Source organism: Lepisosteus oculatus, chromosome 4, assembly GCF_040954835.1.
Source record: "Lepisosteus oculatus isolate fLepOcu1 chromosome 4, fLepOcu1.hap2, whole genome shotgun sequence".
Taxonomy (NCBI): Eukaryota; Metazoa; Chordata; class Actinopteri; order Semionotiformes; family Lepisosteidae; genus Lepisosteus; species Lepisosteus oculatus.
In genome coordinates, this window is record NC_090699.1 from 30,138,457 (window position 1) to 30,355,345 (window position 216,889).

At 39.8% G+C, this 216,889-nt stretch overlaps 5 protein-coding genes across 7 annotated transcripts; 2 read left to right on the forward strand and 3 right to left on the reverse strand.

The window, feature by feature from the left end:
* Positions 1-16,200: 16,200 nt before the first annotated feature.
* On the reverse strand, positions 16,201-43,340 carry sfrp5 (secreted frizzled-related protein 5). The gene is made up of 3 exons (XM_006630430.3): positions 42,477-43,340; positions 30,586-30,663; positions 16,201-17,741 (listed from the first exon to the last, which is right to left on the reverse strand). Exons 1-3 carry the CDS (start codon positions 43,006-43,008, stop codon positions 17,413-17,415), a joined length of 939 nt encoding a protein of 312 aa, XP_006630493.1. The 5' UTR covers positions 43,009-43,340; the 3' UTR covers positions 16,201-17,412.
* A 35,043-nt stretch (positions 43,341-78,383) lies between these two features.
* Positions 78,384-100,885, forward strand: golga7bb (golgin A7 family, member Bb). The gene is made up of 6 exons (XM_006630555.3): positions 78,384-78,608; positions 88,437-88,562; positions 90,191-90,343; positions 93,532-93,633; positions 95,871-95,977; positions 97,969-100,885. Exons 1-5 carry the CDS (start codon positions 78,597-78,599, stop codon positions 95,955-95,957), a joined length of 480 nt encoding a protein of 159 aa, XP_006630618.2. The 5' UTR covers positions 78,384-78,596; the 3' UTR covers positions 95,958-95,977; positions 97,969-100,885.
* A 4,576-nt stretch (positions 100,886-105,461) lies between these two features.
* On the reverse strand, positions 105,462-145,171 carry LOC102684921 (cartilage acidic protein 1). 3 transcript variants are annotated; one of them, XM_015346527.2, is made up of 16 exons: positions 145,035-145,171; positions 139,909-140,108; positions 137,286-137,482; positions 136,402-136,538; positions 130,348-130,504; positions 128,284-128,418; positions 127,050-127,195; positions 124,331-124,467; positions 122,779-122,861; positions 121,291-121,391; positions 120,929-121,097; positions 117,603-117,748; positions 117,332-117,374; positions 115,627-115,770; positions 106,958-107,077; positions 105,462-106,250 (listed from the first exon to the last, which is right to left on the reverse strand). In XM_015346527.2, the coding sequence occupies exons 2-16, from the start codon at positions 140,100-140,102 to the stop codon at positions 106,120-106,122; spliced, it is 2,040 nt and encodes a 679-aa protein (XP_015202013.2). In that variant the 5' UTR covers positions 140,103-140,108; positions 145,035-145,171; the 3' UTR covers positions 105,462-106,119. The 3 variants fall into 3 exon arrangements, with proteins under 3 accessions (XP_015202013.2, XP_006630619.2, XP_015202014.2); XM_006630556.3 differs by lacking the exons at positions 105,462-106,250; positions 106,958-107,077 and adding an exon at positions 113,073-115,382; XM_015346528.2 differs by lacking the exons at positions 105,462-106,250; positions 106,958-107,077; positions 115,627-115,770 and adding an exon at positions 113,073-115,382.
* A 5,518-nt stretch (positions 145,172-150,689) lies between these two features.
* r3hcc1l (R3H domain and coiled-coil containing 1-like) lies at positions 150,690-168,980 on the forward strand. Its single transcript, XM_006630557.3, has 7 exons — positions 150,690-150,761; positions 156,296-157,108; positions 159,503-159,684; positions 160,595-160,665; positions 160,896-160,991; positions 161,711-161,851; positions 164,322-168,980. The coding sequence occupies exons 2-7, from the start codon at positions 156,314-156,316 to the stop codon at positions 164,372-164,374; spliced, it is 1,338 nt and encodes a 445-aa protein (XP_006630620.2). The 5' UTR covers positions 150,690-150,761; positions 156,296-156,313; the 3' UTR covers positions 164,375-168,980.
* Positions 168,981-174,165: 5,185 nt separating this feature from the next.
* Positions 174,166-213,193, reverse strand: loxl4 (lysyl oxidase-like 4). The gene is made up of 15 exons (XM_015346523.2): positions 212,651-213,193; positions 209,029-209,327; positions 205,880-206,061; positions 204,673-204,887; positions 194,820-194,858; positions 194,158-194,371; positions 193,536-193,716; positions 188,257-188,411; positions 187,388-187,555; positions 185,241-185,403; positions 184,717-184,960; positions 183,018-183,133; positions 182,631-182,767; positions 178,097-178,208; positions 174,166-175,866 (listed from the first exon to the last, which is right to left on the reverse strand). Exons 2-15 carry the CDS (start codon positions 209,312-209,314, stop codon positions 175,796-175,798), a joined length of 2,283 nt encoding a protein of 760 aa, XP_015202009.1. The 5' UTR covers positions 209,315-209,327; positions 212,651-213,193; the 3' UTR covers positions 174,166-175,795.
* Between the last annotated feature and the right edge of the window lie 3,696 nt (positions 213,194-216,889).

Genomic DNA, 216,889 nt, shown 5'->3' on the forward strand with positions numbered 1-216,889 from the left:
GGGTAATGTGTCTTGTGGGAGGAATGGCAAGATTTTGCATTCTAGGGAGTTAGAGTGAAGTCCTCACTCAACCTTAGTCTTTCTGCAGGAGCTCCTGGCCCAATAAGCTACTTGTTGAAATTCCCAAATCCTGGATATGCTTTAATTTCCCTTTCAAATGTGTCTTCAGTTTCTGTGTTGAGCTTTGACATAGTGGTTTCAGGTGACCTTCCTTTCACACACATTAATCCAGGGTTGTCCTTATTCCAGGCTAAAGGAGTTCCTTGCCTCTCTGCTCAGTGTATACCTGTCAGTTGATGCTGGGCTGCCTTTTAGAGTACAGTTTCCCTCTGGTAACTATGACAGGAGGTGGCCACAGCCTGGCTGGCTCTGTCCCAGCCCATTCATTAGCACCGCTGCCACAAGATTTCTCTCTCCTGCTCTTAAAGATGTGTGAACAATAGCAAACCACATTGCACTACAATTTGAGGTTACTGGTTTGTAGAGTGGAGTATTAATCATCTCTAGGTTTTCTATGCGACATCAGGGCAGATGCCAAGAAGCAATGTACAGAATTGACAGCAGAGCAGGAGCAGAAAAAGTACAGTATACTGGTGACAGTGTGGCATGTGGTTGAGTATGAAGCAAATTAATTTTAGTTTTGTACGTGTTCTAATATCTGTGTAATAGGGGCTGGGAGACGTGGTTTTTTCTGCAGTTTGACAAGCTCCAGCTGGACTGTATGTGCCGTAGTGACGGAGGTTCCCCCAGACTCTAGTGGGCAGGCAGTATGTGAGGAAGCCCAAGGTCCTGCCTGTGAGGCCTGGCCTGTGTCTGAGTGGTGCCAAATGGACGTGCTACAGTGTTGACATTTCTGAGCTAGCGCACCTCCGCCCGCCTCTGGATCAGCTTCAGACCGCACAATCTTTACAATTTTCTACTTCGTTTCTTTAGCTGAAACTTCATTTTTCTTTTTTTATTAAAAAAAACTTGTTCTGTTCCCCTGCCAAACATCTGTTGCGATTTTACGGTTTGGATCATTAAAATCTGTAAAACATAAACATTAAAAAAAAACTTGAAAGGCCTCATTTTTGTTTCAGGGGAACTCATTGCAGTTTATATATTTATATATTTAAAAAAAGTGAATCAAGTTAATAGGAAGAAAAAACCCAGCATGGTTTATCTGGGCTCCTCTGTAAGGAGACTGTAAGCTCAGATGGCTGCTGGTGCTCCCAGAAATTGCTACTTTAATGCTGTACATCCTGCTCCTGTGTCTAATCTTCATAGTCCAATCTACATCACTGCATTGCTCCAGTGCTTTGACATCATTGTGTAGCCTTGTTATTATGTCCTTGTGACAGAGGAACATGCCCAGCACTTTCAGTCCCCTATATTTTTGTCCTACAAGCCATGAGTCTATGTCTCATACGTCTGATGGAAATATCTGCCCTGCTTCTCGTACTGTCATCAGCTTGTAAATTTCCAGTGTTTGCACTTGTTGTGCATGTTGCAGTCTTTCTGAATATTTTGCTACAGTCTATTTTCTGCATTATCACAAGATTGTTTGCTATCTTTATCTCGTCTAACCTCCTTTAGAATTTGTGTCAAAATATATCCGCAAAATTGCATGAATATAATTTACTTAAATATGTATTCCCAGGCAATATCTTGAATTGCTACTGTAACACTCCCACCCAGACATTACCATGGGGCTAAAAATTGTTTAAAATGTGAAGTGAAAGCTAATGTAAAGGTTAAGTCTGTGCTTAGTGTAAACCTGCTTTAGGGGTCGACTTGTCAATGGAGAGGCATTGGCAGGCTGACTGATAGAGTCATAGGGGCCCGTCGGCCCTGCACCTTTTCAGAGGCACTAAATTCATTGGAATTAAAAAGACAGAGGAAGAGGGAGGGGGAATCCAGTGCCGCAGCCCTAATGACCCCAATTCCAACAGGCAGATAGGAATCTGAAGTCTCCCCTAAAGATGCATTGTGTGAGCCTCCCTCCTCAGTCCTCTCCACGTGGGAAAGCAGACTGAGAGGGGACAGGAGGGGTGGGGGGGCATGAGCCCGTCATGGCAGCTTGCCATTCCCACCAGACAATGACACAGAATAGCTTTATTTGTTAAGGCTTCCTTAGGCACCAAATAAAAAGCTTTAGAAAGCCTGAAAGGGACTGGCCAGCCCCCGAGTCCCATTGATTAACCTGGCTGCTCTGCTGAAAAGGGGCTGACAAGATGGAGTTTAAAGATTATGTCAATTAGTGATTTCATAGAGAAGCTCAGTGTTGCTGGTCTGCATTAACCCCTGCCTGCCTGGCTTCCTGGAACAGGGCTGCTGTTCTTCTTTAGTAAGCACAGCTGAGAATAAAAACCCATGGAGGCCACAACTGTGAGTTTAGGCTTGACTATGGTTTTGCCATCTCTAATGACCGTTTCATCTGACTATCAATAAAAAGTCCTAATGGAGAGTATGTACACAGCACCCAGGCACCAGGAAGTGTGACGTACATTACAACAGTGAGGGGGAATTGACTGATGGACCTACTGTACTAGAATAAAAGCTACTGTTGATTTTTGTAATGAAAGTACTGTGGAAGTATTTTTCAAAGGTTTCCAAGGAAATATTCCTTTTTAATGACTGTTCTTCCTGGGATATTAATAATGTTGTTTTTACCTACCAGACACCATACTTTATGCAGCTTCTTGGAAGCACTCACAATGCCTTGTCATAGAAACCTTTGCTGTTGTGTGGAAGCCAGTGAAATAGTTTGTTTCCAAAATAGCATGAGATGTTAGAGCTGCTTCACACACTCTTAAAGTAAATTCTGGGAAACTACAAATACTGTAACTTAAGCATCTCTCACTGATACACTTGGCTATATACTGTAGCTGGGTCTCATATGGTCTCCACAAGCACTGAGATTTTATTTTCCTATTACTGGAGGAAGCTCACAATATAACCATGTATGGCACGTGTTTATTCCTCAACCCCCACTGCCATTTGCACCATCGTCACTACCAGCAATCTCTGTGTGGAGGGTCCTAGGGGTCTGGAAGCCAAGCCAGTCTCCTCACAAGGGTTCCTGTCTGTGGAAGCACCCCCCGACTCCCTCCAGTCCTGACCCACCCCCCTGTCCTGCAGACAAAGCCCTCTTCATCACAGGCTGGGGGTTTGTTCAGGGACTCAATAGTGTCTGTGCTGCTGGGCCAAGAGAGCCTGCCCTACAATACACTGTAGCACTTCACAGCTCTGCTGTCGCCACAGGGGGGGAGCCCACACTTCTTAATCAGAGGGACCCTTTCCTTCAGGGCTAGACTGCTCTAGCCTGCTGCCTCTATTAAAGGGTAGTTCGCCCTTTATATTCTCCTCCCTTATTCTCTTTCCAGCGCCAACTGTTTTGTCTGCCATTTTACACTATGCCTTTCATGGGCTAGTGAGATGGAAGCCTTCTAGTGCTTCTTCACATTGATCTTGGTGCTTGTTGCAGTTGTGACAGGTCTCGTGTGGTCAAATGAGACAGTTATAGTGGGCCAGTCTTTTGGTGCACTGTAGAGGGTTTGGTGCCTCGTTCGGCTGTGCAGACTGGGTATTCAGTAGACTGCCAGTGATGGTGTTCCAAGGTTGGGGTCTAATCACATAGGCTCCTCAGACATCAGTTGTTATATACAATCCTAATAGCATGAACCAATATTTATCTAGAATGATGAAACAATAAGCAATGTTTTTTTTTATGAACTTGTTACATTTGTAGAGCATCTTTCAGTTCAAAGAATGCCGTAATACTTTACATATAGTGAGTGACCCACATTGTCCATCACCTGGTTGACACACTGTAGTTATTGTGCACCAGCAGCCCCACTGCCCAGCAGAACAGGAGATGAAATGAGAGCTTGCTTCAGTAGTGTGTGTAAGGGGTTTTAGGAAGGCCAGACTGATCATGCCCAGAGTGAAATGTAGCCAGAACAGCAAGGTTAATATCCTACACTTATGTACAATGCAAACTTTAAGAATAATGTGGTCGGGCCCTCTATATATTGTTTCATCTAAAGATGGTACTATACCTACTGTAGCACAGTGTCATCAGTCACCATGGCACTTACTGTATGTAGAAATTCTGGAACAGAGGGAAGAGTGCTTCTTACTGGTCACCACCATCACCTACTTAGCTTATAACTTCTGTTGAGTTCTGGCTGTAAGGTGGTAATGCTGTTTTCACAATATATTCATTTCTTGCATTTGTATCATATTCATGATCCCCAGGTGTTTTAAATCCAGGAGAGATCCATTCCATCCACCACGGAAGTACAGTAGCACTAACCTAATTCAATTAAATTCAACTTTATTTGTCATTATACTTACACGGGTGCATAGTATAGTGAAAAGTGTTTCTCATTAGTCTCTCAGGTGTAGTATATAAATAGAACAGAATACAAGTCAAAAGACAGTAATGCAATAACAATAACAGTGTAAACAACAGTATGGTGCCAGTGCAAAATCCTCAAAAACTGTGCAAATACGCAAAAAGAGAAAGTATACAAACAGGACCAAAACAGTACAAAAGTCATTTAATGATTAATAAATAGTACAACTAGTACAGTTGTATGTACAATTTCAGCTTGCACTCAGTTGTCGTGTATGTAGAGGTGTTGGAGTACAGTCATTGTGGGTACAGGAAGAAGCGAGGAGAGATCATAGTATGATGGGAGGGAGTGGGGGCGTCACCAGCTTGACTGCCCTGGGGAAGAAGCTATTTTGGAGTCTAGTTGCGTGCGACTGGAGCATTCGGAACCTTTTATCAGATGACAGGGAGACAGACAAGTTATGACAGGGATGAATGGGGTCAGACATAATTTTGGTGGATTTTTTCAGACTTCTGGTGTTGTAGATTTCCTGGATGAATGGTAAGGCACTGCCGATGATGTGTTGGGCAGTTTTGACCACCCACTGCAGTGCCTTACTGTCGGATGCGGTGCAGTTGCCATACCAGACAGTGATGCAGGCCTAAATGCAACAATCAAGTAATGTATGGGATCAGTTCCAGTGCACAACATATTAGGTGGAGAAGTGAGCAATTGCCTTGACATTTGAATTAAAATTGAGTTTTAGGAAGCCTACAGTAGGTCATGCAAACTAAAATGGCAATTAAACTGAGGTAAACAGTACTGTATATAGGCCTGTGATTGGAATAAGGTTTTTGTACCTGATTCTGTTTCCTGGATAGTAATTTGACATACTGATGAGATCAGTAGTGTTTGTAGAAGAACTATAGCCTTTTTAAATTTGTTAATGATTTTACTGTATTTGTAAATAAATCAGTAGTACAGCATACAGTATTTGCAAAAGTGTTTCATAAAGCTAGTAATGTACAGTAGATTCACTTTTAACTAAATTCTTTAAAAAATATACCCCAGCTGAAATATAACCTTGTGGAGATTTAATAACACATTTCTCAAGTCTTTTGTCTGAAATTAGGTTTATGGGATAAACAACAGTGAGCTAACTGGCCAGTTCAGTAGGGCAAAGGAAGGAAGCCAAGGCTAACAATCAAATGGTTATTTCGTCATGCATTTTGTCTAACTTCTTATGTTACTATGGGTCCGCTGAGAAAACCATTACATTTAAAAAAGAGATTTTTGCTGCTGTAGGATCGATGTAAAGTGCTTTAATTTTAGTTCAATAATTACCTCATTGTTTTGATTTCTTTCGGCCTCGACAGCTTATCGATGATGTTCTGGCTCAGGCAACAGAGGGTTAAATCAAGTTTAGCATGGTCAAGTAAAACACAAGAAAGTGCCCCGGCACTGCTGAGAGAAAACCCCTCAAGAGAGAACAACTATGTGAGTCTGGGAGTCTAAGGCTTGATCTAATTGATTTGAGTGTTTAGATTATGACATATTTATGTATTCATAATGCTGGCTCTCCTGTGGAGAGTAGGGGGTGGGGGTGAGAGGCAGATTTAGGGTCTGGGATCACTGGGCGAGTCAGAGGCCCTGAGATGCTGGATGTGGAATAACAGTCCCTTTTCCTTGTGGTTTGGCCTTCCTGGAGCACACTGTAACTTAACCAGCTTTCGCTGATAGGCCTGGCTGTGCAGCTCGGTCTCATACATTCACGAAGGCTGTGTTTGTGCAACAGGCACATGATCACTGGTTTCAGTGGTGAGTAATGCAATTCCAGTGTAAGTATATGTGTCTCTGACAAGGCATTGTGTATGATGGCCTTAGGAAAGGTTTCCTTTGATACATGTCTCTGAATTTCTGGGAGAAATTAGTATTCCGGCTTGATCCTGATGGGAGGAATCAGACTTTATTACTATATTTTGAGCATACATTTACCAAGGTTACCTTCAGTAAACCAAAGGAACAGACAAAGATATGTATTTTTACAATTATTGCTATAACAAAAGATGCCACATAAAATTACTGTTACTAATTATTTTAATATAGGGGCTACATACTGTACAATAATATATCACAGTGTAAGTAACTTTAATTTGTACCTGTAATCTCTTAACATTTTTGTTGTTAAAAAGTCCACTTACTGTAGATAATTCCTAAAAGGTAGCTTATTACCCCTAACTAACTTGTTTTAAATGTATGACTCAGCAATTTCTTGAAACAATATCTCAATCCATCTCAATCTTTTTGCATTTCCTTAGATGCTTCTTTATTGTTTGATAATCATCCGACTTTGGTATCATCTGCAAACTTGCCTACTTTGCTAACTATACTGCAATCTAGATCATTTATGTAATTCAGGAAGAGCAGTGGCCCTTATATGGATCCCTGTGGACCTTCACTAATTACATCACATTAATTTGAGCATTTAGCTCTTATCTGTACTCTGTTTTCTATTCTTACTAGTTCTCAATTCAAACACACATTGCATTGAATACCTTTTACCTGCAATTTGAGAATTACTCTCTTATGAGGAATTTTATCCAAGCCCTTCTGAAAATCCAAATTACCATATTGTATGCTCCATGTGTCAGTTACTGTTGCTCAAAACACTAAGTAGTAAATTTAGCAAGACCTACCTTTTCTAAAGCCATATTGCCTGTCCATTAGGATCATATTTCCATATAGAGCACATTAGTAATTTTGAAGTCACTGTGTATTATGCATGTCTTGAGCGATTGTTGGAAGGGTTTTGTTTACAGCCTAGAAATAAGATCTCTTGGTTCTTTAGGTACCACTGGGAGAAAACTATCAGACCCTGAAGATTTGTTTATCCTGTTTCTAGTACTTGTAAAACTTCTACCCCCTCTACGTTAACAATATTCAATATAAAAGTCTATGTTTCCTCAGTCTGAAGTATGTTGTTTATTTCTTTCTGGGTGAGCACCTGAGTAAATTATTCATAAGTTGCTTTTCTGTCATTTACACGTTTCCTTTAATTACTCAGGATCCAATTTACTTCATGCTTTCCTGTTTTTGCTGTTACAGTTCTGAAATAAATAATTGAGCACATAAAAAAGCACATTTGTTATTTTAGCTTCCATTGCAATATTCCTTTCTGTGCCTCTTTTGAAATTCCAAATATCTTTTTTTTACTCTTTCTATAATTCACATAATTCCTTGTCTTTAAATTGATATTTTTCCTTTATGCTCATAAAGTGCTGTCTTTTTCTTTAGATTTTGTAATCAGTTTATTAAAAAACAAATTAGCTATTACTTTCTAGCCTTTGATTTATTTACTCCTAAAATAAATCTGCTTAGGTCTTCAAATATACAAGAATACTTTTAATTTTTTCCATCTATCCTGTACTGCTTCCACATCCATCATATCATAATTCAGCTTCTTTTAAGCTCTGTCTCCTTCCTTTCTAGACTGTTTTCCTGAAATTGGAAATCGTTGGGTTTATGTTGGGTTTTGTGGATGTTTGCATTTTTCTTATTCTTCATCTGCAGCTGGTTGTTCAGGGACATATTGATTTTAAAGTATGAAGTATTACAATTTAATGATCAATGAAGGAGGACTTTTAGTAGTATATTCTTGAATGGTAATGGAATATTTGTTTAAGAAAAAAGCAAGTGTGTTTTCTCAGTAGACACCCACTTTAATACTGACAGTGACAGATACTGCCCTGGATCAGTCGCTTTCACTGTGCAGTGAGAGAGAATGCTGTGTTTCTCTGAGGCTTTTTCTGTCGTTAGTTATGTTTTCTTCTGCACTTTGTCTTCAAGCAGGTTAGAGATCTCTGCCTGCCTCTGGACTGTGTACCTCAGGGCTGTATGGTATGGTCCGAGTCCCTGACTATGCAAGTGCGTGTGAAGTGCATCAGTGTCCATGTCTGAGGCAGTGAGAGTGTCCTGGGGGCTCTGCAGTTCTTTCTGTCCTGCTCTGTCGATGTGCTCTCAGCGGGTAGAGGGCCTGAGCATCTGGTGATCATTAGAAAAAACAACCAAAGCTGCTTATGATTTAAGAGATGTTGATGTGGGGTGAATCAAGATCTTTTTTTTTCTGCCAGTTTGTCAAGAATAAATTCATGTTCTCGCCCATGGCATTTTCCACAGTGCTGTTGAGTGTGGGGCGGGTCCTGCAGGATTGATTTGTATGTTGTTCAGTCAGCAGCTTAGCCTGACCTGGCAATTCACTCAGGGGCCCAACTGCCCTCCTTGAGCCACCTGGCAGAATGAGCGATACTTCATTACAGGGATGAAAATCCTGCTTTACCTGTGGGTAATGTATTTCTGAAACACCTCATATTTTATTAACAATCTATAAATGCTGGGTTATACATTCAGGCTTTTGAATAATGAATGATGATCAGGGTCGGCCTTACCACTCCACCTTTCTTCAGATGCTGTCCAAGTTCCCATTTCTTTCCCACTTTAGAAATATGCTATTGTATTCAGGCCGCATAAAGTTTTTTTGTGTTATTTTCCATGTCAGTGGCTATACCAATAACATAACTTGCAGAATTTAAATTGTGGTTAGTTATTTTTTACTAATTAGAGAGTTGTGTGAGAGGAAAGAGTCATGTCTTCAGGATCACCCCATAATTCTAAATCCTAACTCGGCTGCTGCATGGAAATAAGCTGCTGTCCTAATGACCTGTTTAACAGCAGACCTGTTGCTCGTACTGTATGCACACTGTACAGGTGGAAGCAATGACAGTGGTTTTTGGACTTGGACCAGCCAGTGTTGACCTCTGAAATCGTGAAAGAGGAGAGTGTGGCTGGCTCTAGGGTCACTACAACACAGTGGTGTTCTCTCCCTGTTCTCTCTCTCTTTTTCAGTGTTGTTTTCAGACTTCTTTGATGAAGTCTGGAGAAAACAAAAAGACACCTGTCACAAAAACTAGGTCAGTGCAGGAAATTCCTCTCTTCAGCCACTGTTTTGGACACAGAGATATCCAGTATTTTAACAGAGCACTAAACCATGAGAACATCATATGTTTCTATTAAATGTAGCTTTATTACATTAGCTTTTTAGATCTCGTCAATTTGCAAAACATAACAGTCAGCAGTATCTGAAACCTGACTATGGAGAGCTTAGAAAAACAAACAGAGAAGTGTAATGGAGTTCAGTCATTCTTTTTCCTTAATTAGTCCAAAAGAATCGCCATAAAAGGACTTGTTACTATAGTTAACCCATTTACTTGTTACTGAAAAGCAGCATTATTTATCTTCAAATTTAAAGTGAAGCTTGCCAAACTTACACTCCGATTTTCCATTTGGAAAATGTCGAACTTTTGTGCACAAGAAATTATTGAAATTATGTTATTAATATTAGCCTTTTCCAGCATTGTCCGAGATACTTCATTCCGTCATCTGGTCATTTCAGTGTCAGTTCAGTGTTTTGGTGTCCTAAATTCCCTGCCTTCGTTGTATATTTGCAGACCGAGTTGGTAGCATCAGGAACTCAGGCTGTGTGTGTTTTTGGACTCCCAGAGAGAAGCAAGAACAGCCAGGGTTGGAGAAAGGAAGGCATTCCTCCTCAGGCTGCGGTCTGCTACAGCGGGTGTGCCGTGGGCTGGCAGGAGATCTCTGTCTTGAGACAGCACACAGTGTGTCCTGCAGCTCTTCTGTGCTGCTCAGCTTGTTCCAGAGCTGGCACTGCCTCAGTGTCTTTGCCATCTGGAAACATTTAGGCAGGACTCTCACCTTCATGTTGCCTTGAGAGCAGTTTCCTCCTTATTCCCAGCGCACAGCTTCCTAAGACCAGAGATCACTCGGGCAGCATTCTGCCAGACTCCTGTTTACTTAGCGCACTCTTCTGCTTCTCACTTCACTGAAGGCGGCTGGATAGACAGCTGTTTTTTTTTGCATTCTCCTGCTATTGTTTTTTTTTTCCATTTTGTCTCTGGTAGTTTATGCTTCACATGAGCAATTTTGTTCTCTGCGGGCGCTGGATTAAGAGCAGCAGAGTCCAACCTGCTCCTCCCCTGGCTCCTGGAATCTGCCTGATTTCCTTCATAACACGGTAACTGATGGACTTTGTAAAGGGATGATGTGTTTGATACAGTAGCTTCTGCTGAATTTACCATAGCCAAAGGCAAATAACTAATATGGTCAAATTAGCCTAACAGTGCTTAAATTAATCAGGAAATTAAGCATTTTAAATTCCCTTTATTTCTCCCATTTTTTGTAAAGTTATTGTGCATTTTTGGGACATGCCTATACTGCATTAAGTGTAGCCTTTAATTGGCTAAGCCTGCAGGTGGAAGGTGACCCTGGACATCTTTCCTGATTCATCTCTCATGGCCACCTTCCCTCAATCCCTGCTCTGCTCCTGCTGCTTTGATTTCCCCGACAGCTGCTGCAGATGCCAAGTTACCTGGAAATGTGGCCTTGGCAAAGACAATACCAACAACGCTGGGCCACAATGAGGAAATTACTGTAACTGCACTGAAACATGACAGTGGAGGCCAGTTCAGCTTTGTGAGATCTCAAAGGATTACTGTAATGGAAGGAGAGTGAGAGGGATCTTTGGCCTGGATCTGACATTCCCTCCATCTTTGCCTACAGAAGAAAACAGCATGTGAGGTTCAGGAGCTCACAGGGTATCTAAATCACCATTTGATTGCTCTCACTGTGGTGCCTTTTTTCTGCTGCCTGTTTATCACTGCAGGACAAGTACAGTATGGTCCTTGTCCTCGATCTGATGAATTTTGGCATTCTCTTTTCTCTTTTAAGCTTTTAAGAAGCGCTGATGGTATGCTGACAGACAGATTGCCATGCAGCAGCTCGCTGATAGCCTGCACTGATGGTTAGAGCCTCACTGATGACCGGATGCTGTGAGCTTGAAGCTATAAAGCTGTGCAGATCACAGCATGTACAGTATTAAACAGTTATCTTCCCAACCTACCTATTCTTTATTATTTGTTAACTTTGTGCTCCACTGGCTTTGCTCATCAGTGCAAAAGGTTTTTTTCTCCTTCTCCACTTTTAACACTTTAATATATAAGTCAAAATCAAGCAGTTTTAATAGTAATTTCCTAATTTCACTCGTTTTACTCCTAACTGATCAGTAATAGGGAACCCTCTAGGGGCAGGTGGTTCTTGGCCACCACGTCATACTTTTAGAAACTGTATTGAACAAAAATAACAAGGCTATCAGACTATAATGTCCTGCAGTCATCATTGCACAAGATTACGTTATACTTAAAGCCTAGCTGTGCTTGCCAACACCCATTCAAGACCCCCTCCCTCCACCCCTTGTTGCCAATCCCCCCCGTATTGAATTCTGACAGTTCCCAGAAGAGCAGCCTTTCTCTGTGTGTATGTTAAAACCTAACGTGCTTTATATAATATACCAGTGTAGGTAAGGCATGAACAGAGCTGTCACCATGCTCGTTAGTGAAGGGTGGAGATATAGTGATCGATATGCTGTATGCTACTATGTACTGGTAACTCAGAAATGGCTCAGGACCAGGGTAAGTGTTTGCCAACCATTGGTTAATAATGTGCCATTTTCAGGGGCTACATCTGGTCTCAATGTGTTTATGTATTTGCAGGTGTTTCACAGATATTTAGGATAACCCCTCTTTGGTTAATTGACGGGCATTAACCAGTTGTCTAAAAGGACACTTTCAATGGGAAAGCTTCTAATGACAATGAATCCTTTTATCTTTAATCCTGAGGTGTCCTTAACTAGAGGTGAACATACAATACTTTCTGTGCCATTCTAACTCTCCTCTGCAAAGAAAAAATACTTTTGCACCCTTTTCAGAAATGTGGACAATCATGAAAAATCCTGATTATTGGAAGCAAAGCAAAAGTATTTCAAAGATAAGGACTTTAAAATTAAAAATACCAACACCTGTTAAAGGCTTTTCTTGCTTTGGCCTCACAAAATGTGGTTGGTTGTCTTTTCTAACAGGTCTCAGAGTTTATCCTGCCTTTATTGCTAGTGTACTGTACCCGTATGTTGTAAGCTGTCTCCAGCCATTGTTCATTGGATAACAGCAGGTGAGAGATGTGTACATCAACCTGATTATGTCTTCAATTGATCTAAAGACTGATCTTGGTGCCCTTCAATAAGGAGCAACTAGATTTCACCTTCACGAAGAGAGTTTTCACTTCAGGAATGTGTAATAATATGCATGTTCTCTCCTTTGATGTGAAATGACTTTGTCAAAATTGTCAGAAATTGTTGACTTAAACCAAATATACTGTATATTGGCATCCATGTAAATGAGCTGGAAGGCTGCTTCAAAATAAACACAGAATGTTAATTCTTATACCACTCCTTTATTCATAAATAGGTTATGAAAAGGTTTATATTGTCTCACAGAAAACCACTCAGTCCTGAAACACTACAGAAATCGTGGTCTCTAAATTTAATGTTGCTTGAATTGTGAATAACTTTTTCGTTTCCTTCAAAGGATCACAGCACCTTTCAAACGTTACTTTACTCTGACATAATTTGCAAACTATTTTAATGGCTCTCAGGCATTATGCATGACTGAAAAATTTAAATTATTTAGATGAAATAAAACTTTCAAGATTTTAAGATGGCTTTATATACAGTATGAATGACGCTTACAGGGTTATTTTCAAATAGAAAACACATTGATCGGTTACATTTATTCTCCTTTTTTGGAATGAGCTATTCTCATTGAGTTTCTTAAGACCCTGTTTCCATCATTGAGGGTGTGATGGGGGGCAAAAGGGAACAGTAGTGCTTTCTGGGGAACAGTGGAGCAATTTGTAAGGTACCAGGCTTTTCCTTAGTTAATGCGAAAACAGGAATCTCAGAGTCTGACATATTTAATTTACAATTAATCTTGATATGCTTTTGTTTAAAGGGTATTTATGGTTGAGCTCCCAATGAGATGCCTGAGCAGTGGATCTTAAAATCGTTAAAATGTAATATAAAATTATTTTACGTCTTCCAACCACAAATACAGCAGTGGTGTTGAGCCCGCTTTCTATATTGAGAGCACTGAGATTAAGATGGCTTGGGCTGAATCCCATTTTATTGTATTCATCCAGCTCAGCAGTATTTAAAAAGTGAAATATAAGGAACATGGCATGATACTGTATTCATAGCTCATTTGCTATTGGGTAACAGATTGTGGCACGGAGTTTCAGATTATTGCAATCTAAGAAGGAGAAAGAGGGAGGCACAACATTGTTAAAGAATGAGGTCTAGGAAATCTTGCTTGCCTAGTAAACACTGAGCCAAGTCATTTATTGGACTCTTTTGTACTGTATATATTGCACAGTATCGGGTAAATTAATAATGATAGGGTGTATACCAGATATGCCTAAACTTGGTTCTGGAGAGCTGGTGTGTCAGTAAATTTGCATTCAGACTGTGTTAAAGTACCCCAATCACCTCCTTACTGGTTTAGCCAGACAACTGCCAGCTCCTCAAGTGCTAATGCTTTAAAGAGAGCCCAAAAATCTAAAAAAGACCTGGCCATCCAGAACCAGGACAGGATGCCCCTAGTGTGGGATTTGCCTGTGCATGTCTGCTGCTATAAAATCTGAGATATTCGACTATGCAGAAATGTAATCAGGAAGGAATATGAAAAAGGATAACTGTATGTACTGTATAGAGGTGTGAGCAGAGACTTCGCTGCATGCCAGCTGTGACTTTAAACCTCATTTAAAGATGAGGCTGCCGCTCTGATTGGAAGTGTGATGTCAGTTGCCAGTTGGCCTACAGTCTCATTAAATTCTGAGAGAGGGGGCTTCCTCTGTCCTTGGGGGTGTTCTCTCAGGTCTGATCCTTGTCACCCGCCAGCTCTGTCTCCAATCAGAGAGAGTGTGATTCCAGTAGAACTGCAGTCTTCTTTTTATATAGCTGAAGAATGAAAATGTAATGAGTGGCTAGACGCCCCCACACAAACGATAGATGCTGAAGGGAAGGTCACTTTTTGATTCTGTATTGAGGGCATGCTCATGAGTTGTTGTTTTTTGGGGGGGTGTTTGAACAAGGTGCTTTTATATGTATTTTCACCACAATATCAGATTGCCCAAGATCATCAATAAAGATAAATAATCAATCATTATAATTGATCACATCACCCTGCAGTGTGGTTCTAGCTAAAGTTTTATAAAGAAAATACTAGTGGAAAACAATAGGAATATAACTGACTGTCAAAATGAATTAAGAAGAATATACTGTAAGTGTCTGCTGTGAGTGCAGATTGATCAGCAGGATCCAGACGTCGCTAGCTTGAGTCTGGACCATGTCATGATCTGGCTGTGAATGAAAGAAGTGTGCAATTAAGTGAGCCCTGGTAGGGTTGGGTGAACTTCAGCCAGCCATGATCACTTTGGCTTTCAGAGGAACTGCTGAGTGGCTGAGAGGTTGCAGTGGCATCTGGAACACATGCTGCTCCTACTTTACAGTCAGCATTAACTATTCTGTAAGGTACTGCAGAGCTTGCAGTTTTTACAAAAGGGTGTTCTGGAAGCAAGATATTTATGCATAAGGTAGCAGATGCGGATGAGATTAGATATTTGTCCTCCTCCTAGACTCCTATTTACAAACTCCATTTCAGCAGTTCAGTCCAATTCAAATAAATGCGACAAGCCAGCTCGATTTATAAGGAAAGCACATTAAAACTTGGCAAAACTCAAGTGGGTGAGGAAATGGCAGCCTAACTGTTAGGACAAGGTTGACAAGATCCACAAAAGAGATCAAGGGAACCCCATAGCGCTTGTGGTGCAGTACACTTCCTGGGAGCACCAATCTAGGGTTTTATTGGTAATGGGCTGTGGAAGTTACTATACCAGTCCAGATGGAGTAAGCCCTTGCTGAGGCTTGTTAGTATGGGAATGGGAGACTAAGAAAAAAGCAGAAAGTAATAATAATAATAATAATAATAATAATAATAATAATAATAATAATAATAATAATAATAATAATAATAAATAAACGCATAGGGCTAATGGTGGAATTCTGGACTGTGACCAGGAAGTGGGCACTTGGGATGGCGAGGTCAGTCCCAGCGCAGTCTGAGGATGTGCGCTTGCACCCACGGGTCAGAGAGTGTGTCAGCAGTGGTGCAGGGGCCAATGGGGAACACTAGGGAGGGGAAGAGAGCAACACCAGAGATGACCTGGGGCCCAGGCTGTGGTGGGTTGGATGAGACTTAAATGGGACAAAAAGGGGAGAGGACAGAAAGGAAAGAGCAAACAGAGGGGGAAGGGGAAGGGGGGGACGGGACGAAAAGCACCCATGGGTGCACAACTGTTCCCGAGATGCCACGGAGGGGAGAGGACATCAGAAGGAGCAGAAACAGAAGAGCAGCGACTGCAGGGGACCGGCTATGGAGGCTGAGATCAAAGAGCTGCTCATCTGAGGCAGAGCAGGGAGGCGTCTCCCCACCTCAGCCTGAAGGAGGTGAACAGTAATTGAACCACCAGGTCCAGCCGTAGTATAATGCCAGCAACTGGGAGGAGATGATGGGGTGGCAGCCAAGCAATGAAGTTGGAACTAGCAGGAACAATGGAGGAAGAAGGGACAGAGATGGAGACAGAGATCTGGAAGGTGAAGGCTGTCCCTGGAAAGAGCAAACTCAGGAGGCGAGGTATTTGTGTGTAAGAGAATGGAAGTGGGCAGAATTAGAAATTTGACCTCCTCCATAACTTCTGTTTACACTCCATAAACTGTAATAACAGTAATAACACAAGTAATAAATTGTGTGGTGAAATCTTAGAAAACATATTTTGCTAAATCTGTTGAAGATCAAACAGGATCATTTTTAGACCACTTAAGCTATTAATGTATTTGATTGACATACAATAAGAGCACAGATTGTTGTTGTTCTATATAAAAATTTCAAGTATATTTTATTATTTTTTGTAGAAAACAGGGATGGTAACTCCTTTTTCAGGATAACAGCTACTTACACATGTACTGATTTTTTAAAACAATTTAAAGTTATTTTTTTACCATTTATTATAGCAACAGTTGATGTATGTGCTACAGTATGCCTGTAGAGGTTTTATATTGTAGATGCTATTTAAGCAAATAGGAATAATAATACAAAGTTTAATAATAATGTTGAACAGAGATCTCACAAACCATTGATATTGGTAAGATCCAGAGTTTTTTAGATTCCAAGCCAGTGGCCAATTTCCCAGCTGCCTCCTTTCTGACGAAGCAGAGCGGTCCTCCTGTTTGCTGCACAAAGTCTCGCTCTTGGCTGTCAGTGAGGGCTGCTTTTTAGAACAGTCAGTGGCAGCTCGCTCCATTTCTCTTTCCTCTGAAAACGGCCTTAAATACCCTTGTTCCACGATTCACCTCATTTTCGTAATAGCACTCTACTTTTTTACAGGATAGATTTAATTTTTTATTATCTACAATAGCTAGTTGGTCCTTCAGCACCAGTCCTGGATTGGAGATCTCCATGGTGACCGTTATTTTGCTGTACTGAGAACCTGCCAGTCCCTGCCCCACACTTAGGAACCAGTATTTTAAATCATTTTAGCTTCTTTCCACACCAAAAACTGCACCCCTCCCCATTCCTTGCCTTCATGTTCCCTTTGTATTTTTCCTTTTAATTCCCTGCTTCTCCCCCGTCTCTTTCCCGTTCTTTCAGAAAAAGCTCTCTACCTCCCCGTTCTCATAGTGCTACTTCACTCTTACTCTTGCACTCTTTGTGCTTTAAATAAAATCAAGACATAAAATATAAAAAATATCCAACGTTGCAAAATTCTCCAAGATCTTGCCTATTTTGTTATTAATTGCAATGTTTTTATTAGCATATTATATTAATAACCGTTATTATTACTGCTGGAAAGACCTGGCGTAACAGAATGACTACAGTGTGGAGAATGCAGAAGCCCATTTCCATGTGAGAGAGATACTGACTTGTACTGCTTTGAGCTGAAATGATCAGTTAATATTGTACTTATTATTACTCTTATTAATATTCAGACAGAAACACTGAAAAAAAAGTATCAAAATGTGCTTTCCTTTGAAGTCTGGGGCTCTTTGGGGTGCTTTAGGGTGTGGGGTCATAGGTCACTGAAAGACCGTGTGGTAGGTGGGACACTGATGGGATTTCATGTATTTGACAGCAAATTTGAGTTCCTTGCTCTTCTTCTCCCACTTGTGGATGGACATGAGCAGCAGCTGCTGGTCCACCTTGCGTCCCATGATGAGGAAGTTGGTGCCCAGGTTGTCCAGCTGGGTGCAGGGGCAGTTTGCCCCATTCTTGATGTAAAGGACCAACTTTTTTAGGTCCTTCTTGCGCAGGACTCCCATCTTCAGCACCTTCTTCTTCTTCTGTGCTGCAATCAGCTTCCGGTCACCCTTCTCCTTCTTCACCTCTTTGATCTTCATTTTCAGAGCTAAGGAAGAGAGTGAGACAAAGACAGAGATGACCATCGACCAAAGGGATTCCTTGCTTTACTGCTTGTGTGTTATGTGTTTATTCTGTCTGAGTTACTTTTGAGGTCAAACCGTTAGACATTAGGACATTTCAGCATCAAGATGTCTTACAGTATATTTCTGGATAGGAATGTTTTCTCTCTAAATAAAATGTGCACTTTCATTGCTATAATATACAGTATAAATGCTTTCAACTATAGATTGTGAATGACCAGCCATTACACTAACAATTTCAGTTTAGGTTACTCATACTTGAGGGGCAGCTCAGGAAAACGTTAACTCCATTCACCCTTCTACAACCCTTTTCTGTTTCTATCATTGAGTGAGATAGCTAGAACTTTGAAGTTCGTTTTGACAAACACACAGGACAAACACGTTCATACAGTATGTCTGAACGATAAAATCCAAAGTTGCCTCTCGAAAGCAGAATCAATCAAACATGGACAAATTTTTCATCTCAGCAGAACCACCTGTTCACAGCTATAAGAGTAACATACTGTAGTGTGAAGTAAGGTTTTGGAGTTTTGGACCTACAAGCACTCTACTCAGTCCTTTGGGTTGTTTGGGCCAAGAGACTTGGAATTTCTTTTGTAATGAAGTGAGCAGACTCTTTTATATCTTTACGTCTTCATCATTCCTTTGATGATGATGATCATGCAGTGTAGATGGTAGTCTGATGTCAATGTTAAAAAACTCACTCCACTTTTAGTTGTTAATAATAAAGTTCACTCTTTTAAAGGTCCCCATGTCTGAAAACTACCACATTTTCTTTCATTTACACATGCTCTTTCTTTCCTCCAAGCAAAATATATTTGGCTTTAATTTAAGAACTAAAACCTGGCTTCTACTGTTTAAAGTTCTAGAGATAGTAAAAGATATTTGAGGGGACATCATACCAAGTGGAAATTGACTCTATTTCCAGAGGCAAGAAAGTGTAAAACTGGTTAGTTCCTTTACTGGTTCCAGATAAGGTGTGACAGCAGAGGTATTCTCTTTACAGAAGCTTCGTGGAGCAGCTGAATCCTAGAACTGAAAGGTGATATGATTAAGGAATCTGATCCCACCCACATCAGATGTGAATTCTGCAATATACTGTAGCTGTAGTGCTCCACACCCTTTGTATAGTAAATCTGTGGCACCAGTTCTGGGAAAGAACAATAAAGTGACAAATCTATCCTTCACCAGAAAGAAGTGACTTTGATTTCCCTCACTAAAGTCATACTCAAGAGTTCAAGAGTTTGGCACTTGGTTTGGCACCAATGGCACTTTGGTCTTGCACAAAGCTTATGGTTATTGGTAGTTACAGTACATTACCCCATAACTAAATTACAGACTGTGGACCCAATTCTTTTTGTAAACTTTGGAACTGAGAACTGGGCGCTGGAAGGCCAGAACAGACAGAAATGAAATCTACAGACAGGATCATTTTAAACTACCCTAAAATGTGTTCCAAATAATTCAATTTGCAGAAGTAGCTCTAGTAGCAGTAAAATAATTATTGTGTTTCAGAGAATAACAAAACAGAATGCAACTATTTCAGTTTCATAGTCCATGATAATGGCTCAGTGGTCAGATACAGAACATTTCTGACTAGGAATGGGAGAATTGTCTCTAACTGGGCTCCAGAATTATATGGGGTCTCCATTTCTTTTATGATGTGGAATGTCTGCGACTCTGCTATAAAATGTTTAGGAATGCCACTGCAATTTTATCCCATTTTCAATGCCAGGGTTTTGGCAATAGGTATAAACATTACTTCAGCACAGAGGTTTTGGCCACTAATGTATTTTAAATGTCAGCCATAGATTGCAAATAAACAAGAAAAAAAAATCAGAAGATGATTAATAAGAAGTCCAATTAAGTTAGCCACAGTGACAGATCCCAGCCGTACAAAGCAAATTCGACTCAGACCGAGGTACTTCCTTGGATGTGGCGTCAAAGGGCTGGTGCTCCAGAATTAGAGCACACATTCCAACTGGATGTACACCAACATACTGGGGAGGGCTGAGGAAAAATGTACATACAGGAGTCTTGTTAAGCAAATTGCACGCAAGCTGTCTTCTCACGCTCCAAAAGCTACATAATTTCTCACTGCAGCCACTGGTAATTAAACAAATTAAGTGGAAGAAAAATATCTTAGATTTCTCTTTTTCAGAGGCTCTTTCACCCCCATGGTCCTCCTCCCAAAGCACACGAGTGAATGCATGAGTACTGTATGTCTGGGTAGTGTCCCGGTGACAGTTCGATCCCACTGCTTAAACAAGAGCTCTTTTACATTGAATAGGAGGGCAAGACAAGAGAGGGGGGAGCAGGGAGAACAGCTGTCATCCTGAAGAGAAACAGCATTTCCTTGAAAACTGGCTCAGGTTTGTCGCCCATACAGTACATACACAACAGCCTTCAACCTCTCATCTAGTTTCACAGTTGGGTGAGTGATGAAAGCAACACTGGCCTGATAGGAATTCAACCATAGCCATGCAGGGCAAACTTTCTGGGTACGTTTACTTTTCACCCTATACAAAGACCACTGAAGAGAATTCTAAAAAAAAAATATTTCAGCATCCATCTATCACACTGCTGTTAATGCAAGGATTCTAAAAGATCATTCCAGGAAACTTCAGATTTCATGTAACGTACTATACAGGTTTAAAAGAATGACGTGAAGCACGGCACATCGCAGATCCTGTGCAAGCTTCACAGTCTTGATTCCTTTTCACCGAGCATCCATGCCCTACAGCAGTGGTTCCCAACCCTGGTCCCAGAGGAAAGAATGCTCAGGGTTTTGCTCCAGCTGTGTTCTTAATCACGGGCTAATTGATTTCAGTTTCCTGTTTGGGGCACGTTTGTAAACTGGCTTTCAGCTCTTAGAAGGTCAAATGGGATGTGTAATTGGTATCAAACCTTTACCCATTTCTGAGCTTCAAAGCTGCTTTCATTCAGGTGTGTTGCTTGAAATGTAACCAGCTGGACCAAAAAAAAAAAATGCTCAGTGTGGGTGTTTTTGGCACAGTGTTGTTCTAATCTGAATTTGTTCATCATTAACTGATCAGGTGGCAACAGCTGTATACAGAAGTTAAAAATAGTAGCAAGAAAGCTGAGGAGAGGCTGCATAACCTTCTGTGTGCTGACATTGTTGGAAACAGTGTCCTTTAAGCAGAGTATTTTTGACACTCTGGACTGACTGAAGAAACAAGTGAAAGAAAAGTCTAAACAAGCAAGTAGATCAATTAAATTATCAGTTAGCACTGTGATTTAGTAATCAGCTAGAATGATAACCAATCCAAGGATGTCCCTCTGGGACCAAAGTTTGGAACCATTTCTCTACAAAACATGTGCGAAATCTGTAACACATCAGTATGTAGCACTTGAATTGGTTTTATGAAAACATTCAAGGGATTGATCTTCCTCCAGCAACTGCATTTTTTCTGTGCATTGGTTTTCAAGGTGTCACTGCAAACTTGCAAGCAATTTGTGGCAAACTGGCAGAATATGTTTAGGGGAGGCAAAGGTCATGAAAGATTAGACTGCTTATTTGTTTCATTAGAAAGTGCGGCAAATCACATTGAAGTCATACTTGGCAATATGATAGAAGTATATTCATGTAATTTATAAACCCATAGTAATCACAGTAATCTCTGGATTACATTCAACTTCCAAACCTGCCTGAGCAAGAGCCAAAGAGGTGTTAAGAATGTAAGTTTAAGGAAATGCTTTTTATGACTGTTCAGAATTGGAAATCTGCCTTCAGGCTTCATTATGTAACATTCTAATAAATAAATCCTTTAGTATGCATTTGTAATTAATCTTCAGACTTCACATTGCACCAAAATAAATTAGTGTTGGTTCTGTCATTAAATACATCAATAAATACTGACAAAATCCAATTGCAAACTATTTCTTGTTCTGGCAACCCCTTCTTTCAGTAAAAGAGGCTGGTGAACAGATGGGATTTGCAATATTTGCTTCTGAAGAAGTCACTCTTTTATCCTTGCAAGGCTTATCGCAACAACAAAGCACTGCATGCCATGCTGTTGGTGAGTTGTGAGTTGGAAGCTGCTTTCCCCATGTGGCTGTGCAATGTTTATTTTAGATCTTGCATTTGATTTGATTAAAAATGCTGGCTGAAAGGGGGAAAAGAGTAAGTTGATAAATAGGCAAAAGAATGCTGATAACAGGCAAAGTGAAGAATAGAGAGAAATCAATTCCAAGGCCATTCACAAAGCACAGCAGAGAAGATGACAGAAGCATTAGGGACCAAAGGATAATCAGTGCCTATGGAAAATGGATGAAAGCTAACCACATGTACAGACTGCCTGGTGTATATAGCCTTGTCAGAAAGACACGTGCTATAAGGTGCTACTACCCTTGAGCTTTCTCAGCCCCAGTTAGTTATTGATCCCAAAATGGTTAACTTGACTTAAGCCACACAGTTTAGTCCACAAAGGAAATAAATTGTAAAAACCTGGATCTGGGTGCCCAGGTTGTGGGAGGGCCTAGAGGCAGGCATTGAATGGAAAAGCACAGACTCCATCTGTGTTGAACTCTGTTCTCCTTGGAGAACGCTTGCTACCTGACTTGTAACTGGCCCTGTCAACTACTATGGAGGTACGTATCACAGCATTTTTATGTTCTCATTACAAACACTGATTCCACTTACACATTTTGTCAGTGTGTTATGTGCTCTACTGGAAAACACACTCTCACATTTCCAGTGCAATCGAACTTATCTGAAGCAAAGAAAAGGAGAGTGATCAGATCAGATATCATAATGCTTTTAACACTCTCTTTACCTTCTTATACAGTAGCTTCTTGATGTACTGCAGGGGTTTCTCTGTTCTCATCTGCTTCGCATTGCTTTACAACAGGAATTTCCAACCCTGGTCGTGGAGATCCAGCAGCTTCTGTAGGTCATCATTAAATCACCTACTTCTTTAAATCTGAAGCAATTGCACTCTGATAAACTAAACAAATTAATTGTTAAATCAAGTAATTTAAAGATTGTTTCAGGCTAAACTCTAAGTCCTCTTCACCTCTTCTCAAAGATCAGTGGTATTTATTGAACAGATTACTTCCTTGATTCATTCATCAGTAGCTTTCTGGTTTTGTCAATCTTTAGAAACATGTGAACTGCAAGATTTATTGGATTGAGATCCCTGCATTACTAGATTGAGCACATGCTGCATACAGACCCTTATAAAATAGACTGTGGTACAGTACACCTTGGTTACAACAGAACTTCCTATAATAAAGAACAATGAGGTTCAGTTAATGTACTGTAAAACAGACAGGCGTACAGTATACAGAGAATGGCACAACCCATGAGATACCAGGTGAAGGCAAGTAACATGATAGAAAAAATGGAAAATCCATAGGAAAACTGCAAACTATAATGCAAATTTGCGTTCTCTCTGACTGTTAGCAAAATAATTTATTTTTACAAAAAAATACTATGATAAGCAAACTTATGACTGGGAAATGGGCAAGACTAAAATAAGGATGGAAAATAAATCCCGTAGCTTCATGTGGTGTCTTCACTGAGGTGGTGATGTGACAAAACTGGCAAAAAGATCATGAGTTTATCTGTCGTGAATGAAATCTGCCATCTGACCTTTCAAGCTGGAGCACTTTTTCATTGGATATCTCTGATTTGCTCCAGCGTTATCAGGGTAAGCTACAGTGAGCAAGTTCTGAAAGTTAAGTTGAAGTACAAGTAACACAAAAGTGCCTTTGTTTAAATACAATGAACAGAAATGAATTTGTTCACATCAGTTTTGTGTTGCTCATATTAAATCAGAGGAGAGTGACATTTCTGCAACAAACACTACTGTCAGTCAGAGATACTGACAGTCACAAAATCATATCCTCTCACCTACAGTATACTATGGCTTTTTCCACAGCTGAGATCTATTATTTGATTGTTTTAAATAGTGAGTATTATATGAATACCATTTTCTAAATCTGTGTAAACTTGGCACTACATCAGTAAGTGAGTCTGTTCCATAAAACAAACTTATGTGACTTAGGGGATATCCCATTTACTTTCTGTGGTAGTCACATTCCTGCTTTTTTTTTTGCTGTGTAGATCCCACAAGGCACATCCCCAGCAAACTCCTCATCCTGTTCTGAGATGCTCCTGCTTGGTCCAGCAACTTTTCTTGACTACCCTTCCATCTCTCCATACCGGGAACAAAGAAGGAAATGGGATCTCGATTTCGAAAAGACACCTGCTGTTCTACATGGCATGACAGGTTTTCATTTCACATTTTTATGGGCTTTGCTTATTATGGCCTGATGTAAAAATGTAAGTGAATCTGGTTCAGCTGCACTCAGTATTGTTGCAGTTCTCAGGGACCTGTAAACATGGTCCTGGAGAGCCGCAGGCTCTTTTGGGGTTTCATTTCCAGCTGAGTTCAGAATAATTTAATTAAACCAATTATCTGCTTCATTAGTACAAGATAACATGTTTCCAGCTCCCCGCTCATTTATCATTTAAGGCTGTCTCTAAACCCTGCACAGGACAGCTCTGACAATATACTGTAGGCAGGACACTTCAACTGAGAGAGACAGAATAGACTGAGGTCGGAGGAGGGCAAAGAGTGATGGGGCGGTCTGAGGAAAAGCAGAGTAGAAAGAGCTGAGTTAATATTCCCCAACTGCCAAGAGCTGGATTGCTAACAGACAGTGAAAATGTCAAGATATATTAAAGTGTAAGCTCACCATTTAGAACATCACAAGGACAGGTTGTACAGTAGGAGCAGTGCAGAATAAAAAATCTAAATAAAATGGCATGCCATGATAACACTCCTTACAGGAAGTCTTCCCCTTTCCAGTATTTTTACCAGCTGTGAACGTCTTATTTTGTACAGCTTTGTAGCAGTGATAAGGGTTCTGGTACTTGTCACTGGAGGACTGTAGATTCGAATCACAGGTGAGACACTGCCGTCATAAAGCAAGGTTCTTCACTCAAATTGCTCCAAGAAAATGTCCAGCTGTATAAATGGGCCCAATTGTAAATCCCCTTGGATAAAATCATCAGATACTAGATACTTCAATAGTAGCAGAATTAAATGTCTTGGTGCAGACATGCGTTTGAGCAGGACTGTGTTCCACAAAAACTGTATGCGAAAAGACGCATTCCTAATGCAAGAAATTGTGTAGGGCTAATAAAGAAACATTATCATTATTAACATTATCATTATCATTGTGTGAGACTTGTTTTCCATACTGTACAGTATGTTCTCCAGTCTACTACCGATCTACTAACCAATTACATCGCAGCATGTGAAGATCAGAATATTACAGCATAGTAATTGTTTAGCTCCGTGGGATTTTTCCAAACCAGCTTGCCGTGTTCTTTCCCTCGTTTGCATTGGCGGCAGCAGAGTAGGGAGATATTTGGAAAATCTGATTCAGAAGAGAGATTAAGTAGACCATGCTCGCACCTGGCAGCTCTTTTTGTCCAATTTCATGATAAGGATTTCTATGAGAATAAACAGCAGAGATGCCTTCGTTGTTGCAGTGTAGGAATACTGTATTGCTACAATACTGTATGTACACGCATTAGTGTGAGTGGACCTTCGGGCTTGTGTTCCTTTTTAGATTGTTTTTTTAAAATGTACTTCTGTTTTCGAAAACCAAATGGGATAGTAATTAATAATAGTCTTAAAATTAAAAAAAATCACTCTACAGTACGTTATACAAAATCAGTGTTTACATTTCTCCGTGTAAAAGTTAATAGAGATGGTACACCACTTATTAAAATAGAACAGAATCATATTAAACTCGATTGACTGTAACAAATACTGATTACTGTCCACGGAATGGAAAGCAGAGGTTTGTTCTGGTCTCTCTCCAGCAGATTATGGAAAATTTAAAGCAAGAAGGCTGCTTACAAGATGTGCTTTGAAACAGTAATGTCAAATGCTGAGTTTAGATATGCTTTACGTTTTTTTTTGTCTCTGCCTTTCCGTTCAAGATACTGTATTAGACATGTCTGTAACAGATGACTAATGTGTGTAGCACTAGAAGAAAAATATGGATAAAATACAATTTACCCACAATAATGACTTGTTAGCTGTTTCAGTGTGACGCTAAAGTTTACTGTACAGTATGTTCGTTTAAGCACGCAGTCATTAGGTACCACAGGGAAGTAATCTGTGTCAAACCTATTGAAATGTAAAACTCATAGATTCACAAAAACTTTAAGAACAAACGACGTCTAGTCTGTAAGAAAAATTGCTGTAAACAATATAAACAAAATTGACCAGTATTTCCGCAAATAAGCACAGTAAGCAACACCTAGATATGAACTACAGTAATTCCTAAAGCTGTTCTCTATGGAGATAGAGGGATGGAGAGCTGGAAGCTTGATTGACTACACTTCGCCCCAGCTAGCTGCTGAATGCATGTTGAGTTGATACTGTACGTGTCATCTCATATCTCATTTCTCCTTCAAACGTGTGCTTAAAGCAGTTAAAGTGAAACAAAAACTACAGACAGCTACAGACGTTGCAGGTGACAACCACAGATGTTGCAGGTGAGTTACTTGACAGGAAATGTAAACAAACATGAATGGTATTTTTCTTCCCCATTTCATAACGGGAGACGCATTAAGCTGAAGCTGCAGTTTCGGTTTCGACGTGGTATCGGTATAGTTACCAAAAGAACATATTAATAGTACAATTTTGGGCTAGATGTCTGATTTTATGTTATTGCGAACTATGTGGGTGCTGACAGAAGTTCTACAGGTACGGAAAAACAAGCTTTCACAGCTCAGCAACATCTAAGTAGACTAATCAAAAACACCGCTCTAAATTACTCTTGAGAAAACAGTGGTCTGCCTGTTCGGTGGCTCCAGTGTAAGAACATACCCGTCTGAGAAAAATCCTTGTTATTTGTTTTTTAAAAGAATTCCTTTTTAAAAGCCAGTAACAAAGTTTTTTTTTTCAAGTACAAAAAGTAACTTAAAGACCAAAGTTTACTTTTCCTATTTCACTGCGCTTTGCATAAATTACATTCTTCTAAATCATTCGGATATGATTTAGGATGACTTCACCCGGTGTAAGATTTTCTTTTTAATTAGTATTAAATCACTTTGCGAATGAGATATTTCTTAGAGCATTGAACCTTCGGGAAAATTGCTCTTTTCCTGGGACTACAGAAAAAGCACTGTATTAAGTTAATCCCTCCGTTCCGAGTGGTTTTATTATTAGTATAAAAAGTCTTGCACATCCTACAGTAAGATCCCACATATATTTTAAGATCCTCTTTTGGATGTTATACTCTTAAATTCCAAAGTTCATTTTAGATCTTGGAAAGGTTAATCATAAACACATAAATTCAGAACACACTTTGATAATCCTCCCTTTGAGATTCTGTTTACATCGTTACTGAAAATACCTGTAAAAAGTAAAACAACATCCTGTAAAGTACACAACATAACGTAAGATAACGCCGGTATCATTCAGAAACCTTAAACGTCTTGTTGAGCGTGTGTCCATTACGGAAGGTACTGATACGACACCAAGTGTTTGTGAATGCCTCCTCTCAGCACAGGTTAAGAACACTAAAGTGTTTTTATTCTGAACCTCGACTCAGTTATACCAAATGATGGTGGTCTTTCAATTGCCTAAAATGGTCTTTACACGCATTTCTGAATGATGGTGTTTTATTTAAACGGACGTTATAAGGCATGTATTATTTCTTTTTCACTAAAAAAGTCCTTAACTCTGCTTTGTGAATCATATATGCCTCATATTTGTCATAAAATGATATTTATAATGTGCATTTTAGATATTTATTGCTAACAAAAAGGTAATAAAAAGTGACAAGACATTTGCTATCTGCAATGCGTTAAGTGCTAGCTCATTTATGTTAGTCATTATTAATACATGCCTTATACTGTACACCTAAACTAAAGCATTACATAGTGCATTGTGAGTCAAAACAACTTGGTAAGGATTGATGATCTCTTTGGGTGTGGAACGAAACATAGAGTGACTGCCAAAAATATACAGAGGCATATGAGACCATTTATTATCATCCTCCGGATAAATGTCAGATCAAATGTTTTGGATACCAATGAATGAAGACAGGTCTGTTTGGAAAATCATCTGCTGTGTCTTTTGCATAAAAAAAAACTTTTGAAAGGCCCTGTAGTAAAAAAAAATGCAGATATAATGACCCTCTAATTGCAAAACAATTCCACAGCTGGCAGTCATGTACAGTATATAAAATCTTCACCATTCTTCGTCCAGCAGCATGCTGTCCTAGCTCAGAGTCAGAATTTTCCTTCACTATGAAGGACCTGAGCCAAATGTGTGAGTGCCGATAATATATTAATATAATTGTTTATTATTGAGGAGCCACAACTCCACAATTGAGTAATATGTCTTTGTTACTCAAACAATGTTTCTGTTTTTCTAAAAGCGTGTGAAGGAAACCACACAGCTTCGCTTTCTTGATGCTGCCAACAGAGAAGAGCCATAATTATACTGTACATAATTTAAAAAATGCACATAAAAATAAAAACGTGACAAACTTCGTAGCTCCTACCCAGTGGTGTGAGTAATTTGTTAACTTTATCACAATATAAAAAAGCATATTAAAGTGTGAACAGCCTCTATAACACAATACAGGAACACATGCATCTGGATCATACTGTTTTGTAATCGTGGGTGGTGGGCTCAGGAGTTTGTGTCTGTGTGTGAGGGGGGTTACAGAACCCATTTTAATTGATGTGGCTTTTGAATACGAGCCAGATGAACTGTAAACACTCTGTCATTTACATTACAGGGTATATTGTGCGGCACACCACTGATATGTAGTCTCTTGAAGCTCACAAAACCTTTATAAATCGTCAAATTAGAACAGGGCAGAATACATGCTAGTCTGCTTTTGACAATGTTGCCTTGAACTTAAAAAATTATCAATCCATCATGTACTGTCAGAACAGAAGTTTTACCACCTAGAGGAATAAACAAGACAACAAACGTCAAGTTGCCACGTCTTGGAGAGAGGGTGGTTTTTTATTCAATTTTTTACAAATTGTCTGTAGTACAATGCATTAGGCTATTCTCTGTTCAGATTAACTGACTCCAGTCTGCCATGCAAATGAATCCATACAGAAAGTGTAACAGGGACAAAGACAGACAGTTTAGCCACACTAAAATTTTTAAGGTTTTTGTAAAAAGATAAAATTCTCATTTTCTGTACCTGTCCTGAGCATTAAAAGAAACCTCAACAAGTTCTAAGAGTTACTGTCAGAAAAAATATATAATTATTTTTGTTGTAAGTGCAATGACGTTTCGTTGAACAGACATGTCAAAGGTAAATTCATACAATGATTAACATTTGTCATCAACATGATGAAGAAGCTGGGGGCCTACACTAAGCCACAGGCTAGTAGCATATACAGTATGGCCACCATTGAGAGCAATGCAAGCTATATTCTCATGTTATCCTGCAAATGTCAAAGGGGGATCCATTCTGTGGAATAGGGCACTTACAGACCATGAGGCCTGTATTTTGAGATTGCAGGAGTGGCAGCAAGTGAGATCTCCGGACCTGATCGATGCAGCTCTGTGCAGACATATTGCCATCAGTCACTTACAGGTGGAGCTCTGTAGTGACTATACGCTCCTGCCCAGACCATCACACTTAAACCTCACGATCAGTTTTGGTCTCTCTGATTGTCTCCAGTACTTGGTGGACTGTGTTTAGCTATAATGTCTTTCCAAGTTAGAGTATACAGACTGTGAAGTGCCCAGACAGTAAGAGAAAATGAGTAGAATTAGTCCAGCCTAAAACAGTGGCACGAAGGTGTTGTTCTCTTGATAATCTAGGCATATTGGTTTTTTTCTGTGATTTATACAGTACCAGGTATAATACAGTATTCAACAGGTTTAATTCCCTCATCACCTGTGCCCCTTATTAATGAAGTGTTTTAGATCTTGTGCAACAGTCAAGTCACTCATGTGTATCATGGTCAGTCATGAACAAAATCAAAATGTTCAAAATTCAATCAAAATGATGCTAATGACATTTAAATAATATGCAAAATCAATGCACTCTTCTCTGATACAAACAGTATATGCATCAATAGAGCAATGTTCCTTTGCATGCACAACATGCTTTACTTACAGTACATTTTCTTCATCCTCACTATGCTTTGGATCACATCAGCTTTATCTGCATTATTTACCCACAACTTTAAGGACTACAATATAGTATCTATAGAGGATACTCCAAATATTTATCTCTTTGTAAAATGTGGTACATTCATTTTTTGTATTATCCTATATGTACAGTACACTGTTTGATTCACTGTGTTCACTGCAGGCAGAGTTTAGATTCTTAAATTGGTCTAGTGTAGATGTGCCAATATGTATAACAGCAGTGCCAATTTAGCATGTTAGATTTTCTGCACCGTGGGAACTTCTACATAATATTGATCTTAGTCACTCTGTGTTCAGTCCCGTATTCTTCACACTCACATTTTTATATTTCGAACTGGTTTGAAGGCAATTTATTGTGATCACTTTTGTAGAGTATACCTTGTCAAGCAGTGACAAGAGGTTGCTTCTGGCTGTGTCGGTTGTGGTCCTTGGTCAGTACAGACTGGGGGTCCTGAAGTGATAACCCTCTCCTCTGTCAGTGATACGTGCTTCCTAGGACCAGTTAGCTTTCAAGCTTTCTTGGATCTTAGGTGTAACATATTCCACTGTTTGCATATGTGTATAGGCACTTATCTCCACCCTGTCCCAAATACAGGACACTTTCTCAGGCATTTCTAAAGGCACTTACCAAAATCGCTGGCGCAGAAATGCTCCATTATAGTGTCGGCCTTAAGCTCATTGTCACAGGGTGGGCAGACTTTGGAGGCTGGGGAGGAAGTAAGAAAGTACAACATGAGAGAACGTTCTTAGAACTTATTAATTCTCCACTTGCAGACATCCAGAGCAAACCATCTGCATACTGTATGGAGAAGTTACTTTGTGCATTTCCATGTTAAGATACTGTAACGCATACGGCCACCATTGATTGTGAGAGCCGGCTTACCAGAGCGGTGACGTCACCGCCCTTCCCTGTGAATAGCAGGGCCCGCAGCTGCTGGGCTGATGGGAGATCTCCCTTTGGCTCAAGAGGCTAGGTCCCTGTGGAGTGATGCTGGAGGCCTGGGTTTGAGTCCCCGACTCTGGGGGGCTGACCTGATGCGGTAGAGGCAAGGGTGTCCACGTGAACCCCGTAGCATTACAATACTGTACAAGCCAAATTATTTTCTCATTTGCTTAAACTTAAATACATGCATATCTGGCCATAGAGCCTCATCATACTAAGGAAAAACAAGCAGCAATAGAGTCTTTTCTCCATTGGTATTTGTACATCGTATATACAGTAGTTATCTTTGACAAACATTTGGTTTGATGGATATGGAACTGAAAGAAGCTCTCAAATTCCATTGTAATCAGTGTCAATTTCTTTAATGAGAAGTGAAAAGTCTACTCAATCATTTTATTTTGCAAATCCAAAAGAAAACCATTACAATAGACCATGTACTGTAGATGTGCCTAGATTTTTTAATTCTGTAAAAATATCACTGTCAAGGTGCAACTTAATTATTACAACTATCATTATGTCAAATCACTCTGCATAGATAGTTGCTTCTTGATAGGGGTCTAGGTGCTGTTATCCATCATTTCCAGCATTGCTTTCAATATTGAGTTGTATTCACTCCTCCCTTCCATCAGCTATACATTTTGTATTTTACATTTATTTGTTCCTTGGCGGTGTCTCAAAACTGTAGGTTAAGTAAAATAAACAGAAGCATTTTTTTCCATAGTTATATCACTCTGTACAGTATATGTGATCTATTTAATTGCCTGTCTTACATTGGTATGGCCATTATGCGTACACTAGCAAGGTTAAGCAAAACACAGGTATGAATGCATGTTATCGGACTATACTTTGTATGATAATTTAGATGTCAAAAGAATAGTTGACATTTCAACTTGTATTTGAAACACTGACTCTGTGTTTCGTTGCAACCTTGACTACCTCCACCCTTTCAGAGTACAGTCTTTCTTGTGTGAGTGTGCCCCCTACTGGCTACCCTTGAAACAACACCTTGCAATGTGCCAGGAGGAGAGCTCAAGCTCATTTTCATGCTTCTCACAGACTAGTGAAGGACAGGGGTGAGAGGGCGGCACTAATAGGGGTTAATCCACAGCTTTGGAAAGGAAAGGGGGGCAGGGGTCTTTTTGGCAGCTGAGGATGTTGGATTTCCTCTCCGCAAAGAGAATAAAATGGAGACCTGGAATGCTGCAGGCTTAATGTTTTCGAAGTAATGCAGCAGATTCTGACAGGTTAAAACTTCAAGTCATTCTGAAAAGCTTTATGATTCCAAAAATTACAAATTAATTTGGAACTCGTTACAGCTCTGACCCAGAAGAATGTACACATCTGTCTGAAAGAAGTCTCTGTGCACACATCTGTTTGATACTTATTGGCAGTCTTTCGCAGCACTTAAAATTACATTTTTCTAGTCAGCAGAAGGGTTTTTTAAAGAAGATAGGGGCTATGGACCAGCAAGACTAGTTCTCCATTTGTCAGTAATAAGAAACAAAACAGGCTTTTAAGTGATCATTAAGTCTAAGCTTTTTAGGTTTGTGTATTAATAATTTAGAATAGCTAAGAATATGAAACAATGATGAACCTCTTGTAAATATTCACCAAATCATCAGTTGCCTTACAGTATTTCTGTACTAATTTAGCAGCATTACATCCTTTCAAAATCAATTACACATGTTCTTGAAAGAAAGTTAAGATCCTTATCTGTGGCTCATCTTTTATAAACCTTATGATGTTGTACAAACATGAAGAGCATTACACTCTCAACACTGCAGTTAACCTCACTGTCCTGCCAGTCTTCTGTGCTAATGCTCTACTCTATAATGTCACTTAATCTTCTCTCACAGTTGCTATGTTTTGTGTGATTTCAGACTTTACTCTTTGGGATTAGTGCCGTTATCTAGAGTTTGACTTGCGAATTGATTGGCAGTTTGGCAGCATCATGAACTCTGACCCTTTTAGTTTGTGGCTGCAAGGACACCCTGCCAGCTTTGCCTGGGAAAATGACTTTAAGTCAATAGTTAGCAGGAGGGGATTATCCCTGTGCAGCCTGCCTAGTGAGCAGACAAGAGAACACTTTACTGTAATGGACTGTAACAATGCCACAGTAAAATGTGTTAAAGCTAGCAAAAGCATTGTCAATGAAAGAGAAGAGAACAGAATTATTGTCAGGCAACCATGGGAAAGTCTGTTAAATGCTAATCTCCTGAAAGGGGAAAGCATGATAAACTATCAATTTTGTGTGCAAAGGAAGCCTGACATTAAGCTATGGAGTGGACAGATAAAGGAATGGCATCAGTTTCAGGAGGGTTTGCACCAAAAAATTCCTGTAGTCCTACCTCAGGTTTGCTGTGATTTTAAAACACATTTTATTTTCTTTTGTTGCCTCATAACACTTCCATGCTAAGGCTATAAAGTGACTACCATGGTGTAATAAAAGCACAACTATAACTCATTATTCTTTTTTTTTCTTAAAAAAGATACACCCTGTTAATCCCTGTGCAGTTAATGTTCTGTATCATAAAGCAACATTCATAAACTGACAGGCATGTTAACAAATGGTGTTTGCTAAGGTCTTTGCCAGTCTGTGGAAAGGGATAGGCATGGCTTTCCACTCCCTTTTGCTCTGCCAAGTCACCAGATCAGATCATGAAAGTGACTTTTGTAGAAATGTATAAACTATAAACCAATTCAGTGCAAGTCCCAGCAGCAGCTTATAGAACATTAACACAGTCAATCAGCTAAGGAAATGTTCCAAACAAAATCAATCCTGCAATCAATGTGTTTGCTCTGCTTGAGCAAACTGAGTTGAGCTTCATTTGAAAGAAATAAGCTACCTCCTTGTTAATACTGTGTGGTTTATGGCATTAATTAAGTCATACTGTAAGTAACTAAATTTGTGTATTCTTTATCTAATATAATGATCATTGAACTACTGTATATATTCTTTTAATATCTGTTCATAATCACAGATAATGGTAGGGACACAACACCACTAAATCACATCTTTATTAGTACAGCAACACCAGTGTTCAAAGATTTGCACAATCTCCTCTGCATCATTTCTCTGACAGCATTAATAGATTTCTGGTAATTCTCTGACTGCATGAATAAGTTGTTGAATTTTTTGCATGCCAAACTTGGAAAAAAGTCCCCACACCCATCCTTTCTCACTTTCCTATTCTTAGTGCACTGCAGTGTGGGTTAGCAGGAGAAACAAATCAAGATGCCCACCATCAAACCAGCTTCAAAGACACCAGCAAATAAGTGTTCCATAAAATGGAAATTAATTGCTTGCACGTGATTTATGCTGAGAATTTTGCACAATATTTATAAAAGCAATAATAGGCGAGTGGGTGCTTGAATATGGCATTATATTAGCATGCACTGTTTCTCTGGGTGGGTGCAATTGCCAGAGAGTTTCACTAGTGTTGTAGGGAAAAAAATTGCAACGTGTGATTTTAACAAGTCAGAACAGCAAGATTGTTTTTAGGCTTAGTAGGTGAATAACTTAAGTGTGAAAAAAGGCCAAGGCACAGTCCCGTCCACAGTCCTGTCTGAATGTAATGAATATGTGTGTGTGTGCCCTTTTGCATAAGTTTAGACTGGGGGTTGGTAGACTAGAAAAGAAATGAAGGCTGCAAAGAAATGAAAAAGTGTATTATTATTAACTGAATTGCATTCTTCTCTGGCTGAGCCTTTTGTACTGAATGAGAATGCCTCCTGGAAAACGCCAGGGCCAAGAGCACAGACCTCCCACTATTGAGTCCTTAATGCTATGTGTGGCTTTTCTAGGGCGCCACCTGCTGGGTGAGAAGGCTCTGTTGCACATCAGCCTTGTCTTCAGCTGCTGGATGCAGTCAGTATTCTGTGCTCCTAGCTGGGGTGTTCTGTAGAACAGGACTCTACAGATAACGTATTAAACACTGCGTTTGTGTCTCTTACTTTTCTTTCCTGTTTTGCCTTAAAGAAATGGTTGGAAATGATTGGCATTTCTTGTTCTGAAAATCTTCTGTTCATTGCCCAGTAGAAGTATTTTAGGAATGTGTTCATGAGACCTAAGAATAGTACAGGGCAACTTATAGTGAAACGAACAATAGCATAACATAGTTTACTGACTATAATATCCTTTCAGATCTTTTAACTAAGGCTGTCATAAAGTAGCTGCTACATTGTGCAAGTGAAAAATGGTCTTGCAATAGCAAAATTCTTTTAACATTTAACAGTGTCCCTTATGGCCAAGAGAATGTGTTACTGAAACAATATTCTTTCAAAATGAAATATTGGTCAAGGGATTTTGTGCTATGCTTGTAAAATTGCTTAAAACCAGTTTGCCATTTTTTTGTGACTGAATTTGTCTTTATCATAAGTTAAATCATGAACTGGGAAAGAAATGCATTTCCCCTGTGTCTCTATCATCAGAAAAAAAACTACAGATATAGTACTATGCAAAAATGGTCAACATAAATTGAAGTTTTTACAATACTTTTGCATTTTAAACCTATTCTTTTTGATAACTATAAATCCTCATACTTGTACTGTAAATCCATTGTCCCTTACGGGCTGCATAGTTGTAACATGCATTTACAAGGCCATATCTAGGATGTACTGTTTCATGGAGTTCTTAAAATTCAGTCAACTCCATGTTTCCTTCCGAGTTAACCATTAAAGTCCAATGTGTAGATCATCAATAAATACAGCAGCAATAAGGTGATAATGAGAGGTCAAAGCTCAGAGCAAGTCAAAGCACACAGCTACAGATCCGGTGCATGTCTATAGAGCCAAAGAGCTGTCTTCAGTCAGAACCCAGTCTCTCATTGTCCTGGCCTCAGAGAGGCTCAGATAGCTCCACAGAAACTCTGCCAGTTTGTACAGCAGGTTATGATTTAATTATGCTTCTGTGGCATTGCAATAAAAGGGTAGTTATAATGTAACGTGTACAACTGGAATTTCAATTTAACTGAAGTTCTGTTGCTGCAAAGTTTTATTGTGCGATGCAGTTGGAGATGTAATGCCCCACGTGGGTTTAAAAATAGTTTACTCATATCTATAGAGGGTCATTTTATTGGCAGGATCCCTAGTTGTAACTGTGCCAAAGCAGACGCAAGGAGAATGCATTCTTAACATGTTACGAGCTGTATTTTCCATCTCTATTGCTTATTTTATCTCTTAATTACTTAGATTACCTCTATGATGCGTATAATTTCATACAGTGGCTCCAACACTTATTAATACAAATACTTATTGAAGCCACTGTAAACAAGACCTAAAGATGAGAATGAACTTCTAATTGTTTGCACAGTTTATAACTTTGGCCTTTTTTCCTGTATTGTACTGCATTTTATTTATTTTATTTTTTGCTGGACTCTCTTAGCTACATCTGGAAATCTCTAGACATACAATAAAAAATGAAACAGAATTTCATTCTGGTTTAAAAGCTGGCAGATTTACTCCTGTAGAATTGGCCTTAGTTATGAAACATGTAATTAAATTATCAAATTAAATAAAATATGCTCACTCTACTGTGGTTTTTGCCAGAATGAAAGCTAAGACATATTTTACTGGATAGTGCAAAACAAGGTTGTGTTCAGTGATTGAAGTTCTGATTATATTGCATTAACTAACAACTCTTGGTGCTGGACTGTAAAATTGTAGTGTAATAGGGTCTCTTACTCCACTTCTTTTTAATTGAAGACTGTTTCGCATCACTTTTTGTAGCTCAATGAGAAAGAAATTCTTTTTTGATGACATGTCATGGGCTTGGCAACCCACGAAGCTGAAAAGAGTCAGGGGAAAATAATAGAGCTGTTCAAAGCACTACAAAGAGCGATGTTCAACAGGCTAGCTGCGTAAACTAAGTGATCAGTCAATCAGATTTTTTCTTGTATAGTGCCTTTCAATACTGAACATTCTTAAGGCACTTTACATAAATACACATATAAAAAATATACAGTGTACATGTTTTACATAGACATTCTCGAATGCTGTGAGTTATTTTCTCAATTCAACACGGGGTGAAAAATCCAGTTGAGTCTATTCTTCCCGGGCTTGGCAAATCCACACCTTTAAGAGATCTTTAATTGCAAACTTGCACAGGGGCTTTACTAACCCTTCAGTGTCACTGCATGCAATGGCCGAAAAATACAGCTGATAAGTTCATCCAACTAGTTTTCTATCATATAACTTGGGAGGGAATTTATTGCCAAAATCTGAACTGCACACTGCGAAGAATACTGTGCAGAGACATGGAAAAGCCTTTTTAAACCACCATTTCATATTTGAGTTAATGTGGAAAATGGAACCTCATAAGATCCCGGCAGTGTGAGAAGCTGCATGCTGGGCAGATGATGCACTGTGGCTGGTCTGCGACTTCTGCAGAAAAGATGCTCAGGCAAAACAAACATGGGTGTTTACTTCGTAAGGGACTGTGTGTCAGTCCTCCAAACATAAAACTTACTGAAAACAGACAGTACAACTTAAACCTTACAGTGACAGAAAAGTGCTCACAGATTGTTAATGAATTGCACGTCAAAGTATTTGAATTCATACTATTATTTCTACCACAAGGAAGCTGAAATGCTATATGCTTATACTACCTACAGTATAATTCTTTTTTTCATTAAAATTTCCATTGTTGTAAGAATATGTTGTAAAACACCCGACTTTGAATTAAAGAAGAAAAAAATGAGAAATATTTTCAAAGGGTAAAATGCTATGTTTCTCCTTTATCCATCTTGTATATTTTCTCCCAAAAAAAGATTTATAGTTCCGAAGCACATATTTAGGCGGGGAATGAAAGAAACTAATCTTAGGAATTTGACTTTAAAAGATTCATGGTTTGTAGTAAAAAAAAAGGCTTAGATACTTCTTAGTGCAATCAATAAAACAGTATTGGAAAAGATTTTTCTTCTATGAAACATCCATATCACATTTCCTGTGTCTTCATAAGTATCAATATCAGCGTAAATGTTTGTCTAGTTACAGTAGATGTGATAAAGCCTGAATTCAGGAAACATCTGATTCCTGCTTCAGAACCCTCTGGCTTTTGCTGCGTTCGTGTATGAATGTACAGTAATATCCCCGCTGTCACAGCACAGGCAGCTCAGCCAGTTGCGGGAGCAGAGGTGAAGCTGGTGAGCAGATGGAGTTTGGTGATCTTGGATGCAGAGACAAGCACTCGTTCACATCACAAGCAGGGCTGGTGTGAGGAATGAGTCGCCCGCTATAGGACTGGGGAGGTGGGGGGTGGCCTTTCTGGGAAGCCACATCTTTGGGCTGTCAGCTGAACAAGGTGTAGGCACCACCCTGCCAGTCCCTCTGTCATGACATCAGGTTCCTTAGCCTCTGCTCTTAGGATCCAAGTATGGTTATTATTTAATTTTTAAAAATGTCTGTGGACAGCCTACTGACTTTTTATAAATAATTATCTGTCACAAAGTACATCCTTCTGCCTAATTTTGATTACATTTAAAAAAATAATAATTAAATAAATAATAAATAATTAGTCGTATTTAATATACTAAATAACACCTCTCATCCCAAAAGCTCTTCAACGATAGGAAGTGAACTCACTACATCCATCATTGAAGTGCAGCTCCCACCTGCTACCCCACTACACAGCAAATCAGGCAGAGATGTGAGAATGTGCTTCACAAACAGCATCTATAAAATTAAATATTTCTGCTTCCAGACAGACCCAGTGTGATATATATATATATTATAAGACCTAAGATCTGTTTAAATGTGCAGTGTACTGAATCTGAGGTTGAGACAACCGCATAGACTCAAATCCTGAGGCATTTAACAACAACATGCTTTTTGCTTCTATAAGACATATTTTTGTATTGTATAAAAATTATTCCCTACATCCTATTACCTGGATTATAGTATACTTGCAAGTGTTTTTTATTTACTGTACTTGCAGGCCGCTGTCTGTGGTTGGTGTTTTTTTTTTAAATCATGGATTCAATATGATGCAGACACACTGCAGGGATGTAATTTTTTCAATGTGTGCGCTACAATTCCTAGGTTAAATTTAAGCACTTGTGATACTGCAGGTCAATTCGTACAGCTGGAGAATTTTAGACCAAAGTGCATTACAGTCTTGACCGACACAATACATTCACACACATGAATATATACCATATGCAAAGAATATATATACAGCCCAGTATATACACAGTGTATACATACATAGAAAGTGTTTGAATTAAGACAGAGCAGCCAGTCCATTCTTAAGACCTACCTGCAGTTCTATATTAAACAAAGGGTTATTATAACTAAGCCATGTGAGTTTCTGGTGCCACTAGTATGCCTGCACATTTTCTTGCTGTCACTATGTATAGAATGCTTGGGAAAAGCATGGCAAAGATAGATGGAAAAGCTGAAAGAAAAAGGTGATGAAAACCAGACTGGTATTTTAATACATTTCATGTTATTGCTTTTTTTGCTCTCAGATTCTATGTTTCAGGAATTTACATCATGATGTGTTCTAAAAGTCTTTGTGCTGTAAATACATCAAGGTTGTTTACTGGAACACAACAATTGTGTCTCTTTCACCTTGTGCAGCTATAGTTTGTTGTGTACTGTGTGTTGTCCACCCTGCGTGGCTCTGAGAGCTGACCCCCCAGAGACCAGAATATTCTGCTATGCTGTTTTGAATATATATTACCTTTGGATTAGGATTTTCCTCTGCTCTGTGTTACCTCTTAGCAAAGGCCATGCTTGTCAAATTTTTGTTGTTGTTGCCATACAATCTCCAGGCTTTTATTCCACGTAATCCTGCACTCTAGGCAAAGCAGAGTGACTGATTCAAACATTTGGCTTTCCACAATTCTTTGTCAGAAATAGAGGACAAGTCGTCTTGTGGAACAGAAAACGAGTTTTCCACACAGGAGTTTTGAAACCATGCTATAGCTCTAGCAAAATCGCAACAGAGCAGATTGAATCAAGCCCCCTCAGGCCAGCAAGGGTTCCAAATGTTTTGGTAAAACTGTACAGTAAGCTGTCAGAGGCAGAAAAGGTTCCTGAACGTCTTAGTTTCTGTTATTATTGTGAAAGTGCCATGCTTTATTCTGTCTTCAATTAGGTACAATTTTATAAACGTTTATAAGGGTTGCTTCTGCTGAGAAAAGAACTACATGATAGGCCTCACTAGCCTGGAGCTTAGTGAATATACTGTATGGGAAAGGCAGGATTGTAAATCAGCCTGAGCCTCTAGACCCTAGTTCTATATGGTTTTACCATACAACATTTTTCAAGCAATAGCGAACAAATCAGAGGCTTTCGGATTGTTAGCACAATGTTAATGTTAGTTTGTTCCAACTGACCATCACAGCTGAAATGTTGCAAGTTCACTCCCACCCCCACCCCCCCCCCCGACTGAGTGCACATCAATGCACATATCCTCATACTCGTCTTGCCTTCATGGTAAATTATAAAGACTCTTTTGTAAGTTCATCTTCTTGAAAAGTTTTAACAACTAATGTGTCCTGTTAAAACACAGTCTTACATAAAATCTCTTAAAAGAGCAGCAACAAATCGAATTAAATTTTACTGTTATATATATATTTAAACATTTGGCATTATTTTTTTAATTAAAGCTTTTATTACATTTCTGCGGTAAATTTAGTTGTAGCATACAAATTGGAAATATATGTGCAATGCAATCCATTAATAAAATACCACATTCCTCAAAAGTATTATGTGTGGTACTCAAATTCCTCCTACTAGCTCATGTTTTTAAAGGTTTATATTACAGTGTTGCAAAATTAGGAAACTTTTTTATTTTCTAAATAAAGTATTGTTTTATTCCAGTTCTGTTGCCCTAACACTGGCCCACACTTCCTTGATTTGTACATGAAACTAATTGCAAGGGCAAGAATTCTGAAGGAAGCACTGAGTGGGTGACGAGGGAGTTTAAATTTCACTACTTAAGAACCAATACTGAGCATAAGCGCTACTTATCGCTTCAGAAAATGGGGTCATAGCTCCTCTTTTAGAACCGAAACCAAATAAAAAAGTATTAGTTGTTACTGTTATTTGCACTTTATTTTGCTTGTTACTCCTTGCAGTTATTTTAAAATCAAACTGAAATCCAGCAGGCAGGAATTAAGTGACACTTAGCAGTCTGCCTCTTTTTCCCATTGTCATATTCCCCTTCTTCAGTTTTCTTTTCCTTCTGTTTCATACAGCAGTTTGTCCCTCTCCCTCTCTATAACTCCCCTGTCCCTGGATTTTCCTGTTTTTTTCTATTATTCAAGCGTTTTCCCCCACTCTATTGCTCCCTTTTCTTCCCTCAGTCCTCCCCTCATTTACTTTTCTCAGACTGTCCCCCTTCTCTTCTCTCTGGCCAGGGCACTCAAGAAAACACACTAATTTTCTCTCCTTCTGACCAATTAGTGATCTCTAGTAATTGGCTGGCTACCTAATTGACTAACTGCCAAGGTAAATAAGAGAGAGAACAAGCACAATCACAGCGAGACCTTTTACATTCCAAATTACATTATTTTTTATTAGTAATGAAATTGAAGAACAAGTTTTGGTTTCTGCAGAAAATGTTGAATTCTCTCTGCAGTACCTTCAGTAGTATCACTAGTATCTTTTGAGACTCAGACTTGCACAAAAGCTTGGCCTGACTTGTAGGAAAGCATCATCTCTGTGAAATGTGATTATTTCCACCATTAGAGCGGAGAACAAGAACATGTTTCTTTTGGGATTTATATTGATGTGTGATCCATTTTGAAGAAAATGTAAATGAAAAGATTTGAGGCCTTCCACAACAAAAGTACAATGAATGACTGAATGGTGCTTGAAAATGCTTTTACTTTCCCAATGGTTTTATTTAATAGTTTGGTGATTTTGTTTGACTTTTCTACTCACCTCATCATCCATAAGTCATTATAAAAAGTTCATTTCTAAAAATGGCTTACAGACACATCCAAAACTTTATCAGTTGTGCCCCCAAAATTGTGTTATACAATAAATGTAATGAATTTTGATCTGTAGAGTATCATGTTCAATGAACTCCTGTTTTTAATTTGAACGGAAGTATTCCAATTTTAAGGAAACCACTATAAATAACTACAAATTTCTTCTGATTTATTCCACACAGTTTTTAGGTCAGACTCACACTTACCCTGATAAAATGTCAACACTGCTAGGATAATGCTAACACTATCAGGAAAGCATTTTCTGACATTTTGATTTTATCACAGTTGAGTTTTAGAGACACTATTTCAGAGTGTTGCTGTTTATCAGTTTCTTTCATTTTCAAACTTTCCGAAGACCTTGAAACAGCTTTAGGCTGCCATTGCTTTGTCTTCATAGAAACACTACATTAATCCTTAAATCACCCATGGAATACCTGTTAATTGTCAAACAGCCCTGCATGCAAACAGAGCATCTATCCTTGCGTGCAGTTCCCATAGTGCATTCTTAACCTCCCGGCCCTTTTTCTGTCTGTCTGTTAGCTGTGTTGCTCTAAATCTAGAAGAAGCCAGTACTGAGTACAGGGTCTGTTAAGAAAAAGTGATTAGAGCCCAAGGGATTAGGAGAGATGACATTACCTGGAGTCTGCGTGGCGTGGTTACCCGAGAACTGCATGGGGATGCAGAGGTCATTGTCGATAGGGAATTTTTCACACTGAAGCATCTCAGGCCAGGGGAATCCGTAGGTCTCCATGACCGGGGCACAGCTGTCCCGCACGGCCTCACACAGAGAGCGGCAGGGGTAGATGGGTCGGTCCAGGCACACGGGCGCAAAGAGGGAACACAGGAAGACCTGTGTGTCGGCATGGCAGCGCTTGGCCAGGAGCGGCACCCAGCTGCCGGCCTGCTGCTTGACCTCCGGCATGGACTCGTGGTCCAGCAGGTTGGGCAGCCGCATCTTCTTGTAGCCCACATTGTGGCAGAGGCGCAGGTCCGCGGGGATGTCCACGCACTGCGGCTGCTTGGTGTAGAAGCGCCCGTTGTGGAAGTTGTCCGACTGCCAGCTGTAGTAGTCGTACTCTTCTGCGGATGCCACAGAGGTGAGGAAGAAGAGTCCCAGTGCCAGGGCCATGGCTTTGGTGGGTGATGCCTGATTCCTTGGTATTGCCATGTTTCTAAAGGAAACTTTTTTTTTCTTTTAATGGAGAAAACGTGGAACAGTCCTCTTCACAGAACTTTACAGCTGTGGAACAAAGCTGTGTCCAGCCCCCTCCTTCAGGAAAATGTTGATCCAGGACTCTGCAGCTTCAGCCCTGAAGCCTGCTGGGGCTCCTTGGCTGTCTTGGCTGACTCAGGTGGCTCTGAGGAAAGCGAGCGGGGAGCCTCACACTACTCTGCTCTGGCTCTACGAGGTGCACCTACTGTATAAGAGGCTGTAGCTGGCTGAGTTTACCAGCCTCCAGCCCCTTCACAAGCTGTAGGTCCTCTCCTCCTCCCACAGGCTTTCCCCATCTTCACAGGGGCCGGCTGAAGCCAATCGTGTTCTAGAAGGCAGGGCTTCTTTCCTGCTGAACACACCCCTTCCCCCCAGTCCCACTCCTTGAGTCAGTCACAGACTCTCCTGGAACACAATGCTTGTGAGCTGCGCTGTCCTTTTCTCTTTCTCTCTCTCTCTCTCCCCTTTTCTCCCACCCCCACCCCCATCAAATATTCTCCACACATATCATCTTCTTTCCCTTTAAGTCTTTCTTCCTTTGCCCTCTCTTGAAAGTAAGAAAGTTGGAATGAAAAGGTTGCCGAGCATTGAGAGAGCGTCTACAGGTGGCCGTGTGTCCTGGCCGCGCTGTATGAGAAATGCTAATTGGATGCCTAGGTTTGAATAGAGCCCGTCTCCCTCCCTGTCTCTTTCTGTCAGTCCCAGTCGCAGCAGTGGGGCCCAGGCTGTGGCGAGCAGGGCCCTGGCAGCAGGGTGCACTGGTACGTGGCAGCGCACTGCAGGATGTGCCTTTAATTCACAAGCTGCTCCGGCAGCCTCCCCCATTTAGTGGGGTTTCCACTGGCGCGCCCCCTGCAACCACTAGTATCTCTTAATCTAGTTTCCCCAGGAATGTCTTCTCACACACAGAAAACTAACGTGCAGCAGCGATCATATGGCTTTTGTTTTTTTTCAAAACGAATGATAATTGCAAATTCTGGGGGTTTTTGAAATCGCCATAGTACTGTATGTAGTTCTCTGAAATGGGGAGAGCGTGCTGCAGTTTAATGTGGAGGGGAATGTTTAAATGGAGGGGATGGTTTTCTGTAATGACCTGTGATTAACTTAGCTGTTTAAACAGAAACCTGTCAGATGTATTTAATGCTGAAGAAGACCTTGTGTATTTGATGGCTGGGAACTACTGAGATGTATATTGAGTAGGAATTTGACTGAGATAGGTTGATTAAGTTTTGTTTAGCTCTTTGGGTTAACCTCAAAGATTTGAATTGATTGCCAGTTTGGTGTGAGTTTACTGATATATTGGGAGCCATTTCTGGTTGGCTGCCATGTGGAAGTGTTTCTCTTTACAGTAGTTTGCGCCATTGTGTGCTCTGCCTTGCACCTGTTGCTTGCTAGGCTAGGCAGCAGCTCCCCCACAAACCTAAACTTGACGAAGAGATTAGAAAATGGATGAAGGTCATTATCCTCAAATTCTCGCTTTCTGTACCAAATATTTTATATCAACAACCCTGAGCATATCTTAGATCGACAGCATTACTTTACTGAGAGACGGGATCAACAGAACATTAATGAGGAAATAAGTCTCGGGGATGGAGACCCGACCTGCTGCTGACAGGTTTCAAATCACATTAAAAAGGAAGTAGTCTGATTATATAGCAACAGAGAGTTTCACATCGAACAAAATAAATAGTCTGATTTAAATTAAGTGAGAATAAGAGGAACCACAATAATTTGGGTATTCACTCTAATAATAATTAATGCTTGTGGTATAAAAGAAAAGATTGAATGTATGTATAATAATTTAGTAAGCAGTATAGTGGAATGGCACTTAGCACTGTTACCACACTGATTCTATGTCCCAGGTTTGGTTCAGGACAGAAGACTTTTAGTCCTCCTCCTGTCTTTCATTGTCCCGTGTGCATGTGCATGTCTGCATGCACTGCAATGGACTGGAGTCTCATCCCAGGTGTAGTCCTGCATTGCTCCTAGTGTTTCCAAGTTAGCACCAGGTTGTCACGACCTTTACCAGGAACAAGCAGCTCTCTGCTGATAGGTGGGTGGATGTAATCCATACCTTGGTCATGGATCATCATTATTCTCCCATTTCAGGATCTGAGGATTCATTATGATGGAAGTTCTTACCTTTTGTGATCCATTATTGTCAACAGTTGCACAAAACAACCGTTTGCTGATTACAATTTTTTCTAGGAGAGACTTCAGTGGAAGGAACCTGTCCGATCTACATATCTCCAGCTAATTTACGAGTGTTAAAAACAGTGATCTAATCGTTAGTTTCTCTCTGAAGTAAAAACACCCATCTATTTCTGCTATTTACTGCGCAGATTGTGTCAGTTTAGCCATTACTGATTGATAAAGCTGTTCAACCTTTGCACCCACAGAAATCAATAATCAGAGCCTTAATCATCACTGGACCTTAATCTCTTTGAGTGAAGTTGAGTCACATGGTTTACAAGGTGATGAAAATCCAATTAGCAGCAAAAGTTTTAGACTGTTGAATTTGCTAAAGTGACAGACATTGCTGTCGGTTGACTAAAATGTGCTTTTTAAAGTTCACCCAGTATGCTTTCTGAATCAGAAAAAGATTTGTTGAAGCCCATTTTCTTAAAGAGTTGAAAAAGATAATACTTTCCACCCTCCTTTCAAAGAACGTCAGATATAGTTTGTTGTTGTTACAGTCTAACTAGTGCTGACCTATATAAATTGAATTTTGTCCAGCAATGTTGTACAAGATTCCAAAAACATTTTCCCAAGTGTTAAAGTTCGAAGGATATACAGTACAGTAACACACCTTATTTTAATTCTGGATGAATTAAGTGATTAACTAAAATAATGATTTATATAAACAGAGTTATAATTTTGTTCTTGTCATAAAAAAGGCTCCTGCCGTTCACTATTCATGGTAAGAGCTGAGAAGCTCACGGAGCTGATGAAATGTCAATAATACTTGGAGCAACACTTTATAGCTCAAGTGAAACCATTGTCCAGTTTTCATGTGCAGTACTATATAATATACGGCAATATATATGGATTCTCAACGTTTTGTGAGAAAACTTGCATTTAGTGCTAACTGTTCCTCAGGACTTATCCAGCACTGTCTTGATCCCCAGCAGCACCATTCTCTATTCTCTTTTAGCATAATTGTTGGGCAGTACAGCTGGAGAATGGAGATGTTGTCAGAATGGCACAGTATTGCATTGAAAGAATATTGGGTGGTTCTTCAAAATAAAACTCCAGGGTGCCAGAAAAGTGGCCTGCAGCCCAGTTACTGTATATGCTTTATTTTCTTGATAGGCCCTGCAAGGAATTAAAAATGAGATGCCTTCCAGAATTATATTTATAGTTTCTTGTACAGTAGCTTTGCATTAGATGCCATACTCCAGCACTGACAGTGTAGATGGAGATTGTATGCTGCCTTGTAGAGAGCAGGGAATAAACACAAGACGCAGTACAGGGCTAATTTGGTTGAAATTGTCAAAATCTGGCATACAGTACAAAACTAATTTTACTTTGGCTTTGGACTGAACTGACTGTATTCTTTTTTAAAAAATTAACATCCTGTTTTAAGCAGAAATAGTTATCTCTGACCTTGCACCCCAGATCTGAAGCTTCATTGTGGAACAGTGACATTGATAAGCCCAAACTCTCAGCCAATCAGGTTTCTGGATTCTGCCATCACTGAGACTGCAGTTAGGCATGGGAGCAGCTCTTCTGCTGTTTTTCAGAAAGGATTAGTTTGCAGAGCTGTAGAAACAAACTAGACAGAAAAACTTGCTGAAAATTTTCAGTCCATCTGTAGGAAAGAATTTTTATTATCCATTTGTCATTATCTTGACAAGTATAACATTATCATTATCTTAAAAGTCAAGCATTCCTTTGTAATATTCATAACTTCATACAAAAGGAAAATCAACGATTGCTTTTAAGTGTGTGCATTTTGTATATCAAAAGTGGTTGTGACTACTGCATTTTTTTGTTTTGAATTATAAATCTGTTTTTCTCATTGCAGTCTCTTCAGATGACAACTGTGCAGTATTGAAAAGCAACTGAAGGTTCTCCAACAAACGTTAGAAGCCATCTTAAAATTGCAATGACCACGGTGGTAATTGTGGTAATTTAGAACAATACTACATTAATTTAAATGACTTGGATAATCAGGATTTATGCCAGAGAATATTGTTTTCCGAGTTCTGAAAAAAAATCTGCAATTTGTTATAAGAGGTTAGGACATTCAGTTTTCCTCAGATGTAGTTTTCTGTCTAAATTATTTCATTTTCTCTTAAACTAAGCCGTGCCTTTATGTTCTTTAAAGTGTGTTTAAAGGTTCAGAAATCTATGTTGTGTGTTTGGAAGTGAGCTGCCACTAGGGGAGTCTGAGACTAACAAGCTGTGCTGTGCAACACTGGGAAACACAAAGAACCGATTAACGGGAGGGAAAAACACTAAGCGATTTGGAAAAAGCTAATCCTGACATTTCAATTGTTTTTGTGAGCAGCAGGCTCTGACCACATCAGCTGATAAAAGACCTTTTGTGCTAGATGTTTGCAAACAGTACAAGGTCAGTGCTTGGGCAGAGCAAAGCTCAGATAATCCTGGTCACAGCTTGTGGAGCCTTAGCTCAATGCCATCCAGCATTCAAACAGTATTCTTGAGCAGAGGAAACTTAGACAAAGCCTCACTATCCATTTCCAAACCTTCAGCTCATGACATTGCTTTTGCAGTGAACTTGGAAAGAGCTTTAAACATTCACACATCATATATTCTTAAGTTCTGTTGGCTGTCTCCTTGCTCTTGTCTTTTGAAAAGGAACCGTGTTATCAATGTGGTTAACATCCCCATTCAAAGTGTGTTCATTTCTCCCTTTTCAATGTCTGGAGTAGAATGTAGTGTTTGAAAAACACCCCAATCTAATCTAGATTCTTCACCATTTTGCAAATACAAGTCCACATAATGAACATAAGAATGGTTCAAATGAAGAGGATGTCATTGTGACAGCCTGTCCCATTTGTCACTTACTAGGTACGGTAATTGTTCTAAGGATCTCATCCAGGCATTTCTTGAAAGAAGCCTGGGTATGGACTGCAACAACATGGCTGAATAGCTTGTTCCATACTCCCAAAACACTGTGGGTAAAAAATGCTCCCTGTTGTTAGTTTTATAGACACTTCCATGTACAGTTTTAATGCTCATTCTGAAGAAGTCTGCTGGGTTGAATTTATCTGTGTTTTTGAAGATTTGAAATACTTGTATCAGGTACCCTTACAATTTTCTCAGTTCTCTGTTAAGTTTTCTCTGTTCCATAAGCCTATCACTGTAGGGTGTTCTCTTTATCCCCAGAATGTTTCTGGTTTCTCTTTTCTCTCTTGAATTGAGTGCGGCAATATATTTTCTACAACAAGGTGACCAAAATCATGCACAGTATTCGAAATGGGACCTTAGTGCAATATAGAATGTTAACATTGCTTTATTTAAATACTCTCACTTTTCACTGTATAGTCTAACATTCTGATAGCATTTTTAATTTTATGTCCCCCCACACTTTGAAAAACAAAACAGTACCAAAGTAAAAAAACGTTGTCAACTTCATATACAGTTATTTAAATTTCTTATTTTTCTGTTATTGTCATTTATTAGGTATCTCTTCAGTCTGGTTTTTAAATCTCAGAAATTAGCGTAATAAATTAGAAATTAAAATTACACCTTCTCGTTTACCAGTGGTGAATGCGATATTGGTAATGGGATTCCAGGCCTAAGATAAGCAGACATGTTTGGAAATGGTGGCCTGGTGTCATCTTCTCTTTTTTCTTTTTCCACATGGGTTAAAAAGATCATCACCATCAAGATGGAATAAAAACGACATAAAATGGAATAAGAAATCAAAGTAACAGTGAAGTTAAAGGTGAAGACTTTTTTAGTGCTTTATAACATTGTTCAGTCTAGATTAGATTAAGATAACCCCACATTCACTGCCCTGTCATAGCCCTGAGCAGATTTACGGGGGGGCGGGTGCGTTTAAAATAGTTTCACAAAACATCATGTGAAGGTTCCTAGTACATGATGCTTTTCTGCCTTTGGAAAATTATCTATTTAATTTTTTTCTAACGACCATTCATTTCAACATGCCTAGCAGTCCGTGGTGAAAGAGATGGGTTACCTCATGCATGTTCAAAGTTTTGAGATCCTTTAAAACCAAAAAAAAATCACTTTATAAATAGAATTGTAAATAATTCTGAGAAAAATTGCACTGTTATGCAATAGAAGAGCATGTACTGTATACGCTGCGGTTGTTTCAATTTTTAATGTCATTGCATATAGATGTCAGTCAATTTTGATCTGTTTGCATAGTTATAAAGTGATCTATCAGACACCTCTGGACAAACATACTCTAGGACAATAGGAAAACCGCTGCATTAACACACTATAGGAAAATAGGGTAGGAGTAACTCCGTGTGGATTTGTATAGTGGAGCCGTGCTAGGGAACATGGCTGACAGCTGGCCTTTGTTGAAATGCTCTGTGCCAAATGACTTGTGGGCCAAAAAAGTGGAACTGAAGGTTGCCGCTTTGGTTTAGCCCTGGCAGCCAGAATGAGTGTTGAAATGTAGTTGGTATTTACACTCCATAAATTCCAACTTTCCAACATTTATCTTTGTTGGCCTGTGAAACAATCTTAAGAACACACACAACACTCCAAAAGCTTTAAATTCCTTTTCCTTCTCCTTCTTCCCAACTCCCTTTCAGCTCCTGTCAGTCCTGCTGTGACACAGGCCTCAGCTCCCCAGATCACAGACTTTCTTAAACTACACAGGTCTTGGGACCCTGTTGTGAAATTAATAAGAGAGATTCTAGCAGCCAGGGCCTCAGTCCCGCTGGAAACAGTGAAATCCACCCTGGCAGAGCAAAAAAAGAAATAAATACAGGAAGAAAAATGAAAATGGAGAAAAAAATGACAAAGCAAGAATATTATTATTAAACACTTTTTTTCTTATCGTTTATGAACTAGTTGTAAAATGTTGAGACCAGCAGTACTGTTTATTGCAGACCTGCCAATACTATCCAATGTTGTTTTTTTCAGGCTCTCCCTGGTGTTTTTGAAATTGAAGCTGGTATAACTGCCTTGTTAAACCCTAATCTGTGACTCTTATGGATTCTGTGAAAGAATGGTATGAAATGTTGCTGGGGAATGCATGAAGAAGTACAGTAGCTGTATATCTGGGAAATTCCACAGTTAATTTTCTTGACTTGTCACTGAAAAGCTGTTAGCTAGCTATGTCATGCTTCTCAGATTATGGTATATTACAGGAAGTTGGCCTATCTTGCACCCTTATTCTTTTTGCTGCTGTCTGACCTAACCCTGGCCTTGCCCATAGTCGTGTCCATGGGGTGCTGTTAGCAGAAAGTGGGAGCTGTCCATGAGGTCTGTTCTCTATCTTCCTAAAGGAGATCTGGCATTCCAGATCATGAATCTTCATTTGATTGTAATCACCTGACACATGTGCTCTTCTGAAGAATTTATGAGAGCAACATACCAGAGCTGATAACGTACAAGGTGTGCATTCCTTCTGTCCCCCAACACTCTCGTTCATTCATTCTCTTTTCCTTTCCCCATCCCACTCGTCCATTCGTCCTTCTGTCTCGCTCTGTCCTTCCCAACAATGTGACTCTCATTTCCTTGGATTTCTCATTCCATCTCCCTTCCTCTTTTTACAGTTAAGGCTTCAACCTTAATTTATAATGGTTATGGTCACACATTTGTAGCCGTCTTAATTATATGTCTTGTTAGTTTTTGAAGAAAATATTTATCCTTTCTTGGAGTAACATTGCGACTAGTGTGAAATGAGCACAGAATCTAGGGCTACAAAAAGTCCCTGGTTAGGGTTAGACAAACCGAAAAGCTTTGACTTCAATGAGGTTTATGGTTGTTTTCCTCATGGCTTAACTAAGATAATGTGATAGAAGGCTCAAGCTTATCTTAAACATTTTGCACTGGCAGAACATAGGCTTCTGCTCAATAGAAAACCTTATACTGATTATATTGCCAACTGTAGCCTGCCTCAAAATTTGCATGTAAGTACAGAGCATCACTGATAATACTGTATGTTTGTATTCCACTTCAAAATGTACAGTAGGTGAAGCATTGTCAGAAGCCTAGGTTCAAGGGGAACTGTAAGCCTAACACTAGCTTCAGTTCTAACTTACTCCCTATACTGAACATACTATAGTTTGACATACATTTGAGGCTAAAATTTCTTAATCATTTGCTCAGAAAACAATTTGGATGCATGTTATATTCTGTCCACATTCAACCTTGTTGAACTATTTGATCCTATAATGCGAAGAGGACTTAGTCAAACTGGGACCACAGGGCATTTACTAGCCTTCAAACCAAGTCAAATGAGTTTCAGTGCGGGCTACAATTTGAATTGCTCCTAAACTGCTAGCTGAATGAAATTTCTATAGGAAACCAGATTTTGTACTGTCTGCTTATAGTTTCAGGATGCCAGGAATTATCATAACAGCAAGCTGGCAACTTTGCCATCATCCCCATCTGAAATTCAGACTGATCTCTATGCCATTGATCCATTGTTTCTAATACCTCCAGATCCTGATTCAGAATTCAGAATTCAGATTAGTTCCCCCACCATTCCGTCAGGAAATCACCCAGCAGCCCTCATCGTCCCTCCTCAGTGACCTTCTCATCCAGCATATTGATTGCGCTCGTCTTCCTCATTTAGCTGTGCAGCTGCAGGTGAAATGGGGACATTCTGCAGTCTGAAAAGCCAAAGTGTTCCGCAGAGGCACAGAATGACTCTAAGGTTAAAAATGCAGCTTGGCTTGTTGTCCCAGGCATAGCGTGCAGCTCTGAGCTCCATACCCCACTGTCGGGCCAGCTCCAGCGCTGTCTGGCCGGGCCAGGAGTAAGAAATCATGGTGCAGGGGATGAGTTATTGCTCTTACCCCTGCCACCAGGGGGAACTCTGACCCTCAGGCAGTAATTTTAAAACACAAACCGTGTAGGCTTTTAATAAGGAAAGAAATAAAGGGCACTCAGGCAAACATTGGAAACTGGACATGGAAAGGACTTTTTTTCCATCTCTATAATTAATTTACTTCCACGAGAACTAGCTTCTTAATAGTTGGTGCCAGTTTGGGGAAAATTCTGAAAAACATTATTTTCTTATTTTTATTGGTGGGGTGTTTTACATATTGGTTTTGTACTGTATTTGTTAGCTAAGGCAACAAGTTGTCTATTATTAGAAAGCTGCCTATTTTTGATAAGGCTCGAGCCAATCTTTATGTATTACAGATACATAGAGCACAAGGTAGGACTGTACCTTGGAGGGGATGCCAGTCCATCACAGGGCACGCCTACACTTGGAAAATTCATTGTCAGCATGTCTCTGAGAGGTGCAGTAGGAGAAAACCAGAACCTCCAGATAAAACCCAGGTGGATGCAAGCTATTCACACAGGGTGCACTAGTCTGTAGTCCAAACCAGGCCAAAAGACCTGTGAGGCAGGAATGCTAATGTTCACATCACTGTGCTGTTCTCAAGACACATACTGGTAAGTCTGATGATAAAATGTGGAAAATGGTAGAGGTTCCCTATGAAAATGTTAAGATTACTCGCTTGCAGTTTCAATCTTTACCACTAGGTTCATCACTTGAAGTAATATAGCAAATGGCATCCTACTGTATATAAAGTCAGGGCGTATGGATAAGAGTATTATAAAAAAATCCTTTGATTAGCACTGGCAGTCTTACTAGTTATTTCTATCCATTGTGTAAGTTTATCCAATACCGGGTTGTGGGGGAGCCAGTGCCTATCCTGGCAAGCAACAGGCGCAAGGAAGGGTACACCCTGCACAGTATGCCAGTCCATTACAGGGCACACACAGATACAAACACACACTCACACCAGGGCTTATTTTTCCAGAAGCCAGTTAACTTACAGTACCAGTATGTCGTTGGATTGTGGGGGGAAACCAGAGCACCCAGAAGAATCCCATGTGAACACGATGAGAACAACAAAATCCATACAGACAGCACCCTGCACCCCAAGAACTGAACCCTGGGCCCCACTACTATGAAGCTGCAATGGTAACCATTCCTCCTTTATTAGTTACACTGAAAGAAAAGGTCAAGTGGCAGATTAGAAGGGCAGCTTCCATTTACATTATGTAACAAAACAAGACAGATTAATTTTATTCGAATAAATTGAGTGCTTTGGAACCGATCCAAGTTTGCCCTTTGATAAGAGACTGAACAAATGTATCCTGTAGCTAGTGCTCAGAAGACAATACGCTTCATTGATCAAAATGTACACACTGAGGTTTTTCTACTCTCTTGCAGAGATTTCAAGGTGTAGGGCACCTCTTTCATATTTATCTTCAGGGTGTAGGTGTACGTAGAAAGAGTGAGAGGTCTGTTTCCTTCTCAGGCCCTGTCCGAAAGTGGCAGTTGTAGAATGTAAATATAAAAGGATGGAGCTGGGGTACATTGAAAACTGTAGAGATGCCAGCCTGGAGGAACGAGGCCCTCTCTCTCAGGCCTGGCTGTAGAACACACTCCCTATTGACACAGAGGCTTCAGCTTTCAAAACCAATTCAGCTCACATCTCTCACATGTTTACCAACAAGACCACAGACCTCTTGCTAAACCCTGCACAAGCAGATATTTTCTGGGGAAAAAAGCAGCTACATCTAATTTAAGAACACCACAAGGCTTACATAATCTGAGTTGCCTGAAAAAACACAAACCAGAATGTCATCATGCTCAGCAGAGCTGCAATCGTATGTGCAGTTGAAATGATGTCTTCCAGTGAGCAATTAACAGCATGACATTCTTTGTACTTAGAAGCCAATATAATACAGAACTGCATCAGCATGCCACAGCTAACAGACCGTGGGAGGGGGTGGATTTTCAAATTCATAACAGAGGGCAGGAGTTTCTGCAGATTAGCATAGAAATGTTTTTTGGAATCAAGTGTCTCATCACCACAAAGCTATCCTTAGTGAAGAAAGGTCTCATCGAAACCAGGTAGTGGAGTACTGTGATGAACACTCAGCAGCTCCCGCGTTGCCAACTGGCCCTAACTCAACCAGAAACATTGAGGCAGGACAGGCCTCACGTGTTCCTTCTAGACTGAAACAAACGAACTTGTAAAATAAGCAGAATCACATTGCTGAATTATTTCTTACTGTCAATCAAAGACTGATCAGCCGGTCAGAACAGCTGTTGCTCACTTTTTCCAAAGTACAAATTAGGAAGATGTATGAATTAATAGAGGCCAAATTTGCAATGTGGATAATTGTCAGATAAGAACAATTTATTATTTTGTGGTGACTACATTAGTAATAATTGTTTTAAAAGTGCCTATCACAGATTAAGCACTAGCTTCCATTTAGCAAAGGTATATTGTTCAACTTCTGTGTTTTTGCTGAGAGTCAAGGTGAAAACCAGCCATGGCTGAAGAAGTCCAGTTGATCTAGAGCCAATTGGCAACTTTAAGCAGCTCCTCTGATATTCAGCTGATTCCGAGTTGAAAACAGGTCTCTGTGCATGACATTCATGGTGGAGTACAGCAGAGACATGAAATCTGCACTGCGCAGTCCAAATCTGGGAGAAAGAAAATGTAAAAACGTATCAGTTTTGAAACTGAAAAAATACTTTTTCAAAAGGAGGGAGCAGGGTTTTGTTAGTAGAGATAATACAGATGGGTGGAAATCTGTAAATTCCCAAATGCGTCTTTACTGGGAAGGACATTGTATTACATTGCTCTGGAAAATGTTTTAGAATAGTGTCTGAATGTCAGGTTAGTGCCTGACAATCACTCAGCCCCAGATCTCTACAAGAAGGGGAGACACTCCCCCGATCTACATGTAGCTCTTGAATTGGTGATGTCTTCTTTATTGCTATAGTTAGCATTTGAAAATGTAAGGTTTTAACTTATCATAGCGGGCTGCATCTAATAGTGTAAATGTCCTGGCTTTCGTTACCTGACAGCAATAACCTGGTTACATTTTCAGGCTTTTACCACCTGCTGTTTTGCTGATAATGACAACTGGTTCTTTGAAACCCATAGAAAATAAATTCTATGCGATTATCAGAAAGAGGATTTATACTATATTATAGTGGCTCTATATTACTGCTGAAATGTATCTGTATGCCTATCAAAAAATAATATAGAGATGTATTTATCTCTGAATATTATTTTGTAGATTCCAAAGAGACATCACAATTGAAAATCTTTTACAATTGAATTATAATTTAATCCAGATTTATTCAACATAAGAAATTGAAAGCCACTTTCTTTAAAAAACGCACAATTTATGCCAAACCTGGGTATTTTTAAAGAAGTGATCAAATCCACAGTTTGAAGAGTTCAGCCTGCAGTATAGAAAGGCTGCATCAGGATTCTGTGGTCAGGGCACCACTGTTGTAGACAAGAGATTAGACTTTTTTCTTGTTTCAAGGTACCATTTCAAAGAGCAAGTTTAAGACACTCTGCATAATGAAATGTAAATGAGATATCTGTTCTTGTCTGGCGTGAGCACCCATCTGTGTTTGGTTAAGCAGCCCACATACTGTACAGTACAAACAGAATGGTATTGGGCTGCCACTGAGATTACAGTCCCTTCTGTCCTCCTTTTAAGTGTGATCTGTGGGACCAGAAGAGTCAAGAGGAGGAGTTCACTGTCCCAGTGATTCACTCTCTCCAGGTGGCTTAACAAGAGGGGGTTCGCTCCAGTGTAAATGTATTTTAAAAAAACAAAGATTTAGTCTCCCTAGATTTTAAATGATATTTATATAAGTCTTGAAATTGCCTATTTTTAGTTGGGCAAACTTCCAAACTACATTTGAATATACAGTATATGAGTTAATGACCCCATAGTGGAGGCAAATCAAATCTCAGTTAGAAGCCAAGAGAACCCAGTTCTCAAGGCCTTCTAATCTTATTGGGAAAAAAATGATTAATGTTTATTAAATTCGAATTTGCTTGTATTTCATCTACTGTACTGTATGTCTATGGTATCTAGCGCTGTACTTTGCACTATTACGTGGAAAAATTCTTGTGGGCACCATTAAGATGATAGAGGCTCCACATCTGTCGTATCTTATTACTTAAAGTGTAAATGGCTTGTAATGCTCTCAACTATTTCATTTTATTTACTTAGTGGTCAAAAACGTCTTGAATAATAGTGTCAGTACTGTTCCTGTATTCGACTGGAAGAGGGAATTACAAGAGTTTTCAGGAATACAGTGAGTATTTTAAGCTAAAAGCTACGTGATAATACTGTACTAAAATCTGTGGTATTCAAGTACTTGTATAACAGTAGTGAGAATTATTACCAGCTTTTTGCAGGTGAATATTCCAGGACTTAAGGTAATGGGTCGCATGACCATCAGCAACAAAACATAAATAATGGCATAAAAGAAAACGTGTCTACTGCTTTGATGAATGGAACTCAGATGATCTTGTATACAGTGCACATGTTTGCAGAGAGATACCAAACACCCTTATGGGTAGAAAGGAAATTATTATAACAGTGTTACTTCAGATACAAACCGTATTAACTCCTTGTGAAATGGACCTTGTGATCTCTTTAACAGGACCTGACTGTTCCACTGGTTACTTACTCAGAGACAAATGGATTCCTGTTGAACTGAAGGTATCTGTTCCTGGAAGACAGATGGTTTAGTGTTTAACATGACAGGTTTTTTTAAGTAATTAGAATTGATAAGTACGATAATTAATATAATTGGATATATTGTTTTGATAGATACAGAAGCATATGAAGACCAGATGGTTTATTGTGATTACATTGTACTCTGTGGAGGGGAGAGGATTAATTAACAGTGGCTGATTTAATAAATAGAATGTCAGACTGCATGTTCTTTCAGTCAATTACATGTGAAGGAGCAGAAAGCAAAAAATCTTCCTTTTGAGTTGCTTTTATCTCTATTAACGGTAGATACTTTTATCCATTCAATACAAATGGAAGAGCTCCTGCCCCCTGTTCTGGTTTCAGAGTGTGTTTGAGAATATTTAAATTGATACAAAGGATTAATATACAGTACCAGCTTTTTCCTCTGTAAAGGCAAGGCTCCAAAGGGAAGGGTAGGCATGAGGTAGCACAGCAGGTTACCCATCCAGTTGTGCTCAAGAAGACAAAAGTGAGTGCAGACAGGTTCTGTAGGGGTTTGGCTTTTATCACCCCTGACTTACTGTATATCTTTCTTGTTCAGTTTCGTATGCAGTTAATCAAATATAATATTTTGAACTATAAAAGTTCAGATTTATATTTCAGTCTTCATCACTCCAGACAGAAGCTGAGCAGAGCACCCCAGAAGCACAGAGCTAAGGTCCTGTTAGAGCAAGCCATAATACTTATCTTCAAGTGAAACTGTAAATCATAAAACGTGAGGCCATGTCTCCATCTGTTCATCCTCATGCCCCTCTGATCTCTGAAGAAGAACAGACTTTGGAAATTTTACTCCAGCACGTGACTTTAACTTCTTCATGAAGAAGGAATGCAGAGCGTTTTGTCCTGTTCCAGATTTTTTTTTCAAAGCAATTTATGTGAAGCTTCTCATAAAGGGGACAAATAAAAATGGTTTAGGGACATTCTGTCATAACAAACTTTTAAAAACTGAAGAAAAGCGGTACAATACTTGTCAACCTTCCAGGAAGACCTCCCTCATTGGAAGTAAAAGACACTGCCTTTTGGAAAAGATGACCTGGAAAAACAGTTTGCTGTTCTTTTCAGGTTTGATATACAGGACTTTTGATTGAATAAATGAATGAAGGTTGTGGTTGTTTTATCGTTCACCTATATTGCAATCCAAATTTCTTATAATCATTTTCAGATTGCATGTGGTTTAAAGAGATGCCAGAAATCCAACACACACTCTCATCATAGGATGACTATGGAAGAGATTCCCTTGTAGAGAATATCAGAGTACACGCTAAAGCTTCAACTTTCAGAAATGTATCGTCCTCCATTGGGCTGACTAGTGACATTAACATTGCAGAGGTCCATTTCATTCCATCAAGTGGGGAGGACCTTGCGTTTCTCTTGAATGTCTTGAAGGATCGAAACTATAATAGCACCGTGCTTCCGATTACAGTATGGTATACTGGCTTATAATTTTTGTCCCAGTAATGGAATACGAATCTTTGGTGCTCAAGCATTTCAAGTGGACCTGGACTGCGTAGCATTAATCTTGTTAAATTATTAATGTGCACTGATTTGTTGTGCAGCTCTTCAGCAACAATATGCCAGCAGAGGACAGTGAGAGTATTGTACAGTGCCTCAAATACAATTACCAAAGCTATTCATCAGAGATTTTTAAGCATAATGATGTTTTACTATTATTGAATACTTTGTATTGTTTGGAGTCACAGTTCAAAGACATGTTAAATATTCAAGTTTCTGCCTTCTGCCATTCTGCTTCCATGTTCTTCTCAGGGGTGGTAGGAATTTAAAAAGAAGCAGCCTTTGTAAGATCAATTGCCCATTTGCTACAGTATACGAGAAACAGTGCCAAGCACTAAATCAAATACTTTAATGTTAGACCAATGACACTTTTTTTAAATATTATGTTTTAAAGTGTCTGTGCTAGAAAGCTAATCCTTAAAAGTCTGACCCCCCAGAAAATGTTTATTTCATTTATCTTAAAATACTGGTTTAAAATGCTACACTACCCGTGAGGAAGAAGAGCTGGAAAGAGGATGACAATACAGGACAAATTAACAATTGCTCACTGGTGACAAACACATTCACATACTTATCATTCAGTTTGAAGTGCAAAACAGGTACACGTCCGCAAAAGAAATGAAAAAAATAAAACAGATTGAAACGTTTTAAGGGGAAAATGTTTCTACCATGGTTTTGCAAGGTATTGGGTTTCTGTCTTTTCATTCAGATGTTCTTACAGTAGTGGTGAGGGATAGCAATTATTTGAGCGTCTTAGGATACCCCTTGTAAAGGGACTGCGCTTGTGGATCCAGCAAGGCTGGTCCGCTTTGCATACAGCTGTAGCCACTCTACAAGAATACCACAAAGAGCAGTGGAGGAGTGCAACAAGAGGAGGTGCTCATTCCCTAGGCTGCGCACTCAGGCCATCGCATTAAGACACCCAATAATAATTATCAACCTCTTGCCTTAATGATTCTTTGCAGTTTTTGGCCCGCCACATTGAAACCTGAGCCAAGGCAGGGTGGGATATGCTTTGACAGTTTGGAAAACAGACATGACTTCAAAGCAGAGAAAGGTTGGCTGCTCCTTTTAAGAGAAAAAAATCTGACAAGTTAATCCAGAGCAGAAGAGAGTAATTATTTTGGCTGTTCTTGTTCTTTTTTTTTTAAGAAGAGAAGGGGCTATTCCTTTAAATCAGGCTGTGACCTGCTAAAAACAGACGTACCAACTTGTACATCAATGTGAACCATCATAAAAGCAGGTACTGAGAGAAACACACCTGTATGAGCTCAGATATCCTTGCTAGCTAAACAGCAATGGCCTGATATTCCTATTTTCCTGAAAGGGAAATACTGCAGATTTTAGAATGAAGCAAAAAAAAGAAATCCAGTCCAGACTGAGGTTATGTGAAGCAATTATCATATTAACCCCATTAACTATAAAAAAAATAAAAAACATGAAATAATACTTGCTTTAATGTTTATATTAGTGACTTGTTTTTAATGGCATTTAATGTAGCCAGGCTTATAACAAAAACTGACATCTTAATCTGTTTCGTTTCTCACAAATTTAATATTTTCTAATGTTTTAGTAAATATAGTATGCAATGTTTCCACTTTATCACGACAAGCACAACATTAGGAAAAGTTATCTTAAAAAAAGCAATCCTTCACAGTTTCTTGTATAAAGGATTGCATTTTTAAATAACATGTTGGGCAAAATAAACCATTTTAGGTCATCAGAGTGATCAATGTTGTGTGTGCTTAGGTCCCATGTAAAGTATTGCATTACCTTTTAAAAGCAATTTCATTCAGATTCCCAATTTTAAAATGTAATCTCTTACACAAGTAGTCTGTAACTGTAATGGATTACTTTTTCAAAAGTAAAGTAAGAAAGCAAAAAAGGGTTCCCCAATACTAACTGTGCTTTGTTAAATTTGTATGTCTACGACAGCCCTCCCCTGTCCTTACCACTGGAACACAACAGAAGCACACAGTGATAACCTTCACGAAAACACATTCTCTTTATGCTATGGGAATAATTACATGTATCTTGTGCTCAGTGTTCTGTCTGTTTTGCTACACATCTTAGCATCATAACATAAATGTACTCTATACACACATAACTCATTTCAAAAGCAAACTATTTGCTAATTGCTAATAACTAATTTGTTATTATGAATATTTATCATTGTGAGATAGTCGTTTACACGGAACATAGTTCTTAAACAAAGGGATTGATTTGATTTTAAGAGACATAGTATCAATGCATCCATTAAATGCATTGGCTTGCTTCTCTGCTTCTTTGTTAGAAATGGATCGTGTTTCCTGTAATATCGCTGTGCTCTGTACTAGAAAATCACATTGAGAATTTGAAAGCCTGAGTGGAAAAAAATAGATGGAAAGTTCCAGTAGTACAACATCCTGGCTTTCTATGACCTGGCATTTCATAGAATGGCATCCTGGCATTCAAATGTCAATCTTGTGAAATGCAGATTCAGACGTATCTATGTACATGATAACACATTCCGGGGTGGTGCAATTTATCTATTTTCCTTCAGATGTTTGATTCCACACATTCATAGATTTCAAGTGGCCTCTGCTCTTAGTGGTTTGTTGAATTAGCTGTTACAGAGCTTTTTTCCCCAGGTGGCTGCTTTCTGGACCAGTGCAGAAATGCTAACTCTTCAAGTGCTGGCCAGCGTACAAACTCTCTCCAGAGCACAACTGGTGCCTGGATACAAATAATGCAGATGTATCGAACCTGTTAGTCAGGTTATTCTTGATTCATACGGACGTTCTTTCTTTATTTTCGGACTTCACAGTGATGTGTTAACCCGCGTTTCCCTTCTTTCTCCACTAAATGAGATGCTATCCACTAGAGGGAGCTATAGCCATTGTGAGATCCTTGGTCTGTTCGGAGATCTGGTTGTACTGTATGTCTGTCCTGCTGCCTTCCACTTGTCAGCTGTGTTGCTCTCTGTCTAAACTGACACAACAGAGTAAATCTTCTTCCTTCTCCAAACATTATGGACACTGACAGAGTTTGTTTCGACTTTCTGATAGATCCTGGAACTACTAGTGAGGTGCAGAATTGAGCTAAAGCATTTTTATTGGTGATGTCTTCCCTTAAGCGTCAATTCAAGTTAATTCCCTCACATGTTTTAAAAAATATATACTGTAGGTTCAAGGGTTTTATTATATTATAAGTTTATTGAGGGAATATTATTGAGCATTCCATTCTTAAGACATTTTATTTTTTTTAATCTTTGCTTTGTGTATCCATTTGATTTTTCAGACTATAATTCTTTGCCCTTCTATTTTTTATCCTGCTTTTAGCATGGAAATAACAAAAATATATCTTGGCTTGAACAATTAGAGTTAGGCGAGTGACCTCCTGGGATTAGGTAGGCCATCATTTCCTCTGATAATCCTTCTCACGCTCACACACTAAGCTATTGAGCCAAGGAGTTCAACTGCAGAAAAAAAAAAACCTGCCCTCAAAAGATATGTGCTCAGTCATGGTTACAGTGGGAGGATCTGGCAAATCTGTAACACCCAGTTCATCTCTTCATTTGGCATCCCAGACACACGATTCTGCTGCTGTATTACATGCTGCCATTGCAGAGGATTGGTCAAATATTTCCAAACGATACAGTCAAGTACCAAACTGTGGCATTGCACTATATATTCCAAAATAATAAAATAATTCCTCACTTCTGAGTCATCAGACTACAGTCATGCCCCAAAATACAGCTATTTCACAGGAGTCAAACTTCTTACAGACAGCGAAGAAAAGGTATATATCACTGGACAGCTAAATGCTAACTGGTATATAAAGTGATCTTAAAGTACATGACTATTTCATATTGCACCAGAATCTTTCTCCATTCATTCTTGATTCCTTTCGGCATGTGTTGCCCCCAATGTGACCCTAGTTAGTACTATTTGGTCTGTGCACCGGTCACAAGGTCTGTTATAATTTAGCTGGGGGATTCGGTATAAACTTCTGGGAAGTAAGTAGTGCTGTCTGCTAGTTCATGTTATCTATGGCATTGTGTTTTATGTCATAGGATGGAAGGAGAATGTTTTTGGGAGGCCAGTTACTGCACCCCTCTGTCTGTACTATATGTTCAGAACAATATCCTGGGTTTCTTCTAGTGAGAAGGGTAAGTACCAACCACACAGAGGCAACCAGGCTGCTATCCTTAATGTATCTATGGCAATTTATGGTAACTAAGGCACGGTTTATGAAATATTTTTAGTTTTCTGCTTTCCATTGGGTGTCTTAATGTATGAGTGGGTGTATTATGAAATGTCGGACAAAAAAAGACGAGCTTGAAATAGCTTGATATTGAGAATTTGACACTGGAGAAGGGCCAAGAGGAATGGACACGCATGGGTCTGGCACAGGCAGGGCCCTCTTGCACAGGCCTGACCCTTCCAACGTGCCAGCCTTCAGACTGGAAGGCATTTTTAGAAGCAGCAACAATTTAGCCCAGAAAGACAAAACGGTGAGCAGATAGCCGAGCAATTTTAGAACTATTTCTTAATATATATTTTTTTAAAATGCCTGGCTTTGAAAAATAACTTCCAGAGCCAAGCAGTGGAACAGAACATGAGCTGGAATTGTTGGCCAGGACGTCTCCCCGACAGACTGACTTCACTTCCCAAATAGATGCTCTATAGCACATTTCTCCATTCCCAGCTATCACCTTCCATTTTTCATCCAGCCTTGAAACTCAACCCCACCCCAACTGATGCATATATACTTAGGCACACACCACACAAGCTTCTGTGAATGTTTAATACAGCATTCTTCACTTTCTCATGCAAAGTTAATTCAATTTAGCTTTGTAAATCAAATATTTAAAATTAGTTGTGCACTTTTGGTTGGTTTACTCTTCTATTTTTTTCCAGTTAAATCCCCAGCTTCCACATGCTGGAAATGTATTCTTTCTTGCAGAATCCTGGTTATTGTGTGCTGTGGCTTAAATAACAAATCACCATTCCAAGTCATTTGCAATCCTAAATCAGTGGAGGTTAATGAGGTATTCCCAGCTTCCACATCTTGCAAATGTATTCTTTCTTGCAGAATCCTGCGTGTGGTGTGTGGTGTGGCTTAAATAACAAAGAACAATTCCAAGCCATTTGCAGTCCTACAGTAAATCAGTGGAGGTTAATGAGGTATTGCCAGCTCATTCCACTGCCAAGACAGCTCCTCAGATGCAAGACTGCTTCCTGACATCTTACCATTATAAGCTTTGTCTTTAAACCTTATCTAGAAAATCTGTCAAAAACGCTACAATTACAGTATTAGAGAAACAATTGCCTTGCACTTGGTGTTAAGTTTATTTGAATGTTATGATTTGCATCAAAAGAGTATTCTGCTTTCGGTTTAATCAGAGTACTATTGCACAACTTTTGCTACAGTGTTTAAAAAAAATGTTAGAAATGTTCAAGCCTCAGCTGCACTCAGCCTCTTTCACTTTTTGTTAGTGGCTTGGAACATCACCCTATCACTATATGGTTATTGATAAAGTAGCTCAAAAGAGGTGATGTTTCATGTTTTGTGTCCAAATATGTTTCTTCCATTTTTTCCATATTCGTTCTTTCTCCTTTGGTGAAAGAAACTCTGTCATTTGCATTGTGGGCCCCTGGAAGAAGTGTCCAGTACTGTATATTTTCAGTTTTGTTCAGTAATTGCTTCTGTGTTTTCTGCCTCGGGTTGGGTCAGGTCAGGTTGGGTTAGGGTGAGGCGGGGATAAAAATCAACAAATTGTTAAAAAACAATGTTAAAACCAAACACAAGTGATATACTTTTCATCTTGCAGTATATCTTCAACTTCATCTAGCCCGATGACATCCAGAGGTGTCAGCATTTAAATGATCAGTCAGTGGTTTGATTTGATGTTGCGGTTCATCACTCAGTGAGCTGTGTCTTATAAATGTGAAAACTGTTTCACCCTAAAAAGAAAACAGATGTCACAACATTTTCACTGACCTGAATATACAGTAGATAGATACTATATTCATTATTATTGTAGATGCTATCTGCTGTTACGTCCCAGTGTGTGGTCCATGTGTTTTGTTGCTATGATCCATACTTACTGACCTTTATTGTTCTCCCTCCTTTTGCCTTTTGTTTGACTTTGGTCCTGCGTGGCTCAGCGTCCCTTTGTTTCATGTTTGGTTTGGTTTGGTTTGGTTTGGTTTCGGCTTCGGCTTCGGCTTCGGCTTCGGCTTCGTTTCGCTTCGTGTGTATTTGTATAGCTTCGGCTTTGTTGGTTTGTGTTCGTCTTGTACTTTCGTTTGTTTGTGTTTATCCTTGTTTGGCCTTTACCTTGCCCTAACATGTTATGTTCTACCTCTGTGTTCCTTTTTACCTGGTTACTTGTCTACTCTTGTTTTCCCTTATGTGTATTCCTAGATCACTTGTGTATTTGTGTGAACTTTTGTGTATAGGGTTAGTTTAGGTTGTTGGGTACATTTTGAACATGTAGTTGACTTTTGTATTAGTCATACTAGTTTAGTACAGGTGAGTGCCCTTTTGTCTTGTATGGTTTTGGGTAGTCAGTGAAGGTTAGCTAGGGCATTTGAAGACGCCGAAGACCGCGTGTTTCGGGTTTTCTTTTGTAGACAGGTTAGCTTTCCCTCACTTTCTTAGTCATCTCCATTTGACCATTTTTGTTTATTTTGTTTTCTTTGGCATCACTCTAGTTCCCTTTCCCTGTGTGTTATTGTGACTTATTGAATACCAGTCACTTATTCACCTTAAAATAATCACTCTTGCACCAACCCTTGTTGACACGCTTCCTAGTCCCTTACCAGAACCCACCTCCTTCCAAAAATTATCCTAAATGTTACACCCCTTTACCCCTGGACACTTGGGGTCATAAAACTGCCTTTTCTTTTAGGTACAATGAAAGGGCTTTCAATTTAAACTTACACTGACTACCCTCCTTGCTTAAGCATTAAACAGACCTCCTAAATTCATCCTGAATAATTTCACTCTAGTCTAAACTCTGCTGTGATGCTGTTGCTGTGGTGATGCATCAGACTGTGAACAGAAATGAGGCACTTGCCTCTTCCTTTTTAACACATGTAGGGAGACATACTGTACAATAGTTGACTTTACTCCTGTTTTTCTTTGGATGCGCATTTAAAACAGAACATTAGTCACGTATTTACACAAAGAATTGTGGAAGTCTGGAACAAGGTACCTAGCCATCTTGTCCACGGCGTCTTTTAAGAAATGAAAGAGAAAAAATGAAAGAAATTAGATTCTGGGATTAATTATCTGCTTACAACCAAACAAGCTAAACTGGCTGAATGGCCACGTCCTGTTTCCAGCCCTTGTCATGTTCTTTCTTGCAGATCACACAGCAAAACTATATGATAAGAATCCTTTGTTTTCTGCAACCAAACTAGAGAGACAGCCCCAAGTTCATTTGCTTACCTGGTAAGAGAAGTTCCAGTGTGGTAAAGTGTTGATTGGGTATTGTATAAAAGTGAGAGAGCACTGAAGAATGTAGAATAATGACAGGGATGCTATAGGAGTTAATTATTTTTTAATCGGTTGAGCTTCTAGCACACTGGCCAAAATAGGTCAGTATTTTATTGCAATTTTGAATCCAGGTTTGATATTCACAGATACATGACATTTTTGTGATTTATGTGACTTCAGGTAATGGACAGTTCATATAGGTTTTGATAATACCTTTAATTCAGTTCAGTAGAGAACTGTATTATATACTTACAGTATATACACCTTTACAAATGGGGTGTTAGGAAAAAGGAAACAGGAAATGACCAAGCAGATTAACCAGTAAATACAAGTTTACAGTCAAGGTGTTCCAGAGGCCTATGTCGAGACCACCAAGAAAACCCCAAAACTGTTACCAAGTATTCAAACTCATAACACCTACAAAGGCCAGAATAAGATAAAGCTGCCTTTTAAACTATATAAAGCACAACCTTTATGTGTAAACCCAGATGCTACCAAATCAATGGCAAGCACCCACTAACAAGGAGAGTTTTTATCTGAGGGATTCAGAGTTCTTTAAAAACCACAGAATAGCAAGCTCTCTTAGCAAGGTTCAAATACATACTGTATTTAGTTCCAACCTGGTTTTTATGGATGATTTGTACAAAGACCTCTTGCCTGGTACAAGCTTTATGTTCGGTGTCCTCCTGTCTTCTCTGTTCTCCTCCCTCTTTCTATGTTCTGAACTCTTCCACTGTTTCTCTCTGTCTTTTTATCCTACACTTCTTACACTCTTAATCATTTACCCAGGACTTAATTAACTAAGGTGAACCAGTAGATTCTTTTGATCCATGTGCTCCATCCACACCCAGGACAACTACGTAAACATCCTTTGCTTGAAGCTCTAGGAAGTGGAAATACTGTATGGCCACTCGTTAGGTGTTTCCCATTGTCTCTAGATTCTCAGAGACACTTCCATAGTCACCTACCATATACTGTATTAATTTTAGATAAGATTAAATATCCAGGGAAAAATAAACAATCAGATTGTGCTTCTTAATAGCATGAGAGCACCATTGGTTTAAACAGTGTAAATTAGAAATGAGAAAAACTAATCTATAAGATCATATACTGTAGCTTTTTGGGCTTTTCAAAATAATTCTTCTAGTTGCTTTATGTTTTTACATCATTTTGATTTAAATATCTTGTTTTCTTTCAGAGAAACATTATTCGTATTATATCTAACATTATAGTTTCTTAAAAGATGTCTATATACACAGGATGTGTTTTGACTAAAGAAGACCAAGTCAGAGAACAGAGCATTAATTTAATTTTATAAAGGAAGCAATTTAACTTGAATCCTAATAGAATGCAGAAGAGGATTACAGCTACATAAAATGTTATGTAATGATACATGCAGACTGTTGAGTGAGGACAAATTAATAAAACCTTAAAAAAATAAAAAGGAACAGACGAGCATAAGCTTAACAATTCAAGATGTATTAAGCAATTAAAACATGAATTACACTACATTGTAACTCTTCACACACTGCACATCAGCTGTGCCAATTCATGACTGCTGGCTGGACATGTCTAGAAAGCACAAAATGAAAGACAGGTTGTTTTCTTTAATTAATATCTGACCCTTTTTTTTCTAAATCATTTGAAAGATGCATGTCAAGTGCCACAGTGTTCACTTCACTGGTGACTCTAGAGGCACCAACTCCAACTTCAGAGGACTGATTTCCAACATTATTATCCTCATCTGAAGCCTTTGTGACGTCTGGATTGGGACACTGGTCCCAGCAGGCTCCCAGGCAGACAGGGAGGAGGTCTCTCAGGAGGAGCTCAGTTCAATATACATCACTAGCTTGACATGAGGTCTGCAGTGTGAAAGGAGGCTCAGTTGGACTGTGAGAATGGAGAACATTCCTCTGTTTGAGATGTTCATGGGCTGTAATGATGTTGGAACATCTAGTGCCCATGTGAATGACTTGAGCTTAAAAGGCTAAAAACGGTACTAAAAAGTTACAATTGCAGAAAATGAAACTCTAATACTTTGGTTTATTCAGAAAGATCTCCACATTAATGGATGGATTCTGTTCAAAAGATGCTTATGTATTACTAACCACCCTATAAATAATTTTCATTAATTCTTCGTATGACTGTAGGTTTCTCGATGACGTTCAGAAAAACTGTGCTTTGAAATGCATTCCCCTGGTTTATTCATTTATTTGGTTATTTATTTGTCTTAGCACTCTGGATCTTTCTTTTACTGTATTATGTTTTCCTAAACTATGTAAGGCTTTCACCATAATCCTACCAACCCACTGACCACAATCAAATCAGAGAGGAACATCTTGCTTTTAATCTTGGCTAATGTATCTGGTGGTGCACAGGCACATCTGTTTCAGATAGAGTTCACCCTGACATCATCATGGGGAGATGGGAGGCAGATGTGCACGGCAATGGCTGCTCTGAACCTCCGTGACACACAACGTCTCCCTCTCTACCTCTCTCTGCCCTCCGTCATCAGCGAGGCCCTGGGATGGCAGAGTGTACAGAGGGGGCAGGCAGTGAGTCACCCCTGGTGTGTCCTACTTTCCCTGCGCTGCACAGGCTTCAGATGAGCAGCTTTCTCAGTCAGGCTGGAAGCTGTCTGGAGATGCTGGGAGGATCATGAGAAACAGTGGTGGCGATATCCCACTCATGGCCGCCAGCCATTCATTCTCAGAATCTGCCTCATTCGTACAGGAGATATGGAGCTTATTGTGGCTTTTGTTGTTTAGATTTTACTGAATAAACAACACCAGATTCTAGCAGATAGGCATTCCATGTGGGTTCTTAGAAACTAGACATTCCAGGTCGAAGAAAGACAAGGAAAAAAGCACGTATCACATAGGTCATCTTAACAACAATTGTTAAAATTATCTGTTGGAAAATTACCTATTTGTTAAATTAATTTGGCTTTTTTTTGTCATGAGCACTGTTAACCTTTAAGGAATTCAACCTGAAAGTTCTTTTGACAGAATTGAGGCACTGATCCTAAAGACTTACAGTAGCCACCCTTGTGTCTCATTTTTGCTCCATTAATGGACATTTAGTCACAATGTTTATGGTTACCCAGTAGATCTGCTATACTAATAAATGATCATTTCAGCGGAATAATTCAAGGATAATTATATATTTCTTTTCTACTTTAATTTTAAAGTGAGATTTTTATCAAGAGGGATTTCTTGAAGAGGGGTCCCCCAGCAAGAGAATCCCTTTCTTAAATGAACAACATAACCTTTATGTGTCTGTTTCACCACATTAATTATATTAATAATTAAGTGTGACATAATATTAATATGTCACACTTAGTCTTTCCACAAAAAAGATCTTGTACACTTGTCATTCATATCGATTTCAATTATCTTCCTTCAACAGTGACACGATTCTGTCACTTTTGGGAAGAATTGTGTTAGATCTCCGTGACCTTTTTCAAGTCTTAAACAGTGGGATATTTACCTAATAAATAAATGCCTCAATTATTTTAAAGGTATTATTACTTATACAGTACAGTATATACATAATGTGATGTAAAATTACAGAACAGGACTGCTTTAGGTTGGGCCTTGAGCAGTTATCTCAAGCCGAAACTGACACACTTTATTATTTCAATGTTCACAAGCTTTGTGATATTTAATAGCAGTTATGTTCTGAGCAATCAACAGTAATATACAGTAAAATTTGTGATATGTTTCAATTGGTGAAGTGAAAGAAATGAACACCAGTAAAGATCAGTGGATGTCCTACATGAGCTCTGCAGTCTTTCATCTTCTGCACTGAAGTCACACATCTCTGAAGTAAACCCGTGTCAGGTTCAGAGTGCTTGTGGCTACAGCAGATGACGACACAGGGCTATAAATCACATTTCCTCTATTAGCACACCAAACTCTGAAAGGAGTGACTCAGTGACCCCACACCCCACCTTCCGGATGGAACACTTGAGGAGAATGCTGACAGGCACTGTCTGGAATCCTCTTCAGCAGGAGGCTGAGGATGTTCACCCATCACCCAGAACAACGTCAAGAGATGGAGGCACTACAGTGAGAAACCATGATGGCGTATTTGTCACCCTGGTTTGCAATCTTTCAGTTCATGCACGAAACACTGCATGTGGTTTACATTTTCTAACCCACGATCTAACAAGAGGTGCCTTCTTTCCCTGCAGTTTTCGGTTCTGTCTGACAAATCAAAAATAACCATGACCTTAAAATGGCCTAACATTAGGCTGACCTCTAAGGCCTATATGTAAGAGGTTTGATCCTGGTTGACATGAATACCCGTCTGTGCCCAGCCTTCTCTAAGTAAAGGAACACAGGGTCGAGCTCAGGACCATAGGGTTGCGCTAAGTGAAACAACAACCCCTGTGACTTCCCAAATTGGGGTTCACTGCTACTGAATATTGTTTAATTGTTTGCTACACTTTCTCCAGTAGGCCACATGGTTTTCCCTTTCTTGAGCTCTGCTCAGTGACTTTTCTGCGAGTCACTGCATCCTGCTCTTAGAGCTTTATTCATTTTCCAGACGTGGACATGGTCTTTCAGAGGTTTTCAAGGCTTACCACTTTGCTTTTTGAAAGCTAGCTCTTAAACTGACAAACCCAGCAAGACATAGCTCAGCTGTAAAAAGGAGGAATGTAATTGTTATACCTGTTGCTTTAATGTTGTTTCCATAGGACTGAATTTCCTTCCTGACCTCTGTGGCATAAAAATGTTCGGAAAATTATGCTGTTTTTCTTTTGTTAGTACTGTAGTCCCTTGGAAGTTTCAACTTATACCGGGAGATAAATGCTTACTATTGCTCCTAATCAGTACAGCAGCCAGCCTCCTAATCCGCAGGGGTAAATTGCTGGCCACAGCACCTCAAATGTTCCTATGTTCAGCGACCAAGAAATGAAGCTTGCGTGGGAGCAGACGAATCTGTGCCAGAGACAGTTGTTTTAAAGACATTAAAAAATAAGTTGATTTGACTTTCAAGGCCTGAGACTTGGATACTATTATTGGTGTTTATTTGCCTTTTAAAGATTCCAGTTAATAATATTTTATTTTTGCTTTTTCAGAATTCTCATTTCCTGCTCTCTCTGAACGGAACATGATTTGAAAGGATGCCAATGGCTCCTCCTGTGGTTAAGTCAACAGTGAGGCGGGGGATGTTTGTGGTGGCAGACAGCCTGGCCAAACTTGTCCATTGGATACAGTGTCCATATACAGAGACGGCCTCTACTTTCCCTGGTTAACAGCAAGTAAGGGAAAAAAAAGCCTTCTTCGAGCCTGTTTAACTTAGGAGACCTCCTCGGGGGCCTTCAAATCCCATTGGTAAGTTGCAAAGTTCGGTAAACTGACAGGCATTGTCATTTTGAGAAAGTTAGGGATCTCAGGGGAAACTGAAGGGGAAAGAAATAACCTGGACTGGTCACTATGGCAGCCCACCCACTGTCCCTGTGTCTGTCCCGACACAGCCTTTCCCAGGCAGGCCCAGGGTTGTGCTCTTCTAGCTGAATAAACAGGGACAAATGTATCCTCTCCTATCATCTGCAGTTCCAAGTGCTTTCATAATTTACAGTAACAAGAACAATGCTAAACTCTGTATCGCTAATCTAGGTTAATGTACAGTAGGTCTGACTGCTGTACTGTCACCTCTGATAAATATCGTATACTGGATTGTGTACCTGTTCGTGTTTTGGTCTGCGCTTTGTGTTTTGTTCTTGAAGAAAAATAGAAGTTGGCTTTAGTGGAGAAAATTGTTTTTTTTATTACAAACAGCTCAAGATAGCATGAAGTTTCAACATTAAATTAATTGCATTAATGCCAATGGCTGTGTGAATATATACACACCCTGTTATTTGACAGGTATTTTAATGACTATCATTTGAGCTCAGCTGCTGATCATTTCCACGTGTTGCTTTCGTTATCAGTCTGTTCGTACTGTAGTTTCTCTTTCAACAAGTGAGACCTGCAATGCGGTGGACTCAGCTCACTGTGCACTGCAGTGCAGCTGTCTCAGCACAGGGTGTGTTTCAGAGCTGAAGACGTGGTTCACAGAAGCAACACCTACTGTAACGCTGAAAAGACAAACACTCCATTGTAAATACAGCACTATACCGATTTAGTTTCAAAGGTAAAAAAAGACAACCTTGAGCAATTGTACTGTTCAACAACTGCAAACAGAAGGTATTCATTACAGTCATCATCTTGCATGTACAGGTATTCATCCTCTTAAACTTTGCAATCTTTGACTTGTATACATGAAATTAGATTTATTTAAAGGAAACTAAGTACAGTAGCTTGTGTACACCAGACGTTCTCAGTGCCAGCTGACATCCATAACGTAATCTATCAGTAATCCATCATTAACCTGGAAACCGCTTGGAAATCCTTTAGAGCTGTTTACACTAGTAAATGTGAATAGTAATTTTACAGTTATTCACACTCCTTCTGAATGTTACAGGATGAGCATTGAGTATTTGATTGCTAAGTTGTTTAAGAGGCTGATATGATGCCCTCAAGAGTCTAGACATTTCTGCATGTAATCAATTCCAATTAAATTCCACAATCAAATAGTAAGAAGCTCAAGACCACACCTTTCAAGGTTTTTCAGGATTTGATGCAGTATAGTAAATAGTAATGTACAAATTTAGATGTCATAGAATGTTTGTACTAAAAGTAATGATATTTGATGAGAATAGAAAGATGTTTAGTCTTAATTTTAAAGCAGTTCCATTTCTGTCTCACCTATTTTGTGGTTTCTGCATGTACTTACATATGTTTGGGTCCAAGGCCAAAACATGACTTTATTGCAGTAGATCAGCCCCATCTGCTTGACATTACATTCCTTGTTTTATATTCAGCATTATTCTTTCTTGCAAATGAATGTATGTTGATGGCAGCCCCCAGTATGTCAAAGCCAAGCTATGTTGGCTGTGTAATAATTGACAAGAGCACACTGAATGCACAAATTTGTTATCATTCAAAAAATGAGAGTTAACTACAAATCTCTGGGACCAGTCCAGTCATGAAGGCGCTGTATTTTGGCTTGGGATCCTAACATATTTTATCACACACCAGGTCAGTTAGCATTTTACCCAAATTATCCAAACAATTTCCAGAATATGTTCCAGAAACAAAAGCAATACTAGCTGATTCAATGTTGCAATGTGTTTTTCTTCTGACAAACTAGTCCCTTTTGCTTAACTTGCTTATGCAGTGTAATTCCTTAGAGTTATATGATAATCCAATTTGCAGCCAGAGCGCATTGCACTGACTGTGGTTTTTCAGGCAGTAGCACAAAAACAGAAAAACATCCTTGCACAGCTGCAATAACTCCCTCACACTTTGCAACCATAAAATGTTATGAAATCAGAATCTTTAGGAGCCAAGACCAGCAAAAGAGCAGAGGGTCCAAACTCCATTACACCATGCCTTATGCTTGTTCCCTGAGGTGAGGGATCCTGGTTGGATCTCCTTTCCATATCAGCATTACCGCAATTCATTCCCACAATGTTGCTCCAGCCCAGCTGCACTCGGTTAACAAGGTGCAGTCACCTTTGGCTCCCCTTCTGGCCTGTATTGCTCTTAAAAGTCATCAAGTCAAGACTATGCAAACCTAATGCCAGGATCTTAGAGTTTATATTCAGCTGATCTCCCAGTGACTTAGTTGAGCCTTTAAACTGAATAATAATTTGCAATGTCTAGCTTTTTTAATGATCTGTACCTTTCAGAAAAGGCACTTGGGGTTTAGTCAAGCATCCCATTTTAACATAGGGTATGGTAACTGCATTCAACTGCTTTGTCACTAGAATTATACTGAATGCCTTTAGAATTAGTTGGTCAAATAGTTTTAGAAGAAGAGCAGTGTGTGTCAAAGTGTTATAGAGTGTGTTTCATGAAAGCAGGTGATGCACCAGTGTGGGTGTATTATATATCACTCTAATAAGTGAGAGAGTGTTCTGAGCCAGGTGTAGGTGTGATGCATGAAAATGAAATGGCTTTCAGGCAATCATCTTGGTTTATGCAGGAACTTAATTTCTGTGTAAATGCATCCTGTTGTTCCTAGAATTATACCTATAAAGTTTGTAATTTATTTGACTTTTTTATTCTTTGGAAGAACAGTAGCTTGCATGATAGGCCATGTTTTTTCAAAATCAGTTACTCATTCATTGAAGTTATCATTATAGTTTTTTTTAACTTTTTGGTTTGAACTTTTCAAGTAAAATAAAATACATAAAGTCCACCAAGTTTTGATTTAAGAGGTTCAGCACTTCAACTTTGAAATTGTTTTTGAATATATAGGACAGGCCACAATTGTTTTTGAAGCAGGATCCTAATATCGGTCGCATGTCTGTATTTATACGTTCCAGTACATCTGACCCAAACAAAGTTGCCTGGCAGTCCAGACACACAAAACAGTGGGAAGAAAAAAAACATCCTTACAGTTACTATGGGCCTCCACTAGTAGGAAGCACAATTATCACTTTATCAACAAAATCTGCTCTAGATTTCTTCGTTGTAGATTTCGGCACAGGAATTAGTGCTCTCCATTCACAGGCAGATCAGGAGACACTCCATTGTTAAGGATACACCTGCAGCCAGACAGCAGCCCGCCTTGATCTATAGGCTGTCAGTGTATGCCTAGGCAGTAATTTGAAGTGAAAGCGATACTGCTGAAACCCAGGCCAATGGAGGTAGGTTTTCACTCTCCACATCAAACACAAACCTCGGGCTCTGTTAGGGAGACAGAGTGCACCATATATCTATTTAAATGCCTCGCGCCCCAGTGATCACGGAGCAGTGAAACCCGAGCTCCTGGGTCCAAGAGGATGGCTCACACAAGTGAAAGCACAAGTCATCCTGACTCTCAGGTATCTGTAAAACATTCTGAGTGTCTCCCTCCCAAACGAGAACCCTGCTATCAAAACTTAATTAGGGAACCCCCTCTGTCTCTCCAGACATGAGGGGCACATTTCTGCTACACAGCAGCGGCCTTCCCTGTAGTCAAGAAATAATGGCTGAAGTTCATGCACCAAGCACTGCTTTAAAGCTTTGCTCAAGGAAATTCATTTTACTTTTGAAAAGGGTTTGTTTATCCAAAATATAGCAATGTTTCCGCATTTGAATATATTTTTATTTGTTCAGGTATTCCCAAAATATAATTGGATTTATTTTGCACTGCATTTTCAAATCTCGATTATAATTGGAGTATGTTTTGTTTTCAAGATCAGTGATAAAATATTTTATATTTTTACTTTACCCTGTCACATTTCTAGCAAATAATATGATAGCTAATGTTTCTTGCAATATTACTATAATAAACAAGAACTGAAATAATCTTCTTGTTGTTAAATGTTACTGTAATTTGCTAACCATTTTTTATATAGTATATATAAAGACAGCAAAACCTTGGAAAAAAAAGTTAATGTGTGACACAGTAGAAGAAATGCATAAATTGTATGTCTGTGCCGGTATATTTTTTCTTTGTCTGTCATTATGCACAGGTACTTGTGCCAAAAGTGCAGAATGTTTCTGAAATTGACTTCTTCATCTCAGTGAAGACAGAGCCTGAATTCGAAAAGAAATTCTTGAAGCAACGCCTAAATAATAGTGTGCAGTTCTAGGCACAGGAGGTTTCTGCTCCTGGCGTATGATCATACACTGCTGTCCTTCAAGAGCAAGCTGTGCATTTGCCAACCTAATTATGGGCTGTTACTGTGTGAGTGACAGTTTCTTCAAGTGTCGGTTCGAAAATAAGAGAGCTAGTGTACCATATGTATGTGCACGTGTGCTCCTAACATATAATGAATACTTTGGCTTAGTTGTATGTGTTGTTATTCAATCAGTTATGTTCTATTTTTGTCTTGAGATGATCTTGGTTATATTTCAGGCTCTGACATTTTTTTGTAATTATGTACTGTATAGTTATGTGATACTTTGATTTTCTTTGTTAATGTTTCCTAAGGTTTTAATAAAAGTTAATGAAGTGCCATCAGAGTTCTCTAATAGTCCCCAAGCTGATTTGTGCTGCAACAGGGTGGTGTGATAACGAAATGAATAATTACAGTCTTTAGAGGTCACGAGCCATGGTTCCCCTCAATGCTATGTTGATTTCATGGTATTTTTTGGTATATTGAGACTGCACTAATAGTGAACCCTTAGAGGGCTATGATGTTAGTTGTGATCTATCTGTTCAACCAGTCCTTCTGCTTTAACCCGTAGGACACAATGTGTCTCCTATAGCTCTTAAAGAGTTTCCTACTTTAGTTAAACTATGTGATTAGAAAGAAATTAGCTTGCGGTCCCTCTTTTGTTACCACTACATATATGCGCTGTATAGCTGTCAGATAACGCAATACAAAATCCCCTTTCGCTGCCCTTCTTTTCTAACTATCTCCTTAAACCAGAGGAAACTAATTGTTCATAAGAATAGGGATTTGGTTCCCAGGTACAAATGCAGCTTGAAGAAAAACGGCTTACAGCCCATTGCAGAGCTGCCAACCTGTAATTAGACACACATCCTAATTAAGCAATCCAAAGAGAAAAGAACAAGTGAATGCTCTTAATTATGCATTCCGTGTGTGTTTGAGGCATTCTTTTGAAAGTTGTTTTTTCTGCCTTATTTTGTAGAGCTTGGAAGCACACAATAACAGAACATGGAGCCTGGGTGAATGCAGAGGCCTTAGGTGAATGGTTGCATTGCACAAGAAGACTTACTTGGACTCTCAGCTGGTTGACTAAAACCTTCGTAGCAAGCAGCATAGCTACAGGACCCTAAGAAATTCTTAATAAGTCAAACATGAGTTTAAAACATTTCTGATTTTTTTCAGGAAAGGACCTGAAATAATACCTCACTGTCTTCCCTTCTTATGACCTTCCCTTTTTGGAAGGGCTGAGGGGCTGTTCTGGGGTGATGGCTCCCCGTGGCACACAGCCAGGATAAGAAATGTGGGATAAAAATGGGCTCCACTCCTGTAAGCCTATGACTCACTCTGGGTGGATTTAACCAGTGCAACAAGAGCAACAGCCTATTGTAAAATAAAAGTCTGCTTTTTTACTGTTTATTAATCTCATTACTTGTCAGGCTGACATTATGTTACAGAATCTATTTTTCTGAACTCATGAACAGATTAGATAGAACCAAGCCACGCTCTGCAGTTCTATACACTATAACATGTCGTGTGTGTTTTTGTCTTGACTGAGTCTTCCCATTGACTTCCACTCTATTTTTTATTAACTTCTCTATTTAACCTAAGCGAAACTTGGCCATGAGAGCTCGTACATTCAGAAAGTATAGTTTGGGCACTTTTAGATCAAAAAGAAAATGTTATTTGGCTTATGTTAAATGAAGTTATGTTGTGTGGTTGTCCCTACACAACCTCATCTTCATCCTTTTTGTCAGTGGTTACTATCTTTGTGTGAACATTTTCTCAGATTCTGTCCCTGAATTGATTAACACACACACTCCTACCCACCACACAGGTGGAAAAAAAGATAGATAATGGTGGTTTAAGGATAGCATTCATAATACAGTATATAGTCAGTTTCAGAACTGGTGTGATTGATTTAAACCTGGGCTATTGTTAATTATTGAATGGCAAATACATTTTTGATTAAACTTATTTGTGTTTGATGAAAAATCACCTAGAGACATGTAAAGACGGCCAGTACTTTCCTGTACGTGACATACTTCACTAATTAGGACAGTTTTCTTTGTACTGCCATTTACTTTAATCTAGTGTCGCATTTACGGTGTTTCCGCCATTGCTGTCTGGCTGAAATGGAACTACAATTAGTGAAACACGTGACAGTCTGCTTTACAAATCGCAGTTCTCGATATACAAAGCCCTCTCTCTCCCCTGCTGGGCATCGTCATTATCACGGAAACATTGTTGACTGATAAGCAGCAGAAAACAAGTCTTAGGGACAGTTTCAAACTGTTTTTTAAAAATGCCGGTATGTCTAAAACAAAACCATTTTTTAAATGGCAGTCGTTCAAGTGATGTTTGTTTATTTTTTAAGAACCAGACCAGACACATCTTAGCATGTGAATACTTTGGTGGTGCGGTTAGTTTCTGAATAACTCGTACAGTACGTTGCCGTACTATTTAATATATATATTTAGAAAACGAACGTTCAGAGCCCCCAAGGTAAAAAAAAGGCAAAAGATGAAAGTAATTAAAAAATAAAAATATTATCGCTCTTCCAGAATTGCGCATTTCGCTCTTGGGTCTGTGTGCGACGAGGATACTTAGAAGCCTTCTGTATCAAGATGCTTCGGACTGTGTATTTAAACGTTTTTGCTCTTGCCTGTGGCACAATATACTGTACAAATGTGTTCTCAAGCTGAAATAAGGAAACAACCACAATATTTTCGGTAAAATAAAAAAGTATCAGTATTAAAAACCAGCGCGATTGACGGGGAAATAAATGCACAACATTTATGGCTTATCACCTACTAACTAATAACTGTACTTTGTGTTATATGTCGCTGTGAACAGGGAAAATTGCTTGACCCAAACGAGTTCTTCATTTCGATTTTTGTATGCTAGACGCGTAGCTCAAAAGACACCTCCTGTAGCTCTCCTCGGAGCTCTGTTTCAGTAAACTGTTCTATTCCCTGTACAGACAAATGTGGCTCCTATAAGATCTCCTGAACGTGATGATTAAGCCCACGGCATCATCTGCTTTCCCCACCCTCGCCAGCTCGTCCCTCCCTACTGCGAAGCCCTGGCCGTCTGTCCCATTAAAGCTACTGGAAGCGATTTCAGCACCGGGACAGATCCTGCACTGTCTAATGGCAACATGGCGACAGAGGTAAGAAACTGCGAGCTTTTTCTTTCATTGAGAAGCCCTTTCTGGTCCAGCACCTGAAATACTAACGGGGATCGCTGGTGTTTATTTAGCAAGGTTGTATAAAAGTGCTCATGGAGCTTTTAATCATGTGTAAAACGACAAATAAAGAAGAGAGCGAGTTCATCGCAATGGGGGGACTTAGGAGACGCCAATGTGTAGTAAACAGAAGCGCACCTGCCCCTCATCTCCGCCGGAACAAAGGATATAAACGGGCCTGGATGTTATTTGCTCGGAGCCAGCAAAGAATGCAACGATATATAGGGAAAATAAGTATTTGCTTGTATTTCAAGATTATGCAATTATCTGTTATAATTGTTTGTCTTAGAACGACTACAAGTGTAATAGAGTTCTGTTACAGCAGTCACATTTTTAAATGTACTGAACTGCGGCAAACGGCAACATTTTATGCAGTATTGCAATGTGCGAGTTTTCACGTCTATCTAAAATGACTGCAGATTTCTGAAATCAGTTTATCTAATCCACTGCAGTGTGACACAGAGTAAGGAGTTTGTATATTACAGAATTTGGGTAAATTGAGCGTTCACATTGCACTGGCATAAACTCGGAACGTGCCATGCCTAAGAAAGACTACGAAACGTACTCAGTTATGTTATGCAATTAATGTGCTGTAATGTTTACAAAAATTAATGAAGAAATGAAAACTCGCAAACAGCACACTGTTTCAAAGCTACTGGCAAACTGTGGGAAATATTGTAGATTTATCCTGTGTTGTACACTTGTTTTTAGTGAAGGAAAAATCCTTGAACCTCATGACTGAAGTAAAGAAGTGTTTGTCAGTACCACGGAGAGTGGAGCTGTCATTGAGAATAGGTAGTGTGCTGCACAGTAAGATGGAAAAGTTGCCCTACTAGAAGTGAAGGCTGTCAGCACCGTGGACAGTAGCTCGTATACAGTAGCAAACATCGTGTTGATGTGCTGAGGAATTCTGAGTCGGACAATCTCTGGTCTGTTTTATTCATGTTGATGAGAGGTTGTGTTAGACGTTCTTAGGGAAAGCCTGCTTTTTAAATTAAAAAAATATATATATTTACATATATAACTACCTAGCCATTTTTACTGTAATTGTTTCTAGTGCCGTTTTTAAGCAGCATATTAATACATGCAGTCAGAACTAAAGATAAAAACCTAAACTTTATGGTTCAGGTAGGTTATGTTAACTTTTATACATATACTGTATATGCCTTATACAGTACAGAGGCCTTTGAAATATTGATTTCAAATAATCCCACAGGGCTTTATCTACAAATGAGTTTCATAACATTTACAACATTTCTTCTGCTGATATGCTCTGGCCCTGTGTTCTTAATGTACATCCTAGCAACCCCCACTCAGCTCACAAAAGTGGGAGAAAAACATATTTTAATAATATGCAGCTGAAGGGCTTAAAGAAGATTTTTTTTATTGCAAAAGAATGAAAACACAAATTTAAATTGTGTCAAACAGTACAGCAGCATATCGAAATGTGGTCTTAATAACCTTGCTTGTCATCAAGGGGTCTTGGCTTATCCTTAGGATCAGAGCAAAAACAAGCACATCTGGAATCCTTATTTGTGATTTTGAATATATTCCATACCAGGAGCATTCAAAATCTTTGCACATTTCTTTCCCATTGTAGTGCAACACAAAAGCACAGAAGAAAACCTGTATAACTAAACTTGAAAAAAGTCTATAACTTCTTTAATTGGCAAGACTGTTCCTGAATTGCCATATTTCAGTAGGAAATTTACTTTTTAAAACCATATCAGTTCATCAACAGACAAGAAAGCACATGACTCTGGGCTTGGCATCTGTTCCTCACAGGGTTACCCTCAATAATATACGATACCCCAATTTATACAGCTGGGCACAGCAATTAGGTTAAAGTGCCTTACTCAAGGTGCAACAGCAGGGTCCACAGTAGGGACCTGAACCCTCAACCCAGTAGTCATCAGTCTGGAGACTCACCCACTACTGTATAGCACTTTGCCATATGTCTGTGTACAGTACTGTAGGTATTAGGATGTCAGGCGGAGTTCACCGGGATGAGATGCTGTACTCAAGTTGTATTTCTAAATACCTGGAAGTTCTGAATGCCATGTGATGGTGGCTTGTTCTATTCCTTCTAGTTAGTGAAGCTTTCAAAGTAGCTTCTTTTCATTTCCATGTCAGATAAAAATAAATTGATCAACCTGCCCTGACACAAGTTGTGTCTATAAAGCTGTTGCCTTGCAGTTAAAGCACTATTTCTTATGAAAAGCTTCTTTTGTGTCAGGAAGTGTTCTTTCAGGACCCTATGCAGACAACACAATCTGGGGAGCAGTGAGGAAAACATGGGGAAAAAAGCATACAAAGGGTCTGGAAGGAAAACGGGGGCGTGTCCATGGTGCGCTGGTGTTCAGGGGAGGTGTGGCCGAGGCAAACAGTCCAAGGGAGTCCGAGGCAAATCCATGAGTGTAGCAAAAGTCCAAGATCAGGTAATCCATCCTGACAGACAAACAGAGTTAAAAGCTGGAGCAAAGGGTCAGGGAAATAAAAGTGGGTAACGGGACCAGAAGCTCCCTAATCCCAGACTCAGAAGGTCAGGACGTCGTGATGAAGCCTGTGCCGTCGAGTCGCTCCTGGACTCATGGATAGGCAGGCTTCCGGTGGTCCATCTTCCAAAGCTGAGCCCAGATTGGCAGGAGCACCTGGCCTTAGGATGAGGGGCAGGAACCGGAGGCAGGTGCAGGGGTTGAGTACAGAACAAGGAAGGGCTGGAGTGTCCTTAAGAGGAAGGGTTTACGATTGTGACAGTATGGTTCAGTCGTTGAAAGATTTGAAAGGTATTAAAGAATATATCCAAATATAGTTGTTAAAAGCACACATCCTCTCATAAAAAGCTTATATTGCTATACATACAGTACATGTAGTCATCCTCTGGTTTTTAGATGGCCGTGGTTATTAAAGTTATAAAGATGTTGATGGCCAGAGGAATACCTGTGAGTAGCCTCAGCTCTCTGCATCACTGGCATGCTGGCAATGTTCATGACACAGATGTCCTCTGCCTAACAGAAGAACACAGGAGGTATTTATAGTAGGAGAAACACAAAGACAGATTTCTTCTTCATGGGGAAGAGATGGCGAGAATCAGATCTGAAGCTTGAGCTGAGTGATCAGAATAGAGATTCCGTAATCTTTGCGGAAAAAAATGGCATGTCACCAGTGGTTACTGTGTTCACAGCAGTTCTCCGCATCTGCTGTTTTCACTAAACATCTTAAACATAGCCTTGTCTTTGCACTTAGCAAACACCCACAGCCCATGCCAGAACACTTGTATATATTTTTTGCTAACTGAAAGGGCTAGAATAAGGTGGAAATCTGGTAATACCAATAGTTTACTTCTCGACTGGTTATTTTCAAATGAATGGTTGTGTGTAATGAACAGATCCATTCTATTCAGCCATGGAGATTTTTTTTGTCAGGAAATCAACCTTATGGATGCTACACACATGTTAAAGTTTGTTATTTTACTTCTGTGTGTCTAATATAAAAACAATAGACAAATACACCCTCATTTCAAGTGTCACATATTCTCTGGAATGGGTCTCCTTTTCATTCTGGGTTGAAGTCACATTCAAATGCAATGAAACTCTAATAGATATAATAGTGTATTTAGAATGTTGTGAAATTAGCTTTCTCAGCTAAAAGCAATGGTAATTGGTTTGTCTGCAACAGTTAATTGTGTACAGAAGCAATCCAGCTAAAAACGTGTCATGAAAAGGTCATTTGAAAAGGCACTACGTATGTATCACATTTATCCATACACTACTACAGTAGATATTTTTGGCTACAATATGCTTCAAGCCAATAAGACAGGAGTATTTATTTTTATTCAGTTAATGTGATGGTAATTCAAATGGTGTGACATTACCAGAAATTTCACAAAGTTATTAGCTGACCTGAAAGACAGCAGGAGTACTTGTTAAGTAGGAGCAAAATGAGAACAATGTTTTTTGTCCCCCTTAACAAAACAAAAGCTACTGTGGCCCCATTCTGTTGCAGTTCATTTAGTCCTTTAGAAGATTTCTATAATTCTTTTGCCCGTTCCCTTGGCATGCTTTCTGCATGCAAAGGCCATATGGGATCACATGAGCAATGTGCTGCATCGAAGCAGTGACAAGCCATTGGCTGCATCTCCAGAGCAACTAGGCAGGGTTTGATTAATAGCTTACTGAACATACTGCATCATTATAATTTTCTGTAACATAAAGAGTCAGCTATTTTTAGACCTTGTCGTACAGTGTGTGTTCACTCTATGCAGTTCTTTGTACTGTTCTGGTGTCCTCTCCAAGCATTACGTCAGGGGAGCCTTTGCAAGGAACGTGACCAATAAAGGAGAACATTTATTCAGATGCACATCTTTTTAAAAAAAAAGAGTTGTTCCAATTTGCCTTCGCTGGATGGGGAAAGATGAATAGACTGATCATCAATTATGGTATGATGAAAGCCCGTGTCCTTTTTTAAGTATATTTGATGGTTCAATGAAAATAGACAAAAAACACCCTTTTATTGCACTGTTTTACCCTTTACGCAGTAAAAAGGTAAATCCTGTTTTTATAATTCATAATTGTCTGAAAGGTGAATGGGAATATCCCATGTCTCTGCAAAACTATTTCCTGTATAAAAACAAAGGCAACCAAAATAATTGATGGCACAGAGACGTGCTGCCTTCAGTCACCACACACATTTGCACACACATCTGTGTGCTAAACATTTACAGTAGTTAACTATGTCTGGTTTTGTGATGACTGCATGGATTCAAACGATATGTTTTACAGCATCACACTGATCTCCTGTTGGCTTTGTGCTTTTAAAGCAGATAGATATAATTTGAGAATACTCATCATACTATTAAGGGTAAAGGGTCGTTCTTTGGACATCTATATATTATTTCCTATATATTATTTCCTATATATTATTTATTCATATGGATATTAATCAGATCTTTTTCACAACACTTGGAAGATGGCAGTGTCTTATAAATGACATATAACTCTGGCCTTTTGCAAATTTAAAGTCAAAGTTAGCAGCAACTGACAGCAACTTCAGCATTATTAAGGCTGATCAGAATGACATACTGTAGCTAACCTTGACCAGTGAAACAGGCATGTACTGTATACTGTATGTATCTTACAGTACATATACAGTATATGCCATTCATAAGATTGTTAAAAAAGGTATTATGTGTCACCTTTAATAATTTACCTTTACATCTCAGGAGCGCTTGATCATGGGATACACCACAGAAAAGAGAATTCTTATTTATGTTGTTGATGCTTTTATTCAAAAGGACTTACATTTGCACCTGTTTCCACAGCATGATATTTTACTGGAACAATTCAGTTGACATACTGCCCCTTGCTCAAGAGTACAGCAGCAGTATCTCAACTGGGATCTGAACCCACAACCTTCAAGGACCCTAACTGCTATTCTCACTGCTGCCTTATAGCACCTGCATTCAGTTGTTTTAGTTTTTTTCTGTTTGCTTCATGCAGGTATTCTATTGGCACTTCTGCACAAGTGTTTGAAGTGTCAACCTTCAATGTTTTGCTTAATTGTCAGGGCATATCTTTGTGACTCACATTGGATTCTGGACATCAACTTCCCTGCACTGCTGATTAACGCGCTGTGCTGAATAGTTGTTTGGAGCCTCCCCATCTATTACTCTCCTGTCTCCAGCATTATCTTCCAGCTAAAATCTCTTCTGCTGTGCTGATCCGCTCTGCAGCTCCTCCTGCCTGTTGGGTTCAGTCAGCACCATGTTAGGTGCATAGGGGAATCAGCAGCACCTCAATGTCCCTGCATGCTTGAGAGCATCACTTCTGTGTTCTGTGCTCCAAGTCCAGATGTGGCATTGCAGCTAACATGGATCAGCGTTGTAACTTTCTGCAGCACGCCAAGCAATAGGTTATTACCCTCATCTGTAGACCCTTGATACAAGGAACCCTATATCATAATAGACAAGGACGTGTGATTCATCCTTAATAAATCTTTTTCACAATCACAGTGTCTCAGTTTAAAGGGCTCTTGTGTGTTTTTAGACTATTCAGGGCTTTTATGATAAATATAGATTGTTGATACTGTTGTTTTCGTGAAGGAAATGGGTATATGTTTATGAGAAGGTGGTGCAGGCACAGAAGGTAGAACTGTCACAAAGCAATACAGCTTTCTCATATGCCTTTAACATTCTAGTCCAGGTTTCTTTTGGACTGCTGGCTTGTCTGTTTTCAGATAAGAATTATTTTATTAGAAAGCAAGACAAAAAGTAATATTATTCATGTTAAGGCACAAATAATTTAATTTTGAAAAGGAGTTTAAGTAAAAATGCTACAGTATATACTGTGTGCTGAATCTGAAATCTATATTGTTCAGACAGATGTCTAAGAAATCTGTACTAATTATGTCGGAATTCCTACAGGTCACAATAGAGGAATGCAGAAGCATTAGCAATTATGGTGACCAGACAGTTGCAATAAGAATAATGGAAAAAATATGTATACTTATGAACATGTTCAGATTTGTTTAAAAATCCAGAGACAGTGCAAAGAAAAAATAGACTTTCTTGATTTCATTGCAGCTGTGAAGGCATCTCCCGCAAAACAGGAGAATGGATGCAGAATAGAATCCTTCATTATTTCCTTTCAACCTCACTGGCGTTGCACAGGGGAGGGGAGGCAGGAGAATCTCAGCTGCCACCACCTAGTCCAGTCTACTGTATATGAGAGTGCTAGCTCAGGCATTACATACAGTATGCTGATTGTCACAACATGTGTGTTCTGTGTCTCTGTGCGCTGTAATCAGTTTGGCAAAACTGTAGGATATGTCATTCTGATCAAATGGTTTAATTGAAAAGCACTTAGCTGTACAGAAAGTGAGATAAATAAGGAAAAACATCAATCTCATGGGGGAATCTAGGAGCAGAGAGACAGAGGGAAAAAAATACTGACATTCCGAATGCAGTGTTGTTGGTCTGTGCTCGGGAAACATGTGACTTGTCAAGTTAAATATCGCCTGGGGCCTTCCTCAGTTATCTGATCTCTATCAGTAGCTGATTAAATCATTACAATATTCACTTTCAAGAGATCAGCTCTCTTGCTTGTGTCTCTAGGTCTCTGAGATAAACACATTTATTTACACTCTGTGGTTATTTAAAGATTCACAGAGCATACACTGGGAGGTTTCTACATTAAATGCAAAAGGACAAACTTTTTATTTTCCATTTCTGTTGGAAATGCATATTTTGTTTTACAAAGACCGAATTCAGATTGATTGCTTTAGATATTGTGCCACTACCTTCTTGAGCCTCTGTCCACTTTTTTCATGTATGTGTCATCAAATTTAAAAATAACCTTGAGAAATCTGAAGTCCTTTCATTCCACAGGCAAGAGAAAGCAAGTGTCACGCCCCACACTCTCCCTCGCAAACGGCGTTGCATTCCCAAAACCACTGTTTCACAATCTCATTCCTAATTAAACCCATCACATTCCCACATGCACCAGATTCCACAAATTGTCACTCCCAGACCAATTATCCAACCACATCCCTTTCCTTTCAGTATTTAAACTTCACTCACACACCTACCCATGCTCACTATTGGGAAGCCTGTAGTAGTATTCTCTTCTGTGTGTTTCTAAACTTTTTGACTGATCTCCTGGTACCTAATCTTTGCTCCTGCCATTTGACTATGCCTTTTGGGTTGTCTTTTGGATTTCTCTTGTTACTGGACTCTTTGCCTCCCTGATTGACCTAGCCCCTGGATTTTGTCTTTTGGATTGTTCCTGTGCTACTCTGTGTTCTGTGGGGTTCACAGTTATGTATAAGGATCCTTCTATTCTACCAATAGATTCCTAGACAGCAAGTACTCCAGACTGTACTCTTGTGTGCCAAATGTGTAAATTCCTTAATTAAACATGAGCAAACATCTTAGGTTTTCTGACACCTAGTTCAATAAACCAGACATCCCTGCAGCTTTCCTGTAAATGGTGTTATGGATCGGACTCAAGCAAAAGATCGCTCCTTAGAGCAGACAGTACTAAGCGTGCATTCTTACCAAATATAGCTGTTTCATTTGTTTTATGCCAGAATAATTTGCAGTTGTACAAAATAATTGCAGGTGTACTATTAATAGGTACACAGCAACAACCAATTGCTTGTGGAGTTTTTATACTTGTATGTGTAGCTTACAGGACTAACAAAACAGTGCTCACTGCATTTGCAGCTCTGGGCATTTCAATAAGCACTGTAAAGGCTAATCAGATGATTCTCCAACCCCAGAGGGCAGGAGAGAAGGGGAGTGACTGGCAGATTTTAGCTCCTCATTCATCACTGTCCTTCACTGGGATTAGCACCACAGAGAATGTTTTGCAGGAAAATTAACTGGGAATGATCTTTAACAGAAAAGAGAAATAGAAGCACAGTGAAAAAGAAGCAAGCATGTGGGGAAACATTCCGCTGGCGATCCCAGCTCCTCCATCACTAGGCTCCGCTGTACTTGGGATTGCTCTGTCCTTTCTCATCACCACGCACGGTGAAGTAGGACACATCTGTTTAAAATAAAATGGGCTCCTTGTCACGCCCCAAAAATCAGACTGTGCAATGCGAACCTCGGCACAGGCAGCTTTGTCTTGTCTGTCCTTTGAAAACAGCCCTGAGTCCCGCATGAGTGCATGGATAGATCAGGCGTGGAAGCAGAATGTCAGATTTCCCACATTTCTTCCTTCATTCCTTTAGGTCTATTTATTTAAAGATCTTACAGCACATCTTCTCTTCATTTTTGCCACCGGATAACATCCACAGATTGCATTTCATAATGAAGTTTTCATTCACCTGACAGTGACTACACAAACGGCAAACTACTCGGAGAAATAACATTTTCTCTGAAGCCAAATCTATCTGTGAGCACAAGGTATGTCCCCATTGTGTTGTGCATTTGGCATTCCAAGACACACATGGCTTTGAGGCCTTCTTGGTATACTCAGAATGGGTTCTCTGATTGTCTCTGATAGGGGTGGTCCAAACAGTCCAGTTTTACTAATGGAGCACTGCTAATTGGATACCTCGTTCGAGTTAATTGCATTAAAGCTCCATGTAGACACACTGTAAAATTATTACCAGTTTCATCTAGTGCAATGAAATCTACACCTCTAACTCCAAATCTGCTGTTTCAGACTGGGTATCAGAGAAATTGTACAATGAATTATTTTCCATCCATCTGTTTTCTAAGCACCTCGTCCAGTTCAGGGCTGCAGTGGAGCTGGAGCCTAACAGGCACAAGGCAAGATGCATCTTAGACAGGACACCAGTCCATCCCAGGGTGGACAGTCACAAATACAAGCATGCACACACTCACGCTAGGGCCACTTTTCCCAGAAGTCTGGACTCTACGTGAATATGTGGAGAACATACAAACTCCACACAGATAGAACCCCAGGTCTGGAACTGAACTCAGGGTCCCAGTGCTGAAGGCAGCACTGATAACTACTGCGACAGCGTGCCACCCTTTGAATTATTCCAGTAAATGCCAAGGCGGATTTTTTTGTCCAATTAAAAATACGATACTGTAATGAAGTATTCGTTGTCACATACAGTGTTAAACTGAATTGTAACTGGGGCTCTGTCTGCGTGGTGTTGTTTCCTGGAGTATTCCTAATTGTGCTTCTGTGCATTTCTGCTGAGTTGCCTTTGCTGTAGAGACTCCAGAACAGCATCAGAAAGGGCAGCACTCACAGACACCTCTATTTCTCTCCCCAGTTTCACAACCTCCAGGAGCTACGCCGAAGTGCTTCACTGGCCACTAAAGTCTTTATCCAGAGGGACTACAGTGAGGGAACCATCTGCCAATTCCAGACCAAGTTCCCTGCCGAACTAGACAGTAGGGTAAGTCCTCATCCCACAGGGTCTTTCTGCCATGTCTGAGTTACAGCAGTTTTAACAAGGAAAAGAGCTAGTGAAAGATGCAGCAGAGCTCATAGACCAGCCAGCCAACAGATGCAGAGGTCACAGTGAGTTTATTCATGTCCCACTATCAGAAGTAATCCACTTGGACACTGAGCAGCATGAAAGGCAGTTTTGTTTTTCTTTTTGCCCACGGTTGGATTTAAAAAAAAATCTAATTTTCTTAATAAAGCATCACTTACCACAATTCATTCTAAGCCCAAAGGAAATAAAATGATTGGGAACTCAGTATTGTCTACATTTGATCTCCACAGGGCAGTAATATTTACCAAACTGACTTATGTTCCCTGTCTTGTTTAGATGACATAGCATGTCTAAGTCCCTGTTGTATAGATATGTAGTTGTGGTCATTCAGGAGAGCCAAGAGCAGGGTATTTTAGAGAACATAATTGAGATACAGGGGGGCAGTGTGGCTGAAAATATGGTGTTGTGGTGCTTAGTCCTCTGGCAGACAGTGAAGAAGAAAGAAAAACATTTTTTTTCTTAATTGTACGGAGCAGAAGATGAAGAGATGAATCTGAAGGGGTTTTGCTGTCATTATTGAGATGTGGTACAAAGGGAGAGTACCAGAGAACTGCAAATTGACCACTTTTGGGTTCATTGAGGGTCACTAATGTTTATTAAATGATCCATGTCAAGGGGATTGCCTTTGGAGTGTCATAGACATTAATGGAATCCTCTGAAGTGTGAATAAAGCACTACACCACAGAATAAATGTCAGGCACATCAAGCAGTTTAAGTTGAGATGATAATTTTAGAATTCAGCTGTTCCCAGGGTTACCAGTGTTAAAATATGTTATGATGTCTGAATGTGCTGTACAGAAGATTATTTTACTTAACTGCTGTGTTTTTTCTGTGTACAATTAGCAAACCCTTAAAGATCTTTTAGGCATATTCTGAAATGCCAGAGAAGGCTGATATGTTTGGTTAGCACATTCCTCCGTTTTTTTTCTGAGAAACACATGTATATATATATTTTAATAAACGTGTTTCAGATATTGAATGAATACTATATATTTTATGCTGAATATACAGATTATACAGATGGGAATAAATAAGGCAACAGGTTCTTTCTTTCCTTTCAGTGCAATTTTCATCTTTTGTTATGGTTTTACATTCAAGCCTTTGTTTTTTCTTTAAGGCCACAAATATTGAAGTCTCTCATCTGACTTTGAGATTTCAGAATCAGGTTTTAAAATAACACATTGCTGTCCCACTTTTTGTTTATAGAGTAAATCACATTTTAAAATTGCTTTTAAATGAAGGAGTTTTCAGTGTGTGATGCAACGTACAGTATATGACCTGGGGTTAGGAATCATTTGTGAAAAACACAATGGCAAGAGGCGTCACACAGTGATGTTGAAGCGACTATCAGCACGTTGGTGCTGCAGGCTACAGTCCGGGAGGGGTCACTTTTCCACTTCACTGAATGACCAGGTCTGCTCAGTTGCTCCTTAGGGAGTCCCTGGGAAAGCAGGCTGGGCCGGGAAGCGAAGGGCCAGTGAGACGATGGGGAGGTGTGAGCTCTTATCTATTGATCTCTTGGATAGATTGAGCGGACGTTCTTCGAAGAGACGGTAAAGACGCTGAACAGCTACTATGCTGAAGCTGAGAAGATCGGAGGCCAATCATACCTGGAGGGCTGTCTAGCCTGTGCCACTGCCTACATCATCTTCCTGTGCATGGAGACCCGTTACGAGAAGGTGAGAGCAAACCTGAAGTGCGTCTGTTACTGCCCAGACGTTGTGTGGTACAAAGGTGAAAACATGTCACGATCTGTATTATCATAACAGTATAAAAAGTATTTAAACTTTTAACAGAATTGCAGCTTTTAAGTGAAGCTTAATTTTTTATGCACCTCTCCACCAGTCCTTGGCAAGACCATTAGTTTCACGTATTTAACCCGACAGCTAATGAAGCAGCTTTGTAGTTGGCCTTATCTTACAACTGTTAAAATATCAGATTGATGGTCTGTATCGGTCCAGTTCATATGGAAGGTCTGCACTGAAGCGAAGAGTCTCTGTTTGACATGTGATTCCACAGAGTCCTATGCCGTATAGGAAGGACTTGTTGCTGCGTGCAGTCACTGCTGAATAAACTTGGATGATAGAAAAACGATGTAAGATAAAACTTGACTCATGATGCTCTGCCAAAATGACATAACCACTCTCAAAGTATCCTTGCTAAACTGACATTTTGAATAGCTTGCACCTGACTGCCAACGGGTATAACAACCTGTGCCAATGATAGCATTGTGTGCAGAATAATGGGCACCTTGAAAAAATTAGAGATAACTTAAAAAGGAAGCCTATTCTGCACATGTAATCTTTATTGTGTCCCATCAGATTAATCTTTATGATTTTGAAAGGTGCTGTGAAAAGGCCTACATTTTCTATCAGGATTTTGTAGTACTACAATGATACTGGTATATGGCATAAACTGTGAAATTATTTCTTAAACACAATGTAGGGACTTTGACTGGATAACGTTACATGACATGAGTCACTGTTTTGACAAAGTGCTTTATGTTGGACTTGGTTTTGCCTTCCAGCTGATAAAAGCCCACACACATTAAAGCATGTGGAAGTGCACAGAGCAAGAGAACACAGTTTTCCTCATTAAAGGAAGCTGATTTAATTACACTAATATGATTGATGAGAGCATGGTGATCCCCGTAACATCTGTTCAAAATGCACAATGCAGGTTTAGGAGTTTTGACTCTGCAATTGCAAGACCAGGAGCCATTGCTACAAAGATGATAAGTTTCAGTAGAATGAAAATGAGGGAGAGAAGAGGAAGGTACAGTACTATATAATTTTAGCTCTTAAAAACATCCAGATCTCTCTGCATCTTCCCTTGGTTTCTGAAGTGCCAGCAGCTTCCCCTTGACTGGCACTACGTGGTGCCTGGCATGATGGCCAGTGTGGCACAGCTCAGGCTCCTCATATCACTTTGCCTCATTGCTGCCCAGCTCTGTACAGATAGCCTTTGTTCCGGAGGGCAACTCTATCTGCATGAGAAAAGCAGTGTATTCTTGACGCCTACTCTCTGTGCAGACAGCTGAGTGTGGCTTCAGCGCACCAGTTCTCCCTTCACTGCCTGGGAACTCAGCCCAGTGTCAGCCATTTCCCTAGACAAGGAGTGCCCTCTGTGGTGGGCCAGCTGCCATGCCATTATCAGAGACCTGACTGAAGATCCTAGGCCACCCAGACACTGTTGAATCCCTCAGTTCAGTTAAAATAATAATAATCTAAAATAATAACCCTTTTCTGCACAGACAACAACATGGCAGGCCTGGGTCCAGAGAGAGCAGACTTCTTAGAGCAAGAATGCTTTGACAGCTCATGTCAAGCCACAGAAACTGACCCCTGCTCTGCCCATTGTAATAGTTGACACAAAGCACAGCTAAGCATGAACAAGCACTGGAAAGCATGGCGACCAGTTTGTAAGCATGGTTAAAGTTCATAAAAGCATGCAAGATAACACAATACTGACTTTTATATGGAGCGTCTCAGCATGATATACAATTAAGATGTTTATACCAGTAAGATTGTTTAATTACCATAGAACTGAAACAAGATCAAAGCAAATTTCTTCCCACAGCTATGAGAAGTCTTTTCTCAGTTCAGAGGCTGTCTCTCACCAGAGAAAACAAAGAACGCTGGACTAAAGAGCTAACACTCAGTTTCACTTCATTGGGGTATGCAGTTATGGGCATGTATCTGACGCAATGGTTATTTGCTAAATGAAATATACCGCACTGAGACAGTCTAAATAAACTGTCTCCTTCTCTTTATTGTATTTCTCAATTTGCCCTGAACTATTACAAGCACACAATCTAATCAGATTTTGCTCCAGTGGAAAAAAAAATCAAATTGAAATCTAATGCAGCAAAAATAAACCAGTCAATTTTAGTAATTTAATTCAAGGGCTTTCAGTACAAAGAAATTATGAATAGCAGCTTACTGCTTCATGGAATTATTCTGGATTTAGAGAGTCAGGAGGGAACCCACAAGAGAGGAGTTCATTTTTTAGCTGAAGGAATGGGCAGTCTGAGTAGCCTGAGTTGTGAATGTTAATTCCATTGTACTATGTCTGTTAACTAGACATTAGTACAGCAGTTTAAGCACTCTAACTTTACCATGTATGCCTTTTTTTCACAAATTTACTGTTGGAAAACAACATTCTGCAGGCAGCTGGCACACAAGGAGTACTGAGGAATCGTGTTTTTGTGTCAAGTGACAGCATGCTACGAAAAAGATAACAACAGTAGCTCCAAATTCAGTTAGAGAGTTTGGTAACACTTTAGAATAATGGCTGCATAACGGCAAATTCCAAACAAATTCCACAAAAATAGAACAGGAAAAATACCTCAATATCTCAAAATGAGGTCATGCAGAACTCAGAGGAAATCTTCTTGGAATATTGTTGGAAGTCATTATGTTATTATCAGGGCTGATTTCAGTAGGAATCTGTATCAAAACTATTTTAAATGTAAACAATATTTTATATTTGTTGTTCATGTATGATAGGTATTGACACTAATATATATCTACACATAATACTATCCATATTGTATAGCATATTTAAGTGTTTGAGACAGTATTATTTGATTTGCAAGTGAATTAAAAAAACCTAAAAACACAGAATACATACGGTAGAATATTTTTCCTAACTGAATATTACAAATAGGACATTTGGATGCCTTTACAGATGTCTCCAGTTATCCAGCATTTAAAGTTAATGCGTTTTAGTGCCATGGGCTGCAAAGCTCAGCTGCTGTCTGGGAAGGTCTTCAGACGCAGGGGAACTATCTGCAGGGCTGAGGGTTTTGCAGGATGCTCTGCACTCTTTCAAACTGACAAAGCTGTCTGTTGTCGCTGTGGAACAGGTGCTGAAGAAGATCTCCAGGTACATCCAGGAGCAGAATGAGAAAATCTACGCCCCCCGAGGTCTCCTCATCACAGATCCTATTGAGAGGGGAATGAGGGTTGTATCCTTTCACAGGGTCATGGTGGGGTGATGGGTAGGCAATGTAATCCGTACATGTGAGCTGGGTTTACTGATGTCTCAGGATACATGAATAATCACAGCCAGGTCTCTACAGTCTGCAGTGATGGATGTGCTCAGAATTCCTTGGGCGTAAGAGAAATCCCGTTCCTAATTGAAGTGCAGCAACCTTTATCAGTTTTTTAATTGGACAAAAATTTGACTGATGTATTTTTAATGGCTTTTTATTCTTTCACTCTTGGAGTACCATACTGACTTTCTCAGGTTTGGTGATAAAATTAAGACACTTCTTCCACAAGAAATGGTCACTTTAAGACACTTCTTGAATCTTGTCGTCTCAGTTGGTGATTAACTTGGGATCCTTAAAAGATTGCTTTGCAAGAGACATGTGCTAGATTTACTGCAATTAAAAAAAGCTGTTCTCTGTATAGATCTACAAGTATTGCAAGAAATCTGTTGTCAGGTCCAAAGATATTCAGAAAAAAGATCTTCATTTCAAAACGTTTTCCCATTTCTGTATGAACTCTCAAGACATTTTCCCATTTCTGTCTGAACCTGTGGAGTCCCTTTCAATATACACTTAGAGGTGTAATTAAATAAAATCAGAGATATTCAGGTTTTTTGTCAGACTGTGAAAGCACATCATCTGTCTGAAAGGTGAGATATTTTTTTTTAAATTGTGTAAATTCTTTTCCCACTCCTGACTAAAAAGGTCATCTCCAGTTCCATAGTATACACTAAAGGCTCCAAATACTGAGCAAGATGTCAGAAGACCCATTTGTGATTTGTGTAAGCGAGTGACTGGAGCATTTCCATCTGAATTGTTATTCAAAGCTCAAGGGAATGGAAATCCCAATTGGCTGGTTGCTCAGGCTTTTCCTTTTTAGATGCAGTCATTTTGGTCCTTGAGTGTTTTTCAGGAATGTGCTGTGCTTTCAAACCCTATGATTTCTGCATTAGTCCCCGGGAAGCCATTCATTTCCTTAATAAAGCAGCAACCACAACATTTGTCCACTATTAACCATTCCTAATGGGACTGTACCTTGAGCTTGTTTTTTTTTATTTTAATCTTTCACCCAGAGGACAGGACATTGACATCACATTTTTGGATCTCTCCAGATACTTATCATGATAGTTTGATAGACTGATCACCATTTTCTGCTGGAGACCTGGCCTCTTTTTTAGAGTAGTACTTTGCAAGTACACTGGCTTCCTCCATCTCTGGCATTTTCATTAGAAAAATTCCCCACAGTTTAATCAGAAGAATAACTCAATATATAAACAGCTCTCTCCACCCTAGTCACTTCAGAAGGGATTATCTCACGCTGGCTCTGTTCTCTCAGAGGAGGCCTTCGTGTTCCCCTGCCCTGTAGCCCCTCCTCACACCACATGATCCTAGATAATGTGCTAAGTAGTCCCACACTGCAGCAGCTCCATCATGTACCAGCTTCAGAAAGACTTCAGAGAGGAGCGCTGCTTTGCTGTGGTTAGCTATCTCTGTGAAAGATGGGGTATTATGTGGAAATGAATTGTTTCTTGTGGCATTTTACAAGAGGGCTATCAAGAAAGTATTCTGCCAGTGCATATCATCTAAGCACAATCTTTTTCTCATTCCTTTTTTTTATTTTTCTTCGCGTTTTGTGGGTTTCACTTCTTGACAGAAAAGTTTGGGGCCTTTTGAAGCATTTCCTCTCAAACTGAAACTCGGTGAAATGCCTGTGTTAAAAATGTGTTGCTAAACTGTTGCTAGGCATGCGACACAAAACAGTATATAAAATAAATTCTCCCTTCCAGTTCTGCTTTACCTAAAAACTGCTCACCAAAAATGTTTTTAAAATGTTATCTTTGGCATTCATCCCTTTCAACACTTCAGACTGCCTCTTAAAATATAGAAAGGAATTGGGGGTAAACAGAAGATGGTCATGCCCATTTACTGTATAACTTTATATTAAGCTGAAACATTTTTGCACTGCATTTGTATATCTAAACTCTCCAAAACTTCAGCTCCTGTCCCTGAGTGTGACTTACAGTAATGTGACTTAGGTTAAAGTATAAGACGGCAATGGGGGAACACTTTCATCAACCGCTAGAGGGGGACATGCCCCTGGAGAGATTCATCAGTTTGGTAGAGGGGGTCCCCCTCATCTGTCCGTCCCCCCACCGCCCTCCTCCTCCTCCTCCCCTCCTGTTCCTCCTGCTTCCTTGACGCGCGGCGCTCAGATCGAGATCTCCATATTCGAGGACCGCGGCTCCAGCGGCTCCAGCGGCACCAGCAGCAGTTCCACGTCCAGCAGCAGCGGTCGGTGACTGGAGGAGCAGCACCAGGGGTATGGGTACCGGGGGGCTGGGGGGCTCCCCAAGATCCGCATGCTGAAACATGAGAGCACCAGATTCTGACCCCGGGGAGGGGGCAGCCTCCTTCCCATGGACACACACAACAGCCAGGGGATCACATACGCACCCACGCCCTTTCCTGCCCCACCATCAGCACCATCAGCACCCTGACTCTCATCACTGGCTGCGTTTCCATGTGCACCCAGCTTCTGGGTCAAATCCCTCAGATCCAGTAGCCACACAGTTCAGGCAATGTTTCTTCTTTAATTCTGGTCCATCTGGGGAAGTCTGTCCTCAGTTTCCTTTGTGAATTTGGTAGTTATGAGTTGATCTCAATTGACCAAAATACATTGCAGCCTTGAGATCTGTGGACAGAGTTAGTTTCCTATGCCAATGTGCCTCATGTCTGCTCCAGTGGGCCTCAAAGCAAGGTAAGGATTATTACCAGTTCACCAAATTCCTGATCTTCTGGACAGACAAGCTGTAAGCGTGCCATTATCATGCAGTTGTGGTGCTGCTTTTTATCATGTAAGAGCTAATTATTTTATTTTATAATCAAAACATGAAATCAGCTGCAGATCACTGCCATTCTCCAACTGGTGGCTCCTGTTGGAACTAGGCCAATTTCCTAAGTACCTTTCAGCCTGAGTGCAAGCATGCATGTACAGTATATACTGTACATAATCATTCTATGGATTATGGCTGTTTTCTGATACACTTAACTGTCTAAAGAAGTGTTATTGTCTCAGTATCAGAAGATCAGAGCTGTGACATATTATTGAGGAGGCTCTGAAGAGATATGGTAGCCATCTGGTTTTACATTGTGAGACCAGTTACTGTATATACATCACACTGCTCACTGAGGCAAGAGAGAATGCACGCATGTGATTAAAAACTGTCAGGTTGCCATTTTTCTCCTAAAGTAAATCTCAAATTAATACTGCTGTAGTTTTACATCATTAGGTGACATTCTTATTTCAATACATCAGCCTTCTACAAAACATAAACATGATCTGGAAGATGTTCACTCCATTTGTCTGTGTAATTTAACTTAGCTGTAATGATATAATGATCTGATCAGTAGTAACTGATTCTTCATCACTTATCCGAACCTTTGCATGCAATTGTTTTTTAATGCATTAAAGTGTTTTTTTTTTTAATCCAAAGCCGGTAATATTGTGAAACCACATTGTATGGCTGATGCTATTTTTAAATCATGTGATAATTCAGCAGTTTTCCACATTCATCACATCCCTGCACTCTCTCACATTAATGTGCTTACTGAAACGATAGTGCACCTGTCAGTGCAAGCTCTGGCCGGCCATTCAATACCAGTGGGCAGCATGGATTCTGTATCCTCTCTAAGTCTATTGATGGGACCAAAACACTAAAAACAGCAACTGCAAGAAATAGTCAAAGAGATGGAAATGAAGAGTGACTGTGCAGGCGTAGCTGATGCGTAACATGGTAGAAGCTTCTGAGAACAGGTCCCCATGGAAACGCAGGTGGTCTTTTTTTCATCATATTTTTATCTGAATGCATTCATTCTTCATCACATGTTTCATTATCATTACTGTTGTTGTTACTAGATGATTCTTTTATTGTCCAGAATTATCAATGGACTAACCTCCCACACCCCCCCCCCCCCCCGACCGTTATTCGTACTCATCCACCTGTCATTCCATTACGATTTCATCTTTTTGTGTTGTGTGTTTGACAAACCCGTCCCGTTGCCAGGACTTGAAGACTCTTAGCATAAAGGGCCAGATCAGCATTGAGCCTTGTGGCTGAGAAGCTAAGACACCAATTGAGAACCTGGACATTTGAAGCTTCTCAAAAAGGAAAACCAAGTCATTATGATTTAATTTTAAAAGCCAGTTTTTGTTTGTATATTTATTAATTTATTTTTATTTTCTTTTACTTCTTTCTCTTTTGTTTTTATGTTCATGCTCATTTCTGTTCTGTTTTTTCTGTTTATTTTCAGTTTCTCTCCTGGCTACCCTAAAAACTCCTCAGACTTTGCGCATTTCTAAAGGTTAGTTGCCCATTTGGCCTCTTCCAGCACCCTTCCAAACCGTACACCCTGTCAGTAGCACTCGCTCAAGGCCTCCAGTGCTTGATGCCTTCATGTTTCATTCCTGTGGATACCCATCCTGGGGCTGACCAATGGATTCTGAACTGCCACTAAGCCATTGTATATTGTACATGAGCACTCTATCGCATGAAAATCTTCCTGTACAGCAGTGGGTGTACTGTAACAGAGTGGGAACCCCATAGTGCTATTCTGTAATATCTACTGTACTTTGTTTACATACATCCTGGTATTTGGGGTGGGGATTACAAAAGTAGGGCGGGGAAGAAGAGGGACCAGCGAAATCGATCTCAAAGGGGGGAACAAAAGGAGGAAGCAGAAATCGTAGAATAGGACCAAAGAGGGCCAGCAGCAGTGGCATTACATCACAGGATATTCTGTCACTGTGGCAAGGAAACCCAATTTTAAAGAAAGTAAGAATAAGGTCAGGGCAAGGAGTTAATAGTATGCAATGCATGGAACAGTGTCAGTGTAAGGCAAGGTATTATATAATACTGTATAAATAGGGACTAGTTATGCCATTAGAAAGTAGAAGTTCACGTTTTCTTAGAGTGCAGAAAACAAATCTTGCCTAATGAAAATTGTTAGGGAGAAATAGCAAGCATTGATCAGGATGAAAGTTCATAGGCAGTGAGGGATGGAAATGCAGTGTTTTAAAGTGCAAATTAAATCACCTGGATGTGGAATAGTGAGATATCAGGGATGGACAGGGCTGTGCAATAGGCAATGTGGGGAGGGTATCCCCTGACCTTTCTTTTATGATCCACATTAACATACATTTTGTATTTCTAATGCAAATATATACTGTAGATGTAGCGACCCGTAATTTAAAGGGAATCAAGTCTTCCTGCATATGAAAGAGTAGAGAAATGAGGTGAACCTCACCTTTTACATCACATTAAAATCTTCAAAACATCCATTGGGATTTACTTCTGCTATATGAAACAGAATATTGTGAACAGAAATTGTGAAGCTCCCCAATTAGTCGGAAATGCATGTTTTTTTAAACATAATTTTGTAAAGGGTATTACTTTCAGGGAGTCTACTTACTGTAAAAACTAAGCATTTTTTTCTATGTATGTGTGTCTTCTGCAAGGCAGATAAAGTTAATGTTTGTATTACAATGAAATATGACTTTTCATCTTATTCTGTTGAATGGTCAATACAAATAAGAAAAACTTAAACCTGTTTGGCCTCCTATCTATACTACATTGGAGAGAGAATGCATTGACATTCATAACATCATTGTTTGATTACACAACTAGGGCTTTATTTCATGTCCAAAGAAGGTTGAAATGTCATTTAAAGGATAAAATCACGAGCCAAGAGTTTTAGATGCTGAGTTTCATCTTTAATTGTTATTCTCCACCATGGTTGTTTGTTCAGCGTTTTTGCTGAATCTGGGGGCAACAGCTCATTTTTTTAGTTTTATGAAACAATAAACAAAATTGTTTGTGATGGGACTCCTTCTTTTTCACTCCAGTGCATCAAATTAGAATATGAGCAAGGGGTTCTAATGCTCACATATTTTGTGAGAAATTCTTATCTTAAAAGTACTGTAACTTTGTAATGAATAAACACAACAAAATTCAGGGCTCCCATTCAGGTACTGTACACACAGGTTTTGATGAGACACCTTTTACTAGTTTAGTGTAGTAAAATAACTTGGCTAAATACACCCCAGCGATCAGTGGTGAATTATTTAGAGGGTTAAAGCCTTTCAGCACCCACCACCAGATTGGAGATGATACCACAAGGTTTTTGTATCCTTATGTTCAGATGGATTACTTCAAGGGATGGAGTAAAAACTAAATATTTTATATGGATTTCCCTGAACAACACAGTGCAGAAACTGGATGAGCATAATTTCAACTTTTCAGGCACCTTACCCTTTTGAAATTTTCAACTTGGTTACAGAATGTTCCATGGTTTCTGTATAATTCAAATTCTTATCACTGCTTTCCATTGTATTTTACATCTTTCTAATACAGTATATCCCATCTTATACTATTCTGATATTTGAATTCACATTTGAATCAGTTCATGACTGTTGATAGAACACAGTTGTAAATACTGGCTCCTAGGAAGCATCTTGAGAATTAAGACTGTGAACCTCTTCTTTTTACAACAGTGTTCCATGTTTCCTTGAAAGTATGGTGATTCATCTATGATCAGTTAATATGGATATATGACCCAGGGTATTTGAATCAAAATATCAAAGAATTCATATGATTTCAAGATGTACATACAGTACAACACAATGGACAGCAATGGTAAATAGAGTATCAGAACCAAGGGATTTTCTGTGTCATCATTTTAAGCCTACTAATCTAGATCCTATGTTAATCAACTCCGATTTTTGAAAAATAAAACCTATATGAAAATGTAAAATCTAGCAGTGGATCATAGTGTCAAATAAGGATAACACCATCACCACCACAGTAACTGCAAACCATCATAAATTATGTAGGTCCTAGTTGGAGCCCAATGAGGTATCACAACATCAGAATTGTTTGTAATTCTAGACCATCACTAATGATTGTCTAGAAGTGAATCTGTAAACATCTGTAAACAGCAAAACCCTTAAAGTGTACAGATCCTTAGTAAAAAACACGTTGGTTTTGTGTAGAATGCTGTGTTATGACTTCAATCTGAATGTAATGTTACCAGTATAATGAAACATTGATCAAATTGGATTGTGATGCAGTCTCAACGCCTTATACTGTACAATGACATTTATAATTGCTATGCATCTGTATCTGACATGAGCATGTTGTGAAATAAATTGCCTTTTGTTTTCTTTTTTAAAGTGGATCTTCTTGCTTTCTTTGCTTTGTCTGATGTTTACTTTCAACAGCAATGTGTCAGTCAGTATTTTATAAGTGCTCATTGAAGACTGGATTTTAAAAGATATAACTGTAATGTCAGTAAGAGGACAATATAATTGTTATATTCCAGTGCAGCATGAATACCTTCCCAAAATTATTATAGCCAATCATGAAATTTTGTCTTCATTTAGGGTTTAAAATCCTAAGGGAGCACAGTCCAAGGTCACCAAAATTGAAACAGAGATTATATTTCCTCGGTGCCAAAGGCTCTTTTAAGGGAAAAATAATAAACAAAACCTGCAGGAGTTAGACTTTTACCTTGTGTTTCCAGAGGGTGTATTGTCACTTTGTATTTTTTCACCTCGGAAAAGATTTTTGTGTCTGTGCATACAGAGCAAAATAAGAATGTTGACTTCATGCTTGGACAACTTTTTTATAATGGTAAAAGCAGAGTCTGGATACACAAGAAAGGCTTGTGTAGCCTTTGAGATGGCTTCCTCACTTCTGCCTCTCAGGCACTGTGTGGGATAATGCTCCCACATTCCCCTTGCACCACAGCACACCTGCTGCCTCTCAGGCTGGGACACTTCACGGTCGAGGCCAGACTCAATCCTGGGCCAGATCACGCAGAGCTGAGATGGAGATGATAGGGAGGCGTGCACACAGACAAAAGTGCCTTTATAGGTGGGGAAAAAGCACTCCCCTGTTTTAAAAGAAATTAAATCATCCTTGATCCGACAGCGTTATGCTCTGCCCGGGGACAGTAGATAACAGTTATTGCTTTTGCAGTGAGGGGAGACCACTGATCCAGAAACGGGCCAGTATAGGCCAGCCAGGACCTCCAATCCCATCAGCCTCTGGAGTGACAGGTAACTTCAGCCAAACTCTACCTAATGAGAGAAACACTGTGCTTTTCAGAGAAAGAGGGACACATAGACAAAGGAGCCCATTCACAGAGCACTTTACTACTTTCTGGAAGATTCCTCTGTTTTGTTTCCTTTATTGAAAGTAAAAAAAAATCCTCTGCTAAGTTAATGAGCAAAACTCTGAAAAACCTTGATGGTAGTTAAATGAGAGTGACAGGTGTAATTCTTGTAGTTTCATAATTTTTTTTTAGCTGCTACAGTAACTTACCTGAACATGCAGCTGTCTATGGGAAAAAGTGACTTTTTCATTTTTGAAAAAATATGCTTAGGGAGACAGTGAGTGATGCCTATTGAAGAATAGACAGAGTGCACGCTCTCAGTGAGAAGATTCGTGCTGGTATGCTGAACATTTTAGATATGGCTGAGTAATAATATATTTTCATCAAATCTGGAAAAGGGTGTTGTTCCTTGATCATAATGTGTGTGTTTCAAGTGCCATTCATAATGCAAGGAAACACAGGTGGGGCTTGGGGATGCATCACAGGAGGTTATTTATGCTCAGGAGACGAGTCGATTGCAGGAAACTGAAATGTTTTAACCTGCTGTGGCAGTCACTCCCAGCAGGGAAAGTTTGGTGTATCTCAGAGTAAAGCTATCCTGGCAGCTCCTGCTTCAAACAGCGGAGCATGAGGGTGACATGCCCAGCAGCACAAGGCAGGCAGGCTTGTGGGTGTCACTTCAGATAAGATGTCTCTCATCACCTGCCGAGACACTGCCTGACATCACGGAGAGCGAATGTGAAAGCTTGTGTGAATATTTGTGTTTTGTGTATATTGGAGAGGTCTGGATATTTAACCCATACCGGTGGAACAAATAAAAGACAACTTCCTGTGCACAGGAAGGGATTTTGATTTTCCCTCACGGTGTTCTGAATTATATTTGTGTTTTCATGTGCCCTCTATGTGAGTCATGACACAGTATATGGCATTGATCAGATCTTCTGTATGGGTCTCACACTTTGTGACTTTTAAGAAAAGAATGTGACTCTGAGGCAGTTCTCTCTTTCTCTCTTTTCAGTGGTTCTGTTAGTGGTCTGAGCAAATGAACATAAATAAACATAGTGGTTTATTTTCCCTCCCTCATACTCTGGGTTCAGTCCAATTTAGAACTGAAATAGACTGCAGCAGAACAAAGCAAACAGCAAACAGATAGCAAACGTGTTGCAACAGTCAGGCACACTGCTACCTTTTCAAGTGAAAGGAGTGCAAAAGATTCACATGACCTTCCTACAATTCCATTGCTGTTAACTAGCCAATACAATGGCTCCTTAGTATAGGGATTTAATTAAAAGTGTTTCGCATGTCGACACTCTCCACTATAAACTCTCCTGACTGCTACCAAAGGTACAAAGACAAAACCGACTCTCGCTTTTGAAGGTAAAACTCTCTATTTCCTTAGCAAACAACAGGAAAGTTCAAAATAACTTTATAGACTAAATTCCTGAATTTTAGCACACTGAATTTGAGACAACATGAAAAATTATGCTTGTTGAATGTAATTATAAGGATGCTATTATGTCTGAGGATGATTTCAACACTTTCATGATGGAATGACAATTATCTGACAACAGGGCATAAAGACCTGAAAGAAGATGATGTAAGAAATTAAGAAGAATGGGTGTTGAAACTGAAAACGTAACATAATGGCACATGACTATTAGATTATGCTATTGAGAAATGCATCCATATTGTGTGTGCAAAGTCCTTTAGCATGACCTTCAGTATAATGAAACATACTTTGAGATTCAAGTTCAGGTTTCAAGAAGCTTGTTGTGTATTAGTTCATCCCTCAGGGAAGAAAGTAGTACAATGTTTTCTGATACTTTTCTTAAGACTGGTTACTCATAAATAGTGTTAATAACAGGTGATTCTGGCACAGAATGAGGGCTATAGTGACATGGACTGTCAATACGGCACCTTTTCACAAGTAGCTAATTCATCAAAGAAATGAGGGGAAAAAAAGTTTGTTACATTATCAGATACAAAGTGCAGCCCACACATCAATCAGAGCCCTTTCATATGCCTGGCACAGATATGCCATCAGCAACCACAGATCCTTTCAGACTTGGGAGTGTTTAAGAAAACACCAAAAAGTTACACTAATGACACAACACCTGGGCAGAAAGGTCAGGTTCTATATTCAGTGCACTTGCTGAGAGCTCCCAGGGTGAAGTATGTTGTTGTGACACAAGGGGGGTTTTGTTCCTGTTATCAGGCTGGGTGCTGAGCTCTCGGCTGCAGCAGAATGTATCACCTGTCCTGGCCTTTCAGGGTCTGTTGCCTGAACGCCCCCGGCATTGCGCAACACAGCAACACGAGCCACGCTCGAGGGAAGAGGAACACAGCCCTTGAAAGGAGGGGCAAGATCAAATTCATCTACTGTAGATCTCCATTGCGTTCAATGGAACGGGAGCAACATCCTTTCCTGATCCTGCTGTTCAGACACTCAGAACTTCAAAAGTTTATGCCCTTTTAGATTTTGCTGGAAAGAGAAAGGTGACTGGACCCAGTGTACTGTAGGATACAGTCTTCTCTTGGAGCTTTCTAAAACATACTGATATCAAAATGACCTGTGCACCAGGGAACCAAACCAGCTTGTCATCAAAACTTTTTTTGATTTGTATTAATCTTTGTAGGGTGTAATTTTAAGCCAATGAGGAAATGTGGAAAAGTGTGAGTCATAAAGGAAAAGGAAAGGGAGTGTTTATATTACATGTATATTTCTTTTGAGGTTCATTGCCAACTGGCCAGCAAGAAAAGACAAATGGGCCACATACAGTACGTGCATTTTCCATCCATGAAAAACCACAGTGGACCTAGTATGGAATGACAAAATGCAGCCACCAGAAACTCACTGACACATTGTGGGTCCCAAGCCGGCTAATACTGTACTACCTGGTGTCAACAGGTGAAAAAAAAGAAAAGCTGTAAAATGAATACCAATACTTAAGTATTTTTAAGTTAGGAAAATTAAGATCTCCACAAAATGTTGAGATGGTCATGCTTTCCAACTATGCAGTTTAATTTAAAAAAAGCTTTAATAGCCTTGTGATACAGCGTGAGACAGACATGCTAGGGCGGGTGGGAAGAGAAACGGAGGAACTTCTCCCTGGTAGCACTTTGATGATATACTGTACATTCTTCGCTGTGTTTTCTTTTTAACTTTGCAGTCTGTCAGACACTAAGCACTGCATCTGATGTAGCGGTTTACTTATTTTAATGATAGTATACCCTGGTACTGAAGTGCGTCATTCCTAAAATCCTGCATCGGAAGGATTTTTATTTTCATAATCGTGTCGTCCTGTGAGAGTCCTCCTCCTCGACCTTTTACTGGTTTTCGAGACATGAGGCCAGAATGCCCTGACATGCAAATCTACAGTATATCGCTGTCAGAAACAGGCTGGTATCTCAGCCTATGTGGTGCTATGGTTGACTAGGTGAGGATTTTCGGCTGGATACTAAACCTGTTTAGTATCTGTATAGCAGAATATATTGTCAAAGTAATGCTGATTACATTACATTTCTGCGCTGTATAAACTACATGAAATAGATTTTGTTACTGCATTGCTAACATAATGCTTTTACTGTATGTGTCCAGTTAATAAATAAAAGTGCCACTTTTCACAGAAGAAGCCAGACCAAAAAAGTACAAGTTTATTATCAAACAAGATTTCTTAAAACAATGCCACTGTTTTCAGATGTTTTTCCAATAGTTTCACCATCATCAGTAACATTTTAAAGTATTCTTGTATTTTCCATTCTTTGTACTGAACACTGTTGGTGGGGTCCTGTACTCATAGAAAATATTTTTTTTATAGTATATAACTTCATAAATGTTAAGGAGTGGAAAATGTTTTGCTATTCTGAAGTTTAAAGATCAACCTGGAACAGTTGGTTAGGAGGCTTGTCAAATAATAAGAATAAGAATATAATGGTCTTCTTGGTCTGCTTTGTAAGTGACATACTGTACTGTTCAGTACTTGGTCATCAGGGAAACGTTCCACAGAGCCCCCTGCCCCCTTCTAACACCAGGCACCAATACAGCCAGCAGTGTTGTTCAGAACAGAAAGATAACATTCGGATAAAATTTCTTGAATATTAAAACACATTTTCTCTAAGAACTGCAAAGGTGAACACAGAGCAGAAAACTACCTCAGGCATCGACAGCTGAGATAATCATTTTAAGCAAGAAAACCCAGAAAGGGAAGTTGTTTTCCCTGCAGAGAGAGAGAGAGAGAGAGAGAGAGAGAGAGAGAGAGAGAGAGAGAGCTGAGGTTCACAAGTAGGGTCCTAGGCTCTCTGGCAGCTCTTCTTGTCAGTGGCTAGCTTGAAGCCCAGCTGGCAGTGGCAGTGGAAGGAACCCTGGTCATTGTGGCAGATATGCTCACATGCTTCCTTTTGCTCCCTGCACTCGTCCACATCTGGAACCACAGAGACACACAGTGAATAACAGTGCAGGCAAGGCCATCTTCCTACAGCTGTGCACCAGCCATCCTTCAGTTCAATTTGCCAATTTGCAAAAGGAGACAAATGAGAGCCTGGTCTAGAAATTATTTGTAAAACCTGATTGGGGTTTTCAAATAATTTATATAAAGGGAACTTCATAACCATTTTAATCACCTTTACAATACTAAGAAGTGAAAACATTCTAGTTCTCAATTTTCCTATTTTTAAACAGACTGTTTTTGTGTAGTTTAATTCCACTTTGATTTATGAATGTGAAGTTGGTGTTCAAGCTATCAGGGCAACAGTCAATAACATACAAACAGCATGGTTTGTTTTGTTCAAATGCTCTTTTCCCATGTATCATCAGCCTACACTGCATAAGACTATCAAAAAGCTCTCTGCAGGGGAAAGTAATTTCACAGAACAGCAAAAGGGCATTTTGGCCCTTGAAGGTTATAAAATCCACTTTTGCTGTTATTTTGTTTCATATCTCTATGGAGTGCATTTCACATTTATTATTACACATTTATTATTACTGCTTTGTAAGAACCTGCAATCATCTCTCCTGGTTGGGGTGAGCCAGCCTACAGTATATAATTTTTCAGAATTTCATAGCATTTGAAAGGAACAGAGTGTGGAAAATACACAACAGTAAGTCTGTGTATAAGAAAATGCCACTTACCCTCGCACTGGCCGGAGGGATTGAGTCTATACCCAGGAAAACACTGGCAGGAGAAGGACCCCTCTGTGTTGGTGCACCTGTGACTGCATTCACTCAAGCCCAGAGAGCACTCATCCACATCTGGAAGAGAGGACTCTGACTTACTCTCTGTCTTTCATGGTATTTATTATTGCCTCTGCTTTAACTTAACAAAACCAATGGATTAAAACATCATAATATTAATAATTCCTTACACTTATGTAGCACTTTTTTGCACAGTCCACTCAAAGCACTTCACAAGTATTGGGAACTCCCCTCCACCACCACCAATTTGTAGCCCCACCTGGATAATGCACTGGCAGCCAAAGTGTACAAGTACATTTACCACACACCAGATATTAGTGGGGAAGAGGGCAGAGTAATGAAGCCAAGTCATAGAAGGAAATTATCAAGAAGCCATTATTGATAAAGACCAGAGGTAAATTTGGCCAGGACAACAAGATTATCACCCCTACTCTTTTCAAGAAATGCCCTGAGGTTTTAAATGACTACAGAGAGTCAGGACCTCAGTTTTAAATCTCATCTGATGGATGGCACCTTTTTTACAGTATAGCCTCTCTGTCACTATACTGAGGCATTAGGACCCACACAGACCGCATGGTAAGATAAGATCATTTTATTGGCCATATACAATTTCTAGTATTAGGAATTTGTCTCTTCTCATACCCCAACTTTGCTCTCCATGAGACACACATACAGGTAGAGAAGCCTGGGGTCAGAGCACAGGGTCAGCCATTGTACAGCACCCCTGGAGCAGCTGGGATTAAGGGCTTTGCTCAGGGGCCCAACAGAATAGGATTCCTCTGCTGGCCGCGGGATATGAACCAGCAACCTTCCAGCCAGAGGCGCAGATCCTTAGCCACTGCACCGCCCCTAATACTCGCACTAACACCTCTTCCAGAAGTACATGTTAAAACATGCCCATTATAAAATAACTTCCCATAACTTGTCCTGATAAATGGCATTGACCAAGCCTTCAAATTCAGGGATCAAAACACAGACTTGGAGTCTAAAATAGAAATTCACATGACATATATAATATTCATGACAGACACCTTTACTCTGTCATGTGAATTTAGAACCAACATCCTTGCCCTTCTGTAGGATCCTTTAAGAAATTCCTTGTTGTAAGTTCTGAATCATTAAGTTAATTTGCAACAAACCAGGCAAAATCTCTTCCCTTTTATAACCTTTCTTATGATGTCTATCTGCCATTAATGCAGATGGCTGTACAGTGCGTTATATCCTATGATTTAAGAGAAGCACATGTTTCAGAGCTGTTCTGATCTGGTTTATTATGCCTGTCTTGTTTCAGCCAAGGTTCTTTTTATTTTGTGAGAAAGGTCCAAGTTATTTCTATATTTTTGTAATGGAAAAAGCTTCTCCTCCCTACAGGCCTTGCATAAAAGCCATGGATTTTAGCAACTTCATTCAGGGTTTTTTTCAATAATTTCCTTTGGGCCTTTATTCCTTTCAATGAGATTCCAAGTGCGTGAACAGACAGCCACAGTCTGCTGTGAGGTTTGTGGGAGCTGTTTACTGAAATGTGCTAAATGGTTCCAAAAGCTACCTCTGAAAGGCACTGAAAAAAATATTTTTGCAAATATAATGGAACCTTCTACGCTTCCACATTGTGCCTGGCTGTGCTGGATTTTCAGAGTTTAACCTTGCCTTGTCTTGGATTGTCTTCTACAGTAAATACTTTGACAGAAGCTTTATCTGTGAATTTGTGGTTTGAGATATGTTTCTTTTTTTGGGATTTTCTGTGACTCATACAGTTTCTGCCTCTTGCCCAGTTTTCAACTCTTCTTTGAACATCGGTTCTAAATTACAAAATAAATTACAATTTGCTTGCACTCTTTGCCAGAGAAGAACATTGAACACTGCAGTTACTGCCTGCAGGGCTTTCTTCAAAGAATGACAGTATACCTTTTCTTAGAGAGTTTTTAGTCATTCATAATTCACTGACTCTTGACATTAGAAGAAAAGCTCTCTGGCTTGTTTTACCGTTTGGTAACATGGACAGATGATGATTAATTAGTGCCCATACATGATTTCTGATGCTTTTAACATTGATACAATCACATCAGTTGCACTGGAATGCAAGTCACAGTGTGCTATATGTTATCTGTTCCTATTCCCTGTCTTGTTTGTCTCATGCTATGTACTGTGTATTGTTTTTGAGCAATGGGGTTCATGTCATTTAGCATCGTATGGTTTTCTCAAAGCAATTACAGCATGTCCAGTATTTTCTCATGTAAAATAACCAGGACATAATATCCTTACACATATGCAGTACAGTACTTATCTGTTTCGATTATTCGATTATTCAATTATTCAATTATTGTATTCATACATTCAAGATTAATCTTTTGTTTATTTTTTGCAGAGAATTGAAAAATGCTTGTTAAAAGCAAGGGGTGAGGGAGATGTCTGTTTATGTGCTTTTAAACCTGAAGTCATGCACAGGTGGTGTTGCTTCAGCTCTCTGTGCTCTTGCTATGGCTGAAGCGCACTGCCTCGGAGCGCAGTGCTCCTTTCGGGGCACGCTCGTGTGTCGCTGCCATGGTAGAGCTTCCCTGAAAGGCACCGCAGTTCTTCCTGGGGGGGGGGCTGGAGCAGAAGATAGCGGCATGCCTCAGCTATGAGATGCAACACCCACTTCTTTTGAGGATCACTGCCAGTCAGTCAGCACCCTCATCAATGCTCAGATGCTGCTCTGATAAGACCAGCCAGCAGCAAGACATTAGTAGAGACCTCACTTTCACTCACTCTCCCTTTCTCTGGTGGCGGCCCCTCGCTTGCACCTCCACATAGGGTCATTCTTTAAGAGCAAAAATGGCATACAAATTTGGTTTTGAAGGACTTTCTACATACGAGTGTGGTTCGAAATTCATGACAATTATTTAAGCATTAAAAAGATAATCCAGTAATTAGTTGCTTTCTCTGTAATATTCTAGATCATTTCATCTTGCAGTTACTACATTGGCACATAACGGTTCATTAGTCAGTGGATTGGATCATTGTGGATTGATTAATTGAATTTTTCTTATCAGCTCCAGTCATGCCATCTCAGTTGCCAGAAGAGCATGGAGCACTAACTCCACTTGTCAGATGCTGTGCGCTTGGAAATATAACATTGTGCCATCTGGGCACACATGAAGCGTTCAGTTAAAAGAGAAAATACCTGATTCCATACAAAATTTCCTGTCTGCTGAACAAACATCTGGTCTCTTATGAATAATATGCATGTTTATTGTACACATGGCTTAATGACCTTAACAGACAGATGAAGCACATGGTCGTCATTAATTAATTAGAACCTCAGAATGAAGGTTGTCATAAGTTCTATAGAGACTAAGCAGACCAGAACCCAGCCGGTTTTCTAATCAGTGCTGCCTTGTCCCTTGCTTTCCAGGAGTTATACGAGGGCATCCCAGCTATTCTTCAGCCTGAAGATGCAGTCAGTGCCTCTTGTGGGTCTGTCATGTTTGGCAACTTGCCTGTCAATAACCAGAGGTCAGCACCTGAGTAAACAGAGATGCCTGTGTGGCGTGTGTTCGGTTCTCCCTTTTCTGTTCCTCCTGGCCCTCGCAGAGTGCACCTTGCCAAGGGCTCCCTCACACCACATACCAGAAAAGACTTCTCCTTCATGCTACATCTTCAAAGGCTGACTGAGTGCTTTAGGAATCTAATGTTGCATTCAAAGACAACAAACAGACAGAGAGGCCTTGCATCACAACAGCCCAGTCTGTTTGGATTACCTTCCTCAGATCTAATCTCCCATTCACCCTCACCACCTTCCTCCTCCACTTTCCTTGTACACAGTATAATGACCCATAACGACAGCAGAGTGTGCACCCTAACAGGACTTTTCACTGTACTATATGGTGCTTACAAATGATGACATTATGATTAAGGTGGTATGGTGCTTACAAATGATGACATTATGATTAAGGTGGTTTTAACTATTGTCCCTTATTTTCTGACGTACGTTTTGAAGTACAGACCTTACCTACCAACAAAAAAGCAAGCATAGAAAAAGTCTTTGACGAAGAATCCAAGAATAAATGTGTTAGACCTGAATAAGGGCAAAGGTTCCAGACATCTTCTTTGGTTTAAACAAGGTACTGTACTTTTCACTTGCTTACTCTAGTTTTACATTACAGAGCCCTGTGGAAAAGAATTGATTAAAATAATTTATTTTTATCCCCACTATACAGTACATGATTTTTCATCTCTGGGCTATTTCTGCCTGTTTGTCTACAAGTATTTCCTCTGTCTCTCCAGCTTTCCTCAGCACGCTCCATCTGTTCGTCTTTGAAGTATGTTCCTTGCTTATGAGATAACAGAATCCTTCCCTCACAATCGCCCAGGGGCTCCTGTCGGCAGACTTCCACTTAGAAGCTTGATATCTCTTTAATCTGAGCTCCACGCCACACAGCACTTCTGAAACCTCTGCTGATTTGACCGGTGCCAAATTCTTCCACAAGGTGTCTTTTACAAATTTTATTGTTGAGTGTGACCTGGCCTGACCTTGGTCATCCCAGCATCCGGACATGCAGGAAATTTCTTTCTGCGCTTTCTAGTCTCTACTGAACAACTTGAATTTGTGCTTGTTCTATAATAAGACTTCAGAGTTTCAGTTTATATTTGACTTGTTTAAATTTGACTTGTTTAAATTGCAAACATTTTCCATTTACTGACTTGCACACTTTTTGAAGTCTCTCTAGACCTACAGTACATATACAGTAGCTGAGAAGTAAGTGTAAAAGCACAACTCCTATCTCCAGAATAATGCCAAACTACAGCCATTTTATAGCCTCTCAATATCTTGTCTCACCATCTGACAATAAATCTGTTTTGTCATATTGGCATGTTCCCTTATTTTTGATGCAGATCAATACAGAGAGAAAGCTGTAAATAAATTTTATGCCGCAACACATGCTTTGCCGAGAAACAAAATCAGTCCAGATTCAGCTTCAAATAAGTATACAGTAACTTCTGAGTATTTCTGACTCATGGGGAAAAATTACAAATTTGGGAGAAATTTGCTTTCCCAAGATAAAGGCAAACTGCAATTTCCTCTTGAATACAGATAATCAATTTTCTGCCCCAGTGCATCAAAAGTGACATATTTTGTCAGATTTTGTGGATTGTCACAGGCAATACACGAGAATATGTGGATAGGGTTTTCTCATCATAAAAGGTAAAACAATCTTCTAAACTGAATTCTCTGACCCCTTTTTTTTTTAAAAAAAGACATACTCTATACCTCTGCACATAACATTTAGAGTATTTCGGCTGTTAATTGTTCTGAGAACTATTGAGAACTATTGACCTGAGAACTATTGTCTTTTAATCAATTTCTAAATCTATTTAAACAAGTAAAAAAATTGTAGGCTCTAAAATAATTATCAGTTTACTCTTAGACATTCAAGCCAGAAGGGTACTGTACTCTATTTCATTGTCCCTGTAATACTTGGGCATTTATTCATAGTACTTTGGGCAGTACCAGAAATGACTTTACTCCAACATTAATGAGCTAATGAAGAAGAAAACTGGCCAGTGACCAAAGTGCTGTTCTGATTTTGAAGGAAAGGGTCATCAGCTGTGTTGGACTTAACTACGAGTGAGTATTCCACGGAGACATGTTGACATACAGTAGCCTCCCTGCCTGCCATTCCCCTCGCACTCTGGCGCACGTTCTATCCCACTGTTGGTAATCTGCTACGTGGTTCACAGAGGATGAAGGAATCCTCCCGCCAGGTGGCTTTGGCAGTTTTCACCCTCCCAGTTATCATCTGAGTTCAGAAGCTAATCCGCCGTCCTTGAATCTCCAGTGCCACCTGCGTGGCTTAAAGTGATGTGGGGAAACGGTAAGGTACTGCTATTGGAAACATTCTGCACTTGGCACCTGATTCCTGACTGGTCTGAGAGAACAGCGCTGCTGAAGGGTTACTGAGGGTGTGAGGAGCACCTCCAGCAGGCAGGTACTGTAAGTGTGTCAGTGTCTGGTCTGCCCTCCTCTTGCGACCCAGGGCTTCACTCTGAACAGAAGGACTCGGCTGAGGTGCAGATTTCACTTTTTATTTCACACGGGAATATCTTCCACAAACTTCATTCTGCAAAAATATAGCTGTTTATTAAATGAATAGTCCAATGTTTCCTACTACACCAAACCAAAAGTGTTTTAAAAATAACGTATTTCTTAAAAACCGTGAACTAACACTGAAAGCAACAGAAAGAATGCTTGAAGGATTTGACATTTTCAGGAAAGAGGTTTCTATGCTGCTTCACTGTATTTGTGTTTTTAAAGCCATGTGGAAAACACAGGGGAAGGCTGTGAACTCAAAACCATTGGAAGTATAGACCTTGTTTAGCGTTTCAGTCCAGAAGGTGACAGGACTTCTTATTGTGAACAGAGAATAAGGCTATCATGTAGACCCAACAAGGAGCCACTAAGAAACCTTATTCTGAAAAATATTTCTCCTTTTCAGACTCTAGGTACTAACATTACTGTACATTGTGCCAAATGGACTCTGTGTTGAGTTAGTGCAATAAGTACTCCAGTGCTTGCAGTTTCTTTCAGTTAATCACATTATTTATTTAGACATCACCTACAATTCCATCATTAGGCAATGAATCCTTGTTTATTTGATGTATCTTAAAGGAGGTCTGCACTGCACTAGCCAACACAGTATCTAATTTCATTTTATTTTTCATTTGGGGTATGTTTTTGGGTGCTTGAAGACAGCACAAATCACATCTTATTAAAGCCTGTGCATTGGAGACAAAAAAAAGGGGTCTACGGAGGACCTTTCCTTGGTAATGAACAGGAATGCGGGTGTGCGTTTCTCATTGTGCAAATAATTTCCAGTCAATCACGAGCCAATGGCCATTTAACATGAAGGGATTCTGCTCTAGAGACAAAAAAATGTCTGAAGGAGATCCTAAACTAATATTTTGATTTTTTCGCTTGAGAGATTAAACTGCCAACTATTTCAAGTAACAGTCCATAACATTTTCAGTGGTTGTTCCCTTTTTTTTTGTTTCCACCAAAAAATAAAGTGTACTGCAGGAATTTCAAAAGATATATGGAAAAGCCATCTCTAGACTGTTGTAAAACAGCTGTATTGAACACCCATTGTAATGAGTACTTATTAAGATATGTTGCATAAGCATAGATATTTTAAACAGATTGAGGCTTTAAAATAAAATGTATAAAAAGCTTGGTGTGTTTACACAGACCATTTTATTTCATTATTAACTGAAGATTTTTCACAATTTTCCCTTTGTTTTCATTTTGAATTATTTAAATTAACATTATGCAGCATTTCCATTGTTACTTGTCATTACTGTAGACATTGGAAATTTAAGCACAACCTTCTGTAAAATTTATAACAATACTGCCCAGTAAAATGTACAGTAATATCAGGTTGCACACATTTTAAATAGGTCTGTTATTTGAAGGAAGTGAAGGCAGAAATTGTTTAGGTGTTCTATAGATCTGATTTATATAGATCTTAATTATGTGGAATGTAAAGGATATTTTTTTGGAAGGCAGTACTTTTGGTATGAAAGTGTTCAGAATTAATATACAATTTCAAGGGTGTCATCATACTGCTGACTACTGACAGAAGATAATAAGAAACACTCCTCCCTGTGTTTTTCCTCTGTTCATGTATTGTATCTGTCAGGGGAAAGTAATGGAGAACCATTGGGGCACCTATGTAGCTCTCTACATCAAGCTGAACTTGAAATGCAAGTCAGTAGAAATATGGGAATCCCTACCTCTTACTGTAATTTTTGTAATATCAAAGAGGAGACAATCAATGCCGTTGTCAATTCTGTTGCCTTCCTGCTAACAGCACCAGCAAGACAAAATGTCAATGAGATGGACAAGAAATAACAAAACCAAACATTTTTTTCTTTAAATGTCGCTCATGTGTGAAGAAGGCTGGGCCATTATATGCACAGGTCATGCATCACACATTGGCTGAGGTGAGGAGGCCAGCAGATCTAGTTGACATGGGGAGACAGTTGTGGGAAACAATACAACAGTCCCAGAAACAGATTCCTTGCACACAGCGGGCATGCTCAGTTTAATATAAAGGCTCCAGGAAGGCTGACAGGGGAACTGTATGGAACCTGGTCCTTGGGGAACTTCTCGACCACTGGAGCTGTCCTGCCATGAAGTGTTCGTCTAGGAGCAGATTCTCTAGTGGCCAGAAGGAGCAGCTCTGGGGGTCCTGGGATCAGAAAGACTGTGGTGCTCAGGCCTGGAGCCACACAGTGAAGCCCAACAGAGGGAGAGAGAGCTGGGAGAGACGAGCAGAGAGCCTGGAGGATGATGAGCGATTCCCCCCAAAGTAAGCAATCTGAGCTGCAGGGGAAAGCAAGAGAGAAAAGGGTTTGCCTCACTTCGGACTTGAGTTCACTTGAAATGTAAGGATGGAGAGTTTCGGTGTTCGGTGAATAGAAGCAGTCCTGGAGTACAGAGGATGGACCTGTTTCATCCATAAAAACCTTCAGACTTGAGGGCCGTGAGATGGAGGGTGACAGAGCTTGTGATCATGACAGTCCAGAGCCTCAAGCCCATAATGGCCCCCAGCCCTGTCCCCACTCACCCACACAGGCTGTCCCATCCTCACTGGGCTCGTACCCCTGGCTGCACCGCTTGTTGGAGCGACACTTGTAGCCTCCGTAGGTGTTGACACAGACGGGCCGATCACGGGTACACACAGAAGGGAATTGGGTGCATTCATCTACGTCTATGGGAGACAGGGATGCGGGGGTTGGGGTCTGACAGCACAACTCACGGCCAGTAGCACAAAACAGTGTGGTCTTATCGTGTCCTCCAAATTCATGCCCCTGATGAATTAGGAACAAAAAAACCTCATACAATAAAGGTTTGCCGATAGGATAATGTTCCTTGCTTTCAACAAAAAATAGTGTACTGTAATTATTAGTGCAATGCACACAAAGTCAGAATTTTAGTATTCTTGGTACAGAAAACCAAAGGGTCACATTAACACTCTGTAGTTAGTGTTTTGTAAATCGTCCTCTGGCATGGAATTCACTGACAAAACACGTCCCTTGGTGAGCTATGAGGTTCTGGGACTTCTAATGGGAGAGTTTTGACCACTCCTCCAGGTCAGACTTCATCCACATGCTATTACTGAATGTCTCCCATGTTTTACTTCCTCTTATTACCCAGGGAAACCTTCAGAGCTTTCTATACAGTTCCAGAGTCTTCCATTGCACTTTCCAAAGAGCTGGATGTTACTCTAGATTGGTTTGTTTGGGATTTTATATAAAGGAATAGAAGTCTGTATAAATGTGAACGTCGTGCTTTTGGGTATAAAGTTAATTCTGAAAAATAACTAACCTGTTTAATGCTGTTATGATTATGATATGACATTTTTAGAATTTTAAGACACATTATCACTCATTCTTTTATTGTTTGTTGCTCGTATTTCATTGGGATGAATACATTTTGAGGACACAGCATATAAACTAATGTGCAAAGAAAAAAGACAAATAAGTTGCTGTACTGTATAAGCAAGGGCTGCCCAACCCCAGTCATGGAGGGCTGCTGTAGCTGTAGAGTTTCTTTCCAGTTTAGCTCTTAAACTCTCCTTTAAAGTAATTATTGGTTTGGTTAGTTCATTTTGATAAATCCCCCTAGCTCTTATGGCATTGTTGATTTAAAGAGACCTACAACACTGGGCCACCTTGCTCCAGAACTGGTGTTGGGCACTCTTTATCTTTTCTCTGAGCAATCCAACGGACAAAGGAGAATAGGAATATTGCTTTGACACATTGGTTAATGCAAAGACAGGGGAGCTTTGGGACGGGAAGAGACTTGGAATAATGGTAAATGTGTTTGTGCAGAACAACACTGACCATAGCATAGAATTCAAGAGTAATAGCTGTAATAATGTGTATTTAATATGGTCCAGTCATTGGGGTATTCCGCAAAAGGAGGAAGAAGGTTTATGCAAGACAGCAGGAGAAATTCAAGACAGCTAGCAATGCAAGAAAAGCATTACAACACAGGAGTGTCAATGCAGTTAGAGCAGCGTAAAAACATGAGGCACTGTACAGTTCACAGTAAGGGATGGAAAAAAAGCTGCAGCAGGAACAGAGCTACAGGAATGGTTTTGGAAGTATCACTTATTTTATTAGAATAGTCCCTGTTTATTCTGCAAATATTATATTTGCCTCCTTTAACACATTCTTTCGCCCCTCCACAAAAATTAAACATATAAAATTTTTACCACAGTTATGTAGCTATCATTTGTACGAGTCTGGCACTTAAATTAGTCTTACCTATACAGCGTCCATTTTCATTGGCAGTAAATCCATTTCCGCACTGCAAACAGGAAGCACATTTTATTACCAAGGCATGCCTAACTTCGAACTGATCTGACAAGGAGTTCAAGACATTAGCATTCGAGTCATGCTAAAGACAGACATCAGCAAAAACAAATTTGGGCAGTTTTGTTATGATGTTAAAAAAATAGTATCATTAGAGAGCATAGTGTTGGAATATTGTTGAGACTGCATTTTGTGCATCTTAATATATAAATGGTTTGCATACCTCCACCTCTGTGGGCTGTGTTCCTTCCACTTCATCCTGTGGATAAGGGATCTCCAAAACAGATTTCATGTCACTGGTCTGTAGGGGGCGTGCAATTGAGCGACCATCTGGCCAATATACCTCCACACTGGTCACCACGTCCTTTCCTGTGGACCAATCAGAGAGCACTGTGATGAAATGGCCAGGAACTGACAGTGTCCATTGGGATATACCAAATTCATTCATTTCTTTGTACAAGAGCTTGTGGGGGTCTTGAAGAGAATCTGCACTTATGGATGGAACCATTTTCACAAAGAATCCCTTTGATATATGAGAATTAATTTATCATCTGTCTTTTAATGCAGCTTTAACATGCTGTCACTGCTTGCATTGTACAAAATTCCAGCAAGAGAGCTCAAGACAAAGCTTTTAGCAGATATACTGTAGCATTATTTTTTGTTTTTAGTTTTAGGATAACACCTAAAATGATCCCACCATGATAACAAAATCAAAATTATTGTGATTTTTGTGTCATTTGCTTTTTGTATCAGAGTTCAGAATGCCTGAGAAATTGGAGGTTCAGTTCCACATTTTTCCACAGTCAGACACACAGTTAGATTGTAGAATGCAATATTCCCCCATGCCTTCTGAACTTTAGAGTTCTGTGTGGTTAAAGGCATATCCCACTTCCACCTCACACAAAGTAGCGTATTAACATTAAAATAGCTGGTTCCATTGCAACTCATTGTTCTAAGGGATTTGCTCTCCCAGGAAAATTGAAGGAGCTTCTCAATCAGTAAATTGGACAGTGCAGGTGTCAGAGGTATGTGGCTAAACCAGGTGGGCTAAATTTATAAGAATATAAAGAAAGGTCTTGATGGCTGAAAGTGTTTTTTTTTATATTTTGCATTAGAACCACTTAGAAGACCAAGTTAAATTTATGGTCCCATCTATTCCGAAGGATTGCTGTGTGCTCATCTGGTGAGAACACTTGAACAGTTGTCTCAAATCAAGTTAGTGAAATGTTCAGAAAAACATTTAAGAAGATGAGAAAAAGTGCATGAGCCTGAGAAGCAAACTAAGTGGGCCCTGTGGCCGCTTCCATCACTCCATCTGATGGACCTCAAACATGTTGTAAATGTCATCTCAGTACCATTTCAATGACCTGGCAGACACGCAGACAGACAGGCTGCAGACAGACCGGTACAGGACTGAGTCTGACCCCAATTCCTGGCAAGTGACTTTAAAAAAAAACCAAGAAGGTCTAAAAAAAAGAAGTTCAGGTGGGTAGCTGCGTCAGCATGCGTCAGCATGCGTAGGCTGCAAAGGAACAAGTAATAGGTTTATTCCATGCTGAAAAAAAGAAGAAGAAAGAGAACACAACGTTTCGGCCGTGGAGCCTTCTTCAGGTGTGTCACAAGAAGGCTCCAAGGCTGAAGAAGGCTCCACGGCCGAAACGTTGTGTTCTCTTTCTTCTTCTTTTTTTCAGCATGGAATAAACCTATTACTTGTTCCTAAAAAAAAGAAGCTAACTCTATAGAGACATGTGAGAACAGAGGGACAATACTGCCTAGAGCAGCTCGTCTTTCCTTGAGGGACTCATTTTTATCAAGCGTGAAAACCCTTTGAAGAGTCTACTTGTTCTTAATTAAATTGACCTTTCCAAGATAAACACATCCTGGTGTATCTGAAGAGACAGATTGAGGTAGTTGCCAGTTCAGGCACTTGACTTTGAACCCAGTACTTCAGAGTCCACTCCGTAAGAGAGTTGGTACGATGAGAAAAAGATCACTTTTAAGATTCAGAAAATGTCAGAGGAGTGGTGAGAGTAGTGCTGTTGCTTATGTTTCTCCTGCAGAGGATAATGTACCGAGGAGTATGGAGTGTCATGTTATAGTCCTTGAGAAGATGCTACTAATAAAGCCTGTGGTTTCCACAAGGTACATTACACAAGTATAACGTGACAGAGAGCTCCAAAGCACAGTGACAAAACTAGGCAGCAAATAATAGTGTGAGAGGCATTTAAAGGTGATTCATGTTACAGGTTATGAAAAGCTAGGCTGCCCCCACCAATAAACACAGTGATCTGTTTTGCAGGCACTGAGGGAAAACAGTTTGTTCTTCACAGTAAATTAGGAGCAATCATAATTCCACTTACTGCGCTGCAAACATGCACAGCCACACCGCCTGGACAATACGGCTTCACTCTGGAAGCCATCAGTGGCAGCACTGGGGTGGAAACCTCTAGCCTCCCAGAGGCCACGCACTGCTGAAGGCACAAGCTGCTGCACCTGTGCTTAAAGCTCCAGTGTTCTGTGTTTGTGTTCAGTTTCCCTGGCCCATTAATCAACAGGGACTTCAAGACAATACTTTCCACATGTGGATTTCCCTAAAACTCCAGGCTGTTTTGCAGGGTTATCACTGTCCTGGATTTGGAGCCTAATTTAGAATAGGCCTAGCATGTGCAATTTCCCCAACTGCACTAGACAGCTTCTCGTATTCCCTCTCCTTTTTTGAATCACAGTGACACAATATGTTTGCACATATGGCACAGTGCACATATATTGTTAACATGCTAACATAGTATTAGCATGTGAATGCATAACTACAAGAGGTTTTCCAAAAGAAACTCAGACTAACTTTTTTTATACAAAAAGAGTACAATTTTCAGGGTTTCATCTGAAACTTCTAATAGTAAACAAGCCAAATCACTCTTCTGATAACCCTTGTGATGATCGTTTTTGAATACTGTGAGACATGAAGAATGTGATTCCATTCAGACACGCAGCAGTAACACTGAGACATACTGTAGCCTCATCAATGTGAAGGCACGCTGGAAAGTGAAACTGGAAAACTGTGCAAGGAAGCCAGCACAGACAGTATAGCTTTTATAAAGTGTCCTTGCAGTTGTATACTCCACACCACTTTTCATTTTTCTATGATTTGCTTGTTGCGTTTTAATCTGCAAGGCGTTTGCTCCTTCCCCAGAACCATCTGTTCTCTATTTCGCCTCATCCTGTGTGTCCATGTCCCGTGCTTACACGGGACACTTTTTTTGGGGGGTGGATGTACAGTATGTATGCGTGTGAGCTGTAGAATCAGCTGGGGCTGAAGCACTATTAAGATCACTTGTGTTGTTCCAAGTTACCAAGGTAACATCAGCATTAATCATGCAAAGTGCTGTCATTAGAACTTAAGCCCCAAACAATAATCAAAAAGAGTGGTAAGAGCATTCCCCATTACAACTGAGGCAGGAAAAGCCCCTTCCATTCTCTGATCGAATTCCAGTTCCCAGAGTATTCTGTTCCTTGGTGTGGAGGGAGAGCTCCAGAGAGGAGCTACAGTACCTAGTCCGAAGTGAGCAACAGGCTCCATCTCACACAGATACCCCGAGCCCCCGTCGATGATGCGTGTGTGGGGGCCGCCCCTCTTGGTGTACGCCACCACCTTGGCTCCACGGGCGAAGGCGCCGAAACGGGTGCGAGGTATCACACGCAGCCAGTTATTGGCTGAGCCCTGCGAAGGGAAACAGAGAAAGGAAAAGGAGCAGATTCTATTAATGACGTTTCCTGAATCGGATAGTTTTCACATGTTATCCAATTTACTGTCATGGGTCAAAAGGACAGGAGGCTTGAATTATTGGTATTGACAACAGTCTGGTTTCTGAATCCAGGGATCTGAAATGTTTGCCTTGATGTCAGGCCATTACCGGATTGACTTTGAAGACAGAGAGGGGCTGGGCCGCACTCTCTCCGTGGGAAATCAGCAGATCCAGCCACCCATCCCCGTCAAAATCTGTCACCGTTGCCCCTGTAGCATATTCAGGATAGACAACTTCCGTTAAAACAGATTGACAGGACTGTTGATTCCAAAAGTTACAATACTCTCTACTGAGCATTCAAGCACACATCTGTATCAACACACATCTGGAAGTAAAGGACAAACTGGTCATGACATCACACACGTATTCTACATGTACACCCCCCACTCCTCCACTACCCTACTCCCCAATCCACTCCCCTGTCCACTCCCCAGACCACCCCCCAGTCCAATCCCCAGTCCACCCCCCATTTCACTCCCCAGACCACCCCCCAGTCCCCAGTCCACTCCCTGGACCATCCCCCAGTCCACTCCCCAGTCCATTCCCCAGTCCACTCCCCAGTCCACCCCCCAGGCAACTCCCCAGGCCATTCCCCAGTCCATTCCCCAGTCCACCCCCCAGACCGAGGTGCAGCCGAAGTGTTGAGAATAAAGGTACAGTTCGTTTGTCTTGAATCCCTTGTTACTATTTGTTGCATTCTGATTGGTAATGTGAATAGACAAGTGACCAGATACACCTGAGGGAGAAAAAATTCTAGTAGTCATTCCAGTACTACTTATTTGATCATCTACTGCTTTTAACTTCTGTCTCTAGGAATCCGAATCCAGCGCCCACGCCTCGATTAGAGCAACAAGCAAAGTGTACAGTCCCTTCACTCGCATGTAGAAAGGTGGCGTGATCATGGAGCTGGAATGACAGCTTGATCTCAAACACGTGCACAAGCAAGTTTGCTCTGGAGTTAATTTTGTAACACGTACAGTACACCGCCAGATGTGGATCTCTAATACCACCTTGTGGGAGAGATGGGAATGACTGGGGATGTGTCAAAGCACAGATACACAGCTGCTGCTGTCCAATTCAAAATCATTTAAAGAAGTTAACTGGTATTTTTATAGCTGTTTTTTACCTTCCTTTCTTGTCAGACTTGTTTTTATCTTTATGTAGCTGTTTTATTTTATGTTTGCATTGAAAACTGAAAACAAGAAAAACAGACTTTTACAGTATGGGTTGCCATAGGCTTTCCTTCTGTCCCGAATGAATTCATACATTTTGTTCATGCCAAGTTCTTTTTTGTTCATAGTTAATTTTCCAAACAGCAAGCAATTCTCCTCTAAATTACAAATGACTAACATCTGCAAGCCATCCTAGTGAAGTCTCAAAAGTTCCATCTACATGAAATTCCAACAATTTACTTTTTTTAAGGTAATATTTATATATTATATTATCTTATATTACTTTCAAAAATATAAAATATAAAAATATGGATATTTTTAAGATTACTTTCGAGATTTGGATGAAATAACCTCAACATGCTTGAATATTGTAATGTATTTGTGGCCTATAAATGGTAGTGTAGTGTTTTGTTTTGATACTCACCTGTCCCACGTCCATCTGGCTCAGCTGCTTCCCCTACATTGAGCTCCTCAATCAGGGGGTCTGCGTGCTCCCTTCGAGACACCCTGAGAGGAAATAGGGGCGTTAGTGTGATGCAATGTGCTTTTACTGGGCAGCCTTCTGCCTACTGTATTGCTGTACCTTTGTATATTTAAATTAATGTGATCTGTGGGATTCTCTCTCATTCTCACCTTTCTGCAAATAGCATTTATAACTGCTCAAGGATTCTAGGCACGTCAGGCTTGAAACCTGCACATTTGTCCCTTGGCCTCAGACCTTTCTTATTCTCTGTGATCTAAATAGCCAGAGTTTCATTGTAATGCCTGGTATTCATTACAATGCCAGAAACCCTTTGCTGTAAATCAATGGGATTTTCAGTATATCACTAATATGCTGTGAAAACAGTAGTTTTCAGTATTTATAAAACAGAAGCAATGCAGGCCCTGACCCTCTTTCAAGTAAATTTGCATTCACATTGCTGAGCAGAAACCGCTGGAAAGTTGGCAGGCATTTTGAATGGAGATCAGAGGGCATTGTCTCAGTTGCAGTGCATCGTGCAGGATTTATAGGTTCTTGAATACAATGGGGGAGTGCAATCGCAGGGATTTTTAAACAGCATGTGGATGCTGTATTTTTTCCATCAGAGTCAGGCTGGCCTGCGGCAGTGTTTTCAACCATTGAGTTTTGGCTCAATAAACTGTGGCCTGGCTGAAAATCTCCCTGGCTGGAGATCCTGTCTGGATCTCCCAAAATCTTTAGAAATAGTCACTCAATTTCCAAAGAGATTAACTGAAATGCAAACCATTTCCTGCTTCTTGATGTCTTCAGTTATGAACTGTTGTTAGAGACAGTTTATTGTACTATATAAGCGCTCATATTGTACCTTTTGTTTTAATTTCAGACTGAGGGGGAAAGATTGCCGTGTTCTTCATAGAACGAATTGCCATGAAACAAGCTTCAGCAGACCTCACAGTACGCCAGGTGGTCAGAGTTGTGTATCACAGCAGTAAAGAGCTGTCAGCCCCACTGGCCCGGCTCCTGGTGCTTGTTCAGAATGGTCTCACTCCAGAATCCTATTAGTCAAAAACGTGAAGCAGTGCCCATTGAGGATATTATCTGGCAGGCCTGGCCTTTTGTACCCTGATTCCTCTCATGATTCAAGCCCCAGTCAGCCTCCTCCCACTAGCCCAGTCCACCTGCTTACCAACCTGAGATGACTGCACTTCCCTGCACTTCCATTCCCTCCTGAGGTGCTCCCGCAGGTAATCTTTACATAAGGTGCACATGATTTATAATGCAATTCGCTTTTTGCATTGCTTTTGCTGTTCCAGTGGTGCATGGGGCAGAGCGCCAGGCTGCCTTGGAGTGGGATGACAGCAACCAGGAGGACACCAGTTTCTGCTCTGTGTCTGACAGTAAGACAAACGAGCTGGTAGCAAAGGATTTGAACCTCACATTCAAATGAGTTCTTTTTGGTTTGATCTGTGCTAGATGACAGGGAGCAGTAAAGAAAGGAGTGAGCTGCGATGCTGACCTGAAGACTCTGTTGGCAGAGGGCCCCCGGTAAGCAATATTGTTGAAGAAGACCTCCAGCTCCCCGTCGTTGTCGAAATCTGCAGCAATAACAGTGCGAACAGGAGAGGGCATGGCAAACTTCTGAGTGGCAATGTCCTAAAAGAGACAGACAGGACATCTTGAACAAGCCTGCATTTAAAGCTTACCAATACAGAATACAAAAAAGGGATTTTAACTGGGCAGTTTGAGAAGCCAAAACATTAACTTTAATCATTTTTGTCCCGGTCATGTCTAGTAGCCAACACTTATATTTTCTTCGAGGCTAAATGTGAATTTTCCTGTGATTCTCTTCAGATTTTTAAAGTGGGAGTTTAATTGAAGTATTCCATTTCAGACTCTATAATTAAAAAAATCAGATAAAAAACAAGTAAATCAGTTTTATTTTTTAATTTAAAAAAAAAGTTATTTAGGAGTGAATATGTGCACATGAGTCATACCCGTACACGTACTGTACAGAGTCCAGAGCTGTGGGGAGGAAGATCAAGTGTGCAATCTGTCGCAGAGGCTTGGGACATGGATGGCTTACTCAGGCTTTCTCACTGTGGTCAGATGGGAAATAACTCATATGTGAATGTAACCAATATTTATGTGTTCCAGGACTGCTGCAATACTTTGAAAAAATATTACGGGTGGGTTTTCAACACCTCAGTATTTGCACCAAGTATTAATTACAAGCCTCATAAAACCTGCTCCCATATTGTGAGCGGGTGACCTTGCTCAGTCTGTGGGGGTGTCAGGAGCCACACTAGGACAGGGGCAGCATTCCGTGGGAATTACCCTTATTACCCCTAAAACCTGACTTGACTGCAAATGTTTGCAAAGGATTTCAGGCAAATATGTAATTGTTCAATAATAGTTGTCTAATGCTTATGGCTGTCATTTTGTATAGGTCTGTAAAATCAGTTTTATGGCCAATGTTTGTTATTTTGCTAAGCAATTATTCAGCTTTTTTAGGATTTTATACATAAGCCACCCCTAGTCCAATCTAGAGAGTGACAGACTCTTTTGATTTTGGAAAGAAATTCCAAAAGATCAGAGTTCCCTCAGTCAAACCTCAGTCAAAATAGTACAATAGATTGTGGCATGCAGAAAATTGTCTTTGCTAAAAATGCAAACACATTAATATAACTCAGAAAGATTCAAAAATAGTCCTTATGAATGAAAACGTGATAATTCCATTCCATTGAAGCGATATCCACAGATCTTCATCCTGCAAAATGTTTTTTTTTCTGTTTTTTAGATTCATTATCCAGAAAAGTCTTAATGAGAAGAGATAGCTGGGAAAGATTTAGTTTGGCCCACTACAGTGGCGGAGGAGTGAAATATACAGGCATATAGTACACATTTTGACAAGCGCAGGAAGGGAGGGAGGATGGCCAATTGCTTTAGATTAAAAAAATATACAGCCTCAAAGGGCACATTATGCTGTCTCTACAACCTGCTTGCTCAGCCCTTGGAGCCATGATTTAATTAGCTATTTACCGGAGTGACATTATGGTTTATTTTGAGTAGTATCCACAGAATGCATCTGCTTTTTGCTAAAAAGCTCTGAACCTTCCTGTGCAACTTCCTAATAACTTTATCAGTCATAAAATTAGCTACACCTAAAACACACATCACTAACCCCAGACCCTGGGAGAGACCTGATATTGGAGCTTTAGTAACCAAAGACAAACTAAAGCTTCTGAACAAAAGTGTTGTGGTGATTTTCGATGAAATATTCACAAAACCAGTTGCCTCATCCTCTGACAGTCAGCATACACATATGCAAAAGTGTTCACAAGCTATCTTAATTAGGCACAAGAAGCAAAATATTAAACAGGTCATCACAAAGACAGATATAATTAGAGGTTAATTAAACATGAAGATACAATATCAACTAGTGTATCAAGAGCAATTGAACAAAAATATGTAGTGATGAATAAACAATGAATAACTTCTGCCTCCTACAACAAGCTGCACTCCAATCTGTATTCCACAGTGAAAAGGCATGTTTTGTGATAGAAACGACTAAGGACACATTCATAAGCTATCCTTGTACCAGTAAATACACTGGAATATCCCCCAGTCCATTTGCTTTGACAGTCTCTACTTCGGTAGTATAAGTGTCTGCCATGTGGTTATTTCAAATCAGCCCAGTTCCTGCAGCAGCTAGCAGTGTGTAAGGAGTAGTGGCAGAGCCTAATTGAAAGCAGTCTATACATCTTCAAGGAAGTCAGGCCTCATATGGTCCAGCACTCTTACTGTCAGCACATTCCCACCCAGCTGTAATTACTGTTTACTGGGCTTCCAAGGCAAAGTAAATGAGAGGAGAAAAGAGGGAGACCTTGGGCTCCTCTCCCCCTCGCTCATACACACAGTCCTTTTCTCTCTCTCCTCAATACACATTGTCCAAGTCCAGGGGGGTGTAGAGAGTGATGTACAGTGGCTCAGATCATTCACTGTCCTAAAGCTATTAAGTTTCAAGGTGAATTCAGAGATAAAAACACACCGTTTTAAACAAAGCTTAAGGAAGACCAACAGAAATAAACATGGGCAAATCGAAAATGACATACTGTAGAAGAATTTCTGCTTTCTCCAAATTTCGAACCCCCGACTCAATAAATGTCGAAGCTGGGGGTGTGTTGAAGCCTCCTTCATCAAGCCCATAGGCAGACACACAGGTCCCTGCCCCCTACCTTGAATCTCTGCTTGCGATTGGCACTGGTCTGCAGGAAGAGACGGTGCGGCCCATTCCAGTTGCCATACACGATGTCTGTCTTTCCGTCCCGGTTGAAGTCAGCCAAAGCCACCCCCCGGCCGTGCTGTAAGTGGTCCTCAAGCCCTGTCCCAAAATCAAGACACCCCTTCATACACAGCTTTCATCTTGTTGGCACAAAACAACAACACTGATGTTTCTGTGTCCTAAAAAAAAACATTTACTGTATGTCAGAAAAAGTGCTAGCTTCTTTGCTTTGGACATTGTGTTTTGCTTTAGTGTATTTTTTGTCTCAAGATGTTTGTCTCAAGTGGACAAGCCAGAGTTTAAATATCGTATTGTAGCAAAGTGATGTAGAGGCCCACAAGAAAGCTGTCTCCACACTGACTGTTTTTAGAGCTTCAGCAGTACTGAAGCAGTAAATCAGTTCTCATTTGATTTATCAGTACTGATAAGTCAAATGAGAACAATCGTCATTTACAATAAGGTGGGGGGTACCCACTCACCTCACACACTGAGGGGGATAAAAAATGAGGTTTTATTTTTCCATGACCCTGGGAATGTCCCATCTTACCATACAGTACCTCCTGCTCTCCACACATACTGTAAGTGCAGACATACCCCCTCTCCTTTGTATTCAAGGCAGGCATGGAGGTTTCTTCTAAAAAGCTCAGATAACTACTGTGTTTCTGAAACTGAACCCAAATGTACTAACATAAATTCAGCCATAGCTCATTCCACCAGAATTTCTTGTGCCAATGATTTCAGTCAACTCTCTTCCTATGCAGTGTATCAGATACCCCTTTTCCCTGCTCTCCCGTGCGTGTTCTGCCAGGGAGAGAGCTGCACCTCACAGCTCCTTCATCTTTACCCCATGCCCCTTCGAACCAGCTGGACCTGGAACAGGTTTGTGCAGCACAGTCACACCACCACAACTGAGATTGCCTTTTCAGTACTTTTCATGAAGAAAACAAACCGCAATTTACCATTCTCTCCCGGTGAGAACATACAAAATGAAGCCCACAAACTTTATGCTTCTAAAATTGATCAACCTGAATCAATGTGACAAATAAAAAAAATATATATCTTTCTGTTTTTTACGTTTCTCATGTAATGTAGTATAATCCGACTCAGAACAATCCACACAATGAAAGTAGAGTGAGGAGAGGAGAGCTGTGACCGTCTCTACCTTCTCCCTTCTCTCTCTCACTTACCTGCCTGTGCTGCTATATCGGTGAAGGTGCCATCTCCATTGTTCCTGAACAGGAAGTTGGACCCGTACTCATTGTCACAAAAGATGTCTGACAGGGTCTGACTGACAATCGGTCCCACCACTACACCACGCCCCCCTGTGCATTGAGACAAGAAGCGACAGTTCTCAAATTATTTTTGATTCTTTCCAAGCCATTTACCAAATGGCAAGAGCATATTGCTGTCACGTATGATTCAGTTCCATCAAGAGAATCTTTCCACCTGCATCCATTCCACCTCACAGCCCCATTATCATTTAAACTTGAAAGACACTTGAAAAAGGTGCAGTGAGGTTTGACTTTGCTGAAGTACAATTATACAGAATCTATATTTGACAGTAAGAGCATATGGTGGGATTCACAGTGAGATCGACTATATTTAGCTCATATATTAGATAAAGATACAAATACTGTATAAGGTTTTCAATGGATAGACTGAACACCAAAGAAGAAGGCATACACTGATTCAGAGCTCTAGGTATTGTAGCAAGCATTGAAAAACATTCTCTGATCATTTTTGCATTTATTTGGGGGAGTCCCAAAAAGCTCAGGCCAATACGAGAGCAAAACAGGAATGTATAGTATCTGCTAAAATCTTTCCATATCATGCTCTTTTTTCAACAGACAATAGAATTAATCATTGTTGACCTAAATAATATTTGTGTTAAGGTTTCATAACTCTTACTGTTAATTTACAAAAATGAATTTTGTGTTGCAGTTACAAGTTAATAGTTAAGCATTTTAATTAATTCCAGAAGGGATTCGATATATCTGCCAAGGTGAAAGCTGAATATCCAGCCTTTTCCCTCATTTGTGACCACTGGTCTCAATCACTCCTATACAATTTTGCATTTGCTGGTCAAGTACAATTGAGCCCCAGGACATCCCAGTATCTAACAATAAAACACATCAGAAGAGTTTCCGACTTCTTCAGTCTAATCCAAATAAAATGGTCCCTTTCCTTTGCAGTGCTGGATACTTTACAGCACTGTCCTCCCAGGCCCATCTGCAACCAGCAGACCCCACACACTCTCATTGTGTCGCTAGTGAATGAAGAAGTCAGCCCCTGCCTTGGAATTCTGCCTTGCCTATACAACTTGCTGATTAATTGACTCTTTGCCCCATTGAGCAAGTCAGGGCTGAAATATAGCTTCATCGTCCTTGTGCTGCTCTATGACTTTCAGTGCCGCAAACAGCTGACTGAGCCAAAAGCACACTCACTGCTGCTTTGACGGCTATACCCCTCAAGTAACAACTCTACAGTGAGAATACAGTGGCAGGAGACCCTTGTGTCTGTGGGGTAGTTTGGAGTGTTTACTGTAGCAGGGCACACCTTTTGCCACAGCCCAGACAAGCGATAAAAATGTACTCTATTAACAGGCGGGCTGCTTTGCTTTGCATCTTTGAGAGTCCTAAAGAGTGGCATTGCTGAAGCTATTTCATCTTATATGAGACCTGCTACACACACTTTTACCCCTCTAATCTCCCTGACTTATCATGATAGCACTGTAGTGTGTTCCAACAACACAATTAAACAGCCAACCCTGCACATCCAAGGGCACAGCCAATCCAAGGTCAAGGTTTACACCAAAAGGGCACTGAGGAGCAGTTCTATCTTGCAGCAAGAAATCTCCTACAGAAGCACTATGGTACACACATTTACCGAACTTGGCTATTGGACTAGTCTTTATGTACAGTACTTGTAAATCAAAGCACAAGCAGGACATTCTATAAAAATGACATAAATTACCCTGACCAAAATCTGACAAAATAATCCTCATACTGTATATTTTGTGATTTTAATATAAGGAGTCTCCACAAGCAATTTTACATTACCACTTTAAAATAGTCCAATTCCATTACATTGTACAAAATATACTCAATAATCATGGTAAAGCTTTCTTTTTGATCAGAGCTTTTACAGTACATTATCATGCAGCTATGTAAAATTCAGATCCATACTATTTGCTCAAACTTTGATTCCAATATACAGTGTTTCATAGGAGTTTTTGATCTCACACATCTGACCTGTGAATTTGTTGACTCCAGCCTGGCTGGCTACATTGGACAGGGCGATGATCCCTTTGGACACATCGCTGGCAGCCTCATCCATCTCAATGAGGGCGTGAGGACCCACATTGCCGCTGGCATAGTTAGCAATGTAGATGGAGTATCGTCCAGTCCCCTAGGAGAGGACAGAGGAGAGCCCAGCTGAACATCTTGGCTGCAAGAAGGACAAGGACACTTTCACATTGTGTTTGGTTTTATTTTTGTTTGTTAGTTTGTTTGTTTTAATCCCTTTAATGTTTGAACATTTGTACTGTTCAGATTCATGGCTAATGAGCTAGTGAATGCTAGTGAAGGCAGATGAGTGACCTGGAACTTCTGCAGTTGGCTTGCTTCCACCCGACAAACTAAATCAGCAGATGAATCCAATGCAATGATCCCAGAGCACCCTTCAAAGAGATTTCCCGTTCCGTTCCAGCCTTCTCTGCATCATGGAACACTGAGTCGATTTCACTTCACTTCCCAGTCAATGCTACATTCCCTGTGGATCCCAGGCCACCATTAGCAGTCCCCAGACAAGCAGCACTGCAAAAATATGTACGACCAAAATGCTCACCTCACACAACAGGTAAAGAGATGCTTCTTAGGTATGCAGGGGACTGTGTCAATAAGAGGTTTGGTAGCATTGTTGTTTAGCACAGCTACTGTTCTTTCAGCCCTTATACATACAGTACTGTATGTAAAAGAATATTTCAATAAAGAATCTCGGCACATACAGTAGCTGCATGCTAAAGGTTACCCAACTCCCATTCCCCCTTTTACACATTAATTTCACACCCCATTATCAGGAAGGAATCCCTGTGGACATGAACAACTATAGTCAACAACATTAACTGTTAAGGAGCAGCTTGCAATTCCGCCACTTCTCTGTAGCTACTGTATGTTTTGAAGGGACATAAATCTCATACTAATATGACTTCAAATGTATTCGTATTTAAAAACTGCCAAATCAGTCCAGTATGGAAACATACTATGGCAAAAGAATCTGTCTAGTACAGAAAGGTATGTTGGGGCCTGAGGAGTGTGTTACCTCATCATGAAAACACACTGTGAATAGCAGAAGAGCTTTACCCATCAATCTGTCCGTGTTCTATGACAGAGTGTGGGTTTCCATTAGTTGTAAACTAAGCCTGAGGCACACTGATGGTATTTGCATACACTGCCATTCACAGTAGCATCACTCTGAAACAACACAATTCCTGTTTGTGCTGACTGAAACAAATCAACTATCAAAGATATATGACATGGAAAGCTAAAATAATGTAAGATAAATGAACACTGTGCAATAAAGAATGTATTTACCCCCAATCCCACTTCTGCCATCCAAATGTTTTTTGTAGAGCCGATATTAGTGAGAAACATGACAGAATTGCCATTGACAACATCTGCGGGTGACATGAGGTGATGTACTGTAGGTAGATCAAAGGGTGAAAGTGTTTGTGTGAGACTTTAAAGTACTGCTGCTTTCAGAAAGGTAGGGAAAGAATGGCTAATTTATAGAAACTCTCTGATTAATCAGAGAGCCATTAAATAAGACCCACACCTCACATGATTCTTATACAAGCCCTGTTTTGGTTACAAAGCAGGTGATAATGAATGCTGCTATCCATTCTGTGCTGTGTAGAGGGATTATATCAATGTATATTTCTTATTTAAAACATAATATAATCTTCTGTGTTTAATGAAGTGTTCAGAAGAAGAGGATTTTAGTCACTTTATGTAATGGTACTGAATTTTCAAGACTCTGCAAAAACTATTTTAATAAACAATAAATCCAGTGTCATATAAACCACCGATGCTAACAAGATATTCTTTCACTTGATGAATGTTTTAATTTTGAAGTTAAAACCAAATCGATAGGAATGAAGCACATTTTTCATTCTTTTATTTCTGTGTTTTCTGTGACATGAAAAACATTCCAAAATTATCTAGCAGATCAGAAATTTTTATTTTTGTTTTCCTTAATTAAAGGCTTTACTTTTTTACATAGTGTACCAGAAAAATTTAGTCCCTTTGCTTATTTTTGCAGTACCGTTCTTAATTAACTCTCACTGACTTACATTACTGTTTAAAGGAATAGAAAAGGTCTTGGAAGGTGGTCAAATGGTCAATGATTTAATCACCAGCTGTCTACCATTATGAGGCCTTCAAATTGCAGGTAATTAGCATGGAGTAGCAGGGTTATGAAGTCAGAAATCACACACCTGATAAATAACAAGTCACTTCTGCCCAATTCCTGAAAGAAATCGCACTGAACAGGTTATTGCTTATAAGGGATGAATGCATTAGTCCACAGAAAATCATTTTTTGTCTCTGAATTAATTCTCTTTCTTGTTCATCCTAGATTTGTAACTATTACTTTTAATTCTTATTATTAAGCTTTGTTCCATCTAGATGAAACAAAGTATCTAGGAAAGTATCAACTGGCAGTTTAGGCTCAGTAGTTTCTAAATGAGTGTGTTAAAATCTTTTCTTCCTAATGGCTGTTTCCTGTCAACAAGCCGATACAAACAGTCACTGCCTCGGATGAAGGAGTTGATTGCATCTTTATATTTTGTCTCACAAATTGCGCAACAGAATTTCAATTTTTTTCTCTATGTATAAATGGCCTGTGGTGCTTTTTCAAAATCCAGTGGCGCAGCTAATTTAATTATTTACAAAGATCAGGAAAACTGCTTGATTTTTATTACGCACTGTGGGTCATTTCAGCATTGCACAGAATAGTTGTAGTCTTTTTTAACCCAAGGTACTTTACCAGCTCCTACTTCCTTCACAGCCTTTGGCATGTGTATCAAGGAATTTTCTCTCAGTGGTTTGTGCTGTAATGTGTTAGAGAAGCTTTAAGCAGAAGAGGCAGAGAACCTCTTGAGACCCATAAATCAACTATGTCTTCTCTCAGATCAAACTGTTCACACCTCTTCCTCCTGTCTTCTCTTGTGCTATTGCTGAAAAGGTAAATACACTTCCAGTAACAAAATATGGAGCCTCATAGAGAAAAAATAAACCAGCTGTTGTTTTTAGGGAGTTTAGCACTATGGATAGCTCCCTGCGTAAAACAAAATGTGTGATGTCTACTGCTTTTTAAAACTTTTCCTTTAAGACACCATCTTAATCTAGACAAGTGCTGTTAGTCAGCCAGAAAGCAGGATTTATTCCTCTCACTTCATGGCTTTGTGATGGATCTTTGATAGCTTCAGCAACAAAGAGGCACAGTCACAGAACGACAGCTAATGTCTCCAGCAGATTATTCTAGCTATAGTCCTTCAAAATGGTCTAAGTGAACCCTGTTAATATTTCCGATCCAAACATGTTTACTCAGGGTGTTATCAAATAATAATTTTGTATTTTGTATAGTATACATTCTAACTACATTGATTCAACAAAAATAACAGTATATTGTGTAACTTTGATTCATGAAGATGAAAGCTAACAAAAGCTTAATTCAGGTGATGGGCAAGAAAATCAAACGAGCCATGTTCGTTCACCTCAACAATATGAGGTTTTTCTGCTTGGGAGAAAGCTTTCTCCCATTTCTCCCAGATGTTAATTCATCTGTGAAGACTTCGGACTAAATAACCACAGTGAGCAATTTAATTAAAGGCTCAAGGGAGAATTGAGTGTTTACGGTCAGAAAACAGTGTGGGGTTTTCTGTAGCTCAATATTGCCTGTACCCACATACAGTATGGTATGGAAAGAACAAACACTCAGCAGCATTTGGAGGTGTCTAGACCCAAACCTCCCAGAATGGCCCTGAATGGCATTGTTTCAGAATGGATTGAAGTCTTGTGAGAAGCAGTCGACAGTAATGGGTGTACAAAATTATTGATGACCCACTTCACTTATTGCAGTTACAACAAAAGCCAGTGAAATGAAACACAATGTTTAGATTGATGGGGAAACTACTGTTTGCTACTACTGTATGCTCTTAGCCTCTCAAGCACAGATTCAAGCAAATTAGTCAAATAGTCAGTATGATACTTCATACTTACTGTACTTGTTGACAGTTCTTATTGTGTTTCACTGTGTAATATGAGCAATGCGTAATCTGAGCAATGTTAAATGCTAATCTGTGTGCAGGGCTCAGTGCAGCTCCATACAGTATCTTCCCATGAATCTGCACCCTTCCTAGGTTATGCCCAGTGGGAGAAATTGAAGAACCCAGCAGTGCTGGATGATCCATGTGAGAAATGGGACAGATCATGCAAGCAACTTTCTTACATTGGGCTAGAATTCAAAACTAAATCCCATGGCTTTTTAAAAAGTAGTGTCAGGGTGAAACTAAACATAGGTCCTAGATGCATTTGTTCAGCTCTAGCAAATGTCAGACTAAACAAATGAATGTTTTTGTCATTTTTCTTGGTGTTTTTGTAAATTTACTCTTGGCAACAAACACAATCCTTATTTTTTTCATATATTAAATTTTAAACCCAGGTACGAGGTAGCACATTAGGAAAATGTAAGGATAATTTTGAGATTTTAGGGCATATTTTCTTTAGTAAATGAATTAATAATAAAGACTAGCCTAAGAAATTAGCTGCTAAAACTTATATTATTATGAATTCTAGTTTGTTTAGTATCAGCAGATGTAACAAAGTTATATAGCTATAAAAATCTTTCAAATAACCGTCTATCCCTGATGGATGTGCAATTTATTTCTTTCAGTAGCTTATGTGCGTATGAAATATCCTTTTGAAATGAAAGATGTTCTGCAGAGCAGTGCCTGTCCTACTGCACAGGACCACAGAGGAAGGGACGCTGCACATTTCTCATGTCAGTAGATGATGGCACTCCTTGAAGTCTACATGTTACGCACTATAGAGTATTATGCGCCACGGCCAATGTTTTTTAAATTGCTGGCACCGAATCATGAGCCTTAATGAGATTGTTCTCTGTAGACAAGGTTACCTGATGGCCTGATCAGCTGCACTGCCAAGTTCTTTTTACCTTCAGTGAATAGATCTTCCGGGAAGAAGGTGTTCTTACTCCCGAGCACATCTAAAATTGAATGAACTTGTGGTTGTCCTAGTTTTCAAACTGCAGTGAATCGGACAAGGTAGAATTAAAACATAAACTGTAAAAGTAAGAGTAAGAAAGAAAATACAGGCTTGATAGCAGGTGTGATCTCAACCATCTTAAAGTTAGAGACCAGAAAAGCACATCAGACCTACTGTGTATGAAGAGGGATCTTTTTCAATGCCAGCACATGTTAACACCCTCAACATCCCAGGTTCAGAGAATCCAGACTTTTCAAAGACTACAACTTTTAAACACCCTAACACATTTGGCACCAAGCATATGCTTTTTGTTCAGGGTCCTACTGAAGTGTGATTTTCGTATAGCTGATAGTGAAGGTTGATGACATTTTAATAGCTGTGAATGATGAAAGAAAAGGAAGGTAATTTGTTTTCAAGGGAAAGGTGCTAGAAAGGTTGGAATGAGTATATTTTTATCTTTGCTGTCATATGAAAATAGCTTCAATAATTATAAATTTAATTCATACTCTTTCAGGAGCCTCTCTTTCTTATATATTCCAGAAAAGCTGTGTGGGTAAAAATGTTTTAAATTGTTTTAAATCATGCCAAACAATTCAGTGATAAAAATGTCAGACTAGTATTAACACACAGAAATGATTGACACATCCAGAAGAAAAGGCATCCTAAATATCTGAATGATAACTAATTAATTCTATCAAGCGCAGTCTGCGATCTGCATTAAATGATATTTTAGAACCTAAAAACTTGCTGTAAAACTATCTGATTTTGATAAAGACAGTATACTACTGTACCTTGATACTTCACTAGAGTAAGCATGAAGAATGTGTGAAAGAGGAATACTGTAAATTCTACACAGACATAATACAGTTCCAGCTCCAACACTGTCGTAGCACTCCTGTAGCGTACTATATGGTCCATTATAGTAACAGTTTATAATCTTGCTGTAAATATTAGACCCTCTGCACAGCCAGTCACAGCTGAAGTTAGAGAACAGCATCTCTGAAAGAAGGATGAGGGTACCTTTCTGTCCAAACAGGCCACAGATCTCCCCGCCATGCGATTGGCAACATCTCTCTGGACATTGATGTCATCACTCAGGAGATCCTCAAAGCGACCATTGCGGAACTTGAAAAGCTTGTCAGAGTATGTCGCCAAACCTGAGCCAGGACAATGGAGTCTGGGTTACCCACGGAATACGAAATGAAAGAACAGTGACTTACCACACTTTTTATTGGCAAGGCTTTTGCCAGATCGCCATACAAAATTGTACAAAATTATTGATGACCTACTTCCCCTATTGCAGTAACAACAGAAGTCAGTGAAATGAAAGTCAACTTCTTTGCCTCTCGAGAGCAGATTCAAGTATATTAGTGAGACAGTCTCGATGATATTTCATACATACTTGTTGACAGGGCCTGTTTAGGTGGTGGATTGGAGAAATCCCTGAAAACCCATTAAAAAGAATAAAATAAGAAGGTGGTGAAAGGATGGGCAAATGACAGAAAAGGGTGCGCAGAAACAAGAGAAAATGGGAGCTGGAAAGCAGGAAATTGTATACAAAGAGGAAAGGAGGAAGAACAGGAATTTCTGGGGTAGCAGAGAAATTTCAGAGGCACAGACACCCACCACCTTGTGCCTCCATTTGGAATCAGCACCGAAGTCATCTGAGATCTAGCAAGAATTTCAGTGTGAATCTTCTTTGCAATAGCAGGTGGGATCTCCTTCCTCAGGAACACATGCTCATGCCTCTCTCCTCTCTTTCATCTTCCCTTGTTCTCTGGTTCAATTCCTGCCAGTCTTGTCTTTCCTTTGCTGTGCCCCGTTCACTGTGCAGCCCTTCTGTCTGACTTCTCACCCCCCCGCCTCGGGCCCCGAAAGAGACAGGTCAGCCAAGCCCCGCCTACCTGAGAAGGCATTGTTGGTGTTGAGAAAGTAGATCTCCTCCCTGCCGTCGCCATCGATGTCGCAGGCTGTCACGCCGATGGCGTTGCCTTGCCGATCCCGCAGGGCATAGTAAGGGGAATTCCGGTCATCCACAGCGATGTTATAGAGCACCTTCTTGCTTTGGTCATACTTCAAAACCAGATTCGGGCCATTGTACCTGAGAAACACACCAGAGAACTGGATTTGAATCTGTAGCAGCTTTAGTCAAACGTTAAATCCAAGCAAGGGCACAGATTAAGAAGATTTTTACAGACTGCATGGGAGGTTTTACTTGTTTACGTGGGTTCTTTTAAGTTCATGCAATATAGATTAATCTACTACAGAGGCTGTAACTTCATACCTTGTTTAAATGGTATGGTTCTGGTTACCAAAGTAGTACGCCTGGGTTTTGTTTCAAATCCTGATTTGAAAATCTGATTTTTCTAAAAATAAAATGAACCCATTCAGTTTCAATGTGCAGCATATTTAACTTACATTCCTGCACAGCACTGTCTCGATTATTTTTCGGGGTGCTGTTGTAACGTTTCACTATAGACTATATAGCTGTAATAAAGTAAAAAAGTGCCAGCAGTTTTGAAGACTTCCAAGCAAGGTCCATTATCATTAATTACATAAGTAAAATAATGTAGCAGTGTTAGTAGCAAAGATAGAATCAATAATAATTATTTATATCTTTAACAACAAAAGCTCTCGTTATTTAAAATGGTAGGAAGTCAATTAGACAGTTTAAATTTCAATGTTAGTGTGTCATTTACCAATTGTGCCAATTACCAATTGAACAAATGACCAGTGGCAGATGACTGCACTGCTTTAAAACCATTGTATAATATACAGTGGTAGTTCTGTTTTGCTATCAATTTTGTACTTAACATGCTGCACTGTTCTTGTGCAGTTATATATTGGATAAATAGGTTTGTCTACTACTTTGGCTGATGTAGGATCCTAGTTTCTGACAATAATTAAGTGGGTTGTTTGGGAGAAAATGAAAAATCCTTACATTCACTACTCCGAATCCCGATGTACAGTACACTGAAGGTAAAGCACTCACCTGCAAACCATGTAATGTGGCCTTTATGAATGTACAATAAACTATGATTTTGAGTCTCACTGAAAACCTTACATAATTATGCTTATAAAACACTGTTTTAAAACAGGCTAGACCACTAGTCTGACTAGCTCAGGGAGGTGTTACTAATGCAAATATTTGCTGTTTTCAACATATCCTTTACCAGTACCAGGATACTTGGTGTACAGTAATTGCGCTAGTAACATTTAAAGTTTAGTTTTGGAAAAGCCTCTTCATTTATTTTGACTATACATGGTCATTCAGGCACAAAATTATATCAATATCCTTGAATAATTTTGAAGGTCTTGTACAAAGGAAATGAATGGAGTGTTCATACAACACACAGAGTGCCAGTATATTCTCAAACCTCACACACCTCAGTAAATACGTTGACAATTGTCTGTCTGAAATTGTACTACGATGCAACAAAACCTAAATAACAATTCAGTTAGTTGAAATGAGCACTCGAGCAATTATCCTGTCATGTCATTGTTTCCGATGTCAGTTGTCTGATACAGTGGTGAAGGAAAGTTCAGTGCTTTGAGTGACATGCTTGGCTGTGGTCATCTATGTGATGACAATGTCACTTCTGTGGTTGTAGCTCTTTGTTTTGGCCATGCCATGGGTGAAGCTTGCGGGGGTGAGTTTTGGCCAATGACTGTGTAAAGGCTGAAGCCCTATACTGCCCCATACCCACACCCGGCTTCAAGTCCCCCCAGGCAACGTTTCTGCTGTGGATGTGCCTGGCTGTCAAGATTGAAGGAATGCACTTTTTTAATAGCAGCAAAGACCCTGGGGGCTTTAAAAAATGCATTGATTTCTATTGGGAGTTAAGCTTTTGTCAGACGTATAAGTTCATGTCTGTATGTCCGTTACACTGGCAAATCACTGTCGCACTGGAAATCTTTTTAATTGCATGTGTCTTTGCAGAAAGCCCAGACCTTCAATAGTTAGAGGAGAGGAGTGGCTTGGATAGGTGTCAGAACTGTCTTCCAATAGTGGTGCTTTATCTGCAGCTAGAGTGCACTGAGGCATAAGATTGGCTGTGGTTTTATCACTGGAAATTTGCAGGAGGCTTGAAGTGTTTCAGGGTTATTGAAAATGTATAAAAATAATAAAAGATTGTGGAGCACAAAAACAAAGTTAAGATAACTTTCAAGTCTACTTATTCAAGTCTACTTTTCCCCTTAAAATCACTATTATTTATATAATCTATATATATATTATATATGTACAGAACATTGTACAATGTTTTTTTTTATGTTGCTTGGTTATCAGCACCTGTTAATATCTGCATAAACAGGGCAGTCTTCCAAAGTACAGTTATAAAGGTGGTATTGATTTCACATACAGTATACTGGAGATTAAAAGGCACTCCCAGTTATTAGGAGATGTCGTTTGTCTGCTCTACTCCTGGGGTGGGTAGAAGAGCAATGGCATTGTCCCACTACTTTGTATAATGTGTAACATGTGTTGGCAGAGAAAATCAGCTGGTCAGTGGGAGTCTGGGAACTCACCCTGCCACCACCACCTCCAGGTTTCCATCCGCATCCACGTCAGTCACAGCCAGCCCATAATTCAGCTGAGTGGGGTTATTCTCATAATCCGGGGGCAACACTGTCTTCGTGACGCCAGAGAACATGGGCTCCCAGCGCTGTGCGGGAGACAGACCAGGCAGACCCAGGAGAAGAAGCCAGGGCCAAAGAGACATCTTCACCTGCTGGCACAGAAGTACTGTCACCCAGAGCACCGACACCCACTCCTCCACACCTTCAATCTCTTCCCACATACTCCCTGACAAGCGCCTGTTGGCTGTTTGCCACAGGTACAGAGCTACACTGGGAGAATGCTGGCACACAATTAATGAGCCGATCACTCTCAGTAACTTATGTGTTTGCTCTGCTACAGAGGATGTCAATGAAGACTCCAAAATTGCTGCTCCATGAGCAAAAACGTCTCTTTTTCCTCCAGATAAAAATTTTACTTCTTAAAAATAAAACCCCCTTTTTATCACTTAATACAGATCATTGTGTACTGAAGTATTCACCATCAGAGGCTTCTAGGCATCATTGTCAGGAAGCTGCTTAGGTTTCCTTACACAACTTATAGATTATTTAGCAAAGTTTGTTTAAGACTTTAAGACTTTAAGACTTTCTTTCAATATTGAAGTCTTTTAAATTGCCTTGAATATAGACTAATGTCACTATTGTTTTTTTGGTTCTCCTGTGATCTGTTGTTCTATTGTCTGCACTTGTCTGCTTGTTTTCTGATTTTATGTGGAAATGTGCAACATATTATGAAAATTCCTGATTCCCTACATTTTATTCGTATTTTGTTTTTTATGAGTATTTTAGTCATTTGTTTTTCTAAGCCTCCCAATACAAACAAGATGGGCACTACAAAGAATAAAGCTGCTTCTCATGGCAGGAAAGTCGTGAGACCTCACAACCTGGACAGATGAACACAGCAGAGATAAATATGGGTCCTGGTAAAGAGAAGAGGTACCCCTTGACATTTTAAATGTTTTGCCCCTGTCTCCTTCTTTATAAAAAGTAATTACGAATGCCTGTAAAGCAAAAACGTCTGAATGGAAACAGAACATAAATAGTAGAGCAGAAGACAGCTTTAGCAGGAGAATGAGATGGAAAGTCACGAGGTGAAGCAATCTGCAATGTAGGAAAATAATCACAAAGACAAAAATCCATAAATGAAAAAAGACTGCTGTCATTTGATCTTAAGTACAGCCTGAAAGGGAAATTAATCTGTTTGATTTCTTCAAATGTACCCTGACTGAGAACTGAGCAGAGGCAGGATGTTGTACAGGTCAGAGACAGGAGACTCAAACTCATGGCTGAAAGCTTAGACAATACAAATACTGTATGTAGGAAAATGTTAATTTATAGAGTGGAGGGACGGGGAGAGCTGTGTTGTACAGAAAATGTGTGGTTTTAACGCCTGAGTATGGGGTTAGGAGGAAATGCAGTATGTGGTATGTGCTGAAGGATCAAAAGTCTGTGCTGCACAGTGGTCTGCAAATTAGTGAAGATGACGTATTAAACATGTTGACAGCCACTAATTGAGAATACAAGCCAATGTTTAGTGGTAAAAGCTGACTGATTAGATCACCAGCCTCAGAGGAAAGAAACAGGAGACAGTGCAGCAGAAAAGTTCAGTTATTTCAGCAAAAGGACTGAGAGGCTAAGTGATTCTTCAGAGGTGATAGATAATTATCAATGTTGGAATTAATGGCAAAGCATGATACGAGCCCGACTTGACAAGACCATGCGAGTCAACAGTCCACAGGATGTGTGGCTCATTCATAGCCGTGACACAAGAGAAGCTCTGAAAATCCAGTTCAAGAGTTTGTGTATAATGAAAACGCACACAAAACTTACACTCAAAAGTAAATGCTCTAACTCATTCAGCTACATCTGTGCAATTAATGCCAAGGCTAAACATTCTTACAGAAAATCACATCAAATGTATATCTGATCATGCACTGCTCATTTCTAAAATCTAATACGAGGCAGAAATCCCATCAGAGAACCACTAATGGCAACTGCGGAAGTTGAGAATAAGTATGTGGGCCTTCTCACTTCTGCACTGATGCTGAATTACTGCCTGCTGCTTTGCTCAGCCAAGTGTTGCAGTTCACATTATCTGAATCCAATTTTTTGATTTTTCTCTGTATGTTCTACTTAAGTGGCTTAATCTTTTTTTTGTTGTCAAGTTACAGTTTACAATTGACCTATGCAGTAATAATATTTCAGTCAGGGTGGTAATTTTATTTCCATGCAGGCAAAAAAGTAGAAGCTTGAAAATTGTATTTTATAGACTTAAGCAGAACAGGAACACTAATAATGTATCTTTCTTTGCTCAGCAGCGAAGAACTTGTTTTTATGCCAAGTTATCTGTTGTGTGTTTGTATAAGTTTCAACAAACTGATTAAAAGATTATAGATTAACTAGCATCAAGCACCCTCATAATTAATATATACCTGACAATCTACATTCTGGAAAGTTTTTATAGTAATGACTTCTTCAAAGTATGACAGTGTCTAAATGCTGCCCCAGTGTCTCATGGTGATTTAATTACATTTACTGCTTATATTATTGCTACATCAGTGTAGTGTCGGTAATTAACAGAACAATTCCATTAAAGTGTATATAGGTTTCTCTCCATTAACTGAGAATATAATGGCTGACAAAGTGGAAAAACCTTCAGCAGGCAGCAGCATTAAAGAGAAATATGCCAGGGATATTGGCTTTATATCAGACAGAGTCCTGAAGAACCAGTGACGGAGTGGAGCAGTGGCAGGATGTCAGGATGGCAGAAAGTGGAGAAATAGGGACATGCTGAGAAACAGTCCTTTACCATTTGGGACCTGATGAATAAATATACTGTCAGGAGTGCACAACACCAGGAATATTTTAAGAGGGATTTAATTCTGATTTTGAGTTTAATTTTTAAGACCGCTGTTTAGGGGTGAGTGGCATAGTGGTCTGGCGATTAGCAATGCTGCCTCAGAACAGTGGGGCCCTAGTTTCAGTTCCTGGGGTGCTGGGGTGGAGATTTTATGTTCTCCCCATGTTCTCATGGGTTTCCTGCAGGTGCTTCACTTTCCTCCCACAGTCCAAAGACATACAGTACTGGTAGTCTAAGTGGTTTCTGTAAAACTGGCCCTCATGTGAGTCTGTGTCTGTGTGCACAGTGATCCCTTCCAGAGTGTATCCTGCCTTGCGCCCAGTGTTTGTCGGGATAGGCTCCTGCTCCTGCTCCCCTGCCACTCTATATTGGAAAAAGTACTGTAAGTAGAAAATGGATGGATATTTTAGGGATAGCAATATCCTCCGGACTCAGGCTCCCCTTTCCAGGTCACGTGTCACTGCCACAGAGCCAACTGACAATATTCTCCCCTTGGACAGTGAAATCTGTTTTTAATATTTATTTCTACAGGTACAGTAGTTTTCTATACCATTTGAACTTGCAAGTATATACCTGGGGTTGACCCACATACTTTTGGTGCAGAGTAACATCACAGAATCACAATCTGAATTGATTTTGTGAATGCTGTTGCTCAAGCCCACACCTTATTTAGTTTCCTCTAGTTTCCATTATGTTTTAATAATGTTTTCTTAATTCATTCACCATGTCTGCCAGAAAGAATGAAAAGGAAATCAAGAGACTGACCTCAATCCACAATGACCACAATTGTGGTAAATAAATAAATTAGATTTGATATTTTTCTGAAATTGAATAAGTAACTGTATCAAATTAAATGGCTCATGTTTTTAACACAGAGAAGGCAGAAATCCATTTTTAGTTGTTTTGTAATCTTCACTACATGAAGTGAGACAAAAAAGCATCTTAAATTTAAAAGCATTTCTTTCTTTATAAATAATTAACATTATTTAAGAATCAAGACTTATTCGTACTGCGTGCAGTATCACAGGCACTGCAGGAAACAATGGAACAGATTTTATTAAATGTAAGTTAGTTTCACGCATGTCAGATATAATTAGAATATCACAAAATGTTAAGTCACTCTTTAATAATGCTTGATGCTTTTTTCCTTCTAACTTTTTTTTTCTAATAGAAGAACACAAGCATTGCAGGTCCTCCACCTAATCCTATATACTTAGACACATGAAAGGCATGCTCTTTAACAATAGTGTACATCATTCCAAAGGACCCAAAGGACACTACTATCCTTCTGTTTCTACACCAAAAACAAATACCTATACCTTTTATATACCTTTTATTTGGAAGATATCCACTTTTATGCCAAGCAATATGTATTATACCATGATCCAGTCATAAAAAAAAATAAGAATCTGAAAATACTGTATAATCCAAATAACCAAACTCCGTAGATATTGATTGAAATGTAGAATTCAGAATACTGCTCTGACACACAATTAACTGTTTAAATTTTTCATAGATTGAAATAAACTCAGATACAATTCTGAATAACTCATACAGTACATACCTTTTCTCAAATATGTACTGTAATACACAGATACAGTATTCGACACACTTCAAATCACAGTCATGTATCAATTGCTAATATGTGCATATATATCGTTATATATATATACTGTGCAGCATTTGTTTATAAATTTGATTGTACCCTTTGTCTAGCGAAACTAGAATTTTGCCTGTACTCGTCTATACAATCAAACATTCACCATGCATTGACTGCTCCTAAGAAGAACATGCACTCTTACAGTATATACAAAAGATATACTGGATGCATACTGTATATTCCATTTCATTTGCTCTTCCTCTAGATGACTAAACAAACTGATTTATGCATTAAAATCATTCAATTCTATAGAAAAAAACATTTAAACAAAAAGATGTGATTAAGAAAGCATTTAAACATTTTTAAGTTGTCTATAGCCTACAGATTCCTAACATTGCAGTGCTTTAAGATTAGTGAGTATTTTTTGCTCTTTCTAAATATATATGATGCTGTTGATCCAGAATGTCTTGACATTGACAGTGGGTAGTTTCTGAGAAAGAAAGCATACCAATGATGTTTGAAGTCACTGTGGTACTTTGCTCAGTTCCACCATGCTCTCTGTTCACATATGAACCGCTGCTAACACTGCAGGAATATTAAAAGAGACAAAGCACTTACAATAGGAAAATGGATCAGCTAGCCACCAACTTGTCAGTCAGCTAGGTTACACACTGAGGTGGATCCAGAAGTTCAGCCTGGTGACTCCTCACTGGTGTCTTGAAGTCTCTAGTTTTTCTTACACAACTTCTGCAAGGCACTTGCTTTATGCAAGCTGTTGTGCAACACAATGGCCAATCACAGGGGACCTATTTGAATATTAAATAGGAGGCCTGACCAATAAGGAACATACAGGGGAATGACTGGGTGTTGGCCTTGCTGAGTTATGTCAGTTCTGTCCTGATGCTAGATAAAGCAGAACAGAAGAGTCTAAGAGGGTGTGGAAAGCAGGGATCAATGATTTGAGTGATTAGTCCTTTCACAAGATTATAGACAACCAGTCCTGTTGCACTGGGCCAGTAAAAATAGTGTTATGAGATGTGCCTCTGTGCTTTCTGAATGGTGGCATCCATGCATAATTTTTCAGGTTACAGACTCACAAATACAACATGTATGTAAATTACAAGCTCTTTACAAGGTTATACATTTATGGACCATGACAGCTAATTAGATCGTACTATAGTATTTCAATCAGCGTTTTTCTCACTGAATTTTTCAAAGACACGGTACACAAGCTACAAACAAGTACAGTAATCAATTAAGAAATGGCAGAAGTACATTCGATGTAAATGGAAACCACACTTCATTTATTTTCCTGATCTACAAGATCTGCTTGAACCACTCTGAAATAAACAATGCACACGTACAGTACAGTATAGTGGAAATGTATTCTATAAACACTCAATGGCCTGGCTAATAGCTGAGGAGAAGGTCTTTGTCATGTTTATATCTCTCCTGAGTGCACATGTATCTTGTCTTGTAAGAGGATTGCCATGTGATAAAAAGAAATACACTAAAAATGTTGTTATTTTTTTAAAAAAACTGCAGGAACAGTATGTGTTGGAATCTTTACAGAGAGCACTTCTGCAGCACCATTAGTTATGAAGACACTCTCTGGTTTTAAATGCACTGTAGATATGCTCAAAGAACAGCCTTTCTTAAACCTTTCTGAAAAATTAAATGTTTCTTACCATTAATCATGTTAGACACCTTGGTATATTCATTTCATTACAACTTTTCCATCCATCCATTTCTAGTAACTGAAACTTTATCCTTAGAGATTTACAGTAAGTATTTGGTGAAGTCGGTTGTTTTTTTAAAAACATTTCATACATCAAACATTTTTTAAAAATTAGATACATGCTGGTTGTTGTTATATCTTCATAAAGTATTTTGTTAGCATTTGACAACTCTCCAGGCTGTTTCTGGGGGCACAGATTCAGATTTTAACATTTACTGTATGTTTCCCATCCACTGCACTAGAAGTAGATATGTGATAGTAAGCCTGGCAGTAAAATGGCATGGTTTTGTTCCCTCCATTAAAAAAAGTCAATTTCTCACAACTGAACATTATAAATAGGGTGCCAATTGTTCATATTCCCTTTGTGATTTTAACTGATCATTCTGATCTGGATTAAGCAGAGCGGATGATGTCCTGACTCCATAACTTAGCTTCCCATGTGTCATCTCAGTAACTAAACCATAGAGCAGACTGTTAAGGAGTTTCAAGCCTTCAGCCTACCCTCGGAGCACTGGCCTCCCTGCTGTGGGTCCTCCGCCTGATCACTCAATCTGCTCGTTTTTATTACAGCTTGTTTGAGGTTTGTTTTATTTCTCAATCCTGTACTGCTGCCTCAGCTGCCCACTACAAGGACTCTTTGCAAAATGTGAGAAAAACCCAGGGCTTTTTACTCTGTTAAAGATACCAGTCAATGGCTTTCTATAATGGCTCTTTATTTAAAAGGAAAATTAAACAAAAGCTTATGAACTCCCTTTTAAAAAAAGAACTAATTTGGCTAATTCAGGTTTGTACTGTATGACTCAGTAGCTTTATAAAATGATTTAGTTTGATTTACATTTATAAAAGGATGTTCTGTTTACTTTTCAAAATTAATGCTAATAGATAATTATTACAATTTCTGCAGCAATGGGACCAAATGGTCAAGAAATATTCTCAACAACATAGCCTAGTTATATTAAAGAAAAGGAAGGGTCTCTCCTGTGTTTTGTCAATAATTGACATTTGAAAAATATTTCAAATTAAATTAAATTTAGTATATTTTAGATATATATTCTACTGTTTTGCTCAGATAAATCTGTTAATTTAAAAATTATGCATACCCCATACTTTGTTTGCTTCACTAAGAAATATATAATTTACAGATCTTCTGTTGCGAGCTTGATCCCCTAGGTCTTGAGAAGGTTGTTTTAGCATATTGGGCTTGTTGGCACAAAGTCATACTTTTGACAATTATTCAAAAACAGGATTCATCCACAAACTGTATTTTCACAATAAGGCATTTCACATACACAGGTACATCTTTGGCTTCACAAAATAGTGCTTAACAGGTATTGAGGATCTATGCCGATTTTTAAAGCACTACAACAACATTGTATGTGTTCAAAATGCTTAAAGGTTTTTCTCATTGTTTTGTAACTGGCATTGAAGGTGATTGATTATCCAGGGAACATGAGTAAAAATTGCTTATTCATTGAAAAGGCTACGGTGTTGGATTGTAAGTCCTCATAGGATACATTTGGAACCATTTTATAAGGAATCAAATAACCTTATAAAGGAACTCATAACTATTAAGAGATCAGCCAAGCTGCTGTCCCACCGGCCTGTGAAAAGTTTGCTTTGCTGCATCCACGCTCAGTTTTTCTCAAGAAACATCCAAAAGTCAGTGTCATATAGAAGCTTAGAGTTGCAATCTCATACTGCTATAATATTGTCCTCACTTTGTGCTCCAAAGATCAGTCCCGAAGCCTGCAGATTTCCAGACTGCATAGCAGTTCAGGGACAGCTGCATTAGCACGGTCATGGTGATGGGAGAGATTGGCTTAGACAGCTCGTAAATTTTATATTCCTCCATCAATTTGGTTTTATACCCTGATTAGCATGGCTCTGGCTAATCAACCCCGCAGGAGGCTTCCTCTGACCTCCCTACAGTGGCAGAAAGTCAGTCAGAGACACAGGTCAGCAGGGAAAAGATCTCACTGAAATGTGCACAGCTCAGCAAAGCCATGGTACTACAATCTCTTAAAAGATGTTCTTTACAAATTCCTGAATTAGCATTTCTGCAGCTACACTCAAAAAAATGCTCTTTGTTGTAGGTTGGGGTACTATTCTTAGCTCATAAAGCTTAAGTATATGAAGATATAAATATGAAGAACAGTCTGTGCTTTTCTACGAGGTTCCTTTCATTAATTTGGGGGTGGTTGAAGTCAGAAATGAAAGGTAATGAAGTTGTCAGGATAGAGCAGAGTGACTTTCTGTCAAACACACAGAGCTTACTGCATCATTATTATCAGTACAGGGGTCTGAGTGCTGACCCTCGGCAATCTCACAGTCATGGACCCTTTGTCACCAACAGGTGAATGATCTCATGTCCTGGGGAGGGGGAATGCTGGGACATCGGTGCCCTGTCAGTGTGTCAAATGTCCTTGGCAGTGTCTTTCATTCAGGCACCTTTCAACTGAGAATTATGATTCTCATAATTCACTTTCTGCTGAAATGCAATCCTGTCAGAAATGGCTGTTTTACGCATCACACAACCTACTGTATGTATACCATACTAGGTGTCATGTAATCTGTTCTTTTAATCTTCAAAAGGTACCTTCTCAGGTGATAGGATATACATATAATGTGTAGAAACATTTACTGTGTTCATAATTGTGTTAAAGGAACATATGAAGTGTTAATGTGTTTCTTTAAAGCATGTCAACTTTTGTCCATCGTGTAGGTCTACACTTGCACTTCTTATTGGATCCTCACTAAATACAGGTATATGTCCATCAGTTGAACACTGGACTGATTATGGGTAACTCTGAACTACTTTACACTCTTATTCAATAGAATAGAGCAGAGTGATACAGTCTCAGCTCTCTCACTGGCAGACATTTAGTCTGAAAAGTCCACATGGATGGCCATGGGAGAGATGGGTGTTTAATATCCCTCTAATATCCAGATGACAGCCCCCTATAACTGCCTTTCTAGAATAATAAACATTAAACAGTTTTTCACCTGTGCCTTTCTATATTCCAAAAATACAAAGATGTTGCCTGCTGCCAGCTCGCCAACAATATACTCTTTTTACAAAGTATTTTTTCCAGGGTGTTTTTAAAGGCTATAAATCATTTTTTTAATTTAGTGCATGAATATGTGATTTATGCCCTTCCAGCTGTAAAAATAAATCTATTGTGTAGAACGAGAGGAAAATGATGTTCAGGTATTGATTGGCTTGTATAATAGTGTTTGTTTTATATAGCTGATCCCAGGAAATAAACTAATTTAATATTTTTGAACAAGCTCTTGTGTTATGGCTGACAGTTTAAGGGAGAGGAAACATTGCGCTCATAGAAGGAGCACACTGTCTATACACTTAACAGTGAGGACCCATCAGTTTGTCTGCTTGCCTCATTGGTGCTGGTACAAAAGCACAGGTATTCTTTAGTGTTCTACCAAAACAAGTACTGTAAATGAATTTCAGAAGACTTGTTCTCACTCAAACTGGAGAGCTGGACTGGAGTGTATATCTTTCTTCAAGAATCCCTAGTCAGTTACAATAGAGTAATAAAAACAGAGCCTGAGTCTAATACATTAAACATGTATAATTAGTCTGATTGAATCATACAGTTTAGAAACAGGTGTGTGGCACCAGTAAATTAATTTAAATTAATTAATTTAAATTTCCAGTACACTGATTGATGTCCTTTTACAGCTCTTGACTGGAGAGTGAATCTTTTGTAGGGCAAGCATTTTCCTGTACTGTATGTGAAGGAAAACACAGGACTATTTGTTTTGAAAGGAATTTGACGGGATCCATTTGTAAAGAACTTTGTTTAATGTTGGATTTTTTTATTTTCATCATTATTGAGGTTAATGTTCACATTAACAATGGCTGGAAGTTTTTTGGTTCAGTTTAGAAACCTTTAAATAACAAGCCACTACTGGCAGTTTGTTAACATGAAGTCAAAATGTTCCCGTTAAAGAAATCCAAAATGAATCAGTTAATATGCCCAGTTTAAGGCACGTCCTGTTGAATAAGAAACTAGGACGGTATTGTGAAGAGCCTGAAACACAGGGCTGAAGGTGGAACTAGTCCCTGACCAGAACACACGTCCAATGCATTTCTCGTTCTCCTACAATAAAGACATCAGTTAACCTTTCCTCCTTGGCAGGAAGCTGTAGCAACCAGCAGATACCCACTTAGTCCTGAGGAGAACATGCAAACTCACTACATAAGGAACACAGTTCAGAATCAAGCCCGGCACCCAAGATCTGGAAGGCAGCAACACCACTGTTCTGCTCATGGAGACGTTAATGCAACAAAATTAATTGTCTTTGATTATGTTTGTGTTTATCCACATACCTGTTATCCTAATATCCTTAGCCTCATCTATACATTAATTTACAGATTTACAGACACTGTATGAAGGGAGACCAAACAGAACTGACCGTCTTTCAAGTGTTTTGTTAAGGACGCTCAAAAACTACGTCTCCCAGCATTCCCTTGTTCTTTCGAGATTCGATTACGTAATCAAGAAGTGGACAAAGCCAAACATCCGTGTGCGCGCTGGCGGCTCGAAATTAGTGCATGCAGCAGAAGGAAATTCAAAACGAACAAGGTATTTAAAATACAGCTGTTGTGTTTATATTGTTTTAGAATCGTAAAAGGTTGGAACGGTTTCACTGTATATATTGCACTGTTATTGCTAGCTATTTAATTATTTTTAAATAATGTGAGGTTCTAACTGTCTGGTACTCTTTTTTTTCTGGTCTCCCAATAAACGGGCCTTTCAGTAAATCATGACTAGATAACCCTGCAAGGAGAGGTCAGCTCAATAGACATTCTGTATAAATTCTAACATTACAGATAGGAGTGTAAATGGATAGGTGGAAGGTGATTTGCTGCTTATTTCTTACCTCAGAGAATCTTTGAAATATTTAGAAAAAGCTTTAGTAGAAACACGGCGTGTATATGTGGAATTATGTATGTCTGGAACGTGTCTGTTATCAAGCAATATAGCCTTTTATTCAAAAATCGATCTTTTGGGTTATTAAAAAAACAAAGTGCACGTTATAACAGATTTTAGGCGCTTGCGTGCGTTTCAGTGGGTGAACGTTGGCCCCTCGTTAACACGTAGTGTATACAGTAGTGTCCCTCGCTACAAGGTGTGAGCGGTTATTCTGGAGAAAAATTCAGTCATTTTACATGTACAGCATTGGACATGATCAGAGCAGATTCATGCTTGAACATCTCGGGGAAATAGCCTGCAGTCCTCTGGCACTTCTGACCCGACGTGCGATAAAAGACCTTTCTTTGAAAACAACGCGGAGCTCCGATCCAAATCGCAGACGGACAAATGCTCGGGAATGTAGCAATAGTCAGGCGCCAGAAGGTGTAAGATTAGAAGGTTAAATATTGATGTAACAAGAGAATGCTTGTAATGAGACAGTGACTAGGAGTATACTAAAAATACAGCCCTTGCCTGGAATGCTTATGGAAATGGAGCTGCTTTCCTGTAAGAGACTATCTGATGTGTCTGTATAGATTAGCAGGAAAAAACGATCCTGCTTAGTATGGGATGCAGGAGTTGGGTGTGGGAACTGACTCTGTACAGCCTATATTATCTAAGCCTTGTGGAAGGTCCTGTTTTTTGTCTGGGAGTTATGTGGGTGTTCTTCGAATCTTAAACCTCAGAAATTGACTTATTTCCTTTATTGCCTCAATTTGCACCTTCTGAGTTATTTTCTGCATCACCTTGAATATATTAGTTACTGTCATTGCCATCTATGTTATTTAAACGGCATTTACTCTAAATATCTCAAGGTGTTGCGTGACTCAATTTGCAGCCACTTACAGGTGATCAAAGCTGTTAACAGTGAAACTTTAAATCTGATAATTAATGTCTGGATTTAACCTGGAAAAAAGCTGTAATGCGCAGACAAATTTAGGTGCTTACCGCAACAGTTTTTTTTTGCAGTGCAGAACAATGTGGGGTTAATAGTCCCGTAAAAAAAAGACATGCAATTTCAGAGCACTTTGTACATCCTTAGAATCAACAGGATTCTAAAGCTTCACTTCAGATTGTAGACAAAGAGCACATAAACTGCAGGAGCGATAAAACAGCACCAGGGACTCAACTAAGCTACCACCTCTTCATCTCAGAAACTAAGCATTTAATCATGATGAATGATAGTAATCTATTGCATTTACTGACTGTGTTTCTTTACATATATGAGGAGACCCACTTTATCCAGCAGTGAAGTGCAGCCCCCAGAGGAGTAAGGAGCTGCTTCACCAGCTGGGTTCAGGGGGAACTCGACAGAGGTCAGATTTAGCAAGGCCAGAGTGGAATTTAGCCAGGACATCAGGTTTAACACCTCTACTTGAAAAACCGACATGGCATACATCAGGCAAAGCAGGTGGGATTTCGGGATTCCTGCTTAATATCCAGCATCTACTGCAACACTGTGCTCCTGAGCTCACCATACAATTGAATTGGACAATAGCATTGTACTGGACAGTCTGTTCCAGAGGGAAGGACACCAGTGGGTATAGTACTAGTCCCCCAACATTGTTTTAATAGCACACTAATAACAGATTTTACTTAGAGCTCTCCAAGCCTTACTTAGCTTCTGAGATTTGTCAAAATCAGGCAATCGATCTGGCACACAAGGTTAGGCTCGTTGAGTACTGACATGGGGTGATGGGGGTTAACCTGTATAATACACAATTTGTATTCCCTTACCTTGACAAGGGCATTGTTTTGATATTGTGAAGCATAGTACACCAGTTTGTCACCATTTCCACACTTTACCACTAAATTACAGTATACTAAATTTTTTGTGTAAAAATGTTCAAAATCAGCAATCAATCAGAATCAGTCAGCAAATAACATTTCAAATTGCAGAAGCCTATATCTTTCAATTTAATACACAGTAGCTACGGTAATTGTAATATGTATTTTTTGTGTGCTGGATGTAAGAGGTGTAGCTGTCTTCAGACAAGACCAAACTGTGAACATGTATAAAAAAAAGCTACACCTCTTACATCCAGTAAACTAAAAAATACATATTGCAATTACTGTAGTATTTTAAGGCTTTCATGTCAAAAAGTCAAGTGAACTTGAAGGCTGTGTCCACTGTTTTTCTGCCTTTAGCAAGTTGGATGCTGTCTCAGTGTACGTGTGAGATAGGAATGCCACTTCTTTTGTCGGCAAACAGCAGTTTTGTCATCTTTGCGCTTACAAAAATGTCATCGTGGACCAGTTTTGAATGTGTTAACTTTGGGGAATTATTTTCCATTTCCATAAAGTTTGCCTTCCCACGTGAGACGTTAAATATAAGTTACTGTATATTTGAAAGGAAGAACTGCATTTGTACCTGTACACACTCCTCTGACTATTCTAAAATATATTATAATAATAATGAATAATTAAAAATGAAATCATTCGGAAACTGTATAAAGCTAAATATAACATATGTTTTTCTCAGGAAGTTGTGGCGAGTTGTATATAGGCAGGAGGGAGAAAAAAAAACACAACGGCCGCATTAGTTCTGTTCCCCTTCTTTGACTTCTTGCCCTTTCAGATCTTTAAGTCCCTGTTTCTTTACAATACAGATGGGTGGAGGGGAGAATATGAATCTGCAGGATGGTCCCTCATTATTTCTGGGGACTGCTAACACTTGAAAGAGAAAGAAAAACGTATTACGCAAAGATGAAGAGCGCTGTCAGTGCGGGGCGGGGCCAGCGGATTTTCTCTCACATCATCTGTTCTGTGCAGCGCCGTGTACATTAATTTCTGGATCGATCTCTCCCCGTGAGTCAAAGAGACAAATGGTCGGACTGTCCTTAGTCAAGGGCCGCCGAGAGGAGCGAGGGTCTTGTCTGAAGACGGGTCACGTGTCAGGTGGTACCTTGTGCCTTCCACCCATTCTGTGATTTATTCTTCCGGCTCTGACATGGGGGGAAAAACGACGTCGCAGGAGTGAGAAACGGAGCTTGGGCGTTGGCCCCAGCTGCAAAACCAAACGTCTACTGAATTATTGGAGTATATTGCTATTATTGGAGAGGAAGTACCCTTTAAATTGGTTTTTATTATTTTCGTTCACTGTTTAATTTTATTTTGCAACAAGGCGTAGCCTAGGTACTCTTTTTGTGTAAAACGTCATTTTTATGGCATTTGTATGGCTGTGCTTGAACTTCACTTTTCCTGGTAGCATATCTTGGTGGTGGGGGCTCTAGCATATGATATTCAGTTGTTCGGGATGGGCAAGTAAAATAACTACTTAAAGGAGCATCGTCTAAGAGCTTTACAGTGGAGTCCGGTTCTGCCCAGTGGAGTGGAGTTCCAGTGCACATTGATGAATAACTGTAACCATTAAAACACTTGAAACACTGTTGTGCATTTCAGCCTTGTTTCTTCAAACAGAATCCATTTCTGCTTGTCGAGTTCACAGCAAATAAGCTAAAACTGATGAAGATGATCTCAGACAGCTTGAATTGTACACTTTTATTGGATAAACAACTAATAGGTCAAGATAATGTTGAATAAATCTTTTAAAGGCTATCAGAGTGGCAAAACTTGTCTTAGGGTTCTCAAGGCCTTGCTGTCTAGTTGTATTACAATGCAATTATAGGCTAATACAAGCTGTATGTTTCCGCAACCTCAGGTTTGGAATGGCACTATATGAATTAAAGAAAGTAGTAGTACGTGTTATTTTTTCCATTCCAAACATTTGCATTAAGGACCAAAACTACTGCACTCACAGTAGTTCACTCTCCTGCCTTAACTATCACTCTGTTCTGCCTTAACCAAAATGGGTTTCCTTTCTGGCAGTTTCTGTTGGCCAGCATGGTTGTTCTTTATGCCCGTAATATGTTTGGTGTTACTTTTCATCTGCATTCCCTGCATTAAACTTCAGTGATTCTGTGATTTTTATTGGTTTAATTCTCAGTGATTTTCTGAAAAGGCGAAGCTGGCTCAAGATTAAAGCTGGCTGTGGAAATTCATTTTTTTGTTTAATTTCAGGGTTATTGATCCCAGAGCTGTTTATTGCTGTATGACATCCATAATCACAACAACAGGCTGACAGTGGAGATAAATAAAAGGGAAGACGAGGGGGGGTTGAACTCAGTCCCATCACTCATCTCTCTGTATTAATTACTAGTTTTTCCTGACCTGATTGATCTCACTGCGACCAGCCATATATTTGCTACTGAACTTAAGAAAACTTTTTTTTAGCAAAGAAATTAAAAATATATCTAAATTGAAAAAATATATAAAGAACATATAATCTGTTTTGGTCATTTCAGTTAAAAGAGTGTTTCTTGCACATTACTGAACTGCATAAATGAGAAGGTTATGTAAGAAGCTGAATCTCTCTTAATAGAGTTGACTGAATTTGATGTAGAGGAACAAGTAAAAGGTTTATTCCGTGCTGAAAAGAGAAGAAAGTAAACAACATTTTGGCTGTGGAGCTCACACCCAAATAAGGCTCCACTGCTAAAGCGTTTTCCTTTCTTCTCTTTTCAGCATGGAATAAACCTTTACTTGATCCTTGCAGCCTATGCATGCTGACGCAGCTCCCCACTTGAACTGAATTAGATGTATGTCACTCTATATCGGTACTTGGGTGCTCTCTCTGTATGCTGGGCAAATAAATGCTAAAACTTTAGAATTTAAAGCGTAACAGTATAACCTAGCAACCTTCTGCTTTCACAGTGCTCTCAAACTCACAGAACAGTCAAGCAGACATGTTCATGCATATTGAAGAAATACCATACACCTGTTCCTCGGGTTACTTTGGATTTGGCCTTCTGTAGGTATATTTTCTTTATTGCTTTGAGAGCAGCAACCTCTCTTGACAGTGGTTATTTTATTGCTAAACCACTTCTGTCAAGATTTAATATCGGCAGTCTCACTTAGCACCTGCACTTACAGATATTCTCAGATATTCTGCAGGATGGACTGAAAAAAGCTGACATTACATTCAGTGTGATAAAAGTGGAAGCTGGTCCTCGCAGTGGCGTGTTGAGGGTCTTCACCGGGCGCTGGCGGTGCGTGTCGCGTGTCCAGTGCTGGAACGGGAGCGCGCCGCGGCCCCGCTCCCCTCGGCGAGGCGTTCGCCCAGAGCTGACTCTTGGCTGTTGCAGGCCGAGCCGCGGGAGCCGATGGAACAGGAGGGGGAGAGGAGGCCAGCGCGCTCCAGGAGGCCTGACATGGCGCTGTACGTCCCCAAGAGGCGGCAGGGAGAGGGGGAGCCCGCGAAGGAAGCCCACCCCAGCGAGGTGGCCAGCAGGCAGACTCGGGGCGAGGCAAGGGGCAGACTCCAGGACCCGGGCGAGGTGGGCAGGAGGTCCAGACAGTGTAAGGAGAAAGGGAAGAAGGGGAATGCACGAGCCAGAAGGGACCGGGAAGGAGGGAGCAAGGTGCCTGATGGGGGGGTAGCAGACGGAGATTCCAGTTTCAAGGATGGCATAGGGAAGCCAGAGAAGACGAGAGACGATGAACGGCTGGAGCCTGAAGAGAAGGAACAGGGCGATGCTGTGGAGAATGACCAATTTCAGGAGCTCTGCGATTCCCTAACGAGAATGGGAGACGGAGACCCTGCTGTAAGAGGACCTGGTGTCTTCCGCACAGATCTGGAAAACGTGACTGGTAGCCCTAGCTTAGCAACAGCCTGTCCTCCTAACCCACTTCCCACCAAAGGAGAGGCACAGCCCGAGGATGAGGAACTGGACAAAGGGGGGATCACGCAGGGCTCCGAGACTGCCTTGCAGAACATACAGTGGCCTGCTTCAGACAGGCCTGTCAGCCAGGCGCCAGAGATGGCAGTGAGAGGAGACGAGAACAAGGAAGATGCTGGTTCTCTCAGTCCAGGAGAGACAGCAGAGCAGGAAGAGGACAGCTGGGACGCCCTTTTCAATGATGATGGGGACTGCCTGGACCCTCACCTGCTAGAGGAGGTAACTGTCCTTCAGCAAGGAAAACTTAATTTTAAAAACTGGTAAAAAAAACAGTTATTAGTTTTACTTAAGTATCTATGGTGGTTATAGGGGTAATTCTCGGTATGGGACCTATAGTCTTTGTCATTAACAAAGGAGAACTGATGATGCTGTGATTCAGTGTCCTTTGAATAATATATTAAGGATTTTGCTTCTCACCTTTCACATTTTGAAGAAAATGACATTAATAAAACCCACACAGATTAGTGTTATAGAGTGAATAGGGGTGAATACTTTACTCTTCTATTCCTTTTCAAAGCACAATGCTGTAATGGCAAATGTTATTGTGGGTAGTGTAAGTAATGTGGTCCAGGAAGGTTAAAAGGGATTATAGGCAAGCTTCAGTTGGTCTGTTTATAGCCGCCTTCCCTAACAACAGTAAAGGTTTGTTTTCCTGGTCACTTTTTTTGCAGAAATTACTCTTCTCAAGGGCTATTTGTCTTGAGGGGAGATAATTCAGAAGGAAGATGTAGATGTCACTGTTCTGGGTCACTAGTTTGCACACGGAAGCAGTATTGCTGCAATAAAGTGCCATCTGTAGTCTTATTTTTTTCCTGACTGGTTTGCTCTCCAATTGTGGGCTTAATCGAACTGTGGATCCTTAGTTTAATATAATATTTTATATTTGCCCTGTCCTTTTAAAGAACTACACATTTTAAGGTAATTTTACTCAATTACCAGTTTCTATTATCAACTATTATAACGTAAGTCTTCTTGCTTCACGCTTTAAACAGAAGAATTACTATAATTGTAATATGCAGTACATATTGTAAGTGACTAATGTGGTTTTAAAATGTCCTTTGGGTAATGGAAATGAATTATAGCAGATAACTATACCCGTGTGGTTGGCACAGTTCTGTCAGACACTCCTGGCAAACCTATAAACAGGGTATGAAAAAGATGAAGTAGTCAATGTAAAGTTTTGGTACTAACACTCTCAGTTTCTGTTTAATATATCATGAATTTATTTTTTATTTTTTTAAATGCTCTTAAGCCCTCATTTTCATTTATCAGTCAAGCAGACATACCCTTTTCAACCAGCTGGATTGCTTCCAAAGGGAACATCCTGCGGAAAGCCACATTTCTGAAGGTTGTAAGTTTTCCCTGTATGTAAGTCATAATACAGTTTGCCTGAATTGTCCAGTTTCACCATATGCCTGAAGAGGGATCTGTATTCCATCTGAAACATAAAACTGGACTGTCATTAAAACATCAGATGAGAAAATATGGAAAAAGTGGTCAGGTGATCTCAGTCTAAATATAAGGAAATGAAACAATTATATGTGAATAATTCTTTATTTCAGTATTTCACAAAAATAGTTCAAGATGAAACAAGATCCCAGTCTATCCTGATTTGCATTTTATTTTTTGGGTTACCTTATGGCAGAATAATAATGACTTATTAGATTGCATTAAGACCTGTTATGCAGGCAAGGAAATGTTATTGCGTTAAAATATTCGAGAAGGCAAAAGGTAATGGAATAAATCAGTGACAAAATAATTGCTGTACATTTTTACAGCACTCTAGAAATGTTGATATTATTGGGGTAGAATAAAGATTTTTGACATAGTTCATGCCTTAATGGAAGAGGTAAGTTTATACAAGCTCTTTTATAATCACTACTGGCATTGGTTTCACTGTTTCTTATGGTTTTTATTAGTACAAATCGGAAACAGTATATGATTATCTCAAGAGAAAAGGGACTACAGTAGTGAAGATGGAAAAGAAACGATCGATAGAGGTTTCACTTTTCTATATGTAGTGGACGTAGTACCTTATTTTGAAATTTTCTAAACAATGCAAAGTCATTGGCCTTAATATTTTCTAGTTTTACTGTTGAATGAGGTCAGGGTATGTTTATGGCTATGATGGATGTTATTTTAATCTGTTTATTTAGCCGGTTGGAGAGGAACATTTTTAATAACGTAATTAGGTATTTAGTTAGCTGTGGCAATTTCTAAAACCACAGTGGTGGAGTGATTCTAATTTTTGTTTTTCACTGTGTAAGGAAATATGGAAATTTATTTTCAGCCCAGAAACACCCAGGCACTAATCCAATACAGTGGGTGAGTGCTGGCGCTGTCTATACTGAAGCAGTCTTTTGTATACTGCGTAGATTCTTAATACTCTTTTTAAACCTTGAAATACCTTCAGTACATACTGGCAGTAGTTTTTGAGACTAAACGTAAAAACAGAACTGAGAACAGGTGGTTTTCTATGTCATCGGCCAGTCACTTTTGTACAGTAAGACAGAAAAAGCTTAATTCTCCAGTTAGGTGTCATCCTGAAGTTTAATCGTTTTTTCCCCCCCACCCTGACTATTGAATATTTTTTCGGCTGTCCTTCCTTCACAGATCTCACAAAAACAAGGGAAAGTGAAGAAATCCATCCAGGAGCCACAATTCAATTATTACAGCGGGCCTGTGGAGCCGCAGCTGGACCTCAGCGAGGATGAGCTGTCTCATATTGTGGAGATCTATGACTTCCCTGCAGAGTTCAAGACGGAGGACCTGCTCCGGTCTTTCCACTCCTACCAGTGTGTACCGCACCCCGAGAGGGGGTCCGAAGCTTATAAAAAAAGACAGGGGAGACCCCATGTGAATTACACCACTTCAAACAGTGCTGCAAAATAAAAGCACATAGACTAAAAGTCAGGGGAGAAAGACCTGATAAAAGAGTGTGAGATGAGAGACTGATAGAGAGGCTAGAGGAGTAGGTTTTAATGTTGCCTGAGAGAATTTTAGAACTGCAGTTCTTTTACTGACAGAACTATCAACCTTTTTTTCCTCCAGAAAACCTTCGAAACGAGGAAAACGAGTGAGGGTGTGGGAGTGGAGATCAGACTATTTATCAGAGATTGTCATTTTAAAGTCAGTCATTATGGGGCCTTAGAATATAGGTAGCAGCCAATAGTAACCATTTAAACATTCAAGAACATGAACAAGATGGCTGTACCCTTTAATCAAAGGCCATACGAATTGATTTAAATCAAATACTGGTGACGAAAGCTAAAGCAGAGGATCATAAATTTAAAGGCCTTTGGCATTAGCTATGCATGTGCCAGTGTAAATGGGCTGTTGAGTAACATCAGAAGCTCACTAAATACCACTTACTTTGAATTATTTCCACTGTTATTCTTTGGCCTCCATCTCACTGTCATCTATGTGCCTCTTGTATATCTAAGGTCAGGCCTTGTCGGGGCAAGGCTCAGCCAACTCTAGTAAACATTCTTGTAATTGGAACATAAATGAACTCACTTTTACTACTTCTTTAAAGATGAGATCCTGCTTTTGGTTTTGCAGGATTGGAAGGGCAGTGAGGTCAGACCTGAGAGCAGGTCAAGTGAGTGGGTTGGAGCTGGTGCACAATGAGATTCATTTAGCAGCTAAGGGACAGAAAGACATTGCGCGATGTAGTGAAATCGAGTGTTGCAATTCATTTTACAGGCAGAAAGGCTTTGACATTCAGTGGGTGGATGACACTCATGCACTGGGACTCTTCTCCAGCCCAATAGCAGGTGAGCTTTCCCATTCTGCACCAGCTCTGTGGTGCTGTCTTAAGCTGGTCTGTGTGTTCCAGGCATCGTGCTGCTTTTTTAGACCAGTGCGTTGCAGTATTCATTTGAATTCAAACTGTAATGAAATGTATAGAAAGGTGGTTTTAAAAATGTTTGTCCTCTGAACCTGCAGGGAAGAAGCTCTCATTGTTGGTGTTCCGTTTATTTTAATTCATCGTCTTATTCTTCAGCAAAAGATGCCTTAAGGTCCAGACACCCCATGATGAAGGTTCGTCCTCTCTCCCAGGCTTCCTCAGCCTCAAAAGCAAAGGCCCGCGGATGTTCAGGTACTGTAGGCTGGAATATTCAAATGGGCTGACATCAGTTCCTTTCTTTAAAGTAGCTTGACTTTTGATAATGGTCTCAGTGCTCCAGTTCATCTAAATTATAGGCAGGAGACACCTGGTAATAGTAGTTGTGCTTCTCTTTTTGTGTCAAATCTTGCTGCTGCCGTGTTATAGAGCAAAGCTATATGCAGCCAAAGTCTTTGTCATGAGCACAACCTTTAAAGCAGAAGTGTTTTTAATCTGCCCTTGAAATCATATACCTATGATATGCCACCCTCACAATATTTTCATGCCAAGCTGCTTCCAATTATGTGATCCACTGGAGTGAAGCAGAGTATGTGTTTTCCACTTCCAAATTGTCGCCTGTATAATTTGTTTCCGATACTGTTATCTGCAGAAGAATACCTGCAAGCAAGGCAAAGCAGTGTCTCCAGGCACATTTCAATTAACTTTATGTTCAGTTTCATTTCTCTCATTTGCCAAAGCTTTCTGATCAGGTGTTTTGTTGTATTAGTCCAAGGGTGACTGCTTTATGCTGTGGAAGGATTGGCTGCTCTTTGTGTATCTTCTGTGCACAGGCTGTTAAACGTCAGCAGACTGTGTCTTTAATGGAATCTTTTCTCATCTGAATCGCCTCCATCGCTTTTCTTGCAGTCTTGTAGCCCCGAGAATCTTCATTACAATGAGTGGCGTTTGTGCTTGTCTGTTCCTTCTCCCAGACTCCCTCCTGCCCGCGAAGGAGCGTCCCCAGACCAGCGCAGCCCTGGCCCGCAGGCTGGTGATAGGGGCACTGGGTGTGAGGAGCCCTCAGAGCAGAGAGGAGAGAGAAGCAGAGAAGAGGAAACTGCAAGAAGCTCGTGGTGAGGACTCACTCAAGGGATTCTCCTTCCTTCCCTCCTCTACTGCTAATCAGCCCCGTTAGCGTTCTTCCACAATTCCTTCCTTGGTTAAAATGTCAGGGTTCTCTAGGAGTAGATGTGCTAGATTCAATTCAACTTTAATTCAATTCAACTTTATTGTCATTAAACTTACACAGGTGCATAGTATAATGAAAAGTGTTTCTTATTAGTCACTCAGGTGCAGTGTATAAATAGGACAGAAGATAAGACAATAGACAGTAACACAATAGCAATAACAGTAACATGTAATAAAATAACATAAATAACATGTAATCAAGTAATGTGCCAACAAACTGCTTACAAATGAGAGAAAACTTTCTTAGGTTCTTATTTATGTTCTTTTAAGTCTTCTTCTCCTCCTCCCTTTGCTCCTCTTCTGTTTTTCAAAGTTCAGTATCTGACAGCACAGATCTGCTGAATATATTTTTAACCAGTCAGGCCAGATTAGCTGAATTGCCCTCTCTTTTCCAGCATGTGTGTTTTTATATTCATGTTGACATGATGTCTTGATTCGGATGCAGTAACGTCTTTCAGTGGAAACCACTAGATGGAGACATATTTCATGTAATACATACAACGACTTGGTTTGGAAGAAACTCTTAAGAAACGCACATTTGTTTGCAGCTTGTGGAGGAAGTGGATGTAGGCAACATCCTAAGTCATTCTAGCACTACAAGGTTTTGTATTTTAAAATATCTGAGCAAGCCGACAAGGTCTTAAAGATTTAAAGATTTTATAAGAGGAACGAACAAGTGTTATTAAACTCATAACAGTAAAAAAGCCTGTAGTTTAGCAGAGATTTATAAAATGAAACACTACAACATGCAACATAAGCTAAATAGGAGCTTTTCAAGACTGTATTTACGTAAAAGCTTTTATAATCTTTACAGCACATATACAGTTTTTTGGGTAATATTGTCAGGATCTCTAATCCTAACCATGAAACAAAGTGTAATGCAGTGATATTAATTTTAACTATATTGTTAGGTTTCCCTAGATACTGTGAATTACTACAGGGTCTAATTTAACTGTAAATCAACTATGAATATGCTAATAAATCAAGTCCTTTTCTCCACCCTAGTCTCTGGGATACTTATAAGATTTAGCAGAAAAATCCAACAGGTTTACTTAAATGTCAGCCTGTGTTGTCTCGAAGGTATTAAAAGCTCACATGCCCTTTGTCTGTACAGAATTGCTGCAATCTCCTCGTGTTTCACAGGCACTGAAATCACCAGCAAACCGTAAAGGAAAGAAGGGAGAACTGTGTGCACACAAGGGTCGGCCTGATGGCTTGTGGTTGAACAGTAGGCGCACTGTTGTAAATAACAACATGTCATCCTGCTGAGGCAGAGGTGAATAAACACCGGTGTGGCAGAGAAACGCATTAGAGAGCAACCCCCTGGACTCAGCTAGTCCTCCCTTAGAAAGGGGTCCTTCCTGTCCCCTTTCCACCAGGCTTCTTACGCTTTATTTTAGCAGCAGAAGAGCTCATTTGAAAAAGATCTAGCTGTTGATTTTTTCCCCATTGATTTCCAGAAAGAAATATTCTGTTCTCTACTGCATTATGATGATGCATAAATCACTGTCACCAGGAAGAAAAATCCTGTGATCAGCAGAATTGCCTGCTTTCATTTTAAAGAGAATGTAGTCTTATAAACTCTCTATAGAAACAATTAAACTTTGAAAAATGTTAGTAGTAAGTCTGATCATCTATTAAGGGAATTTCTGTTGTTTGCACCAATTGTACCAGAACTATAAATTTATAATTATGACAGGCATGTCCAATTCTGGTCGTTCAGGGTGGCTGGGTTTGGATGTTTTCACTCTTATCTCATCTGTCAACTTCTTTTTGCTTTTTAGATATTAATCTTTGTTTAATTAGACAAGATTAACAGATTTAACCAATTCTTAAATTGTGTCGTAAGTAAAATTATAAACGCTGCTGGCCTGCAGCCCTCCAGTATCAGGATTAAAAACAATATTTCTAAAATGTATTCTGGTTTGAGTGAAGCAGTTGCGTGATGCTTCTGTCTTGACCGGGAAATCTTAATGATGGAAGCATAAGTCTCCAGGGTTGTTTTTTTACTTTTGAACAAATGAAACAAGTTATGAAAACAGCTTGCAAAACAATTATTTTAATGCATGTTTGAAAATGATATAAATACCATGAATACAGATAACATAACTGATGTTTAATGGAAACAGTTGGGTTTTTCAATAGTAACCTAGTGTGCACGTGTAGTGTTACTGGAAAGAAAACTGTCAAAATTAGTTGAAGGATCCATATAAATATTGATTTAAAAAAGTATGATCCGAGGCCTTTCAAGTTGCTTAACCAGGCCAGTCGCTTTAACGTTGATTTAATGTTGATTTCTGCGACAGTGGGTTTGATCCTGGGTTATTATTTTTACATTTTCATTTTTCCTTTCAGAACAAAAGCGCTTGGCAGCAAAACAACGTGAGGATGCTTGGGAGGGAAAATGATAAGCCTGACAGTGAAGAATGAGCTGTTAGTGGGATGTGTCGTTTCTTCTCGAGGGTGTGAATGGCAGAATGTGTTCATTACCGAACGGTGAAGTCTCAGGTCTCTGCCTTCTGATAAATACATACCCCAGAGCTGTCCAGTCAGACCACACCGTGACACCCAGCTCTGTCCGTCTTGGTGTGTAAGTCCCTTGCCATCTTTTGCTCTGTCTCAGCTCCAGCAGTAAATCCCTTTTCTCTGTGAGCCTTCTGTGGGTTCTGAAAACTATACAATTACTAAGGATTCTGCTAGACTCACAGCAGATTATTCTGTGGAGAGCTGGCAAGCTCCTCTTATGTGTTGCTAAATTCCTTTCTGTTTTACAGTTTACAGTTAACTGACAGAATTTTACCCTTTTCTGGTCTTAATAGGCATTCCAAGGAATGAACCACCTATTGTACCTTTATGTGTTCAACCATAAGTGTGTGCTCTTCAATACTCTGACATCCTGTGCTTGAAACCTGCTAATGCTGAACATCAAGATGTGTCTAGATGCATCAGTCTTCATGGGTGCTTGACATCAGTGCAGAACTTGCCACACAATCCCTGCCAGTTGACACAAAGCAGTTGTTACTTAGAGCTGCAGTCATTTTGGTGTTCATGCTGTATCTGTACAAAAGACTTTGCACTTATATCATGATCTGTTCTGTAGTGTCTTGCAGGTACTCACCTTTCTTCAGCTTGGCACCTTGTGAATCCTTCTATACAGCCCCAGAGTAGAGAGCATCAGGGTGCAAAGGTTTCAATCCTGTACAGTGAGAAATTTCCCCATCCCATCCCATAACAGTATTTGTATTTCCAATCCTGTCTCATCCTGTACATCCATTACAGGATGTAATGCTATTTTTAAAGAAATCACATTTCTTTCCGTCTCATGACATACCGAGAACACTATTTGGAGGTACAGTAGTATTAGATTCAAAAGTTAGGTTTCTAGTTTATACAAGCTGCAAATACCTTGTGTAAACACATTCTTAGCCTGTTTTGACAAATGTTTCTGTGCAGAATCATCTTAAAATAAGTTGCATCCACAAAACCTCAGTTCAAACCCTGTTATTCAACATATATTTATTTCAGTGTAGTGTCTCTGTTGTAAACTTAAATCACCTCCCTTTAAAGAAGCACTGCTCTCAATTTTTCAAGAATGAGATCATTTAAGAATGTACATTTAATGATACTCAAAATTATATATTTTCAAAATGTTAGAATTTTATATGTATTCTAAGATATAAAACATAAAATTACCTTTAATACTTGTTTCTTAAAGCCTGTTCTCAATCAGGGGATAATTCTGCTGACTGTAGCTCACCTGTACTTTGACCCAGTGCCAGTCAGCCAGAAGTCTCAGGCATACATTTCTAGCACATTTTGAAATATTTAGGGCTGATTTGAGGTTGTTTGATTTTCAAGTGAATAATTTGAAAATACGGCCATATATTTTGCTATCCGAAGATGTGCAGCACATTTTTCTTAAGGCCATTCGTCCTTGTCACAGTTTTCAATTTAAATTTGGTTTAGCATGTGTTGCATGCAGTGCACTCCCATTTCCTGAATCTACTGATAGCTGCCTAAATGTTTCCAATACCCCACAATGCCACTTGACTGTCACTTTTCATTGGGTTAAGCTTTTCTTATCTCTGGTCACACCCACCTTTTACAATTTGAAGTTATGTTCTGAAACCATTACCCTTTGAATTACCACAAAACACCTGGCATTATTTTATTGATTAAATCTCTTTTACTTGGTTAAAAATGATGACACAGAATATTGATTGGCGTAAAGAAAAAACATTTGCAGACTGACTGTTCATTACTAATAGTATGCATGTCCTTTCTGTATCATTCCATCATGGAAGGATGTGTCCCATTCTTGCCTGTCCCAAGAATTAATCTTTTTTTTCTTTTCCATTCCTACAGTATGTATATCATGCTTGTACTGTGGCTATCTCATGCTAATGTTGCCCTCTACCCTAGTGCCTTCCTGAATAGATCCCTCGTTTGGCCTATCTTCAGCTTTCTGTCATCCCAGTGTCACATACAGACCACATCAGAGTTGTGTATTCACTCTATGGTGTGTGCCGACTGCTCCTGCTTCTGTGGTGGTCCCAAGAGTTCAGATGACAGCAGTAGGTTGCCACACATCAGCTCAATGTGGGCTCATATCTCTAAAAAACACAGGTTGCCTTCACCCATTTCTCTGCTCTCATTGGGCTTATTGGTGTATTCCTCCTGTGCATCTCCAGGTACACCCAAGAAGCAGCATAGACTCAGTGCCAACCACCCCCCAGCCTCACTTGCAGTAGGTCTGTGGCACAGCTCTGCACCCAGTCACCTCCCTATCACCTTCCAATGGTAATGAAGGAGCACTATTTCATATCCATGTCCCTTCTGCAGCAACACTGAGACCTAGTTTGGCCTACCAGGCGGAAGCTGCCCAGGCAGAGTGCCAATTGGACACCTTTAGCATATGTGCGCCGCAGAAGGCAGAGACAAGGCCCTTACCCTTCAGTAAATGCTACATGCACTTCCCCAATGACTAACGCTTCTGCCATTGGGAATTGAATTTGGAAACGTTTTTATTTCACCAGACATATGAATGTCCAAAGAAACTTGATTTCCCGTTTTGTGCTGTGGCGTTGCAAAAGACACTTTCAAAAACATATGTTAACGACGTTCAGGTGTGTCTTTTAGGAAGATGGCAAGTATATGCCAAGGCCCTGCACTGTGAACAACTGTGACCTGGATAAACTGAACACCCAATGCCACTCTTAAGATATAGATGAGCTTTTGTAGAGTTGTGGTCTTTTTTTGGCCAGATTCTTTTCATGCAACAACAGTGGCAGTTTTAATATTGTTTTGTATGGTAATTTTATATTTGTATGTGTATATGTAGTTTTAACTGTGTAACTGGGTATTTGAAGTGTCCTCTTTTTAAAATGTTTCAGCTGTAAATGACTATTGATATTGTTAGTCAAAAGGACTATTGTTATGCATTATAATACCTGTAAATTTTAATAAAATTGTGAATTAAATCTTAGCACAGCCCATTAAAAATGTGCAGCCTTCCTCTTAACTAAGATACTGTGGATCTGCAATTGCTTTTGGATTTCTGGAACTTGGTGAACAGATTCAAGAGTTGTGTTTTTTACCTTCTGTACTTAAATTTGGCACTCTTACTTAAAACCCATTAAATATTTTTTTATTCCTTTGTAATCACCTGCTTCGAAATTCTTAATGTGAGTTCTGCTGATAATCTTGCTATTTTTCCTTGCCAAAATCTAACCAGGAACATTTTTAGTAAAGGCCATGAGTGATCTCCAAAACAAACAGTTTTGCTTACACACATGGTAAAGAGTACCATTAACTCACAAACCCATAATATAACAGCTTACTGTTGATGTGTCAAGCTCTTAATTGAAATGACAATTTCATTATTGAAATTGTCAAGGCGCTGCTGTAATTCAGTGTGTGTTTAGCACTGCTTTGTCTTTTGACTTACATGCTTCTTTTCAATGAATCAGTCACAGTTTATCATGAGATGGTGTCCACTGCTTGGTGCTGACACCAGTTATGCGTCAGTTGTCCTTGGTGTGGTGAACTGCGGGTTACTGCATGCCCCACGGCAGAGGGTGAACATTTAGGGACAAATGGCAGCTCTGTGCTATGCAGTGAGAAGTGCGATCCAGTCTGGGAGTTGGCACAGAGCTGTCATTCACAACTGCTCATAACCTCACACAGTGGCCATTGTGGGAACTTGGTCTCCAGAGAGGTGGGGGTGTGGAATGATCTGGCCTCCAAATAAACACGTGTCCACAAGCAGGATGTAGTCCTCCTGGGATAAAAAGGAAACAGGGTGACTGGTTGTTTTCTGACGCGTACATAGTTACATTCTGATGTTAGTTAAAAAGCCGTGAAGTTTGAAAAATGCAGCTAGGTATTTAGTGAGTCAGGTGTCTGACTTTTAAGTGTGCTTTCTTGTTGTTTTTCTTAGTTTTTTCAAAGTTATTTTTCTTTTTATAGAAGGAAAAAAAAACGTTTTCTCAGGAAAGCCACAAATGAAAAGACCTTTTTTGAGACAGAAGGTGAACGCGGAGGGTCATTTCAAAGGGATATAGCATTCCAGATAGGCATCAAATTATTAGCCAAAAGATCTAAAATTTCGAATTAATAAGTCTCTCAAGTCTGTCCAAAGTTGTCTTTGAGATCTGTTTGAATTAGTTCTGGGTGTTTCCATAGTCTGACTTTGGCTTTAGAATTTGGTGTTTGTCTCACACCGTAGACACATATCCACATCTTAACTTGAGATTTGCTTGAGATATCAATACTTCACAGAAAGTTGTCATAAGATATTTTAGGCTTTAATATATGTTTCATCTCTTTTTTTTTCCCCATACATCTAATTTAGAACTTCTGTTTCTTTGTTGTTGCTTAAAGATTGCAAAGATTTAGCACTTGACTGGAAACTGGTTCAGGAAATTGTTTCCTGTAATAAAACCTAGTATTTCTTCTTGATTTTTATTTTCAAAAATTCTGTGGTGTTTAAGATGATTAAAGCTCAAGGAACTAGTGGTTTATTTGTGCTGTTATATTGCAAAACATACTGAATGTTTATGTTGGTAGCAGTTGAGGTTAGATTAGAGTTTAACATGTAAAATAGTAAAAGGCCTTTAGACTCCAGTATGTATATTGGCTTTACCTACATTTTAAATTCCTTAAAATCCACATACACAAGTGATTGAGATATGCCCTGCACATAATGGTAAAAAGTTTATTAATTATTGAATATGACTGCAGATATTTGTATATCTTTTTTTAAATATAGAATGGAACTTGTTTATATATTTTGACTCTGGTTTTCAGGAATACAGAATGATAAGAAATTTGCAGTAAAAGATATCCATGGGACCAGCCAATGGTTCTTTTTTTGCAAAGTAACAGCTATTTATTATAAAACCAAAAGAGGACATAAAAAACTAGGGCCAATCCAGTTGCAACATATTAGTTTAATCATGGTCAAGTGAAATATCTGTGAGATTAGTACCACTTCTGAGATAGTGCTTAGTTGGTGAACATGTCTGGCTTTTGTGGCCATGTATAGTTCTCATGTGACAGAACATAATCAAGCTTTTTCTGAAGATCTGGCACTGTACTCATCAACATAGAAATGCTGATTGCATAGGACTGATGTAAAACTGTCAGAACAACCCTTTGTAAGTGAAGATTACATATTTCTGTTGTTTTTATTTTACCCATATTTTTCATGGTTATCTGGTTTCATTTCTGCAAAGATTCTGTAATAGGGACCACTTCTGGTTCTCAGACAACTTTGAAGTAGAGAGGAAATCACGTGAGGAAGAGTATCTGTTTTGCAATCCCATGACTGGTTGTGTGAGGTTTGGTACCCGTCTTTACACGTCCTGGCAAACAGCTTTGAGAGATTTTTACATAAGGTGTGTGCGTCCGAGAAAAGTGGCCAAATAATTTGAACAAACAATATGACATTTTTAGAACATTTAACTTGGTTATGTGGAATCTAAGCAGGGACATCCACACAATGCATAAATGGGACAATAATGAAACAAAACGTGGGTGCTAGCTACTTCTTTGCATCCAAAGCATCTGTACAAACAATAAAATAGCATAAATTAAAGTGACCCCAAACCTGTATGAAAAATGTGTTCTTTAGCCCTTGTGATTTCCTTTTGAAAGATTGAATACTTCTTGTTCAAGACCTAGTCCTCTTTAGGGATCAGTTGTGTAAAACTTCCTCTTTTCATCATTGTCACCTTGTAACAGATCTTGTTGTTTATCCACTTCATAATATTTCCCCTGGGGAACAATGAAGCTTGAATTTTTCCCCTCCAGTGCAAAACTTTGACATGGACTTGTATCTCATTCCTATTTTAAGACAAACGTCTTAGTTTTTAATGATGTACAGTATATTTAATCATTTGTATGGCTTTATTAAGCAATAACTTAACTAATTCATCTTCTCTGGATTAAATAAATTGAAACCTTTGGTTGTTGTTGATAATGAAGTGTTTATTTTCTGTGCTTCAACAGTGTTTTCAACAAGAGTTTTTACATTGTCCAGGGGAAATAACATTCATTTTCATTACATATTGTTATCAATGATTTTCTTTCAACTGGAAATATCCAGTCCTATGTGTTATAAATGGAGGACAAAACTTTATTAATGTGCTCCAAATTAATACTATATTTGTTTAGCTTTTTAGGATACCAACAGAACACAGTGAAATGTTAAAACACATAAGACTGACCTCAGTGATTTCTGTCCACCTATGTGTAATAGGTGTACTGTAGGTGTTTCAGCTCCTGCACCTTCTCCCTTAAAAACTACCTTTTTTTAGAAAATTGTCCTTGGTTTTCTCACTTGAATATGTCGTGATACATTGTACCAGAATAAGAATGTTTATTGAAAACATATATCACCACCAAAACCTCCCACTGGGATGTTGTATCATATTCATCTGAAAGACAAAGAAAGACAAAGATCTTATACCGCCTACCAAGTAGCAGGGGAATTCTACAGTACAGTATATTTGAAAGCAGCTTTAATACCCATGCAGATGCCAGCTCGCACCCCTATATTTGTACGGCAACCAGCCGTGTCCAAATCATCCACTGGGGCTGTCCATACCCGATATGAGCGAGCGATTATCAGTCCCCCCTTCCACTCATTCATGAGGTAAACGCCTGTTAACTGTGCTGATCTGCTCTGTGTTAAAGTGCTGGCAGAGCCATTGGGTTTCCGCTGCCTCATCCTCCCTCTTTCTTGCTGTGCTGGTGTTCTCTTTCTCTTTGCTCGCTCTTTACCGTTCTGTGTACCGACCTCTAAGTTTTCCTGACTGTGATTCTGGATTCCCCTGGCTTTTCGCCTCATTTCTCCCCAGCTTTAAACCTTGCTATTTTTAGTACAATATTTGGAGCTTTCCTACACCACATGAACCGTCTTCTCTGCCATCAGCTCCTGTCTTTCCATCTTTGAGCCCAGCAGGTGGATTCACCCCAGCACTCAGGCTGCTGTGTCCTTGAAGTTGTCCTGTGTCGTTAGAGCAGCATGTTGAGTAGGCCATCCCATGGCCGGCAGAGGAATCCTACTCTGTTGGTCCCCTGAGCAACCCCACCTGCTCCAGGGGCGCCGTATAAATGGCTGAACCTGCGCTCTGACCCCGAGCTTCTCTCTCCCCGTCTGTGTGCCTGTGTCTCTCATGGAGAGCAAGCTAGGGTATGAGAAAAGACAAATTCCTAATGCAAGTAATTCTATATGGCTAATAAAGTGATCTTATCTTTTATCTTAGGTAGGTTAGGTCCCCTTTTCAGGCCATAAAGGCCCATGGGGGAATGGGAGGCATGGGCCACCATTTTTCCTCAACCATCTGACACTGGAGGTGGAGGCGATGTGGTCAGGCATCACGCTCCGGCCGGCCTATTACCCAGAAGGATTAACCCCAGTATCATTTGGAAAGCAGGCTGAGTAGTACTGTATGTTCATCAAATATTATTTAAGAAACAAAAACTGTTAATGTTAAGAAACCGTGACTTCCTTCTCTTATCACTTACAATCATTTCTGTAGTAGCTCTGGAGTGCAATAAAATCCGAAGGCCTCTGGGGATAACTGCATCATCAGTAGGAACTACATTTTTTATTCAGTGAAACTTCTCAAAGCCCGCAGTTTCCTTCTCTCTTTTCTTCTGTTCTAGAACAGCCTCACAAAGGGTGTGGTTGCAGTGTTCAGAGACGGTTCAGCAGTGACAACGTCCCTTGCCTGAACTATGTTTGAGTTAAGAGGCATCAGTTATTAAAGACATTAGGAGACGTGCCAAAATGGCAATTTAAAAGCACGAGGTCCTATATTTGTCCTTCAGATAATACGTTAAATTACCCTGATTACTTGCTGTTATTAAAGATCATCTGGCACTGTTATTAGAGTAGGCGTATTAGCCCTAGTGTCCAGGCTATATTCTGCTCTGGGCTCATACAATCTGATCTTCCTAAAGTTCCTTCTTCAGTTGCTCAGGCAATTTTCACATTGACTCCTGATCTGCTGTGTGTCACTTGGGTTGTATGGCAATTCAGTGGATACACAGTTATGGATGAAGTGGGTCCCCTTCTGTATGTGAATCGTTCTGGGATTATATAATACAAGTGAAATCGGCTGTTATTCCTGGTCAATAGAATAGTTAAATCCAGTATCCCGAGATGTATATCATGCTGTATTTTTTTTTATTTTATTTATTTTATATTTGACTGATGCCAAACCAAAGCTGTTTTATCCAAAACAACTTTCATTTGGACCTATTTACAGTCTATAGCTGGGTATTTATTCCAGTGGAACTACCTTGCTCAAATGTACAACAAGCGGTTTCTAACCTGGAATTTGAACCTACAACCTTCCAGTGACAAGTCCAGGACAATTACCACTCTTCACACTGCTGCCCAACTGGGATTGTGTAGTAAAGGCATGATTATAGTGTTATTTTGTTTGTTCATTTTGTTGCTGTTATACATAAACAAGGATTTATATTTTACTGATCGTTTAGATGAGTATATATAAACTTAAAAAACAGAAACATTATTGTATAAATTATAGAGATGGTGTTTTTTTAGGTAAAACATGTTCTGTTTAAAACAAGTTTGTGGTATGCCTACAGTCCACAGCTAGACTTCAAATGGCCATAAAAACTGTTTTCTGTTTTTGGAAGCAGTATTTTGATGTCCTTGTGTCCAGACTCAATTACTGAACCCAACCTTGAAAACTCCTGGCTGAAGAATGGCCACCATATCCACATCTACAGCCCATTTTAACATAAATAAAGGGCTTTTATATGCTTTCCAGGCAGTTGTGCAATTGAGCTTTTTACAACCAGGCTGTTTAATGAAAAAATGTATAAAACAGTGATTTTGTTTTTACAAGAAAGAACATTTATATAGCTGAGGCTGTGCCAGTCCGGCCTACAGGTTATTTTAAAGACTCAGCAATGATCCTGCTGTTAAGGCTGAAAAGATACCCACTTGTTTAGCCTTTTTCTGTTACAAGATTTTGTTTTTAGAAAACTAAGTCTCGAGTGTTTCGTAATGTCATAGATATGTTTTTAGCCCTGCTCAGAAGTTTTATATTGGTGATTCTTTGTCCTACCTGGGGGCATAAATTCTCAGTTTTACTGTGGTCAGATAGGGCTTCCGTTCAGAAAGACAAGCTTGAGCTGCACTTTCCTTTTTTTAAGTGGATGATGGCACTTGTTTTTTCTTAACCCTATATCTAATCTCTGTTAACAAGGCTGAATGATTTTCAACTGCAAAGTGTGTCAGTTTCAATGGGTAATAATACATCAGCACACCTGAAGAAGGCTCCACGGCCGAAACATGTTTTTTCTCTCTTCTCTTTTTTTCAGCATGGAATAAACCTATTACTTGTTCCATAATACATCAAAAGTAATGTTATGGAACCATAGCTGTGATCATCTGAACATGAACAGGAAAAATGACACTGAAGTATTTCTTACTAGTAAAACAAGAGAAAGGTAACTGCAAAATGCACATTTAACAATATTTTAGAATATTTTTTTTCAATGTTTTTTTTTCCAGAATTTGACAGTAATGTTGAGTACATTAATCTATTTGAGATCTTAAATATAATAGCAGTTATTAACTCTATAAAAACTCTAGGAAACCTGTTTTTTAAAAATATATATATACTCTCATTTTAAAATAACAGCCATTTCCCAGTTTTGGAAACACAGAACTTTATTTGTCTACCAACCTGAATGTCATTTCGGACATAACTCTTAAGAAATTTCCTGAATACTGCAATGTCCTGAATAAAGTGCATTTACTGGATATGATTTGATTTGGTACAACAAAATGTACAATACAGAACAACATTTCATTCATAGAACTATAAACTAGTTCTATTGACTATAGTTTTTGTGAAGAATACTTAAAACTGTACATGAGTATGTGTGCCTTATTAGAAGCCCTTTTAAACTGTAATAACAAAATCCACAAAAAGTACATATATTCCATATAAAACCATATTTTTTTCCTGATGGAAATGTGTGAATTTGAAGAAACAGCACCCTAACACAAGAAGCACCTTTCTTCCAATTCAAGATATACCCCAAGGTTAACTGGAGTCCAGAGCACAGAGCAACTTACCTGACTATCTGCCAGGAGCATGTGGTGCTCATTAATTCACAATAGTGGCCATTTGTTCCACTTACTGTATTACCAATAACGCTTCATGTTAATGTGTTATATCTATGAACAGTTTATCAACAGACTAATATGCTCTCATGTAAGAAGCAGTCTGCTTTTGTTGTAGCTCCAATTTAAGTTTGATGTATTTGTATGCAGATACCCTGCAGAAACTGCAAATTGGTTGGGAGCAGTGCTATAGAAAGCTGTAGAGTACGTCCAATGTGGCTCAACTATAATTTAGTGCTTAAATACACTTTCCATTTTGACGCCTGTCCTCTGTACATAGAGAAGAAGACTACCTGAGATGTTCAATAGCATTCTCAGGGAGAGCCGACTATTCACCAATAGCCAAGAAATGCACAATGTCAAAGAGCCACACATTTTTTATACTTTAACACTTAAGGTTTATGGGTGCTATACAAACACACTTTCCATAAGGAAGCATATATTTAAATTAAAACATTTATTAATTGCATAACTACCATTTTTAGTAACTGTTGTAATTTATATATTATTTAAATATTTGTTATAATGTGTATATCTTGTCATACTAAGTGCAGAGAAGAGTGAATTCAACAAAACAAGTCATGGTTCCAGTAACAGCTAGGCAAATTCAAAAGTTTGAGTACAGATCAACAATGATTCTGTTAATGTGAATGAGGTTTGTCACGAAATGATGCCGATTTGAAATGTGCAGGAGAGGTCAAACAAATCAAGACACACTAGCTGTCCATTTCGTTCAAAAGAAAAAATACTCTCCCATTCAGGCATGAAAGTTCAGTTTTCGTCTTCTTATTTTCATTTTTGCTTAACTGCGGTGAGCACTTTTTCAGTTTCCAAGTTCCTCTTAGAAAGTATTGTGGTATGATTGTTTGCAATTAAAAAAAAAAATGTTTCCAGGCTGCTGATTAGCTCAGGATGCAAAGAGCATGTATTGGTTTCTCCTTTTGTTTGGGGAGGGGTTATGATTATGATATGGGTGGGTGAGGGCTGTCCTGAGGTTTCTTGTGTGAGTTTGCAGGAAGCTGTAGCACAGTGCTTTACTGTGGACAGATGCCATCCATCACCCTTAATCTTGCACTGAGGTAAGTTCCCTGGTGACCCAGCCCTGACCTTTCACTGCCCATCGGGGACAGTGTCCTGTTCCTGTGGAGGTGGGCTAGATGAAATTGTTGGAGATCTGGCGCTGGTGCTCGAACAGGTCCTCGATTTCCAGGCTGTAGGCATCTCCTAAGAACAGTGAGACAATGTTGCACAGCACGTTTACATTTAAACATCCGTGTAAATCTTGTGTTCTCATGCATGATACGTTTTTGTCTGCATTTATACAGTACATGTTTGTTACAATTATTTTCGATTCATGCGAGCAGAAAGAGATTGTTTCGGATTCCTCCAAGGTCGGCTGAGCATTGCAAAACAGAGACGTATAGGTCTGTTGGACATATTGATCCATTCTTTCTCAATTTAGCTACTTATTTAAAATGTGAAACTTTGACCTACAGTACTATTTTAATCTCTTAAAACAGCTAAACTTCTAGCAGACTGGAAATCCACCCTTGTTTTGCTCTTGTTAAAGAGGGCAATAGGACAGACCATAACTGCTATAAGTCTAACTCTACCTTGCCTTGCCTATTTAAGATCATGGAAAGAATTGTTAATGAGTAGTTAAGCTTTTATTTTTACATAGCAATAATATTTTCTCTTCTGTGCAGTATTTTGCTCTAGGTGTGGTTTTGTTACAGCGGTCTTAAAAGTCTTAAATGATGTTATAATGACCCTTGGCAACAACTGGACTTGTGCAACAGTCTTTATTTATCTAAGATTTTTGATACTGTGGAATACATAATTCTTTGAATTTTTAAAGATGCCTGATCCTATTATTTGTATGTATTATTTCACATGTCTATACTCCTCATTTTGGTTTAAAGTTTATGACAAAATTGTTAGCAATGGTCTCTTAACGTATTCTTGGAAGTTTGGAAGTTTGATCACTGATGCCCCATATTGTACTCATTAATGTAATCTTTATTCCATGACCCATTCATCTTCTTTATACCTTTAAAATGATTCATTAGTGTAGATTAATGTACAAAATGCTGTTTGGGAATTTGCTTTTCTTCTAGGTTCTCTGTTAGATCTTCAGACCTAAAATGCCCTCCAGATGTATTGGAACAGTAAAATATTAAACTGGAATTTTAACTGTGATCTTTGATAACCATTAATCATAGGGGAAAAATACAATTGAAACATAAACATTTTTATAAAAGTATTAAAATGTCATAATAATAAAAATCTTGTATTTTTAATCAGGTCAATTCAGGTATTCTTTATGGGATCAGTCTGAAATGCAGAAGAAAAGGCAGCATTTGAGCGTGCACAGCAAACTCTACAAGGGATTGCTCAACTTTACTGATGATGTCACTAATGATGGCAGCAGCACAATGAAGTCTAAAGTTTATAGAAACATTTTGTCTTATTTAGAAGTAAATGTTTCCGCGCTTCACACTGCTGCATGAGAATACAGCCAATGCCAATTTCCACCTCCAGACTTAAATTTCAAGTATGCATTTTACATGCTAAAATAGAAATTGTAGTCAGATCAACCCAAGATTAAGGAAAATGCAAACTGCTGCAAAGTCTTGACAAAGCAACTCAGATGATGACACAAAGAGGCCTGTCAGCTGGATTGTTCAGACAATCATACTCTGAAGTTTACTTAAAGTGAATGTGTCGTCACTGGGCTGAACACAAAGTATATTTTTTGTTTCAATATGATCAAATCTCTAAATAGAATTGTTAAAAAATCAAATGTATATTGTTCTGACAATTGATACTAATTGATATTAATCTTATGATCACTAATAAATATTGTGTGTGAGCAAAGCAAAAATAACTGCTTTGACTTTCCTGTATCAATACTTTTGGATGGCACTGTAAGCAATTTCAAGCAATGATAATTATTAATAATACAATGATTGACTAACTTGAAACTCAGATAATTTTTTTTTATCAAAAGTATTTGAATTTGCAGTGCCTAATGACTGTAGAGTAAGCTGAAATTGTCCAATTTTGGTATCTGATGTGTCTTCAATTGAATATGTAAATAAGTATTTTTTTATAGTTTGATAACTCGAATATTGCAAATTTAAACTTTATTTATTTTTCTGTTTATCTTCCATTTTATTTTATTTTTTGTTTACCATGGAGCAAAGGTACAAACCTCTTGGTCAAGTCATTGTAAATCACTATTTGTCTTCTTCTACAAGCTTCTGTTATTATCTGTTGTGGGCTGAAATTGAGTTTTCATTCCATATGTGTTTTTTCAAACTTATTTGCCCATGTTCCTTAGTTGATCAGTAATTTGGAAACTTAGTTCCATCGTGCATCATTAGTAAATGTCACAAGGTGTTGTGAGGTGTGTGAGCATCTGTCCTGTAGGCCAAGCTGATCCGTGCCTTACCTGTGTGACAACCATACATCCAGATCCGGTTGCCATCGTACTTGCATCGACACCGCATCACATTGTTAGTGAAATCCGATTCCGCCATGTCCAAAGAAGGATTTACCTCAACCTGCAAGAGCAACACAGCATAGCTTCATACGAGTTTCTCCTAGGAACGTATAATGAACTCAGATTTCCAGAGACAGTTTCTAGTGATTCTCTGCATTTTACATTCTATGGAATCTTTGTTGTGCCAGGGAGACCATAAAAAAGTATTATTACTGAGCCTTTCTCTTATTCCTAGTGCAGCATCGTCTGGGGTAAAAAATTGCTCTTCATTGGGGAGAAAGACACAACATTAGAACAAATGTAAGAGCACTCCTGAGTTTAATTTCACACAGGAAAAGGAACATTTTTCAACATGGGAGCCTTAGGGTGCTTTGGGGAAATGAGGGAGAGAGCAGGAACATGCAGCGAAGGGGTGGATGGGGAGGGTAAAAGATGAGAAGGTGAAAAGGCAGGTAAAGAGATGAAAATCTGGCTGTCAAAGTCCAGGGGGTGTGCAGCAAGCAATTATCTGTCAATGGTATTTAAAAAGACTTTTGTTGGTTTGTGAGTGCTGGAGGAACGTGTGCATTTTTAAGATTAATTTTAGTTTCTGACATTTATGAAGTGTAGGAGTCTTTGAACACAGATAACAAGGTCAGCATAATCATGGTCTGGAGAGCTAAAATGGGAGACCATCACCTTGGAAAGATCTTTGATCCTCACTGCTTTCACGTTTCCTGAAACAATCAGCCAGTCTTGTTACTGTTTCACTGTTTCTCAGACTGAATGGAAGGGCATTTTCTGCAAGCATGCAACAGGAGAGATTCCAGGACAGATTTTTTTTCACACACACACACACACACACACACACACACACACACACACACACACACACACACACACACTCCAGGACAGATATGATGCCCTCGGGGTGATGTCAAAATGGCCAATGGGGCCATGTGTTGCTCACGCATGCTTCTGGACGTGTTTGCAGTTGACACGGCAGCTTAGGGGAGAGAGTGGACAAGATGGCTGTGGAGCTTAGGTGACTGGCAGTGTGCAGTAGTTGTCTGAAAAAAGATGTTTCAGTCAGAGTGATTCTGTAAAATGGAGATTTGTTTGCTGACCTTGGCGATAAAAAGACCATTTAGGTGGAAGAGGACAAGCTGAATGTTCTGGGTGTGGAAGCTCCTCATGGGCTTGACATTCTAAAGCTTGTCCATACAAAAACAGACTGCATTGTGCTCAGTGCTGTCTTCCTGTCCTGCTCTCCACTCTTAATCTCTGTAGAAATGTTATATTCGTGCTGTCCTACCATCCACTTCACTGTGTGCAATACTGACCTTCAAGGACATCATTTAGAATAATTATTAGTTCTATTTTAAATTTTCAAATTTCCTGTAATTAAATGCCCTCATAGCTGGGATTGCTTTAATTTCCTGCCTGACTCATATGCACAATAAACCTGAGATAATTTTCTGACCTATATTAAGAGTTTAAAGGTCAAGGGATAAATCCCTATTAATTTTATTTGGATGACACCATTATATTTTTATTTGCAATTTGATGTAACAAAGTACCCCTAGGAATTGCAGTTGAAGAGAGCTGTGGCTTTTACTTTATTGTAAAGTATTAATGAAAACAAATGATTTCCAACACATATTACCTATTGTCAGTTAACAATGATTCCCATAATTGCCATTGTAAATTCAAATTTTCTTGTACTTTACAAAGCTGTATTTGATGGTTCTATATTATGGTGCATAAATTCATATTTCTGTAATTGAGGATTTTGAGGATTTAGTAAAAATTCAGAGAAACACCCTGTAATTGTACAGGACACATTCTATGTTGTTAATATATTTTATCATGCCTATGTACTGCGTAACAGATCTACAGTATATTGTAGTAATATGACCATCATGGCCGGGGAGTCATCATTAATTTTAATACTGTACATGTAGACAATTCAATAGAAACATGGGGAAAAAAATTGCTTCATCTTTTTTATTTATGTTGCATGCTGTTTTCATATACACTAAAGATGTTTCTGAGATTATTACAAGGGGCTGTATGGATTTTGTTTTTAAATACAAGCTTGACTTCAGACGTACCATTTCCTATCTCATTTGGCTAGAGATGATGACAGAGCACGGATCTTGTCTAGTTTTTTACAAGCTCAAAAATAAAATGTGCCCTTTAGAAAACAACTGCTTCACTTGCACCTCTGGATTATGTAAGCACAGAATCGGTAGGAAGCAAAGAGAAAGAAAGGTCTGAAGGAATTGGGATGGCGAGTGACAGAGGTGGAATGAAAGGAGTCTTAGAGATAATGCCATTTTCAAAAGCATTCCTTTAATTCTGTGGGTCATACTTGACTTCAACAGAAGCCAGGCCCTTGGATTCCTATCTGAGGTATGTCATGACCACCTCATTAGCTGTACAGCCTTGTTCGTGAACACGAGTCAGAGTGCCAGTGTTCCAGTACAGCATGAATGAGACCAGCTGTGTTTCTGCATAGCTCTCTCCCTCTCCTCTCGCTGCACCGAACCTAAAATAAGAGCATGTTTTCGAACCGGTTTTATAAGTGCCTCCTCTGCCCTGCCAGCTTGTTGATCATGTCACTGAACCATTTTCTTAATAGCAGTGCTCCAAATTATACACTCTGCTTAAATACAGGTCCAATCCCATTCAAAAAAAAAAAAGAGAGGAACCAAAGAAAAAACAAGTTCCCAAAACTTTCCTGGCTTGAGCCTAATCTTGTGAATTTAGCCAAATCCTTACTCAAAAAATGACAGTGTATAACACGTCTTCTTATCTCCTGATGGCTCCTGTGGTCCTGACTGCCAACTGAATGCGCCTGCTTGTGAGATAGCTCTGGAGAATGAAGACTTTTGCAGTGATAAAGCAAGGTTCTCCAATGGGAAGGTGGGAGCACAATTCCAAAGAATTCCAGCTTTGACTGCCACAGTTTTCAATGGAAATGATAATTCATATTTACAACTGAGCTTCTTAACTCGATCCAGGCACTCAGATGAAATTCACTTCAGACATCTGTACAAAAAAGTTCTCCATTTTGTTCAATTAGTGTTTGAATTAGAAGGAAACCTCTGAGTGAACAAGGCCTAATTCAGGTCATAGAAATGTCACAGGCATTTTTGGTCACGGCACTTGTTCAGATTGTTATTTCTGTTCTTGCCTTGAGCTAATGGTAATGAAACGGACTGAATCATGTCCAGCCATACACGAATCATGGAGGAAGCAAACACAAGACAAAGCACACACTTATTTCACAAACACAAAGAGGGACAGGGACTGAAAAAAAATAATTAATAATTTAACAAATGTATATCTTTCCCTAAGATATACACAAGGGTAAGCTTTATGTAAATATACTGTATAATATGTTGGCCCTTCTTTTGGATAATCCAGTACTATTTCTGTACAAGGGTTGAAATTCCAGGCTGAACCCTTTGAACCCTGGTCTTCATGACCTCAGAGTCTTGTGGTTTTCCTCTGGCATGAGCTTTCCATTACTTCACTAAATCCTTAATTGAACAGGAGTTTGTATTTGCTACTTTCAGAAACTGTTTTCATTTCCTAAGATGCCTGTGTAATTTAAAATACTAAGATGATTTTAAGGGACACTTAAAAATATCCAACAGTTTCAGAGGTGGAATTCATTGAAAAGATCTCATTGGCAAATTATTAAATAAGTCATCAAGAGGGCCACCGAGTTTGGATCATAAGAGGTGGGATATGCTGTGGAAATGTCACAGGTGTAAACCATTAAGAGAATTAACAAAACATTGATGACATAACTGTATCCCTTATTCCTCTCTCTCCTGTGTGAACGTGACTGGAGAGATTCCAGCCTGACGCCTGACCTTTCCTTGCGTTACCACAACATAAGCTTCCACAACAAAGCGTCGAGGCTTTCCACAGCTTTGTAATTAAGTTGTGCTGAATGCGCTGAACTATAGAAAAACATCTATTTATAGCTATCTTACTTGATTGTTTTATCTGGAATAGCTCTGAAGATGCTTGAAAGGCAGAAGAATATTAATATAAGGTTTTCCCTGTCTTACATCACATACCCTTTCCTCCAGTTGTGTTAATTAGCCTAAGCATCTTCTCTTCAAGCCTATCCTAACTGTCCCTAAAAATGCTGCTGTATAGATCTCACTGTGCAGTCTGATATCTGGGTCTGCGGAGTTATCGTTTCAAGAGGGAAAAGTAGTTAACTATCCACAATGCTGAATGAAGTATGAAGTATTCAATTGATAGTATATAGGGAAATGGATGAGAATAGGGTTTTCCTCTGTTTGTACTGTATTTAGCAGTAACAAGGTGGGTGACTACACGATGTACCTATTGACCCTTATCCCAAATATGTGATTTATTTTCTTCAAGGGGTACTGTGGCTTTGAGAAAAGTATGAACTGTACAGTATGTATCTGTGTGGGTGTTGAGTGTGACCTGAGCATGTCATTTTTGGTCAAACCTGGAAAATGTAGTCCCCTGGCCTGATGTCTGTGATGTCCACCCACTGGCAGTCAATGTCATGACGGTATGTATCCCAGCAACCCACAGAGATGCCCTGATCCCCCATGTTGTAGCAGGCATAGCGTTTCTGAAGTCCTGCCAATAAAAAAAACACAGTTCACCACAAAATGGAAGATAAAATGCTTGGAGCATATTGAGAGCTGTAAGTTTTGTAACTATAAGCAACCCAATTTACCACGACTTTTCCTGATATATCTGTCATGAACTACTGTTATTAACTTGACCTTGTTATTATCATAAACTCAGTTATTAAAATTGAAATACAAAGTTGATAACAGCAGCTTCCTTTTCATGCTGCTAAAACACAGACAAAAGCATGACCTACCATCAGGGCAGTGGGTATCTTCCAAACAGAAGCTGGCCTTGTGGCCTTCTGCTACTTTCGTCCCATTCAGGGTTAGGAGGTCATAATGTGTGAATACCTCAATGCTGTGGTAATGCCTGCAGAGACCAGAGGGGTTAGTGTGACAGCACAAATAAGAAAAATAATCTGAAGACCATATCAGAAAAATCCATTCAATAATTACCAATTACGCAGCAGAGGGTCATGGCATACTGGAGCCTACCTCAGCAGACAGGGCGATGGGGACACACTTACACATGCGTATGAGGGACAATTTAGAGATTCACTGCACTAGAAAGAGCAGTTTTCAACCTTTGGGAGGAAACCAGAGCACTGACCAAGAACACATGCAATCATTACATTCAAACACCACACAAGAAGACCAGGTCAGAATGGACCCTAAATGCCATGACACCAAGCAAAATAATCATTTGTTTAGAAAGCAGAATTTAATTCCTAATAAAATGTGAAAAATGTTAAGATATAAAAGTTGTAGAAAAAAGCAAGTTCTGTTGAAAGAAGTCTGTTTTACACATTGGCTTGAATTTTCTGCAAAGAATTTAAGAGTTTTGGTTGGGTTGTGGACTGGGTTGTTTTGCCAGATAATGTACAAATGGCTACACAAGCAATACAAATCTGTTTGGCTTCAGTTCTGGCCAACAAACCATAACTAAATGCTCTCTTAATTCAACTAGTGTCGTACGTAGTTCCAACCTTTTCACACATGGCTAATAAAATCCCACTTGATAACATGATAAATGTTCAAACTTACAATCATACCTTTCAAAGAACAAAGAACGGCCTCAGAAACAGCCATATTTCTACCTTCGAAACAAATTTAACAGAAGTCAGACTTCCTAGATTTCTGTGATGTGTTAACCCATGAGTGGTGTGTACTGCACTAGCAACAGCCCGGAGAAAGGCGTCCAGTCAGGAATGGTTAGAACAACTGGACACTATCAAGTTCAACACATTGACCTCATCCCTTGGTCATACAGGCGTATGGTACTCTTGTACGTCTCTGACAGAAGCCCCCTGTTTCCCCGCAGGTTGGGCTTCTATGTTGTTTGTGCAACTGTTGAATGGAGCACTTTGAAATGCATTCCAGGCCCGTGTTATTGTAGAAACTAACGAAGGGGCTGGGCTGAGATTATTCACAGCACTGACTGCCCCACAAGGGGCTGCCTTGTTCCTTCAGAATGGGCCTGTAATTATTTCAGGCAACTGATTGCGAGAGCAGTGTTAGAAAGTCAGCTCATTAATTTCACCTGCAGTCAGGGGTAAAGAAACAGTTATTTGGGCCCTGAGCTGGCTGGGGACCTGGGTTCCAGACAGGACACACTTTCATCTTTCATCAGGGGTCTGCTTCAACAAACAGCACCGACATGAGGGACATTTACGTCAGATACGTCAGAGGAAAAGAATGTGACTTGGGGAAATTTGGACCTTACGTTTCACGTAAGGAAAGTCTAATGTTAGAAAATAAAGTGGCAAGCAATTAGACTGACGCCAGGAAAAGGTTCTGAAAAGGAATTGACTATTTAACCGTGCAGGCCCTCATTGCACTAATTAAGCAAAATATTTACTGTGCCGTGATAAAACGTCACTTAGCAAGATCAGAACTGGAAGCATCGCCCGCACAGCATTCCAGCCGTTCGACAGGAGCCTCGCTGCGCCCTACCTGTGGCACTGGTGCCAGGTCCAGGACTCTCGGCTGGCCCGCGGCCGGAAGTCGGCCCTGCCCAGGTTATGGATGCGGGAGGAGAAGCGCAGGAGGCGGCGCTCCCCATAGGGCCAGTTCATGCGGTCGGCGGAGGAGGACAGGCAGTTCTCCTCGTGGGCACAGGTGAGCAGGTGCAGGGGCCGGTCCTCCAGGTACGCTGTCTCCTGGACCAGCTGGGCGTTCAGCACGAGGTCAGGGGCCGCTGCCGGGGGAGAGGGGACATACAGACGGTCAGCCGACACGCGGACCGCAGCCATGGCCAGACGAGACAGGAACCCACTGCGGACTGACGTCTTGCGGACTGACCCCCATCTTACTGTTGTGTTCAAGCGAGAGGACCAATTTCTTTTGTACTCGTCTACGGAAGGAGCTCTTCTGAACAGCCGAGACTTACAGAACGGCCCATGCTTTGCAGTGTAGTTAAAGTGCACGGACTGTGGCGGTCCGAAATTGCAGAAGGGATTCAAGGGGGGGTGACTCACTCTCCGAGCAGGTGACTCCTGCAGCTCGATTCCCACCTCCCCGAGGACAGTGGACTTGTCCGTTCCTGCGGCACTGCTGGATGGAGAGCTCAGTGCCCGTGCAATGTGTCCCGCTGAGCACCACCTCGCTGGCATCGGGGTGACCCTGCCAGTACCAGGTCTCCTGCGCACAGCAGCACAGAGAGTCAGAGACTCAGTCAGCCTTCTGGATGGATCTGGTCAGTCCTACATTCTGTTTGCCATGAGCTCACTAGCTAAGGCATTTGCGACTAAGGGTTCATCTTTTGTTTCGAGCCCAATTTAAAATGCATATAATCGTATTTTATGTTTTAAACAACTACGAATTACATCATAAAGACCAATGCCATTGTAACTTTTCTTTCCAATCCCAGCTTGAATAAACATTTTTTTAAGTCTTATTTCCTCCCAAATCATTCATAAACTTCAGACATCAACAAAAACTCTGCAATTGCCACCCTTCAGGACAAAAAACACACATTCCATAAATACAGTATGTGAAATCAACAAAGAGCCCTCAAGAAAAAAAAAACAGCCTGTTTCATAAATTAACATCCTCATATGGATTTTAATTACAGCCTGGTGAAAAAAGTAATATTTTCTAAGTCATATTGTAAAATTAGGTGACCAAGCTGTTCCATTTCTGCTCTTAATTTTAGGTAGACACATTCTTCCAAAACCACTGACTGTAGCAGGGGATCCTTTTCTACCATCACAATGAGCCACTATGTGTCTTCAGTGAGACTATATGAGTAAACTTGTTTGGTTTTCATTCTTTTAAATACTTAGTTTTAAATACTGTAGGTGGAATAGCAATACATACCACCCATTTTCCTATTATTTGTCTGCTTTCTTTCCCAGATTTTACAGTCTTACTTTTCTCTTCATCTAACCCTACATGCAGATTCCTGAGCACAGATCCATTGCACCTCACAGCTGTAATTTCATGTTCATTGAGCGGTGGTGTGAAAAAGGAAAATGTGAAACCATTTCCATGCAGCCATACCTGCATAGAGCTAGTGCTGCACCAAAAGAAAGGGTCTCCTCAAAATACTTTTCTCAGTATTAGCAACTAATTATAATTTGCTCTACAAATTGTAATCTGAAGTGTGCAAGCAGTCTCAGGGATAACATGTGATGCGTATGGGGAGTGGAGACCAGATGGCTTAACAGCTTTGGACAGCAAGGAACAAGACAGGAATAGACCGTATTAAAGGTGAACAACACACAGGAAAAACAAGAGATGTCTTTGTAGCCCATCTTCACCACTGTATTTCTCTTCGGTGAACAGAAACCCATCAAGTACTGCACACTGAAGGGATTAGAACTAAATATAAGGAAAGAAGCCATAACAAGCCATATCTTCATATCTGCGGAAATACTTATTGATTTCTTTTTCACCATTTGGTTTCTCATTCTTGTTTTATTTTATAAAGGGCCAAAGGGTGTCTCCTTTAAACACCACTTTAAGAGGCAGGCTCACTAGATGCAGTTGGATGTACAGTAATGTATTTTGTGTCTTATTTGAAATTTGTGGAATAGCTATTTATCATTTCAGCTATTGCCTATGTATTCCTCCCCTTCCAAATTGTTCTTGAAATACTATAATGTAGAAGATGTGTAACCTCACTTAATATATTCTGACAATTGGGGGAGTGTTTTTATTTAACCTTTGTAATTTGTTTTTTCTCAAGAAGAAACCAGGACTATTATTGAGACTAATAAACCACTATGTAACCTCATCTATTTATTTTTATTAAAACACTCCTTTGCATTACAATATACCACCAAAAGTAATGCAGTATTTTATTGCTTTGCACCACACTTCATTGACATAATGAATGAATCAAACAGATATGTCAGGTAATAGATTTTTCAGGATGTTGACCTAAGAGTCCCTTTGGTAATTTAAACATTTCTTTCTGAGTGTGCACCATCATAGTTTTCTCATATTTAAAACAGCACTGTAAGCATAGGCTGGCAGAGTGCGTTTGATGTGTCTTGTTGTAGGGGGTCTGTAACTGTAGAGGATATTGCTGAAGTACAATATCAGTGGTGGATATTGTAATGACACTCCCTGTTGTTTCCCTGTGGAGTCGAGGGCTTACGTTCTGCTGTCTCCAGCTCACCTGTAGTGCATGCGAGGCGAAGCCCAGACCCAGTTGCCGACACACCACCATGGCCTCATTGATCCCCCAGGACTCACTGCAGACCGAACCCCACTTCATCCGCCCCCCCACCTCCATCAGCACCTCCACGCGGCCTTCTCCCCGGGCCTGGCCCCCAGCCAGACGCACCTGTGTGTGGAGAAGGAGGGATGAGAGGCAGGGAAAGAAGAGAGAGCAGAGAAAATAAACAAGGTGTCCCTTGGAATTAACTACGGATTTCCACAGAGACCCACTGACTACCTACTGTAGTCAGTGGGTCTCTGTGGAAAAGCTGAACAAGAAATGCGCTTATCCCTCGATTTAAGAACGTTTCATTCTTCAAAAAACTGTAAGTTGAAAATGAATACACCAAAAACCTCATTGCGTTACAAGATCTAGAAAATCACGCAATATTATTTTGTTGCCCTAACAGGGCCCTGGATCATAATAGTAAGAATACTATTGCTTGTAGTAACAAGATAAATACAGATTAGTAAAACGTGTAAAACATCTAAGAATGCAGACACGCCGAGGAACTGTCTCGTTGAAGCCTGCAGTGGGAGGTCACTATGTGGATGGCGTCTTCTGTTTGGCTACGAAAGATATGCCTTCATTGTAGCAAAAATCTATTAGTGCAAAAACACTTACAAAAAAGCATGCTTCATTACAACGGAAATGAGTAAACCAGGTGTTCCTAATCAAGGGGAGGGCGTACTAATAAAGAATAACGACTCCCACCAACTCCAAGCCAACTGAAAAATACCCCAGAAAGATGTTGTTTAATGGTGAATCTGGGACTGAGATTTCAGAGATGTGTTTCTTTCATGGACAGAATCAGCATTAGGCCTTACCGTGCTCTCCAAGCCCATCTCAGGCACGTTGCACCTGACTGAGGCGTCATCGTGGTGTGTGCACCCTCTTGTGGACACATCCTGGAAGTAGCATTCAGTGATGGAGCGCTCTGTGCCGGTACACTGCACTGTGTTCATGTGGATGGGTCCCATACCTACAGAGAACACAGAATCCCATTGGTATTGCTTTCAGTGTTGGCAACACTCTATGAGGTCTATGAGCAGTCTGTGGACATATTCATTGCAACAATAGGGCTGATTTTATAATGGTTATATCAGGTCATAAAATGCCACAGCCTTGCCTTTCATTTACATAAACATACCATACATAAATAACATAATTTATGTAGGTGTCATGGATTATTTGCAGAGGCAGTTGTTTGTCTACTGGAGATCTGCAATGTATTTACATCTTATGAAAATGGCCCCTACATAAGCTTTCTCTAACTGGCTACCTGCTTTATTGGGTTGATAAGATCTCTGCCAGACTTATGATTTTGTCACATATCATTTCTTTTAGCCTATATTTTAAGAACAAGGCCAACACTTTGAGCAGGGAAACAGGATAGGCACTCACATACTCAGATCTTTTCCGAGACAGACAAACTGATGTAATGGGGAACTGCATAAACATAAAGGATCATGAGAACAAATTAAAGAGAGAGAAGAGCAGTACTGTATTTCCGAGCAGTGAGGATAGTATTACAATAATTGGTAATTGTCGGCCTTACAGAGAACATTTTATAAAAACACAGATTGTTTATAATGATTGTATATATGACAAAAAGAATAGGTTAGTATGTTCCTGAAAAACATTGCATAAATATGTTTTCAGGGAGAGGCAGCATTTTTTAAATTCAGGATGTGAGGATGCCCTTTTCTGTGTTTCCACAGACAGCAGAAGTAATTGTTCTCCAATCTACTCAATTTTCTATTTTCTGAGCATCTGGAACTGGATGCAGATCTACTGGATGCAGTCCCTTCTTAATTGTTTGTGTGGGCTTAATTGTCCCTTATGCTTCCTGCTGTGACCAAGAAGGATTTATCTGTATAGACCACCTGACCACACTCTCATCTGGGAGATGAGGGATCTGAAATGTGTGGGACCAGTTTCATCTCCAAATCTGGATGCAATCACAGCACATAAAAACATTGTTTTCAAGTAGCTTGACTTTTTGACTACAGAGTTCCAGACTCAGATTGCTTACAGTACATCTGAGAAGAGTTTCACTGCTGCCTAAGAGTGCAATACACAGGCATCATTGGGATGGGCAAGATCATTCCGCTAATTAATGGTGCTCCTCAGTAAGTCAGCTGACGGTGGAAATACCAGTTCTGTTAGAGGAACTTGTATAACTGATGACTTGGCACACACACAAGAGAAAACACAATGTTTTGGCTATGGTGCCTTCTTCAGGTGTGTTCAGAAACAAGTAAACAAGTAAAGTTTTTCCAATTATTTATTCTGTGAGATAGCTTTCTTTCCACACATGTCCTTTCAAACAGTTGTCCAATAACTTTAGTTGACATCTCAACTCAATTTTCCTGTAGATTGTCACAGTTCAAAGTCCCATCATTAATGCAAAGTTAAACTGTCATGATCCACAACCACTCTGGACTTAGGTCTTCAAAACTTTAGTCAGAATAGGTAGGCAGTAGGCTCAGACAAGTTGTATAAACCACATTCCCCACAATTCTCTGGTGTAAATGAGCTGCCACCTTCAGTCACCTGACAAACTGTCTCCTACTGCTGTTTTTACATCAGACGCTGTCACTTGTGTACTGAACCCTACCTACCCACAGCCCTCCTTGGAGTGCCCCTCAAGAACATTTAATTATCCCTGCCGATGGCAGAAGCTCTGGCCTTTACCTCTTTACTCACAAGAAACCTTATTTTATTCAATTGGAAGATGGCTACCCCACCAAACCATATAAATTGACACAATGAGATCCATAAAAATATATCTACAGCAGATTATCTAATGATCTATTCAGTTATTTTACACAGAGTCTACTCCGACCAGTTCTTCTAACGCAGGGGTGAGCAGTCCAGGTCCTGGATGTCTGGGAGTCTGTCTCCAGGTTTTAACAAGCTCCGAAGTTATTGGCTTAATGGGACCAATTTAACAGCTCTGCCATATTTTACATATTTTTTCTACTTCTTAAAGTAATAAATAGATCATATTTAACAGCAGCTCTTAATTCTGGTCCTAGAGTACCACTGTTTCTGATTTTTCTTTGTTCCAACAGGACTTTTGATCACCAGTGCTCATTGCTGCTAGTAATTGATCTCCTCAATTCTTTAGGTTTTTTTTTCTGCACTCAGTATTCATTTTTAAAAATACCCCAGCATTGTGACTCTCTTTTCTGGTCCCTGGTAACCGCTGTTTCTTCGGGATTTTGCTAATTGTAGCCTTAGCAGGCTAATGTATTTTGATTTTCTATTTGCAGCCTTTCTTAAATATACTTTCGGCTCCTAAAAAACTCAACAACATTTGTAATTGGGATAAACCTTTTGCTAATTAGTGAGTTTTAAAACCGCCTTCATTCAGGATAATACAGTATACAGTATAACCAAATGCACTTAAGCAGAACTAAAAACATTGTCTCACCATGAATCTGAACTGAGTCCTAAAATCTGAATCAGCCAGTGAATGCTGCTTTAATAAAAATACCAAAAGGAAACAGAAGGAGTTAATCCCTTTTTAGTCTCCAAAGTTTCAAAGAAAAACACTTTATTTTTCTTAAAAGAAGCTCAGGTTTCCCAGACTGGTTTGCCTGCCCTTAAATGCAACATTCTGTTTTGTGGTCAGTTGATCACTACCTATAATCAGGCATAATAACAATTGTTAGTAGGTGTCAAATCACTGACTGGAGAATATTCTCCTGTCAATAAATTTCAAGTAATCTCATACATTTATTTCCCTTTTCCATTTTTCATCAGTTTAGAGTGTGTGTGGAGGCAGAACACATTTTTTATGATCAAATATTTTTTTTTATGAACAAAGGATTTTTATAGCTTGGCAATTAAGTTCTGTTGTTTGTAAAACTTTAATGAAAAGATTTCAACCGAAAGTCATCCCAGTCATCCCACTCCTGACTGTCACCAAGACAGTATGCAGTTTATTATCTGTATTCACAGCAGTAAAACTGCACGGAAAACAGCACACTAGCTACTTAACACTAATTTCCATAACTTTGAATACAGAAATACAAACAAAAATTAAATACAATAATTCTTATTTGAAATGTTTTAATACATCACTTGTAATGAAGTAAGCACAGTCCTCTTCATCATAGAAATAAGGATGTTGTCCTAAATAAAGCAGTCCTCAAAGTTCAGATTTAAACATCCTAATATAATTAAATTATTTTACAAATCAGATGTACATACTGTTTTTCCTGAGATCCACAGATTTGGTGTATTATCTCACACTGACACTGCCTTGTTTCTGATATGAAGTATTGTAGGTGTTGTGTCGGAGTGTATATTATTTCTTCATGAGGTGGCCTATGGTGCCTGTGCCAGGAGCTTCCAACGTCTGCTGTAGAGCATAATCAGCATTGCAAAACGTCTTTTGATGTTTTTACTGTAACTTTCAATGCAACTCAGACTGTTAGTTCTCCTGTCTGGGTGCTAGTGTAATGCATTCACAGAATATGTTTTGTGGCCAATTGCACCAGCAATTGTAATTTAATATCTAAGACATCTGTCTGCTGTTGAAATTAAAGCACATGGAAATAAATGACCTTGTTCTGAAGCCTACCAGCCATAGTTCAATGTCAGCCTTGTCCCAGCACAGACACTTCCAGACAGAAGCAGAGCAGGGGACTGCAGTGCATGGAAACATTTGAGATAACCTGCAATTTAACATACCACAGCTGCCTTGTCTGCCGAATTACTGTACAGTATGTCAACGCACATTCTCAATGTCACAGAGCAGAAGAAGTAACCACACAGAAATAAACTAAGAAAAAAGTGAAAAACTTCATTCTTCCTGACCAATGAAAATAATTCCTGTAGATTATCCTGCCTTTAACCATTGGGCATAGGTCTAGTTATCACTCAGGGCCAGACTCTTGACAGATCCATGGTGAGAGAAAGACAATCAGACATGACATAGAGCAAAAGACTGATGGTGAAAAGGGACTGTGTATAACTACTGGATGGTGGGTCAGGATGAATCACGATCCTGCTTGCACTAATTAACTCAGTGAACATACAGTTCCTTTCCTTCTGGAGTATTGGCTGCAGCTGTATTTAAAAAACACATACTGTATATCGCGGTCTCAATCTTCATCATTACATCCTCATTGAAAAAAGCTTATTTTATCTCATTACAACCTCAATCAATGCTGAGGAAAGTTAAAATGCAGCTTCCTGCTAACAATTAAAAACATAAGAAGGGTTACAAAAAGGGGGATCCCATTCACCCATCTAGCCCATTGGGTACTTAAATGGGAAGCTTGCTTTCATCTTGACTTCTACAACTCTAAAACCCTTGTTTATGTCATACAGCAGCAGTGGCTGATGACAGTTATCCCTCTTAAAACAATATTAATTTGTATATTGTACCACTGCTCTTCTGTGTGTCCCTGGGCCCTATATTTTACTATTTTTGAGTTAATAATAATTCACTCTTAGTAGTGGCAAAGCATACTGTACATCACTTTGCTGTAACAGAAGCCACCCACAATAATGAAACAAAAAGCTTCACGTACATCAGCATAATCCCATATGTTTTTTCACATCCCTTCACAGAGAGTGAGGAATTCCACACAATACAAAATCTTAACAACATTTCAGAATCATATCTCTGAATGTCAGGGTCGTAATGTCCCAGGAAGACATATTAAAGATATATTAGACGAAACTCGCATCAGTGATACTACAAATCCCCCTGGATTTCAGCAGCAGCAAGGCATTACAGTTGTTAGATAAGCAAAACTAAGGTTCCCCTAACTGGCAATAAAATAAGACACAAATAGTTCGAGATGGTGCAATATCAATGCCTTTAAAATCAACCTGTATACAGTAGGTGCACATTTCCCATCAATGAGTCAAAAAGCCTCTGAACCCCTCACACTCAGTTTGCATTTGTGTCTGCAGCTGTAAGTTACAAACATGACAAAACTGGTATTTTCTGATTTCAAGGGAATTAATTCCCAATGAGTCCATTAGTTTGGAATGTTTTGGAAGTCGTCTGTGAAACAGGATGTCACACACATGTGGCTCACTCACGGCTCTCCAGCTCTAGGCCGGTGACAAACTGGCTCACCTTGTCCCAGGTAGGCTCCGGAAATGGCTTCTTTGGCGGTGCCGAACCCCAGCTCGCGGCAGACCACGCTGGCCGCCAGCAGGTCCCAGCGGTGGTCGCACACCGTGCCCCACTTCCCCTCGCGCAGCACCTCCACACGGCCCTCGCCCAGCTGCGCGCCCGCCTTCAACCGCACGGCCAGCTGTCATGGGGCACGAGACAGAGGACGTCTCACACAGGGCCGCACATCCCCCTACCCGGCAAACAGTGGACCGGCTCTTTCTCAAGTTCAGATGTGTCCAAGAATTATGGCAGGAGGAAAGTTTGGCGAACACACATCCGTAGAATAGGAATCAGCAGGTCGTCTGATATTGCAAAAACACTATGCAGTACGTTAGCAAATTTTGCTGTCTGACAAATCCCACACTTCGACAATGCAACACAGCACACAGAGAAGAAAAATAAAAAAACAGCAAGTCTAGCAAGACCACAGTCATCCCATCCTTTAAATCAGTTTCTTGAGTGGTGCATGCACTTACAAAACTGAACAGGCAGATAAAATACAGGATTGAAATCAAGAAGAAATGCAATCTCTTCAGAGCAGCTGGTCTGAGGTTATTAAGCCATGCTCCCCGGGCCTCACCTCTTTGCTCTGTTGTTTGTGCGGCCGGTTTCCAGGGTTCTTCCTGAACTGCGGTCCCGGGACACAGCGGGCCACAGCGTGCATGCCATTCCTGCAGGGCACCAGGCTGCGGGGGATGGACAGCTGGACATGGCACTGCGACAGGCTGGGCTCGGTGCCTTGGCAGCTCACCTTCTCCACCCAGAAGCTCTTCTTCCGAGACATGGTGCTCAGTCTGCCAGGGAAGAGGGAACAAGCCGTTGCCTTGATGTGTGTGTGACTGATCGTTGCAGGGACCTTTCTCCCTCAACAGCAGTGGAAGCCTGTTACTTTATTACAGTGCCCTTTTGCAATTCAATACAAGAAATAAAAGTAAAATAAATAGCTGCGCAGTGAGTAAGGTATATTCCTGAATCATACCACTATACTGATCTCTTCTCTACGATGGTGAAACCTATAATCAGGGCCTGCACACTCCAGCAAAAGTGCTGCCATCCAGGTAACAATATGAGCAAAACGTCCTTCTTTTATCCTTAACTAAAGAAGAATAATTTTAATAAGACTGATCACTGTCAAAAGAATAGACTCCCAAAGTGAGATGTTTTATTTCATCTCTGCTGCAGCAGGTTTTATTAAAGTTATTTAAGTGACTCTTAACAAGTGTTGAAATGAAAATACGTTACCTGGATGCTGGCTTTTTCACCTTCGCATCCCACAGCTTTCTGTAAGAGACAAATGGTAGGCAATACTTAATTTCCACTTCCAAAAGCTACTGTACACCAGTGAATGGTGCCTACAATATTTGTTTAATTCACAATCTTGCTGTTAACACACTGAGGAGTCTTTGAGTAACACAGGCATCAAGCATCACAACACAAGATTTATAGAAAATCGGGTGAAGGAGACTGAAGTGTGGTGGGGTGTTCGGTAAAAAATATTTGTGAAACTGTAAGATCAGTAATGGATTTGTCTTGTGGTCCAGATCTGCATCTGCATTTCCAACTGCCTACAGTGATGGAACAAGAAATTTAATGATACAACACAACAGGGCAAAGAAAAAATCTAAATGGGCAAAACAAGCATTAGATTTTAAAGTAGATTTATTTCATGCTGCTTGCAGGTACTCTTGTGAATGTATCAACACAGATACCTCAGTGACCGCATTTGATCTAGAGTGACTTGGGTTTTTGAAAAAATCTAATAGAGGTGTGTCACAGGGTTCATCCAGTGCCCTGCATCTCCACTGACACTTCTGTCTGGTAAGGGATATACTGTACTGTACTTTACTGGAAACCTTTTCCCATAAGCAGTACTCAAGTATTCACATTATGTAAACATCCATTCAGCAAAACAAACAACATGTGCAATGTGGCACTGTGGTGAGAGGCCAGTGAAAGTCAAATCTCAGATCAGTTATTATCTTGCTCTGTCAATCCTACTCACATTAATTCCTACAGGATATTATTTTTTTCTCCCACAAAATTTCATGAGGTTTCAACCATCCTGTTGAATTCCAAAAATATTTCAGGGTTTGAAACCCAACGTTTTACAAGTATGCTACAAAGCACTAAATTCAGATTTACAGTAAACTACTCTTATACTGTACAAGAGAGTCAAGGATAAGTGCATAAATTAAGAAGTGGTTGTCATGGGGGATTTAAACTTTCCTCAGACAAATTGAGAAAAAACAATAGGAACATTCAAATGATATACAGTATATGGCTATCAGCTTTATCAAGGCTTCCTTAGTTTGTTAGAACATCGACTAGGTAAAATATCTGTATTGATTTAGCATTTCCAAACAATGAAGACAGATTGAAGACAAGAGATCTGAATGTACCATTAGAGGGCAACAATCCTAATGCTTTTCTTTGAAGTACTTAGAAAATCAACAAGTAAAATGTTGCAACTTTCAAAAAACAGACTATGAAGGGATGAGACAAAGCCTAATAGCAATAGAATGGGACATATTCATTTTAAACACTTAATCAAATACATTCATGGCATCAACTTATTGTCCTTATAACATGGAACACTTTTCCTCAAGCAATTAAACCAACAAAGAATGTAATAAAGGTTTAGAAAAACAAGATCTGGTTCAGAAAAGTGATGAACTACAAGTACAGGCATGTTATGAAAACGATATTTAAATAGCCAAGAGGGAGACAAAAATGAATATTTATCATGCAAGCTTAAATCAATATTTTGCGGTATTAGAACAGCAAAGGAACTGTAAAAGATAAAGTGTTTCAGGGATAAAGATGGGAAAGTTTAAGATAGATACTCCATTGCCCACTACTGTGGAAACTTGTCTTTGGCTTCTCCTATAAAAGTACAAAACAAACAAGCAAAATATAAAAGTCTTATCAAATCACATGAAGTACATGAAATGAAAACAATAGTATATCATACATAAAATAATGGATAAATAGGTAGTGGGGGACATTAACATACATTCATTGAGCTGTTTTATTGCAGAGGGGACAAAAGACTTCATATAAATGTTTTTATTTGAAATATGTGAATGTATTAAATGTATGTTTCACTTATATGTTTACCTAGGAAGGAACAGACAATGTGCCCCATGTGGAAGAAAGACAAAGATCTACTGTACGTGTATGTTCCATCATATTAGCGGAGTAGACACAGAAGTGCTTTAGGTACCAAGGACAGGTAAGTTTAAGGGTAGGTAATTTCCAGGGACTGATGGTTTTCTACCTGTTGTGCTTAAGGGAAGGAGTTGTTATTCATAGGCCATTAGCAAAAGTCAATTAATATAAAACACCTCCATAAAAAAGTATGACAAGTAATTATAAACCAAGCCTTACATCTATTTTGTGCATGGTTATGGATATAACAATTAGAACTAAATTGGAGGATTATCTCTATGACAAAAAATGTATTTCTAAGATAGTCTACATAAATTAAGATAAGATAGAAATAGAATACTCTTTAATTATTATTGAATGACGCTGTTCTTCACTTGTATCTTCAGGGGAAGGCATCTTAAAGAGACTTTGGATGTAGCAGGTAATCACAAGCATTAACATTTAAATCAGGACAAGTCTCATACTAGAGGGATTTGGCCATTGTGTCTCATGCCTTTCTTGGAAAGGTTTTGTGGGAGATGGACAGACTTGTACAGAGATCATTTCCTAAAAGATTAACAGCATTTTATCACCGTATTTTCATTAGAAAAATGTTTTTGCTGTTGTTTACATAACCTATACTAATGGAAAGGATTTCACTTTGACAACGTACAGAAATGTAAGAGTAATTTCTTAAATATCCAGGCACAATATATCTGCTGTGTGAGAGCAGGAAAGAGTCTCATTGTGCGGGAAACTAGCTCCAAATTAATATAAGAATGCACCATCAGCTGGCTTCTGGAACACACTCAATTATATCTTACGACATCCTCAGCATGTCTGCCTACACTGGTTTGTATAAAATGGATTTAAAAAACATCGACTTAAAAACAAACATTTCCTATTAGGCTGAGCCCAGTCATTCTTGCGCTGAGCCAGGAGCAGAGGTACAGAGCGTCAGGGGTTCATCCAGCTCAGCAGTGAGGTGAGCTCCTCTACAGCCACATCAAACACTGCTTCACTCTGCCTCTGGCACATTAGTAGGAAAGAGAGTCATCCAAACATGTGTCATTTCAGCCTCAACAGCATACCTAAGAGGGGAAGCAAACCGAGTCATATTGGAGCACTTTGAGAAGGAATGTATGAGTGGCACAAAAACACAAACATGGTCTATGTTCATTGCTCAAAATTCCCAGCATTTTGCTTTTCTAGTCAGGAGGTCAGAATTGGAATGCTAACCCTGCAAACACAGAAAGTTCACCATGTCCAAAGGATAATGTGTCACAGTAACTATTCCCATGAATGCTCTTGCAAAAGATGTACAGTAAAATCCATGTAAAGTCCAAACAACATGAGCAGTAGGGTTGGGAGCATAATAGTAGATAACTGTACAACCAGGTAAAAAAGGGTGTTTACTGTAATGCATCTGTACAGCTCTGTTGTAGTCACCAACAAAGTGATAATTCCACATATGTCTAGGAGAAGAAAGTTAGAACATTACGAGAGGGTGAAAAAAAGTCAAAATCTTGTGGATAATTTTACTTGTCCTTTGCTAGTTATCAACCACTGCTAATGAGAGAAACTTACTAGTGAAACAGGTCAAATCTGCAATAGTGCAACACTGAAGCAATCTTAAGGGTGTAGAATCAAAAAAACAAGTCAAGAAAAAAACAGATTACAGCTTGTCTTCTGATCAAGCCAGAAGAGGACGTTTAAAGAAAGGGAAAAACATCTAAATGTTTTTAGTTAATAAAGGTCACGAACAACTGCATTTAGCCAGTAAGGCTACCCAAGTGTTACAAAAAAACTGGGATTGTCTGCCATGTGGTTGTGTACTAACTTGTTGCACAGACCAGACACAAAAGTATGCCTGATTAAAGCAGCTTTGCAATTTAAAAAGACTTAAAAACCACTTAGTTTCCAAGCAACAAAAATGCCTAACACACACACATTGTGACATGTGGCACTTTATTTTCCCTCCACAATTACAGACCCTCAATATTGCTGTGCTTTCTGGCAGGAATTCCAAGGCAATGCCTATCAGTTCCCTTCTTACCAAAACATAAATATAATACTATTAAAATAAACAGTGTTACCTAAAATGAGAACAGCAGCAATAAACCAAAGCAGAAAGGCAAACCAAGTCTCCTTGAGCATTAGCTGAGCGATGAAATGAGCATGCTGTTGCACTGCTAAATAAATTCTTGTTTTTTATCTAGTGTGAAAGAATGCCATATTCTCCCGTAAACTTTATATGTATTTCAGTGGCTAATCTTCCCAATGAAATTCTACACTATCACGAGAACAGTCTTGTTGTTCAAAGTTAGCTTTTTGAATAAATTCTCACAAATCTATGTACCAAGATATGTGAAGTCTAAAGATGCATAATCCAACACCCTTGAATACACACTATTTATTTTGTTTCTAATTAAAGCAGATGAGAAAACACTGTAAAACACTGTAAATACCTTTGCCAGGAGGGTCAGTGGTGGATTCAAAAGTTTTATTTACAAAGTTAACACCCCACGCGTGTAGAGATAATTCGTCCTGATGAGAACTTACAGTGCAAACAAACTTTGTAAATAATGCGTTTTGTTTACTTCCTGTAATGGCCTGTTCCCCAAGTCTCCACCTGCCAGTGTAATTGGCCTTGGAGTCCCACCCCAAGTTTACAAACCCAGGAAAGGGAAATGATAGCTCTGACACCCTTCGGAGCTGGTCTCCACAGAGACAACCACCACTAAGCCGATTATCCTGACATGCCCCCTGCCCTTATTTCTTCGCTGGCATCTACTCTCTGGGCTGGGAGGACTCTGATAAGCGGTTGCTGAATTTGCACCTGCTACCTAATAATTTCAGGCAAGCGTGTGAGAGTGAATGTTGCTGGAAGCACTTTCATTGAGGGTGCCTGACTTTGCAAGTCCTGCAAATCTATTTAAGTAGCGAGAACAGACCTACGGAAGAGACTCGCTCTTCATGGAAGATAGAAGTGCTCTCTCTGACAGCCACACTCCATTCAATGACACTTGGAGGCTGAGATCTTGGATGGCCTGCTGTCACAGCCTGCACTCTTACAGGTGAGGCAAGACAACTTTAATACAGAGGGAGGATAGCACAGCCCCTGGGAATTATCCTTCTGAACTGCAATAGAAACATCCAGGCAGGAATTCATTACGAGACCACGTGACATGAAATGACCACAAACAGATTAAAGAGTGAGAGAGGAGATGGAGGTCCCAAAAGGCTCCTTTGGTTCCTCCTCACAGAATGTAGGATGAATGTTTGCCTAGGGGCTGTTAGGTCAGTTGTAAGCAATGCAATTCGTTCACAAATTAAGGAAGCACCAAGCTGACCAAAAGGAAGCTCGGTCTGGGCAGAAACCAGTCTGCAGAAAGATCTCCGAATGCAAAGTAGTCACCAATGTTTTGTGCTGGATTCCGGCAGAACCCAACCCAATCAGGCACTGAAAAAGGAAAAACCTTTTTTTTACAAAAAGGTTAAATAACAATATGTTTAATGAATTAACACGTTATAAATAGATTCCCAATCACAACCAACTCTTCCAAAACACCAACCACACTTTTCAAAGTAAAAAAATAAATAAAGCTGTTGCAGTATCTTAAAATTCAGAAACATTTGCCAAGAACTTCAAGCACATTTTGAAAAAAGGAACAGGCGTTTTTAAAATACTAAATATAGACATCAGTGCTAATGACACTCACAAGGTACAGTTTGTATGTGCTCGCCGTCTGTCCCTCTCCTAGTCTCCACAGTTGCTCTGCTCACGTCACAGACCTCTGCTGACACAGCAGGCCAGGGCTGGGAGCAGCTGTAATTGCACCCTTTTTGCAAGAATCTTACAAAACCCTCAGGCCTCTCCAAAGTTTAATTATAGCATCTTCTGCAAGCAGCCAAGAGACACTGGGCTGTAAATTAGAAGAGGAGTGGCTGAGAGACAATACAGCAAGGAAAGAGCCTGATCTCTGAGACGTGCCTGACATCAGGAGTGCAGTCTGAAGCTGGCTGCCACAGCCTCAGCCTAGGTAGCCCTGGACAGCAGCAGGCACAGAGTGCCATCATTCGAATGATTAAAGACAATCAAACTATTAAGACCCCATATGATTCTGAGGGCTTCATCATTTGCACTTAATATTGGTTGGTATTCAAAATTATTTTTAATCAATGAATAGTCATAGTATTAATATTCAACTGCTCGAGCACATCAAAGAGCTCCCAAAAGACACTTCTGTTACTCCAAAGTATCTACCAGATGCCTTCCAGGGCTTAAGGGAATGTCTTCATGTCTTCCTGGAAAGAAGTTAAACCTTTTTAGTCTTGAACAGAGAAGATAGCGAGGGGACTTGAAATAACTTCTCAAACGATCTAGCAAATAGGGCAAATCTAGGGTGAATAGCCTTCTCTCATTTGTAACTCTCATAAAACACCATCTAACCTTTTTGAGGAGATTTTCTAAGGAATGTCCAACCAGTGAGCAGCACTCCCTGAGATTCCTGATTGACATCTGTCTTGAGTGAATGCAGCTCAGAGGCTTTACTCTGTGGTTCAGGATATAAATCTAGAAACCACTTCAGTGTCACCTCCCTCTAAATTAGAGACCAAGACTGCAGATAATGACATTACTGTGTTTGTGTTGTTTTTCTAACAATGCCCCTCGCTCTGAGCGGTGTTTAAAGTCAGGTGACAAGGAAGTCCTTCACGACTCCTTCCAGAGGCTCCTTGCATCATGCTGGCGTCATGCCTGAAACCAGCCACTGACCTGGCACAAGAGACAGCCTTGTTTGTACACAGAATGGACACGGCTGTCACTGAGTGTTCTGTTTCACCATGATACCAACAAGAACCTGACTGGACTCTCCCACCACACCAGGTGACAACTACATGTTTCCTCTGTGGCTGACCTATGACAAGGTCAGACACAGATGTACAGAGTACCTAGGACACTGGAAGGCTCAGGGATTGGGATAAAATGCTTATTAAAAAATACTAGTTTGTTTCAACTGACAGAGTTGTTTTTACTTTTGTGCAGTCACAAAACTGAAAGATAAGGAAACAGTAGAGACTGACAGTTAAACCCAAGGGACTTGGAAGTATTATATTCTAGCTTCTACAAGTAAGGTACAGAGACAACTGTGGTTCAGGTCATAGGGATAAGTCAACTGGACCTGTGCTAATCGCTCCTGGACCGGGCCTGAAGGAAGTGAGCTATTGCCTAACACATGCACGTAAAATAATAGATTTACACTATTCAATTGTAACCAATTCCTGAAATACCTTCTGTATAACCAAGCATTAAATCAAACATAGTCATTAAGATTCCATTTATAAAAGCAAATCAAACAGCAGTACATTTTTCAAGAGCATAAAATGTTACAGAAGTTACTTTTTTTACCCTGTCCCACTAATTACATAAATGTGTCCTTTACAGTAATGTAGTCAACATGTTAGAGATGGAGGACTAGGAAGATTGGTAAAGCAGGTATGGTCAGTCCTGGTCCCGGAGAGCCCGTGTGTCTGCAGGTGTTCATTCCACCTCAACTCTTAACAAAACAACTCAGCTGATTATTGACTTAATGGGACATATTTTTGACAGCTTCCTCCAACTCTTCAGATATCGGTGCTTTGTAAAGACCTAGAAAACCTACAGACACACTGGACACCAGGACCAGAAAAGACCATACCTGAGCTAAGGTATAGTACTTGAGATATTATGACCCACTGCCCAGAAGAATCTGGAACCTGGTGTGGACCAAAAACAACTGAAGATAGTGTAATCACACAAGCGCAAAACAGACATGGGCCTGCACTAACACACAACTGCAGACACCAGGATGGTATTATAAAACTTTGCAAAAATGGGGTAATTGTATGAAATTAGACAACAGGACTGTGGTGTCAGGGAAAAAACAAGCATCACAACCCATAATGTTATTTAACAAATCTACATCTGACATTAATCACAGAGATCTAAAAAATGTTAAAAACCAAATGCAAGCAGAAGCATAACTAACAATATAATTAGCTGCAATATAATTTTCCCTTGTAGACACCAAGCTGCTTTTAGATAGCAGAGCGCACGAAAAAGCAGAGCACATCAGAAAGCAGAGCAGCCTTAATGGTTATATTGCTTAAGGTTCCAGAGCAGTACCTTAATCCTTGTCTTTTACCTGTTTTAAAGTCTGTCGCAGAAAAGTCTGTACATCAGGGCTGTTCTAAATATCAAGAGGCATTAAGAAGCAGCAAATACTACTGAAACCAATACTTATTCGTTGTCTGGTACTCTGACTGACCAGTACTGTCAACCAAAACACCCAGGGAATCACTTTTCTTTTCCAACAGCATCTCATGGGGCTGCACATAGGGTCTGTAGATGTCTATTGATGCTCAGCGGACTGGACGTCCACTAGGGTACAGACCATTTTCATTCCAATTGCAATGGGCAAGTAATAATGGTTCGTGAGGGCGTTGTGGGATACCCGGTAGGACTGTGGGCACTGAGTGAGCAGATGAGCAAAGTGTAGCTCTGTGGTGTTGTGTGTGTGTGTCAGAGGGGACTGCTGGGATACCGCAGAGGTCTTTAAAAAAGTTCAGTGAATAAACACTAAGTGCTGTGTGGAAAGAGATGAAGCTTCCTGGGCCGCACAGCTACAGTATATTTACACTCGGAGAAGGACTCTAAATATAGCTGCCTGTCCATGTGGCGCTGTGACACGGCTGGGGAGTCACAGACAGCACACCCAGAGTGGTGCACCCAGAGGCAGACAGCGCCCCTCCCCACCGCCAGGCTGCGGAGGGAACAGGGAGACACCCCAGGAAAGAGAGATTTCAGCAATGCCTTCACGTGGCCTCAGACTACGGCTTGGCTTTTTCCACTTGTTACTCTGCCTCCAGGGGGAGAGCTAAATGTGTTCATTTCTACAGATGAGTTCTGTTCATTACACATGAAGGAAGCAAACTCCATAAGGAAAATCAATCTGGACTCTTCCACGGGCCAAGAATCAAGAAACTCCTCATTACACTGTTTTTTTATCAAAGACTTTCTTCCACAGTGTCAAGTGAAACAAGTCATCAGCCTTTACATAAATCACGTGCAGCTCTCAGGCGTAAAGTGCTAAACATTTTACACACCAATGTTTTTTTTTTTTAATTAAAGATCTGTTAGGGATAAAGAGTGCATTTATGTAGAACCAAGTAATGAGAGCTTTTGCACCCATATGGTTTAACGAAAGGAACAGAATACAGTATTCATGTTCAAGTAAAATCTTCCTCAAAGTGGATTCAAGTATAATAAAGGGAAAGTGGTTTTATTCACTTTAAAAAAAATAGAAGTAACATTGGAAACAACAGTCAGCTAAAAACAAATTAAATAATTGAAAGGATACTTGAATAATAATCCTCTGTGATACTGGAGCCTGTCACAGAAACCTGAGAGTCACCGTCCTACTGCTCTTCTGAAAATGCAGCAGTTGAAATTGGTCAACTGTTTGCAGAATTCTAGATGGTATTAGTGCGAGGGGAAGATCAATATGCCATTATGTAGAAGGTCTGGCCCTTAAAACTGTCTGCTGGGCGGAGATAACACAGCGGAATGTCTATCCAGCAGACTGCAGAGGTGACTTCAGTCTGTGTTGATAAATTTAATAGATCTATCTTAATACAGATCTGTAAGACTGAAGCTGATTTCTTATTATTTATGCATTTGTTTTACATTGTGACTCATTTTCTTTACTCACACTTGAGAATACTGAAGTGCATGTTAAAGAATGCAAGCGCAAAATGGACAGTATCTACTGTACATCAACAAGCCAAGCCTGAGAGCCTCAACCCTGTCCTGCAATAGTGTTTAAAAATTCCATTAGTCTTCCCTTGCTGTTATTCAATAGAAGTGTACAGCAGAAAGCAGAAACTTATCCATCATCTAGAAACTTACTTGTACATCCTGACATTATGCTGCTCTGCAGATGGGAATCCCAGCATGCCACACACCACCTGGCTGCTGTTGAGAGTCCAGCCCAGGTCACACACCTGGCGCCACCTGCCTGCGTGTTTCACCTCCACCGCGCCCTCGGTGATGGGGGCACGGACCTTGGTGCTGGCAAGAATGGGCCGGAGCCGGACTTCCTCTATTTGGATCCTGCTGCCTCCCTGCAGGACACACAGGGTCACCAACACTAGCACTTTCTCTAGGGTGCGAACATGTGAGCACAAGAGACTGACATTGTAAAAGACTGTGTTGTTGTGACAGAAGGGCCCCTTCCTGTTGTTCTGCTGTGGTCTTTAAGCCCTTGCTCACCCCTGTTTTACGGTCTTTAGACAGGCAAGCTGTCCTACTCCAGACAGAGCTAAATGCAGCTCTGGTCTGTGCTGTTTTATTAGAACACAGTTTTCTTGGCAGGAGCTCCTGTGAGAGAGTGGTTTAGATTCAACATTGACCTGACTGAGGTTCCAGGAACAGGCAATCCTGCAGTGCTGAGTGGGCAGCGGTGAGCGGTGGGCAGCTCAGGAATGGAATGAATGTCTTGGCTGCCGTTTTCTGTCCAGGTGCAACTCCTGGTAATGGTGACTGAAAAGCAGCTTCACAGATGCTGCCACACTCAGTCAGCTCACACTTCCTGTTTGTGGTCCCCCTTCTGGCCTGATGTGCTATTATTGCATAGGCGCCTGTTCTGTTATGTATTAATCCTACAGGTACACATTTGAGATTTCATAAATATATGTGTTTCCTTTCCATTTCTTTTCTGGAGTCACAACAAGCAAGCAATATTATCTTATTTCATCTCAACTTTAAGCAAACGATCACCACTGGGCACTTTGTAGTCAAGCACAGAATTCATTAATTATTGTGAGAATTCATCCCTGATCCACAACACAATGAAAGGAAAACCTAAATAAGCAGAAACATAGACAGGATTCTGTTATTTTAAATACAGAATTAATTGACGTTTTTTGTAGGAATACAAGAAGCCACATTGCCGCTCATTAAAGTTTGGAAATGTGATTATGTCAAATGGGCCCTTTCCAGGAAAGGGATCTTCTCCTGCTATGCTCTGAACCTGTGCATTTCAGGGCCAGTCTTTATACCTGAGAATATGCAAAAACGTCTGAAGGGGAGGGTTGGAAACCCTTCAGTTCCTCACCAGGTTGATGAGGTTGTTGGGGCGCCCTTGACGCTGTGTGACCATGTTCCTCCTCTCCTCGGTGCAGATCACCCCCAGATCCTCTGAGTGCTTGCAGTCACTGATGCCCCAGCCGTTAAACTGGCACTCTGCCAGGGACTTCTCAGTGCCAACACAGCGCACATTGTCCATCCAGATGGGACCTGGCAAGGACAGCAGTGCAGGTCCAGCGTGAGAGACAGATTCTACCCCCAGACAGACAAGGGCAGTATCCTGGACTCGTGGGGAAAGATTCCCTCACTCCAGTGTAATAGAATCAAACCCAGGAAGACCTGTCTCCATACGGCCTTCTGTGATTAACAACCAATGAACACATACAGTAAGTACATCCTTTAGCCACAAATACGAGAATGAATCTACTTCTAAAACACGAACATCTTCCTTCATCTACTCAGTTTAGCAAGGACAGCCTCCCAGACATGACAAAAATAAAATAAAAGTCCCTTTAAAAACTGAGCCAAAGAAATGATATTCATTAAGAAGATTTATTCCAAAAGCAGACATATTAAGTAAATGCTCTCACTGGCAAACTTACATACAGCAGCTTCTATAGGGCCTACATAATCTAATTTTTATACTTTTATAATGAATTCAATTCACGGCTAAGTTTAACCAGTGTTAGACAACACATACTAAAAATACAACAACTAGTAAAATTATTTGATGGTGCATTTTAATTTAGAATTATGACAAACTTGGAACTTTGGAGTCTTTGAATAATCTATGACGTACGCAATCTGAGGACAGTCAAATTGCAAACAATATCACAATAATACAGGATGGTAATTTTCAATAACTAAACTCAACAGCAAATAGAGGGCATTTTGCAAGCCATAACAATGTGTGACATAATTATTGCAAACATGCATGGAGATGCAGTTTGTGCTGCTGGATCCAATGGTTCAAGGCACATTTTCAAGCAACTGACCCACACGGCCCGACTGGGCATCTTACTCACTGATTCCAATTCACTGGAAGAATATTAGTAGTACTGATAATAGAAAAAATACAGGCAATTTAGCCTGGGGACTTCTTGAGACCTGGAGCAGTGAAATCATTGTAACAGTTTAAATTTGCACTGTGAGATCTGTTACGGGGTTAAATGGGTTACATATTGAGTTTTGATCATATGATGAATGGTAGCTGACACACAGCCACATGCCTGATTATCTCCTAAACTTTGATTAGTTTAATCAAAGACATTCCAGCAGCCACATCATCCTGCAACTCACAACTGGCAGCCACTGAAGCTCTGCAGATATGAGCCTGGTTAGTACCTGGATGGGACTCCTGGGAAAAACTAAGGTCGCTACTGGAAGAGGTGCTGTGTAGGTGTAATACCCTAGTATAGTGACGTGGACACTATACTGTAAAAAGGCGACATCCTTCGGATAAGACATAAAACCGAGGTCCTGACTGTCATTGGTAATTAAAAAGCCCAGGCCATTTCTCAAAAAGAGTAGGGGTGTTACCCCGGTGTCCTAGCCAAATTTCCCCCTGGCCCTTACCAATCATGGCCTCCTAATAATCCCCATCTATGAACTGGCTTCATCACTCTGTTCTCCTCCGCACTAATAGCTGGTGTGTGGTGAGCGTTCTGGCGCACTATGGCTGCCGTCGCATCATCCAGGTGGGGCTGCACATTGGTGGTGGTGGAGATGAGTCCCCATTAACTGTAAAGCACTTTGAGTGAAGTTTCCAGAAAAGCGCATATAAGTGTAAGGAATTAATTAGTTTACCATCCTTTGTTATCCTTTTACTTTTTCTAACTCCATATTTTTCGATAGCAAAACCAACAGAAAAAATCTGGCACAAAATGCCATGACTGGGTAAATAAAAAGCCCTAAGTTATATATTTCATGTAAAGCATGAACTATCACTATAGTGAGACTAATATGCCTTCAGAATGCCTGTTTATTTAATTTTTCTGTCTTGGGTTTGCTGTGATGTTTCCAAAGTCTCAGTTCATTAAACTTTTCAGTGGGATGGACATAAAACTCAAAATAGCCTTGTAAAAAATGAAAAATCATAGGCACTTAAAAACTGTGAAGTGCACTGAGCTATAATGGGACTCCACTGTGTTTTTATAGAAGCCAGGCTGTTTGCTGAGGTATCCGACATAGGAAAAGACTTACTGGTACTCTAGTTAAGCCTAATGACAGTGCCCTTTCGCCAGCATTGTACTGCATTACTCTGGTTTATGGGGAATTTTATTGCATGTTCATTTTAAATTAGAGGGCAAAGCGAGAGAAGCAACATGAAGGAGCCAGGAACTTTGGTCACTATATTTCCAATTTGACAGAAAATAACCAATTAAAAATATTATAAATCTCTTTGCCTGTAAATTTCAAACACTGAGTGTTTAAATTATTGACAGTGCACTATGATTTCATCCATTGGCCCTTGTGAAAAAGAGCTGTAAAAACATTCTCTCAGAGGCTGTCACTACAAGACAGGCTGGGGAAACTGGCAAGGCCAGAGCTGGGGTTTTGGTGGTTTGACCTACAAGGCAATGAGAGTTGCACACAGATCCCTTTTATTTAAAAAACTTTTTTGGCTGACTTCAGTATCTTTTACTTCATTACTGAAAATGTTATATTGTTTGCTCTCATACCATACAGTCCATCCATTTCCTAACCACTTCATCCAGTTCAGGGCTGTGAGGGGAGCTGGAGCCTATCCTGGTAAGCAACAGGTTGAAAGGCAGGGTACACGCTGGACAGGAAGCCAGTCAATCACAGGGCAGAGAGACGTGAAAACCAATGCGCACACACTCAGACCAGTGCCAATTTTCCTAGAAGTCACTTAACTTACCAGGAACTGGAGAACCCTGAAGAATCCCATGCAAATACAGAAAGAACATGCAAGCTCCACACAGACAGCACCCCAGGTCTGGAATTGAAACCAGGGCCCAGTGCTGTGTGGCAACAATGCTAACCACTGTAACACCATGCTACCCTGCTTTCATACCTATAAATCAAAATATTCAATACAAACACGACAAGACCTACTAATAGCAGCGCTGACGTAAGTAGGCAGTACATAGTTTGAGTGAGTGAGGCCTTCCTGCCTTTAAAGCCAGGGATGGCTGTTTGTACTGAGGTACTCACCTTCCCCCTCGCCGTACCTGGCACTGTGTGCCCAGGTGATGCCCCCCACGAATCCTAACTCTCGACACGCCACGTTGGCCAGATTGAGGTCGACGTCGTCATCACAGACAGTGCCCCAGGTGCGGTTGTAGAAGATCTCAAGGCGGCCCTCGTTGGGCCCGCGGGGGGACCCCGCCAGGCGCAGCTTCGTGGCGGGGGCGCGGCGAGAGCGGGCGGGTCCTGGCGGGGGGCTTCCCTGGGCCAGCAGAACCAGCAGGGGACTCACGGACAGGAGGAACCCCAACATCGCAACAGGACAGCTGGAGCAAAAACACAGCACGTGTAACAGAGGTCTGGGTCTTTTACGACGACTTCAGCCCTGTTACTACTCTGATTCTCACAGATGAAGGTCTGCGGATCAGGGAACTTGCTTTCAGCCGAAATGTGCATTCGCAGAGCCATTTTTGTGCACTGCAAGACTGCACTGCACGTGGAGCAGGGTGGGCACCAGCTGCAGGAGAGGTGAAGCTCTCGCTAGCAATGCTACAAGCTCACAGGCGTCCCTGGCGTCAAAGGGATTGCTGGTGTGTAGTGAACACTGCACCCTGGCTCAGGCCGTGACACAGTCCACAGCTCTGCTTCGGGAAACCCTGGTCTCCGCCAGAGAATGACACACCCTGGTCCAGTGCGTGACCAAAAAGAGCAGGTTTCAGGCACCACACTGAAGGCCATTTTACATGACACTGACATGATTTTACTCAAGCCTGTGTGATTCCACATGACAAACGTATGTAATATGAGTTCTGGTACCCAAATCCATCCTTACTCCTTCACCTTGTATTACAAAATCAGTACCTGGACAACATTAGCTCTTCCAGTAACGCATTCAGTAGTAAATATAATGAGCTTCATGATCATTTCATTAACAATAATCCTTTGCCTGTGGATTTCATTTATTTAAATGATGTAAAATATTACTCCTATATATCAGGTACTGTATATAAGATGAGCAGTGTCTTACACACATACTAAATATGTCAATTGTTAAATGTACGTGTGTATGTAAATGAAAAATCCTTCTCGCTTCCAGAGCACTGTTAACTGAGACTTTCTGCAATGAAAAAATGTTTTCTGAGTGGGCTTTTTCAAGGAAAAAAAAAGTCTGGTACACAGTCAGACCCTTAAAGAGCAGCCCTGCCACCATCAGGAGAAAAGGAAAATTGCAACAGGAACTGCTTTTGTGCTATATTGAAAGTGTGAGTGATAAATTCGGAAAACAAATCTGGCCTCTTTCATGGCCAGTATGTTGCAATAAAAACAGCATGTAATAAGCAAAGCTAAGTTGTGGATCTACCTGGGAAAAAAGCTTAAATATGTGACACAACATATTTTAAAAGGCAAATATATTTAAACTGTAACTACAATCCAAACGTTGGTCAGTGGAGCTGTGAAAGATTTTAAAACATGAAAATTAGAAAATATCCAACTAACTTAATGTCATCACAAACAGAATCGCATCAGTTTATTGTGCAAAGAATAGGCACCAAGACATAGGTGATTTGGGGGCCATAAGGGTTCACGTAACTACTATGACTACATTCATGTAGTCAGACCTACCTAGGAGTGTCACATTTGTGTTTTTTCTCTGTCCACCTCCGCACCCAGCCTGCAGGGGGCACTGTGACCTGACTCCCTTTGGTTCAGACTGGAGTGCGCTAAAACACTGCATGCTAAAGGATGCACTCAGCTGCTCCCTGTGAAGCCATGAAGTCATGCTCCTCTCCTGGGTGTGCTGAGAGCTCGGCTAGCGGCTGTCGGTCTGTGGCTTCCCTGTGGAGCACCGCCCTCTCAGTTTCACAGCACAGCAGGAATGGAATTATACACAAATTACAGGAGCTCCGACTTGCCCCTCCAAGAATAGATGTTCTGGTTCCAGGCATGACAACCATTGATCTACATCTTCCTCTAATTATCTGATTATTCATCTGTGCTCCTGTTCTATGCTTTTACTTCATATTTACTTCATATATACTTCATATGTCTACAGACTACTAAGATGTACAGATTTGAATTCACTACTTCATGTCTTAGAATTGAACAAAATGAAAACCCTTTTGTGTTCACTGAATTAAAGCACATGAGACATCACGTAAATGTTATGTCTCATGCAGTAATGGGAAATGTAGGAATAGTTCAGAGCCAAATATTAACTTTGCCTTATGAGCAAAAGTAAATCATTAAAATTCACCAAGAAAAAGCCTGGTGCCAGGAGACTTGAAGATTCACCAAAAATGCTTTGAAGGCTTAGAAATTTAATGTTGCTTTTGAGAGAACATAATTCATCTGTAACTGTTTCTAAGTATAAGCATCACATAACAAAAAACATATAATGAGTATATATAATATAAAATACTGCATATATAATAAGTATGTATTATACAATTATATCCATGCACTTTCAGTGACTGCTTTATCCTTAGAGGGTCATCAGTCCGGAGTGTAAACTGGATCCTGCCACAGTAGGGCACAGAGCGCAAGGTGGGTTGAGATGCTGGGTGGGGTGCCAGTCCATCACAGGGCGCACACACACACACAGATGCTTTCATTCCCACAAGCTCAAAGGGGGCAATTTAGAAACTCCAGCAGCTCGTTCGACTGTGGGAGGAAGCTGGAGCACACACAGACTCGGGGAGAGCATGCAAACTTCACACAGGTGTCCCAGTCTGAACTGTGATACAGCAGCACTAACAGCAATGCCACCCTACCACCCTATATGCATTATTTCAAATACAGTTACAATAATTATATTTATTTTTTACTGAACATATGTATATGTTACATAATAATTTTGGCCATTTCACAGGTCAAAGTTAGCTAAGTCAGGCTAATACGTCCTAAGGGCAAAAGTGCCACCTGCAGCAAGCCACTTTAGCTTTATATACCCAAAGCACAATTAGACATATACGGTATTTATATGGTTCCACTTTCTAGTTGTGATATGGCCAGAGCCAATTGGTATTCACAATCCCATTACTCACAGCAATCACTTGCTCTCAAGACACACCATAATATACAGGAACAAGCAGAGGTTAATACCATACTGAAGAGTTAAAAGACAAAGGAAAAAGCAAGATTCTATTTCTTCCATTGCAGTTTGCACACTGATACAGTTTCCCACTCAAACATGCACTTGTGTATGTGATACTGGTATATATACAAGTATCACATACACAAGAATTAATAGGAACAATCCCATTGTCCAAACGTGAGTACGGCAGCACCAAAACACTTTCCAACAGCAAATAGCAGGATACAGTACGTAAGCTGAGCCAAAATGGGGAAACCTAAATTTTAAATTGTTGGCTCAATTTGCCAAACCTATAAGCAAACATTTAAAGAACCAATCGCTGGTTTAGCTACAAAAAAAGCACAAACAAAGGCTTTGGGAATTCACAAACTACTTGTCACTCTGTATGTTATAAAAAATAGAAAAAAAACATCATGCAGTCCACTTTTTAAAAAAACATCAACCCTCACTTGGTAAAGATCCATAAATGGCAACTGCTTACAGGCGGTGAAAACGGTAAAGAAGGACCCCTTAACAGCAGACAAATAAATGAGACGAGAGACACAATCCACTCACCTGGCAGGCAGTGCTATTTAGAGCCACTTGCGTCTTTGGGAGAGAGTGAGTGAATGAAGGAGTGTGCTAGTCTCTTTACACTCTATCCTTCTTCTCTCCCTCCCTTTCCCCCTCCTTCCATCACTTTCTCCTTCCCTCCCCCATCTTGCTTTTAATCTCTCTCTCACTTGGTTTTTTCTTCTTGCAGGTTGATCAGTTGAAGGTTTCTCTTAACTTCTAGCTCACCCATTGAAAAAGCTCAGTTAAAAAAGAAGGAAGAATACCCCAAGTTTGAAAACTGTAAAAACATTATAAGCATAATGTAGCCTTTTGCCAATGTACAAGTTCACTTATTGTGCCTTCAAATTTGCTTTAGCATACTATTTGAAAATGTCAAGAGGGAAGATCTCTCCATCACAATCCTTTTTAAGTGCTGTCTCTTAGTGGAGAAAAATGTATTCTGATCCTCGGAGCTGGGACTAAGGTTGGATCAGCCAACCCGACCATCGGTGGAATATAATTTTTGATCATTCCTGGAGAATGAGCATAGCTCCCACAATCTCTGTTGGTTTCTCTCTCTCTTACACACACACACACACACACACACACACACACACACACACACACACACACACACACACACACACGCGCGCGCAAGCAGCTCTGCCTCTGTAATGACCTGCGTGTCAATCTTTGTCCAGGAGCTGTGTTGGAAGTTGTGTCCATCAAGAAGATGCAGCACTGTGATTAGAAGGCACTGTGCCCCACAATGAGACATAGGCAAATAGAACAAACTATAAAACCTTAGTGTGCAGCGTGACTCACTGTCCTGCCTCAATACACAGCTTGATGAGGTCTTGTCAGCAATCAAGCAGACAAGACCGCGTCATCCAGTCTGTCTTCGCTTCTGAAATGGCGAGTTTTTCCCGCTTTTCATCCAGCTGAGCCAATTTCCCTTCCCATCTGCTTACACACCAGATTGTCCCCAAATAGCACTGGACGACCATGTGACAGCCCAATAGGCCAACTTTTCGAATGAAATAGAACCTTCGGCTACACAGTTGTCATAATGTGTAAAATAGAAGGGTATGCACAATGAAATGATTTCAAGGCAAATTACTGAGAGAAATATGCACCAGAGCTATTTATTTACTAATTCTTGTTTGTCTGTATGTCAAGTGAAAAATGTTTGGAATTGTTAAGTAAGAAAGTGAAATCTAAATCTTGTACAAATTAACAAATAAAGACATGTAAAAACATGTTTGAAATGCTGTAAATCAAATTCTGGAAATTATTATTATTATTATTATTATTATTAAAAGCACACACATTTCATTGATACTCACTTGCCATATGCTTGTCAACACAGCAGGTGTGGCAAACAAGTTTTTTTCAGCTGATTTTTTTCCTTCCAAAAGCACACCATGCAATTTACTTGTTTGTGTGTCAAAGTCTGTGGGACTGAGTGCCCGAGTGCCTGTCCCTCCCTCTATGGTAAACCAAAGAGAGGAAGTACAGGCCCCTGGTAGATCAAATTAATCAAAGAGGAAAAAACTCACTGGACAAACCAAAAATATCTGAAATATAAAAGTCCAGGACGTCTTAGCAGTGGCACCAAGACAACAGTAATTTTGAATTCCTGTTTGTTCTTCAGCTGGTAGGAGTTCAGCAACCACACAATGTGTATTGCATGTCTGAGGATCCTAGGGGAGCTTTTAAGAGCAAAAACAGGCGTTTTGGTAAGAGATTGGAGCACTGGAGACCTCAGGTTATTTTCTGAAGAAGGAAATTTTGTTGGAGAGCGAAAGAGAACATGTCCATGCTCATTTTGGAGACTTCTAGAAGGCAGAGACTAAAGTGTTAAAGCCCAGGAAATGGTAGTGCAGCATTATAATCTGCTCCATTGAAGTGTGCACTTTTGTCAGCTAGCAGAGAATAGAGTGCTTTTGGAGTCCACTGTGAAGACGATGTCCAACACGGCTGGTCACCGAGCGTCAAGACCGCTCGAGACAAACCAAGAGTGGAATGCTGTGCCTTTAAGAGCTGCTGTTGTGGCTCTATGGTCTCTCCACCTCCCTGTAATTACACACTGCTGAACTGGCTCTGCCCTCACCCTCAATTTGTGGTGGCGTGAAATCAATATGTGCTCTCCAACAATAAACAACTGCCTTTTCAAATTATAGCACCTCCTTAGCTTTTAAAAAAATAAGAATTTTGCAACATTCAGCTTCAGCTTTCCCTTTATCAGAAAGGAAGGATGAAACAGTCACCTAAAAGTGACAAAAAGGGTGGTCATTTCAAGCCTTTGTAGAGGCACTAGGATTCACACTAAAGACTCTTATTCACAGCATGATTAAAAGATTCTTTCTGCCAAGTTCACATTTCGCTTGTGGAAAAGGGAAATTCCTGAATGAAGTCACCTACTGTGTATTCTTCTACTCGATTACCTTCACCATAAGGCCTTATTTTAAACAGCCACTTAGTAAACAGTTTAAACTGTAACTTTCAAACAAAAACGCCAGACCACTAACCATGGTAACCTCACCATAATAGCAGTCTGGCAACGCACACAGTTTATCGTAGCTGATTTACATAGCAATTTGTATTTACCATTGTTTTTGACAATTATTATGATCTACATTTACCACACCTACACTTGCTACTTACTCCATTTTTTTGTTTTTCAGCAGTGTAACTAGATAAACTGCTGGTGCCTTTCACTAGCGAGGAGCGAGTAGTGGTCTTTCGCCTTGTATTTGCTGTATTAAACAGCTATTGTTGGGCACCAGTGAAACCACTGCATCCCAAAGGCATTTCAAAGTCCTTTTCTCTTGACCGCCAAAAGGTTGCTTCAATTTCAATTTAATTCCTCTGCAGCCCCTCCTCATTTGTCCAGAATGTTCTTTTCTTTATAAAGCCCAACTTGGTCAGACTGACAAACATCAAAGCAAATCTACATTTGTTCTTGCGACCCCCGCAAAAAATGCAAAGAAACTCATTAAAAGTATGCACTGGTACTGGTACTCCACAAATTTCAACTCAAATGTCAAACTGTTCCTTATATTTCATACAAAAATCACAGGAATAACCATAACTGTAGTTATTGTTTGTGAAATTAACTATTATATCTGAAAGTGGTGCTCATTATCAGCTGTTATATTTCAAGCTGCTAAATTTTATAACTTGAATTCTGCACTTTGTAGGTGTTTTAGCAATCAGAAGTGCTTATTAAACTATTTTTAATAGGGATAAATTAACTGGGAACTGTAACTCTACTGTAATAAATACAGCAGACACAGAGGGCACAGGGTCCATAGTTGTTAAGACGCTGTGATGAAGGTGTTACCAAGACTACAACTTGTAATAAAGGATAAAAAAGCAATACCACCCCCTGGTGGCCAAAGGCAGATTTTCCTTCAACCCCATCAAGATCACTGTTACTTGAACATCCAGCTGGGGCTGCAATCACTGGTGTATAAATGATCGATATTTTAGGCAAATAACACCAGTGTAAAGAGTGAACCCTAGGATCTTGTGAAAAAGAACTTCAAAGCAATCTATACTGAATTACATGAGCCCTTAAACAGAAGAGATTTACCCTTATTTTTTTACATAAGGAACAAAAATGGCAAGAGGAGTCCATTCAGCCCATCCAGCTTGTTTGGTTGCTAGTAGCTAATCGATACCAGGATCTCCTCCAGCAGGTCCCTTGAAGAAACCAGGTTATCAGATTGGGTCTTAAATGCTCTTCTCTTTAGTTCTCATTTTTGTCCCTTGGTTTATGATTCACTGTCAACTCTAAATAAGTCCACTGGGTTAGTTTTGCCAATGCTTTTGAGGACTTTGAAACCTTGATTTGATTCCTTTTTTTTCTGCTGCTAGAATATGGGGGAAAACATTTTCATTTTAACTAGCATTGCAATAGTCTTTTATATCTCCCTCTGGACATCTTTCTCCACTAATATACTTTTTACCTGTCCTCACTGTTTAGTAAATTGTTTCTTTAATTGGATCCTGCATTTTAATATTAAATTTGTTAATTTATGCAATATCTAATTTTACTTTACACATTATATACTTTTAATTGCTTTATCATTGTGCTTATATTTTTCCTAATTAAGGTATGGTATTTAGGCTACTGCTGTATAACCATTGCTATCCTCACCCTTGGAATGAACCATTTTAAGCAGAATATCTTTAAACTTACCTTTCCAGTTCCTTATCCATCTTACCTACTTCAACACCATTTAAACGATCTCC

Bases quoted from the DNA above. Each gene is read 5' to 3' on its own strand.
- loxl4 (XM_015346523.2), bottom strand. From the start codon at position 209,314: ATGTTGGGGTTCCTCCTGTCCGTGAGTCCCCTGCTGGTTCTGCTGGCC. The intron at 194,372-194,819 runs GTAACGTATTTT...CTTCCCTGGCAG, and splicing joins GTGAAAAAGCCAGCATCCAG to ACTGAGCACCATGTCTCGGA. The intron at 193,717-194,157 runs GTGAGGCCCGGG...GCCCCATGACAG, and splicing joins ACAAACAACAGAGCAAAGAG to CTGGCCGTGCGGTTGAAGGC.
- r3hcc1l (XM_006630557.3), top strand. From the start codon at position 156,314: ATGGAACAGGAGGGGGAGAGGAGGCCAGCGCGCTCCAGGAGGCCTGAC. The intron at 159,685-160,594 runs GTGTGTACCGCA...TTCATTTTACAG, and splicing joins CGGTCTTTCCACTCCTACCA to GCAGAAAGGCTTTGACATTC. The intron at 160,666-160,895 runs GTGAGCTTTCCC...CTTATTCTTCAG, and splicing joins CTTCTCCAGCCCAATAGCAG to CAAAAGATGCCTTAAGGTCC.
- sfrp5 (XM_006630430.3), bottom strand. From the start codon at position 43,008: ATGGCAATACCAAGGAATCAGGCATCACCCACCAAAGCCATGGCCCTG. The intron at 30,664-42,476 runs GTAATGTCATCT...CTTCCTCCCCAG, and splicing joins CCACGCCACGCAGACTCCAG to CCTCCAAAGTCTGCCCACCC. The intron at 17,742-30,585 runs GTAAGTGCCTTT...TCTCTTCCTTAG, and splicing joins TTTCTGCGCCAGCGATTTTG to CTCTGAAAATGAAGATCAAA.
- LOC102684921 (XM_015346527.2), bottom strand. From the start codon at position 140,102: ATGTCTCTTTGGCCCTGGCTTCTTCTCCTGGGTCTGCCTGGTCTGTCT. The intron at 130,505-136,401 runs GTACCCTCATCC...GTCCTCTCCTAG, and splicing joins TGGCCTGTTTGGACAGAAAG to GGGACTGGACGATACTCCAT. The intron at 127,196-128,283 runs GTAAGTGAGAGA...ATTTTGGGACAG, and splicing joins CGATATAGCAGCACAGGCAG to GGCTTGAGGACCACTTACAG.
- golga7bb (XM_006630555.3), top strand. The intron at 90,344-93,531 runs GTGAGAGCAAAC...GCTGTGGAACAG, and splicing joins TGGAGACCCGTTACGAGAAG to GTGCTGAAGAAGATCTCCAG. The intron at 93,634-95,870 runs GTATCCTTTCAC...CGCGGCGCTCAG, and splicing joins TTGAGAGGGGAATGAGGGTT to ATCGAGATCTCCATATTCGA.